General features: G+C 41.7%; 6 protein-coding genes and 1 long non-coding RNA gene across 17 annotated transcripts; 4 read left to right on the top strand and 3 right to left on the bottom strand.

The window, feature by feature from the left end:
- Positions 1–298: 298 nt before the first annotated feature.
- On the top strand, positions 299–16,708 carry NMU (neuromedin U). Of its 2 annotated transcripts, XM_037401005.1 has the most exons (10): positions 299–713; positions 4,024–4,082; positions 7,892–7,939; positions 8,039–8,098; positions 8,705–8,734; positions 8,842–8,892; positions 10,943–11,017; positions 14,350–14,403; positions 15,789–15,828; positions 16,406–16,708. In XM_037401005.1, exons 1-9 carry the CDS (start codon positions 479–481, stop codon positions 15,822–15,824), a joined length of 648 nt encoding a protein of 215 aa, XP_037256902.1. In that variant the 5' UTR covers positions 299–478; the 3' UTR covers positions 15,825–15,828; positions 16,406–16,708. The 2 variants fall into 2 exon arrangements, with proteins under 2 accessions (XP_037256902.1, XP_037256910.1); XM_037401013.1 differs by lacking the exon at positions 8,842–8,892.
- Positions 16,709–18,073: 1,365 nt separating this feature from the next.
- Positions 18,074–30,304, top strand: PDCL2 (phosducin like 2). The gene is given in 9 exon segments (XM_037393489.1): positions 18,074–18,487; positions 22,745–22,865; positions 23,330–23,382; positions 23,384–23,421; positions 24,591–24,594; positions 25,973–26,112; positions 27,676–27,884; positions 28,220–28,277; positions 28,279–30,304. Coding segments are annotated over 9 exon segments (1,137 nt in total). The 3' UTR covers positions 28,379–30,304.
- A 1,191-nt stretch (positions 30,305–31,495) lies between these two features.
- CLOCK (clock circadian regulator) lies at positions 31,496–99,326 on the top strand. Of its 7 annotated transcripts, XM_037382833.1 has the most exons (26): positions 31,496–31,646; positions 42,342–42,435; positions 45,923–46,010; positions 51,411–51,468; positions 53,165–53,198; positions 60,601–60,715; positions 63,336–63,426; positions 65,133–65,192; positions 65,609–65,757; positions 69,987–70,078; positions 71,481–71,570; positions 73,652–73,772; positions 75,478–75,591; positions 78,174–78,292; positions 81,966–82,048; positions 82,271–82,377; positions 83,012–83,159; positions 83,376–83,451; positions 84,385–84,526; positions 84,911–85,011; positions 85,938–86,027; positions 88,033–88,191; positions 89,735–89,941; positions 91,194–91,402; positions 91,699–91,963; positions 94,033–99,326. In XM_037382833.1, exons 7-26 carry the CDS (start codon positions 63,380–63,382, stop codon positions 94,213–94,215), a joined length of 2,562 nt encoding a protein of 853 aa, XP_037238730.1. In that variant the 5' UTR covers positions 31,496–31,646; positions 42,342–42,435; positions 45,923–46,010; positions 51,411–51,468; positions 53,165–53,198; positions 60,601–60,715; positions 63,336–63,379; the 3' UTR covers positions 94,216–99,326. The 7 variants fall into 7 exon arrangements, with proteins under 7 accessions (XP_037238730.1, XP_037238720.1, XP_037238753.1 ...); XM_037382823.1 differs by lacking the exon at positions 53,165–53,198; XM_037382856.1 differs by lacking the exon at positions 53,165–53,198 and having other exon boundaries at positions 88,045–88,191.
- Positions 98,745–104,740, bottom strand: LOC119145990. Its single transcript, XR_005103593.1, has 2 exons — positions 102,390–104,740; positions 98,745–101,879 (listed from the first exon to the last, which is right to left on the bottom strand). It is a non-coding gene; the product is annotated as an uncharacterized LOC119145990 (long non-coding RNA).
- A 163-nt stretch (positions 104,741–104,903) lies between these two features.
- TMEM165 (transmembrane protein 165) lies at positions 104,904–115,688 on the bottom strand. Its single transcript, XM_037382918.1, has 6 exons — positions 115,422–115,688; positions 113,673–113,898; positions 111,287–111,462; positions 110,239–110,421; positions 107,300–107,405; positions 104,904–105,824 (listed from the first exon to the last, which is right to left on the bottom strand). Exons 1-6 carry the CDS (start codon positions 115,581–115,583, stop codon positions 105,748–105,750), a joined length of 930 nt encoding a protein of 309 aa, XP_037238815.1. The 5' UTR covers positions 115,584–115,688; the 3' UTR covers positions 104,904–105,747.
- Positions 115,689–116,383: 695 nt separating this feature from the next.
- Positions 116,384–123,708, bottom strand: SRD5A3 (steroid 5 alpha-reductase 3). 3 transcript variants are annotated; one of them, XM_037382893.1, is made up of 6 exons: positions 123,476–123,584; positions 123,034–123,232; positions 120,400–120,551; positions 119,784–119,978; positions 118,328–118,450; positions 116,384–117,805 (listed from the first exon to the last, which is right to left on the bottom strand). In XM_037382893.1, exons 2-6 carry the CDS (start codon positions 123,201–123,203, stop codon positions 117,546–117,548), a joined length of 900 nt encoding a protein of 299 aa, XP_037238790.1. In that variant the 5' UTR covers positions 123,204–123,232; positions 123,476–123,584; the 3' UTR covers positions 116,384–117,545. The 3 variants fall into 3 exon arrangements, with proteins under 3 accessions (XP_037238790.1, XP_037238800.1, XP_037238780.1); XM_037382903.1 differs by having other exon boundaries at positions 116,386–117,805; positions 123,038–123,232; positions 123,476–123,590; XM_037382883.1 differs by lacking the exon at positions 123,034–123,232 and having other exon boundaries at positions 116,386–117,805; positions 123,476–123,708.
- Positions 123,709–185,721: 62,013 nt separating this feature from the next.
- KDR (kinase insert domain receptor) lies at positions 185,722–217,776 on the top strand. Of its 2 annotated transcripts, none has more exons than XM_037382942.1 (30): positions 185,722–185,888; positions 187,140–187,230; positions 187,744–187,940; positions 189,094–189,218; positions 189,544–189,712; positions 190,915–191,054; positions 191,250–191,418; positions 192,839–192,950; positions 193,044–193,207; positions 194,019–194,175; positions 195,267–195,387; positions 195,950–196,058; positions 196,789–197,133; positions 198,031–198,177; positions 198,323–198,454; positions 200,060–200,166; positions 200,577–200,712; positions 200,984–201,088; positions 202,283–202,396; positions 203,639–203,727; positions 205,460–205,616; positions 207,101–207,201; positions 208,526–208,648; positions 208,796–208,907; positions 209,298–209,397; positions 209,509–209,614; positions 211,494–211,645; positions 215,058–215,169; positions 215,257–215,345; positions 216,203–217,776. In XM_037382942.1, the coding sequence occupies exons 1-30, from the start codon at positions 185,837–185,839 to the stop codon at positions 216,420–216,422; spliced, it is 4,053 nt and encodes a 1,350-aa protein (XP_037238839.1). In that variant the 5' UTR covers positions 185,722–185,836; the 3' UTR covers positions 216,423–217,776. The 2 variants fall into 2 exon arrangements, with proteins under 2 accessions (XP_037238839.1, XP_037238849.1); XM_037382952.1 differs by having other exon boundaries at positions 215,058–215,154.
- Positions 217,777–285,322: the final 67,546 nt, after the last annotated feature.

Below are 285,322 nucleotides of genomic sequence, written 5' to 3' on the forward strand. Positions count from 1 at the left end.
CACATCCCAGCCACCGATGCCTTCTCCCGCATGCGAGCTCAATGCGTTTTTACTCCCAGGCTCAGCTAGTTGGGGGCAAATCTCTGTGAGATGTCCCCATTTTAAATCGTGCCTCTGTTCCCCCCCACGCTGGGCTAGGACAGTCTCTGAACGCTCCCCTTGGCCACCCCCATTCCATTGCCCTGGGCCGCCGGGGCTGGCAGGGCGGAGCAGCCCCTCCTGCTGCCGGGCGCTGGGTGTCTGAGACACGCGTGTTTTCACACACGGCCTTTTTCTTAAGGAGGGGGTTTAACGACGGGCTGGGCAGGCTGCAGGCTCTCTCCTCGGTGTCCCACCCGCCGCCCCAGCCGGGGTTACAGCCCGTGTGCCCCCCGGGGGAGCGGGGCCGAGCTGCCCGGCGGAGGAGGAGCCGGGTCTGCCCGGGGGGGGCCGCCGGGAGGGGGCAGGGCGGCTGTCGCGCCCTCCCCGAGGCGAGGTGATGCTCGTCCACGTGTCAGGGAGATTTAAAAAGTTTGGGCAGGGAGCGAGGGCATGCCCAGAAGAGTGGCTGGCAGGCAGCGCGGGGGACACCGCGGGCATGGCCGGCCTCTGCCAGCAGCCGCCCGCAGCCACCCCCCGGCGCAGCCCGAGGAAGGCAGGGGACGGCGGGGCGCTGCCGGGGTCCCCGCTGCTGCTGCTGCTTCTCCTCGCCTCCTCCATGTCTGCTTGCAAAGGTGAGAAGCACCCTCCCCGCCGCCCCTTCCTGCACCGCCAGCTCTGCAGATTTTGTTTGGGGGGGGGGGAGGGGGGGGCTGCAAAGCGAGCCGCTGCCGCTGGGCCGGGGTCCCGTGCGGGGCTGGCACAGGAGGTTGGAGCTGCTGGGCACGGTTTCGGGGATTGGTCTGGGGGGGGCTTCTTCCTCTGTCCCGGGAAGATTACCCTGTCCTGGCAAAATACACACCAGCAACTCGGCGAAGTAGCTCTTCTTAAAAGCGATTTAATTTTAAATGTAGTCTACTTTGATTTAAAAGCTAAGAGAAGGGAAATGAGATATATCACAGGCTTGTACTAAAATTTAGGACCCTCTGGAAGTCACCTAGTCTGACCCGAAATAATATTTATTGCATGAAGAATCCCTGGGGGTGGGGTTGAGTGGGAAAGGGTAGAGCTGCTGAGTTGCTTTAGGCTTAGAGCTTGATTATCTTGATTTAGTTTAAAATGTCTCACACCTGAAAGTTGCTATTTTTGTAGCAGGGGGCGATTGCGACAGGAGCGTAGCTAATGGGCTTTCTAACAAAACACTCTCTTTTCTTTTCTGTTCTGTTTTCCCACTCCAGATAGATTAGCTACTTGCAGCTTGTGAAGTAACATTACAAAATCAGTTCCTGTGCAAGGAATATTGTTTTGTTGTATTATATGTGTGTAAATTGCTTTCATCAGGAGTTTTTGTTCTGATCTGTTTTGGGTTTTTGATATCACGAATCAGACAAATCTAAATACAGTATACTTAATATTCTGTTAAAAATAAATTTTGGGGATGTGGAAGAGTGGAGGGAAGGAAAAGGAGGGCAAGGAAAGGCCATGGCACACAGTATTTCGGCGTTGTTCTTATAGAAATGATTGCCAGGAGCTTGTGCATTGGAGGGAAGAAGATATAAGAAGTGAATCCCAGGTTGAAAAGTGACTGAAACTGTGCGTCTGGAATTCTGCTGCCTTGGAAGTTTAGGTTTTAGAAGTTGGCTGAATTGAAGGATAAGAGACGAACATGTCATGGACAGTGTCAATTTTGTAGGAGGATTTCCTCTTCCATGTTCCTTTCCTCAATAACACTCTTTTTTTCCCTTTTTTTTTTTTCTCCCTGCTATGGTTCTTTTGTGTATATTACAAAATAACTTACTTTTTCCCTGTGCATGCTGGTGTGTGTGTATGTAAATGAATGAAGCCCTGTAAGGACTGCAGCACTGTTCTGGATGGGGTGATGAAGGGGACACCACTTGGCACTGGGAGGAGCATAGTCCTAAGTTTGAGCACAAAACAGATGAGACTGCACACGGAATAAGAGTGTTGTGAATAAGTGGAGAAGGGTTAAGGATACTTAGGTAGGAGCTAGTGAAATAATTGCATCTCCTCTGTCCAAAAGTATACACTTCAGGTGAAATAAACCTCAAAACCAAACCCAAGCAAACTGTAATATTCAGGGTTTCTTGCCTGCTGCCCTAAGCTTTACAGACTATTGGATTTCTTCTACTGGAAGCTTTGTGAGCCAGGCAATGGCAGAAGCAGCACTCAGAGATGGGTGAGCAAAGGTTTAATGGGGAAAGTGTGTTAATTTGAAGTGTCGCCCAGTTCCTTTCTTTGCAACCAAGATGCCAGTCCCAGGCATACTTTGCTTTCTATTCTTAAACTAGTATATTCAGATTGGAGTAAGAGAATTTTAACACCTTTAATTTATTTAGTGTTTTTCCTTGAACTAAAACAAACATCTGAAGAAGCAAATTTTTCTTTAGAAAGCAGTTTTTTTGTTATGTGAACGTCTCAGAGATGTAAAAAATACCTCACTTCTACACAGTGTGAAAATAATCTGATTATTTTTTGGGGAAAACAAGCATCCAGAATAATTAGTTACCTTAAGTTTGTACCAGTACCACAATAACAGTTTTGAAATGAACCCCTTAATGCCTGGAACTAACTAGTGTTGCAATTATTGTTATTAGTGATATATGTAAAACAAATGGAGATGAGGGGTATTCATACCTTGCTTACTTGGCCATTCTAGCTAAGTCTACCTTCACTTTTGTGGTTTTGGTGGGGGTTTTTTGTTTTGTTTTTTTTTGTTGTTGTTGTTTGATTTGGTTCAATTCTTTGAAAAAATGTGACAACAGGTAATTATAGATTGTCTGGGAGGTTATAAAATATCTATTAATCTGAGGTCTTTAAGAACAGTGTATAAACTGGTTAGGAATGGCTCGTGGGCAGCAGCTTTGGGCAGGAGGATAAATAGATGACTTCGTAGGGTTTCCTGCAGTGCTAGGAGTGTACAGGTAAAGCACCAGCCTCTCCAGCACCTGTCTCCCTCCCAGGTGAGTTACATGTCCCTTCACTGATACACTTGCGTCGTGTCTAGTGTACTCACGATTCAGTTATGCTTATTTCTATTATTTACAGAAACTCTAATAATACATCACCATTAGAAATATACTGCCAGATAAAATAATAATGTGGAAAGGTGGATATTCTGGGTGTTGAATTGAGAGGGACCCAGAGACACTGGCTTCCAGGTCTGCAGCCTGGGTGGGCAGAGATGGAGAAAGGAGCTGCCCCCAAGCCAAGCATGGCATCTCTGCAGCATTATGCAATTAATACCATGTTTTGTCCCCTAAGAGACTGATCTCCATCACATCACATATGCCAAACAGAGGAAATAAAGCCAGTTACACATGTAGTGTCTTACTACTTTCTCAAAACCACCATCTTCATATCACAGGCATCATTCATGTGCAAGTGTACATTACAATCAAAGAGTTAAACATGTGCTATGTAAATACAAGAAAGCAAGAGGTAGAATCCAGATCCTCAACTTGCAATACATGTGCTGGAGGCGAGTCAAGTTCTCAGAAAACTTGAGGTTGTGGGTGCTGGAATGTGTTTTGCTGAGCAGATCTTAACGTTCAAGAGCTGCCATGCAAAATTTCTTGCCTGCACTTAACTACCGAGAACAGACTAATGGTAGTCTGACCCTCGGTGAAACCTGAGTAACTTCCACACTGTCTATTGCTAAGAGGTGTGAGCGTCCGTATCTGCTGTGAACTTGTGATGAAGCCTCCTGCTGTGTTGCTAACTTAGAGCAGGCAGAAACGATTGGACAAACCCCACAACATGCAGGGCAGCAGACTTCCTTGAACGACGCAGCTCTCAGACTTCACAGTTAATAAGCGTACTAGGTGGTATATTGTATTCAGAGTGTTTATTTAAATGACTGACACAGCATGGTTACACAAGTTACCTTTGTTGGGCAGTGTTGCTAAGCACGGTTTGTGCTTCTAGGTGCACCAATGCCATCTCAGGCACTTGAGGCAGATGAGGATTTGCAGCTGTGGAAAGAGGTAAGCATCATCTGCCCTAGTGTATGCTCCCATTTCTTCTGTGCCCATCCTTGCTACGGTCACATCTCACTCTTCAGTATTTCCCTTGCATGGAGTTCAGGTGCTGCTTCTTCCAGTCCTTCTTCTCCTGTATGTCTCCTATCCTGACATCAGCGATGAGGTGAAACATCTTGTTTTCCAGATTTTCTGAATGGTTGTTCCAGCAGGAAGTTGAGGCTAGGTGTTGACGTGTCATTCCAGGAAAAGACTGCTGTGGTTCAATGGAGAGCTATGTTTGATAACACTTGTCATTTAACTGTCAATGACCACGCAGTTACTGTCCCTGGAAGCAACACAGGGTCCCATCCGGTAGTTTTATAGTCTGTACGTGATATGCAGGAATTATTTCAGTTCATCCAGTCCTACCTCTTGCTGCTTCTGTTCTGCACACAGGGCTGGGACACTGTATTTAATCCTATTCCAGCCTCTCTTTTACTAGTTAAAGGATAATGTACCGTGTCAGTTAGCCCCTCTAACATTTTGCTACTGTTTGCTATCATAACTTCCATTCCCATCTTTGAAATGAACATTTGTTTTGACTGTAGGATATGACACAGGTTAACGTGGGGTCTTCCCTGTCCTTTTGGAACAAATGGAGTGGCAGGACATAACACAGAGAGGATTTAGCCTGCAATTCACATGCTTTAGTGTTGCTGTAACCAAGTATTCTGTTGACATTTAATTTTGTAGCTTCTGATAACATTAGAAAGCAAGTGACAAACTAAGGGTACAGATGCAGGGAGTAAATTTCTTCCTATTGAGGCCATTACAGGAGACACTTCCCTACTGTCAGCTCCCCTGAGTTCATATTGGAAGTATCGACTCAAAACCTAATATATTTCTAGACTGGCATTTGAATAAGTCCTGGTAATATTTACCTCCTGGGAGAAAGTAGTCTCTTGGGAAGTAAGATCCTGATAGTTATAAGGAATTTTTGGAAACAAGTTATTTACATTCTGGATTAGTAATGCTGTTTTATACATTTCTGCATTTATTGCTGAGATTTACTAGTTGTAACAGAATTTGGCCCTAGGGCGACTGGAAAGAAAGGCAAAGTTCATGTTGGTTTTGGTCAAGAAAAAATGCAGATACTAAATTCTGTGTAAAATTATGTAATATAAGTGATATAAAACTTACTATTACAGGAGGAATGATGCAGGACTGGAGATAGTCTCAGGAAAGAGAATTAGATGCATAGCTATATACCCTAAACCAACCTGACTACAAAATCGTACTGGTTCACCACAGTTTCTTGGAGTGAAAAGAATCGGTTCTTCCCTGTTCATTACTTTACTAGTGGATCATTCAGGAGAAGCCCTGCCTCTAAATGAAGGTAGTATTTTCCAGGAATGACTCTCGATTTTCTAAATATGGGAACTTTGTAACTAAGTATAATGTTCCTTTACTTGACTCACAATCCTTTGTTTCTTTGTTACTTAAGCAACCCCAAACACTACGCAAGCTCCTACCTTCAAGCCACGTTTCTGAGAGAGGAGAGGAAACTACGGAGATGATGCATCAAGAAGGATAGAAACCGCTCTTCTTTTTAATTCCTTTTAAAAAATAAATTAACAGAAGCTGTGGCTTTTCCTCAGCCCTTGCTTTGCCCATGCAGGTTTTAGCTGAGAGAAGCTTTGCCTTGTGTTGTGTTGAACACAAAGCAATCTCTGGCTTGTCCTGCTACGGATTTATGGTAGTTCTCTGAGAGTCGCCACCAACTAAAACCCAAGCAAATAAACCAATAAAAATCAAAACCAAAAAAATCCCTCATTAAGAAGGAACAGTAAATTTTTAATGTAGGCTTCCAAAATTACTTCAGCGTAGTGTATCTCGTTCACTGCTGATTTCTCCCTCTACGTTTCCTTACTCTGAAAGCAGTGTAGCTGAAATAATACACCCAGAGACAAACAAACGCAAGATGAAGTGAATAAGGAGGATGTGTTACCAATAAAAACTGTTTGAAAGGGTAATTCTGTGAGCTTATACCTTTCCCGCTGTCTCTGCTAATGCTTTCTCATAGATTGTCTCTAGAGAAATAAATCATTTCTTGTCCTGAAGTACTCAGATAGATAAATGTTATTGTTTATTGCTTTTTTTTATGTAATGTTTTCATCGTAAAGAGCACTGTTTAGGGCTTTTAACCTATAGTAAAATCATAAGACCCATTGCATTGCCTACTCTTTATTCCAAAAAAAACCGCAGAAGACACTTTTTTTTTTTTTTTTTAATGCAGTTTGTGAACAAGATGACTGGCAAAGCTTTTTGGCAACTGGACTAACAGTGTCAAATATTTAATGGGAAAAACCCCAACGGTGCATACCAATGGAGGTTACTCTTGATACAATTTTAAATTTATATAATGAAAAGTTAAGCCTCTTTTTTTTCATTATTATTAAACTTTCGTTGAAATACTGAGGATTTTTTTTTCCTCACAGAATACTTCAGGCTTTCAGCACTGGTAATATTACTTCCATTAATTCAAATACCCTTTATTCCATTTCTTCTCCCTTCTCAATTAATAACACCAATAAAAATGATTCAGTATTATGTGATTCTTTCATCTTGGAAAAGAGACAACAGAAGAAGATTGTGATCAACTGTCCATACAAGGTTATGGGCAGTACGGAGAGGATGGGTAGCAATCATTTACTCATTACTTCTTCGAAGACAAGGTTATGCTAGCACGGAATGAAGACAGCCTTGAAAAGGCTGCTTAAGACAAACAGAGAGGGTATTTCATGCAGTATTTAGGAAAACCTTGCCACAGTGGTTCAGAGAGAGATTGGTGACATTCACAGCACATAATCCACTGAGCTTTGTTACAAAGATCTACTTCCAACTACGGAATGCTTGCACTACAGATTGCTGGTGGTTGGAGAGCATGGGTTTACTCGGGTGCCTGATCTTGTCTTAGGCTCTTCCCTGGGTGTTGACATTTGGTGGTTTTTGGAGATAAGATGTAGAGCTAAATGGACATGAGTTTGATCCAGATGAAATGGGAGTTGGGACTTCTTGGTTTGTGGATTTGTTTGTTTTGGGTTTGTGTCTCTGTGTGTCACGTTCCATTCTGTGCTGACACATCTAAGTTCACCAGCAATGGCTTCTTCCACAGTTCCTTTTAAGTTCCCTTGAAATATATTTTATATGTCTCTTACTAGTACTGTGATCTGGGAACCACCTCCTTTAAACAAAACCTTGTAAGGCTCTCCGTTTGACAAAGAAATTAGTGCAAAACTTGGGTGTTGGTTGCTTGGTGACTCACACAAAAGGACTGACATACATAAGATGTGCTGGCACCTCTCATAATCACTCAAGATGCTGGAATACAGTTGGAAGAGTTGTGTTTGAGGACAGCTCATTGAATCACTTCCTTTAGTTTTGTCATTTTCTTCACAGTTTTGTATAATCCAAAAATATCACAGAAGAGATTTACGTTTATAGTCCATACCCCAGGTGCTTAAAACCATAATTTAAAATATGACTTAGTCTGAGAAGGTTACAAATAAGAGGGGCATGAGGCAGGTAAGACAATAAAGGACACAGATATATAGGTGTTTGTTCAGATTAAGCAAGTGTAATTTTTTATGTGGTTAAGGCCTTTTTTTTCCTCCTTGAATGCGAAGTATTTCCTGAATGTATCTATAAGGATTCCTTATGGTGGACAAGCTTACCATGCTTTTAGCTGCACTGAACTGTTTCTGAAAATATAAATAGTTCACTTGTTTTTATTAATCTGACTTCTTAAAAAAGGACTGTGTGAACTTTTACAGATAGACGATGCATGTTCTGCCTACCTGTCCACAGATTCTCAGCCTCAGGTGAGTCAGACAGAGGTTACTTGATTATTTTGATACTGTTTGTTGTATGTAGTAGGGTTGGAAGCGTGATGCCTGAGTTCGTGTTTTTCTTTGCATTAGACATCCAGTATACTGGAAGAACTCTGCTTTCTGGTAATCGGATTTCTCCAGAAACCACAGGTAACACACATGAAAGACCAGTAGCATTTCTGAAGCCTGATCTCTCAGTGTGCTAGTGTCTACAATGAATTCTGAGGACCCAGTATCTGAAGTGTCACTCAGTCCTGGAAGTAAAACTATAATTTTTTTACTTTGAAATGCTATGTGTCTTAATCCAACACCTATTAAAGATAACAGGGAGACTCCAATATTTGGAAAATAATCTCCAGGCTGGATACAAGGTTTTAGGTGGTTTTATTGCTCTGGGTTAGAAAAACTATGAGCTCTCAATGGAGAAAGAAATCTACTTAGGAGAGTCTAGGGATATACAAAAGAGCATCTACTAAACACAACTGCTCTTCTAGTGGAGAGTAATCAATGCTCTCTACAGAGTTTTTTCTGTAACTCTGTTAGTTCTGTAAATTCTTTTAATTATAGAAAAGAGTAATTACATTGACAAGTAAATGTCAATATTAGACAAACAGACAAATGTAATATGTCTATTAAGGGAGGATGATATTCCAATCCATTACTGAAAAGTTTATAAAGTAATCAAAATTGTTCATTGTTCTTTTTTTTTTAAAAAAACCAAACAAATAAAAGCCTCTCTACTGATTATTCCCACAGGATTTAGATGAAAAAGACAACACCAAAAGGGTAAGATTTCTATGTATGTTTTTACGATCACACTAAAATTGTCAAGAAAACCATAACACCCTCGCCCTGTTTTGTAGTAAAATGACACTTTTAATTTTTTTGAACAGTTCTTATTTCATTATTCTAAGACTCATGACTCAGGCAACTCAGACATCATGGTAAGTGGCATAGCACCTCCTTGTAGTACATGTATGCTTGTACATAAAACGAAGGTGATGTTCCTTTTTGCAGTAGTCTCTCCAAATGAATAGCAAGCTCAGAACTGGAGATTCATGTTTAAGTTACAGAACATCTCTTAAGAATGTGGGAGAGGATCATCAGTACTGTCAAGGTGGTAAAAAAACCCAACCAAACCTTAATGGGATCCCAGTTGCATCTTAATCTTGTAGTTTCAACATTTAAGAATAAGATCAAATGCTTTTTTTCTGGTACTAGAACATTAACATGTGCAGTGAACAATGCAGATTTATAGAAGCTGAGAACATGACCATAAATGCTAAGAACCCTCAATGACTTTTTTATTAATTAATTAATTGTATCTATTTGTGCATGCCATAAATATGTATCAGGCAAAATAGTATTTGTCTCACTCAGACTTTGGATTGTATTTTTAAATGAAAAATATGATTTTAAAAATAGTCCAATATTGTTGCTATAAAAACATTCTCATAAACCAACAAATAAACTACATGTGATCCATTCCTGCTTCTAAAGTGCAAGTATAATCTGTTATTTCTGTGCATCTACGTGCTTTTTCTGTGCATCATAGGATTTTGAGAAAGTTAAATATATTCATGTTTTCTCATTTTCTTAACAGTCATTAATTATATGTTAATATCCATTTTTGCCTTGGTCTTTACATTTAATCAGAAATACGTGATATATTTCCTAGAAAGTGACATTGCTGATAATGGTGTCAGTCTTTTCATGACACAGCTGCTCTGGAAGTTTTAATGGTAATCAGGGCACAGTGAAATGAGTGATTTCTGCTGCTGCTCCTGCTGAAGAGATTACTGCACCCCGCTTTGTCCCTATGCTGAATACCTTTTTGCCTCTGCCTGCCTGCAGTGATTACCACTTTCTCACTCCCTCTAGTTTAGCTGTTTAGTTGACTATTTTCTAGCCCAGTTCTCAGATACTAACCTAGGTGAGATCCATAATTTCCTGTCTTTATTAACCTCTCTCCACTGACTGCAAGACAGAGCCCAAGTGGCCAGCTGGGATGCCTTTTAACTCCTCCACTCATGTCAGACTTACACTTTTTTATATATTATGTCATATTGCCTATCTTAGGCTGACAGAGCAAAATTAGCTCCAAGTTGGCAAGTTCATTTTACTTATTAAGTACATTAACACTTTAATTAGTTATTCCGTATTTTAAAATTCTCTTCATTGTGCTACTTTTCTAAGAAGTACTGTATCAAAAATGCATTATTTTTTAAATTATGTTTACATGAGTTGAAGGTTTAAATTGGTTGAGCAAACTTAGATTGTTCTACTTTGTTTCTTGCTTGGACCTCTCTCCGCAAGCCCACGTGGTTGTGTTTTACCAGAGGGGTACTTAACACTGTACACGATGCCACTGTGCTTAACAAGGCTGTCTGCAAGTTTAAAGTCTTGTTGAACACAAGGAATTTCATGATTGTGGCTTGTTTTTTAGGTAGAATGACCAGTGCCATGGTTACAAATTTTACTTGAGAATGGATCCCTTCTGCACAGTATTTTCTAGAAGAAAAAAAAAACACATTAATTTTTTCTTGCTGTGATTTATTTTGAAGACAAATGAACTTTTCAGTACAATGGAGACTGAAGCTGCTAAGTTCCATTGTAGACAATCGTAGAAATGTCAGTAGGAGTACTGTATGGAAATATTCTCTCTACCACACACAGAGGCTGATCAGAGTCTGAATAATTGCATTTGCCTGGGCAAAAAGTCTGTAAACAGTTCTGAACTTTCAGTGAGTAAAGGTGAGGCTGCATAGCTTTTCCCTCCATCACTCTGTGCATCACATTCATAGTGTAAATACAAATGTTGGTACCTGTTTGTCGTCAAGTCAGAATGTTAAAAAAATAACTTTCTTAATTAACATATTCAGTCCTTTTTTGTCTTGTTTGGTCTATAAGCCAATACTGCAGGAAGAGACTTTTTTTGCATCATAAGGTCTGAATTTCATTGTTGCTCATGTGTGTGTGTTCGTGTCCTCTCAGTCGTCTGTCCTGCATCCTTTACTGCAACTCGTTCCCCAGCTTAATGAGAGAAGACTGAAGAGATACAAAGTGGACGTATGTAATCTTAAACTCTGCATGCTTGCATTCTCACACTTTGTGATTCATTAGCTCTTCTAAAAATGTCCTTGTGGGCCTTTCTGCTCATAATACTTTTATTTTCATGATTTAATATCACACTAGTGTATTTTCATTAGAAACATGAGGGGTTTCTATTATTTAATTAGTGAAAAATAATCCTGCTGATATTTAACATTTAAACCAAGAAAACACTGAAGTAATATACCTTAAAACAGAACAGTGGTAGAACACAGAGCGTATGTATCAAAATGGATCTGTTAATTATTTCATAAAAATAAAAATACATTGAAATTTATTTGTACCATTATATTGCAGTTGAGTTATATCTTCTAGGGAGTTCCTTGTTTTCCCTGTTTGGAATTCAAACCATATTTACTCCCTAAATGCATATTATTTATGACTTATTAAAGTAATTTATAAGCAATTTTACCGTTTAACAAGGTGCAGATGAAGTTCTCAATGGAATTAATTTTCAATAGAACAGTAGTGTGTTTTGGAACAAAAGTTTTGCATAGAGAGAAACAGCACCATTATTTCTAAGCTATCATAAAAAACTTGGTATATTTGCTGCAAATGCAACTTAGAAGTTCAAAAATAAAAAAGCAGATGGCTACTAATGTCCACTTCCTTAATACAGCTATGGAGAGAAAAATGCAGTCTGAGATATAAGAATCCTTCTCTATAAGAACACCGAAGATTCCTGTATAATATAGTATACTACAGTCTAAGACCCAGATTCTTGCTGTTTCACATTGACTTCGGCTTGGTTGTTCCTTAGATACGTTGATGTGATTTCTTATCTGATTCTTATCAATATCTTAATATTCACTGACACACAAGTTCAATTAGGTCTACAAATGCGATACTTAAAACTCGGATATTAGCATCCCCATAAGTAGGATTTTTCCTTTTTCAATCCAGATAAAGGCTGTGTTGTTAACTCCCAAATTTTCACTGAACTCTTAATCCTATGATTATTTATGCCAGCTTTCTGCCCTTCTCTTTGGATCATTGCATAATCCCAACTATATGCCCTGAATCACATTTTTCTTATCCAGTGACAGAACCTGGCCACATATAAGAACTTAAAGAGTTTGTACTTCTTCTCATGGACTAAAATTGTTAAGAAAATGTAACCTGCTACATATCTGAAAGGAAAATATGGGGTAAAATTTACCTCGTGATGAATTTGATGTGAACTGTATTTATGCTATTGGACCTATATGCAGGCAAAAGATAGGCATTTAGACCTACAAAGTGAAGAGCTCATTAAATCCCAATGAAGACATGCATAATATTAAATATGTACTTGCATACATTTTCTTCTATACAGCTGAAGCCAAGAAAAGTAATGGCATGGCTGTCACTTACGGAATATAGCCATTTAAAAATATTCATGTAGATCTAAAGAAACAATGAAAACAGCTCTAAATTGAATTGCATTTTATAGAAAGCAACTTTTTTGATTTCCTGTTGTCAATTCCTGCTGTGAATGCCAGTCACCTTGTTAAAGATGTTATTTATTCCTGTATAGCCCATAAACACCAGACCTTTACAAAGCGCTCACATCTTGTGGACTCAGTTGCCTTTGCAGACTCTTTTGGGTTTTGTATTTTTGCATGCACCTTATTTATTTTAATGTTATAATAAATCTTTGAAATTCATCCCTATTACACTTATCATATTTGTTTATATGGCAGATTTCAGTATATTTTAGTATGAGTTTAAAACCCTATCCAAATGTTATTGCTGAGGGCCATAGATAATTACAAAACCACTGAAATACTTTTATTATTGATGGCAGATTATTGCAATTATTCCATGACTGTGAGAAAGCTATAAATATTTCTTTCCAAGAGACTCTACCAGATGGGCTGATAGGGAGATAGCATGGGTAAACTTTAAAGCCAGCAGAGGACCGGAGCAACCCTGCCTGAGATGTGCAGAGGAACTCCGATCCCCCATGGAGCAGGAAGCCCCTATGTTCCTGTGGGCTGCCCACCTTTGGTTGGACTATCTGACTCTGGTGTCACAGAACGTGCTTTAGAAATGGTTAGCTTGCTGATTTATTTTTTTTTTTTTCTCACTGGGAAGAAAACCAGAACCTGTTGTACATAAACACACCCACCTCTTTCCAATCAGATAAGGAATTGAAAAGGTGGATAGGTGAAGAAGGAAATGCGTTTTATTAAATTTATTCACTCAGCCCAGTTTGGGCTGACACCAGATTTTGTCATGAATTTGATTCCTCTTGAGTTGCATCTTGACTGATAAAATAGGATCTAAGAAAGAAGACACGAGCATTTTGTTAGCAAGTCCACCCAAGAGACTGAACAAGATAACTTGTAGAGGACAGGCATTAAAATAAACTTTAAATAACCATACTTCTTCAAGAATATGTATGTCTGTGTGTATATATATATATATATATATATACACACACATGCAGATTTGTGAATATACATGCACATATATTACAGCATGTATTTTTTTTAACATCTCCAAACCCTTGGAAGTTTAGAAGGTGGGTGTAACAATGAATACAGATTTTAGCTTCAGTTGTTTTCTAATACCAACCTGTCATAAAATCAAACAAGAAAACTATGTAGTCTTTAAGAAGTGCTTAGCTGTAAGCAGAGAATAACATATTAACATAAATCACAATTCCATATTAGTAATTGCACACTTGATTTCCTTTTATGCTCTAGATCAATTCCTTTAACTTGCAACAGCTGCCTGTTTTGGTCCTGGTTTTATTTTTGTTCATGTATTGAATAGAAAAAGTAGAAAAATAATGAAATATAAATACCATAAGACACTCCAATGGCAATGTATTTCTGATATTTAAGCTTTGCATTGTTGTCCTTCCGTGAGGTGCAGACCAACTCTACTTTGTAGAGATTCTGCTACCATGAAGACACTCTGGTTGTGTCTGGGTTGTGTCTTGTTAAGGGGCAAGACTGTGTGGTAGTACTGAAGTAATACTTTTAATATGTATATAAAAAATGCATTATCTATATGCATTAATTTACAAGAGTAGATATGATGAAACTGAAATAGGGTAGATTTAGATTAATTATTAGGAAGAAATTCTTTACTGTGAGGGTGGTGAGACACTGCAACAAGTTGCCCAGAGCAGCTGTGGATGCCCCATCCCTGGCAGTGTTCAAGGCCAGGCTGGATGGGGCTCTGAGCAGCCTGGTCTGGTGGAAGGTGTCCCTGCCTGTAGCAGGGGGGGTTGGAACTGGATGATCTTTAAGGTCCCTTCCGACCCAAACCATTCTATGATTTAAAATACTTTTTTTCAGGAAGAACTTCAAGGGCCTGGAGGGATTCAAAGCAGAGGCTACTTTTTCTACAGGGTATGGTTTGTTTAACACTTTTTTTTTTCTTTTTGTGGTGTTACAAAACAAAAAGTAGAGAAAAGAGTGAATTATGTTAAGAATTACTGTGATGGAGGAAACATTTTCAGTAAGAGCATTCCACCATATAGTACTACTCAAGATCTGCTCCATTTTCTTAGATTAAAATAAAGTAATAGTAGGGAGTCTTTGTACATATATTAATATTTATTAATATGTACAACATTATTATGTACAACAAATAATGTACATTAATATGTACAACAAATAATGTATACATGATACCATGCAATGCCTTAATAAGTTATTATGTCTGTAATTCTCAGAGAAAGTTATAGAAAACACAGCATCTTGGACAATTGTTCTAAAGCATTGTTCAACACGGTACATTTGCATGTGATATAAATACAATGCCATGCTTACACACTGTATCAAAACTGCTACTGAGCCTGCGTTCCCCATTTTCCTTGTAATTTGACCAGTAGGGTTAGAAACTAGATAAAAATTCTCATGAGAACAAAACTACTGTGTTCATCTTTTATGTCATAGAGCCTTTTTACTCCATTTTAGCACAATTTAGCAAGTTAAAGATGGCAAGTCACACTTAATAATAACTCTCTTGGTTTTGGTTAATGTTTTTTTCTATTTAAATAAGAAAGTGGCTAATGGCTTTGAATAAGAAAGTTACTACGGTTGGACTCGATGATCTTAAAGGTCTTTTCCAACCTAAATGATTCTGTGATTCTAATGAAAAGACTGCAAGTTTGTGTAGTTAAATTTCTTATGTATCATGCTTGAATCTTTAAAGTTGGGTAATACTAACATCGGTGCATTCACAATGACAGAGTAAAAAGCAAATCCTTATTAAGCTCAGTAAGAAATTTTTTATCAGATTTAGTAGAAATTGTATTAAGTCCAAGTAGTCTAAAATATTTCTGAAAATGACCACAGTGAAAACGGAGAAACTCCTTGCCTATGTTAAAGCACACAGTCAAAAAATAAAACTGAGAGTGACATATATTGGTTTATGAATTGCAACAAACACTTACAATGCAATAACAGCAAACCTGAAACCACATGTTAAGAAAATGCAGAAAGAATGAGGGATAATGGCTTCTTAGAGTGACTTCTTGTGGCTTTCTCCTCTTATAAAATCATACAAGATAGGCATAATGCATTCTTCAGTCTATATGTAGTAAATTTTACTGTATGTTCTCCAGAGGTGGATATGCATTAAACAATAAGTGGTCTCAGGTTTATCTTTAAGGAAGATGACATTGACAGAACTCGGAAGTTTACCAATTTCTACACGTACCAAGCTGTGTGGGGCTTTGTTACTGAATCGAGTTAGTTTTATAGAGCTCTATTGAATATTTGTCTTTCAGCCACGCAATGGAAGGAGATCAGTGGATTTTCGCTAAGGAGGTATTTATTTAATATTTTTAATCATTATCTACATCTAAATTAGTTTACTTTTATACAAATAGGCCACAATATTTTTGTTGAGAAGTAGTTTCAGAAAGCTGTTAACAGTGTAGCCAACTTAGATTTCCACAGACAAGCTTCTCCCAGATGTGTTAAATAAATGCAACTTCAGATGAAGTGAATAGAAGTAGGTACTCAGTTCCTAGAACAGAGAACACTGAGGTGTTTCAGGCAGCAAGAAATGGAGAATATCCCAGATTTGTAAACAGTTTGGAAAGTTTCCAATGATGATAAGTATATGTCAGGAAGAATTGATTCAACTACCTGTCAAATAGATACTGAGACGTAAACTGAATTCCTGGGGGAAATCCCTTAATCTCACATAGAAAAAAACCTCTCAGTGAAACTAAGGACAGACTTCAGGATTTAATTTCAAAGCATTCAACTATTTTGAAAGATATTAAAAAGTATAGCAACATAATAATATCTGTTTTCTAATATATTTTATACCTTTTCCATATTTTAAGTATTTAATGTTATATCATACCAACAGCTAATTCTTTTTCTTACTTTTCAGGATTTCGGATTCCTGACCTAGAGCTAATACTGTACGAGTGCCGAGTACATGGACATACTGTTTTCCTTAGAAAAAATAATCACTACCAATGTACAATTAAAAAACACTAGTATGTAAACATTCTTAAACTAGATTGTTAAGGATTCAAAAGTTTCTTTACTTTCTTGATTATATTAAAAACATATTAAAATTATTTGTTTCTTAGTGTTATGATGTTTACAATTGTGTAATGTATTTGTAAAAATGTGCATGCAGCAGATATTGCCTCTAACAACCGTTATGTACATTTATTTTCCCTTATAAATAAAGGCACTCAGAGAGTTGTTTTAATGAGAATGTTTGCAATGTAGATGATTGCATTTTTTCAAAATATGTTGTTAAGTGATTTGTGCAGTCTTTAAAATCACAGGTTATCTAGGAAGGCTAAACAAAAGGTGTGGTTTGGTTTTCAAGACGATGTTCTCTACCTCTGTATGTCATTCACTGAGGCCTGTGGACTTCTGGCAGTCTGCAGGGTCAGTCAAGATAAGTGCTCTGCAGGTGATCTACAGAACTAGGTTGATGATAAAGGGGTTTGGCAGTCATTAATGAGCCTTAAGGTTAACAGTTGTTCACTGGATAAAAAAATTAGAATCTCTATTACCTTAAGAAAAGGAAATTGAACAAGTTGCATTTTTTTAAGAAGTATCTCAATTTCAATTCAACTGAAATTGAATACAATGGCATAATTTTTTTTAGCTATTAAGAATGCAGGTGCAGCATGGTTCTCATTTAGAAGAGCACTTAATTGCATTATTTACATTCTTCCAGAATTAGTTTTCCCTTGAAAACTCAACTGGGTTTGAGTGTAATTAAAGAAACTCTACCAAAAGCATGTTAGCCTCACAACTTTCCTAGCTTCTCTCTCTTGAGCTTGTTTTCATACCAGGATTGTGTTAAAATACAAATTTTTAATTATGTTGAAAGTAACTAATCATTCAGTGTAGAAGGGAATTATTAACGTATTGGCTGGTCACGGTCTGAATTGATCTCAGCATTACTAATCCAGCTTCTGCAAGCTTGGATAAGCAGCTGAACTTCAGAAGATAGCTGCGAAAAGGGATGGCCTCAGAGGTGGAAACCAGCTGAAGTTCTTTCCCCTCTTCTTACCTGCTTCTTTTCCCCTCTGCTGTGTCTCCAGTTGGACTGGTGCAATTATTTGTGAACTGAGGATCTAGTTATATATGACCCCCGGTCAAAACTAATGCGAGGCCTGCCACAAAACGCTCATTGTATTGTATTGTATTAAATTAGGTGATTTGTTTCAGTTCTTCCCACAACTGCCTTACAAGCAGGCAGCGGGAGGCACAGGCCGCGGCTGGAGGGCGAGGCGGGGACCAGGGCTGCCCTTCAGGCACACCCGCGCCCCGCCGCCGCCTCGGGGGGCCCAGGCGGAAAGTGCCTCCGGTTTGAGGTTTTGTTTGGATTTTTTTTTAATTTTGCTTGGTTTCTGTTGTGGGTTTTTTTTTTTGTCTTCCTGAAATTCTTGTAAACGGGATCAGTTTTCTCAGCAATAACTTAAGACCGCTGGCTGGAACGGCCGGGCCGGCCACCCCGCCCCTCCCCGCGCTCCCGCCTCCCGCCGTTAGAACCGGTGAGGCCGGGGCGGCCCTGTCACCATCGGGTGAGATGGCGGCCGCCGCGGGGAGAGTCAGCGCCCCGGCGGCAGCCGTGCAGGTGGGCGGGAGGGTCACCCCAGTCCCGAGCTGTCCGAGTGGGGCAGCAGCTGAGGCCGAGGGCAATGAGGGACTTGAGGTGGGGCCGTCAAGGAAATGGGGCAGACTGCAGGCGGGTAGTGGGGGGAGGTGCCGAGCGAGCGCTACAGAGCCACGTCGTGCCGGCCGGGGCAACCGCCTCAACGGAGGCAGCCGGAGAGAGAAGGGGCCCGCGCCGCGGCGGGTGGCAGCGAGGTGGCACCGAGGTGGCAGCTGGCGCAGGGCCCCGCAGGGCAGAGAGCCGGGCGGCCGCCTGAGGCCACCTCAGACCTGGCGGGCGGGAGGGCAGATTGTGGGGGGTGCCTGGTGCAAACACACCAGGAAACCTGTGAGTTTAACTGTCGTTACAGCCCTGTAAGAATAATGAAATATTACACCCTGCTAGCTTGACAATTATAGGTGTAGCATATTTTAAAAACATTGAGAATTTGTTTCATGTCATTCGCCAAAAAAACCACCCCCCCTGCAAATCAAGTTTATTTGAAGAGTTAGGATTGGCATTACCCAGCCTGTGGGTTTCCCGACTTTCTATGTGCATCACCACTGGCAAAGCTGGTGGTAATTAACGTTATCATTGGCAACAGTGACAAGTTTTGTGAGTTTTTTTGCTTGAGATTGTGGCCTGCTATTAGAGTAATACTGCTTCAGCGCTCTACCTTCAAACTCCAGTTTACATGGGATCACTTCTGTCACTGCCTGGCTTCTTTGCACTCTTCCCATCAAATATCTTATGAATTTTTTGACACATATTTTCATATATTTCATATATTACTACAACCTTGAGCTAAACACTTAACACCAACTTTTTAAACATTGATTTAATTAAATCTGTTTAAAAAATGATAAAAGGTTTGCTGGTTTCTGATCTTCTCTTCCTTGACACTGGAGTTCAGATTTATGAGACGCCATCTCCTGTTACATTTACTGTGATATAGGATTCTTGATTTTTTTTTTTTTTGCTTTTACATTTGGTAGATCTAACAGCATCTAGAAAATGTCTAACGTACAACTGGTTACACAAACCTATTGAATGTTGCAAACATTAAATAGAAATAGTATAAAATAGCCCATTTATGTGAAATACTATGGAAAGATTTTATGTAGGACCTACATATACAGAAAAACACAAAGTGTCAAAATCATCCCTGGCAAAAACTGGCTAGAGCTTATCTTCTAAGTTACCTACATTCAAATTGTGTTTCAGTAGTCCTTTTTGTTGCATGGTTTTGAAATTATATGTCCAGTTATGATTATGTTTTTTATTATGTTTTATAATGCCTTGTGATTCTTCATAATCCTTCTACTGTGGAGAAAGATTTGCATTCTGTGAAGTGAGGAAATCTGATCTTGATTTAAGTCAAGACATCATACACTAAAGCACTTCTGAGGGTGGCAGAGTGCCTATCACTCGTGTTTCTTCAGTGTTTCCCTTGGGGGAGTAGGGCTCTTAGTTCTGTGGATTTTTTGATACCCTGGCTGTACCTAAGTAAAAATTTGGCTTTGGTGAAGGGTTGAAAACTTGCAGTAAGACTCAGTGTAGGACTTTTTTATGTCCTATTTATCACAAGGCATTATAAAACATAATAAAAAACATAATCGTAACTGGACATATAATTTCAAAACCATGCAACAAAAAGTAAACCCTAAGGAATTACAGTGTAACAAAATCTGCATTTGGGTTTTTCCTATTCTAGACCCATTAGTGACCATGTAATTAATTAGAATATATATGGAGCTTCTCTTCTATTCTTTCCAGTGGATTATATAAATTACTTTTCAGTCAAAGAAGGGGAAAACATAACTTATTTTTAGTTCTTCATCTATGTTTTCATATGTGGATAAAGTAAGTTTGCTAGTATATTTGAAAGACTTGGTGATGAAATAACCATGTTCTTAGAGGTAGAATGATACAGAAAGTAATTTTCCAAATAGTATAACTATTTACAATGGAGTTGTCATCTGTAGTCCAAAATCTGGATACTGGAGCTTTGTAGAAGGAACCAAAGTTTTAAGCTATGAAAACTCTTCCTTACCATAGCAATAAGGCACTAGATGTTTGCAAAGCTGGAGTGCTCTGCTAGTAGTGAATATTGGTAGCAGTACCCTTGCCTGCAGTCTGCTGAGCACATGTAGTAGGAGCGTTGGAGGAACTACTGCCACTTCCTTCCCACTCCAAATCCTGCCAAGCCCCGCTTTCTTCCTCATGGCAGAGAAACTGGCAGAGCCAAGTCTTCTTGCAAACCCACTGTACTTCCGTGGGAGTGATAGCGTGATTCCATTTACTCTCTTTGTGGATTTCCCAAGTATGTTTTCATCTACAGCACTCTTTTTAGCTTTGTGAAATTCCTGAGGCATGTGTAGCACTTGATCTTCATTAGAATTTGTTTTCATTCAAATTCTGTACAAGATCTTTGTTGGATAAAAACGAGTTAGCTGTAAGCTTGAAAGGCCAATGCAGTTCTCATGGGCATGGTAGTAATCCAATGGAAATCTTGGATGATTCCTTAGGTAAAATTATTGTAATATACTTCTTTTTCATTTGATGCTGCATTATTATGGAGTTATGAATAACACTAAATATTTCTGATACATACGTATTTATACAGAGATTTCTTTATGGAGGTTTTCAAACAAGTCATTATTTCAGGGCCAAAAATACCACACTTTTTGATTAACAACCTGTTTTAAATTAAATCTGCATTACTACTTCTAATCCATATTTGAGGCCTCCTAATGTGTTGCTATTCTACCATTCTGACGGCAGTCCAGTTGCAATAAACAGATTCTTTTAATGTAATTTCAGTAGAAATGCAGTCTTATAAATAGCATGCAGTTCCTTTATCTTAACTGTTTAATTAAAATTACCACAAATGTAGACTTAACACCTACAGAAGTCCTGTGCTACAAATTTGGTGTATGAAGTAGCCTATGTTGACACATTAATATTAATAATTTGTATAAAAATATTTTTCTTCTTATTCTAGGCATTGTTTTACATGTTTATTCACAGTGTCAATACCTTGTTCATAGTAGAAGCATAAAAATACTGATACAAAAATCTTGCCTGTATAATGCTGTATTTCTTTAAGTATGTTTGACTAAGCAGCATATAGTTTTGAGTTTCTAAAGTAGGTTTCCATATATCTTTTAGACAATTTTTTAGCTGATATTTTGGAGACAGATTATTTTATCTATGCTTACATTTTGAGTTTTCTTTCTCTCTTATTATCTTGCTGTTTTCTGTTAATAAGTGAAAAATTACAAATGAATATTCATAAGAGAATGATTGTGGTGAGTTAACCTTGGTTGGACACCAGGTGCCCACCAAAGCAGCTCTACCACTCCCCTCCTCAAACTGGGCAAGGGAGAGAAAATGCAACGAAGAGCTTGTGGGTTGACATAAGGACAGGGAGATCACTCAGCAGTTACTGTCATGGGCAAAACAGACTCAGCTTGGGGAAATTAAGTTTAATTTATTACCATTCAAATCAGAATAGGATAATGAGAAAGAAACAAAAACTTAAAAACCCCTTCCCCACCCCCTCCCTTCTTCCTAGGCTGAACTTCACTCCCAGTTTCTCTGCCTTCTCGCCACCAGTGGCACAAGGGAACGGGGGTTCTAGTCACTTCATTACAGTTGTCTGCTGCTCCTTCCTCCTCCAGTGCAGGACTCGCACACTCTTCCCCTGCCTCAGCATGGGGTCCCTCTCATAGAAGACAGTCCTCCACAAACTTCTCCAACATAAGTCATTCTGATGGGCTGTAGTTCTTCATGAACTGCTCCAGTGTGGGTCCCTTCCACAGGGGGCAGTCCTTCAGGAACAGGCTGATCTGGTGCAGGTGCCCCCCAGGGCCGTAAGTCCTGCAGCAAACCTGCTCCAGTATGGGCTCCTCTCTCCTTGGGTCTACAGGTCCTGCCAGGAGCCTGCTCCAACATGGGCTTCCCATGGGGTCACAGCTTCCTTTGGGCATCCACCTATGCCAGTGTGGGGTCCTCCATGGGCTGCAGGTTGATATCTGGTCCACCATTAACCTCCATGGGCTGAGTGGCACAGCCTGCCTCACCACGGTCCTCACCATGGGCAGCAGGGGAATCTCTGTTCTGACACGTGGAACACCTCGTCCTCCTCCTCCTCCTCCTCCTCCTCCTCCTTCTTCACTGACCTTGGTGTCTGCAGAGTGACTGCTCTTACACAGTCTCACTCCTCTCTTCTGACTGCAGTTGCACAGGGTTTTTTTCCCCCCTTCTTAAATATATTATCCCAGAGGTGCTACCACCGTCCGGTGCTGATGGGCTTGGCCTTGGCCAGCAGCAGCTCTGGCTTGGAGCCGGCTGGCATTGGCTCTGTTGGACATAGGGGAAACTTCTTGCAGCTTCTCACAGAAGCCACCCCTGCAGCCCTCTGCTACCAAAGCCTTGCCGTGCAAACCCAATACAATGAAGGTCCGTGAAGGTACTGAAGCCTTTAAGTAATGGTGTTTTGTTATATTCTTACTATATTCCAAAGTGAAAAAGGGCTGGTTTTGATTTTAAAAAAGGTGCATAAGACTGATTTGTTGATTTAGTTTCATAATATCAAAACAGGATCCAAATGAAGATACTGAATGGAATGACACACTGAGAAATTTTGGAATTTTTCCTTCAAAAGAAAAACCGAAAGATGAAATTGGAGAAATGGTTTTACACTTGCAGAAAGAAGCAGAAGGCAAGTAAAATTAAAAATACATGCCATTATTATGACAAAATTTTAAAAGTGGAGTTATTTTCAATAATGCTTTTTGTAACCACCATCGTACAGTAATTTTATGTTATTTTAACTATTTTCGTTTTGTTATTTTAAAAAGAATTCTGAATTAAACATACAACACAGTGACAAACTTTATGGCAGGTAACATATGGATAACAGGTTTTTAAAATTTCATAAAGAAACCGGTCAGTATAGGCAAGATTCACATTCTTAACAATTGGTAGTAATCTGCTCCTGTATTTTGTGTTTTCCTGTATAGTTATAGCTAAATAAATTTCATTTTTTTCTGTCTCTTACCCAGAGCTATGCCAAAGTTGACTAATTTCTGAAATTAGTAGATCTTTATCTGTCATTAGTTCCATGTCTATATAATACTTTTCATACATTTAAAATGTTTGCAGACACTTTGGAGAACTTCCTAGTGAAACCATATGAAAGAATGAATCTTGAAGAATTGAAGGAAGCTGAAGATGACTGATGACAATGATGATAGAAAAGCTTTTGAAATGTACAGGTATAGTAAGATACTTCTATCCAGATTAATAGTGCATGTCACTATTGTATGTGTACATGCTCCTGAAAAGTAAACTCAGAATCTTTTGAATAATAATGTTGGCTGACTGACACAAGGGCCTTTTTTCACCTTCTGCTCCTTTGCCAGCAGATAGAGGGCACCAACATTCCTGTCCTACTTCTTTCTGATTGCCAGTGGCAAAGAGAAGCAGTTTACACCGTATTTTATCTTGACATTTTGTTAGAACAGAATTATTTATTCTGAAAGCTGGATATTTGAGAGAGAAAGAATAGAAGGGGCCACAGTGGAAACCAGTGTTATACATCCTCAGTTCTGCTGAAGAAATAGTACGGTACTGTATGTTGAGAGGCATTGTATGTCCGAAGGGTTTATCTAAGTTACACAAGTACAGTTCATTCTCTGTTTGCTTGATTAAACTGTACTCCTCACTTTGCCACTCTGAAGATATTCTCTACCAGTCTTTAGGAGTCAGAACAACGATGATTAACGCTCAAAGGAGGAAGTTCTGTATCACATTTTCTCTCTCCTCTTCTGGATAGCAGTTTCTGTGGATTTCAAGCCAGGAAGAAATGGACAGAGGGTTGATCGAGAGTATCCTTTCTCTCTCATGTTGCACAAGAACACTAGAAAAAACAGGGTCCCAACATACATGGTTCCAACTTTGTGAAAGATACTGTTGTGTGTGTGGAATGCATGCCACCTATATCAGGATGGCATGCCATTAAAGAAGAAAACTGTATTGCAGTGCTGGAATCAAACTGTTTAGTATTTTTAATTGATAATTAAATAATTAATCTCAGTATTATGAGCAAAATACATCTTTTGTATAATTTTGTGTAAAGCAAAAATACTGCCTTTTGGATAGCACTTATTTCTGGCACAATATGCTTTCTAAATATATTATTGAAATAAAAATGCAATATAAAATGTGTTACGAATTACAGTTTCACTATGTCATTCACTGCAGTTTCTCTGCTAGAATGGTGGTAGTTGATAAACTTGTGTGGTTTTGAAATGTGTTTATCAAGTCAACCGAGGACTCCTAATACACAATTATTGTGTTTATTTTGCTTCTTATCCAAGATTAATTTTAATGGCTTTTATATTTCTGACTCCATGAAAATAGTCATTTTAAGTTTATATTGAAGGAAGGCTCAGGGGAGATCTAATCAATGTCTATAAATACCTGAGTGGAGCGCATAAAGCAGCCAGAGCCAGGGTGTTGCCAGTAGGGCCCAGTGACAGGACAAGAAGGGCACAATCTGAAACATGGGAGGTGTCCTCTGAACATCAGGAACACTTTTTTACTATGAGGGTAACTGAACACTGGCACAGGCTGCCCAAGGAGGTTGTGGAGTCTCCATCCTTGGAGATGTTCAGAAGCCATCTGGACATGTTCCTGGGGAGCCTGCTCAGTGCACACCCTGCTTGAGCAGAGGGGGTTGAATCGACCTCCAGAGGCCCCTTGCAACATCAGCCATGCTGTGATTCTGTAGTTCTGTGATCTATCATATCCTGTTCTTAGGCAAAACTTTACTTAGCTATTTATTAGGCGTACACCAATCATTTTACTTACAATACCATGCAGGGTCAATATGTTTTCTGAATTCAGGTTCAGAAAAATTTGACACCTTGTATGGAGACTTAGTAATTTTAGCTACACTGGACATACACATGTATATTTTTGTAGGCGTTTTACAAAGTCCTCTGCTGAGTTCTGCAGAGCTTTGTACTGTAAATAAGAAAAATGAGACATGCAGTTTACACAGAATAAAAAAGTTAATGTGATCAAAACTTTTCCTCTGCCTAGAATCTACCTGTACTTACTGCTCTTGCATTATTAAAATGACTAAAATAATTCTAATGCTAATGCTGTATATCTAGTGCTGTATTCTCACAGGAAGACAATAATTCACATAATTATGTGGAAGTTGTGAACCTAAATTGTCATGCATTGTTGTTAGAGTGTAAAACCATTGCACATATATTATTTAATCTTTTTTTGAAAAGCCACTTTTATAGTGGCTTTCGGTTAGTAAAATTAATAGTTGCTTTTAGTTCAACAAATCTCAGTAAGGCATTTCCCTTTTCTACCTTGCAAGTATTTTTATAGATGAATACTGCCATCTACTGTTTTTACATTCCAATTTTCTTGAATATTTTAAAAATTGTCTGGTGTAAGTACTAGTAGTTCTTCCTCAAACTAATCTCATTTTCAGAATCATAAAAACAAATAGTACCTGCTTTATTTTTTCTTGCTTTGTCTGAAATGATAAACCCTTGTGCAATGTTACTTGTTTTCCGTATCTGATACTGATGAACTAAGAAAATGTATTTTAATGTTATCTTAATTTATATAGATTAGCATAGAAGCCTTTCTAGCTCTGAAATTATGTTAGAAGACCTTGAGCTAAAGGGTTACTCGAAGTGCTTTTTAAGGTAATCGAGAGAAATGCACTAGATATTACTTTAAAATGCATTTTAAATGTTCCAAAATGCTTATTGTTATAATTATGTTTTAATTATGCAGAAACGCATGCAGGAATGGAAGTGTCTTCAGAGGAGGCCAAAGTATGGGGAGCTAAGATAAATTTGTGGAGAGCAGTATGTAAAGGAAGTTAAAAATGCTCCAGGCGATGTTTGGGTTATAATTCATCTTTATTGGTCAAGGTAATTACATTCTTGTTTGTGTTGTTGAATTCTTCAATATAGAGAATTGGACTGGTAAGTAAAAAGCAATACCAAGAAAAATGAAATACAGTAAACTAATGAAAAAATTGTTTGGAGGCAATGGAATCACAGAGCATGGGACCTCCTTGATTTGTTGATTTACTAACTTGCAATAGTTAATCACTTTCGTTCAGTTATATGAAAGATTTCTTTGCTGCGTGTGCTTATCACCATGCACTTAACCTCACTGAGATTTCTGAATTTCACTGAGTGTTGTCCACTATCTGTGTTAAAGAAAGTTTGCAGATTCTTTTCTCAGCAGGAGTGCTCTAAAGGGATTATTCTACCTTTATTTCCCCTTCAACTCAAACAAAGCAAAAGCCCAATAGGAAAACTCTCAGTTATGAAAACTGAGCAAAGCTAGGGAATTTGTTAGTTTATCAGTTCCCCAATAAATTCTCTAATGATAGCAGAAGTTGTGACAGGATCCAGCAGAATGTCAAAGCAAGTCCATTAGTTTTTGAAAAGCACAGAGAATTATTATGGAATGTTGAATGCAGTTTTTAGATCCAGAATAGATTTGTCTTTTCCTTCTTTTTAAGCCTGCAGGGAGAAAGCATCTTTGATTCTTCTCAGTTGTCAGGAATTGAGTGTTATTTCCAGAGGCAATAGAACAATCAAATGAGATTGCTTAAATCACAATAATTTAAACTTACAGGTCTGAAGAAAGAAAAAAGCAGCTTTTCTTGCTTTTGCTTTTGTTTACTGGAGAACTAATTCTATACTTTACCATTGCATAAGTAAGAGTCTGTGAGGAAAATCGTAATTTCTTAGGAATGAATAGGAGATCTCTAAAGTCTCATATGGCTTGTAACAAAACTGCCTGCCCTGTCTTTGCCAACGAGAGGGTACTGCTGGGAGTCACCGAGGGTCCATAGGCTAAATCAGCTTCTCGAGCTTCAGTTAACAGTAAAGATCCGCACTTCTCAAAGGTTAACGGGATGCAGGGGATCAAAAAAATTCCATTGTTTTGGAGCGTGTGTTTCTTTTTTGCTGAAGTTGATACAGTGATCGTATTGCAAATAGTAGCTATGAAAGTAATGAACAAGCCTATGGTAGTAGTACGACTATATTGGTTTCCCCAATGTTACTTTTTTACTAAAAAATTCACAATTTCACTAAAAGAATGAAGTAAATAAATGTTAAACTGAAAGCCAGTTCAAATAAATTGAAGTAAAATGTATATTACAGATTAAAAGATCTCATTTGAACTCTACAATAAATGGGACGGAATGAGCTGAGGCACAACACTCGAAGCATCTAGTAGCGATACTCACATATTTGATAGATTGTGTCCATTATGTATCTGTACTTGGACAGCTCTTTAAATCACGATTTTAGAAGCAGTTAAATAAAACTTGTGGTGCAATTCTTGTAACAAATTAAAGGCAGACTATAAGAAAAGGTATATTTATTCTTCAAAGGCTTTATTTTTAATAACTTCCATTATTTTACAAATAATGTACAGCAGAAGTGTCATCATACTTTCTTATTCTTTTCTAGCATCCTGATGTGTTTGCTGGTTAATGAACATCTCAGCCTGCTAGCCATAAAGTTTCCAGAAGTCAAGTTTCTCAAAGCCATTGTGAACAGCTGTGTTCAGAATTACCATAACAGATATTTGCCCACAATACTTGTATATAAAACTGGTGAAATAAAAGGCAGCTTCACTGGAGTAGCTGAATGTGGGGGAATACGTCTTAAGGTGGAAGGTATAAGAAATATTTTAAAACAATTCATGTTATAGAAATTTTATGTTTGTAATCATTAGATCTAAAGATCATTGTTTAAAGGTGGAGAAGTTTTTTGATTACATTTGCAGAAAAAAAAGTCTACAAACCCCAAAGAATTCATGTAATTCTGCAGTAGGAATACTGGATAAGCATGGATATTTTGCAGTTTCATGGTTATAGATATTTTACTGAGATAAATAAGTTGTCGCAAGGGTGGCTCCATTTTTTGTTGTTGTTGAGATGGATCTTGGCCTTAATAGAAGTCTTTTTCCTCTTTTGTAATTATCAGAACAAATTGTAATTTGTTGTTACAGAGCTCGAGTCAAAACTAGCAGAAGTTGAAGCAGTAGAAACCGACTTAGAAGAAACCCCCCAAAGACATTATGAGTAAGATGACACTATCAGCACAAAATATTTTTGCTCATGAAAACACCAATACAAAAAGCTGTGATACGAAACGCTGTGTTGCTTGAGAAAAATTGAATGCAGATCATTTTTTCTGACATAAATTAACTGAAATACTTTTTTTTTTTCTCCTTTGGCAAGTCTGAAACAATAAAATTTTTTTGTTTCCATTGTGGGTTTTTTTGTGAAAGAAATTGACATAGTGAATGAAAGCCATATTTACCTTTAGATATGTATAGATGGCTGTCACTGACACAGAGAATCTGGATTCTTCATTTCATACAAACTCTGCTTAAATGGAATGGGATAAGGAGGGTAGTAACTGGTAGGTTCCAATTCATACTTTATTATTCCTTTTAGCCAGCATAAGTAGAAGATACTCCTTTAATTCACAGTGAAATGACTAGTGGAACTCTGCTCAAAGTACCTTCCGAGTTCCACCCAGTGAAAAGGTGACAAAGACAATAATGTGTATAGTGATATAAAATCAGGATTTGGCTCTGAATCCATTGACTAACAGTTCCGTTTGTTTGACATGTGTTCAAGAATTTTCTCCAGTGTCTAGGATGATCTTCCCACTCTTTTAAAACACTGACAGTTGGATCAGTTTTTCCTTCCTAATAAAAATAAGTATATTCTTAACAAAACTGTTTACAACTGTAGATAAGCAAAACTACAAGAAAGCATGCTCCCGATTCAGGTAGGTGTTACGCTCCCATGCATGCAAGGTGTGAAGAGAGACAACACGCTATCTCTACTTTGTTTTTCTGAAGAATTACTACTAGTTACTAAAGATCTTGTGGCAAATTTGATATATGCAGCATGATGTTATTTTTAGCCTCCTGGCTTCTTGACTATATTCTAGTTCTGATAATTATGCATTTTTATTGAAAATATTCCTGCATTTTCTCCTGGATTTTTCCATTCCTGCTGTATCCTATTATCTTTACTACATTTCATCATAGGAACATTATCTATGCTTTGCATGAGTAATGAAATGATTAGTTTTGTTTGTATCACATTTTCCTCAATTGAAAGCTAGAAATAGAGTATGAATCAGTAACTAAGAAAGTGTTTTTATCCTAATGCTTTTTAAAATTCCTCCAGCGGAAAAACTGAGCTCATGGTTCGCTCTTTAGCAGCGTTACTGTTAAAGAGGTTCCTATCCCTACAATACCTCTGCATAAGACTTCAGTCACAAGGTGACTCAAATGGGGAAACTGACCCACCTGAAAAGTAACCCAGAAAAAAAAATCCATGAGATTTTTGCAGCCAAGTCAAATTCCTTCATTCCAGACACAAACACTAATGAGGCTTCTACAGATACACATTTGTAACTACACTTTTAGATATATTGCTGTTTAGGAGATGAACTGAAAAATAAACAGCCTTGTCACTGAGAAAGAAAACTCAGAGTATTTACATACTATTACCACTGAGCAATGTTTTATTTTACAGAAAACAGTTCGCTGCAATGTCTGCTGCATGCAGAGCAGGTTTATGCAAACATAACTGCTGCATATTTAAGCATATTCCACTTCTGTAGTAGGCAGTGTGGCTGGAATCTGTTACAGCTGTACATAAAGACCTTGCAGTATCAGTTAGTCGTCTCTGAGTAACATTTACGATACCTGATGTTTGTATTTATTAGCTGGGCTTTTTCACAACTTTCTCCACAAAGTCGGTAATATGGGCTCATCTTACAGTTTTTGTAAGCTTTAATATCACACAAACACAGTAACACTTTTATTATCAGAGACAGTCTTGCAAACTCCTATGATAGCTATGATGCTGAAATGATACATTTTTCCAAACAGATCTACATCTCGTCACTGTGTAGCGACATAGCCTGCCTAAAAAATCCTTCAACCCCCCATACAGGGCACTTCAGTCAATCGAGTTCACAATTACTTTTACCATGCCACCACCCCCCCAAACTGTAAGCAAATGAGAAGCACTGACTTAAATCACGGCTTTTCAGTCAGAAAGCAGCAAACTCATTTGCTGTGAGCCTTCCATCAGCTTGGTGGTCCAGAAACCTCTCAGACCGCAACAGCCAATGTTAGTACTGTACAAAATAAATTGTGCAAACCGTGTAGTATTAGTACAGTGTCTTAGAGATGCCAGAGTTTTATTAGGTGCTGAGATTTTAAATTCAGCTAGAGTCATTACTTATTTTTAACGTTAGTAAGACTATTCTATAAAATTGGTATCAACAGCATTGCACGCTAACAAAAGGCCCGAGACGGTCAAGTCTGCTCTCTGCCACTCTGTTAGTTTTACCCTTTGTGCACACCGATAAAAGAAACCACCGACCGCCGTCAGGGTTATTCGTATCCCTGAATGACTCGTGCTGGCACGTCCGTTCCCCGCGAGCACCCGAGCTGCTGCCGGCTGCCCTCTGGGAACGAGCGAACGCGCCGCGCCAAGCGCTCAGGCGCTGCCCGGAACGGCCGTTCGCACCGGGTTTACCGTTCGGGCAGGGAGGCCCCGCCGAGGGCTCGGCCCCGAGCTCTGCGCCCGCCCGCAAACCCAGCCCCGCAACACCCTGGCTGGCGGCGGCCGCCCCGCCTGTGCCGCAAGGCGGCCTCGCTCGCAGCCTCCCGCGGCGCCGCTGCCCGGAGGCGGAGCGCGGCCGGGCGACGACCCCGCTCGCCGGCTCCCCACCTCGCAGCCCGGCTACCGTCGGCCCGGTGAGCCCCGGGGCTCCGAGCCGGAGACGCGGCGCTACCAGGTCCGGCCGAGTCGGGCTTCCTCGATCCCGAGGCGCCCGGACGCGACCCCGCGGGAGCGCCGCCCCCGCGGCCGATGACCGATGGCCCACGCCCCGCCCGGCAGCGCGGCCGCCGCCATTTCCTCCTCGAGCGGAGCGGAGCAGCAGGGAACCGGGTGAGGTGAGCCGAGGTGAGCCGAGGTCAGGCAGGCGCGGCGCCCACTGCGCCTGCGCGCCCCCCCGCGCCCGGCCCCTCCCCTCCCCGCCTCGCCCCGCCCAGCCGGCCGCGGGCGGGCGGGCGCGCACGCGTGGAGGGCAGGCGGCGGGCCCGGGCTCGCCTCTCCGCCCGCCGCCGCCGCGCCGCGCCTGCGCCCTGGCGGGGCCCCGCGCGCGGGCCGGGGCGCTCCGGCTTGCAGTGCGCCTCGGCGCACGCGCGGTGGCGCGAGGCGCCGCGGCTGCCGGCGGTGGGCTCGGCGGCGCAGGCGCGGTGGCGGGGGACTCCCGGGCCCGGCTGCTGGCGCTGCCGCTGGAGGAGGCTCTGTGCCGGCGGCGGGCTCGGGGCAGCGCGCAGGGAGCGGCTTTCGCCGGGAGAGGTCGGGCGGGCAGCGGCCGCGCGCGGCCGGGTAAGGAGAGCGCCGCGGGGCGGGGCGGGCGGCTCCGCCGGGCCCGGCTGCGGCGGGGGGGGAAGGCGGGGGACGCCGCGGCGCGGGGCCGTTGAAGTTTGACAGCGCTGGCGGGTCCCCCGCCGCCGGGGCAGCGGCGGCCCGCGGGGAGGGCAGCGGCTGCCCTTGGGCAGGGCGCGGGCCGGGGCGGCCGCCGCCGGAGACGGGGGGCGCTCGCGGGGCACCCGCTAGGCCCGGTGACCCACTTTGCTCCTGTCACAACTCCCGGGCACGTTTGGAGTCCTGCCCGCCTGGCCCTGCGCCCGCCCGGGCCGCTCCCGCCCCCGCCGCCCGGGCTGCTCCCTGGCATCCCCCGCCGCCGGGCCGAGCCGTGCCGAGCCGAGCCGAGTCCCCGGCCCCTCGGCGGTGGGGCGGGCAGAGCCGCGGGCGGCGCCTCCCCCCGGGGCACGTCCGTCGCTCCCCTCCGTGGGGCGGCTCGTCTAGCGGGTGCCGGAGGGGCTCGCCCGGCCCCGCTGCCCCACGTGCGGGGGAGCTGCTCCGTGCAGCGCGGTGAGCGGGGAGGGTGTTTACCGGGCGGGCGGCCGCCGAGGGACCGCGGCGGCGGGTGCGGGCCCGGGCCCTCCCTGCGGCGGGACGGCGGTGCGGGGCCTCCGGCGGCGCCGAGTGCCGCTGCGGCAGGTGGGCTGGCGCTGCGGGGCTCAGTACGCACCACGCTGGATTATGTTTTTCGCTCCGATAACTTTATTGCCGTGCCTGCAGCGGGTTCATGCTGTTAAATGGAAGGATTTCTCAGTAGCTCCCGGTCCTCTCCCGGCTTACGTGCATCCTTGGGATCAGTGTGTCAGACACTCCGTGTGTGAAATATGACGAGCGAGGGGCTGGAAATCCGTGGCACTTCGGTTTTGTCTTTCTGTTAAGGTAGATTCGGATTCTCGGTTGGCTTCACTTTCAAATTCCTGGTACTTCAGGCCTGGATTTGAAATGTATTTTTCATGAGGAAGAGTGGCCGTGTACTAATCAAATGTATTTGTAGCAAGGTATTTTTATAAGGCCGTTGTGTTCATGTTTGTGTTAAAAGTTGACCTACTAAGGCACAAAGAAAGATACAGCTCTGGCTGGGGTATGAAGTGGCATGGAGAGGCTGATCGTAGAGCATGATCCTCTGAATACTTAAAGTATTTTTTTTATTGTTTTTTTCCCTTTTATTTTATTACATGGCTTGACAGGCGGTGCTTTCGGGGGCAGTGTTGCACCCAGCTCGCACCTCTGCTGCCCCCCTCAGCTGCACCGGCACAACGGTTCGTGGAACCCTGTCCCGTAATCGAGTTGGGGAAATGATCCAGGTTAAAATTAACTACCTTTTTTTTTTTTTTTTTTTTTTTTTTCTTTTTTTAAATGCAGTTATATTTAACCCAGATCATTTCTCCGGGTGACAGGTGTGCCAGAAGGCAAGAGGATTGTTTAAGCAAATACTCTAATGGAAGAAGTACTTGAGAAATACACCTGGCAAAGTTCAGTATGAGCAGTTAGTTTTGTTTCACACTGTTCAGTCTTACAGGAATAAAATAAAATTGATTTTGTCTATACTTATCTGTGGGGTTTGGGCCATTATTTGAAATTAGACAGGATTTGACTGTTGTAATAGAGAAATTCTGCTTGACAGGACAAGTAACTGCATTTTTTTTCTTAATAAACTATTGATTTGCATACATGTCCATTTAAGATACTTTCTCAAATGTGTTACAGAGACTGCTTTCAGATTACCAAACATTACGTATTTGGGGTAGGGTTTTTTTACTTGAATGTGAATGCTAGCGTTTTTAACATCTGAGAATTCTGTTGGTAAGGCAAGAGTTACCTCTTAAGAAACAGTCCAAACAGGAAAAAAATAACTCCTGGGTTGATATTTAATAGCTTAAGATGTCATTCAGCCATGTCTTGTTTTTTATTTCTTCCGCTTCATGTTCTTACATAGGAAAGTTTAATACACATAGGTAAAATAAAAGGATGTGAGGAAACAGAGAATGTTTTCTTTATTAATGCACTAAGGACCCCATAAACTGTATTGTAGCTAATTTTACTCTTTTTGTACTCCGTAATTTAAAAAATGAATGGTAATTATTTTAAGTTTAATTTATAGTATCGGGTAATTATCTTGTTAGTATAGAATTTCACTGAAGTCATGAATCTTCGTGGATGGATTGGTCTTGCCAAGGAAATTGCTGCTTTCAAGAGCTTTCAGCTTTGGCTATGTTTTTGCCCCTATTCTAAATCTGTGCAGAAAGTTGTAGTAGTACAGATACAGACCCCCACATTCCCCATGTGTTCTTTGTATGAAATGTTCTATATCAGTTTGAAAAGTTGTGAAATTTTTACTACAAATTATAGACTTGTGTTGAAAATAGTTGTGAATCAAAAATGCAGTTTGCTTCTCTAGGTAATTTCATCTTTGAAAACAGCTCCCTTCTTAGCTGTGCACCCCTTCAGGAGATATGTGTAGTTTGCTGTCTGAAGCCTCACAGCTTCAGCCTAATTTTGTAGATTGAAAACTATGAATAGTTCTCCTCTTACAATAGAAAATCAGTACCCTAATACAGTTTTTAATACAAAACACACTATAATCAGGAAGAAATGGAATTACAGCTAAGGTGCCTTCCTTTTTATCATATTGTAATGAGTTAGTTTTTCTTGAGGAAAAGACTTTGGTAGATGTTTGAAGTAAGGAAAAATACATTTTAATGTTTCAGTATTTCTAAAGTACTAGTTTCCATATGAATGCTAGAAATTGTAAAGGCCAGATGATAAAGCAGACCTAGAGATGTTTCCAAGGTTAGGTGGTATTAGTAGTTGGTTGTGTAGCAAAGACAATAGTAGCTGTTTCTGCCATTCTTACCTTCTATTTACTTGTTTTGCAAAGTATTTTGAGTTGGTTCACCCTGTAGAAAGCTGTACTGGCACTGCTGTAGGGGAGGCAGGAACAGGAGAGAGTCAACAGGCTGCTGGGAGAGCAGTAGCTGTTCTAAGGTAAATTTATCTCTGGAGGGGAAAAAAAATAATCAGTGGGACTACAGACAGACAGTGGCCAAACCATTCAGCTGTCTCTCTGATCTTCTACTAATACTGAATTATTATTAGTAGTATTGGTATTAGTATTTTGAATTTAGTGATCTTTCAGAATACAAAGAGGTGTAGGAAGCACACCTTCAGTCATGTAACAGAGTCTGAAATGAAAGATTCCAGTGTCTGAAATGTAACTTTGGCACAAGCAAATTTGGCCGTATCAGTTGGGAGGATATCTCACTCGCTTCTGTGGGTGATCCACCTGGGGAAAACAGTTTACTGCTGCAGTTGGTTGTTTTGTTAATTCAGTTAATGGGGATCTGTAATAATTTGAAACTGTTTGTTGGACATTTCCCCCATTCATTTGCTGCAGGAGTTAAAGATGTGAAACGCAAAATCAGAGAAGAGGAAGGAGACTCATGGTTAATGCAGCTGTGTGCTGCCCTGAAGGATGGAATTCTCAGCCCTTACTGTTGCCACAAAATTACTTTGTAATGCAAAAGCCACTTTAATTTTGGCATACCTCATGCCTGAGTGTTTAATTTTATAGTCTTAATATTCTCTTACCATACTGTTTGTGTATAATATAAATTCTTAATTATAGCCGCTTTCAGAATATATAATCATATATGTAAAAAGTTTCGGTGCTCTGCATTTGTCATATTTAGTATTATGTGGAAGCAACAAGGCTTCTCAGATTCTTTCAACACTTCAGCGTTATAACTTTGGACTCTTTCCAGTTGTTACATTTTGTCATTAAAATCACTGAATTAGTTTTCTTACTCTGCACTGATGATCTGAGGAGCATTGCTGAGTATATTATAAAATCATCATTAATAGTATTAATATTTTATTTAATATAGATCCTTAAAAATTAGATATACCCACAAAATTCAAGACCGATAAAGACTTATATTTAGAGGGTGAAGCTTATGAAGCTTAGTAGATACGATGGGCATTCCTCATCTTCGTGATAAAAATGTAGTCAAGTTAGGCATTAAGATGGCTACTTCAGTGCTTTGTCCTTAAAACTGTGTGTTTAATAATCTCAGCGTATGTGAGAAAGCTTCAGTTTTGCAGTTTATATCATTTTACCCATAATGACAGCCTGGTACCACAAGAGAAATGGCACTAGGCTATTATCCTTATGTTAAAACAGAAGAAAATTGTTCCTGCAGTAAGACAGCTCCATTCAAAGTGAATTTAAAAACAAGTATGTGTGGCCTTGTTCTCCTCTCAGAAGTTTTTGATGTATGTTAGTTTGGTGTATGGCCAGATCCATAAAATAATATAGAGGAGTCAAAACTATGTTTTAGATGAATTTTGGGTGTCTAGCCCCAAATAAAATTGTAGCCACATGTTGTTTAAATTTTATGGATCTCCTAGGTTTTCACTAGTAAAGTTTTCTAAACACCTTGAAGTTTTGTTCTCACTGAGCTCTTCCATAATCTTGTCGCAACTGAGCATCTTGGCATCTAAACCTGTTTACTATTCATAAATTAGGCAAGCTGTAAATTAGGCATTCATTTGTCCAAAGGCATGTTCAAACCACGCCTTGGGCACGCCTATGGGACTGGACTCGGACCAAAACCCTGTGGTGACTATCCCTTTTGTTCAGAAACACAAAAGAGGTGAGGAGGAAGAGGTTTTATTGATGGCTTCTTTAAAAAAAACCACAAAAGCAAACAACAAATCAGCAAAACCCCAAACCCTAAAAATCCATTTTTCCTTGCGTACAAGATGATTAAAGTCTAATTGGGCCAAAGAGAGATACTAGACCAGTTATTTTTTTGGAGAAAAAGGAATTGAGTACCTGTGTTTCTGGCCTATGCTCCGTAACCTATTTTGTATTTTATTGCATTTAAAATTTTAAATGCCATTAGGAGCTGGAAACCAGCACTTGTCCTCTTGTTTGGGTGCCCTTCTCTGTAGACAGGCAGGCACACTGCTGGTTCCGCCCTGTCCAGCAAAGCTTTGCTTTTTATTTTTTCTTCCATGTTCTGAAGATTGCCACTGAAATGAGAAGTTATGAGTTCATTCATCTTCCTAGTGCAGCATGGATTCTGCTGAGAGATTATGGTTTGAACCCCTTCTGGCAGAGTAGAGGCTGGCTTTCAGATTTCTCTGTTCCAGGTTACTGTGCTGTAACCCTGTGCTGCTGGGCAAAATGAGCGCACATCTTTTTCCTCCTGCTCGCATATTAAAGGGAATATATTACTCCTGTTTTATGGGAAGAGCTTACCTATATACATCAAGGACGAGGACCAGGATTGTGAGTACTAATCATACCTGTGTCCTAGGCCTTCAGAAACAGGTGAAGGCATAATAATTGTGTTCACTCGTTACTGTTATGGTTTGCATCTCTACTAACTTTTTCAGAAGTCTTGCTGAGTGATGCAACTCTCCCTGGCTTTAGTGCTTTAGAATTGCGGATCCCGTTGTATGAAATTCTCTTTTTGTGCCCTGCTGATAGTCTCTTCTAGTGAAGGCTATACTTTAGGATAGTATTGCCTATTACAGCCAGAGCAGGCAGGAGAACTTAATTAGTAACTCATGATGTGGTAGTGATGTTGTTGTGGGACACTTAGAAGGGAAGGAGTATCTGGGAATGGGCTGATCATTCAGCAGGATGTCTGAATTTTAAGTGCTTTGTAGTATGGTATAGTATTGCTAACAACATAATCTACAAGAGTTTTTAGGTTCAGCTCCACAAGTTTGTGAGTGTATTGCTCAGTTGCTTGCAGAAGGATGGTCTCAGATCCCATAAGCATCTCATAATCTGCTGAGCTGGTAGATACCCAGAAAGTTCCAGCATTTTCTTTTAAATACCATCGGAGCAAGTATTTGTGAACATACAGGAGGCAGGCTGGCCTGTTAAAAGTGGCTCTTGTAGGAGGGAAGAGGTTAATGTGTGAATTTCCTAGCATGTACGTTACAAATCTTGAAGAAAGACGTATTTTTACTTACTAAATTATTATCTTAGAGAATGTGATGTGTTAAGCTACCTAATAAAAAAAACCACTCAAATTGTATTAATATAGCTAATTTTATATTTCCAATTCTGAAAATGCTGGTGCTGTTGTAAATAAAACATAAATCACCATTTTTACATTTGACTAAAGTTTTTAATGACATAGTAAATATTAGTTTCTGGCATTTAAGAGCATTTGATGTTTGGTGGCTATTTCATTGCATATTTAATGTAATATCAGAGATTGGCTCTTGTATTTTGAGTTGTGGCTGTCACTGACGTGCACCCTGATAGAATAATATTCCATCAGTTTGATGGCTGCTGGTGAGGAGGTGGTTGTGAATTCTGAGAGGGTAAACTTCTACTGTTGTGGTAAGGTAGAAGTTTGTAGTTTTTCAGATGAATCAGGGTAGAGAAATGCCAAAGGTTTGGATTTTCATCAGTCATCTGAAAGCTTCAAGATATATTAGGGGAAAAACTGCCTTGTTACATGGAGCAGTCCTTAGTCCTCTAAAGGTATATTGGAAACCTAGGCATGAAGTTGTAAACTGTCAGAGAAATTGGAAAATGTTTTGCCAAAATCTGTGTATTTCCTTTGGCTCAGTAAACAATCAAGAAATTTTCTCCGTTAAAAAGCTGTAGGGAGTTGCCTTTTTTCCTTAAGCCTGATTCCCTAAGAAAACGTGATTTATGCTTTTTCCTTGTTTTCTCTCATCCTTTCCGTATGTATTCACCGATTGCTTTTGAAGTCATTGACCAATTGCAACCATGTTTGTAGGAGGGATAGAAATCTCAAAGAGTAATGTTCCCTCAGGTTTTGGGAAAATAGGCAAGCTGGGTAGAGAGAAATGTGTCACTACACACACACCCCCACACACACACCCAGAGAGAGGGAGAGAATACAATGCCAGTTTGGCACTGACCTGTTTTTTTTTCCAGCACGTGCTGGGTCTGTGTTGGGTAGGAGAACAGGGGGTGGTTGTGCCAGTGGGGCTTGAGGAGACAGGCAGAACACTGGGGTGTTTTGGAAGGGGCTACAGGGACTGAGAATATCGTGCTGTGTCAGAGGGATGATGTGGCAGGAACTGGCTTCGGAGGGTGGGGGAAAGGGGAATAGTGCTATCAGGATTGTGCTTTACTGCCTGCTGAAGAGCTCGCTTGTTGATAAGCTGCTAAAAGATATTTTGACCCTTAACCAGGCAATTATTGTCCTGATCAGAATTACATGATAGTGTTTCATTGACTGGAGGGTTGCCTGACTCAGTTTGGTCTTTCTGAATTTATAATAGCTTTAAGCTGTGATTAAATTACTATTTTCCCATTGTTTCAGGGGGGAAATGGTTTTTATGTGCTTTTCTTTGACAAGACTAGAACTTAGACCTCACTTTCAGTAGTAAAGAGGAAAAGAAAGTATAACCTGAGCCTAAGAAATTGGACTTTTTCATTTAAAGGCCATCGCAAGTAAGTGCTTTTAATAGTGGAGAGATAAAACTGGAAGGGTGCTGTCTGAAATTGCTGTTTGTACCAGGTATTGTATGAAATATGTCCATTAATAGCCAAAAAATAGGATTTTTCTTTCAGCGTAATAACAAAAGGTAGTACCTCCCAAATGGGATTTCCTGTAAACCCATTCTTCTTTTAGTTGGATATGATGTATATAGTAGAATAGCTCATCTGGAGTTGTTAGTTGAAAAGCAGAAGGAGCTGGACTTGTGTCTAGAAGGACGTTTCTCTGGTTCTTTCCCATCTAGCATATATTTGCGTTACCTATGAATCATGATAAACAGTAGACTGAACTTTACCTCGTTATGTTGAATTTGTACAATTTTTACCAAGTCTTGGTGGAGAATTGTAGTGTGTGCTGCTGATAGGTTTAGAGAAATTTCTCATAGACTTAGTAATGGTAAAAGAAAAGAAAACTTCATTAGCTTGCTCCTTTGTTTTCTGGAGAATTCCCTGCTCAATAGTGTCAAATATACTTTTCAAGCCTTCCATAACCAATACAATCTTCACAAATTTTATAGTACTCACAAATTTTAATTCATTAATTCTGAGTATTAAAATACTTCAGTTTTAAAATATCTGGACTGCAGAATAGTTAGGTGACTTTGGCTTGTGCTTATTTTAAAGTAGTTTTCATAGTAACAAATAGTCAAAAGGAAACCAGATTTTCCTCTGACTATGAGTAGAAAGCAAGTAGCAGCATGAATCACAGCTTCCAAGAACTGTCAGAATAGGAATGCAGATTCTCACACACACACACATACACTTTCCTCACTGTCAATTTTAATGTAGTAATGTGATTTAATAAAGTTTTTCTTGCCACCCACAGCAGCAACATTCCTTATATGTAATCAAGCTACTACTAGCAGTTGTGTGGTTGAGGACAAAACTAGAGTGTGGAATTAGTATGGTACTTCCAATGGTAATCTTGGCAATTTTGCTTACAATGTTTTCTGAAAAAAATTCTTTTTTTTTTTTCAAATACTGTATTTCAGGGTTTTTTCAAAATGTTTTTCCAACTCATAAGCATTACTTAAACATCTTGTGCTGCACTAAAGCTTTTCATGATGTTTCATAGATAATAAGATACCATTCCAGCCTTGAAGAGCTTGTGATCTGAATTTCACTGACATAGAAAATGAGGAGAATGACCTCAGAAAGGGGAGGACAAGGGTTCAAATGAATAAGTGAGTCATAGTGAGTGAATTAAACAGAGTAAGGTAGATCAGCAGGGAGAAAGATGAGAATATAGAAGCAAAAGACAGCATAAAGCAAGCCTGAATAGTACAAGGATTTGAAGGAAAAGAAGGGAAATGGTTTGTTTTGCAGGCTCTGGAAGGCATAGTAAAATCAGAAGAGTAGTCTGAATCAAGACGAAGAGTAACTAGAAGGTGTTAGGAAATGGGGCAGGAAAACATAGAAACTTAAAAATTATGTTGAGTGGTTTGGCTTTTATGAACAAAAAGATGAGACAGGAAAAGGACTTGAGATTGTGCTGGTTTGATTGGTTTTGCAGGTGAGTCAGGACACAAATTCTAGTGCTAAGAGGTTTTTTTAACCCCTTAAGAAGTGTAGCTGTCTCTGACTCACTTTTAAAGTGAGTGGCAAAACAACAGGCAGCTGTGCCTGAAAATTCAGTGTTGAGCATTCATGTTGCTCTGTCACTACCTTCTATTACACGCAGTTTTTGTGTAAGCTGGAGGACTTTTTGTGAGTTTCAGTGTAACTGACATGGAGCTATAGAAACTTTGAACATCAAAGACAATTGAAGCACTACCACTTTCAGTCAAAAGGATCACGATTTTTTTTCATTAAATAACTGAAATTGCTTTTCAAAGTTACTTCAGTTAAACTGGTACTACCTTTATATAGACAATTTGAACAAATTTATGGCTGATTTATATTGAGTAATGTTAATGTTTGTATTGCTGGCGTAAGAAACTAAAAATAATCTCTTACAAAATTGTATAGATTGTCCTTTAAAATGGCATCTAGATGCTTGTCTTGCCCCACAGAGTATAGTTTGCCATTTCTTATCTATATACTGGTATTTGATTCAAAACTGGTTTCTAACATCAGAATATTTCATTGTATTGTATAGAAAGTAAATAAGAGAGGTAGGTTGTAATGGTCTACTTCTCTTTCCCTATTAGGCTTGTCCGGTAGACCACCTTCAAACATTACCCACCTTCTTCCCCAGCTTGACGCCGCCTTCTTTCTGTGTTGTATGTACTGGGGGACAAGGTGGTAAAGAACAGGGGATTTGAAGTTCCTGGGTTTTGTTATCTTACGTCAAAGAAATCTGCCTGTCTTTGCATATGATGGAAGGAAATAGATTTGTGTATACCTTCAAGGATGTACTTTGCCACATGGGAGTGCTGGATAGAAAACATCAATAGTGATAAATAGCAGTAGTTTTCCCAGCAGGATTGTAGTCAGTGAGATTATATTACCAAATTGGTGCATGTGTATTTAAAAGACAGCACTGTATGTAGGAATACAGAATTTGTGTAGTAGATTGGAAGCTATTTCCTTGTGTAATAAGTAGGGTGTGTCTAGAAATCTCTATTGCTTAGTTAGCTTCTGCTCAGTACAGCTTACTGGAATTAGTTTTTCATTAGTGAGAGGAAGATGGTTGAGTCTTTCTGACGCTGTTGTTCTGCGAGAGTTTTACACTATGTTCTGAGGTAGATTTCTAAAGTTGTGTCTGTGTTTGAACCGTAATACACACAGAGTTAAGACTGATGTATTTACTGTCCAGAAATTTGCATGTTGTATTATTGCAAGGTCATAACACACCCCAAAGCAATTTTAATATAGTAATTGTAGTATTAATATTTTGTAGACAGTGTTAGAACTGTAACTTTAATGTCAACCGTTAGGCTGTTGCATTTGTCTCGCAGATTTGGATTTCAGGCAGAGCCACAGCTACGTAAAAGGTGGTATATGGTTGATTTTCAACTTCTTCATGTGTATTTACTTCATCATGTTGAATAGAGGAATTGGAAAATGAAATTGTGGACAGTTCAGGGATGGTAATAAAGTGACTGAAATGACAGGAGAGAAAACAGAGCAGCAATCAAGGGCTCACCTCTAAATGTTGTTTTGAATGGGTTCATCTTTATAAAACTGTGGGGGTTTTTTTTGTTGTTGTTTTTCAGAAGACTGTGCCAAAGAAGACTTTTGCTCAGATGACATCACATTTGGACTACTAACGCTATCCACCCACTCTACCAAGGCGCAATGCATTTCTAGGTAATTTAAGTCAGTATTTAGATTTTGTTGCTACTAGGACAGTAATGCTTTAAACAGAGGTGTCTCTTATTCAACCTCAGGCAAGGTAGACGTTCCATTTCAATTTGAGATTGAAATTAATGTCATGTGGGGCCAAGAATAAACTTCAAATAAGCTTTTAATAAGCTTTCATCCTGTACACTGGAGCATGGAATGAAACAATTGAACTAACTGTACCTAAGCTGCCTTGGAAACTAGAAGAAAAAAACCAAAAAAACCAACCCCATGATGGCACTGTCCACAGCAGTGAAGTGTGCTAATGTGGCCCTGTGGTTTCTGGAGACTGAATTAATATCTCTCCTAGGGATGTGTTGCAGTGAATGAGCATATGTATTGCCATGCTTACAGCTTTTTTGGATGTGGGTTTCTTTTTTTGTTTTGTTTTGTGTTTTTTTTACAGATGCTTTTGTTAAAGTGGAGATGGGCTTAATACCCCATTAATGTAAGAATATACAGAAAGCAACAGAATGCATCTTAATAGGCTCAAGTAACAGTATTCCTGTTCACATGTAGTTTTACTTGTGAAAACATTGTATCTCCCCTCTTCCTTGATTGGATACCATGTACTATCCAGCTGAAGATGGACCGGGAGATGCACAATTCCATCTTTGCAAGATTCATTCATTTCTTACCTTGTAGTAACGTTACTGATTGCTTTGCACATCCATGGTCACACAGAGAAGCAGAAAACAGGCAGGGTACTTTGTTTAAGGTTCACCTCATGAGTGGCTGAGGGGTTTTGATTTGACATATCATGAGTATCACAGCCATGGCACTCTGTAGCCTCCATGTATGTGTTTATGTGCTTTTTCTTTCTATGTAGATGTTATTGTTAATTTTTTTCAGATGTTCTCATTTTTTGACTGAGTCAGAAAAACCTGAGAAACTGACCTATTTAAGTAGATCTGACATTGTGCCCATCTTGCTGAAACTGGATTATTTTGTCTTGCTGGCAGAAAGCCTTTCTGTATTCCTAATGGTTTATCGTGCATTGGAGATGTTTGGTCATGCATGAAGTTTGGTCGTGAATGGAGTTCCAGGTAGCAGTGCTTGTAGTTAATGATGCTTGACACTTTCTATTCTAAGACCCTGGTTTTAGTTGTTTGTAGTTAGCAAGACTTATTGAGCAGTAATTCTTTGCATTATGTATCTGCTACAGCTAAAACTATATCAAAAGTCAGCCTGCATCTGAGAATGAGATGAGGGGGAGGAACGTACTGTTCTCTTGATTCAAAATGCAGTGCAAATCTTACCACTGAAAAGATGAAGCACCTGCGTATGTTAGAGCAAGCACTCATTTTAGGAGAAAACCTAAACTGTTACACAGCACTATCAGGCTATTTATTTTTTTTTGTTCCATCCCAAACTCTTGCATTAGGCGGCATGATAGAATTCTGGAAATACGGCTTGTACCAGTTCAATGATTTGTCTAAATCCATTTCATCTATCCAAATCGGATGAGGTAGATATATTCCAAATCCTTTTAGTCATAACCAGACAGAGCTACTGAGCATGTTCTAGCTGGACTGTGAGAAGTAAACAGGCCTAATCTCCTCCATTGCATTTAATGTCAAGTACAAACACTGAGTAAGGAGACTCACTTTGCACTCCTTGTGCTTTTCCTTAACCCTGTCCCCAACCTGCTGTTGATTCTGTCCTTCAAATGCTGCTTCAGTAATATATTTCCGTAACTGTTGTGCATTTTTGATTCAACTTTTCTGTATTATTTGATTTTTCTTCTTTTTTGCTGCTCTTGTGCTCAGAACAGATCATAGTAAAATATTGTTTTGAACAGTGCATACTGTGTGGTTAAAAGTGACAAAAGACTTCTTTCTGAGCAGCCTGAAAACTTACATATGCTGTATATCTTTGGTGTTGCTTTTCAAGTAACCATTTTAGACCACGAGGACCTGCTTTGTTTTATAAAGAATTTGTGTTTTCCAGGTTGTAGTTCTGTGTTCTTTACTGCTTGTGTCTCTGTGGGCTGTTTTCCTTCATCTTTACGTTTTCATTAGTCCTTTTGGGTTTATTCCTCAGTGCTTTTTTTTTTTAACTTTTGCTGAAAATCCTCAGTTTAAAACTGTTCTTAAGTTGCAGAAATTTTGTATTTACTTATATAAAAACATTTTCCCACACATATTTTTTCTTAATGTTTTTCGTAGAAGCATGAAAAGCAAATAACTAGAGAGAAAATACTTTTGACACTGATTTGCAGAAATAGAAGAGAGATTTGAAAGTTGTACCCTTTATCACTGACTTGTGTGCATGTGTGAGTGCTTGCAGCAGTGCCTTTGTGCTTCTCTGGAAGCGTGCCCATGTCACTAGTTGTGCAAAAACACATTTACTCAGGAGAACAGTGAAGTCAAACTATTCTCTAACTCAGATTTGTTTTTATACACCTGCTGTAGAAGTGCAATGAGTAAGGAATAGCAGCAGCACAATCAGAACCCATCCACAAGGAATGGGAAACATAGTATTGTAGAGCAGTTGGTTATTTTGCTCATAATCATTGGGGCTGCTCTGCCCGTAAGAGTGAAGAAAAACTGAAGCTCATTAAATTAAAATTTGTTAAATAGGGTATGGAGAGCTAATGATCTGAAAATCGTCTCTTGGATCCTAACTGAGATTTAAGGGAAAAAGAGAGATTGTTTCTGAGCAAGCCTAAGAGATTACCCTAGGTTTTTACATTTGGATCAGAGGAGTTGGTTTAAATTAATGACATGCAGTGGTAGAGTTCACCGAAACACAGGTATGCCCTCGGCCAGGCAGTGAGGAGAGAGAGAGATGCTGCGTGGGAGAAATCAGTGCCCTGTTTGTCTAAAGATTCAAATTATGAAAGAAATGAAGACAGACTTACAAGACAGGCTGGAGACTTCTATTTCCACTTTTGCTGAAACTAGAATTTATATTGTGGAGGATGATCTTAATATTTCCACCCCTCTCATTTGCTTATTATAGGACTGCACTGAACTTCCTTTTCAAATATTTTGGGGTTTTTGTGTTGAAGTGACCCAAGAGCATCTGGTGTTCATGAGTTACAGGAAGATGGAATCTGTGTTTAGTATAGGAGTAAATTGAATGATTTATTGTTTCTTAGATTTTCATGGATTAAAAATGTAGTATTGAATTCATATTAAAATTATGTAATTGCATCATAGGATTTTAAAAAAAATCAGTGGAATAAGTTGTGGTGAAATTGTTGCTAACTTTTTTTTTGTTATTAAAACCAGAATTACTTACAAACACTGGATTTTGCTTTTGAGCCCAGGTCCACGCAGAAGGAGGCTTCTGAAATTAAAAGGATTGTCGTTATAGTTAAATTTTTCAATTTATGTATATGTGAAATTTTGTATAGCGTTATTTTGTGGCTTGTTTTTGTGTTTTTCTTAAAGAACAATTTTTCTTTGGGAATCGTTTTAAAGAAATCTGATTTTCATCTAAATTTTAGGAAATGCAGAGTGAAGCCCCTTCTTTCATTTGCAAAAACCTCCTGGAAAATTACTTGGATATTGTATATTGAATGTCAGTGAAACTAGGTGAGTCTCTGAATATTTTAATTATTCTAAGCAACTAATGAGTTAATCATGTGTGACAAAATCCTGTTTATGACTTAAGAGAAACTGGCATTTAACCTAAAATCCAGAAGATTATATTATTATATAAACAAATGACATAGCTCAGAAAGGCGGGGGGGGGGGGGGGGGGGAAGGCAAAGATTAAGCAATATGTTCCTGGCTTTAATCCTAAGGTAAAAAGCTGTGTATGTGCCAAATATATTTTTGTCTAGTGTTTTTGTAATGAAATTCTTCCATAACATAAGTTGCTTGATTGGTTTCCCTTAGCATTTCGGTGTTCTGTGTTTCTGTGGGTGTACTCTGAGATGACGTTTAGAACTGGGCTAATTTCAGTCTTACAGTAGACTAATATTCCTGTGTCATTAATCTGATTTTTCTCAGTTCACATAGTTGCTTAGCACTGGATTTAGAGATCAATTTGAATGATTGAAGCAAACACATGTTCATCTTTAACTCTTCTAAATTTTGAGTTAGGGCAGGTTAAATCATGGAGGTGGTGCTTCCATACATGCCTGTCTCAGTCTGCACCATCTGAATTTCTAAAGAAAAAACAACACTGACAGCTCTGTCTTAAAGTTCAGAGATGCTGGAATATTCAGTTTTCTCTTGCTGTATTTAATATCACAGGTAATAGGAGGGAATTAAATAAATAGGGAGAAAAAATCTGAAATAAATAAGGAGGAAATAAGAAAAGGGGTGAAATATTTAAAGGCGGGGAGGACGTGAAAGATGGAGTGAAGAAACAAAAGAAGGGGAGAAGAGAAATGAAGCTAAAGTGATAGGGATATCCATTTTTATGTATTCTGCTGAATTCTGGCATAGGGTAAATAAATGCTTTTTGTGGTAGCTGGTAGATTGCCATGTACCATGATGTTTCTCTCTTTTTTCTTTTTTTTTTTTTTTTTTTTTTTTTTTATTGTGGTGAGGCATTATAAAGAAAAGCTTACATGAATTTTCTAGAGTCTTTCAGTATCCTTAAGTATTCTGTTTTGGGACATGACACCTATTTTGGTTAGTCTGGTTTGGAAAGATAGGATGTAATTCCAGTGTATGCGTTTTGATTTGTGTCATTAATACCGTTTTGGATAAAATCTCTCGATTATCTCCCCTTACCACATACTTGATCAGGGTGTTCAAACTACGTTTGTTTCCCAGAAAACTGGGAAATTCTATTCTAAAAAAGTTCTGCTGCAGGTGCAAAGTGCTCTTCTGTCCCTACTGGCAACATGCAGGTCTGAATCAGTTATTAAATCCCTGGCAAACTTTGAATGGCCTGTGAGGTGGTGACGTTTGCTTCTGGAGAACAGGTGAAATCTGATCCAAGATAAACCCTCTTGAACAGCTAGCATGGGAGTGTCAGCACCAGCTGCTTTGATGTACTGATCCATTTCTGCTATTGCAGATGACTTGCTAATAGAGACATAGCCAAAATTTTTCACTTTGGTTTTAGGTTAGTAGATGAGGGCAATGAACATCTGTGATATGTATCTGTTTTACAAATCCAGCTGTGCTAATATCTACAGCTTTCAAAGTGGCAGAATGTTCTTTGCAACTATTATTAATACAAACTGTCAAGGAAACAAATAAATACAAGTGACAGTGAATCAAATTATTAAATCATAACTGCCTTTTGAAATTCTGATCGCTTAGTCTGTTTTACTTCTGTGCTTATATTCCTAAATCATTGCAAACAGGAGTCTTCTGATTTCTTTCAATTCATAATTTTTATATAGAATTCTAAAATTTGTATACTTCCCATCCCAAATATTTTGCTTGAGCTGCTCATCTGCATTGAAAAATCCCCAAGTCCAGTGTTTTATTGCACTTGGTGTTTTGGTTTTTTTTGCACATTATTAAGTAGGAGCAAGACAAAAAATGGAAAAGCGATGATCTTCACCGATGTTTCCAGTTATTGCCATCTTTCTCTGCACTGAGCTGTCTTGAGTCAAGATAGACCTGGCCCAGACTGAGTTCCTCAGTTTGACTTTGTAGATGGTAGTTGTTAAGGTTTTGAAAGTTTTAAGTAATATTTGGTTGCCAGTGTTAAATCACTGTATCTTGAAGTAACAGTTGCAAGAGTTCTCCCTATCTGTCCCATATAATTTGAAGTTCAGAGATTTCCAGTAATTTTGCATGCTTACTGCTAGTGTAACATCCCACATGCCAAAGCCAATGATTAGGACTAAACTTGGTTATCTTTCCTGTTTATTAGGTCTCTGCAGAATCTAGGCCTTAGCTTTCAGCATTTTTTCCAGAAAATTTCCAAGATTCAAGTAAGATTCCTATTGATAGGGACATTAAAACAACCACCCTTCAATATAATCCTTCAAAAAAAAAAAATCTAAGTTTGTAGCAGCACATGTATCAGCAGCATTTTGGAGAACTTGAATAAAAAAGAAAGCCAGTTATTTTTTTCAAACAGTTATTTGCAACATTATTTAAATTGGTTTTATACAGTCTATCCCCTCATGTTTTAACTAGCATAAACATATAAAAGTTAGCATATCTTATTTTCCTAGGCTTAAGCATCTTTCCATTCAATTTGTATAATCCTTTCTAAAAGAGTGATTATTACAGCCACGTGTGTATGTGGCATTTTAGCTAAGGGGAGTGATTGAGTCACCACCCCTGGAGGAATTTAAAAGACATGTAGATGTGGTGCTTGGAGACATGGTTTAGTGGTGGACTTGGCAGTGCTGGGTTGACAGTTGGATTTGCTCTTAAAGGTCTTTTCCAACCTGAATGATTTGATTCTATTCTAAAAAAACATTGCATTAAGTAAAAATCAAAATTTAGTATTTAGATGCTTCATATAGCAACTTTGGGAGGAGGCCTCATTGAGGAAGGTGCAAGCCTCAATTTAAAATGAAGAAAAATGTTGAGTCAAAACATGGAAATTGTAAGTAAAAATTAAGTTGTACAAAAGAAATTGTAACTCTTCTTTATGAAGAGTCCTCATAATTTTAAGTAATCTTGTCTTATGAATATTGCACTTTTATGTTGAAGTGTGTGCTTCATTCTCTGTTTGCATATTTGTTAATGTGTTAGGCATCAACTAAACTGTTTCAAGCCTTAATGTATGCTTAAATACAATACAGCTTTTTTCATTAGCCTGTTAGCATGTGACCTCAACATACAATTTATATTTGTTTTAAGACTTCCTGTGAATATTGATAGCTTTTGGAATCCCATTCCTCAATACTGGTGTTAAATAGCAAGACCCTAGGTCATTGAAACTATGTTCACAATGTTCTGAGCAGAAGAGAATTGCTGTTGAAAGTAAAACTTGATTATAGTTTTACTTTTTCATAACTGATATATTAACTGAAAGTTGGAATAGCTCTAATGACTTCATAAATACCTTCTTAATGTTACTTTTCAGGACTTTTGCTGAATGATCTAAGTCAGATTCTGTTAACAAAGTGGGAAAAGAGCCTATAAGGCATGGATTACCATGTTTGCTTTCATTTAAAATATTGTAAAATACATCTCGTGCAACTTTATTTTTAAATAGGTCCTACTTGCTCGTTGAGATGGAAGCCTTTTAAGCAGTGCTAATTTTAGCATCTTCAGTAACAATCTGGAAGGAAAGGTTCTAAATGTTTGCAAATAAAATATGGTGATACTAATTTGGGACGTGTTGAGAACTTAAGAATGCAGTGGAGGCTTTGAGGGGCAAAGAGTATGCATACAGAGACATGTGTTTTGGTAGATAATGTGGCCTGATAATTCTGTGGAAGTAAAGCTTGAGAAATGGTAGAAGAGAAAAAGAAAAAAGCTGAGAAAAGTTTAAAGTTACGTAAACGTAGTGACTATGGTCCCAAGTAGTTGATATCATTTTTGTAATATGATTTTGTGTTGAGTGTTGTAGATGGTAAAAAGGACTAATAGTTCTTATATAAATAAATTTGATGACTCATTTGAAACTTTATTTAAAGTTTATATGGAAGTATCAGGCCAGAATCTGAATTTCCAAAAATACAAAAAGGAGCTGAATTTGTGATCCTTTTTCCCCCCATAACCTAATCTTGAAGATTCTTCTCTCAAATACGGTAGCAGCAAAGCTTAAAAAAGATTGGCTTAGAAATTCTTCAGTTACATTCAGTGTTTTATGTCTTTTAATCAATGTCATGATCTTAAAATATTTTTGAAAGAGCTGGGGGAATGGGAAATAATTGGCAGAATTTTTGCCATGAGTGTTGAATTAGTCTGCAAGGTTCTGAAAGTCTTTATTACAGAAATTCCCAGTGCTTGAAGAGTAATATTGTGTCATAATTGATCAATTTAATTTACATTTAAATTGACTGGACCCAACATTTTGAAGGTCGTACTGATCTATGGGAACAAGGTATTTGTTGGTCGTCTTTAGCTGCTTCTCTGGTGACCCTCAGGTGGTGAATTCAGTAGGTTTTCTGGAGTTGCTTAGTCAGCACAAGCCCTGAAAGTTTCTTCTCATGTCAGTAGCAAGCCGCAAAGGAGGAAAGCATGCTGCTGCTCCTCAGGAGAATGAAGAAAGAATGCTTGCAAATTTGATATCTACATAAAATGACAATGTTTTGGAAACACAGAATGCTAAAAGACAGTTGGTTAAATATTACAGTGCTACTTCAAACTATGGCTTTCCTTTCAACAGTGTTTACTGAACATTCAGAAATTCCGTTGTGTTCAGTGCTCTCATATTTGAATGCTTAAGTAAAGGTGGTGTTCTTTGTTTATTTCCATTTATATAAGAATATATATGCAGAATAATTACAGTAAAATTACATTAAATTTAGAGTTGACTTTATGTGCTTTTTTCTCTTGATGCATTGCTGTTTCTGCAGAGTTCATGCAATGCTGTCCCTCTTGCTAAAATAATGCACCATCTTTCCAGCCTCAGCAAGTCCAATTATTGACTAAATATTGGATGATGTTCCATTTCCTTTTGATTCTTGCTTATAGCAGGGTGGCAAAATGATATCTAACGTCTATCCCCAAAGTGGTTGCAACAAGCTTTGCAAAGAGTTTCCAGGAACAAGAAAACTAAAGGTGTTCTGCCTTAGTTTTGTCCATTCTTTAGCTGAGACAACAGTTAAGACATTTCCTCTCTGTACCAATTACAAAATTTTATTTTGTTTTGTTTTTTCCCTTTCCTGTTAAGGCACTTCCTGCCTATGTAATATGAAGGACTTGTCCTATATCTCAGGTTTTGCAATCACTGTAATTCCAGTTGAGGCTGGATTGTTACATTGAAAGTTAATTGCAAGAGTAACTGTAGTGTTTGGTTTAATGAAATTAAGTAGTGCAATGCAGGGGTTTGTAATTCCATAACAGTAGTGTTGAGTTTTCATATAATGTGTAAACTTGCTTTTTCTGTAACAGGTAGTTGTATTGGGGGAAAAACTGAAGGAGCTACTGGCAGACACCAGAAATTAGAAAAGTAAGTCTTTACTTTTGTTAAATCTTGTTAATCTTATGAACATAACAGTAAGCATGCTAATACAGAAGTGTATTTTGCCACATCTTTTTTTAATACACTGAAGTTAGCATCCCCTAGCATTTCCCTTGTTTTATTTTTTTTGTTGTTCTGTTTTTCTACTACCTCATTCTTTCTTCTGTTATCATTTTCTGGTCCTCAGGATGATGTGCAGGACTTCTACATGAAAGGGGTTGGGGGAGGCAGGAAGAGGAGCTGCTTGTTTGTTAATATGTGACTTGGACCGTGCTTCAGTGTTGGAGCTTAAAATGTTCCTACTCTCTCATTTTATGGAAATGTGAATTCTCACTTCTTTCCTTTTGAAGACGCTTTCCAGTGAAATGCACTGCGTATTCCATTCTTCAGGCAGTCAAACAGTCCACTCTTGACAAAAGATTTACAGAGTAATTTAGCTGTGCATGAGTCACCCGTGCTGGGAAATCTAAGCATCAGAAGCACTTCCACAGCTGCACAAATCGAGGATTGTGCAATCAACTTGGAAGAAAAAAATTATGCTTATCGCTAAATATTTTTATAGTGTTTTATTTCCATGTTTGCATTTCTACATTAGATGGATAATTAAGCTTCAGAGTAAATATTAACTTTCTGAAACACCTGTCACTTGTTCTCGGACATTGCTGTTCACAACTGTCCTAATCTTTTTATATAGGTCCATTTGGTACACTTGTACAATTCTAACTAAGAGTTGCAAATGGCTGCTGCTGGTATAAATCATTCTTTCATTAAATTTTCTTAGTTTCATATTGTTAATCTAGGTGAATGCCCTTGTACAAGTATCCATACAGAGTATCATCTTAAACCAGTCACAGTTCATGCTAATTAACATGGTACTTAATAAGTATGTTAACTACTTAGCAACACATCAGGTATATATACTGCTGTGCTTTTACATTTTGCTTGAGTTTCCCATTGACTTTAAAGCTGAGTTCTGGGTTTGTCTTCATATTCCAAACCTGATCCATGAGTCTGGATCAATGTATATAAACCTCATTCTGTCCAGAAATTTCATTTTTTACAGGTTGCCACATGAGATGCAGCAATGCATGGGAGAGTACAGATATTTCATTTAAATATGAAGCAGACTTCTCGAGTAGTAGCTACAATGCTGCTCTTTGACAACAAATTTGAATCTCATTTTTCTCAGTTTTGTTCTCTGGTTGTAATTTAACACATGGTGTTAGGTCAGCATGAAATGGCATTGTTGCCAAAAGCTGTCTAACCTGGTGATTCACTGCTTCCCCTTCCCTTGTGCCAACACAGCTTTTGAGCAGCCATATGGTGAAACAAATGCAGTTGATTTAGCTGAATGAAACAATATTTGGGTTAGTTTTAGGCTGGACCAATTTTCAGCTGTGTTGACTGTGTGATTACAGATACTGATGGTAGCAGAAGAGAGGGAGTTTAATATGGGTGTGGAAATGAGTGGTCAAAGTAATGATCACAGGCTAACATGAAAACTTTTGTTTGACCAAGGAGTTTGGTAAAAGTGCTTACAAATGTAAGTAACTGTTAGGCTATGAAGTAGTAGAATCTGTATCCTAGCGTCTGTAGCCATATATGTATGTAGACCTGCATCATCTCTTATATATTGATCTTGCTATCCTACATGTCTAATTCTTTTACCTGTGGACTGATTCAGAGGAAGTACTTGGTCTGTTTCTCCTGCATTCTAGGTGAGTACCCTGTCCATGAGTTAGGAATAAGTTTTTGTCTCCTGTTTAAAAAAAAACAACCAACAAAAAAACAAAACTTGAGTTCATTTCATTAGGATGGCTGGCGTGGCATTCTGCTTTCCCTCTGCCTCCTCCACCCCTTTTTAATGTGTGCATAACTGAGAAGCGATAAGATGTTTCTGAATGTGCTAGGTAATGGTATCTTAAAGGAATTAAGCTGTTGATATGAAATACGTGGTTGCCCCTTAAAAGGTAAAGTGAATTATAAATCAAACAAAACTGATTTAAGGCCTATAGCTATATGATTAAGTTTCTCCTAAATAGACTGTAAAGGCATTGGGTGCAGAAATAACTTGCATAACTTAACTTCTTACAGGCTGTATTGGACATTTGTTGACGACTTGGATTTCTGACGATTTTAGAATGCAATAGTGAGAACAAAACAAGAAATTGTGACTGAAGGTTTTTCTAGATTAGTCAGTACTGTATGTAAAAGGTATTAGTGTTCATTTGGATATAAAAACCGATAAATCTTCATTGAGCAGATTTTTCTGGTCTAGGATAGAGTTTTGGAAAGAGTCATTTGTATGAATTTAAAAAACAGCTTTGTAGGTACCTTTTCTACCTTGCAACACACATGCGTACTAACTGGTTAAGGTGCTCACCTAGTATGTAGCTTCATGTTTTTCTGCAAGATTAATTGTAGTGGAGAACTGAGTGTTGTTGTAGTAATAATAATTGTAAAGCCTCCTTTTCTAAATTTAAAAATGAGTTTATATCAACACTCAGCAGAAATTTTTTTATGGAATGGAAGAAGAATTTACCTTGCTTTGAATGTGTAATAATTGCATCTGTTGAATTTGATAATGAATTTTCTCCAGGACAGTTTTCAAAAGTTAGTTTACTTTCTGTATCTAGACATTCTTCCCTCTTATTATTGGGGTGGATGAAAGGCAATGTTTAACACTCTTATGTGTCTCATAATTTTCATGAATAGTTTACAGTGTAGGAATAAAGTGTTTAATAAATTTTTCCTCTTTGGTTAGCTTTATTAGTATTCTTGGCATTATTTATGCTCTGAGGAAAGTGTGACAATCAATTTTAGACAAATTGTTTAAACTAGCATCCGTATCTGATCTAAAACATTTAAAATTTCTAATGCTCTGTTTCATTAATATGCATATTTGTAATTGGATAAATAATTTCAAAGTGTTGTTAACTCCAGGATAGATATCTTGGTACACTGTTTTAAATTTTTTTCCTTTAATTTCTGTTAATATTGAGAAATTATCGATTTTTTTTTTTTTTTTTTTTTTTGGTCTGGTAACTGTTCTGTTGAAAGTCATTATTTTGTGTGTAGTAGATAATTTTCAGGGATAATTGGTAATATTTGGTGGGAATTTAAACTTTTGAGCATATGTGTGGCATTTTTTCTCCTTTTGAACTTCTGAAAAAACTTTTGTTCTTGGCTCTGTTTAAGAGGCTGGAAGAAGGATGCTGGGATTTTACTTGTTCATTGTAAAATATACCAAGTTTAGATGCCTCCATTGAGAGACTAGCAGACTCTCCAGATTCTACTCAACGTGTAACGCTTTTTCCATAGCACAGTGAGCATTAATTGAGGATCTGTTCTTGAGCTGGCTGGCTGCAGGTCCCATTAAAGGAAGTGGAGATTTAGAGACGTGAACGTTTTCACTTTTGAATTGTAACACCGACAGGCTAGCTTATCTTGATTAAAAGTCATGCTGTGAAGTACTGCTTTTTTTGTTAAGTCCCTCAGCCGTGCCCATTTTCAAAGGTACATGAAGTCACACTTTTTTACTAAGAGCATGATAATAAAGACTGTATTTAAAACTGTGATATGTGGATTCTTTTGGACACATCATTTCACAAATCTGCTTTGGTGTGTTGCCAGAGCTGAAGGGGTGCACACCTCCAGTGGGAGCCAAGGGAAGGGTGGCAAGAAGGAGGCTGGAGCTTTATAACAACTGGTGCAAGTGGAATCAGTAACATGTAGCCACAGTCTTTCTCTTGTACAGGCTAGTGGCACACAGCATTTACCAGCATTATCTCTGCCACACTTTACAGCTTTGTTATTGAAGGAGAGGTATCTCCAGTAAGGAGCTGTGAATACGAAGGACTGAGAAAATACTTCAAAGGAGAATATGGAAGAATAGCAGTTGTTTCTGATGGCCATGTCATTAAACACTGTCTTTTGAATTTATCTTATAAACTTAGCTAGGTCTGTACTATTTTTTTGTTTTCCTTTATGATTTTCTGAGAAAGGGAGTGTCCTCACTAACAAACTCTGAAAATCAGTATTCTAATCACTTTGTTAACAATTTGAAGGGGACACATACTCAACACCTCAGGTATCTCCAAGTGTAGTTAATTCGGATCTTAGAAGGCAAAGTTAATACAGGCAACCTGGAAAGTGATGGAGGGGAGAAAAGCCTGGTAAGTGCTTCAGCACCCCAAAGCCAAGGACCAGTTATTAGAAGCCTGGCAATTTGCTGAGTACTTTCCTGGGATGGGCGGCCAGGCTCAGGGAAGAGCCCAGATGGCCAGCAAGTTCCTGATGAGGAGGCAGGTCTGAGGAAAAGTCAGAAAGAAATGGGTGAGTCACAGGCCAGATCAGTGGGTTATATGGCTGGGCAGCAGTGTAGCCCAGGCGAAGAGTCTGAGGCTTCTTACGGCTTTCTTGCACATACCTTTACTGTAGTCTGAACCAAGATGGGAGTGCTGCACTGTGTCGGGGAGGGAGCTGTGGGCCCATCTCTGTGGTGAGGAAGGGGAAGGAGATGCAGACTCCAGGTGAGAGTGGCAGCAGAACAGCCGGTCAAACAGAGATCAGACCAAATGACCTGGAGGGGAGGAATGGTGGGCTGGCGTATTTTCTGCAACCAGAAATTGCAAATTGTGTCCAGTCCCAAGTTACACAGCAAAGTTCTCTCTTGATGGCAGCACATGAAGAACATAGGAGAGGATTGCTTTTTCCTCTAATCCTCATCATCCGTGTTTCTATGAAGATATTATTTACAGTGACTCTTAGCCAGACTTGTCAGAGCAACTTTCTTAGGTCCCTTTCTTTTGCAGGAGTAGACAAGGACACATCTGTGTTAAAAACCGTTTTTAAGAACTTAACCTCTTTTTACCTCTGTGGTGTTTATGTTGTCTCCCACTCATGGTGATCTGTAGGCTCTTCCAACTGCTGCTGTTTGTTTGGACTATGTACAAACAGGTCTGTGGGCAGGTAGTATGCACTCTTTCAAGTGCCATTATAACTTGACTAAAGGTGTGATATCTCTAACCACTACCACAACAGGCCTCCTGTCAGGCAGGTCGTCTCTCCAGGAGATTGCTTGGGCTTAATCTCTTTCTCAAAAGTCCCTCAGGAACAGACTTGACTGGGTGAGTTATTCTGATAATGGCAATCCGCACCACCAGTCATCTGTCCTACTGCCCTTTCTTCATTATGTTGCACAGATGTGTCCTTTTCTACCCCCTGCAAAGGTAGTGGCCCTAAGCAAGCTGCTCTACCAGACCAGGATATTCTGGGATCAAGTTGTGTGGATGTCTGTGCTAGAAGCAGCCCTCTCATACTCTGTTTTCCTGTGAAGCAGGTGAAGATGTACACCTGCTGTTACAGCGTGTTTATCTACAGCAAATGACATTTCTGGATTATGTCAGATCTTCTGCACAAGTACAGGCCAAGACTACAGTTGATTTGTTGACATGATGGAGAGGAGTTTACAATATGAAGCTATTTCCAGCTATTAGAATAACCTTTTCAGCTGCAAAGTTTGGACAGCATTTCTTGAAGTTCCTGTCAGCCCTGCCTTCTGATATTTTTGTTTGGTTGCCTTTTTTTTTTTGTGGTTGTGTGTTTTTTTTTGTTTTGTTCAATTTTGAGGTAGAAGATAAAAGGGATGTATGTCAGTTTTAAAAACATATTTTAACAGATAGCCTTTGTTTAGCAAGAAGGGATCAATCCGTTGTTATCCTAATTTGCTTTCTGTTGGTGTTTATAGCACTGCAAGCAGAGGAGCAAGTATTTTGAAACCTGCTAGCTTGTTCTATTAGGCCAAACTATATCTGATTAGAGAGCAGGTTATGGTTTACCTGCCTAAAAATCTATTGCTCTCTAAAAAGTCGGGTTACTATAGAGGAACAAAACCAAAGCAAATTCTTTCCCTTTTCCTTCCCTCTATTCCACCTCCAAAAAACAAAAGCTGAACAGAAAAGTGGTTGGGCTGGAGGTAAACCTATGAAGCAAAGAGCAAAATGGAGAACATTAGCGATAGTGGTGTGCTATTCTGGGCATGAGATAATGGATCTCTGCTTGCCCATGGTGTAATGCCTTAGTAGACTGAAACACCAGAAGTTCATAATCCAAGTTACCAGAAGGAAACGCTTCTTTCCTCCTGGAAAAAAGTATCAAGAAGGTCTATAATTATCCCCAGAATCCATATAATCAATAGGGCTTTTGGTGCTGTGCTTACTTTGAGGGCTAGGTTCTGGCTCAGCTGTTTGCTCGCAGTGTGGTTTTTCTGCTCCTTGGCTGGCTTACCCTGGTACATAACTGGCGTTAGAGCTCTGCTGGGGCATCAGGTGCTGTGGAGGTGCGGGCTGGTGTGCTGTGATTTTGATTCTTTAGACAAGATCTTCTTTAAAGCTTATCCTCTGTGATTATAATAACTAGTTTGTTCCCCTGGCAAAATAGGATTATGGCACAGAGATCAGGTTGTATTAAAGAAGTTAATCTATTTCTGTTTGAAGAAACCGTAGCGTTGGAAAACTGCATTGTTTCCTGTATTTTTCCTGTGATCTTTCCTGGGTGAAATTACTTGTCTTAATAATACCTATCACCTTGCATTAATTCTGTCTGAGGGCTGCAATCTGTAAAGTCATGAAAATATTACTTATAAAATCAAGACATTTTTTAAAAAAACTTTTTTAAAATATAAGAGCAGTATTGATTCTTCCTCAAAAATATTTGACAATGTTACCATTAAGGTGAAGTACTGGAGGCGTAGGGGTTTCAGTCACTGATGATGTACAAAATTAAGTACAGGCAGAGCATTGACTATTGTCCCATCCATTTTTAGTCCAGTCATGACAGAAATCTGTCATGAGCAAGACTGTAGTGTAATATCACAGTTTGCTCTTTGAATTTGTTTCTAAGATTTAATATCACCAGTGTGCATACCGGTATTGATGATAAAAATGGACTGAAGTTACTGAAATTCTTTCATTCGAAAACATTGAATATTTATCAGATGGTGTGAACTTTTCACTGTTACCTTCGATTGGATTGTGGCTTTTTACCTATGACTTAATCAGAACCTCGTTTCTTTGGCCAAGCAATAACTTGGCACCCAGTAACTTACTGCCTCGCCATGACTGGTAAGTCAGCATTGTGTAGAAGTGACAGTGTTGCTAGTTTTTGTGGTTTTGCTACAGATTGAGAAATGTTATGTATTAATAGTTTGTATATCCATGGCAGCAGCTAAGGTTTGAGATTGAGGACCTCAGCTTTCTTAAAGATTGTAAGTTTCTGCCTTCTTGGTTGCAGAAAAGTTTAAAACCATGCACTGAATGTGTACAAAAGACACAGTATCTAGAGACAAGTACACATAATTCATTGCATTTAAAAAACCCTCATGAATTGTGGAGACAGACCCATGACCTTTGAACACTTGTGGCTGACAGTGCTGGTGTGTAGGCGTCTTAACCTTTCTGCTGGCTTTTGCATGCATGCCATTTCTACTGAGTTAGAGATCTATGTGGTTTTGGCTACAAAAGCTTTTCCGCTGTGATTAGCTTTCCTTTTGGTCTGATTTAAGCTTGCTTATGTGTATTTGTGACATAAACATATTCCTTTCCTTGTCATCTTAAAATCCCTTTTTGAAATACCCTTAAAAACTTCTTTTTTTAAAATTCTGTTTTAGACTTTATCGCATAAGGTTATCATATAGATATAAGTCCTGTGGTATTTTTCTGAAGTGTTTCATTGTGATTTTTTTTAAAAATACACCTCTACAAAATACATGCTGCAGAGATGAGGTCTAAAATTTTCCTCATTAGAACTCTGTTCGAAGCTGGGTGAGAGTTGGCAGAGTTGTTCGAGTCCAAGCAGTTTAAAAACACAGGTTTCATGTTGCAGACTCTCTAACCTAGACTTCATGGGACTCTTTGTCACTATTAATGTTAGCACTTGTCAAACGGAACAAAACAGAATAGGAGAGGAGGCTGTAAGCACCTAAAAAAGTAGGTCAATGGGCCAGCAGGTTATTTGGCCAGACAAGAGCAAGTGGCTTCATTGAATCATGCTGTAATTGTTTTTCTCCTGTTGGCAGATTGTTCTGTGCTTTAACTTCCTATGTTAATATTTACATCTGTGTTTTAACCACTTAAGAGCCTCTGTTAGGTACAGGGGAAGGAGAAACTTAACTTTTCTAATCAAATAAGAGGTAATTCTGGTGTTTTCCATTAAGCGCATTAATAAATTTAAGAGTAGCATAGCTTAGTTTTTAGATCCCAGCTTCCTTTTTAGAATTTAATATGCTTTAAAATAAAAATTTTCAGAAATGGTACAAGTACATTATTGTATAGTGAATACATTTTATTTTAAGAACCGTAAGCAAGGCAGATAGAAGCACAATAAAGATGAGAAAACTGATTTCATGTAACTTAAAAATGTGGAAAGTAGCATGGCTCAAGGGAAGAAACTATAAATGAAATGTAATGGTATAAAGAGACTGGAAATTGGTGGTCACATACTCATGCAGAGTTTTTTTATGGAAGAGCTGGATTTGTGAGGTTCATTTGGAATACATTCTTGGAAATGTTAATGAAGTGGGTTTTGAAAGAAGGGGTTAATGGCTGTGTCTGAGAGAGTAGCAGTAATGCAGCTGGGTGACTTTGCTAGTTGCAGCAGCATTCTACACATTCTGGAGTCTTGAGGGTGGCAATTCTGGAGATTTGGAGAGAAGACTTAACTCAGAAAGCCAAGAGAGGCCCAAGTAAGAAAGAGTTTCAGCAGAAAAGGTGTTAAAATAATGGTGTAAAGATATACTTTGAAGGTAGCAAGTGGAAATAAGGACGTAGATGGTGTGGGATGATACTGAATTTGAAATTAAGAATGACATCAAGGTTAAAGGTAAGCATAAAGTGATAGTTTAAAGCAGAAACTAAATTGTGTCAGAATATCCTGCTTATCAAGGAGAAGAGCTTTAAAACGAGGTGAATTCAGATAGTGAAATACTCAGGATATTTTTAATAAGCAGAATGTTGCGTTTATAAATTATTTTTGTTGAAATTACAACTTCTCTTTTATTAAAAGAAGTGATTATTTTACATCTCATTGATTTTAAAACACTCCTTTTTAATTTTTTTACAGTTCAGAATTCAATGCTTTTCTGCAGAAGAGGATACATCTAACTCCATATTGTTCTTCAGAGGAACCAGGTTTCATTCCTAAACCTCACACTTTAACAAGTCCCAAAGTGTAAAAGGTAAAGTTATATTCTTATTATTCCTATGGCTTTCTGTTATCAACACTGAAGGGCTGAGTAGCAATGTTAAGTAGTGTCTTTTGATCTCCAGAGTGCGACTGAATTTGAATCTTAGAAATAGGTGTACTCCTTGATTTCTGTAGTGTTTGCTTTAAACTTGACTGGTTTCATTGGCCTTATCTCTGCAGCCTTACCCATTGGCTTGTCTAAGCACTGAGAATGTTCAGTGTCTTGCAGATTCGGATGCAAAGACAGAAGGGTCAGACCTTGAAAAGTGAGAAATAAATGCACTACAAGTGCATTTCCTGTGGGCTTTCAGTTCTTTTAACTGTTTGTCTTGGATAGCAAAGCTAGGTTGCCAGTTCTGACATATAGGATCTGTATACTGTAACAAGTGAATGTTTTGTTGAATTCTAGAAATTGAGTGCTTTGTTAAAGTGAAAATACTGACTTTCAAATTCTGATTCTGCATAATGAAGATGTCAGTTATGTCACAGATGAAAGTCTTCTGTATTTGGCTGTACATGTATTTTTCTTTTGCAGATTAAGAGAACAAAATATCATTTTTCCTACAGATTTTTGTATTACTCTTCATCCCTATAATGTTAGGTATCAAATACATTTAAAAATTTAACACAGGGCTGAAAGTGTATTTAGTGCATACATGTATTAGTGCATACTGTGTAAGCTTAAATGAAAACAAGTTTCTAGCTGGTGTCTTGATTTTAAACTAATTCCATGCCAGCAATGGTAGTTTGCTTTTACTGCTGAGCAGCTGGTTTGCTGTGTGCTTTTGAGAAAAGTCCAAACAAACACTTCTTCATAATTTACTTACATCTTGCCATTTCTGGCTGGTTTTCAAATAGTGCAGCTCCATTACTTTATAAAACTTGGCCAACTAATTTGAGGAATTTAAGTTGTCAGTATGGTCAGTGTAATTCTTATTTTGAAGAATTGAAGTAAAGGAATGGTTTGCTTCCAGTGTGTTTTCAGAGCACTAGATTTTGGAGAATAAAGGCAAGATGAAGAGGTAGGTAAGAGGGCTCATGGGCATTTGGGCAAAACTGCACGCAAACCTTGTGATGAACCTTTAAAAAGGTAGTGCTGCAGCACAGCTCTCCCATTTACTTTCCTGCTACATTCAAGTTATGAAACTGTGGGGAGAAATACTAGTTTCGTGGAGCAAACCTGCATAGTATGTGGCTGTTGTAGACTGTGACAGTTTTGTTGAAACAGAAGCTTTCTTCCTCAGTTTCCCCATATATTAAAAACTGGGATAAGATTTTCATGGAACACTTTGCAGACTGGGTCATGGAGTTGCTGCCATATTTCTTTGTCGTATTAACACTGCAAGTTCCACTGGATTTGGCACTCTCAGAAACAAATCCTTCCTTCTCAGAAACTATTAGTCACTAAAATTATTAAACCTAGCTCAGGGTTCCTCAAACTACGGCCCGTGGGCTGGATACGTGCCCCCAGGGTCCTCAGTCCGGCCCCTGCTATTTACAGAACCCCCCTGCCTCCCTGTGGGGGGTTGGGGGGGAACCAAGCAGCCACAGATGGCTGCCTGCCACTGCATCTGCGCCCCGGCCCCCTGGTTAAAAAGTTTGAGGACCCCTGACCTAGCTCCTTTGAAATAAATGTAATGCCTTTTTACTATTAAGTTTGTAACATAGAAGAATTCCCAAATACCTGCAAGTTCAGCTCATATAAAACTTCTTCCTGCATGCAGTTGTTCCTTAATCACTGAAAAAGTTACAATTTTGATGCTCCATTTGAGCAGCCTCTGACAACTGACTTTTCTATATCAAAGGAAAAGATTGAATTTGATTGGTTTATGTTTGACTTTCAGCCTTTCTGTAATCTGTGTAGTTTTATAATTTTTGAATACCTAAAAGTAGGTACTTGTTGAATTAAATACTACTTTTAATTTTACGTTCCTTCTGTCACTCTTAATACATCATGCATGTTCTTTGTTCAAAATATGTACAGCTGGAAAACCAAAGGTTCCTGCTGAAACTTTGTAATGAGTAAGTGACTGCTTTAAGAAACAGCCAGGTTAAATAACTTTCTCACAGGAGATCACGTTCTAATAGGTATCTTAATTGTTACTGTTTTGTGTGTCTGTTATAACAATGTGCTCAAGAATAAAATATAGTAAGAAATAAATTATAGCTGTAAATTACTATATGCCAAATGCCTTCTGTTTGCATAAATTTCTAGATAGAATGTGTTATACTACTGAGAAGTCTATTTTACATCTGTTCCACCTTCAAATTTACGAGAGCCTTTTAGGTAGAAGTTAAAATAAAAATGAAAAGCTGAATCTGAATTCAGAGTCAGAAAAAGGGTTGTATTGGTTTAGTCCAGACTTATTTATCATGGCATTTAATAAAACAATGTTCTTTTGAACTTTCTGTCATGTAAAATGAGATATTAAGTCCAGGTTATGACGTTAATGGAGACTGCATTAGAGAAGGTAGGAGGGCAGAGCAGTAGGTTGGAAGAGAGTGGAAGATTAAGAGCAGCTTATAGAGAAGTGGAAGCTCGAGTATGCTCTAATGAAGAACCTGTTTATTCCTCCAGAGTCACGTTTTGATACTTTTTTCTTCTCTTATAGGCAAACGTACAAATGTCTACCACAAGACTAAAGTGTGATATGTTATGTTTTTTACCATAAGCACTCATAAAATGAGCTCCATTGCAGACAGGTATGTTAATAAATACTGAGAGTTTTGAAGGAATTACTGTTCAATGCTTTCTTTACTAGTCTTTTTCTATAGCTCACATACACAGAATATTAAATTTATGCAAGAAATAAGAGGAGTGAATTTTCGGCTATTTTTGACAACGTTAACTTTGGTAGTTGTTAGATGTGTTATTTTGTATTGGAAATACTGAGTTTTGTTTGTGTACTGTAATACTAAAAAATTTCATTTTCAGCTATGGAACAGCATCTGTGCAAGTTGAGCTGGTTTATAATGTTTATTTGGATTTATTTTTTTTAGTACTTCACTATTTGATTAAGGAAAACTAATACATTTAAACAATTAGTGATGCAGCATATGAGAGTAAAGTGACCTGCTAACCTATTTCAAGAGAAAAGTAATAGCTGAGACACGTTTTCTATTTGGTTCCTTGAGCAGGACTTTCTTAGCAGCTTAGGTGAACATCTGTCCTTAGTATTCTGTGAATTACCATTTTTGAGACTTCAGGCAATGAAACTTGCATCAAATTTATAGAAAGTTAAACCATATCAAAATATATAACAATAAATGCAAAGGGTAAAACTTCTGAAATGCTTCTTTGACTTGTCAGTTCTTTTAGTGAAGTTTTGTGGCATTTCACTGAGTCTTCAGCCTTTTGAATATATTAATTCCTTTTAAAAGCTTTATGTAGTAGCATACAAAATAACTACTTGCTAACATCATTGCTTATCATAATGTACAATTGATGATTTATCAGTTATAAATCAGAGAGATGAGGTAAGCTTTTTAGAAATATGGTTACTTGGCTTAAGGGAAGGAAACAGGATTATAAAAAAGGTGGGCATAGAGATCAATGTGAACAGCACTAAACAGACTGAAAGCAGACAGAAGTTGTTAAAGGAATAAAATGTGAATGTCCATTATACAGCAGTTTTGGAAAACAGGAACAGTTTTGACTTGACTTCTAAAACAAAAGGAAATGGAATAAAGGGCTTTTATGAAGTATACTGAGGCATCTTCAAAGGAAAACACGTTCTCATTTTCATATTTTAATACCTCTTCAGCAGTATGCAGACAGGTGTCAAGTTGAGGAAAAGTTATGTGATACTTGTTGAGAAAGCAAATATAATGAAGTAATCACTGGTTTTATTGATATTAATTGTATATTTATAAAATTACATATGTGGATGAGGTATGAGCATATTCCTCAGCCCTCTTCCATTAATAATACTACACTATTTAAGAAAAAATGTACTTTCTTACTATAAATACTTCCAATAATTGGAATAGAAGTTTTCAGTAGGTAAAAATAAGTTATATATGTTCTCTGTCATGTTTTCAAAAGGGTAAGGTAATGCAAATAATCCAGAAGAGACAGGAAAATAAAACAGTGTTCAATTCAGTGTTTGCATAGGGTTGTAAGTTCTCATTAGAAATAGTCTCAAAATCCTTTGAGTTGTTTCAGAAACGTAAGGGGTTTTGCTTTCTTTCTAGTAAAAGTTCTACACGGAGAACTTACAGCAGAGTTGGCTTCAGGTTATTGGTGATGGTCCTTGTTAGACATCTCAGTAAAACAGTGCTTTGGTTTCTTGATGTAATGGAGATGATGATTAATGAGCTCTGCCCCCCACCCCCTTCATTATGATTGGACTCCACAAGAGAGAAATTTTATACTCTCAACATTTATTTCTCTTCGGGTTTTTTTTCAGAAATGATGGAAGCATTTTTGATGGGCTGGTGGAAGAAGATGACAAAGATAAAGCAAAAAGGTAAGTTTTAAAGTTATTATTTAAAGCTAAGAAATGTCCTGTACTTGTACACTTCAACTTATGGGGGTGATCTCTAAACAATAAAAACGTGATTCTTTTATAAATAGTCATATTACTGAACAGCTTTCTTTTACTGTTATTCTTCAGATATATTGTGTATTTATAACTGTGGTTCAATGATTTGTATTTTTGTAAAAGAGTGCTTTATTCCAAAGACTTAGCTATACCGCTCTGTGAGAAGGAGGAAGCCACCCTTCAAAAAATGGTGTCTGAGATACAGAATAAGTGTGCTTGTGACACTCCTCACAGCAGGAATTCTTAAGGGGCTGTTAGCATCAGGAACCTGGCAGTAGTATGCAACTTACTGTAAGAAAGTTTCATAGGTGTTATAAAATGTTTCCTGTTCTGTTCTTCAGAGTGTCTAGGAACAAGTCTGAAAAGAAACGTCGAGATCAGTTCAATGTACTTATCAAAGAGCTGGGTTCCATGCTTCCAGGTAATGCTCGGAAGATGGATAAATCCACTGTACTGCAGAAGAGCATTGACTTTTTACGGAAGCACAAAGGTAATTATTTCTAATAATTAAAAAATATTTGTAAATTCTTTATTTTTTTAAATGATATTCACTTAGTACATAAAACATTAACAATTTTGCGGCTTCTTTAAGGAAATTGTAAAACAAATGTAAATAGCTCCTGAAGAAAGATGTTTAATATCACAATTTAGGTAGCACAGATATAATTTGACTTGTATCTTGCAAAAGCCAGTACTAAATTTTGTTTTGTCCCATAGTTGTCAAAGTCGTCTGTTTCATAAAACAAATAATTTATTTTTGAAATAACCTTGAAGTTTTTTGTTCTGGGCAGATGGAGACCTTTAGGATTAGTTGCTTCATAGCGTGCAGATTGTCAAAATTTTACTTCACAAGAAAACTGCTGATCCATTTCAGTGGAAGTACTTGCTGGAAGGACTTTGATGTTTAGATAAGACTGGTTTGAACAGTTGGTTTGTCTCTCCAAGGTCCACATAAAGCAAGATAAATCACTGGAAAACATAGTCTGAGGGAACTTAATGCTCCCTCTCATCATGCCAGGTATCTACACAACTGGCTGCTTTAAAAAAGATGATAAGGCGGGAGAGCATTGTAGTCTCCAGCAAGCATTACTAGGTAGGTTGTTTGATGAGAGAGGGTGGCATGCAGTGGGCATACAGGCAAGCAGCATAGGCGTCTTATTTTTTCCTATTAGCTAGAAGAAAACGCCAGAAAATCTATACTTTTAGCTGAACTTTCTAATATCAAGACATATCCACTGATGTATAAACCAATGAGTGTGTGTGTTTGTTGTTTTGTAAACTGTCATATGAAATGTCAAAATGATGAATGTCTTTGAATATCCTTCCTATGTTTTGTTTCTCTGGTTGTTTGCATCAGCTGGTGCTGGGATACACCCAGATATGTTGCACTGAAGTTCGTTACAGATCATTAGTTCTGTCATGAAAAAATTACTCCACCAAGTGTACATTTTTTATGGCTGTTTGATATTTATGTATTTTAAAAAATCCCTGTTTCTGTGCCTACACTTGTTCTTAATATGGCACCTTGTGGCTCACAATGCTAAAAACAAGATTAAAAATTGAAGAAAATTAACTCTTTTGCTAGTTAACCCATTTCCGCCAGTAATTTCTGAGCATCCATACTAACTCAAAAGCAGTAGGGACAAAAGAAGCAGCTATAAGTTTAGAAAATAAAGTAAGTTAATCTATTAAGTGGATTAGTAGGTATGTATTTATCAACAGTATGTGTGCTAATTTAAAGTATGTTAAGGTATGATAAATATTTTTCCATACCCTAGCGTGTTTCTTCCATTAGTGTTATGGTTCAAGTAGCACCAGATGGGTACTGAATAGTGCCATTAAAAGGGTAAACCTAACAATTAAAATGGAAAGGGAGGTGGGGTAATTTGTGTGAGAACTCATAAATTAGGGTTTTTTTTGCCAATTAAATTTTGATTATGCTGTTTCAATATTCTGAGACACGTTTGTCTCATAAGAGAAAATAAAGCAGTGTGCAAGCTCCTTTTCTGTAAAAGTCAGTTCTGTGGGTTCTAAGGCCTTTGTAAAAATTGGTTCTGTTTCAGAATCATGCTATCATGTATTGATGATTCCTATCATAAAATGTAGAGTGAAGAAAGAACACGTAGTCAGCAAGCAGCGCCGGTCATACTTTATTTTTCAAAGTGCTTTCTGAGAGTATTTTTTAAAATTATTATTATTATTTTTAGGATAAAGGGGCAAAAAGCAGCTCTGCAGATGGATGTCTGTTAGGTCATGGTGCATTTGTCCTTCACCTGGTGGGACTTTGTGTGACTGCACGTATCATATTAAGGACTCTAAAGCTCTGGCTGCCAGTGTTTACTAGCATTGCTCTGCACTGGTTTACATTAAAGTGTTTTGGACAAAATGTTGACAAAGTTCAGAAACATATTTTGCCTCCTGGGCTGCCTGGATCTGTTGCAATAAAGCAGAATGACCCTAGCAGTAAATGAATTGTTCAGTGCTGATTAGCTGCTTTATTGTTGAAAATCCTACTGTGTTCAGCCACCAGGTTTTGATTAACAGCATTGCTTCTGGTTCTTTCTGGACCATTTCCATGTTGGCCAGACTTGGTACTCTGGTGGCAGCTCCAGATTGGCCAGTGTGGGTTCTGTTTCTCATTGGGAAAAACCAGCAGGCTAAACACACTGAAATTCTATTACTGAGAGCTTGTCCTTGGCTAATGCTGCCTATCATCTTCCTTTGAATTTTTAAACAAGAAATTTTTGAAAATGATGAAATACTGAAGAATTTAGCTGTTTATAATTACAACTAGTAGATTGATACTCATACAACCCACAGATAAATACTACAGATCTTGGCCCAGCTGGCAATTTCTTTTGAGGATACTCAGTGCTGATGCAGAGTTGCTTCAGATGCTGGATCTGAAGATGGAGTTTAATGTGCAAGTTTTGTTATCCTCTGTCTGGTATCTGTCTCAGGAACGTGGCCTCCGTGCCCTTTATCTTTGAATGCAACCTTCTGCCAGAATTTTTAGGCATTTCACTGAAGTTACACATGTGAAACAAGTTCTTTCTATGTTACTTGGGCTTTGTTTTCAATATCATACTCGTTCTAATTACCGGAAATGTAAAAGGACACCTGTACTTGTGGTAAGATAATTCAGAATGGTTTGTTAAAGGCATGAACTTAAGCTTTTATTTAGTATAAATTCCTTCGACTGCAGAAGCCAGACTGACTTTTTCTTTAATTCTGAAGTAGGATGGTTATATGGACCAGAATGAGCCAGTGAATCAAACTTTTCCAGTTTTGAAGTGGAGATTATCTGTTTCCTGTGGACCAAGTGCATTAAGTTCCTTGAATTTTGCCTCTGCTTTGGTGGCAGATCTTTTCATTTCTGTGTCCTTTGACTTGCCCCTCAGCATTCAGTATTTATTCTGACTGACAAGTTAAATTTGGTGTAATACTTAGGCTGTCCTTATTCTCCAGCCCACTCTTAGTGCTTTGTGATGCCATTTCAAAATAAATAGCAAAAGCCTGATTGGTTTATGTTTTTTGTGAGATCTGATCATTCAAAGTTCTGGTCCATCTTATTTGTTGATATTTCTTTTCCCCTGTTGTTGCAACTTTCCACTTCTTGCCAGTTTCTTGCATGAAGTTGCTGCTGGTTTACTTACTTTTATTTAAGTCTAAAGCTTTTTTGTAGTTTTCCTCCTTCAGTCTGGGAACCAAAATTCTGGACTGTTCCAGCCCTTTGCATATTTCACTCAGTTGCAGGTTTTCTGTATTCTTTGAGCCATCTGAACTAACAAACTAGCTTACAGCTTTGTACAGACTTGTCCTTGAGAAATCATAAACCTTAAAGACGTGGTTTGGTTCTTTCGATTTGTCTAAATGCTTTATTCATGATTACTTGTTCAAGGTTGTTCTTACAACCAGCACTTCTGTAATGCGGTTGTTACTCATCAAAACTGCAAATACTACGTGGTTTTGCTTCTTGTTTCAGTTATCAGTTGATAAGGATGCATCAGCTTTCAGAACCTGGGATTTTTTTATTAATAATTTTTTTTATTTAGCAGCTGTTATTTCTCTTACCTATGTATGGCATGTTAATCTATATATTTCTCTTAAGTCCTACAGTAATCTCTGTTCAAAATTAATCTCTGTGTATGAATCGGACTGTAATTCTGCAGTAGAGTCTGTTACACAGCTCTTAACAGTCTTTGTTGAAACTCTACTCTTTTTGTAATGTAGCCTTATGTCTTTACAGAAAAGAGTGGGAAGAAGAGAAAGGACAGCAACAGCTTTTAGTGAAAAGGTTAGAATGACCAGGATTGGCCAAGATACTTGAAGATTAGGCATTTTAATGTTCTAAACTGATCAGGAATTTCGGCTTTCTAAATCTTTGAAAACAACACTCAATGATACATTTTATTATGGTCTCAGAGGAAAGAGTATTTTTCCATTGTCAAAATCCATTACTTACTGTCATAAACTTCAGCATTACCTTGAAATTTGGCAGGACTGTAGCACAAACTGGTAGAAGGAAAGAGAAGACAAATCTGATTATGACATAGAGGAGAAGACTTTTCTTTTTAAGGAACATCTATATGTAATGCGTTAACAACAGAGGAGACTGGAGAACCTTCTGCTATTTCCTACTGTGTGTATGTAGCTTAGTGGGACAATAATGGCTTTTGGGAGTGTGAACCCTTATATTGTATTTATGTTTCATTGTAGAAATTACTGCACAGTCAGATGCCAGTGAAATTCGACAGGACTGGAAGCCGACATTCCTTAGTAATGAAGAGTTCACACAGTTAATGTTAGAGGTATATTATTCCTGTTTTTCTGGGAGTAGAGTATTTCCTTACAGAGAGCCATTCCTTGATGAAATTTTTCAGTTTGATGGTATAGCTTTTTATTTTCTTATTTCAGTTGTAACTGCATGTTTTTATTAAAATTAAGTCAAAATTCCTAATGCATGCATTGTAATGCAAAACAATTTTTCTTCTAACTGCATTTTCGATTACATAAAACATTATAACAAAGCAAGTCCACAAATGAACATACTTACTGTCAAAGTGGATATTTTAAATGATCACCTTAAGGAGGGTACTAGTTAAATAAAGAATTGTTATGCATAAATTAAAATCTTAACCATAAAAAAGGCTCAACACATCCACGTAACTTGTAAGCAATAAAGTGTTTAATTTCTTTGCTTTTTGCACTTTCCAAAAATGGTGTGTGAACATTACTTTGCTAAAGATGATTACATGAATAGTTGGGATTACTACTACAAATAAACTTCCAGTATAAGCTATCATTTCCTTGGAAATAAGGATAAGTCATTTGTATCTTGATAGTGAAACAATTTTTAGTAACAGTTAAATTATTAAACTAAATGAACAAGCACTTTCTATTTTTATTCTTTAGTTAAAGCTTTTGTTTGAGGCAGATTTAAAAAGCAAAAAGTTCTGATTTTCTGTACTTATTTTTTCCAATAATTCTCTGTGATGAATTTGCATATTTTTTTCCAACGAGTTAGTAAGTTGCTTCTGTTTTTCAAGGGGTTTTTTAGCTGGTTTTGGCATTTCCTAAGTCCTCTTACAAAATACGTGTTCACAACTAGTGTCTGTAAAGCTAGAACTGTATGATACAAGAAATATTTTCAAAGATGTGAGCTTTAAAATTTCCTATTTAGAAATACAGTTCTGTCATGCTTTTATGTTTGGTAGCGTTCAGCTACAAGGTAGGTTGTTATGTTCAGTGGGAATAAGTTTGAGGTAAGCAGAAGATGAGGCAGGCAGAGCTGTATCGCACAATTTTCAAGTCTCTATAAATTGTTGCTACAAGTTTCTTTTGAGATTGGGAAGACTGAGATTTTAAACTTCCACCTTTTTTGCTTTTTTCTCTGGCTCATTTTTCTGAGTTTTGTGATGTTTGAAATGATGATGGAGTTGAAGATAACATGCAGGCATAGTGGGAGTGGGGAAACAGTGGCTAGCTGTATACAGGCTTGCTTCTGAAACCATAGATTATTTAAGAACAGAACAGCATGGGAATTATAAAGCTCATAGTGTAAAAGCAGACTTAAGAAGTAGTAATGAAAGGCATTCTCGTTTTTATAGTAAACTAAAATTGATGTAAATTGTTCTCCATGTTGAATATAGCTTAACATTTTTAATATGCTCTGTTTCTTTTTATTTAACTGCCTATTATGTTTAATTTCAGGCTCTTGATGGTTTTTTTTTAGCAATTATGACAGATGGAAATATAATATATGTGTCTGAAAGTGTAACTCCCTTACTTGAACATTTGCCAGTAAGTACAAATTGCTTTCTATAATGTATCAGTTTGTCTGTGGATGGTGTTCTGCTATGGGTACTAATGAATCGTTAGCCTTTTTGGCATTATAGAGGATATGTATGCTTTGTTTTAATGCTTTTGCCTTTTCTTCAGCACAACTTCTTTCTACTGGTCTGTCTCCTATATTAAACATTTACTTTGGAAATACAGAATACAGTCAGCACTATGTTAGGCAGGATTATGAAGTGCCAGACTAGCATCGGTTTCTCTTTAACATAGCTGAAATAACAGTTGACAGCAGGACACCCTTTAGAGTTCACACCTATCACAGCCTCTACGTGAGTCAGAGGGTTATTGCTAAAAAGTGATATCCTTGGAATTTTTTTAAACTACTTTTTTACTCCTTTCTTGCCAAAGAACTCGTAAGACATGCATTGCTGCCGGTTCTGCTTTTTAAGCTAGATACATACTTTGGGTTATATCACATTCACTCATCTTTAATCTTAGTGGCATTGCTCACTGGTAAATTTAACATTGTAGTTTTTAAAGTTACCTTTGAATAATGTTGTTCTGAAATGAAGCAGATTAGTACTCAAAAACGCAAACAATTGATGAGTGAAACAGTGAGTTCTTTTCCAGAAGAGAAGGACAAATGACTGTTAAAGGCTAGGTGCCTTGCTGTGTTTTTGTAAATATCTGAGTTATTTACATGCTGAGTATTTTGTTAAACTTGGAGTGGCGTATTTAAAAAATGATTCTGCAGAACATGAATACCCCTAAGGTATGCATGGTATCAGCCTGCAAATTTTGAAAAATGTACCGGTAATTATGATTAGTTTTTTTTAAAAAAAGTCGAATTTATCAAGTTCTCGGAGGCACATTTGTACTTTGCTTTTAGGTGTGATTTATATGTTGCAACCATACATTCTGTGATCACTGTTTTCTGAATACTTAATCAAATGCATTTGTGCACATGATTAGTTGTTCCATTGTTCAATTTTATTGCATTCATCTCTGTTGTTCCCAGTTTTGTGTACATAGTTGTGGAACTAATTATGAAATAATGTTGTGGGTTGACCCCAGCTGTCAACTAAGCACTGCACCAGTGCTTGCTTGCTCACTCCCACCTGAAGGGATGGGGGAGAAAATTGGAAAAGTAAGAAAACTCCTGGGCTGAGATAAAAGCAAAAGTCATGCACAGAAGCAAAGCAAAACAAGGAATTCATTCACCACTGCCCATCAGCAGCCCGGTGTTCAGCCACCTCCAGGAAGGCAGGGCTCCATAATGCCTAACAGTTACTTGGGAAGACAAAAGGCATCAGTCCAAACATCTCCCCCTTCCTTCTTCTTCCCCCAGCTTTGTATGCTGAGCATGACGCCTTATGGTTTGGAATATCCCTTTGGTCAGCTGGGGTCAGCTGTCCTGGCTGTGTCCCCTCCCAACTTCTTGTGCACCCCCAGCCGGCTCGCTGGTGGGGTTGTGTGAGGAGCAGAAAAGCCATTGGCTCTGTGTAAGCATCGCTCTGCAGTAACTAAAACATTCCTGTATTATCAATACTTTTCAGCACAAATCCAAAACAGCACCATACTGTCTACTATGAAGAAAATTACCCCAGCCAAAGCCAGCAATTGTATTTATAAAATCAATTGCAATTGGATATAATTATTGGTAACATGATAACCTATATGATGTAGGGAGGGTCTGTCTTTTGTTCCAAGAAATTATTTCAGTGTAGAGGATGCCACTGACAGGTTACAGTGCCCTAGAACAACTCCCTATAATTTCTAATTAAAATGCTTCTTTACATGGAATTTTTGCATCCCAGGGAAGTTAATACAAGACTCCATTGTACTTCAATATGTATTTTTATCTGCTTTTCATTTAGTGTTTTTCATTAAAGGTTTTGCAGTGCCGAAATTAAGACATAAAAGTGAGATTTTTTTCATGCAGAATATTCATGTGTATTCCAGCAGGTGGCTTTGTTGAGTCAGTAATGTTCTTCTGAATTGTGGAATTGTTTTGCATTTAAATAGTAGGCTTTGTGACATTATACATCTTGCACTAGTTTAATGCTTATGAAATCTTTTTCTTTCAGTCTGATCTTGTGGATCAGAGTGTATTTAATTTTATCCCAGAGGGGGAACATTCAGAAATTTATAAAATACTGTCTTCTCATCTGCTGGAAAGTGGTTCATTGACACCAGAATACTTAAAATGTAAGTAGTTACTGCAGGTTAACCTGTGTAGGCAGCTCAGACCCCACAGCCACTCACTCGCTCTCCCTAGTGGGATGGGGAAACAGTCAGAAGGGTAAAAGTGACAGAACTTGTGGGTTGAGATAAAGATGGCTTAACAGGTAAAACAAAAGCCATGTACGCAAGCAAAGCGAAATAAGGAATTAATTTGCTACTTCCTATCAGCAGGCAGGTGTTTAGCCATTTCCAGGAAGGCAGGACTCCATCGTGTGTAATGGTTACTTGGGAAGACAAATGCTGTAAGCAGAAATGTCTCCCCCCTTCCTCCTCCTTTTCTCCCCCCTCCCTCCTCCTTTTCTCCCCCCTCCCTCCTCCTTTTCTCCCCCCTCCCTCCTCCTTTTCTCCCCCCTCCCTCCTCCTTTTCTCCCCCCTCCCTCCTCCTTTTCTCCCCCCCCTCCTCCTTTTCTCCCCCTCCCTCTCTTTTCTCCCCCCTCCCTCCTCCTTTTCTCCCCCCTCCCTCCTCCTTTTCTCCCCCCTCCCTCCTCCTTTTCTCCCCCCTCCCTCCTCCTTTTCTCCCCCCTCCCTCCTCCTTTTCTCCCCCCTCCCTCCTCCTTTTCTCCCCCCTCCCTCCTCCTTTTCTCCCCCCTTCCTCCTCCTTTTCTCCCCCCTCCCTCCTCCTTTTCTTCCCCCTTCCTCCTCCTTTCCCCAACTTTTATTGCTGAGCACAGTGTCATATATGGTATGGGATATCCCTTAGGCCAGGGGTCCTCAAACTTTTTAACCAGGGGGCCGGCGTGCGGATGCAGTGGCAGGCAGCCATCTGTGGCTGCTTGGTTCCCCCCCCAACCCCCGGCGGGGGGGGTGTCTGTAAATACTGGGGGCCGGATTGAGGGCCCTGGGGGGCTGTATCTGGCCCGCGGGCCGTAGTTTGAGGACCCCTGCCTTAGGTCAACTGTCCTGGCTGTGTCCCCTCCCAGCTTCTTGTGCACCCCCAGCCTGCTCGCTGGCAGGGCAGTGTGCGAAGCAGAAAAGGCCTTTGCACTGGGTAAGCACTGCTCAGCAATAGCTAAAACATCCCTGTTATCAATGCTGGTTTAGTCACAAACCCAAACCACAGCAACATATGAGCTGCTATGAAGAAAATTAACTCTATCCCAGATAAAACCATTACAGTAGTTATGTTAAAAATAATCTGCAGTGTGTTAACATGATCAGTTCTTTTTCTTCTAAACAGAAAAAGGGTGAGCCTTGAAGAACAAAAGTGCTTTTTGTTGTTTCCCCCCTGCTGAAGAGTAGAATTTTCAGCATTCCATTGCATTTCACTCTGTGACTTTCCCATGTATAAGAAAGTTTCATCTTGTTTATATAGCTTCTATTTAGACAGTTGTAGCAGTTGGCAAGAATAAAAACATAGCAGCCTAATGAGTTTTGGAAGTGCACGCTTTAGTAAACAAGTTCAGGGCAGCTGCTGCTTTAAAATAGCTCTAGTTTTTCGGGGGGTTCTGTCACTAGCATTCAGACCCTTCATGCACAAATTCTAAAGGAGTTCTTTTCTTTAGGTTAGTTAATATCACGGTGGTTAAAAGCAGAGGCTGTAGTCATTTGTAATCACAACACTTACTGTATCTCGATAAGTGTGCAGCTTAATTATTCCTGCTTTTCATTTCATGTTGTCTGTGCATTTCATCAAGCGTATAACCTATTAATTTGTTTATTCTTTTCTCAGCGAAAAATCAACTAGAATTCTGTTGCCATATGCTGCGAGGAACAATAGATCCAAAAGAGCAACCTACGTATGAATACGTAAAATTTATAGGAAATTTCAAGTGTTTGAATAACGGTAAGTAATTTCAGTAATGTTAGCGTGGAACATCTAGGCAGCTTCAGAACTAAACAGGCTTGGGACCATTGTGCAAACCTTAATGATGAACTAAAATCAGTCTTTCAAAAGAAGATTTTGAAGCAGAGTTATATCACTTCTTCATTGGTTTAGTGAAAAAAAAGAAAAGCTGCCTATCAGGTATTGCAGGTCTGTGTGTTTGAATGTGAAATGTAGTAATTATGGTTAATGCTTTCAATTAAAGAAAACTAGTATCTTGTAAAATATTTTTACAAGAATGTAAGAGAAATTTAAGCAAAGACTTTAAAATAAAAAGCCTGGATTTAGCGTATGGATTGAAGCATAATCCATACTTACTTAAGCAGGTGACCAAGTAACTTGAAGATCAGTGGTACTGAGTACCTGCAGTTCTCGTTATGCAGTGAGCTGGGAAGTAAAATGTGCTTTCAGTTCTGTGCTTTCACCAACAGGAGTTACCACTCAGATAAGTGGGTGGGCCAGTACAGTTTTCTGCACTGAGTTCCTTCTCCCTTCCATTGAAGTTATTTTTATTAGTTATATACTCGTATTATTTCTCTGTACTACGTCTCCAATCTGTTTGGCCAGCCTGTGAAGCCTGTTTACTTGAGAGGCATTTCGTCAGCCAGACAAACGGCTTGTGCGACGTGGTCAGTAGTATATCTTCATAAAGATCGACCCCCAAAATGTTATCAAAAACAGTATCTTGTAAATAAACCTGTAGGGTTTTTATGTGGTGTCAGTATTTTTCTCACAAAACAGGGAGAGGTTGGGTCTTAGTGCCAAATGCAGGTATGTAATATTATAGGAAAGACAAGAAACAGGCCTGAAAAGGCCAAATATGGTGCTAGTCTTGGAAAGAGGAGGGTTTGGGAAACTGCAGACCTATCAATTGCATTTCAATATTGGGAAATACTCTAGAACAAATAATTAAACTACACGTGAATTTCAGGAAGGCCAGCAAGGAACTGAATAGCAACCATTGTGGATTTTTCAGGTAAAGATAGCAGCAAATCAAGTCAGTTACCTCTGCCAAAGATAAGTTACCTCTGTGGATAAGAGGACAAAGCACAAATAAATGACAGATTTTTTAATATGCTTTAGGCAGTTACCATAATCTGTTCTTGCAAACACGTAAGGGGATCACATGTTAATTGAAATTGCTGGAGAGTAGCTGCAGAAACTGGTTGGAAAGGTTACCAGTGTTCATTGTCAAAATGGAGTTTTAATGAACGTCTGGATTTAAACAGTATTTTCATTAACATAGTTTGCAGTCATGAAATGATGCAAGAACACTAAAAACAAGATAAGAATTCAGCCCCAAGTTTAGAAAATAAATTATTTTTTGAGAAAAAACCCAGACAAATTGACTAAGTAATCAAATGCAAGTTACTCCATGTAGGAATAACAAACTATATGACCAGGACAAAAGGTTATAGTCAGCTAGATACCAGTCCTTTAGAAAAAGGAATTAACTGGGGAATGTAAACTGAACATGACCAAATCACCATGACCAACCACCAAGCTGTGAAATGCCAAAAGGCCCTTTTAAAGGATAGTCTGAACCATATGAAATAATCCCACTGCAATTCTTAGCACCTGTATGTCCTTATCCAGTTTTTGACACTTACTTGTTGGAAGTAAAGCAGTTGAAGGGAGTTCAGAGTAGAGCAGTGAAAGCAATCAGAAATTTAAAAGTCTTAACTTACAAGGCAAGATAAATTCTGAAGACCAAAGGAGAAGGGATAAGATAAAGAGGAAGGAATTTACCTGTTCTCTTTCTGATGGAAAGAGCAAGGAGCTGTAAGTTTAAATTGCATGAAGAAACTTCAGTAGAAGTTCTCATCTGGAGTTGAACTTGAACCAGTTAGGCTTGGAAGGGCTTGACAGCAGTTTGGAGTCACCATCTCTAGAGCTTAGTAAAGATAAACTAAATTGATATCTGCTGGAAATGAAAGGTAAGGTTAATCTGTTTTGAGGTCTAGTCCATCCCTTGCCCCCTTGTGATTCCATCCACCTCTGTGATTCAGTATGTGGAATCTGTTTGTTCTCAGCTCAGTGTCCTGATTTGTTCACATACGTATTACATAATTATGTCTTTGATAGTTGTTACTTAGTATGTCTTCAGCTTGTGTCATTTGAATGTGATGGAAGCCTAGAAAAAAATAGTTACCTCAAAATCTAAAAGAAAAAGTTAGCAAAACCTGATAAAAAGAGAAGTTTTACAAGATATTTTTGAAGCAAGTATATTCCAGTCATTTTCAGTAGTTACCAAGAAGGATTAGAATTGCTATTATTTTCTTAGAAGTGCTCTGTCAGGTAATATCATATTAACTGTAATTTTCATTCCTTGAGAAAGTTACCTGGTGGCTGTGTACCCATTACTACTCTACAACTACTATTCCTGTGCGTATTTGTGTATATGTAGCATTTTTCTTAATGCATGTTGTTATAAACAAAGCACATTAGATAAATATTGGGCCATTTGTCTTGTGATCTTATTGCCGTATTCCTCCACGCTTATATTGTAGTGTGTTGACCTCCTCTCCTCTATCTTCCCTCAGTTCCCAACTCAGCGCACAATGGTTTTGAAGGAACTATTCAGCGATCTCACCGACCTTCATACGAAGACAAAGTTTGCTTTGTAGCCACAGTTAGATTAGCTACACCTCAATTTATCAAGGTATTATGCACAAATGAAACCACTTTTGTATCATTTTTACATGGACTCTGAACAGGAAAGCTTCAGAGAGAATGCACACATTTCAAATATTATTAATGAAAACCATAAAGGATTTTATTACATGAAACTGAAAGTGTGTTTTTTTCTTCACACATAGATAGGTTAAACATTGTGCAAAAGGCTAAATGTTATGCACAGCATCAAATGAAGTTATGGTGAATACAATTTCTAAATAATCACATAAAATAGTAATATGCAAGAAATAAATTTAGAAGTCCATAGGAATATAAATTAGCAAGTTTAACATAAACAAAGATAGCAGTGAGATTACATGGAGAAATTAATATTTTAGTTGAAATTTGGATGTGAGTTTTATGCTGATGGTCTTGCTGTACCTTGACACAGAAGCAGATCTGGTAGGGCTTAATGAAAGCTTGCATTACTTGTCAGTAACAGAGAGTTGGTTTTGAGGTAACAGAACTCTTTTTGTTTTGTTTCAGTGCTGTTATTCAGTAACTTGGTCGTTTAAAAAGAACATTTTGCTTAACTGCAACTATGCAGTGAAGGTATCTTTCCAAGTTTAGAATTGATTGTGGATGAAGTTAGTAGTTTACTAAGTATAATCCTGTTCCTCACCAAAATCAGTCAAATACTCAAGATACAGTACAGGATAGTCCGTGGTGGTGACTCAGATTATATGTTTTATACAAATATATTAATCAAGGTACAAGATAGTCTACTATCTAACGCTTGTTCTTGCAATTCAGTTGTAAAAAATGCCATGAAATGTATATATGGCACATCGGTAAGCTGCTGTCCGCCATGCAGAACCCTTTGACCATTTAAATTTTCTGCCCATAAGTTGAATGCACTGGTGTCTTAAGCTGAAGATCGGTGGTGGTAGCCTCTGAAGATGTGATATATACTTTGCACTTTGACAGCATAGTAGGGAGCCTGTGGAGAAATCAAACTTCTTCAATTCTGGCAGGCTGAATAGGAACTGGATCTCTCCAAACTGCATGCCAGAGAAAGTTTGTTGTCTATTTTTTCCTCAAGCCATGGAAATCTTTCATCTGACACTTTTCTTCCCATGTGGGTCTAAATAATGTTCTTCCTGTTATACCTACAGTTTGTAGAGATGTTACATGTGTACTTTTTGCTGCATGAAATGCTTGGGGGAATAAAGACCAACCGGGCATTATTTGCAAATATTTTTGTCTTTTAGTCTGACAGGAATATGCTATAGTAAAACTGGTTTTCCTACTTCTGGAACGGGACATTTGGAAGTTGAGGAACATCTGTTTATGATCTTTTCAGGTCTGTCAGTCTCCTGAGGGTAAAAGCATTACAGATTATATGGCCAAAGTTTCATTCCTCTACCTGAACTTCTGAGCCCCTACTGCCTAAGGAAGCTTTCATGTTACAGAGGTGTTAAGATCCTCTCAAGGGTTTCAGTTAGTGCTGTTCATCTGGGGAATCTTCTTGTGAAGAAGACCAACATGAGAGTGAAGACTTTTAATCTGAAAATTACTTGCTTATACTCTTTGGATACCTTCTGTTAGCATTGAATAGACTACAGCAAATAAGTGTAACTTCAGGAGCTTCACCATCTCAGTAACTTTACTACCAGATGTGTGGTGCAGCCAGTAATGAGATGCGCATTTTAGTACTGGATTGCCTTATTTAAGGTAGAACCTGCCTGCTCATCTGCCACTTTTTGTCTTTATTTCAGATGGTATATGGTTCTGGATTTTTTTTAACCTAGAATGTAATTTCTCAAGGATATACAGTGCTTTTGCAGAAGGCCATAGTATTATTGAGAATAATCTCAGAAAGTTCACATTTTTGTTTTCTGCATATGACCCCACCACTTTTGTGACAAAATACGCCACAGATTTTGTTTCCTCAGTGAAGGGATTTGGCTCTACACATTCTTTAAAAATTTGTCTTGCATTTTAGCTGATAGATGGTTGAATCCTGTCAAGCAGGTAGGCTTAATCCAGCCAAAAGGATTCTACCAGAATAGTTTTTGTTATAAATTAAAGTCCTTTCTTTTCTAGATGCCTTGTTGAACAAGATAGCTTCTGCCCAGGAGTATTTTACAGTGGAATATCTGCAAATCATTAATACAAATACATTGAGTAATTGGATGCTAACTGGCTGCCAGCTCCTCTTTAACAATGATGTTTTTACTGTGATTTTACTCCCTGCACTACGTTATTTTTACTTTTGTTCTGAATCTTAGGAAAGTAGATGAACTTTAGGGTTTAGGGGTAGTTTCAGTTTTGAAGGTTAAGTCTTACTAACTGGAAGTCACACCAAGAATCATAAATTTGTGCGCAGGATGATTTTGTTCATTACCTTCATCATATAACTCACTTTCTAGTCACTGCCTTTAGATTTTACATGATGAAGGTGAGGAAAAAATATTGCCTAGGTATGTTCAATTTTTTTTTTCATAGAAAGAAAACTTAGAAATATCTATTTAAAGAACTGCAAAATATGCACTTAAACTCTCTGTGTTGTAATGTGGAAGAATGTAAAGGAAGGTGGTCTCTTTGTAGGAACAACAGTTAGTCTACTGTATTTTTTCTGTAGGACTATTTTAGTTACAGATGTTTGCAGGGCAGCAGGGTGCTTGTCTGTCCACATCTGTCATGAATATTATGTCACTGCAGCAGCAGCTTCCATAGTGTGGTCTGCAGGAAACTGTTGTGGTATCTGATCATCAATAGATTCTACTGTGTTCCTGGCAATGGGAATACCGTTGCAAGTTCCTACAAGTATGACACAGTGTGCAGGTGTTCAAAAAAGGATTTACTGATCTGTAATTTTATTATAATTCTTTGACGGGTGTATGCATGCATGCATGCATTCTATCATCCATCTTTCTTTTTGTAAGGCAGTACTAGAGGAGTTTGCAAAAGAACTGATTGCCTTGGGGTACTTGGCTCTGTTACTGTCTCAGCATCAGGCACAGTACTTGGGGCATCTTTACCTGTCTGGAAGGGGATGATAGAAATTGACTGACATGCACTGATTGCACGTGTCTGAGCAGAATACATTTAAAACGATGTACAGAATATCTTGAGGATTTGTTGTAATAGTGGAGATGCAATCATTCTTGTACTTTTCACGAGTTCTAAACATAAGAATAGGGTGTTCTTTGTAGTATGTCTGTGCCTTCAAGCCAAAGTGATTCAGATTACTCTGTATTTACAAAAAGGTAGAATCGTATTCCTAAACTCAAAATAACATGACCATCTTGCTAATGTTGGGTTTTACACATTATAAGCATAAATTGTAATCGGAGTGTCTGGTGGGAGTGTTTCATGTCATCTTTTGCTTGTTAGAAGTTAAAAGCTTAAGTGCAGGAACTATGGATTTCTGCTTGTACTGCTGTGGTTGTAGATAACTGAGTTTGAGTTTCATCTCACACCAGGGTTGTTCCATTTAAATCAACTTAATGTCAACCTCGCACAGCTGAGATTAGATTCTACCTCATACTATGCATCTAAACAAGCAAAACCAATGAAGCTGTCTAAAAATAATAACTATTGTAGACTTACCTACTAACTTTAGGCAAGTCTGAATTTCAAAAGAGTTTATGAATTAGAATAGAGCAGTTTTGAGAGAGTGTTGGTTTTTGTGTGTTTTTTTTTCTTCTTTTTAGGAAATGTGCACTGTTGAAGAACCCAATGAAGAGTTCACATCTAGACATAGCTTAGAATGGAAGTTCCTATTCTTGGATCACAGGTGCAATTCCTTCTATGTATAGCAGTAATAGTAGCTGAATCACAGTGGTGGCTATAGTATTTAGAGTTCGCTAATCAGCATTAACTACTCATAGCTTGTGTTGGGTTAATTTTTAATTTTTTTCAGAGCACATGCTGTAATCAAGAAAACTTAAATAATGAAATACTTTTGTTTGGCTTTTTTGTGTGAAAATAAAATGACATTAATTTTTGTATTAATTAGGGCACCTCCAATAATAGGTTATCTTCCATTTGAAGTTTTGGGAACATCAGGCTATGATTATTATCACGTGGATGATCTAGATAATCTGGCAAAATGTCACGAACATTGTGAGTACGACTAAGTTGCTAAAACAAACAAGTTTGTTTTATAGATGTTTCGTGTAAAGTTTGTTAAATTGTACAACTGTCATAGAGAAATTTTGTGATATATTTGAGTGAAGCATCTTTACTCCTGTTTGACATTATTGCACTGCTGATCTTCATCTTTTTTCTTTTGATAACAGAACTACAAAAACATTTAACTTTATCTTATTATTTGGAGTTTTCATGGTGGTAAATTGAGTGCACAGCACTATCACAAATACTTCTTCAGTTCTTCCATTAGCATTTAAAAGGCTTGTTTAATACATGCAAAAGTTGTTTGAACATTTAATAGAATAAGCTTTCTGTTTAGCTATGTTTTTCTTTATAAAGCTGTATTTAAGTTTTTTGCACGTAAATTTTTCAGAATATGTTAAAAAACCCCACAAAAACGGAAGTTTGAATTCTGCAGTTCTCTGAAAAATGCAGTGTAAATTTTTTTTTATAGAAAGCTACAGTTTAAAATCTGTTCTTTATCATTGTCATAATACTGGATTTAGACATGGTTTGGGACCATATGAAGCTGGGAAATAATGTTTATTATGCAATTGCAATATTTACAGCCTGGAAAGACAGTAAACTTTATTCTTTACTTCTATAGTAATGCAATATGGGAAAGGGAAGTCATGTTACTACAGATTCCTTACAAAGGGACAACAATGGATTTGGCTGCAAACACATTACTATATCACGTATCACCAGTGGAACTCCAGGCCAGAGTTTATTGTCTGTACGCACACTGTTGTAAGGTAAGTTATTTTAAAAAAATCTGTATTAAGAGATTCTAATGTCATGGGAGCTCTATTGTTAGTCTTTTTGGAGGTAGAGGAATCATAGCAGTTTAAAGAATCATTGGAACACTTCCTGAGATACTTTGTAAGCAAGGTAGCTCTGAGGAGTTTGGTTTTTGAGGTATGTTTTTTAAATCATTCAAGATAATAGTAAATTTTTGGTTTGTCTTCTAGTTATGCGGAAGTTAGAGCAGAAAGACGACGAGAACTTGGTATTGAGGAGTCTCTTCCAGAGATTACAGCAGATAAAGTGAGTGGCTGATATAATTTTATTTTACTTATTCTCTCATACTAAAAATAATATGTAAGCAAATACATAGCCGCAAGAAGTGTTTTGTCCTGTTATAGATAAAGTAATTATTTTGATCTCTAAATAATATGACTGTTCAAAATGATCAAAGAAGTCTAGGAAGGGTGTTTGTTTAACTATGTTCTGCCCTGAACACTCACTCTCCTCTTTTCAGGGCTTCATGTGCATGTAGTTACAGCATGGCAGCACCCAGCAGTCCTTATTAAGATCTGATTCCTGCAGAGTTTGATTGATTAATAAATGTTCTTCCTTACTGGAAGCACCTATAATCTGAAATACCAAGGTCAACTCACAAAGATGGCTTAAAGGAATTCACAAGAGGAAAGCAGGAGCTGTTGCATTGTCTGACTGTCCCACTTCTTAGAAGTATACAAAATTCGTTTTGACTTAATGTCCTTGGAAGCCCAGTGAGTCATAGATAAGCCAGTTTATGCAGATGCTTTGTCACATTTTCCCCTGGCAGTTCAGAAATGTTCTCCCTTGGCAGTTCAGCAAGTTTCATCTGTCAGTGCTCCTTCTAGTGGAATTAACTCGTCCTTTTTCAAAAGAATAAGCAGTTGACTTATTACACTGGTGTTCAGACTGAACTGAGTTGCTCGAGAAGGAGGACAGCTCAGTAGTCAGTTTATGGTGTGTGTCTCCGTGCATTTTGGTTTCTAAGCTTACATGGCTTTGGTTTGGTTTCTTTTCTAACGATAAAAGCCACAAATGGAAACTAAGCTTACAGGTATCAAACAGGCCGCTACTTCTGCACAGTCACCTGTGTAAGTGGGTTGATTAGACACAGCATGTTCTTAGATGTTTGCTAACAGAAATGTACTTCGTGTGCTGAATCAGATAATAATTATTGTTTGTATGTATGTGTCTCTTCAGAGTCAGGACTCTGGGTCTGACAATCACATAAACACAGTGAGTCTCAAAGAAGCACTGGAAAGATTTGATACCAGCCCCACACCTTCTGCTTCCTCCAGGAGTTCAAGAAAATCTTCACATACTGCAGTATCAGATCATTCATGTAAGCACCAACTGTTGAAAATATAATTGCCTTCCTAGTGAAGGCTTTCTCTGCTTACTTCAATCAAATGCATAACTAGCAGTTATTCATCATTTTATGAAGAGTGTGCAAATGAAAATGTCCTTTTTGATGGTTCAGAGATCTGCTGACCTCTCAGATTTTCAGAGGTTGTGTAGTGACTTCTAAAAGTTCAATAGCAGACCCTAGAACACTCCATTTCAGTCGATCAGATTCCATTATTGTTGGATAGTCAGGGTAAAAAAAGAGTCCAAGCCTTAAGCTTTTTTTTGTTAATGCAAAGTTTCCTGTGGTTTGATTATTGCATTGCAGAATTGAGATTACTATTAATATGTATCTTTCTGTTGTAACTCTGAACATTGTCAGCAACACCAACTAAAATGACGGTGGACACTAGCACTCCTCCAAGGCAAAGCTTACCGGGTCATGAAAAGACTGCGCAAAGAAGATCATCTCTGAGTAGCCAGGTAACTCGTCAGAGAAAAATTTTGTATTTAATGAGTGTAATTCACCTTTAAAAGGTATTATTAAATCCATATAGTCTTTGTTCCATTTCTTCTGAAAACACATAATTTAGACTCTTAACAGTTTCACTTGGAATACATGACTATCAGAACTGTATCATCAATATGCAGCTTCATTATACTACATTTTATGGAAATACAATAATTAAGCATAGAAGGTTTTTTTGATGTTAAAGTTTGCAAGATTTTGTATGAATCTTACCACTCACACAGAACTTCTTTCTGTGATTCTGCATTTTGAAGATAGATAGATAGATATGTATATAAGCTATTACATACATCTATATATCTATACAGTTGCCAACATGATGCTGTCTGTGTCCCTATAGAGAATTCATATAAACTCAGGGCTCTAAGAATATTAGTGAATACTTTCATATAGTTTCTGAAATCTTAGTTACAGGAGAAAATGTCATGTTTCATGTACTTGGTGCCCATGTTCCAAGCGAACTAATACATTCATTTCAGAAATAGTATGTTATTACAATACGTATTTTTAAAAATTATTAGTTTAAGAATAAATCAAAGGTGTCAACTTCCAAACTTGTTAAAAAAGCTTTTCCTTTACTATAAATAATACTTCTAAACTAGCTGTAATTTCTGATTTTCCTGTTTTATACCTATTGTTTTCATACAGTTTTAGCAGTGGAAAAATTACATATATATATATATATAATGTATATAATCAATTACTCTTATGTTCTTAATTCTCTAATATTTGAGGTTAGATATTTCAGGAAACATTTACTTGGTTTTATCATATGTTCAGATGATGCTGTTTCAGAATTGACACTTAATGTAAAGAAATATTTCATGTCAAGTATGAAGTTCATTCTCTTCCAGTTATGGAACAATTTTTTAAATCCTAGTCTTTAAGCTCCCAGTCTCTTGGACAACCAGTAGCACAGCCAGCGATGTCTCAGCCTGCAACTTTACAGCTCCAGTCGGGCATGTCCCAGGTATGGTTTAAGTTGGTTTATTGTTTATTAAGTCTTGTGCTTATGGAGAACAGCATTGTTTCAGAGAAACTGGCTGCTAATGACTTGGACAGGTGTCCTTTTCCAGGTAAAAAATGTGCTGGCTGGCTGAGCCCCGAGACTGATGGTGAATAGAGTTAAATCCAGCTGGAGGCTGGTCACAGGTGGTGTTCCCCAGGGCTCAGTACTGGGGCCAGCTCTGTTTAATAACTGTATCAATGATCTGGATGAGGGGATCAAGTGCACCCAGTGTTGATCTGCTGGAGGGCAGGAAGGCTCTGCAGAGGGATCAGGACAGGCTGGACCGATGGGCCAAGGCCAGTGGATGAGGTTCAACAAGGTTCAGTGCCAGGTCCTGCTCTTCGGTCACACCAACCCCGTGCAGCACTACAGGCATGGGGAAGAGCGGCTGGAAACTGCCTGGGAGGAAAGGACTTGAGGGTGCTGGCTGACAGCCAGCTGAACATGAGCCAGCCGTGTGCCCAGGTGGCCAAGAAGGCCAAGAGCATCCTGGCTTGTACCAGAAATGGTGTGGCCAGCAGGACAAGGGCAGTGATCGTCCCCCTGTGCTCAGCAGCACTGGTGAGGCCGCACCTCGAACACTGTGTTCGGTTTTGGGGCCCTTATGACAAGACAGACACTGAGGTGCTGGAGCGTGTCCAGAGAAGGGGAACGGAGCTGGTGAAGGGTCTGGAGCACAAGTCCTATGAGGAGCAGCTGAGGGAACTGGCGGTGTTCAGCCTGGAGAGGAGGAGGCCTGAGGGGAGACATTATGGCTCTCTACAACTACCTGGTTGTACTAAGTGGGTTGTACAACTGGGTTGTACTGAGGTGGTTGTTGGTCTCTTCTCCCAAGTAGCAAGTGATAGGACAAGAGCAAATGGCCTCAAGTTGCACCAGGGGAGGTTTAGATTGGATATTAGGAAAAACTTCTTTGAAAGGATTGTCAAGCATCAGAACAGGCTGCCCAGGGAAGTAGTTGAGTCACCATCCCTGGGGGTGTTTGAAAGGTGTGTAGATGTGATGCTTAGGGACATGGTGTAGTGACGGACTCGGCAGTCCTGGATTAACAGTTGGACTTGATGATCTTAAAGGTCTTTTTCCAACCAAAATGATTTTATTCTGTGTTCTGAATGTAAGATTAATTTCTCTTTCAGAAATTGAATTCTTTGGTGCCAGTGGCACCTTTAACATTCTCTTGAAATGAGAAAATTCCCCAATTTGACACTTTTCCTTTATTTTTTTATTTTCCCATGTTTTGTGTGGATATAGTTGTAAGCTTTGGCCGTTAGAAACATAAACACAATTTAAGAGAAGATATTTTAGGACATGAATTTGAAAGTCCATCAGCTATGCTGTAACTTCCTACACATATGCCTGTAACAAAAGGCAGTTTGGTCTATGAAACACTTCTGTCAAATAAGAAAAGTGGTATCAGGCCCAACCAAATATCTATGTCCTATATACGGGATAATAAGTATCAAAAGGTTATATTGACTTGTGACCCATAGCAGATGTCTGGGGAAGAATAGAAGTGGCAAACAGTTTATCTGTGAGCACAGCCCCCAATAGTTAGTGACTGAGAATATTCCCAAGTTATTTGCATATGTTTTAGCTTTGGGTTAGTTTTTTTGGTAAACTGGTACAATTTGAATTTTTAACCTGAGAGACCTTTAACATCCACAGGACCACTTAAATTACTAAGGCTTTTTTACAGTCTTAGTGATTTGAACACTAGTGAATTTCTTTTGCTATGGGATTTTTCTTTTTTTTAGTTCCCCAGTTCTGATGTATCAATTAACTGTGACATCAATTAAATGTGAGTTCTGTGAGATTTTCACACTAATGAATTTGTCCTCAGAATATGGTTATTAGCAGTTTAAAAAGCAGTGCTTGATTTCTTTGCTGCTATGGAGGAGTGTATTTATTGCTTGTAAATAAAGTACCATTATTTCTGCTCAGCTTTTAATTATTCATTGCACTACAGCCTGTGTTTCAGTTTTCAGCTCAATTAGGAGCTATGCAGCACTTAAAGGACCAGCTAGAGCAAAGAACACGGATGATAGAGGCCAATATTCATCGGCAGCAGGAGGAGTTGCGTAAGATTCAAGAGCAGCTTCAAATTGTCCACGGTCAAGGACTCCAGGTGAGTTAGTGTAGCTCTCACAGGTTTGATCTGTAGAGGATTTAGGCATCTAAAATGAGACTTGGGCACTTAATTCCACAAGGTGATCCTCCCTACCCCTGTCAGCTCCAGCTGGACCTAATGTGCCTAAAATCCATTGCATCTGCTGCTGTTCCTGAGGTGCCTGCCATTTTGCTTCTGAATGTATCTGGAAGTGCCCCAGTGTATCTTTTCGATGTTGAGCAGCTCAAGCCTAGCTTATACCCAAACCTAAATGTAAAAGGATGCAGCGCTTGTTAGTTCCTGCAAAGTTGTGCGGCCATTAGGATATTAATCCAAAATGTGCAAGATAAGCATTTGTTTCCTCTTAGCTTGTGGGTGTCAGATTCATACCTGTTGTTTCTTAAACTGTCCTAACTATCAGGCTGTGGTCCTCCTACACACCCTCCTGGTGAAGTGGTTCTACTTTGCGTGGTATACTGAAGTAGTTACTGAGCCAGAAAGACGAGAAGTCCAGAGGATGCATTACTCAGTCTAGCAGATGACTACTTGACTTCTGTATTTTAACCAGTATAGTTTTTTCTAATTTCGTCATTCCCTTCTCAGCAGCTGTCTTTGGAAAAGAATGACCCTATTGGGTTTTGCCAGTTAAAAAACCAAAACCAACCAACCAAACCCCACCTAAAACTAAAATACACCTTAAGGAAATAATCAAAATATTTTCACTGTGGATTGTGAATGAAGAGTAGAAAAAAATATTTCCTGGAAGTATTGAGTATGTTGCTTAAATCTCGTTGAAGTGTAGGAGTTTCTGGCATGTGCCATTTTCAGTGTTTTATCATGTCTAGCGTAAGCCTGCCAGCAGTAGTCTGCCTTATAGATGCCTCAAAAGGAGAGATTCACAGCTTTCTTCCCTGTGCACTGTGGAGGGACCTTATTCAGGACTGTGGAAACTAGGGAAGATATCTAAGTGCTGCACATTTGAAATTATTACCCTGTCTTGTTCTAGTCCTGGGCCTAACTTTCTGTAAAGACTCAAATATTTTGTGCTGAATTCAATTTATTACAACCATTTTGGAAAGCTCAGTATAATCGTCATGATTTCTTGATTGCCAAGGAAGATCACATTCTTGGTGCCATGCCTGGATCTGTTCGTTCTGAGATTTTCTTCATTTGAATTTGTTTCACTGTTGGGGAACCTACAAATAGAAATGTGATCTCAAGTATGTTTTGTCTTCTGACAGTCATAGACTTTATTACAAGTTAGTCTCTAAATAGTACTTTTTCTTTTAAGAACAAATATTAAGCCTGAACGTTTAGGGCTCTAGAAATCAGGATTCTGATTTTTATCAGTTACAGTAGAGTCTCTGAATACTGACCCTGCGTGGGAGTTGGGCCTTTTGCTCTTGGTGGATGTAATGCTTTTCAAACACTTGTAATAACTAAGATGAAACTTCATCTTGCATTGATTTAAAATAATTAAGCTTACTTTCTCTGAAACATCTTGAACAATTAACAGATTTTTCTTAAAAGCTAACTTGCAGATTTATGGGGTTTTTTTAAGATGTTCTTGCAGCAGTCGGCTTCAGGACTCAACTTCAGTTCTGTGCAGCTTGCTTCTGGAAGTTCTTCAAATGTTCAGCAGCTTACACCAATAAACATGCAAGGTCAAGTTGTTCAGAGTAATCAGACTCAAAGTGGGATGAACACAGGCCATATAAGTACTCCACACATGATACAACAGCCGCCTTTGCAGAGTACTGCAACACAGGTAAAGTTCTTATTGACTTTGCTGGATAGAATATATGCTCAAAACCATAGCTGAAATACAATAGCTTTCCTGACGTCCCTCTCCCAAATTTTTTTTTTAACAATATCCTTTGAGTCATGTTAATTTCTTCATGTTCCCATTTGAAATGCATTTAAGTTCTTGATAATGTAATTTCAGATCTTGTTTTTATTTTAAAACTTAGACATGTGAATAATTAACAAGTAGCTTTTTTGAAAGACCGGTATTAAGAAAACTTATAGCCTGCCTTTTTTTGAATGTCTGAATTTTCTGTTGACAGAACATGTAACATGAGATTTGTACTAGGTGAGCTTGAAATCCAGTGTCCAGACAGCAAATAACTAGAAAACCCTAGGAACAGGACAAGCGTATATTGGTGCTTCTGCAGTTGGCTTTTCTACTCCTCAGCAATTTCGGTCAGATGCCGTAGGGGAATGACATCTGTGATGTAATAGCCTTTTTCTTCTTTTGAGTTTATTCAGTTTCTTGCAAGTCCACGTAAACTTGAAAACCACAGTGTCTGGTACTGAGTTCTACAACTTTACTTTCTGCAAAATGTGATTACGTTCGCTTTTTAAACTTGCCACCCAGCTCATATATTGGGAAACACAGTGTGCAGCTATTCGCTTTTCATCTTGTCAGTCATACGTGATTTCAAAGTCCTCTGTCACATGTATCTCCATAGAAGCCTGTTCTGCAAGCTGAACACTTCTAATGGGTTTGACCATTTTGTGTATGGAGGCTTTTTAATACCTCCCATCTCTGGGGTCACCCTTCTCTGTACCTTTATCCAAATTCCGTAGTTACTTTTTGAGATTGTGACGAGACAGACTAGTGGTGGACAGTGTTACCATCTCAGCAGTAAGCTAGTTGCAGAATTTCAAGTAAGAAATGGATTGACATGGTGTGCACATTTTAGTCTTACATCTGGCACAGAGATGCTAAAGGAGTGGGAAATAGCATCTTGGGCAAACAGTATGCAAGTAGCTCAAAAATTCGGGGAAAAAAATAACCTGAACAGGGGAAGAGCTTAATCTAAGAGATTTTCAGATGTCCAAGGGCCCGTCCCACCTCCAAATCCTCAGTCAGTAGGAATACATGTGTACTTTAAGTATTAATTTGTAATGGAAAACCATTGACAGTTGTGAAGTATGGGCAATGACAGTGAGGAGGACAGCTGTAATACCTGGCTATTTACGAATTACTGTCTGAGAAAAGTATTTTTTCTTTTCAGCATAATCAACAAAATGTACTTGGTGGCCATAATCAACAGTCTTCTCTTGCCAGTCAGTCACAGAACGCAGTCTCGGCGCCTTTGTATAACACTATGGTGATTTCTCAGCCCACAACAGGAAATGTGGTCCAGGTTCCTTCTAGTGTACCACAGAACAACAACCAGAATGCTGCAGCAGTAACCACTTTTACACAGGATAGACAAATCAGGTAAATCTTCAAGACCAGTATTCAGCAGATGACTTGCTGTGATGATGTGCTTACACAGCTACATCATACACAAAAGGAACTAACACAGCGTTAAATAATTATGTGATTTATCGTTTTAACTATATATGGATGGAACTGTTAAACTAAACTTTGCCCAAAATAATGTTTGCAAGCTTATCAAAACTCACGTTGTTATAGCAAAGTATGAACCTGAAAAAGCTGCATTTCTCAAGAGCACGTGATGCTAGATTTATTTTTTTCCTGAAGGGACTCCAAATGTCTTTTTCTATTAACAGATTTTCTCAAGGTCAGCAACTTGTAACAAAACTTGTTACGGCCCCAGTAGCATGTGGAGCAGTAATGGTACCAAGTACTATGTTTATGGGACAGGTGGTGACAGCTTATCCCACTTTTGCTGCCCAACAGCAGCAGCCACAGACTTTGTCAATAACACAACAGCAACAGCAGCAGCAAAGTCAGCAAGACCATCAGCAGCAGCTCACCACAGTTCAGCAACCAGCTCAGCCACAGCTGACCCAGCACCCCCAACAGTTTCTACAGGTAATGCAGCATTCTCTATAAATTTTTCTAGAGCCCTGACACTGCCAGCGTTGCTAGCTTATCCTACGGGTGCTTTATCTGAAAACAGAGCACTTGAAATGGTAACCTACAAACAAGCCTGATGCATGTAAGTTTATTCTGTAGCCATTCTCTAAAATCTTTCAATTTAAAGGAGCAGTAGTCTTTCCTGCAGTTTTACTCTGTGCTTTGTCCTACCCTTTGTCTTCTTCCCTTTGAATTGCTGCTCTTGATTGAGCATGGGATGAAGAAACAGATGTTTCCCTTTGAAACAGCTTGTGTTTTCTTTGCATTCACATATTAGTGCAAGAAGGTATGAGAGATGATCTCAAACAGAATTGGTTGGTCTGGAAAGCAGAATGCAGCCCAGAGCAAGACTTGTCCCTGTAACATGAGGCATGAACATCTGTCTCGGCTACAGGGGAGGCCAAGCAGCAAGTAACCTTGTAAACAGAGAGAGTGGAGAAGAACCTTGTTTTAGTGGAGAAAGAAGAGAGATTGGATCAAAAGAGAAGGAAGGCAAAACCCAAGGAGTTTAGAAATAGAAAATCTCAACAAGAAAAGAAAGGAGAACCAGAAGGTAGAAAGAATTGATGGGGAAATAGCTTGCCATTTGTTGATTCCATTTAATCGCTGCCACGTAGCTCACCCAGCAGGTGATGTTGGTGAGGGAGTGGTAGCTGGAACACTAGAGAGAAAGTGCCTCCAAGAAGACATGGATAAAAAAAACCTTAATTTGGTCTCTGATGTTGCCTTATCCAAAGAAAGATAAAGTCCATGTAACAATCACGATGTACTTTGTGCACAATCTTAACATTCTTTGCTCTGGGCATGTCAATGTATTTATTTTTTAAGAGTATACATAATTAAAAAATCCTTATTTTGCAAGTATTTCTTACTATGTGTAGTGTCCCATTTGCACTGTTTGGGATCCTGTGCATAGGTGGAACATATACAAATACAGTAAGTAATCGGAAGCTTAACCTACATTTCTGTGCACAAGGAATGGTCATAGTTCTATTTAGGGCTGCGTAAAATTTTCTTTCACTAGGTCATTGACAAAATATTTACTTGTTGAAGAAAGTCTTTCATGGGAAAATAACAGTTTTGGTCGTATGTCAGGCAAAGGCTTTTCAGCTGCAAGTTGACTCAAACCAGAGCACAGATTTGAATGTACTCTCTTGACAAGTCAGATAAATGCTTAGCAGGCTGGTTATGTCCATGTCTCTGTTTCTATATTTCAAAGTTGTTACAGTTTTGACTTCATTCTCACAAAGCAGATTTGTGAAAAATGAAGATCTCCAAAGGTCTGTTTTGGTCTAGGCAAAAGTTTAGTATTTTTAACACAAACTGTTAAAGTGCTAGAATTTGAAGTGCAGCCAGTGCTTTTTAAAAAGGGAGAAAAGTGCTTTTCCTTCCTCTGCTCACTGGTGCTTCTGACAGTCCGATTCGGCAGGTGCAGCCGTCGATGTAACTTACTTTCTGCTGCAGAACACGTTTAAGGATTGAGACGTTCAAGTGCATTTGTACCCATCCTTTTGTTGCTTTCCTTTAGTAACGATCATCTTTTGGTTGTAAGAAGTTAAAAATAATTACTATTTCCAATAGTAATAAATCTTCAAAGGGGATGTTCGGGTCTGCAAATGCAGTGGTTTCTTTGACTGTTCATTTGGGCTGTGGAGGATAAATGGGATCTGTGCCAAGTCATGCACTGTTTTTTCATTTGACTGCGATGACAGCCACCTGCACTTGTTCAAATAGATTCCTTAAGCCCTGTTATGCTCTTACGGTTTGATATGGAGACAAATTGCCATATGTTCCTACCCATTGTCACGGGAAATTATGAAGCCCAGTTACAGCTGCTTTAATAATTGGTCAGATGCTCTAATTAACTTTATTAGTATGAACTAATCTTTGCATTGTTTGCTCCGCTTAAATGACCAAATCAGAAGTTTATTTTGGTTGAACCCTTATGAAAAGTTAAAAAGCAGCTAGGCCTGTGTTTCTCAGCACAGCAGGAAAAATGAACTTGTTCTGTTACCATGTTTTAGACATCCAGGTTACTTCATGGAAATCAGTCAGCGCAGCTTATCCTCTCTGCTGCTTTCCCACTACAACAAAGCACTTTCACTCAGTCCCACCACCAGCAGCATCAGTCTCAGCAGCAGCAGCAGCAGCTTCCGCGGCACAGAACTGACAAGATGACTGATCCTTCCAAAGGTCAGCCACAATAGCGGGGGGGTCTGCCTCTTTTTGAAGAGAACTACCAGGAAGGGGCTGCTCCACAAACAGTTGCACTGAGGCTACAGAAGTAGCAGTACAAAGGCTTTCCAGCACACAAGGCTGAGATCTACTTCTAACTTCTGGAATCTGTTAAGCCACAAGATGATGATGGGGACATGGCCAACTTTGATAGTTGCCCCGGTTTCTGTGTTCTAAAGGATTTGCTGCCATGTGTTAATTTGTCCAGGTGAAATCTCAAAATGTGACTGAAATGAGAGAGATGCTGAAAATATTGGTATTTTTATCAGTCCTGTACATTTTTAAAGTATTAAAATGGACATGGAGCAATTGTTTGAATTAGCAGAAAAAAATGCCACAATATAGTCCAAAAACCATCTAATTTTTTTTCAGATGATTATGGGACAGTAAATATTTTGAAAATGTTGTGTGAAATCCAGTTCTCTGTTGTACAGATGATGTAAAATATTGTGTATATGTCTGCATAAAAGGAGAAAGAGCATAATATTTTATATGATGCATGAAAATGTAATCTGTTATTTGTAGGTTTGAATATGTTGCCCTAAATTCTCACGCCATACTCAGACTAATGTTTTCCTCTGTTCTACCCTATTGTTTACAACATGATGCATCATTATTTTCACCCTTAATGTGGGCACAAGTCTCTTGTTTGTGCTTTGTCTGTGATGTCAGGGTTTGTTCGATGAGGTATAGTGTGTTGGTTAGTTGACTTCTTGAGGTTAAATTATTGATGAAGCTGTTTGAACTGGTGATCATGCATCAGGGTTCAGGACATTCAGATTCATTAATATCATCCATCATTTCATAATTAATTCATTGTTTTATTTGAAAAAAAATAGGAATTTGCACTGCTTTCTTGTGGATGGTTTGGAATTTTATTCCCCAAAGCTATCTTTTGATATAGTTCATAGTTGGAAATATTTATGTAAAAGGTTTAAAAAAAAATGACAGTAATTTTCAAGAATGTTTCAGTTATAGGAGTAATTTGCACAAAAATATTTACATTTAATAACCTTTTGGGCACTTTTTAACCACTTTCTCTGTGGTGAGAATTGTAACTTGTTAAAATATGTTGGAATCTTTTTATTCTCCTTCAAAAATTAGTCAGAACTAATTCAGGGTCATTTTAACAACAACAACAGAACCCATAGTGCCTTGATTTTAATTCAGGTGATAATGTTGAACATCTTGAATTACAATGTCTTGAATCTGTAACCATTTTCAATTTTTGAAGTCTTAGTACATTGTCAGCCAAACTTGTGTATCTATCTACTTCATAGATATTTCTGTACTGTGTTGATTTTAATAATGGTCTGAGTTGATAACCATGAACATTTTTGACTGGTACTCCCCCTCAAACACTAGCCAAAAACAGAGGAGACTCTGAAATCTCAGACCTTGAAGGTAATACTCCTAAAAGATAAAAAAAATCTAAAAGTAAAGAACTCTTTTTGCAGGAGGAGGAATAGTAAGCTGATTTTTTTGTTGTTGCTGTTTTTTGTGGGGGTTTTCTAATAATTTTTGTAGCATTTAAAGCGTGTTTTGGGGGAGATCATGATTGCATTTAACACTACCAGGCTATTGATTTAAGCGATATCACTGAACTAAGACTTCAGAAGGCAACTTCACTTTATAAAGAAAATAAAAAGTTCCAACAGATACGATGTGCTATTTCAAGTAAATGTTCAGTAGGTTTTTATGGTACTAGTTTGTGGAAACCAGAACTTCACAGGAAAATTAATAAATGCTGATAGATCTGATAATTTAAAACAGTAAAAGCAGTTAAAATTAGTACTAGGGAGAGAAAGCTGGATTAATCTTGAATTCTGAGGAAGAGTTGAATGAATGTAACCAAATGGTGATGGACTGTTTTGTACTATGAAACAGTTTGATTGTATTACTGGATGAACCAAACCTGCAGGAAGGTAACACCAGTTTAGCCAAGCGTTTGACACGGTTCTGTTTTGAGGCTGGCCTTTGCCTCGGCACATGTCCCGCCGTTAGATCTTTGTTATTCCCCAGTTACAAAGCGAGTTTGGCGCCAGAAAGCACAGTGGTGAACAAGGAAGGAGAGCGTGCAAAACATAGTACCAAAGAGAATCGGATCGCTTTCTGCTCCAAGAAGCCTCTTGCAACCTGGAGCAAGGAACAGATGCCAATACCAAACATAGCAAGGAACGCTTCCCTTTCTTTAAAGGGATTTCTGGCATTCTCTGGGCTAGAATAATTGTCAGAAACCTGTTTCTGTAAAGTTCTATCTAGAGAAATCCTGCCTTGCTCCACTGTCCCTACCATGCCATTCCACCTGTTTCTGAATTAAGCTGCGTTGACTGGAGGTCTGTGCTATCAGTACTTTTGCTTAATGGAAAATAGGTTAAAACAATTTTTTTAACCTATTACAATAATAATATAGCACTAAAAAAGAAAACTGGGAGAGCTTTAATAGTGTTGTTAGAACTATTGAATAGTGGTAAAATAGGTTTATTAAACTATTCTACTGAGAATTACAAAAAAATAGAGATACCAGCCAGACGGTTCATGAGGCAGCTTTTTTTATAAAGCTTCGTTTAAACTTCTCTTCCCCTTTCCCCCTTCCCAAATGCTCTGGTGCGCTGCTATAGGTCTGTCGGTAAAAAAGGCTAACCCAGGTGAGAGAGAAATTAGATGATGACAATAGCAATGGCTACTGAAAGAGAACTATAGAGATGTATGCTTTGATCAAGAAGCTTTTTGTAACTAACCTCAGAGGGAGGTCATTCGATTGCAGAACTACCAGCTAGTAGAAAAAGTATAAAGATGGAAAAATTTAAAAAAAACTGGAAAAATATAGCACACATTTGAAAAGTTCCTGCTGCGAATCAGGCAGACTTTTTACAAAAGCGAGTCTCGGTCCAGATTCTGTGCAAGTATGCAGATGCTTTGTTTCACAGCTAGTGACTAAAAAGCGTATATTTAAAGGGTCTGCAGCTTCCCCTGTTGCTGAATCAGTTGCTGAACTGTCTTTGATTTTTAGTGGGAAGAGAACCAGGCTATCGCCTCTTTCTTAATCAGCCTTTTGCTTCTGCCCGACTCATTTACTACAGTCATAGACCTACTTGCAACATCCTAATACATAGCACGGTAATGGATGCTGTGATGCTGCAGGTTCTGGAGGGTAAACGTTACGGAATGGCTCTGACAGAAGGGAAGGAGTCTGTTAAGGAGAGGACTGCATTATGAAGAAATGGGCTGGTGATGGGCAATACAGTGAAAGAGACGGCATAGTTGCATGGAGTTTGGGAAACAGACATGGTTTGCCTGCGATGGGTGAGGGTTTGAAGAAAAGCTTCTAGGATAACTTCAGAGAAAAAGAATATAGCTATTTTTATATTGTATTTAATATATATTATATTTGTATATAAATATGAAAGGATTCTAGTAGGAGCTCTCCATATGCCTTCCATTTCATCTAGAAGGTTTACCTTCTGCACTACGGTTCCAGTGTGTCACCACCTTCTGTGGGCATCTTGCCTACTGCCAAACACCAAAATTAGTAACCCAGTATCCTTACAAGAGGTAGGTTTCATTTCAGCTTTATGTAAAAATGAATAAAATAAAGCTATATCAGGCAGTTTTTCACAGGAAGAGAAATCCTCTTTAAGATTCAAATAGCACTTTCTCTTTTTTTTTTTTTTTTTTTTTTTTTTGAGTAATAACAAGCACTTTACTGAAAAGACTATTTGAAAAACAGATTATTTCTTTAGTCAGTGAAACTGTTAAAAAGTGGGAGGGCGTCAAGGGATAACATGATGCATAAAACTGTCAAGAGAGACATTTCTGGAAAATGTTTCTTTAATATGGTGATCCTTTGAGGCTCGAAGTGCAAGATTAAAAAGGCTTCTAAAACCAGTTGGCTTTGTGTTTTATATGGCCAGGGGAAGGGATTAATGATGATAGCTTCCTTGGAAGGAGACTTTTTAGGTTGCACAGTTGCCTATGAGAGAGAATCATCTGGAGGCTCAGTTGCCTGCTCAGTAATTCTAAGTGTTCCTTAGGATTATCATCTGTGTGAAAACGTTCTGAAGGTTTAAAGATGTGGCCTTTTTCAACTGTTGAAATCGATTGAAGAACCATTTATATTTTCAGAGATTTAACCCAGGTATTGTTAATATGAGTGTTTTAGATGTGGCATCAGGAGATGTCAAACATGTCAGATTCGTAAGTTTCTCTATTTGAAATCGTTACTAAAATTAGATGTACAGTCAGAGGGCTGGAAAATGGTTATTTTGATTAAAAGGGAAAAAGAGACTAGTTTTAATAATTAACCTTTTATTTTTTTACTTATCCCTGGTGGAAAAAGTTGAAGAGAATGAAGTGAATTTGGATTAAAAAAGACGTATTTAAACAAATTATAGTAGATGAGACAACTGTGAGAGAACATGTGAGATTGTCTTGGTTGTTCACGAGACTGGATAGTTGCTTTTTCACTATCATGATTTTTAACACTACATTCCTTGTCTTCTTTTTTTTTTTTCTTCAACAGGTGATTTTAAGCTCTGCTATGCTTCATGCTGCTATGTCATCTGCATGAATTTTGTCCAGTGTGATATGCTATATTCAAAGAAATTGAACCTAAATAAACAGGAGGGAGGGGGGAAAAACCACAAAACACTGTGTCTGAACAAAATACTGTATGGCCTAATATAGAGACCCCAGCTAAGACTGAGAGATGCTGCATTAATAGACAATCAAAGGGTAATTATTTTTGAAACACTTTCAGGAATGGTCTTAAAGATGTTACTGCTTTGAAAGCTGTTGGCGAGTTGTCTTTTTTTAATGAGAATGGTAAAAATTATTTATTTTCAAATATATCAGATTGAATTTTGAGTTTTTAAGCAGTGTTGATTTCACAGTGTCTTGGGTTTCAATTTTGTTTTGTATTTTTTTTAACTGGCGTTAGATTTGTATACATAAAAGAAAACAGAAAAACCCTAGTGCCGCTCATATTGACGTCAGGAAATGTAGATACAGTTCCCTGGTGTTCATGTGACCATTACTAACTGTCAATTTTTTAACTGAATAAATGTAACTCATTTAAAATTTTGCTTTTTGTAGCTTCTAAGGTTCTAGAAGGTTTTTTTCTGAGTTGCTTGATGTCAGTTTCATCCCAAGTTTCACAGTGAAGCGCTCTTACCCTTCCCAGGACTGTAACGAAGGCACTCTCTCTCCCCCACCCACAGAACCGACTTGTGAGAAGTTGCTCGATGTTGATTTTATCTTCTCTCCCCTACCCAAACAAATGACTTGTAAGATTTCAGTAAAAACGCATAATGTATTTTTTTTTGTCTTCTCTCTGTATCGCTATAAATCGATGCCCCACTCTAAGGGCTAGAGATCTCTGATTTGTGTATTACATGACTGCCTTGGAATTTACTCACGCAGCACTTGTTTGAATGGGCACAACTTAAAACTACTTTTTTACCTTCACGTGTGCAGTCCCTGTTCTTGCCAAACAACGGAGCAGCACTGCAGTGATGGGGTGTGCACGGACGGGAGGGCTTATCAAGCCTCGCCCTTCTCTCCGTTTCTGGCATGGGCAAAATACCCTCCTCTAATTCTTTCGCCTCCCCTCCCCAGGTATTTCTTCTGCGGGTGAGCTGTCAAAGAACACCATTTATAAAGGAGTAGAGATGTTCTGAAATGTCAGCTCTGCCACTGAAAAAGGAAGCAGAGACTTGCATTTAGTTGAGCACAACTCCTGTAGAGCACGCAGCCCTGGCTTTGAAGAGCTGTGTGGTAACAGGTAACCTATCAGGGTGGTCTAACCCTTTCTCCCTTTTGCACTAACCAAAGCGTAAACATTAATGACTTAGAAGTAAATGTTCAAGGGAGGGAGGGAAGGAAATCCCATACTTGAAGCTGAATGCCTGGATAAAATGATAACTACGCTTAGCTATTTTTACGGTCTGCAGTTCTTTCTGTAATTCCACACTAGATGCCTATATGCGCAGGTGCTGATCTTTTGCCTTTGGGAATTACACGGGCAAGTTTTATATCGCTCCTATATGCTGTAAGCCTGCGCCCCAGGAGTCAAAACAAGATCAGCTATAGAAGTGCTGCAGTTGTAGTGAAAAACTGTCAACGCCCACCCATAATAAGACCAATAGCATGTATCAAGCAAGATTATCAGTCTTCTTAAAATTGAACTTTGGAAATATCAATACATTTTTCCATAAACTTATCAAGAAGAAGAGCTGTGATTATAACTGCTGCCTCACCTGCCATGCTGTTCAATGGCATTTTGCTGTCGTGCAAAGTGAAAAACAAAAATCATGCTTACAGAGAATGCAACTGTAAATCGCTTGTAAAGATTAGCGATCCAAAGGTTAGGTGCACTTCCAAGTCTCAGGCATTAGTGATATAAATTCCAGAAGATTTCAGCTGTTCAAGGGTAACATGAAGTAGGAACAAAAATTTCCAGTCTTCCTCGCATTCTTTGCAGCACATAGTCTCTCGCTGTCAGACCCTTTGGCAACGTATTTTCACTTGGGAAATGAATTTAAATCACCTGGAAGAAACACACACCTGTCAAGTGCATGCCACATAGAGATGGAAGAATGTTACATGTAACCTGTACCTGTGTTAGCAAAGGCTCGTAGCTGTAACTTGCCAAGGGAGCTGACTTCAGGGGCTGTTCAAGGTCATCTTAGGGGGAAAAAAAAATCCGTTGGTACAACTGCCACTACATCATTATTTCACATCTCTGGAAATAAGGATAACTCAGGTTATATTACATTGAAACTGCCAGATCCTCTTAATTCAGGATCAGAAATACTTTAATAGACAGTATCTGGGACTAACACGTAGGGAGGCTCAACCAGCAACCCCTTTCTAGAAATGTGTTGTAAAACTGCTCACGTGAAAGCGGTGGCAGCGCTCCAGCGGCTGCGCAGCCTGCCCCGAGCCGGAGGCGCAGGGATGCTGTACAGCAGCGGGCTGCCTCTTGCAGCCCCTCTTCCACATTTCCAGACGCAGAACAGCAAGCCCAAGCACCAGCCCAGCTTACACATACCTGGCTGCGCTCCCCTGGGAAGAGTGGGCTCAGCTGGACCTGGACTTGTACCTTGGTTCAGTAGGTTTCCTTTGAAAAACTTTGTCCTGCCGGGGTGGAAGATTAGCAGCTTACTGTAATCTGCCCTTACTGCCCTTTGCCACATACGGTGTAATGAGACGGGCTTTACCCAAGGGCTGGGAATACGCACCTTCGAAAATAACAAGGACAAGCCTTTCTCACTTCAAACATCTCAGCTGATGGTCAGTTCTACTGGGATATATATAAAAAAAAAACCAAAACACTCGCATCCTCTCACTTTGTTTCTGGTGCCTGGAAATGAGCAGTGGCAGGCAGTGTGCGCTTTTAAACTCCCGCTGTGTGCGCAGGCAGTCAGAAATGCCATTTCCTGCTTTAGATGCTGTTTTCAAGGTTCCCTTGGCAGTGACTGAGGTTGGCTGCATCTGGCCCCAGCAGGGAGAGCTGCAGGACGGATGGGAAAGCCGCAGTGGACAGCTGCCTGTTTTCCATGTCGCAATTGCAACGGTGTGCACAGCCTTCCCTGCAGCGCTTAAACACTCGCTCGCTGTAACTCGCATTCTCCAGCTACAGAAGAACAAGAAATTTCATAGGACTGTGGCAATTAAAACTGCAGCTAGTTACCTCAGGTGTTCCTTTTGTATTCTAAAATTCAAGGCAACCCCCAAACTCGCCTTCATTTAAAAGGATACAAGCACTATTAAACTTTTTCTATATTTTCTTCCCCAAAACCCCGGACTTGGCTGGCTAATACACTAACCAGCTCTTTCCCCAGAAGCACCGCCATGTAGGAACCTGCTGTACATAACACCTCAGAAGCATTTACAATGCCACATGGCACGTACTGCCCCATCAGTTCAGCATCAAGCCTGCTCTGTCATTCTGAACCTTGGTGTTTTGCAATTCCCAGCCCGAGCAGCTCAAACACTGCCACTGCAGGCCTGAACTACAGGTACAGTTGTATTTTTTTCCACATGAACAAGCTGATGCAGCCAAAAGCACCAGCCCGCCCTCCCCAAGAGCTCGGCCACAATTTCACTGCTTGAACATCTCTATAAAGATCACATCTCCCCCGACCTGATCACACGCAGATGCTGCGCAGCGCTGGCGCTTTAGCACACAGGCTCAGTGCTCCTGCAAGTTGGCGAAGAACTTGTCAGGACACCGTCTCGGAGGAGAGGAAGCCGGTGCTACAGCTGGCTGCTGAAAAGACAAAGCGATCTGTTCCCGTATGCCCAGCTCCCCTGTTAAACACGTTTCAGCTCACTGAGGATCTTAAAGACGTTCGATGAAGGTGCAGCAGACGAGCCCACTGAACTGCACAGCTCATTCGATCAGGTATGACACGCCCCATGGTTCCCACTAGGTCTCTCGGTATCGGGGCACGTAGAGAGACAGAGCTTTTCTTGCACTTCAGGCACAGGGTGGGGAAAGGAGGGGCAGGAATGAATTATTGCTGACATCCATCAACATCCCAAGTGTCCAAACACTGGCTTTCAGCTCCCCACCCTCAGAATTCGGAGGGCACCACAAGTCACTGCAGCATCAGCCCACACCTTCTCACGTTCTGCCTTCAACATCTCCTGCACAGGCTGTTTTAGCCCAGGGGCCAAGGACCCAGCTCGCACATTCTCCCAAAATGTTTTAGCTCTAGTAAGCAGGCTTGCTTCATCTCACCAACATACCTGCCTCTTCAATTAAGACCTGCTGCTTGGAAAGTATGTGCAAAGGGAAGGCGTTAAAAAAATCTGGAAGTTTTTGATGCAAACTCACCCGAAAGGGTAAGGCTTTTTGGGGGGTTTAAATACATAGACCTGTGTGTATGCATGCACCCACACAGCCCCTTACTACCTTTACCTCAAGTCTCCAGGTTATTTCCAGACAGAGCAGTGCCACACACCTCTCCAATGGCAACGCACTAGAAACACAAGAAAGAAGCATGATGAAAGGTGCTGAAATCCCAACCCCTGGATCAGCCAGCAGGGGAGAGACGGCCAGGGTGCGAGTGCTTTGAGAGGCTGTGGAAGGACACCATTTGTGCTACCAACAGCGCAGCAGACGCAGTGCTGCTAAAAATAGGCCAGTGAAGTCCCCCCATCACCTTCAACGGGCTTTGGTTACATCCCAGCTAGATTCTTTAAATTGTGACAAATTCCAACAGGCACTTGACAACATTAAATCACTGTAACTAGCAGCAACTATTAAAGCACCTTTCAAAGCTTTTACTAAAATTTCATGAGCTAATTTTATAATAGCTTTCCAAGGAGAAATCAACATTTCTGCTTTAATTATAAAAAAAAAAGAAGGAAAAAAAACCCCAACCCACCACTATTCAAACTCACCCCTACCTGCCTAGCTAGCTATTACAGCGCATCCAAGCTGGTCAAAAGCAGTACTAAGCATCATGTATGACTTTGTAATAGTAAAACATAAACGTGAAAGTTGCAGAAATTTGTTCTCAACTTCACACTTGGCCTCTACAAACAACATGTTTAATAGGTGCATTTTTCTCTTGATCCTAATCGGTTTTGTACCAGAACAGCTTTAAGCAGCACACAGAAAGTTTGAAAAGCTTCAATGTTTGAGTACGGCCAACTGGTTTGGCTTTTTTGATTTTGAGCAAGAATTTTCAGGAGGATGAACTGTGGCACCAGAGTTAGTTCACCCAGGACACATCTGCATGAACATACTGTAGTCCACCAGCACCACTTTTCAATAACACAACATGCAGTTGTCCAGTAAATAGTTAAAAGTTTAGGCTCTTCCCTATTTTGGGTTTCCTATTCCTGTTCTGTTTTAACATGACCTCTGCTACAAATCCCCTCCACGCTGAGGCCAAAACACACAAGGGACACAGAGCGTGTGTTTCCAGGCTGTGGGAAAGAAGAGGTTTTGACTACGTTTAGTTCAAAAGCAGAACAGAAAAAAACCGCAACAAAAAAAAAAAAAAACAACAAAAAAAACGAACCAAAAAAAAACCCTCAAACCCCCCAAAAACCCACACCACACCAACCGCAGTGCCTCACCTAGTAATTAGCAACGGTACTGCCAGCAGCACCCTTCTTTCAGGCCAAGACATGAACATTTAGGTCTGGAGCCCAAAATTGTAGCCTGTTTTCATACCACTGCACATGAAGTGCATTGCGCTGCTGCAGTCTTGAGGAAATTTGGCATTAAGGGGGTTTCTGGGCAAAGAAACTTCAGACAAGAATTAGGGACTGCTCTGTTTGTGAGCTACTAATGGAATGGTCAGATTTGTCATGCTCCCTATTACGTCAGCTTCAATATAAGGCAGATTCATAATACCAGAAACCATACATTCTATTGTACTAGACTGCTCCTGAGTAGATCTCAGAGGGCTATTTAAGCCATTAGCTCAGAATCCAAATCATCACTGGAGAGCAGAGAAAAGCATGTATTTCTGCAACCTGCTATCTTCAGTGGTCAACATTTTCAAAGTCCTTATAACACTGGCATTTATCAGTATCCAAAATAAATTTAGTAAACTTTTCTCACCTTGAGTACACAGTCACTAGGTAAACTTCTGTGGCAAAAATTACGGGAATCATCAAAAACAATACCGAAAATAACTCACATGGAGACACTGTGTTTTATTAATTATCTTCCAGATTACATTTCTATTCCTAAAAAGAAAAACGGGAACACATCTAAATCTAAGAATTCCATTACTGTTCAGTCCTGGGAATGGAATACTGTTAAGTTGGACTGTTTTATTACTTTCCATATACTTTAACATTTCAAAAAAATTTTTTTTAAAAAAAGGTCAAATAATGGTAGCTCCAGACAGATTGCATATTGAACATGGTAGAGGTTGTTAATCACCACACATCAATTTCATGATAAAAATCCCTGATTTCTTTAAGAACTCTTCCCTCCAAATGAAGTTTGTAAAATTATCTGTCAGTGGCTCAGCCACTCAATGGTATAGAAACTGCTCCCAGGTTTCTTGTTGCTTAGATTATCCAGCCTTGGGTGCACCCTGGAACCAAAGTCCTTGAAGGTGGGAGCCAGCAGTTTCCTCCTTAACACCTTCTGTTGAGCAACATGGAACAAGGCAGAGTCTTCCCTCTTGAAGAAACAGGAAAGGCGGCCATGTGTAACAGGAAGAAAAGAGGAAGCCTCAATACTTATGAGTAGATCCTCAAAACTCAGCTGAGCCAGGTCCAGCAAGCAAGAAGACCACGCAAATCCCACCAAGGGAGCAGGCACCACAGAATAAACAAACCGGACAATAAGCGTATCTCCACTGCAGAAGCTGCCATAAATGTATCAGTTCCATGAATCATTCGCTATAAAAAGTTCAGTGTCTCATCTTCAGTGCTTGTTTATATAATTCTGTACATTATATACACAAATGCACAAGGATAGCTGCTTGACACTTCCAATCCTTGTTCTTTTGCAGTGATGAAAAATTTTAAAACCCAGAGTCTGGACTTATAAATAGTGCAGAAAATGCAAACGCTAAGAAGACAATGCCTCCTATGATCGTCACTGAAAAAAATGCAGAAACAAAAAAAATTAGATACTGAAAGTTAAATATCTGCCATGACACATTACAGATTTTTATCTTTTTTTCTAATGTCTGATTCCCAAACAACCTTGATATTTCTGCTGCAAACAGCGGACGTTGTTTCTAGCTCAGTATCACAATGTGCAAATACCATCCCACTGTCTAATGGCAACTACAACAATATAGTCTGTTCATTAGAAGGAATGGTTTTACTGCTTTAGGTAGTATGAAACTGAAGTTGACACCTGCTGTTGAACATTTGGTTGTGGGGGAAAATCAGATACAATATCCTCATGCTGGAGCAAGCCATCAGTTAAGGGGGACATAATAATCAGCATTTTTTGCATAGTTTAGGTAACTATATTGAAAGAGACAGTTTCAAAAACATTAACTGCTTGCAGTGGCCACAATCTGCTAAAGGCTGGGACAGTATTCTGGGAAAACACCACTGTACATGTTCTCCTGCTCTTCCCTAAATAAACTAACAGGCTAGATGGATCTTTGGTCTAACCTAATAAGGCTATTCCTGTGGCCAAAGGTTCACACTGAGCTTATTAGGAACATATTAAATCATTAGATTAGCATTTCATCACCAATTTCTTCAGCAAACAAACAGAACAGAATGCATGTTTTACTTTTTGCAGAGAAGCTGATTTTTTTACAACCTCTGCAACTACAGAACAAATATTCTGAATGAACATTTATTGGAAGCAGCTTCACAGAATCCTTCCTGGGAGCAAGAAATCTCACTACATCACAGGATGGGCAGCTGAAGGAAGCTGCAACCTAATCTAAGGAAAAACAAACAACCCAATGTAACCTTACTGGCCCTTCCTGTTACAGATAGCAGGTTATGATAAAAAAAAAACCAACAACACACACACATTTATGCCACCCACAGAGTAGCTTTGAAGGCTTTTATATGCGTGGCATAACTTGTAAATATGCAGTTCTCTTGCTCACCTGAAGGTCTGTACTCAGAATTGTGACAAAATTTCTATTATTCACTATCAAATCATACTGACTGTTAAAAATACTGTATTTCCTTCCTCTGGTCTCCCACAAGCTAGCCAATAGTGAAGCAAAACATGCTTCACCTGTGTCCATCTTTAAACCTGGAGCTACAATACCCATTTTGATTCCTTAAATCTGAGTCAGTAAAGCATTATGTTCAATTAAGGACAGACCCCTTAGAAGCACCGTGCGCAAGGTGGTGGCACATGCTCGGACTCTGCTTGGCAGGAGGGACATGCGGTCCTGGGAACAGCCCAGGGTCACCGCTGCGAGGGGAGCTGACTACAGGGTGGGGTGGGGCAGTAGGTTGGAAGACACAGGCTCAAATTAAAAAACACACAACAATATTTTGGGGTCTTCCAAGTTTTAAAAAACATAACATCATTTACACCACAGACATTACCAGCATTAATGCATTTTTTTTGTTGAAGTTTCCACTTACCAGTCCTAACAGAAATTTTTTGTGCTATCATTCTCCCTCCAATAACTGCTAAACCAGTGCATAGGCAATGTCCCACCGTTCCTCCTACTGCCACACCATAGGGGTCCTGAGGAAAAAACACAGAAGGGAAACATCAGCACAGTTGAAAACCCTAGTCCTACAATCTCCTGCCACGAAGGAGCAAAGCCTTGATTCCCTGGTCGCACACTGTCAAGTGTGGAAGATACTCTCTGGTGTTAGCTCTGCTCTACATCACTGCCTTGCAGACCAGTAACAGTGTACGTCAGCTAGCGAGAGACTTAATCTAAACCTGACTAATACAGGAGCACATGGCATGTTTCAACTAAGAAGCATCTTCAAGTCGTTAAATGTAGATTCAGAAATCACTCTGCTGTACTTAAACAATTTAGCAGCCTCTAGAGGGAAGGTGGCAGCTGTTGAGAAACAACACACATCAGCTGGAAGAACACCAACATAATTATAAAGAAAGAGAAAAATAAATCCGTGAACTGCAAATGAAGGCTTTCAGCAGCTAAAACATTCTTGACTCCTTTGTTCAGCTTCACAAGCTTGTGCTCTACACTGCCTGCCCTCCTCAATCGTCTAAAGGGGGAAGTATGAAAGAATAAAGTCCAGAGGATAGCGAATAAAACTTTATAGTTTTCAAAGTTTGTCAATGACAGCTTTCACATCACTGCATAACAAGCAGCTACTCAATAGGTGAACAACTCTTACTACGTAAAGAAGGTTTCTCAGATCTACTTACAAATTACACCGTTAAGGGCAGCATATGTATGGAACACCTTATAAAATTGAAGTCTTCAGCGTCAGAAACAGAAAATAAATCTTTTAATGACGGGTAACAAAGGCAAGGTAGTAGCACAACTTTTTCCTGTACGAAGATGAATGAGGGAAAGTGGAGTTAAGTCCCCTGCACATCTCTTAAATGAGGCTCAGCCCTGAGAGGAAAAATGCTGTGGCCGTCACATGAGGTACACATGAAGTCTCTAACAGGCAAAGAGCAAAACTGTCTAAGAAATTATATGATACGAAAAAAGACAACACTAGCCAATATTCTGGCCAATAGAACCAAAATCACAAGCCAGTGAAAAATGGTGGCAAGCACCAAGCAGAGGACAGGTAGGAAACCACCAAGAAGCACAGGTTGGAAGCAGGGCTGTGCCAGCAGAACACATCCACCTCCAGGATCAGGATCAGGATCCAAAGTTCCTAGAAATCCCTGTTTCCCTGCAGTCAGCAGTTATGCACAGCCCCTATGGGCAGAGGGTGGACACCAGCCCCCATGCCGTTCCCCAGAGCCACCCTGGAAGGTAACAAGTTTCCACAGCTTCCCTCAGTATAGTGTCTCCAGAAGCGGAAGTGCTCAGGCACAGCAGCTGAGGCAAAGCCAGTCTAGCAGAACACTACAGAGCTTCCTTTTCTGTTTCCTTAAACAGATGAACAATTCTTATACACAGTAAAACTATTAGGTGTGAAATCAAGTTCTTTGTCTGGACTAGGTTCATGAGGACAATCTTAATTCATTCCCCTAGTACACCAAGACATTCACGCACTGAGATAGCCCTCTTTTTCCTCCAAAGGAGCCCTGTTTGTTGTGACAGGATGGACACTACTTAATGAACAGTCATGTAGGATTTTATGCTCTCGTCACTGAAGAATGTATGGTCACAGCTGACTTACCACATTGCTCAAATGTAACTTAGTACTTCACAGACAAGGATTTATCTAAATATATCATGAAACAAAGGGGGATAAAACAATCCTACAGGTAAAATGACAAAAGATCCAGATCATAGTAATTTGCTGATTTTGAAAGCCAGGACTGAGATACTTACAATTAATTTTTTTGTAGTATTTGGTTTTGTAGCACTTACACAAACACTTCATATGCTAAAGGAACAACATCCCACAGCCTTTAGCTGCAATGCTCAGCACTTCACAAACCAGACCACAAGGTCTAATGGACACTTCCTAATGGGACACTCAGAAAAAGCAAACCAAAGTCAACAACCACCTGTGAAAAGATGAGCTTAAGCAACTTGCCTAGCACCACATAAAAAAACCTGGGCAGACGCAGTAATAACTCCTCATTTTCCAAGATGGCATGTAACTGCCTCAACAAAGAGATCAACCTCTCCATCTGCTGTTCCCTGCTTTGTTAGCTCCGAGCACTTTCCCTGTGCTGTAATAGAGACAAGAGGTTCCTACAGATTATAGCCTCCTTCATTAGACAGACTTGATTTATCCCTAGGAAAGTCTGAAAGTGCACTGAAAGAAGCATGGGTTCTACGGAAAAAATGTAAATTATCTCAATGCATGAAAAAGCACAGGGGCAAGCTACTTATGTTTATTAAAAGGCTGGCTAGAAGTCTTAATTTTCCTTTAAATACAGTTAAACAAATTTCAATCATGCTGGATATGATTGTATTTCCAGTTTACAGTTTATTTTAGTTCTATATGCTGTACCATACTATACACTTAGGTTTTTAAAAAGAGGTATCTTTTTAACAGCTTTAAGTTTGCTGGGATGAAGGTCTCTCTCTCTCTTTTTTTTTTTTTCTTTTTTTTTTTTTTTTAAGCTATGTGTTAAAACTGCATGACCACACAGATCAAAGAAACATCTGGTCTGTAACATCTCTTAACACTGTAACAAAAAAACCCCTGCATTCAGCTGCATGATATAAAACAACTATTTCCAGAAATGCCTGTGCAGACCCAATCATTCAACAACAGTTTTAATACTATGCAGAGCTTCAGTGCATTTATTTTCAGGTCTCAATACAGCTGTAATGCGAAGTAAGGCACACCAAGGCAGCAGGCGTGAATCTGATACCACCCTCCAAGACTATTTTCTCTCCCACTTCTCTGCAGGCCACCCAGAGACAGCAAAAGAACAGTGGGCATTCTGCAACACTCACCTCTCTGGCAGCCAAGACTATGGTTGTTAACTGGGAACGATCACCCCATTCTGCTAGAAATGTTAAAGTAAAAGCTTGAACAAAGATTGGAGAAATGAAATGTAGCCACTTCTTCTGAGGTATAGTGGTGCCTGGCCCTGATTCCACATCTCCTGGCCCATTTAACAGTTTGGTTCTCTGAAGCTGTGGAACACAAAGGAAAAAAAAAAAACCACAAACCAACCAACCATAAGATTAGAAAAGTTATCTAAACAACTCAGATGAAATACACAGTAAAGCCAGCCATTTAGCATCTGGAATGCTATTAGCCACCGACTGCTGCATTATCAATGTATTATTTATATTAGACATCATTTAAAAAAACTAGCTTCATATTATGTACACACATATGTCTGTATGTATACTTGTAATCACCTCTAACCTCCAGTTATTGTCCATCTTGTACTGCCTGCACTTACGCAGCAGTTTCAGTAGGAATTACACCTGTTTTTAACCACAGACTTCCTTCTATTTTTAAAAGCATGGATCCCCCTCTTCCGAACTGGTGGCTCTCAAATTAGGGTTTGATAAAAATAGTAATAATAATAAAAAAATTAATCTTAGAAGAAATAAGATTAATACTCCACACTATTCCTTAGAAGCGGACCAGTATATTTAGTAAGTTATTATAATAGAGACCTTTGCTGCAACACTACAAACCTCAGCATTAATCTGCCTGACCATAAAAACAAGTAAAAGTAAAGACAAGAGTAAACTGTTGATGTCTTCTTTGCTAGTAACGCATTTTAAAAAACCAAGAAAAACACAAACAACCCCCCCCAACACCACCCCACTCTGTGGAGAAAATCCCTTTTCTCCTGAGAAGCCAGGCTTGCCACAGAACTGGAACAACCTGTTGAAACGGCCTCCAGAGGCCACCTCTGTCCCATTTACCATACAAAGTTATCAACCACAGCCACAGCTGAACACCCCAAACACAATGCCATTCTGCAGCCTCATGGCTTTAACTATTTCATCACCTATAATTCACAGCAAGTTTATGACTTACTTCCTCGTCTTTTTTTTTAATTTCTGCTTGAACTTCCTCCAGCTCTTCCTGACCCTCATCTGGACTCATTTTCAAGCCTTCCCGAAGCATTCGGATGCCAAAAATTGCAAACAGTGCTGTTGATACATAGTATGTGTACACACGAGGAATAACTGTGGTGGCATAGCCAAACAAAACTGTAAAGAAAACAAATGCATCATTTAAAAAAATAAGCATGAGGATCATAATTGTTTTTCCCACATCTAAGAAATGCTTGCTAGCAAAGTCTGCAATTCAAACACCCACCGATAAAGAAATATTGTTGTCTTTTTTTAGTCTTATATAATTTTATATTCTTGTTTTTGCAACATAACAACACTCTAAACTCCAGCCATTACTGGTCATGCCAGAGACTGAAGTCCATTAACATGCAGACAAGGCACACCAGGCAAAGCTGATGTGCTGCTGCTCCCAAGAGCAAATCCAAGCAACATTATCTTTCCCATCAAGGACTACGCAAGTCCTGCCTTTCTCCAAGCACGCCACGAAACTATCATCTGTAATCATGTTAGATTAGTCACTGTGTATATTAGTTAATTTGACTGTATGTTGGATAGCATCTCTTTCTAATCATTTATCAGATAAAGTTACAGTAAGATTTTCTACAAGGTAAATCTACTAGACATACCCACAAATCATCCAGCTGCATGAAACCATGTCTGTCTTCTTTTGCCAAGTACAAATGCCTGCATTACTATTCCCTTCTCCCCCACACTCCCCACAATCACACAATGTGACCAACTTAGATCTTCCTTTAATTTAAAAGCACTGATCCCACTCAAAGACCAAAAATCTACTTCCACGGTGAATGTACTTTTTATAGGTATTGAAGGCAATCAAACTAAGCCAAAACTAGTTCTCAAATAATAGGAAGAATCATGTATCCAGGACAAAGTACTTCTTCGCAAATTAAGACTAGTTAGCATTTTTGGACAAAAAAGGCCTGTAACAATTAAGAGAAAATGAAAGTTTCACATCTAACATTCAAGGCTGCTTGGACCACGCACTCACAACTGTCTCTGTTGTTTCACTCCACATGCAATTAGCTAAAAGGAAGCATATTACCATGTATGTTTTCTTGCACATGCTTTCTTAGTTGAAAACTGCCCTCCTAAGTTACTACATAACCTGGAAATTAATCCACACTGCCACTACCAAAAATAAAGACTACAAGACCAAAATTAATGACACTGCATTACTAGTAAACATACATACATAAACAACAGTATTAATTGCACTGCTAAATAAATCAGGAGTTAAACTAAACTTCTTTTTGAAGACTGAAAATACTGAAGTAAAGCAATGCAAGAAACTGCAAGCAGAAAAGAAAGCCTTTATGAAGAAGCATCAAGAAAGATTCGAAGAAAGACTTGGTATAGAAAAAGGGAGAGCAGAAGAGGTCATAAGACTTACAGAATACTGCATCACCTATGGTACTAAGTAACATTACACGAAGCAAGCAGTACAGAAGTGGGAGAAGAGACAAAGACTGTTATATTAAGTGATTAATAGCAGAAACTCATACAATACTATCGTTAGACACAGTGCAAATGGAAACTACTCTAAGACTGCAATAATTGCAGCCTTATATACAGCAATAGCTACACACCCAAAACAGATGCATAGAAACACTCGCCAAGAAGCCCGACGCCGGTTAACTGGCTGTCTCCAGCGTGTATAAACCAGTGAACACTATTTCGATCATTTCTGAAACAGGCATGGTTAGAAATGAGCACATAGATGAGGTGCAGCACAAATGTTGTTTTGTATCTAAAGACTTTATGATGACAGCTAAGTAAGCACAGCTACAGGTTCCTCAAGTGCCACCTGACACCTCGCTTCTCACCCCCAGCTCTTGGCTCTGTCAGTACCACCCATCCCAAAGGATAGTGGCAGGACATCATCTTCAACTTACGTGGCTCAGCACAAACCCAAACTGCTACGCAATCCAGGGATACAAGTCAGACAAGGTACATTTGTCATCATACTAAGAATCTTTTGCCTTAGGAGGAAAACGAGAAGTCACTCCCACATTCCCTTTAGGCACACTAATTTAACAGGAGCTAAAAATAAAAAGTGCCCCAAAAATCAAATAAAGTGCTTAGGCTCCCAATCTCATTCCTCTTCCTTAAACTTGTATCGAGCTCTAGGGAGCACATGCACCTCATTAGAGGTAAGAGCCTAAATATTCAATCTGGGCCATGGTCCCCAGGAAAACCTTCACACTCTCCTCAAAACAGAAATCTGCATATACCTACTACCTTCATTTGAATTTCAATTAAAATGTATTGATTAATACGCATCTAGCACATTTTAAGTGATGAAACAAAAAGAAAAGAATGCTAACCTGATAAACATGTCATCAGTCCCAAAGCAAGCATAGCACCAGCCAGTACAGTCAAACGGTTGTACCGCATTGCCATGATGGCTGCAATGAAGAAGGTCTTATCCCCCAGTTCCGATACGATGATGACTGATATAGCAGCCACAAATGCATGAATAAAGCCCAAATTAGTCTTCTCAGCTGACTCTTCATTGACAATGTGAACTGGAGCAACTGGTGAGGATACCTCCTGTAAGGGGCCGGGGGGGGAAGCAACAACAAAAACACTAGTTAATTAGCTTGAATAGTTAGTTCACAGAAATACTAAGCCTAGTATTTCACCTATCATACCATACTGCGTAGTGTGACACTAATCACATACCTCTCACGCAGCATTAATGATCATTAACTAGTTACTGGCTGCCACCTACCTCAAGTTCCTAGTTAGGCACTTAGCAAGAAGATCAGATCGTGCACTGATTTTTGAAACAGTACTTGCCATGCACATTATTTCCAGAATGTGAGAACCACTATTACAATAAAATGTGGGGAAGGCTGCTTTAGTTCAGCTCTAATATTGCTGTCTTTACAATCCCTAGCTATTTACTTCATGACCTTGACCAAACAAGCAATTTTCTGATATAAGTATTAAGAATTAAACTCTTCAAACTAAAATTGGGTGACTAGGATAACTCAGAAGAAATACAAAGTCCTTTCAAAAATTGTCAGGACCACTTTCTTCCCTTGCAGGATCTCTGCATCCCAGCTGCATCAAAATTTTGCACAAGCTTTCATCAGCTTTTTTTCTCCATGCTCTGTTGAAAACTAGCTTTAAGACTTTCCAGTGGTCAAACCGGACCGGCATACTCCAGATCTCACTCGCTCACTGAAGTGTTTACTTTTACAGAGATTAAGATATCTACAATCCAAAGCAAGACCCAAACCAATTAAATCGATGTTCACATGCTTGAGCAAGGATGGCTAGGAAAGCTTGCTTCATCCCATCTACCAGAGGAGACATGAGTGCAACGTGTTTTAACACGGCGGCTTCCCAGCATTCCACTTCTAGCAGTGCTGCAAGTTTTCGGGTTTGGTATTTAAAAGTTTCCATGTTCTGTATGATACACATTGACTTCCCACAGTTTCTTCACGTTTAGCACTGCTATGAATTTTTGGGTTTGATACTTGGAACCTGGCATGCTCTACCTGACACCTCAAAGCCATACATTAATCATTTTTTCATCCCTCCGTGCGCACGATGACCTGACGCTAGACCCCCCTAACCAAGAACACCATTTAAAAAGTTTTCATGTAAAGCAATCTTAAATGCTGAGGAAAAACCGGCAGGTTTTGCGTCGCAACAAAGTCTGCTTTCATATGCTTCTGTGAGGATGATCTGGAGAGGCCGGCTGCCCCCCAGCATGCAAGTGGAGCACAAAAATACTTATCGGGTGAAAAAGAAAAAAAAAAGCATTAGCCCATTTTCCACGTCGGACCTAAATTCCCCTCTTACAGCAGAAACGGGGAAGATGCAGGGCCATGAGGTGATCCCGCCGCTTCCCCTTCTCCTGTTACAAGATGGGGAAATGCAGGAGTCCGGCGGCCTCCGAAAGGCGAGGCGCCCGGGAGGCCGGGCCCGCCCCGCCGGCACGGAGCTGCCGCCGCGGGGGTGGGGGTGGGGGGGCGCTCCCGCCCCGCGGCCCGGCTGAGGGAAGGGGCCGTTACGCAGGCAGCCGGCGCGGCGCGGCCCGTCCCCGCCTCACCTCACCTCACCTCAGCCCGCGGCTCGGCTCCCTGCGCCGCCGGCGGTGGCGGAGGCTCCTTCTTCCTGGCGGGCTCTTCCTCGGGAGCGGCGCGCAGCCCCGCCGGGGCCGCCAGCAGCAGCGACGCCGCCAGCAGCAGCGCGGCGGCCCGCGGGAGCGGCGGCGAGGCCATGGCGGCCGAGCGCGGTGCTGAGGGGGGCGGCACGGCACGAGGCCCCTCTTAAAGGCGCCGCGTCACCGCCCCGCCCGCAGCGCCCCAGCCGCGCAGCCCCGCGACCGCCCGCCGACCGCTTCCTGCAACGGCCCGGAGGGGCGGGGCCGGCCGCGCCGATTGGCTGCGGCTGCCGCTGACGGACAGACGCCCCGCCCCGCCCGAACGAGCCGGGGACCCGCGGCCTGTGGCAGCCCCCTGCGCTCCGCCGCGCTCGGGAGGGGGCCCGGGCGCTGGTCCCTGCCCCTGCCCGCGGCTCCCGGCGTTCGGAGGGGCCGGGCGGCGCGACTGTGGCTTCCTCGGGGGAGCGTCCCTCCTCCGCGCGGAGTTGCCTACGGACAGGGAAAGGGCGCCGAGGGGCGGGGAGCGGAGCGGCTACGTAAGGAGGCGAAAAAACTGCACGGGAAGGGCCCGGGCACAGCCATCCCCTGCCCGGGCAGGGACAGGGATGTGCGCCCGGGGAAGCCACGAACAGCCCTGTAAGGAGGAGCAAGAACAGCAGATGCCGCAGGCAACTCCCGAGAATCACTAAAAAAAAACAAACCAAAAAAACCACACACAAAAAACAAACAAACAAAAAAAAAACCCAGAAGGATGCGGTCCCCAGCCGGGACCACGTTCCACAGTGAACTGAAGCTGTGGAATCGTCGATGGAGAGAGGGGCTGCGAGACCCCAGAGAGGCACAACATTCTGTGCAAAGTAATTGCTCATGTTTTGCTAACTGGTGTCTCAGTTTTGAAAAATGATACAAAATGGAAATAGGTGTAATAAACAATTTTAATTAATTTGCAATATATACTTTGGTATATAAAAATTATTCTCATGTATAAAATAATATATGCATGTAAGTAGAAAACACACTGAAACACCAGCATCCATATGCTCCATCATGCAAACCGATCATTCACTCCAGTATCATGAAAAGGACCAAAACATTCAATAGTTAAGTGCCAAAAACCCCCAAAACCCTAGGCTGAGTGACATCATCTCCCCAGTAAAGAATTTCTTTGCAACACTGGTCAGGTACTGGTTTCTGTGTGTTCTCTGCCTTGGCAGTTCATTATATCTGCTCTCACAGGCTGCTCAAAACCTACTGTAGATGTGATTACAGCCATCCTGCATAACTGCCCCCTATAACACACAAGGGATGTCAGTAACGCATGAGGGACTCTAATAACCCACTATAAGAATAACAGAACTGTAACAAAGAACATTAATTTTCTGCAAATTCTCTTCTACAGTCTTTCTAGACAGAGAACCTTCAATGATTTTCCCAGTTTAGGGATAAACAAGGAGTTTTCATCAATGAATGAAAACACTTTGCTGCAAAAGAGATAATGCAGAGAACGGGCCTGTTTATCTATGCTGCTGAGCATGAGTCATTCCTCCACCACAGCTTTCTCCACAGGTTTTTGTGCTTGCAGTTACAAAGCAGTGGCTGGTTTTAATTATCAACAGGGAAGCACAGAAAGATACACAATTTGCCTCCCTCTGAAGTGATTCAGTGAAAAGAAACTAGGAAAAAAAAAATTACACTTAAATATTAGACAAGCCATGAAATACAGTAGTTCAAATTATTCCCTGTACCCTTCTTTCACCACACAGTTTTCATGTAAATGCATTTGTGCTTGCTGTACAACAGCAAGTGTTTTATGCATAATATATAAACCAGAAAGGAGCCAATTAACATCTCCTCAGTTTGAATTAAGGTCTTCAGTAAACTTTGTTTTAGCTTGTATAATACGTAGAGACTTTACATTTCCCCACGTAAACTTGTAACACGGATGAGATTATCATTAAAATTATGAGGTTTTAAGCTAGAGATAAAACGTGCAATTTTACCTTGGCTTTGATACACTGTTCTTACTCCCTTATAGAAAACATTTCCCAGTTTGCATTAAAGATACTTTAGAAGAAGTATTCTAAAAAACAAATGGTATAAATGCTTTTCGATGCTTTGGGTAGGAGCTAAAGTTTTTATGATAAAACTCGTGACACAAAACAGCAGCCAGTGCTTGGTTAAAAAGAACATACAACACTACACACCACCACGTCACGTTGTGAAATCCAAGCATGATAGCCATAGATACATATATGAGGAGCTCTGCAAAATAATGAGGGCAAGAAACTCTCTCAAACCAATCTCCAAAAGGTACATTGTGGCTCAGACTTACAACATTTCCTGTAAGCAAACAGAAAGAAATTAGTTAAGAACAACATGCACTAAACAAAATTTTCTCTTCTACTCACAACTACAGAAGAACACGCCTATTAAAGTTACCACCACGGTCCACCTCCGTCTGATCTGGGAGCTTTGCACTTTTTAATGAAGTAAAATGCCATCTCTGGCTGTTAGCAGAAACACAGAGTAAGGAAACCTATTAGCCCACAGGGAGATACAAGTGAGGTCCCCAAGGAGCAGCACAAGTCCTAAGCATTAGCATGTGTCTGCCCTTAGAACACTAGAAGCTAGACTTTCATTTTAAGTTATGTAAAACTATATATATATAGACAGACAACTCTCTGCATTCAGCCATGTGATCTTTTCCAAAAAAAAACATTTGATCTACTAGAAGTCTTCCAGAGCACTATGCTACAGAACCTAAAAAATACTCATGTTTTCAGGTATTAGAAGCTACGGAAGCCTATTGAAACATCAGGAAAAAATTACCAGAGTAAATTGTTGAGAAATGAAATATCTTACCTGATTTACTTTTTCTAAGATTAGCTAGAATTACAAGACATCTGTGTTGGTGAAGAGAGGCCCAAATGTACATCATAACTCCCACAATGTGATACCAGGAGATCTGCACAGAAAGCTCTTTTCCTGAATAAAATAAGTATCATTAATATATAGCCAGGAAATACCTCCCCAAGGATCACCCCAAAACACTGCATGCATTTTTTAAATGTTACTGTCTTACAAACTTTTAGTAGTGAGTCTCTAATCCCTTGAAAGATGCTTTTGAAACTTACATCATTTAAGTGCTCAGCTGGTAGTTAATTTCCCTTAACCACTCTATACTGTAAATACCTAGGTTTTAATGCAGTAGCTTGAGGTACAGCATTGATGTACAACTGATACATAATTGATAGTCTAAGACCTCATTAATCAATGCTGTTTGTAATTCTTACCATCCTAATTAAAGACATTGTCATGGCTCAGGTCAACCTGTCAGTGCACTGTTGTTTTGCCTTGTTCACAGTGAGCGAGATACATACACACATACACACACGCACACACATGCACAGCGTGAACTGTTTAGGCCTCAGACCTTCAAAAAAATGTTAATTGTATTAAGGATGATTTCCAATATACAAGCCAATACACCATCTCTAAGAATCTGCAAGATGTGAGAAGTAGGAGAGTGGTCCAGAAAGATAAAGGTTTTATCTACGCTTAGAAGATCTGAGGGCTCTTTTAAATAAAATAATTTAAAAAAAAAAATCACTAAACTACAGCTGATACGGTTGGAAGTGGTTAAAAACTTCACTAAAGTTACATACTTAGTAATGACCACTTTACAAAAATTAGTCATAGGAGAAGTGCTACAACCAGCTCATGGTTCATCTGCGCAGGGGAACAGCAGCTCACTTGTGAGACTCAGTGGAAAGCGTTGTGGAAACAAGTCATGTAATTCAAATTTCTGCTGTATTAATGGAGACATTACAGTTAGGAGGGAAAGAAGAAACTGACTGATGCAAAGCAGAGCAGTGGCAAGTCCTCAGTGGAAAACAAAGCAGGAGGCCAAGACAGCCTTGCCGACCCACCTTACAGGAAAGCTTACAACAAAAAACCAAACTCCAGTCTGAGATGTGAAGTTGCATAGTAGCATTTGAGAACTGGTACCTACTACTGTCCTTCATAAAGCATGTTTCACAATGCAAAACTGATCGGTAATGATCCTGGAAGTAAATATGTGAGATGGTTTTCAGGACGTAACAGTAATGGTTAACATGAAAGTGTGTGTGTGTGTGTTTGTGTATCTGTGTTTGTGTATAATGCTGGTTGATCATGTGACATACTGAAATGTAGTTACTTTGAACTATCACTCATCGGTTAACACACTTCTCACACAAGCAGCCCTCTACAAAACCATTTGCCACAATGGAAACAATTGGGAGCAAAACTGCATCTTTGGCAATAAACAGGCACTTACCATTCCTGACATTAGTAGGCACTTGACATAGCACAGTTGAGCCAACAGCAACGTAGTAAACAAGTCCAAAGCAATACTGCACGATATTAATGACACCATTGGAAAACACACTGGTCCAGAGGCATTCTGCCAGTCTTCGACAGCTATGCAGCCAAAGCAGCAGGAGAACCAGCAGCGCAGAGAAGTGCTCGCTATCTGATTGCAGATAAAAAATAGCAACTTTGAGGCAGACAGGAACAATGTAACCCTGAGAGTGCTTCCAAAAGACTGTTGTTTCCCCTCCCCACAGCAAAATTTCACCCTCACTTTAAATTCACTGAGCGCTGGGGAAAATACTTGTATGTGGTGAGGCACTGCTGACCACAGCAAGATTACTTCTGGAAAGTGCTAATGGCTCGTTTTTCTAAAAGGACTGCTGAAAGCCATCACATCCACAAATTAGAATGATTTCTACCTTGAAAAATGACAAAAGTACTTGGTATTCCAGGAAAGTCACTTGGAACCTAGTTTAAAAGCAGCTCATGAAGGAGCACTTGAGGAAAACACAATCAACACAGGATGGTAGTGCAGCTTTCTAGTATTTATATGACTGCATCATAGTAGCTGGAATACTTGCCAATGTCCTCACTCTGAGAATCTCTGCCAAGAGCACGGTGCACGCACTGAATCCATGATGGGAGCAACCCTCCGAGGAACTTGGCTTGGAAAAGACAGATCAGCAGAAAGCCGTTCCAGAACACAGAAACCACATAAAAGTGAGTAAACCACCTGTGGAAACAAAAAGGGTCTTCATTAATGTTCTCACTGTTCCTTAGTTAGAAATGTACTGCAGGACATGCTTGCCTGATGGTGAGTACATTCCCTTTTGGTCTCCACAGCAATAAGTAGAGAACTTGGGACTCCAGTGGTACCAAGCAGGAATAACCCTATTGCCTTCTTTCTGCAGTGAAATGCTGCCTGGAGTAACCTCTAATTTAGCTTACTTTACTAATTGTAGCTGCACTAAAAAGGAGAAAGTGTAACCCACACATTACAAAGGTATTCCTCAACTATTATAACTAATCATGATGTGCACAATTTTTTCTTTATAATGTACACCACCAAAAGCACATCCAAATTAATTTTCTGGGCATTTCCAGGCTGTTGTGCCTAGCAGCACTCCCACTTCCCTCAGTTCTAGTGGATGCATTACATGATGGGTTAAAGTTCATAAATGACAAATGCAGATGGTAAAAGGCACCAGGATTAATTACTCAGCTGTACACTGAAATACCTTACCCCCCTGCAAAGTCAAGGTCTGCAACAGTCATATAGAAAAAAAGGAGAGACTACCAATACCATTGGGTGATTTCAAGGTTAGACCACATGGTTTTTTTTAAGAAATCAAAGAATACCCCAACCCCGTAATGCACTTATGCATTATGCATTACTGAAATGCAAGACATTACAGCCAAGACAGGTAACTGGATAGAATTAAACAGCCCACGATATCCAGCTCAAACTAGGTGATGCTGTATTCCCTTTTGTTTTTAAAACAAAAAGCCCTTCTGGCTATGAATAAAAATCAGGACCTCTGGAAACACCTGCAAAGAGACAAAATTTGTACCATGGGAAGATGCTGATGACCTTGTGTTGACAATGTAACTATTAGTACAAAACTAGAATATAACTGGATAGTTAGAGAAGACCATATTTCTCTGGAACACGCAAACTTTTCTTTTGGGCAAGTGTAGGGGTACTAACACCCTTGCTTAGTGAAACCAAATAAAATGACTCCCTCCCAAAGCAGCTTGGGTACATCTCAAAAGTAATACAGAGGCCAAGTCAGAACCACAGAAGCAGCAAGCATCCCTGCATATTCCAGAGCACCTTGCCCATTAGCAGCTGGTAGCCCCTTCAGAAAATCACTTCTCCACAGTTCCTTCTCCTATCAAGCAGGGACAGCAACATTTGCTCTGCTGATTTGCAACAACTGAAGTAAAATTTAGCCCCTCTCCCTCATTTTCTGCTTAGAGGACAAACAGAAGCTCGTACATTGATAAAAACTCATCTCCGCCTCCAAGCTTCAAGCTCCTTCCCTGCTGTCCCGTTACTTAGTTGACTTTTTTTGTCTCATCCCCCACCAGGAACTTTCTCCACAAGTGCTGCTTCTTACTACCAGCACACAAGCCCTGCCAGCTTAGCAGAGACATGCTCTGCAAGTTTTCAGCAATCCCAACTATGCTGGAGATGTATCTGACCTACAGAAAAATACAGCACTGCAGCAAGTACGTGTTACCCCTCAAGGAGAGGAATGTTCACTATCTGCCAAACCAACCTGAAATTAATCACAATATTTGACAAGATGGAATGACAAAGTTAAAAACAAGCACAGGCTAGTGAAAATACAATGCTTGTTTGGAAACAAGATGCAGATGAATGGAAATGGAAAAATGCCTCAACAGCTGCAGTCGGGATCTTCTCTATTCTTTCAGCTAGCAGGTTTACGGGCCAGCTACTCAAGTAACAGAATCGCTTTGTAGATACTGAAAGCTTAAGACCAACTGCCTGAAAAAGCACGTTCTTCAGACACTATCTCCCCTAAGACAGGGTGGTGGGAAACTTCTGCTGAAGAAAGGTCAACTCAAATGATAACCTACCTTAAGAATGTGGCATTTTGCGGTACACTGCAATTAAGACAAAGCCTTTACGAGCCCCTGTTCTGGCTGAGGGTATCGCAGAGCTTAAGCACACCCCTGGATATTTTCTGTAACCAGAAGCCTGATAACCAAAATACTACATTAGAACCTTTCCATGAATACCATGCTGCATCACAAAACCTTTTTTTAACATTTGGTTTGAAAGCTACGTATATAAAACACGTTGGTGCCCACAGGACCGTTACCTGGGGGGCCATCAGGCCTCTGGGTTAAGCAGCCTCCCAGGCCGGCCCGGCAAGAGCCCCTCGCGCCTGGGTTCAAGTCAGAGGCCAGTTTGTCATGAACCTTGGCTGATCAAAACCGATGAAATCCCAATAACGTATAAAAAGCTGTAAATGGGGTTCCCCCCCTTTTCCCCTTTTTCATCCTATTAAACATCTATTAAGAGATATGTTTGAATAACACTGCGGTTCTTTTACGTTATTAAAGACTGTTCAAGCCGGGTCCAGACCATTATGTTAACAGGCTGTTACTACTGTCCCAAGGCACATTTTAAAAAGAAACCTTGAAGGAAGGAGATGACAACTGAGAATCCGTTTAAGGAAACAAACCTACAGTATGTTTGACACTCGGGAACCCACAGCCCCAAGACCCCGGGCTGAGCCCTGCGGGAAGGTTTGTTCTGCAGATACCACATGGCACTGGGATTCACGGGATGAGGCTTTTGTTCCAGTTTGGCACATATGGCCTCTGTATGACTGCAGCATCTACGCTCCTCCATTCCCCATCTGTAACGCCAGAATAACACTTCTGCCAAAAAAAAAAAAAAAAGGAGAAAAAAATCGAGCCCAACCCTACAACAATACACAACGCTATTTGCACATGCTATTTATTTTCTACATCTTCGGCTGAACTAATGGAAGCGCATGTATCGTTACCCCTATGGCTCCGCGGCCCGAGGCCGGCAGCACCGGGCACAGCACCGGGCACAGCACCGGGCACAGCACCGGGCACAGCACCGGGCACAGCACCGGGCACAGCACCGGCCCTCACCTCTTGGGCAGCTGGCGGAGGCGCGGCCCGGCCGTGCGCGGCCCGCAGCCCCGCTTCGTCTTCCCGTACCGAACGAGGTCCTGGAAGAGGCCACAGACGAAGCTGCTGCTGCTGCTGCCGCTGCCGCTGCCGCCGCCGCCGCCGCGGGGCCGCCGCAGCACCAGCAGCAGCAGCAGCGCCGCCAGGAAGGCGCAGGCCAGCAGGGCCCAGGCAGCGGCCAGCAGCGCCGCCATGGCCTCCTCGGCCGGCGGGCGGGGCCTGGGGGCGGCCGCGCATTCGCTTCCTCTCCCCGCCCTCGGGAAAGGCGGGTCCGCCCAGCCGGGGGCGGTGAGGGGCCGCGGCGCGGCCGTGTGTCCCCGCAGCTGCCGGGGGCGGGCACCTGCCTCTGTCGCGTTACCTTGCGCGTCTTCCCGCATTTGCGCTGTCCCCATCGTGTCTCTCGGTTTATGTTCCGAGGCGGTAGGAAGCTGCCGCAGGTTTAACCAGGCTGGGGAGGGGACACAGCCCCCGGTTGGGCCGTGCTCCCCGCTGGCGACCCAGAAGCAGCTCCCGCCGCTGCCGGTACGCTGCCCGTCCCCCTGCCGGGGCCCGTCCCGCCTGCGGGCTGACCCGCAGCCACCGCCCGCACGCTGCCTGTGCGTGGGGCCCCGCACTCGGAATGCCATTCTAGTAACGTTACAGGTTCCGCCGCGACGTGAAAGGAGAGCTTTGCTTTGCCTTTCCTTCGCCTTGAGAAAGCAAGAAGCCAAACCCGCTTGGCACCGAAGGGAGGCGGTTCCCCCCAGGTACCGGGACACCGGAGGCAGAGCCCTCCCGCCGCGGCCGGGAGCCCGGACAGCAGGCACGATGGATTTTCGGTGCCAGGTGCACGGGGGATAAGTTCCACCCAGCGTGCACACCGATTTTGTTCACTGTTTATATAGCCAATCTATACATATTAATGACATTTCTGAGAAATTACTACCATATTCATTACAGTTCAAAGAGCTACTTATCATATCTACGCTCTTACTACACATGTGTGGCCTGATGGGTCGAGGGTCCTCTGGTGGTCGTTTGGGACATCTTCCTTTCTCCATCCTCTTTGTCATCTTCCTCTTCTTCTTCATGGCCCTCTCCTGGCCCTGTTTCAGCACTCTTGGCTCATGTCTTGGTTTCAGACCGCTTCTTACCTGCTTAGGAGCTAAACTATACAATGCAGTGTCCTACTAGAAGCTAAACTGCATAATGCCGTGCTGTACAGCTCAGCCATGGCATGGATACAGTTGCAGCATTTACAATGAAGCACACTGGTAGAATCCCTCCGATATCACCGTGACCCCCAGTGAAACACGTGCTGCCCACATCCCTTCTGTGTGCGTGGGGGCATGGGGCGAGCATCCCCTTCCTGAGAGCAACCTATGTGTTACTTGGCAGCTGTTCGGTGTTGGTTTATCTGACCAGGCATCACTGAGCCGATTAGCTGACTCACTGCCTCCAAGGAGATGCTAAAAAAATACTTCAAGCTTTTCATAATATAGATGAGACAAGTAACCATGTTTAGTGTGGGCATAGTTATGCTAGCACTTACTAATGCTCCACAGTAAAATAAGATTTAAAGCCAGGATCCTCAGGAGAAAAATAGACTGTATTTCCAAGTCTTTAAATACAGAACAACCTAGTTTTGTTAGTCTCTAGTGCTACTTCATCATGAAATCAAGAGATTAAGAGAATAAAGCAATGGCTACCACCTTGCAGCTCACTGAGATTCAGGCCTGAAGTACACTTGGGTTTTTCACTGTAGGAAGAACTTCTGTTGATACCCACATGCTCCCACGATGCTGGTGTGGCTGCCTTTGTAGTGCTACCTCCCAAGGTATCTTTAAAGGTATGGATGACTTTTTCCCACATGGGTTTGAATTACATCATAAGCACTTTCATTGCATCCCTACCAGCAACCAAATCTGTATTAGCATCTTTTTTTTTGGTGTAGGTCAGGCTTGGTCAAAAGAAAACTTTTGAATTTTACCAATGTACTTTCCTAAACAGAGGTACAAAGCCTTGCAAAATTATTTTGACATAGGTAACCGTATTAATTCATCCTATCCGCACATGCTCAGCTGAAGCACTCGTGGCTTCAATAACATTGCTTCAGGAAAAATCATCGTAGTTCACATTTTCTGCTAAAACGTGTTGGTAGCTCTCCAGTTATATCTGTGTAATGTGTTATAATAAATATTTTAAAGTCAATGTAATTTATGTCAAGGTTTGGAGCTCAGTCTAATTCTCTTGTCAATTCAGTATAACTGAATCCTAAATCTGGTTCAGGGCTTTCATGGCTAATTGTTTTAGTTAATTAGCAGGAGATGAAGACACCAGGCAGGTGGGGGATATTTTGGGGGAGTGAGAGGGAGAAGCAGGCGATGTCCAGGTAATCCCACAGCTGGTGAGGGCAGGGGCAAGGAGAGCATGCCTGGGCAGTGTTGGGGTGAGGGAGGGGTGCTGCCATTGCTGCTCCCCAGCATCCTGCCCTGGGGAGCATCTTCCATGGCTGCCCTTGTCCCAGGGAGCGTGCAGGCAGGTGCTTATTCCTGTGTCCCACACAGCCATGTTTTGGAAGCATGGCTGTGGTGACTGGTTTGGGCAGAGCAGGCTGTGCGTAAGCAGGGAGCAGCCGTGTCTGCTTTGCGAGCAGTGATGTCAGGGCTGCGGGCACAACCTGCAGGTCACAGCAGCGATATGCTTCTGCACGTCCTGACTCAAGGCACTGTGTCCTCTTGTGCTGCACATTCGCTATAGCTGGAGGTTGTCCACTTTTGCAGCATGTCTTTCTGAAGCACGGCAGACGTAACTCTTTCTTTTCAGCCTGAGCTCCTCTCTAAAACATGAAAGTGACACACTGCAGCCTTGTCTCTGCAGCTGGTCCTTTCATGGCTTTCACAAGACAGATAAGGCAGGGGGAGCAATGGCCTGGCCCATAAAGAGGGTCCTTCCTCTGTCTGAACAGCAAACTTTTAAAACTTACAATAGCTTTGCTCAGCAATTTTGGTGGCCAGTGCAGCTGCTGTTTTCATGAAATCATGATCTGAAGACTCCTGGCTGGGTGCATGGCACGGCCCTGCAGCACACTGAGCAAGGTCCTTGGCTTCCACTGCACTCAAGTTATATTTTTCTGTGCAGTTTGGGCTTTGGGGGTGTTTGTAAAGTGAAGGATAAGGAGTGTGGCCATTACAGTGGAGGCCAGAGGGCATGCCACTGGGGGATGGAGCTGATGAGCAGCAGCAGGACTCTAGCAGAACAGTCACATGCACCCAAAGACACACAGTGCATCATGTTGTGTTCCCCTTTAGGGTGAAAGGTACCCAACTTTTTGGCACTTCAGTCATCTAAATTTAACTAACCCAGCGCCTCGGAGGTACAGCTCTCATAGAGGTCAGTGAAATAGCAAATGTTTGATATCAAATACTCTTCAATCAATTCACCTTTATTAGGGAATAGAGAATAGGAATCCTCTATGTGTGGGTCCGTAGCGCACAGTAGGACCGAGGCACAATTCCTACATGCCACCCTGCATCCACAGCCACGATGTATTGATTGCAATGTTACTAGCAGCAAAGCCAAGCAAGGAGGGATTCAGTAGGCATGAGCCAAGACTTGCTCTGCACTCTACCAGGATGTATAGGTGGGGAGAGAAATTAGTGTCTGAGGAAAACTACAGCTGTAACAGACAGATGCTAGACTTCAGGTGGGTCATTTGGAAAAGCTGCTGATCAGCAGAGGGCTGTGAAGTTGCATCCCTGAGGCTTTCTTGGCTGCACAGTCGGTGCTTCCTGGATGCCCAAGGCACCTGCCAGCTGGCTCCAGCCACGGCCGGTGCTCCGGCAGCACAGGGAAGTGGGATCCCGCTTCCAGATGTGGTCAGTTTGTCAGCTATTTCCTCAAAGTTCAGATAATTGGAGGAAGAAGGGAAGAAGTACAGCTGTGAGGCTGGGAGGTGGTTAGAAGGGGAGAGGAATCAGCAGCTGTTAATCTTAAATATACCTTCTACATTTATATTTGCATTTATTCATTTTTATAAATTGATATTTATTATACAGTGTTATAAATTATATAGATATATATTAAACATCTAAATATATATATTTAGATGTTGAGAAGAAGATGCAAGTTGTACGCTGCTACTTCTCGTAATTGTGTATACTGTTTGCACATCAGGAAGAGCCCTTCTCTCTGAGATATCTTTCCCCAGTGCTGTACCGCCGTAGCACGTACCACCCACGTGCAGGAAGGATTTTCCCACTTTTTAGGCGAACAGTCCCCTCTAGATGGCGCCAGCACTCTTCGGTTCCCCGGGCCCGCCCGCCCTGCGCTGGGCTCCGGCTCCTGCTGCCCGGGGCGGCCCCGAGCATCCTTCGAGCATCCTTCTACCAGCAGCGCTGCGGGGCTCTCACCTCGCAATCCCTCCTGGCGTTAGCTGTTTGTAATAGTTGATCTACTGATAGCATTTCTAGGCTTTGTAATTTGACAATTACAAATGCTTGTGGTTGCACGTTAGCTTTTCGCAGCAAATATTTGTTCTCAGCTCTGTGATGCTTATTCCATCGTGATGGGTGGAGTTCAACTTACCTAACTTTAACCACCTAAAAATTAGGTATCTAGCTGAAACTAGTTTGGTTTGTTCCTAATATAATTGATGGAGACAGGTACTTCCAGAGTGCCAGTTTTTTTCTTCCTAAACACAGATGTTGTCCTGTCTGGTGAAGAACCTCCTGATGGAAAGAGAATCTTAAAGAATCCAGAATAAAAATGGGTATAAATTATTTATGCTCCTGGATCTAGAGTTGGTTCAATGAGCATCTCACGCAAAGAGGCTCTCAGTGAGATTAAAAAAAAGCACTTTTTCACAAAGACCTGGGCCACACAAGAGAGTTATCTGTGAATATAACTGTTTTGTGTTTCCTGCCTGTTAAAGGAGACCGACCCAGACAGTTTATAGGCTGCTGTGAGACATCACTTATAACAAAACGTGTTCACTGAGACAAATGGAGGGAGCCTGAAAAGATATTGTGCAAAAGGTGGGAATGAGGGTCAAGGCTTGGCTGAATTGTATAGAAAATGCTGGAGAGAACAAATGAGACCTCAGATTTATGTATCGCAAAGCTGAACTTGTGTGGGCCATTATGGACCATAATGTCTGATAGCACTTCATGAAATACCTGTAGGGGTGGGAGAGCAAAGATCTGCTTGGAGATTTCTAACTCAGACCATCATATTATTCAAAGGAATTTGTCTGTGTGTGGGACAAAAATCAGCATTGTTTACTGGCCAGCCCACAGCAGGGTTCACTGCAACTCCAGACCTAATAGACTTACTCACTGACTTTATGTAGTGATTTAGGGTTTATTAATTTATAAGGGAGAATAGGGAAATTATTCAGTTACTCAGATACCTTTTGCTGGTTGCTGTGTTCAGATTTTTTTTTCCAATTAAGATTTTAATTTGCTAATGAAACCCAAAAAAAGCTTTGTGAGTAAAATAGCTGTAGGTGGGTTTCTTGGTAATCTCTGTGAGACAGGATTCAACGCAAATTTAGCACAAGGGCAAACTTGAAAGTATGAATAGAGGCCATGTTCCTTCAGACCTTTGTGAACATGCTTAAAGCCAATATGGGTGAGGACCCTAAAATCTAGATAACTGGTTATGGGACATGATAATCTATGTTAATTAAGTTGGTCAGTACCAGTGGGTCTAGAAACTTCAATTATCAAAGCATTCCTTGATTCAGCTAATTAGCATAACGGCACAAAGTCACACACTTCTGTGATTTGTGGAAAAATAAACCAAGAAAGCCAACAGATTGCTATGTCTCGAAGGTTAAAACACTAGCCTGTGCTCTACTGGTTGTAATCATTGGAAGATAATATCAAGATCCTGGGGCCAAGAAAACATAAATCACAGAGCACAAAAAAAGCATACTTAGAGATGTGAGAAACTTGTGCTGAAATGCACTTCCCACCGTTCAAGGATCACTGTGTGCCCTTGGCTTTCAAATTAGAAAATGTGTTTCCACTGGCTGATGGAAAGCAGGGATTACTTTCTGATAAGATGAGAGCTCCAGCGTAGGATTCGTGCTGTGCTCCTGGGATGTTTGTTAGGTTTGCATAGCTCTTAATGCATAATTCATACACGTGAATTCGTAGACTTCAAGTTGTCAGTTCTACATCTCTTAGAGCCATGATACTAGGATATATGATTTATTCACTATTCATCTATACTATTTGCTCAGTTTTCACTGATCACAGCTAGCAACTCTCTTGCCCATGTAGTCAACTTGGAATCTGAGACAGTTTGGAGTTTCACCCTGGGAATAAAACCAGCTTTATTCCAGCTTGTACGACGTGGTATTGACTGTGGGTTGGTCATGCGCTGTGAAGGACAAGTCTAGGCAAGCTATTTTTTAATGTATGAACCTGCTTTTAGATTTTTAAAAAACTATCTTCGTTTAAGGAAGTTTGTAAGGGAGAAAACTACCTAAAGCTCATAATTATCACTTGAATCATTTTGGTTTGCAGAATAGTTTAATAAAAAATAAATACACCTTTACTTAAGATTATAGGTAAGTTATGGTTTAAATGAGAGCAGGGAAGATAACTTAAAGTTCTCAGGGATGAATCATTAATACTTTCTTTGTGAAAGGGCACTGGTCCATGATACAACCAAAGGGGCTTCACAGGAGCAGAATTCAGACCCTTAACAGTAGCAAATAATTGTCTAACTTTGTGTACCAAAATCCTTAAAGGACATACTCACCTGTCTCTGTCTCTTGTATATTATTTTATGGTATTTTAGAAATACGCCAGAACATAATTTGCTTGCAAAATGATCAGGGTTTTCCTGGAATAGACAGACTGAGTTCAGGCACAGGTTCAAAAGTAAAGGTTTTTCCATGAGATTCCTGTTGAAACTTTCAGACTCAAAAAGAAGAGTTGAGAGTTCAGGGACACTAACTGCCTGCCAGAGGAGAAAGACCACTGCTGATACAAGCTATGGGCTATGAGCAGAAGAGGGAAAGCTCTAAGCAAACTTGGCAGGCAATGAGAAAGTTAATAACAACATTTGTAGCTCACAATTGGGAAGGGTCAAAATTTCCTCAAGGAAACAAAGACTGTTTGTGTGCTGCTTTATGCACTCCATGGAAATGGGTGGCATTAGTGACCCTTTCCTACACTCTCTGGGACTGTCAATGGAAAGTATTTTAATGCTGGCACCTGTTTTCTAAGAATCAGCTGGGAAACAGAAGGGAGTTTGGGACATATCTCCTGTTTTCTGGGATGGTAGAAGTTGTTCCAGGAGGATAAAAGTTGCTTCAAACTATCTGAAGAGAAATATGTTGTCTACACCACATCTTGTGGATCTCTCTATGTCTTCTTTCCATTTTGAGGTTGCTTTTCATTCGGAGGGCTAGCTTGAAAGCATGGCCTATGTGTGGCCAAACTCCAGAGCAGCCAGGCTGTAATGTGCATGAGCATGGTCAGCAGCTTATTTGACTTACGCAGTCTGGAGAAGGTCTGCAGTGGCTGTTGTAAGGAGCCTGCAGATGCTCCATAGAGGTCATAGAGAGCACAGTTAGGGCAGTTGCTCTTCTACCTACCACTCACTAGCTAAGGGAGTCATTCACAGCAGCAAGTACTGAAAACTACCTTTTTTTTTTTTTTTTCTAGAATGTGTTATAGAATAATCTTGGCTATAAATTGCTCTTTATTATGCCGAACATGTTCTAAATCTGAGATTTCATCTGCCATGGGGAAAAAGGGAAAAAAAAGTCCTTATGCTTTGGTGTTCCTAGATAGAGACAGGTTCAAGAGGTGGCCGTGGACCTGGCCACATCTCAAATATCCACGTGGCCCCATTTGGAAAGCAGGCTCCCCATTTTGTATTGCAATGTTGTAAACACAGGGAATTGTGAATGTAACTGAATTCATTTTAGATACCTAGTCTATACATAAAATACCTTACCACGACATTGGAAGAACATCACCCACATCTATCCCGGACTACGAGAATGCTACTACTGAGTAGCAGAAGCACCTTCTCAACTGGGCATCATCGAGAGTGGGCACCTCTCCCCTGGTATGGGAAGGTAAAGAAAGCACCTGTGTTCCAGAAATACTGTCTGCTTCAATAAGGCAAACACTAGGTTTGAAAATGTTGGGCTATTGCCCTGTTCCAGAATCTAGATGTGTATTTTTTTCTATATGTTATCAGTGTTCTGCTGAGTTGTACCATAACATGAAGACATAAGCTTATTTCATGTATCAATGAATCAATGAAGCCTTACCGTCCATGACCTGTGACTAGAAAGAAGTCCAGGTTTTCAACTACTAAGCACAGTTAACAGCTGTAAAAACAGCTGTAGAGAATCATTTGTGTTGCTAAACTTAAACATGTCACAGGGGAAATGAAAGCTGTTTATGAATATTCAAAATTTTCCATTTATCCTTATTGTATAAACATGACTCTGGCAAATTAACTCTTCCTGATTAACTCAGTGCAATATTGGAAAGATAATGTAACATCTTTGTTTTCTTATTAATATTAAGTATTCACACATTGTAATAAAGGGCAAAGAAGGTGATAGCACAGATAACATGTCAGCTCTATGATAATAGTATATGATTTTTGCTTCAAACTGCGAAGTTATTTTAGCAGGACTTGATCCTAACTACATCTGAGCTCAAACTTTCAGTCTAATGTTGGAAATCAGACAAATTAGTGCTGGCTTTGCAGTATTTCTTATTCAGAGGAAATTAATTTTATCTGTAACTTTTGGTTACAAATAGTAGTCTAGTTCTGAATGAAACTGGGTGCGGGAAGGCAGTCAGCTCCACTTTAGCTCACACATCTTCTTTAATTCTGGAAAACCTCTATTTTGCTGTGTACTTCCTTTGTTGGCATACGTTTAATATTGTGCACCCCTTTTTGCCAGCTGTTTGATTATTTTTTATTTTGGCTTGCTTTTCTAATTGATTTTTTTTGCAGTAACAGAGTCTTAAAGGAATTTTTTTTCCTCCGGTGTGCTTCCTGACAGAAAATCTCTAGTAAATATTTATCAGGAAATCTATTAGGAAAGTGTTACATTAGTAATTTTCTCAAAAAATATTTATTAGAGGCTTAATAGTACAAACCCCATTAGAATTGTGATAAATATTGACTACAGCCAAGAGAAAAACAGTGCCTGAAGAGCACTGCATGCTGCAAGCGTGTTCAGATGCAGCTAATCAGTGATAAATATTTGGTGATTTTCAGGTAGGAGATCTGAGCTTTTCGTACCTACTAGATCGGTCAAATGCATGATGGCACAGGATTAGCTCCTGAGCTGGGGGCACAGAACTAAGAGGCAAATCTTTTAAGATGGCAGCAACCAAACCACGGGAGCTGGGGGCTGACACTGGTTTTAAAGCACTTTTAAAAATATGCTCCATCTTCTCCTGGTGGAAATAGTCTTCTCAGTTTGATAGACACATGAGAAGCCAGAAGGGCTCCTTGTGATACAGATAGGCAGGCATGCCGGTACCTGCTTCATTCACGTCTGTGTGCATGGCTGCGCAAAATAATTTAAAAAAATAGTTTATAAGTGGTAAAAGCAAACAAAAGGTCACCCGCAAGTTAATTACTTGTAGTGCCTTACCTACAGATTTGCACTGACATAGGCTGCTCTGCTGCTCTCTGAACTGGAGGCTAGAAAAATAAACAGTTATGAGCGGTTAGATATGATTGAGGCGTGTGGGGTCTGCGACAATAAATAATCTCAGCCCTTGTGTCCAGATACTGCAAGCAGCTTTGGCTAACGTCATGACTTACTTGCCAGATTCATTGTGTGCTGTTCAGCAATTGAGACAGCAGTTAATAAATATTCTTATTGTCTGGACTCAAAACAAAGCTAAGGTCACATAGGGCTGGCACTGTTACCTAGGAAGAGATGCAGGCTGTACTCTACAGACTGCCGATTTCTGGGCTGTTTTAATGAAATCTTACCCTGACAGGCTTCAAATCCCTTGAAATGAGAGCATGACAACTGTCAGAGCAGTAGGGATGTACTGCTTGCCTGTGTCTCTGCTCTTTGTGCCAGGAGCATAAACCAATGTGCTGGCTCTGCCATACCTATAGCTCTGCTGTGCTTTATGTACAGAATACTATTCCTACTGAAATTACTCCCAGTCCTGAAGTAGTAAAAGCAAGAAAAAAGGGGGAGATGAAAACAGCAGCAATTTGGACCAGTATGTAAAAGATTTAGGTTTTTCTTTCCAACCACGCAGCCCACAGGTAGGAGAAGAAATATAGCTAAGGTAGGACCATGAAACCTGCTAGGATGGCTTGTTTGAGCCAATGCCCAGGGTAGACAGGGCACAGGGCAATAAGTGATAAAAACCTCTCCTGCACTGCTAGTCATTTACACCGATTCAGAAGGGTGGCCCTGTCTCCTGCTCTCATTGACAGGGACATAGGGACAAAAGCACTGGGCATCCTGCATGGAAGGGTCTGTGCCTGGTGGGCTGGCCTGGAGAGGTGCGTGAGTGCTGCTGGCCAAAACAATAGACCATGGCATGTCACAGCTCTAACTGGGCAAGACAGATTCTCCCTGATACTTCAGATAATTCAGTTATCTTGTGGCCGACTGAGGTGTCATTTCAGGAGCTTCTCAATTCAGCAAAGGATTAAACCCAAGTTTAAGTGGCTTTGCTGAAACAGGGATAGAATTAACCTCAGGACCTTCCTCATATTTATTAGCACCACAATCAGTGGTGCGGCTGTCATGAGCAGTGTATGTAAGAATTGCGAAGGCCCTCTGAATGGTCAGTCTGCTGCTCGGTGCTCCTGCATTTTGATGGAACCATCTCTGGAACACTCACGCCGAGTGCCTCTGCTTGCCCTCAGCCCCTGCCTGACCTGGTGTCTGGGGGGCAATGGCACTTGCTTCCTCCCTGCCTCTGCAAAAATCAGTTTTTACACTATTTCCTCTGCCTACCAGTTCTCAGTGATCAGAAGGTCTGGTGAAAACCTTTGGATTTGGTATTTCCTACCAATGCCACTGCTCTGGTTAAATTCAACTCCTGACCTGCTCAATGAGCTCCTCTGAAAATCCATCCTGTCTGAGGAAACAGGAATCTAATGTTTAGTTTTTCATTTCATCCCAATACGGACAGTTTTAGCCCACTGTCCTGCCTAATTCACCTCCTAATGGAATCAACATCTTCCAGCTTGTTTGAGGACTTCAGGAAAAGCGTAGTTTAATTCCTAGCAATCTGTGCTGGAGCGATGTCCGCACTGGAGAGGCAGCTTCAGTGTTCATCACACCTAAAAATGCAATGACAGTGGATGTTTTCCTCTGCTCAGTTCCTTCCTTTTATCTGTGTGCAGCATTTGTTTCCACTTACATCTAAAGAGACTTGGAAAGTGATCTGATGAATTAGAAGAGGCTACTTAGGAGAAAATGAAAATAACTACGCAGCACTCTGTTACTTCCTCAAGCCTTTCTGTGACTAGTACTAAGCTGTTATGATACAGGATTTTTGAGATGCCAGGGAGGGAAAAACAAAGGATTTTCTGTGTAGCACTAAGTTTTCCACCCTGGGGTTTTGGATTCCTGTTTGTGGGACTGCCACGGAGCTCTCCCACAGCTGCCCAGCAGCAGTGCCGAGCCCTTGCTCCGGGGCTGGCTCCTTGCACCTCACCTTGCAGGGGCTCCAGCTGGTCTGTACCGAAACCCTCGTATGCTCCCAGAGAAACAAAAGGCAATTCTTTCTTCGGTTCTCTTTGGAAATAAAGAACAGGCGTAATTCTTAGCAAGAAATACCACTGCTTCTTACTTAGCTCCATTCCTCCTGCTTTGGAAATCAGATGTGGTTGGTGGGTCCTGCAGCCAGCCTGGCCTGTATGGGAGGACAGTGGGGCTAGTCTGAACGTGCTACTGCTGAGGATCCAACAAATTCTGCTATTATAGATTTTTTAAAAATATTGAACTGTATTTCATGTCTTTCTTGTGTAAAACATCTCCGTCTCTCTTTCTCTCTCTTTTCCTCTCCCTGTCTTTTTTTTTTTTTTAAGCCATGCAGGAAATGTTTTGGAAGGGAGAGTCAAGAGACTTAAGTCTGGAATTTTTATGTACACCAGAAACTTAAATGTGTGGTTCAAGCTGATAAACTTACCACACCTCTTTCTGTTTTCTTTATAGACTTATTACAAATATCTGGCTTGGAACCTAGATTTATGGTGAGAACAAAAGAAATATAGACCATAGAGACATGAAAAGATAAATCTCAGGAGGAGACATAAAAGGGTTTGTTCAACTTTTAAACTGTTTCTTAATGAAACAAAATAACGAAAAAGATCAGAACACTAATTTTTTAAAATGTTCATGTTTAAAGAAGCTGTTGAACTTTAGTGATGCCACATATAAAATATCACCTCTGTTGTTTTATGCCTGAGTTAAAGTTGCCTGCAGAGTCCAGCCCTGAGTTTCTCATAGCATCACAGTTTGCATTGGTCTCAACTGGAGGTTTGTACAGAAAAAGGAACAGCAAGCACAGAGCACTCAAGCTATACCTTGAAACTAGAGCTGGCCAAGATTTCCCAATGGTACATTTAGGAACACTGTTTGGGATTAATTTCAGGTGGAATGTTTTGTGAAAATGTGTACGCTTCCATGATATTTGATTGAAAAGTGAATAAACAGGTAATTTCTGTTTCTGCTTTTACATTTTCCTTATATGGTATCATAAATAATTCTAATCAAAATGAGTCTTTCTGACTTCAGTTTTAACAGTGCCATGGATTCTGAAGCTGCTGTGAGCACACAGGCCCCCTCCTTCCCCAGCAAAGATGTAAGACTTACATGAAAGTTTGACCTAGAAAATCTATTAGGAAGAAGAAGGACATTTACTCTGGACTTGCAAATATTCAGCGGTGGGGAATTCCCACAACCTTTGGTAAGTTGTTCCAGAGATTAGTTATCCTCACAGGCAAAGAGCTTGCACTTCCTTGGTCTCCTACAGGTTTAAAAATCCGCCTTGTAGACTCAACACAAGTGCATGCACTTACTATCAAATCATCCCTGTTCTCATTTATTAATTTAGATGAGAACCACCACTTGTGTCTGTCCATTAAACACATACTTCCTTTACGGCTGTTCTTTAAATATCTTTCAATCAAGCAGAGGTGCTCTTTGATTGCAAGCACCAGAATGAATCCCAACGTGCTGGCAGCAATTTCGTCCATGCCAGATAAAGAAGAAAACTAACTTTCCTATTCAGTTTATATTACATGACCAGTAACTGCACAAGCCATCCTATTGCAATAGGAGTTCACGTTTAAATGGTTATCAACCAGTACCCCATTAACACCTGTGTACAGTTTAGTTTGAATAAGACAATGTGCTCATTTGGTCCACCTAATTGTTTGACAGTTGTATTGAAACCTCAAAAATTTTGCATGTCAACATCAATACACCGCTACAAATGTATGAGGATAATTTTGTGAAGTCAGTGGGTTTCTACTGTGTTTACATATAACTGGGTTATATCCTAGGTCTGCTTTTAGGGGTGTCTTTGTCTGGAGTGGAGCTCTTTTGCCTTTGGAAAAAGGGGATTTTAGGAAATAAAGATCCATATAAGATATAGACTCAAGGTAACATTTTTGAAAATTTGTGTGCTCTGAGTCTATGTAATTCAGTCATCTAATTGCCCAGGTAAATAAGTAAGGGTTTACTTTCCACTAGGGAACTAGAAGATCTTGGACGAGGAATTTAATTGTAGGTTTAGTCTATCCTCAAAGTCACTGGTAAGTGAGTTATTGACCTTTAATGGTTGCTTGCTGTCCCCTGTAAAAGGAATTCTTGATTCTCATAACCACAAGTAGCCACAGTATGGTACTGCCACTATGGCTGTTCTTAGCAAGCATCTTGCCCAAAGGCTAGTAGATGTTCCAAGGCCAAAATGTCTATAAAGACAGACCTACCCATTCAGCCCCATCAGGATGCCTCTCAGAAAAAGAAATAAGGCACTTCAATAGGAACAGGTGGGGAGTTTATGCTGCTTCTACCCGAGCTGTCATTTCCCTGTGGCTAAATAAGATATTCACTCCCAAGCCTTTCAAGAACACTAACTTAAAAGAAAATCAGGTCTGTATCCAAATGTAAACAGATTGTCTCTGAGCCCTAACAAATGAGATTGCTGTGGAGAATTATGTAATTCTCACATTTGACTTCCAGTCAGTGCAAACCTTCAAGGGCAGCCTCATCTTTATGGGGATCTACTCCAAACTTTAAAGCATCTATGGCTCTGCGATTTTGTCATGAGCACATAGTAAATGTGTCTAAACATAGCTACTGCAAATGTCTGGAAGTTACCCGCTAAGACATAAGCAGCTAATTGGATACAGCACCAGCAGGCGTAATAAATGTATATAAATTTTAATGTTATGTGGAAGAATTAATATTCCAGTGACTAGATTACTATTAATTGCATTGCTTAGTCTAAAAATGCAAAACATAAACAATTACTAAAATCTGTATGTCAATTTGGCTCAAATGAAGTGATTAAAAGTAGAAGGAAAAAATGAAAAGAAAGCATTACCAAATTCTTTTACTCGCTTTTTTTAGTAAACAAGATCCTTCTGCGATAGAACTGCTGTTCAACTGAAAAAAAACATTGATAATTATAACGTATTAGGAGACAAGCAAGTATTTTCCATTGGAACAATTATTTTCATTTAGCACGTTAATGTTGACAGAAAAAGACCAAAGGCACCCTTGTGACTTTACCAGCATGTCATAACAAAATGAAGGCTTAACCTGTTTCTGAAGGATTGACTTTCAAGCAGGAAACTGGGCTATTTTGGAAACTTAGCTAATGACACTGTTATTTTTTCTCCTGAGTGATAAGGTTGATGGATACATACCACTTGTATTTTTCTCAATCCTTTTTCTCCCATGCTCAGGACTATCATTTACACCATAGTGTGGATCAATCAATTTATATTAGTATCTAGCTCTGCTGACAAATGCTCTTGCTCTGCCATTTGCAGCTATAAATTTATTTTGACAAAATTATCTGACACAGAGTATCCTTTTTCCTTTGGAGAACAGTAAAGACAAAAATTTTCAGAGTGACCTAGGAGAAGTTGGTGTCCACCTCTTACTGAAATCTCAGAGGCTCCGAGCACCTATGTGCCCCAGGAGTCCTGGAAAACCCGTCCAAAGGCTCATTGGGATCTTTCTTATGCTCCAGAATCATGTCACAGTACATCTAACATGATAGATTAAGTTTCTATAAAAGGTGGAGATGTAAAGGGCAATAAATACACAGACTTACGAGATTTAGAAAGGGTACCAGTAACAGTAGCTACCACAGGTGTTCAGACAATCACTTTTTTCACCAATGTGAACATTTTCAAGCTAGCTTCCCAAAATAACTTCTTACCTCAAGCACACAGTATAGGATATAACAGGATTACAGAGCTCTGCAATATCAGCGCTTGGCTTCCTTATAGAATTTAAAATACATTTTAACTGATGGCAAAGAGTTTGCATTTTAAGAGATGCTCAATAAAAACATGGTTTTACCATCGCCCAACACTTCTGCAAGGTCACAAGGGCAGATAAACAACTTCCTGCAGCTGTGGCTACATCTGGCACACGACTGAGGCAGAAAGCGTGCTTCACAAAGATAAACATATCAGGTTGTATCTCCATAGTCTCCTACACTTCTGGATAAAGCTTGGAGAACTGAACTTGGCCCTGCAGGGCCAGTGGTAATTAATATCCGAAACTGCTTTGCCACTAATAAATCGAAGCAGCCCTGCAGTGAGTTTAAAACCACCCCAGTCCAATAATGTATGGTGACCATGGGCATCTTGGTGCTGCTGCACTGCCCCTGAAGCCCCCAGGGTTTTTTCTCGCCTGGAAACTATAGCTACCATCAATCTGTCGGTGAGATGAGGGCAGACAGCTGAAAGAGGAGAAATGAACTGGGAATCTGCACGAGGTGGACAGTGTGTGCTGAGAGCCAGGTAGCAGACCTGCTCCCAAAATTGTCAAATAATCCATACCTGGGCTGGGGAATGGGTTCCTTGTGGCCTGGTGTTAGGGGCTCTCTCTATGTCCATAATACACGTTTTATTAGCCATTCCAGAAGATGATCCATCCTTGGATAGCTTAAACTGAGCAAACTTGGTTGGTGTGTATTTCTGGCATACTGACACACAGGTGATTGGGTTTTTTTCTCAAAAGCTATCACAGTGCTTTTGTGTGTAGGGTGGGATAGTTTTTGTTTGCAATCTGAACAAACTGAAATCAATAAATCATTTTTGACTGATCCCAGGTTGAAACTTTTTGGCATATGCAATGAGACAAGCTGAGTTAGCTTCAACCTGTAATGGTAATAGCAAAAAGCAATTACATTTTGAATTGGATTTGTATTTGGACAGCAGAATAGTGTTGCACAGCTGAAGAGGCATCTCCTTTGTAGCCCCTTGGACAAATTGTATGCAGGTGCCTCTGCAGGTTTCTGGAGGGAGATTCAGTCCTGAGAGGTTGTCTTCCTCTCTCCCTGGACTATCTCAGGAACCCAGTTGCCCCCAGAGGACAATCCAGACCCTCCTCTGAGGCTGGAGAGGAGCAGAACACCCACTCCTTTGCTGACGCTGGCCACCCTGCAGAGTGGGCATGGGCATCTGAAAAGGAAGGGCAGGCAGTGCCCAGCATTTAGATTGTTTTATGTATTCTTTTTCCGATATTGGTTCAATGAGGGTTACATTGATACGGTCAGAGCACTTGCCCACAACTGGGAGCTGCAACCCTCTGAGCTTGACGGAAAGCCTGGAAAGTACCCCACAAGCTCTGTGCAAGAAGTCCTTGGAGAGCCTGCATTCCAGGTGATGCCTGCACAAGTCTATCCATAAACGCACCACAGAAGCAGCCCCTGGCGGATGCAACACGGCTGAAGTGCTGGGCAGACGCAGAGCTCCTGAGGCAGCCTTTGGCCACCCTCGGTTCCAAGACTGCTCGGACAGCAGCTGGTGACGGAAGGATCACACTTATACCTCTTCTACCAGCCAGATCCCTATCACAAGGAGCTTTGCCCTCAAGAGGAGAAGCAAAATTCTTCCTCTGCCCTTAGCTTGGCAGTTTGCGCTGAGGAAAAGCTGTTTGGCTGCGTAGCTGTGTTGGTAGGAGCACTGCTTCCTTGCTTGATTATGTGTTGGGAAATTGCTAGCCTGTTGCCTGTAGATGCTTACAATATCTTCCATGAGAAAACTAAAGTTGCTAGGACCTTGGCTCCAAGTTTATCCTATCTGGAAACAGTGTAGGGTTTGGCTGAATTTAATTCAGTTTAGCAAAAAAACCCCAAAACCCAACAAATTCATAAGTTATAAAACATCTCTTTTCTTTGCAAAAGCCCCAATTCTGTAATAAGCCATGTCAGGTAAGTATTCGTCCACACTTTGACGCATCACAGGGAGAACTGTAGGAGCTGACAATATACAAACCATTTGATGTTGTGTTTCCACCCTGCTTCCTGGCAGACACCTCTCGGAGATGACAAGGGAGTATCATTTTTACATGACGGTGTTTCTACCAAACTGCTGATAGAGCCCTTCACAAGATCACAGAAAGGTCCGTATCATCTGATTAGCATTTAGAGAAGCTGGTCGTCCGGGAGGGAACTGCAGGAGACCAGAGACTGCCACCCTCAAGGGCTGAGAGAGGAAAGACTCAATCAGTGGTTGATAAGGCTTAGGAATGATAAATCACAAACAAAACTCCAGGCTTAGGAATTCACAGCACAATCTGTCATGAATTTCCTTCCCTTCCCTCCCTCCCCAATATCTGATGAAAATTTGCCTTTTAAAATGGTCTCTGGCAGTACAAGGAACCAAGTCAGTGAGAACTGCTGAGCTGTGCCTGCCTTTTGTTAGTTTTCTTAATGCTCTATTTTTTTTTTTATAACTGTATCTTTGTGCGTATGTGTGTCTCTAAGTATATTTATGCAAATTTGACTGCTAGTAGGTGATAGCAGGAGGAATTTTAAAGTTCAAGGATTTTTTTTTTAATGTCAAAATGCAAAATTGTCGTGTGAAAAACACTTGGTGCCAGGCTATCAACACTTTAAAAGAGGGAGATCTGAAACCTGCCTAGAGGTCTCAGTTCCCCACTGAAGCAGACTGCAAAATCCTTCAAAAAATCATTTTAGAACTGACTTCAAATAAAAAGACCTTCTCTACAGGAGGTACTTTTGCTGGGAAGAGTGCTCTCCACGTCAGATTTCCCACCAGTTCTGAGAGGCTGTAACACCTTAGCTTGCTAGTTGCACATGTATGCAGTATATAGAAATGATGGTGTAGGGCAATGCATGGGCTGGAGATCATCTTCCCACACTGTGGCTGTGGAGGAGAAGGAGCACTGCGGTGTCAGCATAATGGGACAACACATTTACTGAATGCACATCGCGGCACTCAGCTGTTACGAATGAAAACATTGCTATAGGTCTGCCCAGGACACTTGGCATCGTCCCCTCTTCCCCTTGTTAACCAGTGCATTGATGCAAAGGGAAGACACAGAGATCTTTAGGTCTCCCGTTGGCTAAGGATTGTATGAATAAGACTTAGCAGAGTATTTTCCCTGATTATAGCACTTACAGTCACATGCATACATTCTCTCACTTTTAGTGTACGGTGAGCAGGGATGGAAGCGGGTCCTTGTTTTTCCTCTGGGCAGAGGAGAACTCCTGTGCGTTGTGAATTCCCTCCCCAGTGCCTTTTCCATGCTGCCCCTCACATGAGGGATGGAGGCAGATGAGTGCTATTACACATCTTTCAGACAAGCCAGTTCCATCTCTTCAGAGAGACACCGGAGGAGCAAAGCACGGCCAAATGACATGCCTGCCCGCTGCCCCTCACTTCTCAGACACATGCACGTGTGGGCTCAGAAGTGGGGTCAAATAATCCACATCTACCTCGTTAAGAAGCTAAAAACAAGAAAGAAAAATACTGTTAGAATGGACCGAGTGCAGAGGAAAAAAATAGAGATTTGAGGGGGAATGATGGCAAAAAGAATGCCAGAGACCACAATAAAGCAGGAAAGAAGAAAAGAAGGCTCTTGGAGAAAGATCCACTGTGCTAATCATATAGAAATTGCACATACACTGCTGCCTAGTTTGAGGGATGGATGGTAGGAGCTGCATTGAGCCTCTCACGGAACTGCGCTTTAAAAATACCTTAAAATGTTGGCTCGTGTGCTTGCAATTAAGCCTGTGGGTTTTAACTTAAACATCAATGTGATCCTCCTCCTCTTCCATGAAGGGGATATTTTGGGGAAGTTGCACTGATTTTCTGTAGCAGCTGGTAGGCTGAACTGAAAAAAGCATAAATGTTCTTTCCAAACTGATGTGAGAGAGAAAACTGTTATCTGAGGGGAACACGGAGGATCTATTTTTAATTTTTACCTTGTTAAAAATCATTGTATGATTGCGATAGCCTGCTTTTTACATCTGTAACAACTTCTGCCCCGTAAGAGCAGCAGGATTCCTCCAAGGGATGCCCAAGGATGCAGAAACGCTGACGCTAGCCTGATGCTGGTGCTAACAGTGTGCACTGCTTACTCTTATTAGACAATAACACATACCCTGGGGTGTCTTCTGGCTTTTGATTAAGCTCCCTGGGATTCCAGCTTTGTAGATTGGCCATTGTAAATGCAGAGGCAGAAGAAAGATGTGATCGCCTCTGCTCCAAGGGTGGTACAACCACCTCTCCCAGCAGGAAGTGTTCAGATGCCCTTGATGACAATGGGCAAACAGACATTGTTTTTGTTTATTTTCTCATAAAGTGCTGATGAACAAATGAGGCAGAGGCATTAAGAAGCTCATGCTGTGAAGAGAGATTTGAGTTTATCAGCTGCTTCTTGGCAGGGTAAATTTTACATACAGTGAGAATATAAAGTGATCCCTCCCTGAGGGGTGAGGCTCTAGAGTGTTATTTCATAAATAAAAGGGGAGGAGTGCTTTCCTTAGAGATTTGCTCTTTTCTTGAGTCAAGTTTGAATTAATACCGTTTATTTTCTCTGACCTTCTTTGGTGTAACATGATCATGAAACACATCACAGCTAGCTAGTCTATAGCTGAGGGGCAGTAGAGGATGAGAGGAAACATCTATGGATAAAGCACAGCCTGTGAAATACTGAGGATCTACTCTGACTAGCAAGCCAAACTCTGCTGCTAAACTTTGTTCATTTGATGGTCTAAGCCCTACGATGAAAGGTGCTGTTCAGTACTCGGGCTGGTATCTGCTCTCCCTGAAGTCATCACAAATGGCTCAAAATACTACGTACAGAACCTTACCCAGCAAAAAGAGGCAATAATGAGAAGCAATCACACAGATCACATGCAGAGCTCCATCCTGCCAAGTGGCAAGGGCTGAAGATACAGAACCTCACAGCTAGCACACACGAGTCTTCCTTCTCCCTCTACCCTTACCTAGGACATCTTTATACATTTCAGCAGAGAACTCATAGTACGTGGCAGATTTGGAAAACATGTTGGAATTTACCTTGTGAAGCAAAGTGGGATCTTCCCTCCAAAGCACCTAGGGGCCAGTGGCAAGGTCCACATGATCTCTTGTGAAAAGTCGATGCCATATGGCAGGAAGCCATTTATCTGGCTTCATTGCTGTAGGGAGTGAAAATTGACAGGACAATGCTATCTGCAGGGCTCACAGGGCTGGGTCAAATCCTGCTTACCTTACTTATGTAAATAGTTCCCCGCATCTCAATAGCTCAGTGTTGTTACAAACTGTCCTGATTTGCACTTTGCAAACTGAGAACAGAAATTGCTTCCAAACTTTCCAAATGGAGCTTTTCCCTCGAACAGAAAAAAGCTTTGTCCTGCCCGACAGAGTCGTCCGCATGACTGCAGAAACCCAGTAGCGTTTCACAGGGAGTTTTCTTTTGAAGTTTGATTGTGTAAGACAGGAGGAAAATCTTCCCTCCCAAGCATAATCCTGTAGTGTAAAATCAGCTTTATATTTATTTATTTTGACATTCAAACTAATCTTTTTAATGCATATATATAAGCTCTTGGGGATTTAGGTCTTCATCTCTTGGTGATTTGCCCAGTATTTCTCATAGTCCCCTATATAAGGAAATTATTTTTAAGAAACTCTGCAGTTTGGGCTTTGCTATTCCTTTATAATGGTTGGAGAGGGCAGGCTGGGGTGGGTGGGGGATGTTTAAACAAAATGTGGTGATTTTACAGACTCAGTGGACTCCACAACCGGGAACTCCAACCTTTTGAATTACTGCCAAGTCTTCCTCTCAGATCCACCTGAAGCGACTTAGAACTGGTGCAGGTCAGGTCTGAGCTTTGGCAGGAGCCATGCTGTGTTACCCCTAGGGAGACCCCACCATGCTGCACCTGCCTTTGAAAAATAGAAGATCTGCATGGTGAAGAAGCACTAAAAACAGTAAAGGAGAGTGCAATAATTAGGAAATTATCCTTGAGCACAGGCTCTGCATGTGCAATAACCTTCTCCGCTGCAGTCTTCCTGTGCAGCTGCGGCTGAGCGCACAGGACTGCAGTGTGTAAATTGTGAGGGGCCCTACAACTTAATGGGATTGCCAGCCCCCATGCCCAGGAGCGTGGTGCTCAGACCACCCCAGCTATCAAACTGCACTTCCACAGGTTTCCAGAGCTGGAAGTGGCTGGAAGGGTCCCACGCCTGGCAGTGCTGTGGTACCCACGTCTCACCCATGAGTGTGACCTGCAGTCACTTTCTTCCACGGCCTGACACTGTTGGAGCCCAGTTCCTTAACTTCCCCTTGCACCAGATAACACTGACTGGGAGAGGGGGAGAGGACTCACGCATAGTCTTGGATTCAGGAACAGAGATGTGATCTACAAATTGATTTTGAAATGTTTCGCTTAGTTATTTAAGTATGCAATCATTTATTCTGAATAAGATGCAAAATATTATCATAAGATGGAGCAATTCAGGTATGCTCATCTGGAATTAAATGGAATCTTGAATTGTTAATTTTGGCATTTGTGAGCGTGTGCGAAGCTGGAAGAAGAGGGATTCCTGCAGACTTGTGTATTGGCCTGGCAGGAGACTAAAGAAATCAAAATAGCATAAAACCTGGGATAGGATTTGGTCTGCCTAAATCCCGCAGTGATCCTACTTTCTTGGACCAGCTAATCTCTCTACCAAAGCCAGAAATTATAAGCATAGTGTTAGCAACCCACACCCACATTTTTAGGCCTGTCCCCCCCCCTTTCTCCAATAATGAAATTGCTAAAGAACCCCCCAAAAATAGGGTCTATGTCTGCCGCACTCTGAAGGAGTCCCTTCACCTGCATCCAACTGGGACGTGCAGCCACCCAGCTGCCTGCTGAGCAGCCAGGGGAGCGCAGCCCGCAGCAGCCCTTCAAGGCTGGTCCTCTTCCTCTGGGCAGGGGCTTCCTCTAGCTCATGCTTCCCCTTTCAGGGGCACCATGGCAGAGGGATGGACATCAAATTTGGCCTTAGTAGTCACCCTTTGGGCAGGTGTGCTTTCCCCATACAGGTGAGAGGTCTGGTTCACCAGACAGGATCTGCTTTGGGGGTTGTCAGAAGCACTTTCCTTCTGCCATGGCCTTTATAGTGAATTTAAGAGCTTACTTCAGAGGACTAGATTACCCCTTCCTTCTTCATATGTGCAACTTCATTGAAGTAACTATCCACATTTGGAAGACGTGGTTTTGCCACCATGTAGGTAAGCTAGGCACCCAAATTAGGCAATAAGCTAAAACATGGCCATGACTCCATCTTTCCCACCAGCTGAAGAGGTGCCACACAAAGTCTTTTGCTCTCGGTAGGTGTCCACTTTGTCTCCTCTGGGCTTCCAGTCACATTTCTGACACACGGCGCGGCTTTGAGGGAAGGCTAGGAACAAGTTAGAGCAAGTACACCCCTCCATCTCCTATCTACCTCAATGAAGACGGCACAAGTTAGTTCCACACATTGATGTACCTGCATGGATGGGGCTCAGGATTTATGTTTTGGAGGTCAGTTTGCTACTGACATACATTTCCAAATATCCGTAAATCCACACTTACATATATAAGGAATATGACCATAATACCTTGGCATCAGTTTCCACGTCAATTTAATCTTCTGTATTCATAATGATAAAGTCTAACATTTTTCAGGTCTTAAAAATTAAGCTCCAGATTAAAAAAAAAATTCCTTCTTTACGGCTTTGTTCACATAATACAATGATCTTAAAGTGGATGCTAAGGGCTTGATTGAGTTTCCTATGCTCAGGTATAAGGTGCCATTTGAAATGCCCTGGGGTACCCAGGGTGTCCCAATGGGTGGACAGCTATGACAAGTGGTCTTCAAAAGACTTACCTCTTCCTGGAGGAGACTAGTGGTATATGCCAGAGCATGCCCAGAGGTACTAAATGCAATTTATAGACAGCTAAGTCAAGCCTGCACCAACTTTATCTGTGTCCTCTCTGCTACAGTTTTAACTATTTGCTGTGAAGACTTGGAAAGCTTTGGCTCCTGAGCCACTCAGCTCCCTTTGTATATTTTTATATATATATATATATATATACATGTATATGTATATGTGTGTGTATATATATCTATGCTTATTTTGTAAAAGGCAATTTAGAATAGAGACACAGAATGGTAGTAATTGAGGGAGCCTGCTTTTACTACTAACATTTTGGTTTAATTAAGTTACTCTGCAGAAAGGTCTATCATAACTTGTTTTTCTAGAAAAATTGCTATGAATAATGAAGGAAAAACATATTCAAAGGGATGAAATTTCTAAATGATAATTTATGTCATTTTCATTACACTTTGTAACTGTTTGAAAAAAGTTCCATTGTTTGGTGTTATCAGGAATTTCAGTGGGAACTCCCTAGAGAAAGGTGCAGTTGGCTCACTAAAAAGCTTTTCATTTAAAACATTACTATAGATGGCCCTGTACATGAGATAAGAAGGAGGGGGCGGTTAAGAGGAAACAATAAAATATGTCAAAATGTTCTGAAATGATGGTGCTGAGTTGATAATATTTTTTTCATTTCCCCTTTTTTTCCTCCTGCATTGTCATATGAAGAACACGTCTCGTATTTTCATATTTTCATCAAGTGGACAATACAGCTTCAAAGCTCTGGAGGAAGGGGAAGTCTTTCTTCCAAACTTTTCAAAACCTATGATCTGTCAGTAAAAGCAAATATGTTTATACTAGAGCAACTAGTTGAAATTTTATTTACTGCAGAGACTTGCATTTTGGTTGCTTGCAGGTAATTCCTTCTTTGGAGTGTGTACCCTGCGGAGCAGCAAGAGTTTTCAACTTGGTCAGGGCATGTTCCTGATTTCAAGGAAAAACAATATGTACAATTAGTGATACCTCTTCTGATCCAAACTGTCTGTTTTGTGGTGGTTTTGTTGGTCCTGCCTTTCTATCACTTACTTTAGAAACCCATTTAGACATAAGCAGCCCATCTCCATTGCCCCAAACAAGACAAAACAGAACAAAAAAATCTCAGCGTTTTCCTGCTCCATTTTCAGCTCAGTCAGACCCTGTAACTGTGCAGCTCAATCCCAGTCCTTGCAGGTAACTCCTATTTTAAGAAAGAGTTTCTATTTCTAACCCATCCCGTTCCTTCAAGAGCGTAAATATTTTGTGCATTCACCCTGTATAAAGGAGAGTGGGTCTTATGCCCCCCGCCTTCAGTTTGATTTTCCCCAAGTCTCCGCATATCTGTGTGTTACAGAGCTGAAGGGATAAAAAAAAGCTTGTGTTATAAATTCCCTGTTTAATGTATTCTTTGATGTACACCTCTTTTGCATTGAAATTTTCAATTCTTGGTTTCTGTTCAAGACGGCTCTGCTCTTCCCCCTTGCTGCCTGAAAGATTGAAGCTTAAATGCAGTGATATTAAGGTCAATGTCACTTATGCTGAAAACTCAGAGAAAAAAATCCAGTGGAGTTTTCAAATTATGGCAGGCTTTGTATAATTTTACAGAACATACAAGCATACTACTAGTCTTCATATTTCTGCAGCAAGAGAAGCATTTCAGGATTCTCCACCATACTTGCCCTTTTACAAGTAAGAGCAATGCAGGTTTATTTGCTTGGTACTACTATTGTTAAAGTTAATTGCTATTTCTTGTTGCAGATGTCAGCTTTTTGTATTGATATTGCTCATGACTGTTGTCCACTTCAGGGTGCTTTAAAAAAAATGGCGTGGCTAGAAACAGTTTAGTTGTTTTCAAAGCTAAGACATAAGAATATTCTGCTTTCCAATCTTAAAAACGGTGGGTTTTGATTGGAAAACTATCACTCAACTTAATTAAATTTAAGATGTGTATTAGTCCTGAAAAAATCTACGCAATTTTTAAAAAGTATAAAACTTTGGAAAAGTAGCCACGATCTGAATATTTGATCTAGGATTTATTGCCAAGGTCTCAGAAGAGCCTTTCCTCGCTGAACCACCTCTGCTTCGGCTCTTGCCGCACAGCACCTCCACTCAGCACCTGTGCCACTTGACAGCAGGGAGCCAGGGCAAAGATTGCACCCAGTACATTGACTGTCAGCTCCTGAGGTTTAGGAAGTAAGACAGCAGTGTGAAGAAGTGCAAAATGCTGTTCCCCATTTAGGCCACCATCATCTCTCCTTGCCTGTGGACTCCATCCTTCTGAATAAGAGAAAGAATTTAACATTGACTTTGTGTCTTGCTACTCATGCATGGAGTAGTGCTTAGGGGTGTCACCAGATCAGACAGTGGGAATCAGTATTTGTTCATCGCAAGATCCTCTGGTGAAGAAGATAATTTTATTCCTTAGCTTTGCATTAAAATGAATGTTCACTGTACCGGTTATGCTCTTTCTGTGTAAAGCAAGTCTTCACTCCCTAGAGGTTAATACTCTTGGGGCTTTACTTTTTCAGTATTGGTAACCCTGCTTCCTTCTTAAACTCAAGAAGAAAAATGTAAATGGGAAGGTCAAAGATCACTGGAAAATGCAGGTTGAAAAAGCATGATTTTCTTTTCCAAATTGCCATTTCTCATCTGATTCCCCAGGATTTCTTTTCCCAAGCTGTTCCTTGGAACAGCCCTCACCTGCATCAAAGACAGCTTCCTTGGGTGTTGCTCCCCAGAAAAGCCTAAGTATTTCTTTCGCAATTTCTTTGAGGTAAAATTAGTGAGACAGATGGAAAATGCTGAATGGGAGGGACAAATCTGGCATTCAACCAGTGTACATGCCACAGTCTAACAGCGGTCAAATAGTAGGGGTAAGTAGGAAAAACAGGAAGGGAAATAAATTCACTTTCATTAGGAGAACTGCAGGATTTCACCTGTAATACTATCTTCTTTCCCGGTGTTTGTGTAACTAACAGGCTCCATGTGAGCAAACAGCCCAGCTGATACTTCTCTTGTCGGGTGTTTGCAGCAAGGCTTTTTCTCCCTAAGTACACATCTTACATGCTAATTGATTCCACCTTCTGAGAACGGCAGGATTTCACGACGCGGCACGTCTTTGGCGCGTGTCTGCAGCATGCTGCGGGGACCTGCAAATAGCAGGGAGGAATTTTTAGAGTGCATCTAATGGCCTTTGCTTGTCATTAAGCTGATAAGTGTAAAAATCAGTCTCCAGACTACTTGTGACGTTTTATGCCTTTCACACGGTACTTCTGTAACATAATCATCCCCACATCATCTCCCTGCAGACTCAGCCTGAATATCTAAGCTACAAGGCAGATCCTCTACTTGATGGACCTCTGTGGTTTTATGTTAGCTGAAGGGGTTTGTGATGCTAGAGGATAACGCTCTTTCTGATTGTGTTTGTGTGCTTATATCCCATAAAATATTATCTAAAAATATTAAATGCTGAGAGCTGAAACCGTGAATTTGACGTAGGACTGAAGGAATGAGCAAATCTACTGTTTGTGATAAAGATGTACCTCGAATGCCTTGATTTCATAGGGATTTAAGTATATTTTTTACTGGGATTGAGAGAGATCCCTCACGTCCTTCTGATTTAACCTAAATGCCAGCACACCAGCTCTCCTATACTGCAATCTGCTTTGTGACTTGACTGCAGTAAAGCTAGGACAATGCTAAGACTAACTGTCTCTGCCTTCATCTGGAGCTGGGTGTTCAATGACTAGGACAGCCCTAGCAGTCTGTGGTGAGAGTGATGGAGATCCAGGCAAGGTAAGTTGCACAGGTCCAGAGGAAAAGCTAATTTGGGGGTCAACGGTACTGACCTTGGGATCTGCCTAGTTGCCTCTTCAAAATGAGAAAGAGAAAAGTAGATGGAGCACAAGATCTGGACAGAAGTAGCAGGCTGATAGGAAAATGGAGCAAATGCATTACCATTTAGTTCAAGTCTCGTTCTTCAGCTTTATTCCACCACTGGTGCTTTTCACTCAAGATGTGACATCACTTGCACACGGATGGAGTTTTACTGGCTATACTTGCAGTGACTTTTCTCTGGGAGCTGCCCCAAGCAGCCTTAGTCCAGGCAGAGGGACACGGCAGCCTGGGAGCATGATCGGAGCAGAAGATGCAGACCTGTGGTGCCTGGGGAGTCAGTGGGGTGAGGAATGAGCTAGAGCTGAGCAAGGAGCGAGCAAGGAGTGAGCAAGGAGCAAGCCCCTCTCCATGCTCTCAGGGCTGGGTGCTCCTGGGCTGCTTCCTTCCTCGCCTGCTGCACAGGCAGGTGTTTCCTGAAAAAGACTTTTGCATTTTTCCTTCTCTTGTCACACCTTTCTGCAATAATATCTACGAGTTGAACAGAAGAAAAAATTAGTTGTACTATATTTGTTCTGAAATAACCCCCCTGTCTCCAATCTTTTTTTAAATTACTCTAAATCCCAGGCTTTGTGCCACTCCATGCTCTTTTTTGCAGTACCTGTTCTTCCTGGACTAGCAGTTGGCCATACCATAACCAAATCTGATTTTTTGTTCTTTTTAAGTGATGGCTGGATGCTAAATTATAAGAATCTGATTTTTTGTTCTTTTTAAGTGATGGCTGGATGCTAAATTATAAGAAATTCCTTTACGTTTGCTTGCCAGTACTTTTCTCTTAAGCACCAGCTTCCAGATTTCCTGCAGAATTCAGCTAATACCAAATACTGCTTCCCTGCCTATTAACCCAGAAAACATGGCCAAGTCTCAGCTCTAAACGATACTGCTGTTGGCAGTGCACTGCTCAAGGTGGTGAACTCGGGAGGGGGTTTCTCTTTCTGTTATTTGTACATTACCTAGCTGAAGGAGGATTTAATCCCCGCTTGGACTCTTTATACACCATCACATTAGAAGCAGTAGTTCAACTGCTTACTCAGCCTGAACTTGCCGTTATCTGTGCAAATTGTCAGACATTGTTCAGTGTCTTATTAACTACGTGCATGAAGTCTGTATGTAATTAGCATGTTGTGCTTTCTGACAGAATTGCAGTAACACTAAGATCAACTGCTTCTTCACCCAGCAGTGCATACCACAGAGCAGAAAGCATGGGGCTGGGTGCTCACTTCTGATAGCTGTAGGCAACGTGTGATTGCCCGTGGCTGCCAGTGTTCCATACACCACATACACCTGCATGCTGATCAGGTGTTTGCTTCTGAAATCTTGAACTTCAGGAACAATCAAAACGGGACTTGTGTGAATGGCGCTGCTGGTCCATCACTGGTCTTCAGCCTGTGTCTGCTATGTAAGGATTTTTCTTTCCTCAACAACAGGATAATTCAATTGCTTTTCTGGCACTTTTCCTTCTTAAAGCATTGTTTTATATTTGTAAATTGGTAGACTAGGGGTCTGCTGTGCTTACAGAAGAGCTTATTTTCTCTGAAGCTAGTAATGACAGTTTATTTTGTCACTAACAATGGAGATAAGGTTCTGTGATCCTGTTCAGCTGTACCACATTCCACATCTTGCAAAGGAAAGAGCTAATTCTTTTCTAGAAACCTAAAAAAACTGTAAGCAGCCAGAAGGTCAAACTTGTGGCATGGCATATGAAAACCAGAGTGCTAGGATTGTGCAAGTAAAAATAGCTCAGAAAAAGTGACAGAGCACTGGTTAAATTACAAGATCATGTGAAGGATGACATTTAACCTCTCAGTAAGGTCACCTTGAAGTGGATATGACCTCATCTTTTACATCATCTCCACTATGAGATTGCTTGAGATTCTAAATGAGACTACATACGTCCCATCTGAAGATGAGTGTGTGAGTACGTTTTTACCTCCGAATTTCATATGTTCATATCTTTGATGCTGTTTGACCATGTTACTCTATGCTTAACTGATTTTGAAGGATTCATAGAAGTCTGAAATGAGTATGTCTAAAGATTACATTTACTCTGCTGTGTATTACTCTTTGTTGCACAAGCAAGTATAGCTCTTATTATTCATCACAGCATTGAGAAATAATGAACAATAAGTACGAGGAAAATCCATCTGGAAAATTGTAACTACAAAAACTAGAATAAAAATCAGAAGTTAAAACTACTATTTTCAGCTAAGCTAAAACTGAACTGTTTTGTTTTTCTGGAATATCACATCCTAAAGCTCTTTTCTGTTAAAGAGGAGAGGAAGATTTGTTAATGTACTTTTGGTCTTCCAAATATTACTGCTGGAGACCGTAAATTTCATTCTCACAAGTATTTGACTGGATCAAAAGAGCCATCAAGAAGAACAGAACCATGAGTATGAGCTAAATAACCTTTTCTTTTTTTAATTATAAAAACTATGGTTCTGTGCTACTGACAATGCTAAATTTCCCATTTGAGGCCTTTGGCATTGATGCATTCTTGAGGAGGTAAAAAGCTTTTATTTTTCATATAGCACCAAATGGTTTATTTCTATTTAAATCTTTGTTATACTTAGTTCAAGCAATTTTCCAATTTTTCACTAGGTGGCTAATCAGACACTTGAACAGGTTGGCCAGAAAGGCCACGTAATTAATCTCTGTCCTCAAAGACATTAAACACTGGACTAAAAAGGCCCTGAGCAACCTGATGTAATGTTCATGTTAGATCTAACCTAGAAGCTAACCCTGCCATGAGCAAGGGACTAGATCATCTCCAGAGGTCCCTTCTAAACTTAAATTATTCAATGTTTTTGTGCTTCTATGAGATAGTTTTAATAATCACAACAAAATATTGAAAGCAGATTAACAAACTGTGCTGTCAAACAAGGTATATCTGTGTTCAGAGGAAGGAAGAGACTTCTTCCTAAGTTTTTTGATCACTGGAGCTAATTATTCTTTTCTTGCCTTCCTTCTGCCTTTGGAATGACTTTCAAGGTGGGATATGTTTTGTAGTTGTCCACAGCATGATGAACACTCAAGGGATCTGGAAATACACTCAGCTGTACACAAAAGGAAAATATTCTAAATATAGACTCTTCTATAGTTAAGCTCTTCCTGTGGGACCTAAATTAATATTGTTTCAAAAAGAGAAGGATCCTGTACACTTCCCATCATCAGATCCAAGCATTGATGCAGTTCACATAAAATGCAGAAGAGCAGAAATCCCAATGGAAATTGGAGCATTTTCTTGAGAAAACATTGCCAGTTTCTAATTCAAATTGAGTGTGACACAGAGATGAAACTGCATTGTTAAGCAGCCAATGCCACTTAGCAGCGACCTTGATGGTTGCCAATGTAAGCAGCCGGGTAGAAAAAAAAAGGCGTCTCTGCATGTGGATTTGACATCATACTGTACTTGGGGTGTAAGTTTTCCACCGTAGACAGCAAGCTGCAAAATGCTGGCAGGCAAAACTCTCCCCGTGGAGCATCATGAGGCAGCAGCCAGTACGTGGAGCAGGAAGAAAATGGGTTGCAGATACCAGGGGATACATGACCTCTCCTTACTTTTTAACTTTTCTTTTTCCTCTTTTTTCCCCCCCCCCTTTGTCTTGGTACTCGTCATGTAGAAGTATCTAAAGCTCAATGTTTCTAGTCCCTGTGCTGAGCTGAGGAGCCTGGCTCAGCCTCTGCTGCTGTGGTGAGCTCCGTGGTCCTCACGGGATGCCCCACGTCACCGTGCTCTGACACCTAGTGGCCACAAAACAAAAAATATGGTGGTGTTTTGAGCGCTACAGCATGTATCGAACCATCTATCTACGTCAGTAAATTGTTCCCTAGAAAAAAAAGGCATAAAGCCTTCGTTTCATGAGCTGCAAAGTGTAACTGGCCAGGCTTCAAGGACCTGAATATTCCCCCTGAGCAAGACATGTCATTAGATATTTTTAAAGATAAATTCCCTGTTCAATGGGAAATACTGTCCCAGTGGAAAATGGTTTGGGAACATAAGGGAGCCACACAAAAATTAAAAAAACATCCCTGAGTAAAGTTCATTCCATGTTGTGCTGTGGCACTTGAATTTTGGGACTGGCTGCTGTCCGGGGTTGGAGACAGAACAAAGTCATATAAGAAAAACCTGTTTCCTTTTGCACTTTCCAAGATAAAAGTCTCTATCTCTGCTGGGTAAACACGATGTTTGAATCGTAGCTCTCTGCAGATTTGCCTCATAAAAAAGAAGTCACTCTACACAGGCGCAAGTGAAAAGCTTGAATTCCCAACCCTGGAAACCGATGCTCACCATCCACTACAGATTATTATCACAGTGAGCACTGACCTTTTTCATGTGCCAAAACCACGCTGACTTATATGCTACGGACTCTCCGTTTTGCCAGATCCACGATGAATGAATCCAACTGAGGAAAGCCTCCTGCTAATTCGGTTTTCTCCCACCCAATGCCATGCTATGGTAAATGCTTACATCTGAGGCACAGTTAACCACACAAAGGCTTTCTGCTGGGAACACGTGAATTGAAACAACGCTTTCTAGCTCTGCTGCCATCTCATCTCATCTTAGGAGGAGCTAAGTAAGAAAAGTCTCATTCTCAGCTGCCTTTTTGCATTCCCAGATACTCTGGAAGTGAAGGTGTTTTTTTCAAGTACAACTGGATGTACGTCAGTCTCTTCTACTCACTAGGCTGGAAAGGCACCCACTGCTGTATAACAAGGTTAAAAAATTTATATATCTAGCATACACATGTATTTTCTATGAAAAAGGCAGGTAATTCAGGGATACATCCCAAAGAACTGTAAATCCCCAATCCTTTACTGGCCATGTGCAGAATGAGGAGGTAGTAAGGAACTTCATTATTGAGCAGGAACCGATTAGGGAGTTGCTAAGGATCGTTTCATAGGATCCCATTCTGATGGCTTTAGATCAGCTTTTGTCCAGACACTTTCTCCTACTCTTCTCCCTTAGCAAGTGCTGCGTTGATGAGTGATACAGGTTTTTCTCATTTTCTGAAAGTCCTCATTGTTGCTGTCAGGCAAATCAATAATTTCTTCAATCCATTGGAAAGAAAAGAAAGAACAGTTGCAACTTAAGTTCATGTTGTATTGAGTTTGTAAATAAAATTAGTAAGTTTTAAAACTGATGTGTCTATTTTTTCCTTCTTTCCTCTTCTGTTTCATGTGTGAAAGGATAAAAAGGTAATGTTTGCCCTTTTCTTTGGAGATGCTTCTGTACTGCCACCAACCTTTCCTCTGCCAAGTATATTGTCCAGCTCTTTTTTCAGATTTTGTTGAAGGGATCTTTGTGATTTCTCTCTTCAGCCTCTGTATTGCTCAGCATTTATTGTCTTGAAAAATCTCATCTCATATCAAAGTCAGAAACATTAACATGATTAAAGAGATCATAGTCCTGCTGCCATTCAGGTGTGTAGATCTGAAGGTTCTTTTTCATAGAGCTGGGTGTGCACCAGCACTCTTGCTTTGCAGGCAGGGAGTGTGAGGCAGGGAGCTGTGTGTCCGAGCACACGGGGAGGTGAGATCCCTGAGCTGCAGTCCCATGCCCTGACTGCTCCCGGAGCCCCAGCCTGCCCTCAGCTAGCTTGCCCCACTTCTGGGGAAATAAAAAGAAAAAAAGAAGTTGGGCAAACTATTCTCCTTGAACTTGCCCTCTCTGGTTTTGGATGAGTGAGGGCCAACCACAGGCAGGTCTGCAGGAGCTGCTGATGCTCATGTTATGCCTCTACAGTAAACAGGAGTAACTTGCTCTGTTTTGGAGTTGCCACAGGGAGAGAGCAAGATGCTGCAGTGAGATGGGTCAATGCCCTGCCTTGACAATGTTTTGGAGTCACATTTGCTTTCTCTATGTCACACCTTGCTTGGGAGTGCACGCATACTCTCAGTATGGTGCTGGCAATAGTTAGGACATCTAGAAAATTTTCTGTCAGGAAAATCTACTGATGAAAATGATATTCTTAAAAAAATACTGGACATGTCCTTTACAAAAGATGGCAATGGTAATTTAAGACTGGGGCCAAATGACAATGAATGCGAAGGGAATGTCCAGTCTGGCTACCTGCCAGAGCTGCAATACCTGCAACAGCACTTCCTTGCGAAAACAGCTGAAATAGTTTATCTAGGACAACTTCTCTGCCTCAAACCAGCAGATTTTATGGTCTGTAATTCTCTTCTGGATGTGTGAAAGGTTTGCATGTCCAAGTAGTTCAAGGTGAGTGGATGTTAAAGCTCATTGAGAAGAAGAGAGAGAAGTTTTGTGCAATTTTATCTTTTCCACTATCTTGCTGCTCATTTTTCATTTATCTCCATTCTTCAAGGGAGCACCTCTCAGCATCTCCCAGGTTGCTGATAGCTCAGGGAGCTGATCCAAGGTCTGCACCCAAGCTGTCTCCTTTATAATGCTGGTGGCCCACTGGATTCAGTTTGATAATGGGAGAAATGCTAACTCACCTTTACCTGGGAGAACAATGCAATTACCCATTTTTGTGATGGTCTCAGTGAAGATGATATAGAAACATCTGAAGTAAATGAGAGCTGCAGAATGCACAGAGTTAATGCATACAGTATCATCACTGTGGGTTTCCAAGGTTATCCTATTTACCTGGAATAAACATTTACATCTGAGCAAATATAGTGTATAACGATGCTAATAATACATAAATAAGAGGCAGCAGGGTTCTGGGGTCTTTAACTTCTATTACAAAGGCTTATTTGAAGTGTATCTTCAAATCAAGATCAATGCACCTAACAAAACCACATCCAGAATCTGAAAGCTGATTATCTGTCTGGTTTCGGTGAAGACAAACTCCTAAGGCTAAGCCTTTACAGGAGCTGCATCCACAAAACCAGAGCTGATTTGAGTGCACTTTACCTCAGCTCGTACAGAGACATTTGCTCTAAGCTGCTCCTATTTAGTCTTCAAGTCACTTCTTTCCATTGCTGAGACATCTTCAGAAAGCTTTTCTAGGTAATAACACCACTTTTTTGCTCATCTTTCATTGCAACAGTTCTTCTGTTACAGTGCTTACAGACTCCATACAGTCCATACTTTGACACCCAATTTTATTTTCAAGTCTTTCAAAGATTCATTGTGGTTAAAGCCAAAAGATCCTGATTACTTTTAAGCTCTGTCCTGCTTTACACAATGTAGCCATGCATCTGGCTATAGTGATAGGGCTAGAAACCCCTAAAAATTATAATACTAGCAACTTGTGTCTTTTCTAAGCACTCCCTCACTCACTTCAACCCTACATTTATGCAGACAGAGGTATTGTCTTACTCAGCTATCACCCAAAACCACAGGTGATGTTTTAATTTCAAAGAAATTAAAGCTGTATGTTATCCTCCCAAGTCTCCATTAGCATGTGTAATAGAGCATTAGCAATTTGGAGGTGTAAGAAATTTACTGTCATATCACTGTTCTGCCATACAAATTAGATGCTTCTTGTTGCCACAAATATATTTGTCCAGTTGTATCTTTACAGTTAGCCAATTTTTAACAGCATTTCTAATGAAAAGATAACAAGATTATTAAAGGAAATTTTTACTAATTCAAGGTGACATAATTACTTTCCAAGAATGTAAAATATTAAAAGCTAATTGTTTTTTTTTAGTGCAAGAGAAGCTCTTTCCAACTGCATTGACTCTCGGTCTTTTCAAACCTGAAGCCCAGGGCTCTACACTGCTCCTGCCCTGTCCCACAAATTTGTCTGGCATTTCTACCAACCTGCTCCAGGGGTGCCTTTTTTCAAAGCCAGCTGGTTCAGTTCCTCCTGGTTTAGCATCAGTCTGTGTGCAAAGTCAGTGGTGACTCCCGGAGCCCGTGTAGGTTATTTTGTGTTTGCTTGCATGTTTGTGTGTGCATGTACATACACTATGCATGGATCATCAGTTAAATATGTATACAGTGCAGAGCTTAAATCTTGTCCCTGAATTTCTCTTTCTCCTCCTGTGTTGTAGTCCCTGCTGGTTTTTATTTTTACTTTTTTTTTTTTTTTTTTTTTTTTTTTTACAGTTTACTGCAGGAAGTGTACACTAATCAGCCTGTAAAATGCTGCTCTGGGGGAGATGGTGATCCCAGCCTCAGGCTGGGGCAGATAATAGACTTGCCTCACTTGACAGAGAGATAAAAGAGGGCATCTTGTTCCTCATTATTGCACTGGTTTTGGGAGGTGGGTTCTTTGCCTCTCTTGTTTAAACAACATAAACAACACCAAGTGTCATTACAGGAGTGGGAGCCTGTTGATGCAGAGCTATAATTAGAAAATTTCCACACATGAGGCAAAAGGGGTGTCTTCAGGCCACTTCCTGACACAGTCACCCATAGATCAAAAACCTGAGTGAGATAAGAAAATGCGCAGGAAACAAAACATGCTCCATACTGCTAATTCAGACAGCCTTCGTTTTTGCTGTGGGCAGGGGCTGCCTGGTGTGGTACTTCTGCCTGGGCATCTCATAGCATCTTCAGTGAATTTGAAAGGGTAGCAAGGCAAAAGCCTGTTGTCCTGTTGGCCCCAAACATTCCTTCCTTTGCTCTTCCTTCTTAACCAGACTGTAACTCTATGGATGCAGTGTAACACTGTGGGAGACAACAGACTTGTACTCATATTGCAAAGTCCAGAACGTGCCTCTCCTCTCCTCTCCTCTCCTCTCCTCTCCTCTCCTCTCCTCTCCTCTCCTCTCCTCTCCTCTCCTCTCCTCTCCTCTCCTCTCCTCTCCTCTCCTCTCCTCTCCTCTCCTCTCCTCTCCTCTCCTCTCCTCTCCTCTCCTCTCCTCTCCTCTCCTCTCCTCTCCTCTCCTCTCCTCTCCTCTCCTCTCCTCTCCTCTCCTCTCCTCTCCTCTCCTCTCCTCTCCTCTCCTCTCCTCATTATTCTGCCCAAATTAACAGCAGTAGAAAAATATGCTAACCATCCCAATGAAATATTATCCCAGTTTAACTTTTCAACCCAACTACATGCTTGCTGGCACAATCCCACCAGATAAGCACCTCGCTTTTTGCAAGTACCTCTGCTGTACTCTCCAACTTGTCCCCATATGCTACAAATGCAAAACATGTAAACTCAAATAGCTGTCAGCAATACCAACCATGTGGCCACTTTTTGATACTAAAGGCAAACCAATGCCAAGCTGTTTTAAAGTCTGATTGCTTGGGGCAGAAGTGAGGCAGACCGGTTCACTGCAGCTGTTTATAGGTGCCCAGGGAGGATAGGGAAGATGGCATTGGCATCTGATCTGATCTGATCTGATCTGATCTGATCTGATCTGATCTGACTGAGCCTCACATCTTAATTCTTGTGAAAAGCACCACAGGCTCTTCAGCAAGAATGTGAGACCAAGACCTTGGTCCTGCAGCTCGGCTGAGTGTGTGTACAAACTCACAAACGAAAGTTAAGATCATCTGTCAACAGCTCTGTCCCATAATGTGCTGAGAAGTCTGGCCTGGCTCCAGGGCTAATTTTAAGCATATGAGGAGCTTCTTTCAAGTCAGTGAGAGTGGCAGGGTGAGCTGCTGGCTCCAGGGGAAGGACGCTTGGGTGCTGGTACTGCTGGACCCCGAGGAGGCAGGGACAGTGCCACCACAAAGCATGAGCCTATGGGTTAGCAACCCAGGCTCAGCCACCCCTTTCCCTCTATACACGCTCCCAAGACCCATTAGCTACCGCCAGGGTTGCTGGGCTGCTTATATTGCGTAGCATTTCCTGTACTGCATGGTCAAATCTCATGCGCCATATGACAAGCATATGGGATATATCTTTTCCTGTATTTTTGCAGTAACCAGCCACTTTTCCAGATGCTTGGGAGTCCAGGCTGGAGGCTGTCAGGAAAACCAGCTATTGCACACCTACAGATAAACTACACTGTACATGCCAGACTTACTGTGCCTGTGCTGTGCTGTTTGTCTGGCTGTGCACAGGGCTGTGCAGTTGTGTTGTGCACAGGGCTGTGCAGTTGTGTCTTCCTGAGAGGAAAACACAGTCAGAACCATGATCAGGGCCTCTAAAAGCCTGAATATAATGAACCTGGGCAATAGTAACATCTTCACTTGTGTGGGAAGCTCCTAACCTTTACCAATGAAAATACCCAAAGCAATGCCAAAATGTTTTACAACATTATGGCCTCTTTTTGCTTGGCATGAATGATGTGTGTTTGTAATTTTACATAGATGTCGTGTAGATCACATTTTTAGCAGCCAAGGAGTTTAACAGCTTTCAGCTGTTCCTGTTGCACTTATCTATCGAAATGTTCCTGGAGTTGTGCAATTATTGGAAGAGTAGTTTAGTTTCAGTTTGCAGAATTTCCTAATGAAGATTGTACCTTCAAAGTCAATACAGTATGCCCGTCTTTTATCCAAATCACTCATTATCTCAGCGAAGGGCATGTCTATAAGAGAGCAGCACTTACATGCAAAACTCTTGTTATCTGAACACATTTAACTACTTAAATTCCATGTTTCCAATGTCAGACAGATAAAGAAGACTACTATATATTTAGGGCACAGCCTGCAGAAAAATTCTTACCAAAATGCAGTAACACATGGGACTCTGCTTTATTAAAAATGACACATTCTTACCCAGCTTTCAAATTCCCATCTAACCTAGTGATTTTTTTTGTTTTAGAGTAAGCCTCTCCAGCTTTCTATCTTTGTTTCTCTTCTTCCTAACTCATTTCCAGAAGATGTAGCCTCTTTCCTTTCCTGGCTGAACAGCAGTATTAACATTGTAAACCAGTCAAATGCACCAGAAGGGTATTGGTAAATGACTGTATGATGTGTGCCCTGTATTATGTTGAGCCAGGAAACTATTGTGCTTATCAAGTTCATCAATTAAAATGATCCATTTTTGCTTGCGTTCCTTTCCTTTTAACTAAGCTGATAAACATGTTGGCTACATCGAAAACATCCCTTGAGAAGCACCTTGCTCTCTTCTTCCAAACAGTGATGTGGGGCTACGCATCTTTCAAAACTGAAGGGTCCTCTGGGCAAACACATGGGTTTGCTGGTTGCTTTTGTTTTGGCGTTTTCTCCTTGAGAGGTGCTCTATAATGTTGCCTGAAGAGGTTTGCTTAAACCAATCCATACAGATTACAGTCAGAAAACTTTGAAAGTCATGAATCAGAACCAAATGCTTTGTACAGAGGTGTTTTCTTTAATTTACAACAAGCAGAAATTCAGGAACTTCTGTTATTGATGAGGAAGCTCAGGAACAATAGCTCTTTCCAGCAAGTATCAGTAAGGTGATGGCTAAACAGGCACTCAATAGCCAGGCACTAAGCAAGGCTACCTCCAGCAGGCATGCACTGAAGTTAAGGATGGCAGCTAAGAAAGATGGTGAAATTAGACTCTATTTATTAAAATTTCCTGCCATATTCCAAGAAAGCGGCTACAGAGCCAACAACAGACAGTAACTGCTGGGTAAAGTGCAGCAAGTTTATTTGGTAATAAAATACACCCCCACACAGTCCAAGCCTTCTGTGCAGCTGTGTCACAGCTGCATGTCAAATTATGGTTGAGAAAAACAACTGTCACCTTCTGCACTGGGCTTGGGGACAGCTGGAGGCACCAGTTGTCTCGTTCATCCAGACCCTTCCTTGGCCCATCAGTTGACCTCCTCACGTTGTCCCATCAGCACCCCAGGCTTCAGGGACTCAGTGCTGGGTGCCCTACCAGAGGTGACTCGCACCACGAGTGTGAAAGCATCAGTTGCTTTAACTTAGTAAAATGAATGCAAGATTACGAGTACTATGCCTAGAAAATATCATCTTGCCAAGTGCTTAATGGGCCCATGCTGACTCATGAAGGCCTCTTTCTCTCCAGGCAGGAGAGAATACGGGCTGTTACCGTGGGATGGAGACAGTAGTGTCCTGTTGTTTGTGAGGAAAGCAAGTCTCAAAGGCCATGGGAGCTGCTCAGCGGGGATGCAGCTAGTGCGAGAAGGGAAGCAGGACCTTTGGGCTGTGGTGCAGGTGATGTTTCTCAAGAGCAGCATGAGGTGAATTTGGGCAAGCCTGTGTTTGTGCACTGCGGGGAGGGGGGGGGGGGGGGGGGGAAGGATTTTAGTAGAATATGTGTTGGAGTAAAAGCCTAATTAGAATAACTACAGTTAAATGACTACAATTAGTTCAGTCAAGATCAGTTGAATAAAATACTCTTTTGGTGTCACAAAGGGTGGTTAGGTAAAATAACAAACCCCAAATTTATTTCAGCCCTCTGAATCTTGCCTTTTCATCATGACTTTTCTCAGTTCTTGATGATTTTATTGCTGATTAAATCTTTCCACGGGTTCTGAGGATCTCCTGTCCCAGCCCACGATTCTGCTTATACTCAACCCTGCGTGCACATGTACACATGTGCTCTGGCCCCTGCTCTGACATTCCCAGCATGACAGCAAGCAGCTTTTTTTTCAGAAACAAACCTATATGAATTCATTTGGAAGACTTGTTGAACTTGGCCCCTTATTTCCCAGAGAAATGACTGGTAAACAGATTTATTTGCCATAAATTCTTAGCTGAGTGGTTTCTGCAGATAACTTTTGGCTGCAGATCGTTTGCAAATAGTTTGGCTATTTGAGATGATTTGCTGTAGGTTGCATGAGAAATTCCTGCTGTCTTGGCTGGATGAATATAACGCCTATAATCAGGTTTCTTGGATAAATCATTGTGTGTATAAAATCTATATATACTTTCTGCAGCTTCTTTCTAGTGGATGGTTGATCCTGCCAGGGTCTTAGCACACTGTGTCTGCTTCAAAAAAACACTTACACCTATGTGTATTTTTAAGGACAAGATTAGTTCCCCAGAAGTCAAGCCAAAGTTAATTTGAGCACATGTAACAGAAAGACCAGTAAAGCTGGCTGAAGATTATATGATCACGAAAAAATGTGTGTCCCTTCTTTGTCCTGAAAGTGATGCCACAGCACTAGTCTTGTGCCTGACCTGGCCTTGTGCTTGTGGCATCTCTACCCCTGCCTGGCCAGCCCCTGCCCCAGTGCTGCCTGCCCCACTTCTCTGACAAAACCACAGTGGCTCTGGGAGGGCTGTGCTCCCTGACCCCTGAGGCCTCTTCACCTTCTCCATCACTCCTAAAACATTGTGTCCCACCTCGACCTCCAGTCAGCATGAGACAAGCATCCTCCTGGTTGGGTCCAAGCGGAGTAATTTTGAGATGTTTGAAACACAACTTCATTCTCATACCAAGACAAAGGAAAGTGCACACTACAGTGACAAATGTCCTTTATTTGTAATAGCCTTTACCAGAATATTTTCTTCTCTTGGTGCAGGATCACACCACACAGCAGCTTTTTTTTCATAACATGAAATATGACTTTATTTTTCTGGAGCTGGTAGAAAACAATTAACAAAGCAACAACCTGAAGAGGGCTGTGGCTTGTCCTAAGGACAGTGACATTATGAAGTCCCTAAGGTCTGAGGCAGTTGAAGAGACAAGATTATCAATTTGAAATGCCAAATATCTACAAAACCTCTGTGAGAGCTTCTGCAACTCTCTAGAATGAATGAGTCACACCTTTCAGAAATGCTTCTTGCTTTGCAAAAGTCTCATAGTAGAAAGGAGCCTCTGTAGAATGGGCAGAGCTCTCCAGGGACTTGCTTTGCATCGCACACACCAGACCTTGCTTCTCCTCTCTGCGTTATAGCATAGCTAGGACCAAGGATAATGCTTGTCAACACTGTCACCTTATGAGATGTTTTTCATTAATGTTGGAGAATTGTTGGGAGAATTTCATAAAGACCATCCCATAAACAGCTAAGTATTCTGCCTTCCATTTACCTCTTCTAATTGAGCTGCCCACTGGCTAACCTATTCTCTCATCCCTCAAAGGCCAAATCGGTTGGTATAAATGGAGGTGATTTCAGTAACTTTGAAGAAATGACACCAGTTTGTATCAGCTCCAGCTTTCTCCCACAACACTCCTCTTCCTTCAGTATAAGTGAAAACTTGACCCTTTCTAAAACTGATTACCTCAGGAAGGCGTTTGATGATGCACATTATAAAACCATGTAGGAGCATGCTGTGCTCTGGAACTCGGTAAAGAAATACCCAGGCTAGGTGTGACCAGCCTGGGAATGAGGATGAGTCTGGGAATCCCTTGCCTCTGGCAGAGTATTTTGCATCCTACTTCATCCACTACACAGCCTCAAGATGTTGAGTCCTCCCTAACTGCCACCTGTGGCTCCTAATTCCAGAGCTATAGGCTAAACATTTCCATACTCTTCCAACATCTTAACTTTCTACTTCTGGGCAAAACTCATTGCTGCAGTGAATCATCCTCCATACTGTGTGAGAATGATGGTCACACATGGTGATGTCATGCATTCACAGATATGCTTCCCCGTTACAGCCATTACAGCAGGACAGATGGCCACAAATTCTGCTATGATGGCTGGTGCAGCAAGAGACCATGTGCCATTTTGTTTGAGTTTGGGGGACGAGGTGTCCTGTGTTGGTGTAGGTAGTCCTGATGTACAGGAACTTTCACAACCCTTCAACAATAGGCTTTGCGCTCCTATCTTGTCTTCATGATTCACAGGGATGCAGGATTTTCCTGGTCTCTCCCTTTTGAGCTGCAGCCCTGGGAACTCATCGTTCATCACGCTGCTGCAGGGAAGTAAGGAACAGGGGATGCCCTGCTCCTGCCTGGTGTGGTAGCAGGAGCATGGCTTCGAGCAGGAGAGATCCCCATTTCCTCTTTGTCCTCTTTTCAAAAGAAACCTAATCCAACAGCAAATAAAAACCCTCTTGCTAAGAACTTTAGATTTAGGACTGACTTACTAAGCAGAACTTAATCTTCACTTTCCAAATGTAGGCACTTGGATGATGACTGAAAATGCTGGTGTGGCAATAGAGAAAGGCTGCCGCGGTCTTTTCTCTGTTAGCAATCAGAGAGCTTTGGACTTTGAAGTTCAAGAGTGTTAGCCTATACCCTTCTGCAAAAACTGTTTCTACAAATAAATACATAAAATTAAGGGAGAGCTTGGGATCCCATCATTCCACCTCAGCGTGCAACAACAGTTGTGGGTAAGCCCCATGTGAGACCTCACAGCTGCTATCCTGTTAACTTTAGCTATTTTATTATTTTGGCTAAGTTGTCAAAACGTTCATTTCCTGATGTCTGGGAAACTGGCTGAGCAGCACCTACAGCGCGGGGCTCTGCTGCTTGCTCCTGAGATAGAAGGAGGCTGGATGTGAGAATGCAGGCAAGTGGTAATGCAAAGAAAGGACGGCTCCAGGTTCCTCAGCAGCAATTTTATCTTATCTGTGCACATTGCTCTTTCCAAATCAAGACCCGCCTTTTCATTATTATAAACAACTGGAGAGTGGGAAAATATTCCCTGAGGCAAGAAACAGCACTTGAAGTAAAGCGCTTTAATGGAAGCTGCAGCATGCAGCAAAATTAATCACTCCTTAAGACATATTCCTGCTCAGTGCAAAAGTCACTTGTGCCTCAAATGATACAGAGCCTAGTGTCAACTCCCCAAGTCCAATGAGACCATATTAGAAGGACAACAGGTTAGGTCACAGGTTTTAATCATGTAAGGGTCCATCTCATGAGGTGCTGCAGCTGAGTGTCCAGGCTGTGGTCCCGCAGTGCATGTCAGCCTCAAAACACTCTCCCTGTTCGTGGAAGGCTCAGGAGACATGTATATGCTTAAAATCGAGCACACATGCTGAAACCTTTTCAGGAGCAGTAAGGGCAGGACCTTGCAAGACTAAGCTGAAAGAAACCATTAGTAACTGGACCTGCGTGGGGCCAGAGCACAGCTCTTGTTAGAGGTGATGTCCAAATTCAATTCCATTCCTCAGGGAAGAAAGTTGCTTATTGAAAAAACAAGCTTTTTGTCAATGAACGCTATTAAATTTTATGACCTCTCCCACCTCTTCTTGCTGCACCGTGATGCTGCTGCTTTTATTAGTGGTTACGAAAATCCTCATTGTTATTACTCTTACCGTGGATCTGCTTGTTGCTAACTGCTATATGCAGAGCGGGTGGGTGTTTTGCAGTGCTGGTGTATCATTTCACCCAGTATTTTCTCCAGAAAAGTGACTGAGCCTGCCTGTAATCGGAAGACAGTGTTTGTGAGAGCGCGGTCAAAGTGCACCACGCAGCACAGGATGACAGCCTCAAAGCCAGCCCTGCAGCTGTTGTGCTTCTTTGAAAAAGGCCTCAGTCAGCTCTTACAAATTTGCTGATGTTATTTCATTTCCATCAAACAGGCCAGGAGCCCCAGAGCTGTGTCTTTACCCATCTGCTCTTGCCTTCCCTGCACACCTTGGTGAGAGCTTGCTGAAAAGGTCTCCTCTTTGTTTCAGAGCCTGCTGGCACTTGGAACCAGGTCACTGTAATGAGGTGCTTGCAAGCAGCCAAATCTTACAGAATGATAGAATCATTTAGGTTGCAAAAGACCTCTGAGATCATCAAGTCCAACCGTTGGCATGGTCTTGAAATGTGATTGTATCAAATCAAGACTTTGCTTCTTAGTAGTGTATGAACTTATTTAGGTAAACAGCTTGAAAAAGGGAGAAAGAAAAGCAAAACTTATATGAAGTCAAGGTTGGTGAAAGCTGATGCAGAGCACTCCTCCAGACTCAGTGCCCTCAGGAAGGGAGAGTACAAAGAGGGAATCATGAATGTGATTCAGTCTGGAAAGGCAAGTCACACTGCTGCTTTTGCCAGCTCTGGAGGTGATTCTTTGGAAAACAGGAAGCTTTGTAGGGAAAATGAACCACTAGACTCAGTTGAGACAGGAGTATTACAGTGCAATTACATGATTTACCAAATCTGACCTAACAGCTCACTGCCAACAAGGGGGTGATCTCTGCTTCCCAGTTTTTGTCATGCATTCCCTAACCTCTAGCAATTGCATGGTTATGGGTTGCATTGGTCCGTTGAGCTGACTGATGGAAAACTGTTTCTTGAAAGTGGGTTTGTGTTCTGTCAGATGAGTTCAATGCACCAACTCACTGTGACTGTGTGATTAGGGCTGTAAAGACAAGCAATGACAACTTATGCCTGTGGATGTAGCACGGGATTCACCCCTTTCAGTGCAGTCTGGATCATGCTGGAGCATGTGAAATATTCAGCTTAATTTTCAGGCGCCATATCTGAGCCATCAGTTGGACCACCGGTGGTCAGATCAGCCCCAAGACCAGGACTAAGGACACCAATGTTGAGGGTGGGAGTGATCTGTGCTTCCTCTAGGGCTGTAGCACTAATGCTGGCCCCAAGAAAGGTACAGGGATGCATGGCTGAGGCTGGGGGAGAAGCTGGGACCATCTTTCCTAGGAGCAGTCTCCGCTCACCCCACTTGTGAAGCCACCACACCAGGGCCTGAAACTGTTGCTGTTTGTGGGTAATGTAGGTGAAAGCTTCTGTGTCCAGTTGAGATGAATACTACTAGCAAAACACAGGTCTTAAACCAATGTTGTTCCATTAATGTCAGTACAAGTATGTCATGGTGAATGTTTCAAGCACAAGATTTTGAAGGCTGACCATCTAGAAGATTTGGCTCTTACTTCAGCTATGTGGTCAAAAATCTTTTTAACTGCCAAAAGATGTAAATTCATACTGATGTGTGGTTCCCTTCATGACAGGGAGCAAAGTGGCCCATATTACATATACAAGGAAGATGAGGGACCAAGCCATGGCATCACCAGCACACCGCTGAGTGAATGCAAAGGTCTTGTGCCCATGTTGGCAGTGACTGATTGTTCGGTACTTTTTGTTAGCAAATTGCGAGCATGGCTTGGTATCAGCAACATGTAAGAAAGTGGAAGGGGAAGCTCCAAAACCACTTCTGTGTTCAGTGATTCTTCATCTTCCTTTGGAGGTGTTTATCTGGATGTGACTTTCACGTGGACAGAAGGTCTCTGGCTAAGTCCATGTTGTGAAAGACCTCAGGAGCAGGATACATATCTGGTAAGATGTGATGGATTTAGGTGTCCAGGTCCCAATCTGTTTAGTCTTCTTTCCCAAAGGGTCTTGCCCTTACTGAACCATTGCAATTTATAATCTTGTCACAAAATAGGCACTCATTCTGAGATATTTTATTTTGCTGGATTGTAAAATGCAAGGATCCAAAAGCTGTCGCAGGAGCTGGTGTGATGTCTTACAGAAAAAGCAGCAGCTTCTGAGAAACAAGTGACAGAGACCACCAGAAACTTCTCAACCATGAATCAGACCTTCTTTCAAAGAAATAGCACCACTTCCCGTTTTTCTTATTTTTCACATTTCTTTTAATACAAGACTATGCGTAAAATGTACTGGAGTACTGTGTTGAGCTCTGGAGCCCCAAACATAAGAAGGACATGGATCTGTTAGAGAGAGTCCAGAGGAGGGCCACAAAGGGGATCACAGGGCTGGAGCATCTCTCCTATGAGGAAAGGCTGAGAGAGTTGGGGTTGTTCAGCCCAGGGAAGAGAAGGCTCCAGGGAGACCTTATTGCAACCTTCCAGTATCTCGCAGGGGGGCTACAAGAAAGCTGGAGAGGGACTTTTTACAGGGGCATGTAGTGATAGGACAAGGGGTAATGGCTTTAAACTGAAGGAGGGGAGATTTCAATTAGACATTAGGAAGAAATTCTTTCCTGTGCGGGTGGTGAGGCACTGGAACAGGTTGCCCAGAGCAGCTGTGGGTGCCCCATCCCTGGCAGTGCCCAAGGCCAGGCTGGATGGGGCTTTGAGCAACCTGGTCTGATGGAAGGTGTCCCTGCCCATGGCAGGGGGGTTGAAAATGGATGGCCTTTAAGGTCCCTTACAACCCAAACCATTCTATGATTCTGTGATGAAAATTTGGGGTATATGTGGACAGATTTCCCTCAAGTAAAGATACTGAAAGAAACTTGTTCAAAAGGAATTAAATGTTTACAGTTTCCTCTAATGGTTTTTTTTGTCAGATAGTGAGTACTTGCACAGTAGGCAAAACAGAGGAAGCAATAATTTCAAACTGCAGGAAAAAATGACAAAGTTTTGTGCATAATTTTTGCCCAGACTGAGCATTAGGGATGTATCAGAACCATTGAAATGAAAGGCAAGATTGCAGCTTTTTTCACCATCAAAAGAATTGAGCCCCAAATAGGTGTAACTGGTCCATGAAATTTAATTATGTACCATGTTTAAACAGGTACAGTTGTGCAGTGTGCTGGGTTATCTGTGAAGAACCTGGTATTTTCTGTAAGTCTAGTTCTACTTCAAAGCCTTGCAATGCTTTAACTTACGTTACATCTTATTAATTGCTCTCTGATGACTAGAAATGCAATAGGTTGGCAACTCTTACTGAATATCCAGCTGAGGGAAAATTATATGAGCCTTCCTGGATTTTTCTTTCTTTACTTTTACTCAGAGTTGAAAAGTTCAGAAATTTTGCCATAAATTATGTTTTCACTTTCCCCTTACTTAATCTTTAGTCTTGAAAGTGCTGTGTGCTTTGTATGATAGTGCAGAAATGTGTGGTAACCTTCACTGATGTGGGATATAGAGCAGTCCCTTCTTTAAAATGCACTATAGGAAGTGGGATGGGGTGGAACTGCGTACAAAATAAAAGCTCTGCTTCCTGGCAGCTTATTTTCCATCATTTCTGGGGCTTGCCACTTTCACTGGAAATCCATGTTTGACTCTGAGTTTTAAGAAAGGATTCAAGAAGTAAAAATCAAATGGAAATACCCCCCATAATGAAGGGGGCTATCAAAGCCTTTTGCTATGAGTGAAATATTTATGTGTGAAATATTTGTTAGTCCTTGCCTGTTCATTATTTGAAGGGATATCTGAACTGGTGTATCCTTAGGGAATCACAAGGGGAGCAGAGGGAATGTTTACAATGAAAATGGTGGTTAATCTCCATGAATGACAGGAAAAGATTAAGCAAACTACAGATAAACCATCTTATCATTCAAAAGTATACACGCTGAATGCATTGTAAAATAAATACACAGCTGCTCTTTAAATCCTTTGTGCATCAAAGGACCAGAAGCACAAAAAGGACTTATGCACCTCAAACAGGATTTACATGGATTCTCCATCCAAAGATTTAAAAGAACTTCCACTGATCAGCCACCTCAGTCTGGCATCTGAGCTGGGTCGAAGGTGCCTGTTGGACCTGGACATCAGGCCAGGCTGGCTTGTTGTGCTGCCTCCATAGTCAGGGCAATGCTGGCTTCAGCAGCTCCATACTCCTCTCCTCCAGTGTGATTCAGAAACCAGGCAGAGTGGTCTCTGTTCCCATGCTGGCTTCACTGGGCTATTAAATGACTATAGAGCCTTTATTTTAGGGAAGGTCACCCATGGTAGCCCATTTTATGTATGATGCAGTAGTCAACTCACATACCCAAGAAGTGGGTGGCTTGGGTTTTATGCCCTTTCTGGTTAATGGTAATTCAAACCTGTAGTTGCTAACACTGGATTATTACTGTCAGGCTCTAACTGAACCCATGAAAAACCTAAATATTTAAAGAACATGACCTCTTGATTGACTAGTGGCATTTTGAGAAGAGTTTCATGAAGAGTTTCATAGAGGGAAAAATTTCTGTGCCTATAAGACTTTTGCCAATAAGATGAGAGGTCATGAGAGATTTTTCTCACTACCATGTTCAGAATGTTGTCTAACTGTTCAGATACTGTGTTATTTTCCCCCATAACATCCTCTCTCACAACTCGACCATTTTTCTACCACTAAAATTAACAATACCAATCCCAGAGGTTCCCAGCCTTCATAAAAGTTCATTTTGCAGAGCCTTTCCTGGTGCCTGACACTGAGTTGAAAGCTCCTCCTCACATAGACCATTCCAATTCCTCCAAAGTTTAAAGGCTGCATTTTATATAATTATATATATATATAAAGCACAGGAAAGTGCTATATGGCTACCACTAAAGATGATTGCAGTGACTGTGCTAAAGACAGGGGCAGTTTCACCTACCCCCGGAGGAGGTAAATGTACAAAACCTTCAGTGGAATGGGTGAAGTGTGGAACTGCCTGATTTGCTTTTGTGCCATGTCATCTCCCAAAGTAAATCTCTTCCAGGTTAAGGCTGTCCCCAAATATCACCTCCAAAATTGGAGACGAGGATTTTCCTGCATCAGAAACTCACCCGTCTATCACTAAGTGTTGTTGATGTTCACTTGGAAGACAATGATGTCTCTGTTCCTACTGTATAAAAAGCCCCACCACACTTCCAGTAGAGGATTACATCTTTCTCTACTCCAATTGATAAAAGTAATGACTTCTTGTAGATACTTGATGAAAGTCAATCATTAAGAATGGAATCTAACCTGTTCATACTGAAGAAATCTAGATTAACTCCACCAGTGGAAATAACCTTAAAATATATTCAAACCAGTTGTAGCTGAATTCTAAATATGTGTTCCTGCCCTGAGAAAACAACGTTTTAAGTGGTGATTCTTCTTTTTATGAAACCAACATATTTCTACAGGCTGTGCAAACACTTCATGATAGATGAAAGTCAGTATCCTTTGCATAGGTCCTTTCTCAGATTTAACACTGACCATTGTCTTTAAGAAAATAGATCTGACGTCAGCTCAAGGGTGAAATTCCTTTTACTAGTTGGTGGAAGTGTCTGTGTGAGGACTCTGGACACTGCAACCAGAAGATCATATTTCAGATGAAGAATTACTTGGCATTTCTTCTTTCATCACACTGTGCCAAATTCATTATCGACTTCAAAGAAATTAAAGGTTACTGAATTTGGGTTACTGTCAAAAGGATTATAGAGCAGAATAAGTCTATCAGAAATGTTGGGGATTTTTTCTGTGTCTTTTGGCACTCTCGGGGAGTTAGTTTTAAGTGTCATTTTACACATGCCAACATTAACCAATGAAGGATACTCATGCAGAGTTTTTCCAGCCTGCATTAGCACAAAGGTCAGAACTGGACTGACAGAAGTGTAGTTCCTTTAGAAGCACTGTGGTTTCTTTTTGGAAGGCACGGGCCTTTCATTTGGCTATGACGTGTGATAAATAAATCCAATGCGCTTTGGCATCTGAAGTACATCTGAACATAGTAACGCATTAACCCATCAGGGTTTTGAGCAGCAGAACTAGCAAGGCTTAGCTTCCCGTGGACTTGTGTCCTCTCAGCAGCCCCTGCAGCATGACCCCAGCTCCCATGCCTGTTCCCATGCCCACTGGGATGGAGCTGTACCTGTGCTGCAGGCGGCCAGGAGCTAGGAATAAGTCGACTGGCAGGCTGGTATGTGTATGCCCTTTAGCTCTCTGGCTGCTGTCAAAGAGATTACCTGTTCCCTAGAGGGATAGTGAACTGAGCCTTTCTACTCCGTCTAGCTGCCAGTTCCCACAAACACAATTATCTGTGCTATTTCTAACTGCCTTTCAACTTTAACAGAAATTGGCCAATCAATCCAAAAGCTCGTAAGGAGAGTGGGACTTACAGATGGACAAACAATGTCATGGCACAGTTTTTTTCCTTAGGACAACAGGTTAAGTCTCTGTAAGTGCGGAAATCTCTTCCAACAGCTTGTGCTATTTTGTTTCTTTCCCAGTTTGAACTGGGCATGGAAGAAACAGCAAGTCAGCACATAGTAGTCCACTTCCAGTTCTGCCTGGGGGAGAGATCCAGCTGTGAGCAGCAGGATTTCTCACAGTGGTGAGGATGGGTTGTACGGCCTAAAAGAGATAAGGAATGATCTCTAATTTGAGAGTATTCTCGATGCTTAATTTTGATTCCTCCTGAGTTCAGTTGCTTCATTTATGAAACTCAGTTTGTCCACATGTAGCCACAAGTGCTCTGAAGATGACCTCAGCATCGAAAGAGGTGCAGTCCTAGTCCTAGTGCCTTGGTGATAAGATTGGAGGGACTGAAATTAGTAACTATTGCAAAGGAGCGTTTTGTGGTGAAGCCCTCATTGAATATTCTGGGCTCCTGTGGCTTTCCAAAGTTGCTGTGCAGCCAGAGGGTTTTGCACTACTCCTTAGCCTGTCTTATTCTCTTGGGGAACGCAGGACTGGGGACTCATCTGGAGGGACTCGTCTCCACTGCTCAGTCATGGTCCTTCAATGGTGCAGCCTGAACAACAGCAAATGGGCAGTAACTTCATTTGCTGTAGCACCAGGATAGCAGCCATCCTGTGAGCTGGATCACTAAAGGTAAGAAAAAGATCAGGTTGAACTCTAATGGGACTGAATAGACGTTTTTTTCTTCCAAGTCTGAACATTTGGGGACAGATACATTTCTTCTCCTGGCCCTGCCTTTTAAAGCTGGTGTATCTCTGTTAAACTACCTCCTTGATGATGTCTCCTGCTCACCCTCCAGCTGTTTTCTCAGAAGAAGCATCTCATAAGGAGAGATGCTTATCCTGGAAAAATGACCAGATAAAAAAATTGGGGGGAAAAAATGGGATTTGGAATATTGGAGAAAGTGCAAATGACTTATTTTTTTTTTCTGGCACTCATGGCAACTTCTCCCTTGGAAGAAGAGGACAGAAGCATTTGGAGAACCGAAGCTCTGCTTTTTTACAGGTACTGTCACCACTGTGTGTAATTTTGCAAAGGCCAAGGTCCCCATCCCCATGAGGCATTCATCATCCTACCCAAAGAGGCAGAAAGCATGATGCCATGTGCTTTTTGGTCCCTTTTTTACCATTCAGTTATCTCTGCTGCACGTCGCAGTGGAAACACTGCTTTGTTTTCCCATCGCAAGGATGGTTTGAACCCAAATACATTCCTATCTCACAGCTATCGTACGGGACGGTGCAAATAATGAACCCTGGACACAGGGAAGGTACAGGATGTGGTTGTGCTAGCAGAGCTGGTGTGCAGGTGGCAAGCCCTCTCAGCAGAGGAGCCAAGGGTCAGGAAACATGTGGAGCTAAAGGGGCGGAAGAGAAAGTAGTAAGCCTGGACTCAGTTTTCCTGATGACATGCATATCCAAGAGGAAGGCTAGAGGCTACAGAAAGTGACTTTCGCTGATTGCACCATGCGACTGTGGTAAAACTGCCTACTTATCTGTGCTCTCCTGGCCAGCTGGGACCATACTTAGTAGGTCAAATGGATTAAGGAAGTAAAGCAGAATGCAAAGTGCTTTAAAAGCTTTTAATCGGGACCTGTAATTTTTTCCCCCTACTAGCTAGAAACTATATATCTATATTTTCCCACTCACTTCCTTTAATAATTGGATAATGTTATTAGATATTAGTAGATGCATTCTCCTAGCATATGTTGACATCCATACCTTGGGTTTGCCTGAAATATTTTTGCACCAGTTCAATCAAAATATTTTCACAGGTTCACACGAAGAAAATAATCTCGTGACTGATATGATGACAAGAAGGTAGCCAATCCACAGTTAAACTGTGTGAATAAGGTAAATGGCATGGATGAGTCAAAGGGAAGAAAATGAGGAGACAGAGAGCATTGACAGAGTGACTGTTCATACATCTGGATGTTAGAGCTTTGTTCTTCACAGACACCAGCTGCTACATTTTCTGGGTGAAAAAAAATATTATTGCAATTTTTAAAAATTTAGAAACGGCGATTCTATGGTTTAATTCTCACCCTTCATAAAACAAATATTGCCGTATTTCTGAGTCTAAAATAAATTAAGTCTTGTTGGCAGGTATCAGTGACCCTGAGCTCAATGTCTTCCTTCCTTGAACTGCTCAGTTACCTTTTTCTTGGCACACGACAGTCAGCAGATGTCAAAGAATAAGGAGGTGTGTGGTGCCAACACTTCAGTGCTGGCATAGTATTTCCTGCAATAAAGGGTCTAATTTCAGGCTTATGGAGAATTCCTGCTGACTCTCATCCTGTGGCTTTTCATGGACAAAAATCCAAAAACAGATAATCTGAGGTCTGTGACCATCCTATGAAGTTTTCACCCTAAATGGTTGCTTGCACCACGCATTTCTAATGGTGATAGTTGTGGCTTCAGGAGAAAAGTCGTTCCCACCAATTTAAGCCTGGAGATTTGGCCTCCCTGTCTACTTTTGCACCTGTGTAGCTTGTACCATGTCATTCTCGGCTTCACAATTCCCATCTCACCTCTTCTCCATTGCCCAGCATTACTGTGCTAGTCTCAGATGGAAATGCTACCACTGAATCACAACTTCTGCGGAGAAAGCAACATCCCAGAGGACAGCCTGGCTGTGCTCCACCACGTGGCCTCCTGTGTATAGTTTTCCTGGTCTGTGGTGTTTTGTATCCAGGGCTCGCCTGGAAAATATGATCCCGACAATGGAAAGGAACAGAGCTGGGCTCTCCCCGGGCTGCTCCCTCAGCTGCAGGATGGGTCTCTGGGAAACCCTCCAGACTCTCCCAAGGGTCTGGGCTTTCCTTAGCGCTACTTTGACCTTATTAGCTTTAATCAGCTCACTCTGAGTCTGGGCAGGAGGAAAGGAGTGTCCTCATTGCTGGCTATGAACGTTACTGGGAAGGGTCACCTTGTCTGCTCCTACAACTGAAAGGATGGGACTGGTAATGGATTTCTTACAAGCACTGAATCAGCAATTCAGTGAAATTAAATAATTCCAAAATACTTATCAGCTATGTTTACTGTGCAGTCAATAAATGCTATACTGTTAAATTCCAGAAATATTCCTGACCTCCCACAAAGTACATGCATATGTATATATTATAGCCCCCATATGTATGAGTGTACAGTTATTGTTTGTCTTTTAAAACGATCTCAACACAGTGCTCAAGTTGCTATTATATATGATCCTAAAATCCTCCTGGATAATGTGCAGGCTCTGAGCCCTTCACCAACTATTCACCATCTGGCTCTAACTTCGGCTAGGCTCAAGCTGCTAGTAAATATTCCTTTTTTCTTCTAACAGAATTTGCACTTAAATAATGAAGAATGGTGTCCCAGTGGGCTCTCTGTATTGCCTGTAGTTTTCAAAGGTCAGACTACATGTCCTTATATTTCCTTTTGGCCTTAATGATGATTCTATGAATTTTGTGCATGGCTTATTTGGGTGTCCCCCTCCAGAAAACAAAGTGGAATGTATTTTTTAACTTTTGGTTGGTGACAGCCTTTGGCAAGACAAACTCAGTGGGGAATACAGCCAGTGCCTGGTCACTTCCTTTCCTTTCCTGTTGATGCTTTTCTCCTGGGAGCCACACTGCCACGTATCAGCTACATGTTCAGAGGACTCGTGTAGCTACAGCTACAGCAGAAGACAGTGAGAAGGTGGTGTGATATTTGCTATGATGCTTCTGCTTGGATGAGATGTGTGAGAAAATAGTCAGGTGGTTAAAGTCTAATAAAACAGTTAACGTGTTTGTAGAAAACAGAGTATTGGGTTAGGGTTTCTGGTTTTGGAGTGAAGACTCCGGCTGCGAGAACTGAGGTAGTCTGCTTCCCCAGACTGCTGAAAGGTGATTTGAACCTCTGTAAATAGAAGAATTTGATCAGCAAATAAGCTGAGATATTCACCCTGTTCCTTTCCAAACCTGAACGATTAGTGTCCTGGAAGGGGAGTCTGAACAGAATCTGAACTTGCCACTAGAGGAACAGTTCTTTTCTTTGGGACGAATGATGGCCCCTATCTCATGAAAGTGAGTATGAGGTAAAACAAGTAAAAAGATTAACAGGCAAATAGACAATTAGTTGTGATGAACTTTTACATTTTTGTCCTGGTTTCAGCTGGGATGGAGTTAGCTTTCTTCTTAGTAGTTAGTACAGTGCTGTGTTTTGGCTATGCTGTGAGAACAATGTTGATAACACACTGACAGTTTTAGTTGTTGCTGGGTGATGTTCATACTAAGTCAAGGACTTTTCCATTTCTTGGGCCTTGCCAGCCAGAGTGCTGGAGCAGCACAAGAGACTGGGAGGGGACATAGCCAGGACAGGTGACTTGAACCAGCCAAAGAGGTATTCCACACCATGGGACTTCATTCTTGGTACATAAACTTGGAGGGTTAACTGGGGAGGGATCGTTGCTTGGGGACTGGCTGGGCATCAGTCAGCAGGTGGTGAGCAGTGGTACTGTGCATCATTTGTTTTTCCTTTTCCCTTTTCCTTTGGATTTTACCCTCTTCTCCCACCTTTCCATTATAATTGTTATTATTATTATTGTTATTGCTATCATTACTGTTCTTACCTCTTTATTCTGTTTAAATTATTAAATTGTTCTTATCTCAACCCTCAAGTTTTTCATTCCTTTCTGATTCTCCTCCCCACCCCTGCAGGTGGGGGGAAGTGAGCAAGTGGCTGCATGATGCTTGGATGCTGGCTGGGGTTAAACCACAACAACTTTGTAAGAAAAAGGCTTTTGGGACATGGGTGTTAAAAATCAACTTGTGTATTACAATTTTAAAGCGGTTAATTACATTTAAGATATCTGCTGTGCAAATAAATTTTGACCATAAAGTACTGGAAACAAGGCTTCCTCACTGCTGTGATAAAGGTAGTTCTTCAGAGGGACTGTGTGAGCCAGGTGTGCTCCCAGAAAGTCTTTAGAAGAATGGTAGAGTGATGGAGATATCTCCTGTGTCTGTAGCAGCCCTTGCTGTGCCCTTTGCTGGATCTCATGGTTCTTTATGTTCTTACACACCTACATCGTGGGGAGCCTACATTAAGTCCTATAAAACTATTCAGTTACCATCCAGTTATTCCAGCTATGAAAATATTTGCAAAGAAAATTAATTACCTGGAAGGAACCAGTCTGGATATTTCCCTAAATGCTGTTTAAATGGACTGGCAAGTGTTAGTTGAGAAAGAGGTCATGCGCTATTGACACATGCACTGTAAACTGCCATGGGCACTGATTTCAGAAAGATGTTGAACATCGTTTCGAGCCACCACTATAAAGTGCTGCTTGTACTTTGGCAACTGTTGACACGTTTCAGAAGTGCCCATCAACCTGTGCCCTGAGGTCTCTCCCAGGAGTTCCCAGCTGGAACTATGGCTGTGTGAATAATGGTTTGGAGGTTGGGTGGGGGTTTTTTAGTTTTGTTGCTGAACACAAAAAAATGACAACAAATCCACTCACCCCAAGATACCTTCCAGAAAAAAGAAGCAGAAGAGGCATCAGCTCAGACTGATCATGTTAGTTTTCCCAACTGAAAAGAAATACTGAAATATTGTTGTAGGCTGCATGAAATGTTGCACTTGACCCAAGAAAGAAGTGCTTCATTTTGGGGATGTTTTATGAAAGAACAGGAAACCACAAATTGTATTGCTATCAATCATGAATACACAGGACACGAATGAACCTGAGAAGACTATCTAATACCTACTTCTATTGTAAACCAGAATTAAATTTCATCCCTGACAGATCTGTCAGACCTGATCTTAAACACCTCAATTGATGCCAGTCCCAGACTCCCCAGACAACCTCATTCAGTGCTTAACTGCCCTGAAAGTCAGAAAATGTTCCACATTATCTGAGATAAATCTCCTGTCCAGAAAATTAGACTGATTATTTCCTCCTACCCTTGGTGGCTATGAGGATAATTGATCAGGGACCTCCAGCCCTTCCCCACTGGAAAGCTGTTATCACACTCATCTGTCTGATCTCTGCTTCTTCTAGATTGAACAGTCTCAAATCTCTCAGCTTTCCCTTGTAGGCTGGGTTTTCACAATCCCTGACAGCACTTTGCTCTCCTTTGAGTTGCCTCCGGATTCAGCTTCTAATCCTGTCCTGTGAAGTGCTGGTGGTTTTTTCCAGTTGGGGTTACCTGTAAATTTTAAGCTGGTTTCCTAGGGAAATGGGACTTACCTAATCATGTTTTATGTCTGTCCGTTTATTTTTTCTATCTACTTGGCTCATAATTTTTTAACCCTTCTGCCACTTTCAAGCAAACATGACAGTGGTCAAATATCTCTAAGATATTAAGTCCATATATATTTCATTTAAGAAGTGGTAGGATGTAGGAGACGCATCTCATTAGAGCCCTCACCAGTGAAAGGCTGCGACATGATAAAATCCTCTGCAGACACGAAGGCACCTCCATGGATGAAAGGTGCTACAAACATCCCAAAACCCTTCAGCTAGAGATTGTTCCTTATGTGATATGGGGACACAAACACCCTGGGAGCTAGGGTGCATCGCTTCTACTCCTAACGCAATGTCTGGCTGTAAGAATATGTTGGATAGGCTAGTTCCCTGTCAGATACATTCATTATTTTTCTTTATTTCATAACAAACCAGTAACATGTATTTTTGGCAGACTGTTTCCCAAGCAGTTAGACTTCCACCACTGTGGAAATTCACCGGTGGAAGGTGTGGCTTCAAGTCAGCAGAAAGCCTTAGGTACCACACTATAGCGGACGGGCACTTCAGGTTTGCTGCTGGAGCTGTTCCACATCAATAAAAATCCTTCAACATTCGTAGGCATGAGGGCCAGAATGCAGGTTTCTCCTCCAGGACCCTCTTTGTGAATAGTGTGACATTTGCTCCCTTGTTCTCCTTCTCCTTCAGTGAATATTAAAGGAATTGGCATAAAAACACAGCCACATGGATGAAGCAACTATGGATGCTGCTTTCCATTCCTGCAGCATGGAGGTGAGGGTACCCTTTTGAGATGCAAATCTTTTCACCAGAGAGGATGCAGTGAGAGCACATGGCACTGGTGAACTATTAAAAAAAAAAGATATTGTCCTTTACCCAGAAGTTTTGTCGACTAGTCTTTGAGACTTTTTTCACAGACTATCAACTTCAAGCCCCCTCCAAAAAAAAGGGAAAAAGACATCAAAAAAAAAAGGAAAAAAAAGGAAGAAAAAAAAAAGGAGAAAAAAATAATATTGCATGCCACTTCTGTGTAAGAATCCGTAGCTTGTCCTTGTCAGCAGTTGCCCATCCATCAGCTTGACAGACCACACGTCCAGGGGCCCAGACACTGAATTACCCTCTGCTTCCTGCTCAGAAAGTGATGCTTCAGAGGTGCTTCCTGCCTTCCTGCTGCAAGCGGGAGAGAAATTTCCAGGGACTTCAACCACATAAACAAGTAAAGGCAATTGTCTCTTCCCCACAATGCCCTTGCCCCACAGAGGGTTTAGTGGTGAACACCAGCCTGGTGGGGAAAAAATCAATAGCTCCCTGAATGGAGGGTACACAGGACCCTATCTTGGCATAAGCAGTTATACAGGGTTTTTGGACATGATGGGGGCAAGCAAATAAACAGTGAAAGAAACTGTATTTTTCAGAGGTGTGTCCCTAAAATTCCACATGCCTCCAACCATAAATAAGTGCCTTGGAGTGGAGAGACGTATCCTAGGCAAGTTAACTAGTCTGGGCCTTGACAGCAATGAACCTGCTCCTCCAGTTTTACCATCAGCATCCAGCCAAGTTAGAATAAAGGTGCTCTGGAGATGTCCACACATGCCGAACTCACACCTCCTGTTTATAACTGGACATAGCCAAATACAAGTGACATGTCCACAGATTCCAGCAAAGGTCTTAACATTTTTGGCATACTCTGAAAAGAGGGTTATTCACATCTCTACCTTTAGGCAATTCTGTCTGAAAATGAATGATTTTATGGTTTCTCATGATTGCTTCCATGCCTGTTCTCACCTGGGGCAGTTGTTAATTTCATTTCTAGCTGGAGGGATAGATTTTCTGCTTTGCAATGTCACTTGCAAACCAACACATTTTCTGGGGGCTACACATGGAGTACATGTCATGCTAAATGTATTTCCGATTTTACATGTGGTTTATATGAAAAGTGATGGCTTTCAATGTTAAATGAATGCCTTCTCATTTTCTTCTTGTAGCAGCATCTTGAATGTGCTTCCACATCTGCCTTAGGAAGGTTTATGGGCATACTAGTGAAGCATGCCTGATGAAAGCCACACTAAGGCCATACTGCCTGGCTCCAGTGGTTGTTGCAAGGGTGCAGGCTGTTGCAACAGTGCAACCTGCAATGTAGACAGAGCTGAAGGTAGCTTCCACCTTTGCATTAGATGCTGAGGTGCTTACAGCCCCAGCTGTGGCACAGAGGTGTGACCTGAGCGGGTTCAGCTGCTGGCTGCAGCATCCCAGATGTATTCTATTCTGTATGGGAGGTTGACCACTTGCAAACTTACTGAGCTACACGAGCAAAGCAGCACATAATCATGGCTCCCAGTGCCAGCCCTTATCTCCCTCCAGGTTGTTATTTGAATAATTAAGCAAACAAAAGGCAGCCTGGCTGCTCCTTTGGCCTGGCTTCTCCAGCCCGGGAGGCGCTGACAGAGCTGGTGAGCACGGGGGAGTCGTGACAGGTCGGGGAGGAGAGCGGAGGGGGGTTGTCCAGTTCCTCTGCTGCTTCTTTGTGTCTTGTTTTTAATGAGCTGTTGGCGACCAGAGAAGCAGATGGATAAACAAAAGCTTGCTGGCCCTGTTTGGCCAAGGCAAGCCTTGGTGCTCCTCCCGTTGCACAGACCGTTCCCAGGGACCATCCACGGACACAGTTTCCCCTGCCCCGGGGATGCAGCAGAAAGAGGCTGCAGGGAAGGAGAGTAACCCCATGGGCTGGGAACACACTGATTTCAGGATGGTCGCTGCTTTCTGAGGGGCTCTGGGAGATGCTGTGAGAGCAGGGAATTGATCTGATGAAACACAGTGATGCATGTGATCTGGTTGTATCCTCTCTGTCAGCTACCAGCTCTCCTGCAGATCTCCAGGTCCGGTCCCACAGTGGGCTGAGATCTGCTCAGTGTAGCAAGAGGGCTGAACGTTGGTGGAGCTCCTTCCAGCCCCTTGTTTCTTAACTGGTATTGTCTGGCCAAGGCAGGGGCAGTTTTCTGAACAAAGCTGAATTTGAAATGTCTTGACAGGATTGCCTGTTATTTAAAGCAGGTGAGGGTGCTGAGACAGAGGGTGGCGTAGCTTTAGAAGGTTTTGCACGTTGTTGTCAGGACCCCAGGACGTTTCCCAGGTTGAAACTGTCTCTAGGGAGGGAGGAAATCCCACCCCGTGCTCACTCAATGACATGAATATATTTGGCTTCTCCAAGTAGCTCCCCATGGTTCAGCACTGATGGTCTCTGGTACAGGCTGAGCTATGTGAGATACTCTACAAGCCTAAAGGATGACACAAAGGCTGTGCAGAGACTACTGCCTAAACGGCTGGATAAGAAAGCTGCCGTCACTTTAAGCACTGCAGTTTTGGTTTTGTAAACACACATCTGTTGTCCATAGCTATCATGGTAGCAGTGTATTTAGAGGAATCTTTCTTTTGGACTTTAGGCAACTCTCTTTCTACTGCGCTTAGGTTGATTTTTCTCTCAGAGGTTCCTCATGGCATCCTTCAGTGCCAATCCACTACTGAAAGCTCCACCAAAGCTCAAAACAGACAAATCAGTGTAGCAAACATGTATATTACCATACATCCTGTGTCAGTAAAGTCACCTTGCATCTCTTCTAGCTCTCACTTTTCCCAGACACCTACCATTCCCAATGACTCTTGGTTATAGTTTTTACCTGATCTTACTAGAGGATCAGTCCCACCAACACCAGGTGTATAAGCAATTTGATTCAGATAAAAAGCCCTGCGTCTAGGATGACTCTCCATAGTAGTTATTCTTGTGCTTAAATGTTTACAGGGTCAGGTCCCCGTTCAGGTACCTGAAGTGTAAAGCAGTTATCTTCCGATTTGCTCATTGGTATCACAAATGTCCCTGGTACTATAGGGATGGCAATTCATACAGTGAAGCAGCAGTTCCTGCAGCATTATTCTAGTTAACAAGATTAGACTGACAGCCAGGCAAAGTACTGAAGGATTGTGTCCCATTTAGGAAACACAATGTAAAGACTGAGATCTCACTGGAATCACACAGGGAGATAAAAACACTTCGTGCTTTTGAAATGTGCACTTCCTTGTGGATGCCCAACATTCACAATGTGCAAGCTTCTTGCTGCCGGCTGCTCGGTTTGATGTGTGCACTGACCAGCCAGGAAGTATATGTGTTTGTGGGGTCAGCCCCCTCCTTTCCTTCTCTTCCTTTCCTCAGGACACTGCAGGGGAGAAGGAAGCAGGGGCCATGGCAAACACCAAAGGGCCTGGGGAGGGCTAGCATTCGTCTATCTTTGCTTAGATATGCTCAGGGCAAACAGTGGGTATTTGTTCCCATAAAGCTCAGGCACCAAAATAATTTTCAGCAATGACAACGACCACACCCCTCCAAACCACTCACTTAATAGCACCAACTGTGCATGAAAACAGAGCCTGGTTGGCATTGCAGTAAGCTTGAGTTGCACATCTTCCGACTACATTTCAGAAAAGTCACTTGCTAAAATCAATATATTTTCTACAGATTGCATCTTTGGAAACTCGTGCAGGAATGCAGAAAGTACTATAGTGAGCTACTAGTGATTTTACTGTGTTCTATGGATCCTGTAATAATTTCATGTGAATATTTTTCAATTTACCTCTATAACGGCATTTGCTTTGTTCACTAGCTAAACTGCTCTGGAGGCAAACAATTCTTGCAGGGCATCCGTCCCTCATCAAAACTTTTCTGTTGTAGTCAAGGCCAGCAAAACCAGCACCACCACAAATAAAGTTATAAAAAGTGGCTCTTCAGCCGCAGGTACCCTTGGTTCTCACTAGGTATTTATTACTGCCTCCTAACCCTATGTGCAGCCTAGTCTCAGCAAGGGTCAGTTGTTTAGTAATTGCTGCCAGAGTTCCCAAAATCACTTAGAAATACCAGTGACCTGACCTGCAGCATGATGGAGGTGGGGATATTAATGAGGGCTACCAATTTTCTGGTTTAAAAGCTCATAAGAATAGCAAGAACACATTTTATTTGCACAGTGCCGAATTGCTGCCCCTTGAATCACATGAGTCTTCTTTGACTTTCCCTGGATTTTATTGGATCTCTGGGAAAAATCAGTATAGAAATTTGGCTTCTACTGTTCCCTGTATCTTTCTGTGAGCAACAGGGGTGTAATTTCAAAGGAAATTACACTCATCCCCCAGTACAGTAAAACAGCTGGAACTGCATAGCGTGCAAAATAAAATCACTGCTTCATTAACTTAGTCATTTGTGGACAAGCTCGAATGCAGTTTTGCAGGGAAAGAGAAAAATGTAGCATGTACAAGTACATATATGTATATGCATGCATAGTTACGTACATAGCCGCATGTTTCCATCTATTTGATTATCTATGTATTTTTCTACGTATGTGTCTAGGCAAATGTATTTATTTCCCCCAGAGGCTTTATGGTTATGTGTATGGATAAAGCATTAAAAAGCGTGTGTTTGCTTTTCTCAAAGTGCTACCTCACAAACTTCTCTTTCAACAGTAACTGGTTAACACTTTTGATTAAAAGGTATCGTTCTGGTTGGAGGTGTGTGTCATTTTTGGAAAAAAACCAAACCTTTGGTGTGAGCAGGGAATGGTTGCTGCCCCTGGGTAGCATCCCGCAGAGAGCAGGATGGGGCTGTTGGGGGGTGGGAAGGGTGACCCTCACAGGCAGCTGCTGGATCCTGTTGGATGTGATGTGGCCACTTAGACTGGTGGGTACCTGCTGCATTGGGGGACCCCCATGCTGTGAACTCAGCACCGATGCCGCCGGACGCTTCACACCCAGCAGAAGGATGGCTGCGTCTCATGGCACGTGCCCCACAGGGCTGGTTTTTGGGGCCTTTTCTGTTGAGGGGCTTTTAAGAAACCCCAAACGCACGCCGAAGCGCCAGGCGACGCTGAATGTCAGCGCCGCCGTCCCCTCCGGCCGAGGGCCTCCTGCCGCCGAGCGGGGCGGAGAGCCCCCGGGCCCGCCCCCCCGGGCCACGGCATCCCCGGCGGGCTGCGCTGCGGGGCCCCGGGCGGGGCGGGGGGCGGTGCTTCGGCGAGGGGGGCGGGGTATCGGTGACAAGCCCCGCCCCCGGACACAAGAGGGGCGGTGCTGCTCTCCGGGGTCCCGCATCCCTGCGGTGCGGTGCGGTGCGGTGCGGCGCGGCGCGGCGCGGCGCGGCTCGGCTCGGCTCGGCTCGGCTCGGCTCGGCTCGGCTCGGCTCGGCTCGGCTCGGCTGCTGGCCCGACGGCGCCGTCGGGCAGAGGGTTCGCTTCGCGCCCCGCAGCGCCCGGCGGCCGCGGGATGGAGCTCGGTGCGGCGCAGCTGCTGGCGCTCCTGCTTTGCCTGGCTCCCGGTAAGCCTTCGGGGAGCCCCGGGCGCCCGGCGTCCGACCTGTCGGGGAGCCGTCGGGCTCCGGCAGCCCCACGGGGCCCCGAGGAGTGGGGGCGAGGGGGTGCTCGGGTGCCGGAAGCGACGCGGGTGGGATTCCCTTGGGGCTGTCGGGGCTCGTAGGGCGGGTGGGGCAGGAGCCCCGGTGGGACGGGGCACCCCGCGCTGCGGGATTGCTGTCCCCTCCTGTCCTGTCCACTCCGGCCTCCTGCCCTCTCCCGTCTGGCCGGCCGGTGCTGGCCTGTGGGGCAGGGCTGCCTGCCGTGACATGCTGTTCTGCTCGCTTGGCTCCAGCAGCAGCCACCCCTCCCGAGAGCGAACTGTCCCTGGAGCCAAATCCGGGAAACCCGTCATCAGCGAAGTACCTGCTTGGGATTGCCAGGGAAATATTAGCGAAAGGGGGAAGGTCCCAGTTGGGCCATGCTTTCTTGTTGCCCATTGTAGCTGGCCGAGCTGTCCCAGTTGGGGCTGCTGGCTTGTCCCGGTGAGGCGGGATTCCTGATGGTGATGGGAGCGTCCAGGGGGAACTGAAAACCTCTCCCTGTGGTACTCCCAAAAGTTGCACAACTGGTCTGGAGCCTCAGAGCAAGCAGGGGCACCCAGATGGCAGCCCTCATAAGCATGGGTGGCTTGGGCGGGCGTGATGCAAGCCTTCGTGCGAATAAAGTCTGATAGCAATAGATTTTTGCCTAACTGCTTCGAAGGAAAGAGATAACCTTAAAAAATAATGGGATAAAATACATTTTTGGGATCTCAAATATGTGACAAACTGTAAAAGAGTTTCTTCACGTAATTCATTGATAGGCGGTCTTGAAGAACAGAAGTATATTGAATTTATTATAAGAGAAGCTGGTAATCCCTTTCCCCAGGGAGTGAGATCATCTGATGAAGGTTCACTTTGTTTCAATGTCCTACATCCTCTTGTTAGACCTTGAAGTTGGCAACACAAGAAAACAGGAACTCCACCCTGGCTGGCTGAATTGTAGTGCTTTGCAGCTAGCTCCTGACCATCTGCCTTTGCTTCCTGTTATGACAGAGTTTTTGAACTTTCTGGGATGTGTGAAAAGTCATTATTTACCCGTCGCTGCTAAGTAGGTGATGTGAAATCATCTGCTTAAAACATGCAACATATTCCTGTATATAATGCTTTTCTGGTTCAGTAGCATTTACTTTGTCTATTGAGTTGATATGAGGGGTTTTATATGTGTTTTCACAGGTTTATTTATTTGTCTGGATCAGCCAACTCTTAGCATCCAAAAAGATGTCCTCACAATAACTGCAAATGACACTCTAAATATTACTTGCAGGTAAGGGCAAGTCTGTCCAGCATGATTTTGATGGGGATAATTTGTGTAGTGAGTTTTTGTACAGAAACGCAGGTGATTCGTTCTCTCTCCCATGATCACTCTTGTTCTCCCCACTCCCTTTGTACCCTCTGCCTTGCTTTTCCCTGACAGACTTTAGAAATGACCATAGAGGGTTGCAGCAAGGGAGAGCTGGGGAGCGCATGGTGGCCAGGAGGAGGAAGCGTTAGCCGGGTCCTTGTGGAGCCCGCTGGTGAGCTGTGCTGTTGGTGCTCCCTTTTGTGTTCTGTGTCACTTAGATTCAGCAGAACATAAATCTCAAGTAGCTTCCTTATAGGTATTAGCAACAGGTTGATTTACGTGAGTTTATCCTATGTGGCTTGATGTCCCATTTGACTGAATGAAGCCTGTTCCTCTCCATAGCCATAGAGACTAGCCAGGTTGAGGTTCACCGCCTTGGCATCAGTGTTGGTGCTCATCACATGCTCACGGTCCTCTTAACGTTTGCTTTCACAGCGGTCAGAGACCTCTGGAGTGGTCCTGGCCAAGCAACCAGAGCAGTGCTGAGAAGCGTATCTCTGTGACAGACTGCAGCAATGGCCCCTACTGCAAGACACTTACTCTCCTCAGAGTCATCGGCAATGACACGGGGGACTACAGGTGCCTTTACAGGGACAACCAGGCAGCTACAACCATTTATGTCTACGTTCAAGGTAAGTGCTTACACAGCTCTTGGGTGGCTCTTCCCCTAGCCTCAAGAGAATAAAGGGATATCAAGTATCTCAAAATGTTTTTGACATTAAATTTTATTAATCTTAGAATTCTGGATTCTGCGAAACTGTTATTTTTCTTGTTTTCACATTGAGTAACTACATGCCAGTGTGGTAGCTGCCATCAACAGAAAAGCCTTTGTACCTGTAATTTTGAACTGACCTGCCGTATGCCGTACTCGGTCTGCCATTCTCCTCCAGCCAGAACTTAGCATACGTGTCTCCGCTGTGCTCTGAGCCTGTACTCACGAATGCAGAGCTATTACTGACCTCAGCAGGAGTTTCATACGAGGGAGGATTACAGAGACTGTGTATTTATTAAAAGGGCAGATCCAATCCCTTTTACAATTTGTACTATCTGATACCATTTAAAAAACCCCAAAAACAACAACCCAAAAACATAAACTGTCATACATTTGCTGACTGTGATGGTAAAATCTATTTAGAATGTAAGAGCTAAGTTTTCAAACTCAGGTTGTCAGTTGCATTGGCAACACAGGCACTGTAAATCCTCCTAGTGTATGCTCAGTTTAAGGAAGTGCATTCATTGAGGAATCTGCCTTTTTGCACTGATGGCTTCATACTCCTTTCTTGTGCACCCTGTTTCCTTATTATTATTAATGTATAGCTATGATTTTGAAAAATGAAATGTTATGATGTACCTGGGTTAGCTTGTTCTATAAGATCATGAACTTTTTTTTTGTTTGTTCTGACTTTGTAAAGGATGCTGCCATTGGAGGAGCCAATGTAGCATGTCACTACTTTTAACTGGTATTTCCTGTAATACTTATGCAAGGAAAGTCACACTAGGGTAAATCACATTTTTGTCAGCACAAAGACTGCGGTGGCAGGAAGCTGTTCTCCGAAGTGTGCACTGCTGCTGAAAACTGTTTTGAGAATAATGATATTGTAAAGCTGGGGGGTGTCTGTCAAAATATGTACCCCCTATTTAGTCTCATCGTTAAAGTGCTTTACCACATAGAAAAGAATAAAACTGATTTGAGAAGAAACAAACAGGGAAAGGACAAAATTGGAAAAGTTTCCTCCAGAATCACATGACAAATAACATCCACTTACTGATTGAATATTCTTCTAGATTACAGATCTCCATTTGTGACTTCAGTTAGTGATCAGCTTGGCATTGTATACATCACTAAGAATAAAACTGTGGTAGTGCCGTGCCTTGGAACTGTATCAAATCTCAATGTATCTCTACATGCGGTAAGGAAAAACCCCATTATTATTTTAAGAGTTAGTTGAAATCACTGTGACATAAATACATTGCTTGAAGTATAAGTACATTTCTTAAAAACTTCTTTCCATTCTTGGGAATTTTACAGCCTGTGATTACAAGGTGAGTGCTGTAATTGCACTTGTCCATGATCCTGCTCTCTCAAAGTGTGGAGTGATTGCTTGTGAAAGGGAGATTGCCTGAGTTAGGACATTAAAACTGGGACCCTGTAGTTATGGAAAATGTTGGACTTGAAAATTCAGAGTAGTTTACTTTTTGAAATCTGACTATGTATTTTATCAACATTTCAAACAGAAATATCCAGAAAAGATATTTGTTCCTGATGGTAAATCAATTTCGTGGAATAATAAAAAAGGCTTCACGATACCCAGTCATTTAATCAACTATGCGGGCATGGTCTTCTGTGAAGCTAAAATAGATGATGAAAGCTACCAGTCTGTGATATACATAGTTGCAGTTGTAGGTAAGCCAAAGTTTTTCTTTTTCTCTAAAGGCAATGTTATTTCGCTCACTACAACATACTGAACCAATTACATTTGGTTGGACTCTAGGTTATTCAATACTGACAATATAGCTAATGCAAAATGGATGTTGTGATATATATTACTTTTCTATTAAATGCAACATATTGTGTTCTTTCTGGTTGATCACTGGGTTAAGTGCTTTAGTGTTTTGCATAGATGCCAGGGATTTTTATTTTTTTTCCTGACAATGCAAGCCTTTTTCCTAAGATCACTCTCTTCTGTACTTTATTCCCATAGCCAGGATTCAAGTCATAGTTGAAGGGATTTAGAGGCAGACACCCATCAGCAGCAGAAGGAAGGGAATTGCTCTGAGGGCGTACCAAGGGAATGGGGTATCTGAAGGTCTCACTAGGAGCTTGGTTGTCTTGTCTCCTTCGGACCTATGTCCTGACTCTCACAGGGGTTTATGCTTTCCTGGTATATTTTGTTAGTTGTTCATCAGAACCCAGAAATAGCATGATGATTCTGTGGAAGCTCAAGCCTGAGCTGAAACTGCAGCTGTTTCTCTTCTGGCTAAGGACATGGTGACCACTTCAAGTGGCACCAAGGCAGTCTCACCTTGCTTAGCAGGAAGGCATAGCAGCCCTCCACCTTTTAATCTGTGCAGCAGGCTCTTGCTTCTCTACCAAAGTCATGAGTCCTCTGATTCAGAATTTCTGCATTCAGAATATTCTGTTTGGGAATATTTAAAATATTTTATTGCACAAAGTAAACTTTGCATAATTTTGCCAATGCCAGGTTGTTATTCTTAAGAAAGTTCCCACTTACTGCTGGGGAGGGGGATATACCTCCTTCTGTTTCAGGTCTACAGGGGTAAGAAGTAGGTGTCTAAGGCAGAGGAACTGTGTGGGGTCCCCGTCTCCTGCCTGCTCCCACCGCCTGGGGGCTCAGATCGAGTGCATACATCCTGCTGCGCCGCTCTGGTGCGGCTGTCAGGTGGGAAGTGCTCAGGGCAGGCACATCTCTTCCCTCCAGCCTCCTTTGTATGCCAGTCTTCATGCTGCACTGGGACATCTAGGGGCTTCTTTGTAGCTGGGGATTTGGTGGGAATTCAGTGAATTCACTTGGGAAATTTGGTGCTGAGTCCGGTAAAGAAACCTCTTCTTACCCCAATGTTTTGTGTGTTTTTTCCTTCCTCTAGGATACCAAATTTATGACCTGACAATGAACCCACACGACCAAGTAGAGCTGGCAGTGGGAGAAAAACTTGTTCTCAATTGCACTGTAAGGACAGAGCTGAATGTAGGAATTGATTTTAAATGGGACTACCCTTCCATCAAGGTAAATCCCTAATAACTTCAAGGCACCAACATCACAGTGAAATTTGATTTGGGTATAATGTCACTTCCCCCTTTATAATATTGATAAAGCAGATGATAATACACAAAGAAATTGTTAGTATATATGGGTGTGCAAAAGGTTACAGCAGGAATAACAATAGAATTCCCAGACACCTCTGTCTCTTATCTATTACAGGAAAAACGTGCCACCATAAGGGATTTAAAAACCACTGCAGGAGAAGTAAAGAAGTTTGTAAGCACTCTTACCATCGACAGTGTGTCCTTAAGTGACAAAGGTCGATATACTTGCGCAGCATCCAGTGGTCGTATGAACATGAAAAACAGCAGTTACTTCATTATCCATGGTATGGCATCTTCCACTTCAGTTTTGTTTTTGCCTCAGGTTTGGGATTGATTACTGGGCTGCAGGAGGCACCTTAGTGATGAATCAAATGACAGAAATTAACCAAATTGCAGCTGCAGTATTTCTCCTGCACCCACTATAGGATTATTTTTGTACCACAAGGTTAGTTAATGATAAGATTTTAAAGGATCCGGTATGTTAATGAAAGCTGTAGAATCCCATAGGGAAATGGGCAGTAAAATAAACTGAGGTAAGCCTGCAGTCCTCTTCTGTGTTGACCTCCTTGAGGTGTTGTAAAACCGATTTTGTGTAGATGACTTTCTGTAAGGCTTGCCTGTTCTCACTCCAGGTGAACTCAGGCTAGATTCTGGTGGCTTTGTGGGGTTCTGGGTCAGCATGAATGAAGCTAGGAAAATAAAACTTTCAGCTTTTACATTATGAATAGATGAATCAAGTGGAGTTTTTGTTGTACAGAAGTGATGCAAAGGAAACATGGCTAAGTGCATAGATAAGTATGAGGCCACATCCTACAGCCTTTTCTCAAGCCCCTCTTGGGCACAGTCCCAGCAGCTCCACTGGCTTACTTCTAGAAAAAATTGCCAGCATGAGAATGGCCCATTTTTAATCACTGGGTCAGACAAAGGGGTTTGTATTTCGAAGGAGGCTGGTTTTCCCAAGGTCTGATTTTAGGGGCCAGAATATTAATGTTTTTTTTTAAAAAAAAACCAAAAAAACACCAAACATTCAGACTTTATTATGTGGCACAGTGATTCAAGACAACTCAATTTGCTCCTGGGTTCTTTCTGTTTCCTTTCAGAAGCCAAAACAAAATCATGTGCTATAGTGAGCGTACCAGATATTAAGTCTATACCATCCTAAATCTTAAATCAAAAGGCTAATAGCTGTCTTAGTCTGAATGCAAGTTTATAACTTATAGCAAGTAATGCAAATCATTTCAAAGTATTCTGTGACTGCAACGGTTCAAATACATACTTCAGAAGAGGCTGAAAGGATCGGATCTAACTTTATTACATGCATACTATTATTTCCTGGACTGAGTAGATCTGGTCAGTTTTATGATATGTGTGTGTGTATATATATGTATGTGAATATATATAGATCTGACAGTTGGCACACCATCCAGAGAGCTAAGCATTGTTTCTGCTTTCCAGAGCTCCTTAGTGGGGCAACTGGTCCATTCCTCTGTGCAAGAAAAAGGACTGGGTTTTCATGGTGTTTCCATCTCTCCAGAGCCTGATTTGGAGCCAACTGTGCTTTACTAGTGGTGTCCTGTCACTGGGCCCTATTTGTCATCTGCTGTTAAGTGGTAACTCAAATGGAGAGCACTTCCACCTTTGTCCACATGGAAAGAACATTTAGTTTAATTCTTTTTTTTTTTTTTCTTTTTTTTTTTTTTCCAGAAAGTCCTTTTATACATCTGGAGAGAATGGAGAACTTGGTTGAGACAAGACTAGGTGATACAGTCAAAATTCCTGTCAAGTTTAAAGGATATCCTCCACCAGAGGTGAAATGGTAAGAATTGGGACATAATGGGTTTGAAAAACTGAGCTATTCTTAGTTCAGGTAAACCTCTAAAGTATTCAAAGTGCTCTATATTTTCTTCAGGTATAAAAATGTAAAGGCCATCAATGCAAATCATACAGTTAAACTTGGCTACACGTTAGTGATTACTGAAGCAACTGAAAAGGATGCTGGAAATTACACTGTTGTCCTTACAAACCCTACTAACAAGATGCAGAGGAGGCATACATTTACGCTGCTTGTGAATGGTAAGTGGCATTTCAAAGGGGTGCCTTTCTTTCACACGTGGATGTGATGTGTTACCATTCTTAGGATGAAATTAATCCCAGAGCTGTGAAGATTTAAGTGGGAGTGGTGGCCAGGAGAAGAGGGCAGAAGTGGCCTGTCTCTCCTGGCTCCAGGATGTGCCGGTTGAGAGGCTGCAAGCTCCTGGGGTTGTTGTTGTGATGATACCTTGTGTGTGTAGGGGTTTTTTTGTTTGTTTGTTTTCTGTATATTATTTCTTTGCCTCTGTGTCCTGCTCTTTTCCTGCTCTCCTTGCTTGGCTGTGCTGCCTGAGTCCTCCCCCATCCTGCTCCATCCTGGCCCTGTCCCACCTCGCACATCCTTCCTACCCCATGCAGGCTGTCCCTCCTCTTCTGCCCTGCCCTATGCAACCCTCCTCCTCTTCCCCTTTCTCTTCTTCCTCCTCTTCCTCCACCCCTTTGCTCCTCAGGAAACAGCCTAGCCCCATGCTTTGAAGACAGCAGGTCTTGGACAGGGCAGCAAGGCTACGTGCAGTGGGATGCATGGTTGGACATAGTGGTGGGAGTCTAAAGGCTGCATTTTAAACCAGGGGGTAATGAAGGGAGATTTTATAGGAGATCCTAAGCATTGTATCTTGAGGGCCTGATCCTCAAGGTGTTGGGCAGGTTCACCCCTTTCCAACATATCCTTGGAGACAGTGCTTGCACCTGGACACGAGGCACAGTGTGAATTAGTTGCTGTGGGTGTAATGCATGCATGCGGTGTGTTGGGCAGCTGTTAGCAGGAGGTGTAACCTGCTGCTTTCTCCTCCAGTCCCTCCCCAGATTGGCGAGAACGCGCTGCTGGCCCCTGTCGACTCCTACAAGTACGGTTCGACGCAGGCGCTCACCTGCACCATCTATGCTGTCCCACCACCCGCCACTGTCCTCTGGCACTGGCAGCTGGAGGAGGAGTGCACTTTCAACCCCCAGTGAGTGCTAAGCCCTCACCATCTTCTGCAGTTTATGTAGCTCTTGAGGGATGTTTGGATCGAGGGTTTTTTTGGGTGCATCCCCTGCCCAGGCTCATCACCGAGTGCAAACCCAATGGCCAATGAAGAAAAACTGTTGTACTAACAGGCAGATTGTTGCAGGAAGGCTGTGCCAAAGTCATTATTGGCAGAGGCAAGGGCCACCACAGCGAGGAGCTGGCAGCACTTGCATGTTGCTGTCTTGCTTTCTTGAAGGGCATCTTGACTTGCATGGAATCCCAAATGCATCTGTCTGTGTGACCTCCCCTCAGATCTCCCCATGGGCTGCAGGCCCAAAACCCCATCCCAAACAAAGAAAATTTGTTGTTTATGCGAGTTATGGATCCTGGTGGTGGTTTTTTTCTTACGCTCAAGTGCTGAGTGTGATGGTGCTCTTTATCTGTGTGAAAGTGTATCTCAGAGGAAGTGCACTGATTGATGTTGGGGAATGATAGAGAGAGTGCCTGACTGAGATTCACACAGCTTCCCTTATCTGGGCCTGCCATAAGCCCAGATTTCCTTTAAAAAAAAAAAAGCCACGGTAAAAAAAAAAAAAAAAGTCCTTCTTCTTTCCTGTTGTTGTTTTTAAAATGATTTCCACTAGTTTCTTCCTTTGGTGCCTGGTTGCTTCCTACGCAATGGCTACTGTCCTCAAGAAGTTCTTGTAGGGAGTTCAGTGATTTCTATGTCTCTCTGTCTTCCTTTGAACTAAATTAACTTGAATCATCTATTTATGAATGGAGGTTTGTTCCCAGAATAGCTGCTTCCCTCCAAGCATCCTGATTGAGCTGACACAGGCAGATTAATTAGGAAATTCACCTTTAGGCCTGGGGTTTCTTATTTTACAGTGCACAAAGGTCTCAGAAGGGTATAGAGTGCAATCTAATAGAAATATTTGCAGAAACTCTTCCCTCCCAGATACAGGCTGTAGCTGGTGTTGCATCTGATTTATAGACAAATATCTTCATATTATAAAGAGAACAAAAAACCCCACTGTATTGAAGGACGAATATTCATCTTATCTAATGCATGTGTCTTTACATATATCTCAGGAAAGTTCGCTCAGGAGCCAATCCGTATGCATGCAGGAAATGGAAAGCCATCTCGGAGAGAAAGGGTGGGAATCAGGTTGAAATTAAGCACCGAGTTGTTACCATTGCTGGGAAAACAAAGGTGAGCAGGTTTTCTTTTCTGTTGGTTGGGGTTGATTAGCCCTGTTCAGCAGTCCACGTATCTGGAAATTTATCAATAGAGATGAGACTCCTTTCACCTATCATTAAACTTGGTGATATACGCTCATCTAGTTGTGCTCCTACTGAAGCCAATAGGCAGTGGTACACACTTTCAAGACACTGACCCAAAGTAAATCTCTGTTGAGCAGCATAACTTAGACTTCAGTGGTCTGAATTTAGGTGAGTTAATCTTGCTGATTAACTGTAATAGGAAGAAGCTGGAGAGACCAAAGAGCAGAAGAAGTTGTGGGTGCTGTATTTATTAACACATATATCAAAGTCTGCCTTCTGGCAGGCTCCTTTCTCTTGTTTTCTTTTGCCTGATTGTTAGAGTTAAGGACAAAAATGTGAATGTCAGGAGGGGACTGTGCCCCTGCGGTGCCATGGATTTGTGCTTTGGAGGGAGTTTTGGTTGTGCAGATACCTGCAGAGCCTATGGTTAGGCTCACATACATACTTCAGCACTTGACGTGGTATGAAATTGCTTGATTGTTCTTTTGCAGACTGTGAGCACCCTTGTGATTCAAGCAGCGAATGTATCTGCTTTGTATAGATGTATGGCTATGAACAGAGCTGGGTCAAGCGAGAGAGTTATCTCCTTTCATGTGACCAGTAAGTACACCCTGCTGAGGGCAGCCATGTTAAATTAATGTTATTTCATCTGTTTCACTAATGATAGGCACACCAATGCCACTGTCTAATTGCTGTCCTTTATAAAATCCTTTAATCCTTTAGAATTTTAAGTTTACCTAAGCTTTTTGGAAGTCAGCCTCTAAAGACACCACCTAACTTCAGCCAAGTGATTAGTTCTGCTGGCTCGGTGCAGTGGTGGTCCCAAGAAAGTGATGCAGAATGGGCACTGTTGTCCCTGAGAGTGATTACTGTTGGGCTTTCACAGTGATTTGAAAGAGCTACAGAAAGATTATGGTGGTGTCACAAAATGAGTAAAGATGTACCATAGAAGCTGGGAAACTAGTGGGAAAGAACTTCTGTCTTCTTAAAAATCAGTCCCCATATTCACATGCTGAAATACTATTTTAACTGAAATCTAAAAATGAACTAACTATAAGATAATGCTAAGAATCATCTTAGGTTGCTGTAAGTTTCTACAGGAAGAGGACCTGTGTCCACGTAGGCATTCCTTTGGTCCATTTTAAATGTATTGCTTTTAATGAGATTGTACTTTTTAGATTGATTGATTGATTTTTTTTCAGTGTTTTGTTTCCTTATTTGCAGCTGGATGAGGATAAGGCTATATTTGTAAAATGGCTTTTTCAAGTTAATGTTGGCAATAAAATATGCAACCTAATAGGATTTTTTTTATTATTTTTTTAAATCACAGGGGGTCTTGAAATTAATCTCCAGCCTCGGAATCAACTCACAGAGAAGGATAACATGTCCTTGCAGTGCACAGCAGACAAATTCACCTTTGAGAAGCTATCATGGTACAAACTCAGCACTCATGCTTCACAGACTCCCTTTGGAGGGCTGCCCATGCCTGTTTGCAAGAACCTCAATGCTCTCCAGAAGCTGAATGCGACAGTTTCAAATATCAATGGTGAAAATATCACCTTAGAGCTCATCCTCCGTAACATCTCCCTCCAGGATGGAGGGGACTATGTTTGCATTGCCCAGGACAAGAAGGCTAAAACACAGCACTGCCTGGTGAAGCATCTCACTGTTCAAGGTACAGATCTCTTACTGTGATCCAAAATGGGTGGTTGCTTATGACAGTAACTGCAGTAGTGTCAGGTTTTGGTATCTTCAGGCCTTGCATGTGTTGGGTTAATGGTGCAGTCAGTTCGTTAAATAGATTTAGACCATTTGTTGTAACATGCAGGTCTGGGGCTTGTCCTGGTAGCAAGGACTTACCATTTCATCAGTAACAGTGAGGAAACATTGACCAAGCCACTGTGCTATGCAAGGAGATGAGTTTGGCTTTTGCACAAATAATGGCATGTTTAGCACAATAACTTCTCAATTTTACTTTTCAAAACATATTTTTCCTTGTAGCTGTATATGCATGTGTGTACTCATAGCATTAATGTTACTGCCTTGTGTCACTGACTCTAGAGTTTGAAGTAGTGTCTGTAATTTAAAAGTCATCAAGTGGTGCTGGTATTCAGGTGCAAGCAATGCAAGCTGATAATCAGTCAGCTTTTCACACAAATAATGATGACTGCTTTGAGACTTAGATGTCTAGACTGATAGGCAGATTCAGGAAAATATCTACCCTGTCCTGAATGGATGTTTGATGGACCAGCCATATCAGACTTCTCGTAATAACCCTGGAAATAGAAATGTGAGGGAAGCAATTTCTCCTCTATTCCCTCTTCCCCCAGCAGCCTAAGCAGTTACAAAATGAACCATCTAAAACAGGTTACATCAATACTGTTAACATTTTCTTGGCTATTATAATTTTTTCACGTCGTGGGAGTTTAACTATGATCTTAGCATGAATGCTGTGGCTGTTGGTGTTGTAAAAGGATTTGAGACTTCGCTACTGGGCCATCAGCTGCTATTACTGCAAAAATGCATGTTTTCTTTAACGGTCAGTAATTTTGCTATATTTTCAAACCACCAGAGCCCATGGCACCCACACTTGTAGGAAATCTGGAAAATCAAACAACAAACATTGGTGAAACCATAGAAGTGTCATGCACAGCGAATGGCATTCCTCCCCCAAACATCATGTGGTTCAAAAATAACGAAACCCTCGTTGAAGATTCAGGTGAGGACTGCTACTTTGCCATGAATTTTCTGTCACTTAAGGGCTTTCTTTCATGGGACTCACTGCTGATTTTCACCATGAAAGGTTTAATTTTTAACACATAGTGGCATAAAAATAGTGGAACTAAGAATCATGATTTTTCCAGGTATTGTTTTGAAAGATGGAAACAAAACACTAACCATACGTCGAGTGAGGAAAGAGGATGGAGGGCTATACACCTGCCTTGCCTGCAATGTCATTGGATGCAGAAAAGCAGTGGCTTTTTTTTCAGTAGAAGGTTAGTGTCAGCTTCTTTCCAGATTGTGCCTGAAATCTTTATAATCACTAAAAGGAAAATCTACTGACTATGGTGATCAGAGATCTGAAAATACACCATAAGATTTGTGAAAAGTCCTGACCATTCCTATCAAGCTCAAATTGTGTGCTGTGATAGCCATCATAATCCCAGCTGTTGAGGCTGACACTCTTCTCCACAATGCTGTTTAGTGCTTTTCAACGAAAGCTGAATCTACCTTATTTGTAGTTACAAATAAACAGAGCCTGTCTAAACCTGCAGATATCCTGGGACATCTCTACTATGTTTATTAACGGTTGTAACTTTTGAAACTATGTCATTGCTGTCACAGCATCTAAGAAAAGCAGAGTGAAGACTTTGTGCAGTCTGTTATGATTGCCGTCCCATTTCAGTGATAGGAACAGGTAGTAGTTTTGGGTTAGGGGACTCTGGTTCACCAAGCTCTGGAAGTATCATTTGTGAGACCCATCTCTCACTTGTTCAAGTCCTATTGTGGCACACAATAATTCAGTTTGCAGTGATGAACAATAAATTCTAGCAAGAATTAGTCTGAAGTCTGAGTAGCTGGAACCATGATGGACTTTCCACCAAGAATTTCAATGAGAAGCCTCAAACTAAAAGCTCCCTGCCCTTGATATTAGTACATTTGCAAAATTTAGTCACTGACTCCTTCAGGAACCTCCGTCTCACAAGTCAGGGTGATGGTCTGATCTGTTCCGTTAAGGTAATTAAAGCAGTATCCTGTTATTCTTACAGGTCCCATTAGGATATGAAGAGGTTGAGCAGTATTTTTACATGGGGTGGAAATTATCTGCAGCTGACATCAGTGTAGATTTCAGCTGATGTGGTAAATGTGGTTGGGGCATGTCTCTAAAGTTGGACATCTGTGTAGGACATATTATTTCACTCCAAGAAATTCATAGTGCAGCTCTTTGGGGTCATGTAATGGAGTGTGTTACTGTGTAGGAAAATCTGTATGGTGCAGAGGATGAAATATAGGAGCATGATCTGGCCAACAGGAGCTGAAGAAGAGAGCTGCTCCTGGACATTAATAGATGTATTGGCTATATCTGCTGGAGGCGATTTTACTGGAAAAGAGATGTTGTAAATAAGACCTTATTTTCACATGTTCTTGTAGAACCATGTTTTTTCGTGCCCCAGCTGAAGCGTGTAAAGAGACAAGACAGAGATTGTTCTCTGCGTTGTTCTCATAGCACTTTATTTACTATATGATGGAATTTTTTTGGTTTCTGGAGAAAGAGTCATTCATTTTGGATATTCCAAAACAGTGATTTGTTTTTCAAATGTGAGATTTTACTTTTTTATATTTCCCAAAGGTCCAGACATTGTCCTTGGAACAAAGCTGATGCTAAGAAATTGTGTGGTGTGTAAAACAGCACGAAACTAAGTGCAATATTCCAACATAAAGCCCCAAGCTTTTTGTTTTGTTTTGCTTTCATTTCCTTGCTCCATGTTACACTTTTAAAACGAACCTTCAGAACAAGGACCTCCATTCTCTACTTTAATGAATGAACAAAACAAATACGCTTCCAACTATCACTCATATATTCATTTATTTCTTCCCAGGCGCTGAAGAGAAAACAAATCTGGAGCTCATTATCCTCGTTGGCACTGCAGTGATTGCCATGTTCTTCTGGTTGCTTCTTGTAATCATCCTCCGAACCGTTAAGCGGGTAATGACAAAATTCTCTTACTGCCCTATCAGCACTGGTCTAGCATGACAAATGAGAGTTGGCTTGAGGACTTTTGTGTTGCTTCTTTCCATTGTTCTTAAATCAACAGACACATTTTTTCTCTCCATGCCATAACATTCTTGCCTGGAACCAGGGGCACAGAAATTTGTTTTTAATTGAACAGGCCCTTGCAAGAGAAAAAGTGTTTCAGCTGGTTTTGTTTATTAAAAAAAAGAAGAAAAAAAAGTGCAAGTAATTAACGATGATCATACTCACAATGACATGGTGTAGGGAAATGGTAGCCTGGCATTTCTGGGAACTAGTGAAACACTACAGAGTGAAAAAGTGGCACTTCGCCTGCACATCACCAGTGAAAAATCCATGCAACTACAACTAATACCATTTTCCAGGCCAATGGAGGGGACATGAAGACTGGCTACTTGTCAATCATCATGGATCCTGATGAAGTCCCTATAGACGAGCACTGCGAACGGCTCCCATATGATGCCAGCAAGTGGGAGTTTCCCAGAGACCGGCTAAAGCTAGGTGTGTCTTCACTGCATGAGCTGTTTAGTGATACTGCAGCCAGCTCTGTGCTGGGGGGTGTTTCAGGTCCTGGCTTGCCGTGAGGCTGCCCTGATGCAGGACCTCCGGGTGGGCTCTGTGGTCCTGTAGGATATAACACAACCTCTCCCTGTTATCAGCCCTCTGTTAATTTCTGATACATAAACTCAGTTTAGAGCTGCTGTTTATTCTGTATCTTTTGCCCACTGTGCCAGGCAAATAAATTGGAATATGTTCATCTTCTCACTTCAAGGTAAACCTCTTGGGCGTGGAGCTTTTGGCCAGGTCATAGAAGCAGATGCGTTTGGGATTGACAAAACTGCTACCTGCAAAACAGTGGCAGTCAAAATGCTTAAAGGTAAAAACGATGACTAGAACTTCACCTTGAATACACAATATAGGGATAATTACCAGTACCATAGCCATTAGATAGGAAAAAATCAAAATGTTTGTACCAATGGTGTATACAAGTTTAGCTAAACAGTTGGTGTCATGAAGCAATGATTAGGGAAAGTACATGCCTTTCCCTCATGGATAACTGGAGCAGTGCAGTTGTGGTTTCTCAGCCATTGCTTGTAGATCTATGCAGGTTCAGAATATAAACTTGCTCCTGCAAGCAGTTTGCATGTGTCCATTTCTGTCTTATGCAGCCTGGTAGGGAGCTTTCTGCAAGCGTCAGACAACAGCTTAGGCATGCTCCAATGGGAGTAGTTTTGTAAAACTTCCTTCTCACTTTAAATCATATTACAGTGCCTCACATTCACCACAGAAGTAAAAACTGAGGTTCACAGACACATTGTTTCTGAAGTGAATGTAGCTGGGGCAGCAAAATGGGATTACCAGCAGCTGGGGGCTGTATCCTACCCTGTGCTGTACTGGAGGAAGGGTGGGAAAGCTGGGGGATTTCTGACAGTACGCTGTGAGCAATTGCAAGCGCAGGCAAGACCTGTTGCAAACTCATTGCAATGGGATGAGCATGCAGGAATGACAATAAAAACTGGAAAGCCCAGTCCCTCCAGCTTCCTAGTGCTCAGGCAGCCTGCAGAGAGCTGCTTCTGCTGCCAGTCTCTTCCCACTGCTTCAGCCCTTTCCTCCTCCCCTTCTACACCTATGGGATGAGGACACCAGCCACATCTCCAGGTTTTTGGTGCAGTTTGGCTCTGGTCTTATCTCCCACAGTCCGTGGACTCATTGGACCCTTAGCATGAACTCCAGCAACAGTGACTGTGGGCTATTCTTGGTTAGGAGGATCAAATGGCAGAGCACAAACTGCTCAAAAAGTGTGTAGGAAAAAAGATGTTTGCTAATTTGTTTGTGTCCCTGTTCTGATGTACTGCCCTTGCCAAACTTTGGAAAATGTTTAAAAGCAGAGCAAACCCAATCCTGTCATGCATGTGCCTAGCTTTCATCAATGTCCTGCAGTACACCTGACCCAGGCTACCAAGGAGCAAGATTTCTCACTAGATGGTCTGGAAAATTAACAGAAGGGAATGCAGAGGGGAAAACCCCTCTGTCTGTGATGCTCCTGATCTGTGTTGTTTTACCTCTGCAGAAGGTGCAACTCATAGTGAGCACAGAGCACTTATGTCAGAGCTGAAGATCCTCATTCATATTGGCCATCATCTCAATGTTGTCAATTTACTTGGAGCCTGCACAAAGCCGGGAGGTGAGTAACTTCTCAGCAGGTGGGAAGCCGCTAATGAAAACCCTATTTCTGCCTTTTCTGCTGCATAGAAAATGGAGTTTCAAAATCAAATGTTGGAAGAAATTCTTACTTTAAAAAAAATAAATTTCTGGTAAGTGTGAGCAGGTCCAGAGGTTGAATAAGGGCTCAGAAGCCCTGAGTTCTACATCCAGCTCCATCCCTTAGTTGTTCTATCACTTTGCTTTTCTGTACCTCAGATCCACTTTTATAGTGGACACCCCGCATGTGACAGACTTTGGGTCTGAGTCTAGCACCAGATTTAACAAACTGGCCTTATTCTTGTCTAACAAATGGCTACATTGCAACTGCAAGTTGTGACTTCCCTCACTCTCTTTGGATGGGCTGGGGGTGCCTCTGTGTGTGTGTGTAGGAGGGAAGACTGCACTTTGGAGTCCAGCTCTAGGTGGATGAACCTATTTTACTTTATAATCAGGGACAGATGTTTTGTTTAACAAATCCAGCACTGCACATTAATTTGGAAGAAATTCAATGTAAAGTAGTTCAGTAATGATTTTTCAGGGAAGCTGACTTGTTGGCTTGTTCTGGGATCAGAATTTAATTTGTCAAGTTCCTTAACAGAAGTGCAGTAGTTGAGGGAAACATAATCCATAAAATATTTCTTTCTTTGTTTATTCCACAATAAGATAGGGATGGCCAGTATCTGGAAGCTAGGATGGAAGTGTATCATTGTAGCGTATGCCTATATGAAGCAACCTGAGCATGAAATCCCACATTTGGACTGTACGTCAAGGAATCTGTGTCTGAAACCAAGATTCTTGTTTCAAATTTTTAGGACTTAAGCTGCATTTTAGGACTTAAAGTGCATTGATAATCTTGTGTGTACTTCATTGCAGATGAGGGGTTAATTGCACTGAAGTTCATTCAGATATGTATGTCACATCCTTACAATGTCAATTAGTGTGGGCAGTTATTAGCACTTTAAATATAAGCATACCAGTATACATTTTCACATATGAAATTAGGCCTGTGATTTTCAAATGTGCTTTCTTTTCCTTGCTTATACAGCAGAAAAGGAATTATTTCCCTGGTTTGATTAGGTATTTTTTTATTACCAGTATTTAAAAAAACCCTTGGATAGTAGAATGCTTTTTGAAACGTATGTATTTCTAGCCAAAAATTATGCTGTGAGATAAGGCGGGATATAAATGGTCTTTCTAAAGAATTGCTTTATGTGTTGTGCAGGCCCACTCATGGTGATTGTGGAATATTGCAAGTTCGGAAATCTGTCAGCTTACCTACGGAGCAAGAGGAGTGAATTTGTCCCGTACAAGGTAAGGAGTCAAGGCTGAGGCTGACAGTGTAACGTTTGATTCGGTGGGGTTTTTCTGTACACGATGTTTCTGTTTCTAGTGCAGACTGAAGTGTCAATCCTTGGGGACGTGGAATAGCTAGTACTTCTCACGGGAATAAGAGATGGCAAAGACATCAGAGGTCATCTAGTCTTTCCCCTGGCCCCTGCAATGTAGCTATTTTGTTATTGTTAGCTTAAAATGTGCAAAGGAACTGGGCTTCCACTATTTCCCTTGGCAGGTTATTCTATACTTGGCTGTATCTGTCAGGAAGTTTTTTCTGATTATCAGCCTGAATTTTTTCCTTTCTTAGTTAAGCTCCAGACCACCTTAAATAACTGCGCTCCCTGTTTAGTGTATACATCTATCAGATATCCATAAGCATCTTCTATCGTGTGATTATCCTTCCCACTGTCCCCTTGGCTCATTGCTGAACCAGGCTATACATTTTATTTGCTGTTAGTCATTTTGTATAATTGGTGTATCTCATGAGTTTAAGTTCAGCTTTTCACCTCCCAAACTTCTGCAAGGAGGAGCTCCATCACAGCACCCCCTTTCTGCACCCAGGTTTGAAAGGAGGGGGAGGATGGAGGCCGGCATTTTCAAATTCATTTCTGGACACCTTTGAGAGGGGGCCTGTTTTCTGGAGGGGGTTGTGAGGATCCATCCCCTCCAAGGATTGGATTGCTGAATGAGGATCATGGCTGTGTGTACCCAGTGCTGAGCATCATGCTCAGGACCCTACCTGTTTTCACCCACAGCCAAGAGGGAGGCCCCTGGGCTATGCTCCACCATGCTGGTAGACCTGAGTCTTCCCGCAGCTGCTTTGTTTAGATCAGAGCTCCTTCCAACTGCTTGTCAGTTCTCCAGGGGGTTATTTTTCCTTATTCTTGGAGTCATTGTTTACTATTTTATATTGGCAAAGACAACTTGCTGCATCTTCTTGTGAGGTACAAAGGATGAACAAATATTTGAGAGGCCTTGAAGGAAGAGGCAGGGTTTCATGAGGGTGCTGACCCTTGCTTATACAAGCAGTGAGGATGAGAATCAGTGACAGAAAAAACCAGCCCTGCCGGGGGAGAAAAGTCACCAAACTGAAGCAGGAGAAAATGGAAACACAGTGGAGGAAGCTTGTGGGGCTGGCATCCTCCCTAGAGGCATTCGGTGGCATAGAGGAAGAAGGAAATAAATCAGATTTTGAGGGCTGCTAGTGTTTTAGCCAAGCTAGAGGTTTAGCAGAAGGGCCTTTGCAGCAGCAAGATGGAAAGCCATAGTAGTACAGAGGGGCTTGAGTGTATGAGAGGGGGCTCAGCAGCATCCACGTGTGCTTCATGAGTGGGTGGGTACCAGGGGGCTGAGAAGGCCAGCTTCTCAGTGTGCATTTATTCCCCAGCATGTGGAGATGTTGCTGGGGGGTGGCTGGGAGGATGCTGGACTAGGCTAAAGCTGTGCTGTGGAGTGGCAACGGGTACTGGAGCTGGTGAGCACATGTGGCCATGGGTTGGGGTTTGCCAGTGCTGTCACCATGCCAGCCTGGTGCCCCAGCCAGAGCTGGCCTGGAGCAGAGTGGCCGATCATGCCAGTACTGGGCTGCCCTCCCTGCCTTCAGAGGGGCCCATGGCACAGACCATGCGGAGCGCCATTGCCTCTCCCAGGGAAGCTCCTGGCATGCTTTCTGCTTCTGATTTCTCCCACCCTCCCCTCACATTCCTAGACTAAAAGTGCCAGGTGTCGGCAGGGGAAGGAGAACTACGTCGGAGATGTCTCCGCAGACTTGAAGCGACGGTTGGACAGCATCACAAGCAGCCAGAGCTCAGCAAGCTCTGGCTTTGTGGAGGAGCGCTCCTTGAGTGACGTGGAAGAGGAGGATGGTAGGATATGTCTTTTCTTGGTATTAGAACAGCTGTCATTGGTGGCAGTGGCAGCTGATGAGGGACATTGGGGACTGTGTGATTGCCAAAGCTCCCTCAAAGCTTGTGCAGGGTGTTTCCTAGATAACCAAAGTTCCTAAGCTATGGTTATGTAGTTCACATCCCTAAACACTCAGCTGAGTCCCAGGTAATGTCCTATCTGAAAAGGTGGTATTTCTAGTGCACCGCCTTTTGGAGATCCCTCTGTTTAAATGTCCCAGTGTCTTCAGGGAAAATCGAAGAGCACAAACTCCAAAGGCAGTGCAGAGAGGGATGCGCCAGGGTGCTACCTGTATTTCCTCAGTGTTTATGCAGAAGTTAAATATCATGAAACCCCATCTGCTTCACTGCTTATTAGCAGAGAGGTTTATCTACCTTCCCTCTGTACAGGTGGTGTGTCAGGAACAGGAAACCTGAATTACCCAAAGCCTCTCTTGGATATACACACCATCTGCAGTAGTTTCACAGATGCATTTGCTGTGTTCTCCTTTGGCAGAGGTAGCACAAAGTGCTCAGTGCTGCCAACGTGTTTCAGAGACCACTAATTTCATCAAGCAGTGGGATCAGACAGGTCAGGAGGGAGGCTGTAGCTTAGTCGTCTGTACCTTGACTTCTACTAAAAATCATTTAATGCAAAGAAAAACATCAGTATGTTAGCAGGGAGGATGATGCGGTTTCAATGCGCTCCTAATAGGTAATGTCAGGCATGCACTTTATGCATTTCCACACCATTTTGGTCCTTTTCAGACCTCTCTAGTGTAAACACTGACCTTCTGAGCTGGCATGACGTAATAAGTATGTAGACCTAAAGCAGGTCTTGAGATGAGGGTTTTAGCCACCAGTGTTGTAGCTTGCAGTAGATTTCTTCTGAAAATCAAGAGCTAAGCAAAGTCATTGAGTTGTTTATTTCGGCAGGAACTAAATGCCTAGGTATCTTTGTTGGATACTTGAGTACATTATTCCTCCAGGTCACTAGAGGATGAGGGAAGGCTTCTTCTACCCTAAATTAGCAGGGCTTTTTGCCAAATTCAAGTCTTTCTCCCCATGACATATTCTTCCCCAACAAGGACTAGGTGGGGCCTCACTCTCATTGGTTTCCAAATTCATCTGCTGAAACCACAGCAAGCCTTTCCTGGCCTAGGAACTTGTGAGCTGAGGTTTGGTTGTTTTTCTTTCGTGACTGTTTTTCAAATCTTTCCACTGGTGAGAACTCTGGAAATAAGCAATGAGGCCTGAGGTATAACCCATCATCTTGAAGTTTATTTTGCACAGGGCTGATTTGGTGTAAAATGGGTTGTTAGTGATAATTATACAGCCAAAAAGGGACTCAGTTTGCTCCTCCAGTTCAATGTAGCATAAAATCAAGATGGACTTCTACCTAAGAAGCACTTATGGGTGAAATCAGTTTCAAAGGGCATGTTTGACCATCATCTGATTTTTTTCAGCTGGTTCTGAAGACCTTTGCAAGAACCCTTTGACCATGGAGGACCTCATCTGTTATAGTTTCCAGGTGGCGAGGGGGATGGAGTTTTTGGCTTCACGCAAAGTAAGGAACTTCTCTGGAAGAGTGGCATGTTATTTATTTGACTGTAGGAAATAGTGCTGTAGGTCTATAGAAGGAAACAGCATGTTCATCTCTGGACTAGCAGCCATCTGCAACACTTTCTTTTTGCCCTAAGACATAACAAATCATTAATACTGTAGAGTGAAACAGTCCATGCACTTATTGACACAAATGTTGGTGATCTGTATAGCGTTTGTGGGTCACCCTGGTTCATAGAAGAATGAGTAAGTAGTTGGAGGAGAGGAGCTGACTTACAAAGATGATTAAAGGAATTAAGGACAAATCCCTAGAAAGCAGAGCTAAACGAGAGTAAAGAAGTTTACTCTGAGGAGGGTGCCTATGTCTTGTGCAGTGGAATTGGAAGGGCAGTGTAAGGAGATGCAGTGTTCACCTGTGAAACTTCATGGATGACTCCTTGGAGAGTCCCTTGCCAAGGACACTCTGGCAGTCAATAGCAGCTCACCTGAACTTGGCCTTCGAGGAGTGCTTTTCTGCAGTTTGATCCTAAATATGTATAGCACATTTTTCAAAGGATGTAAATTCCAGCAAGAGCGAGGAATAGGTTGCAGTTGTAGAGAAACAAAAAGTACTTAGAAATGGGAAAAGGAAATAGAAGCGAGGAATACAACTGTGCTCTAGAGTGCAGGCGAGGTGTTCAAGAGCAGATTCCAGAGTCTTTTCTAAAAACATGCATTTGTCTGCATTTCATACATCCTGGTTGGTGTGTGTATGTATAAATATGTCTTCCCAGGTTCTGCACTTCCAGTCCGTACTAGAAGCAAATCTTCAGCCAGTTTCAGAGCCTGGCTTTTTACTTGAGTTTTGAGTCTTTGGGTTTTGGCTAAACTGTTGTTGTGAATAGGTAAAGGCATGAACTTTTCTGTCTGTAGTCAAGATTAGTTTGTGTTGGATCAAATCAGCATTTTAGCATGGTATGTTTTTCAGAGAGTGGAGTACACAGATTTGAATGAAGCTAAGTAAATCTAAAGGTAATCAGATCTGAACTTGTTTTGTGTCAGCTTCTTAGGATAATTAATTAGCTAACTTCAAAGGCCCTCTCTGCACAGTGGATAAACAGATGTATGTTTAGACTTGGGAACGCAAGTCTCCCTGAGCCAAATCAGTTGTGACCATCAAAAAAGCACTTAAAATCAGTAACTGTTGATGCTGAGGTTCCTTTTTCTTAAAAGGTTTTAAGAATTATCTGGCCTTTGGGCGTAGGAGAGCACATATGTGAAAGAGATCAGCCCTGTGGACAGAGCTGTGACGACAGGCGGCATATGAAGTTGTTTACTTCTCTTTGCAGTGCATCCACAGGGACCTGGCTGCTCGTAATATCCTCTTGTCAGACAATAACGTGGTCAAAATCTGTGATTTTGGCTTGGCTCGAGACATCTACAAAGACCCAGATTATGTCAGAAAAGGAGATGTAAGTTTCAGATTCTCTATTTGAGAGAGAATTAAGATGAAGTCATGACACGTTTTTGTTTGTTTGTTTTTTCACCTTAAATCACTTTGTGGAAACTCAGTGTTTTGCTAAACTATGATACCTTTTTGTTTATGGAAATGCTTTCAGGCCAGACTACCCCTGAAATGGATGGCACCAGAAACCATTTTTGATAGAGTATATACTATTCAGAGTGACGTATGGTCCTTTGGAGTTCTGCTATGGGAAATATTTTCATTAGGTGAGTCACCATAATTCTACCAAGCCATCTTAAATTTTAAACAACAAAGTCTGAAGAAAACAGTCACAGTGTTCTTGGATCCTCTAGCATATCTTTTTTTCACTTCTTGAAAATTTCCTGTTTATTTTCTCTATCAAAATAAAATAAATTTCCTTAAAAATGCAAATGTACGAACATGGACTTGAAACGCTTCTTCATACAATTTCAGTATGTGATGATGTGCCTCATTTACTCAATCAGTTGCTGTTTCCATCATAAATATAAATTGTTTGCACATCCAAATGTACTAAATTACCTTATTAACTCAGGCCATAGCGAATTATTTGTTTGAAAACCAATCCCAGAATTCAAGAGTCTAATGCATTACAGTTGCTGTTGCTGTCATTTTAGGCGCGTCGCCGTACCCTGGTGTGAAAATTGATGAGGAATTTTGCAGAAGACTGAAAGAAGGAACAAGAATGAGAGCACCAGACTATACAACACCAGAAATGTGAGAAATTGTTCTTCCAGCTGCACTCATTTACCCCACAATAATAGCGGATGCTGGAGCAAGCACCTGCTCGCACCTTGCTGGTATTTTACTGGGGTTTGTCCTTCCTAGGTACCAAACAATGCTGGATTGCTGGCATGGAGATCCTAAGCAGAGACCAACTTTTTCAGAGCTGGTGGAGCACCTGGGGAATTTACTGCAAGCCAATGTCCGTCAGGTACATGAGATGTATTCTCTGCTGAAACCCTCCTGTTTCGCCAGCCACCACAAAGTCTTGTAGTCAGGTACTGCCTGCTGGAGCTGTGAGGAGCCTGGGCTTCTGACACCACTCCCGTTACTGACTGGCAGTCGGGGCAACTTGCAGAGAAGGATGACTTGGTGGGCAGAAGAATGCAGAGGTCTGTTGTAAAAAAAAAAAGCCACTTTGCCCTGCCAGCAAGGGCTTCCCCTGACACCACTGATGAGCTTACTTAGCTGTCTTGCTGGGGAGTTGTTGGCACAGGCTCAGTTCCCTGCGGTGCTGATGATTTCTCTGCATACTGCAGAGGCATTTGGCAGGTAGCTCCTGTTGATCTTACTGTGCCAAAGACAGATACCTTAACATATGTGAGGACGTGGGTTGCAATGCCTTTAATGACTTCTGGAAAATGAGGATAAAGGCAGTTCGCTGCCTGTCAGCAGCTCCATGCAGAGAAGTATAAGATTTGTGTTGTGTGCAAGCACTATAGTAAGAGAGCCCACTGCATGCAGGTGGGGTACATGGGCCTCCCCCCCAGGTTCTCCATCTTGTGGCTCCCTCTTCATGTAGCATGGAGGTGGCCAAGGCCAGGGCAATAGATGTGAGCACACTGGGGGAAGGAGGCTGGATTTGGCCATGTGCTCTCCTATTAAACGAGTTGTCCCTTTCTGAGCTATTTGGTAATGATGGGAATTACCTGCCCTTCCAAACTATGTGTACATAAGGAAACTCAGAAAGGATAGCGTTTCTTCACTTTCCTAAAGAGCAGCTTGAATCTTATGTGTCACAGAATCACAGTCTGGCTGAGTTTGGAAGTGACCTCTGGAAGTCATCTGGTCCAACCTCACTGCTCAAGAAGGGCCACCTAGAGCTGGTTGCCCACTACCATGCCCATGCGGCTTTTGAGTATCTCCAAGTATGGAGACTCCACAACCTCTCTGGGCAACCCGTGCCAGCACTTGATCACCATCACAGCAAAAAAGTGTTTCCGTGTATGTTCAGAACATACTTTGTTTATATTTGCTCATAATCTAGTACGGTTGGATTTTTAGACCCTCTTGTCATGAATGGTAGTGTACTGTGACTATAAAAGACAAAACATGATTTGCTGTCTGATAACTAATAGCTAATTATGCATGTGTCATATTGTAATCTGAAAGGGGTAGATGAAAAAAATTAAATAAGAGGTGGAATCTACTAAAGATTTTCCTTTGGGACTGTAAATACATATGCAGTACCTAAGGATGCGTAATCCATTTTTTCTCTTTATACCTTAGAGCAAAAAGCAAACAAGTAGAAGAAATTTCTAAAAATGGTGTCCTTGTTATTCACATCAAATTAGATGCCAAAGTACAATAGAAATTTTCCTTTTCTGCTATCTTAATTTCATTTTTTTTCATTTACTTCTTATACTTAATTTAGCCTTTCTTACTCATACACTGTAGTCTAATTCAGTCTCAGTTTCAGTTTAAGTTAAAACTTTCAGTTTAAAGTTTCAGTTTATTTTTTTTCCTCAGGTTCATATTCTTTGTTTCATTGGGTTTTAAACATTACTAAAACCTACATTTTTTATTTCAAAGACATCAATAAAAAGTTCCATTTATACGTTATGCTACAATATGTCATATAAAAAAAAATCTCATTTTTTTTATCTAAAACTACTTGGCAGTGGTTCTTCTTAAGTTTCCTTCTTTTGGCGTAGCTGCTCCTGCAAAGGTGGTATAAGGTTTTATAGTTTAATGAAACTATAACTCAAGGTAGCACTGTGAGACTGATGCATTCTCCACATATGTATGTGTAGCTGTTTATTTATCTCAGCAGCCTAAATAATTTTTGTATTTTTTCACTGCATTTACAGGATGGTAAAGACTACGTTGTCCTTCCTTTGTCAGTATCACTGAATATGGAAGAGGATTCGGGTCTCTCTCTCCCAACTTCACCTGCTTCCTGTAGGGAGGAAGAGGAAGTCTGTGATCCTAAATTCCATTATGACAACACAGCAGGAATTAGGTATTTTATATGGTGGACATCCTACTGGGGCCTCTGGGCAGGTTTTGTTCATGCTGGGGGCAGGGAAAATGAAAGGAAGAGACTTCAGCTGCCTGGTCCATATTTAAATTTCTCCATAGGGATAAGAAGGAATCTGTAGTTTTTATAGGAAAAAAATAGTTTCTTACCTCCCCAAACACTAGTGGGTTTTTTGGGTCTTTTTTTTTGCTACCCTTTCAAGATTTGGTACTCTCACTCAAAAAAACCCCACAAGTTTGTTATTTAGTTCTCAAGAACCAGAATGAATAAAAAGTTTAACTGATCCAGTTCAGTTGTGTTCACACTCTTGTATTGCAGCTCCCTAAAATATTAATGGAGATAGATCTGTCATTGGATCGATTAGATCTGGCATTTCCCCTCCTGAAGTGAAATGTTGGTAAATAGGTCATGAATTGATAGCCAAGGGGAATGCAATCTAAATAGTGTTGTCACTGGTTTTTGTCCACTGCTTGCTTCTGGTGGGCTGCTGGTGCATCCACAATGGACCAATAGTGGTAGATGCTGCTGGGTGTCATGGCAGAAGTGACTTCCCTGATGAGGAAGGAATTTTTTTTTTTAAGTAGTGCTTATGTTGGACCTTGTGAGGACCTCAAGCAACATGAAAAAGAAGTATTTTCTCACCCAGTGCTGCCCAAGATCAAATTCAGCCACTTAGATGCTGGGAGCCCTGTGTTGCTTGTTGCAATTGTGGAAGAAGGAGTAGGATAGAAAGAGATGGATCCAGCCATCAGTGCAGAGATGGACTCTGCTGGCAGGTTTCATGTGGTTTCCACAAAGTGGAGCTCTCTCCCTCGCTGCTTGCATTATATCCACCAAACACAAAGAAAGTTCCCAATGATTTTGGGTACTGGAGCATGACATTTTTATGTGGTCCTGGCAAAGGCTAGGTAGGCACAGTGCATTTCACACTTCAGTTGAACTATGGTCCTAGAGCTGAACTCTCAACCCCATGTTTTAGTAGCGGGGCAGTCCAAAATATGAATATTTAGAAGACAAAAAAGCATGACGTAACACTGAAAACATCACAGTTATTTTCCACTTCTAATACTTCCTATTTGGCTTTCTTGGACCCCATTCCTGTTATGAACAAAAGTAAAATCTGTCAGCCTTTTAAAGAGACTTTGAACCTCTTCTGTCTTACAGTGTGACAGGGTTGTGAAAGCACTTGGGGAAACCATGCTAGGAGAGGCAAAGTGGGGAGCTTACGGCATACTTAGGGGCTTTGTTCTTCCGTCCTGGTAGCTGAAAATTATTTTGTAGGCATGGATCTTGCTATACATGTAGTAAAGATTGATTGATCTGTTCAGTAATGTCTTTTTCAGTCTTCATAAAAGTACTAAATACAATCTCTAAATCAAAACTGGAGGAGGAAAAGCAAGCCCAGGGAAATCGCAGAGAATATTAAAGAGTATTTAGATTATGAAGTAAATTAAAATCAGCAGAACCTCCTAATATCTGCCATATTTGACTTAGGAAACAGACAGACAGTTTCTGAACCTATAAAGGTTGTCATTAAGAACAGTCAGGTGAGGTAAAGAAGATTTAAGGAGGTGTGACGATAATGCCTTTTTCAGAAAGAACTAACCCTTAAATCAGGTTAACTTGAATCCTAGGAATGGTCCCAGAATAAACAATCAGATAAATAATGGTAAATGCCTGCAGGAAAATGAAGTAACTAAAAACGTCTGGCATGGATTTGTCAAGAGCAAATCAAGTCACACCAACCTAAGTTTCATTTTTAGGGAGGATAATTGGTCTGATGGATAGCAGGGAAGGTGGATTTTGATCTTCTGGGGGGTATTTTGGGGCCTTTTTTAATGGGACAGTCTGTTAGAAAATGTGAATGCGTGTCAGGAAATACTGTCAGGGTGGCATCAGCTGAGCCCTCACCACCACCAGGCAGGACGTGGGCTCCACGTGTGGCCTCTCTCTGCCTGCACACTCTTTCTGGTCGTGTTTGCAAGTAGCTTGGCTTAACCGGGAGGATCTAATTCATTGTAGCCTATGTAGGCTGACTCTTATCTGGGCTGAGCGAAGGCAGGACTCCCATACCCAGGAGGTCGTTCAGATCCACACCACCCTGGTAACTGTAGTCCTGGCCATGCAGTTCTGTGCCTGTGTGGGCAATTACATGCAAGCACATGGGGAGCTTTCAGACTAAGAAGGCAAGTTGTGGAATGAACTGCTCATTGTTCAAGGTCAGGTTGTCCAGGCGGGTAAGTGGGCTAGATTTTCCATTAGATGTTTTTGGCCCTGGAAGGGTTGCGGGGGGAAGTGAATACTCGCAGAGTAACAGGAGCAGAAGACATGGTCAGTGCAGACAGAGATCTTGAAAGAACTGGTTTTGTTAAGTCTAGGAAGAGAAAATTGAGAGGGAACATAGCAGCAGTTTTTGGTATAAGCAAAGTTGCTCGAAAGAGCGCGATAATTAAATATTCTGTGTCCCCAGCAACAGAAGAAATTTTATTTGCAGAAAATACTTGGGTTTAATATTTGAAAACCATTCTAAAGTGTGGTTGATCACCTGAGCAGGATACACAGGGAAATTGTAAAATTCCCGCCAGTTTAAGTAAATGTGGATTGGAGACAGGCAGGACTCAACATAGCTAGACTCAAATGCGAAATGGGATGAATAATGTTCTTAATTGCCTCCAGCTTTGAGCTTCAAGTGGATGCAGGTTTCTCTTCTAACTCCATGGCTTTTTCTTCAATAGCTGTTAGGAACAGAAATTTGTCCTGTTTAACTGGGGCAACATCCTTTTCATTCTGTATCCACTTAGACAGAAAGCTGAGGGTAGCTGTTTTGTTTACTGTATTGGTACCTCCATGAAAGTCAATTTTATTTCTTTGTCCAATTTTTTTTATGGATGTCATCCTGACCAGGCGGCTTCCTTTGGAGAAGAGCCTTCAACAGAGATGTAGCACTCCCTGTCCTGATCCCCATGGTTTAAGGGCAGCAGGCTGCTGAGTCTGCTGTTGTTGTCTTAAGTCCAACCAGGGGTCTCAGAAGTACAGTCCAAAGGAAGAGACACATGTCTGTGCTCCAGAATTCTCTGTGTATTATACTTCTAAGCAAAGCTTGCAGGAAGTGAAGCCCTCCAGTGTAACTGAGGAAAGGAACTGTTTTCTCAAAGCCATTTCTTAGGATTTGCTCAGAGATCACGGTTGTCAGGAGCAGAAGGTCAGAAACATGTCACTTTCTAGGCTGTTTGTCCTTTTCAATAAATAGATATTCTGAGGTTTGCATAATATGTTTTGACAAAGGGATTAACTTCTCTGCAGAGAGATAAAAGGATTCTGATATCATTGCACTGTTTGCAGCCAAGCTGTGGATAGTGGACACAAACCTTTTTTTGTTTTCTTTTCTTTTCAGTCAGTACCGGCAAGGTAGCAAAAGAAAAAGCCGCCCTGTGAGTGTGAAAACATTTGAAGATGTCCCTTTGGTAACCACAGTAAAAGTTGTTCAGGAGGTGAATTTGTTGTTTGTATGTCTTCTCCTTCTGTTTATGTCTTCCTTTCTTGGGTTTTGTTTTTATCCCTTGCCATTTAATGCATTTCTAACACCTTTGCAGGAAAACCAGACAGATAGTGGGATGGTTCTTGCATCTGAAGAGCTGAAGACATTGGAAGAGAGCGATAAACAAGTGAAAATACCTTTTAGGTAAGGCTCAGGCTGTGTGTATTGAATATGACCTTTTGCTTGCAGTATGTCAAAAGATTGATTGGTTTGTAAAAGTTTTTAGAAGAAAAAAATCTTTTCTTACTCTGTTTTTAAAAACACAAAGAAAAATTGTGCACTGTATGCCTGGTCATCGTCATTTAGTACCAGGGGAGGAGAAGTAATGCAGCTGTTGGAAGCATCAGCCAGCACTGTAGGAGGGACTTGTATTTATCAGCTGCAAAAGCATCAACCACCCCTTGAAGGAGCTGAACGGGTGCACACAATTGAGCATATTTGTGAAGGCCTGTCTGCAATGACAAAGAGCTCTTTTTTTTCCTTTTTCTTAAGCTGACTCTTGAGTCTTCAGGATGTACCTGGGTGTATTTTCAGAGCATTGTACAGGGGTTTCATTGTGCAGTTCACAGGAAGCACAGTGGCATTGGTGGAGCTGAAACCTCACGTATGCTCTCTGAGAGCTTCTCAGGATATATTTTTTCCAGGATAACTCCAGTGCAAAGAAAGGTATACTGCAGTTACAATTGCACCACAGCTGAAATCTGTGAAGCCTCTCAAATTTTTCTTTCCATTTAATCTGTGGTCACAGTCTTAACTCTTTGTATTGTCATAAGATTAAATATCCTTTTCATGCATTACTAAAGTTAGGGCATATGAACAGGTCTCTACTTACTATCAAATGCATGTTTAAAAAGGCTTGAAGGCAGTTTTGCTAAGTGCACCATTTTGCTTTGGTTGTTGCTGTGATGGAAAGCAGCTGCCGACCAGGAATCACCCACCTGCCCTCCAGAAGACCGTCTGTCTCCACAGCTCTCAGTCCTGTTTCTGCTTCTTTTTCACAGCACGCTGGTGCCCAGCAAGAGTAACGAGTCCGTCATGTCCGAAGCCTCCAACCAGACAAGCGGGTATCAGTCAGGGTACCATTCGGACGATATGGACACCACCGTCTACTCCAGCGAGGAGACTGAACTCTTGTGCGCCCGGGAGGCTTCGCCCCCATTCTGCCGCGCACACGGGCTGGCCTACGACGGGGCTGTGCCGCTTGCCTCCCCACCGCTCTAGGGCAAAGCCAGTGGCCCCGGGTCCCCCCGGGTTGTGCCTTCCTTGCCTGGGCTGGTGGTATTCAGGTTTGATGTATAGAAAGACGGCATCTGTGAGACTAAGACAAGATGTTTATTTTTCCTGAAGAGGATGTAGAAGCGTCTGGTAGCAAAACTATGCCGTGCCAGGCTGCAGGGCGCCTTCCTCGAGAGACACTGGGCGGCTGAGGGTGCAAAGCCCTGGCCGCAGCATGTGGTCTGTGCCGACCCGATGGCGGTGTGGTGGCCTTTGGGACCCCAGTGACATGCTAGGCATCTGCTTGATGCAGGCAGCAGCACGACGTTCAACTTAACTCTTTCCAGTTGTACGAAATAATGGCACAGCCTTGCTCTTTTTTCATTGTTTTTCCCCTTGTGGCTGGACTCCAGGAAGGAAACAGCACGGCACTGGCTTCTTGTTTCTCAGAGTTAGCCCCTGCTTGCACCTCTACAAACAAAAAAAGGAACCTCCAGCTCAAGGCTCTGGCACTTGCCAACAGCCTGAGACTAAATATAGGCTGGGCTAAATATAGGTGGGAGTGATGGTCTCTGTCCTTGGCAGAGAAGAGAAGCTGCTGTACCAGACCTCAGGAGCTGCATTTGCTTGCAAGACTTGTGCGGTGAGGCTGGTTAGTAGGAAGAAGGCAGAGCACCAAGCCAAGTGACAGGACATGGGTGCCAGGGGCATGCCTCACCTCTGAGGGTGGCTCTGGCCCTGTCCTCCCCAGCACCCTCGACCCATGCCAGGTGCCTACCTCCTTCTGAGCTAGCCTGAAACGGCTGCAGAAAATACACCCCTGCTCTGAATCACCACTGGGGCAGCCTCTACAACAGGTAGAAAAGGCAATGTAATCTACCTTAGGACTACGGGGAGCCCTGTGGTCCTGGTGGGACATCCTAAGGGCACCCTACCTTCTCATCTCATCCCCCTCCCTCAGATGTAGGTCTGACTCTTTCACTTTGCAAACTCAAAGTCTGTTTGCAATGGCAGAGATCTCCGTTGATGTGTTCTTGGGAATCCGTGACTGGTTTCATGGCAGCTCTGATCTTCTCTGAGTGGTGAGATTGTGCCTAGTTGTTGGACAACTTCTTACCTGTGTCCTTGTAGTCCCAGAGCTCTATTGATAGACACAGCACAGGCTACAAGATTTGAAAATGTAAAGCTATTTCTACTGAGTTCTTTTTTGTATTTTTATAATTATTATTTTTTTGTTTGTACTTACTATAATGTCAAATGCTGGGAACCATGAATATAAGGCATATACAGTATTTATAGCCTCTTTATGTAGAAATAAATGTAATATATTAAAATACAAATATATATATTATATAATGGATATTGTACTATTCACATTTTGTATCAGTGTTCTGTAGCATTACAAGGGTCACAATTTTTAATAGCTAAAACTTCACTTTATTAAAAGGGACTGGAAATTTAGAGGTGGGGGCTACAAGTGGATCTGTTTGCTTTTCTTGCATGTATTTTCTTATATCCTTTCTGTTGACAGGGAAGCTTATCATGTGCTACTTATTTGAAGTAATTGCATAAATAACTAGTTATTTATACCACTGTACAGGTCTATGAACATTTCTGTGGGTACTTATAGTAAACTTCAGTGATTTTTAGCAGTTCGCAGTAAGTGCCTTTAGAGAAATGGTCAGAGGAACAGACTGATCGTACAGACTGAATCTCCTCTGAAAGAGTTTATTATGTTCAGTTCGGGAATGGCTGATCTAATTGAACTGTGGCTTTTGCCTTGGAGGACCAGTTTCCCTCAAAGCTTTATTCAGCTTTTCCCACTTGCATCTCTTCCATCTTACTTCTAATAGCTGAAATGTTTTCCCTGCTCTTGTGTAGCAATGTCTTCCTTTTTTTAATTCTGTACTTCAAGTTCCCACGTTTTCACTCTGTTGTCCACTTTCTTGCTTTCTCTTCTGTACTCTGTAGGCCTTCGTTCTCAGTGCAAGGCTGGCCATCCTTGGGGTATCAGGTCTCAAAGAATCATAACAGCTTATGCTAAAAAAAAAGGCAAGGGAAGTTGAACCACAAACTGCAGACTTTAATTCAACTCTTCATAGCAGTTTGAAATGAGACCTTCGTGAGCTACTGCATAGTGAGAGCACTTTTGTAGGACGTGGGAGATCTCATCGCTAAACTCTTCTCAGGCTGAATATGGGACGTAATTCCTTCTACACAATGCATGCATGCCCCAACTACAAGGCTGTGGGAGGTCAAGCTTCAATGTTTCTCCATTTCTCTCCCTGAATCTAAAGCATTTTACAGCCAGGAAAGCAGGAGCTGGGAGGTCAGGTAGAAAAAGAAAGGAGAGGCTTTGTGGCTTCCTAGACCTACTGTAAGGGATTCTAGGAAAGACTTGTATTTTCATGTATGTATTTGACATTTATCTTGCTTCCCAAGGAAGAGTCTAGCCAGTAGGGTATGCTCAACAGACAATGCCTCATTCTTTAACATACCCCTTCCCCAATATTCTTCAATGAAAATGTTCTTCTATGTATTATTATACAATGGATGTAAAATACTGGCACTGGCAGAAGCTTGGTGGGTACCCTGCTGAGCCACATATTGGGAGAGCCCTGACAGAGGTGGAGATGGAGATCTGTCATTGAGATCTGTCCTAGATCTGGAGCTCCCCAAGGTTTAGAATGTTCAGTTTAGACATCTCATTTTGTAGGGTTTTTTTGCTCTCAAGCTTGGTGTAACACACAATATGTGCTACATTCCTGTAGTCAGATGCTTCCTCATGTGTTTGTAGTATCTCTAAAACAGTCATCCACCATAATGCACACTGATGAAGTTGCAAAACAGCCTTTTCAGCTAATGAGTTCTCACCTATAATCTTTGTCAGCCAATGAAACTCTCTTGTGGGCCCAAATCATTTTAAATATGCCTGGGTAATGTGGGAACTAGCACACATCTGCTTTAGGAAAGGGGATTAGCCTCTTAAAAAACAAACCCAAATAACCAACAACCCAAAAATCCCCATATATTCAGCTTCAGGAGCAAGCAAAGTTTCTATAAATGGGTTCATATACTTGGCATCCAGTAATACAATTCTTTTCTTAGACCATGGCCATTACATCCTTTAAAACACCTGGACTTTTTGTTGCATACTGAACGCAGTACATGCAGCTAAACCCCAGTCAAGCCACATCTGTCTCGGTAGATGCTGTAAATTCCAAAAAGGATATTCTCAATGAAACAACAGGCACGTAGTGCACAGGTATACAAATACTTTGCAAACCAGTCCTGGCTTTATCTCCATTCTGCAGCCATGCAGCAAAGTGTCAGCATTTGGATCAGCATCCTTATCCATGAAATCCAGCCTGGATCTGAGCCCAGTGAGCTGCAAACAGAAGGGACACTCAGGAGATTAGGCATCCAAACATATCACGGTGAGCACCTGGGTAGGAGTGGGGAGAAGTAGTGATGGGGTTGAATTCTCTTGTTCAGAAGAACTGCCAGAACAAACTGTAATTGCTGATGGGTTTGGACGTGGGGAATCAGTCAGAACCATGCCTGAAACAGGCAGTTTCAGGGCTCAAAGATGGCTCATGTCAGCTCTTATCAGTGTAAACACAGCCCATCTGAAGAATGCACAGGTCATTCAAGCATAGTAGATAGGTCTTTCTCCCTGAAAAAGATACTGTAAAATGTATCTCATTCTTTGCATGGCAATGTCTTGGCAAATCCAGTCCTTGCCTAAGCTTTTATTAACACATCTCCAATAACAAGCAACTTTATTTCACACAAGCATAAAAAGTGTTATGATGGTCCCTCCATGTCTTCTTCTGATGTGATCGTCCCCAGGCACCATGCCTGGGGACTTTTGGGACAGAGTGCTTGTTAATTCTAAAAGCAGCTTGTGACTAAAAAAAGACTACAATCACAGAGCTGCTGAAATTAGGGACTAAAATTTCCTGCTAATTGCATCTCTTTTTGATGGTTCTAAGGCTTGAAAACATGGTTGGGTAGCATGGACAGCCTCCAGATATAAAGCTGGAATTTGCTATTTTTATGTGAAACATTCCCAAACCATGAATCATCTGAGGTTTCCCCTCATAGCTGATACTTGAGTACACACCCTGTGTTACCTCACAGTATGGGACCTCACAAAGCAACAGCAAAGGCAAGGAAAACAAAGTTAACGTTTGTTCTTCCTAATTGACAAATTTATTAGGGACAGAAGTTAACCAACAAAGACCTTTTTTTGGACTTTAGCCCTGGATTTTCATTATGCCTGGCTGAGTATTGCTTTCTGTGTCGTAATATACGTCCTCAGCTTCTCAACTCCTGACATACAGGCTGATTAAGTCCTAGAAGGTCATTGGGAAACATGGTGGGAGCTTGTAACATATGGTGCCGATAAACATCTCAGCATCAGAGATAAGAAGCCGGTCAATGTAATCTCAGGAAGCTCAGGTTTTGTTGCCATAAAACTGTACAATGTAAAGCCTAATCCCTGCACAGATTTCATTAGCTGTTAAACATATCAGGTTCATGATGAAGGGTGTTCTGGTTACATAGATGTTATTCGCTACCTGCCACCAGTTGGTTCAAATGTGAAGTATCTCTCCCTTGCAGCTTGTTAGGATGACGTGTTATGGTGAATGATGGCTGCTCTGTGAGTTTTCGGGGGGGGGGAGCAAGTGAATTCAATTTCCAGACGCAGCTGTAGTGTCAGACACAGCCTGTGGTGCCAGGAAAAATGGCAGTGCCATGTGGTTTCCTATGTCTTGGTCAAAAAAGACGTTCTTAAAAGGTGGAATATGTGAACTGAGATTTAATTCTGTTTTCCAAGGGGGAGCCAAAGCTGTTCAGCATCCCACAGAGCTGTTTCTCTGAGTTTCATGCTTCTCCCTCAGTATAGTCACGTTCAGTAGCATCATTAGCAAAGGTTTCACAGGAGTGGGAATGTAGCTACTTCTATTTGTCTTGCTCTGTTTTTACACTGCAGTCAGAAGCATGATTGCAACATGTTCTAGATAGACATAAGGTAGTATTCATCCTGCCAGACTAAGCAGAAGCACCAATAAGGGTTCAGCAGCCTGGCCTTCTGCTTGGCGTAGCGTTGCCCATTGCTGCTGGCACCAAGCTCACTAGCAGAAAGTTGGCCGCAGGATAACCTCTGTATGTGGCAAAGTCACAACTTCAACTGCAGTGCATCCACATTTAGGAATAACTGCAGGGGTGCAAGTCATGTTTGGTTATCAGAGTTTCTTGCACTTCTGGGTGAACTGCACTAACCCGTGATCATTTCCATGTCACGCACCACAGTGGCAAAGATTATCTGTGATGTTTCATTTCTTTGGTTTCATAATGCCATTCTTACAATCTCTTCCCAGACCCAGTTGAGGTTGGAGGTTGCAGTCTGTTTTCCACCACCTCTTCCTGGTGTACCAGACCCCAGCTCCGTGGACCCTCTCTAACCCTGCAGCTGATGGGGACCAGCAGGCAGCAGTGGGCTTAGGTTGGGACTGACACTCTGCCTGGACTCAGTAGTGCTGCATTGTCACGGAGCAGGGGAGAGCAGCAAAAGGTTGGAAAAGGTTTTAATAATTTTAAGTCCTTTTCAAATATGCATAGTTCCTTATACTGGAGAGTTGTAGAGTTGTACTTCAGCACCAGGAACCAAGGAAGAGAAAAGGGGTTTTGCTCATTAGAGTCCATCAGGTTGCACTGTCGGACTGGCAGACCAGCCCTGCTTGCTGCTAGTCATCTGGAGGCTGCTATGCAGTGCATATTTCATGCAGAAATAGGACCCCTTTATCCCTAAAGTTTTCTAGAGTTTCCCTTGCACACTTGCAGAGTTTATTACCCTGTTCACTATGTTCAGGCCATACGATTTAAGAGCTGATCAGTTTGGCAAGGCATTTGAACCAGCAACGTACCCTTATGGTTAATAACCTTTAAAGGATTTTCCGCTTGCTTTTTAAACCCACGTAAAACCCTTGGCATCTGCAACATCCTGCAGCAAGGACTTCTTGCATGCAGATTTTCACTTGATGTCCCACTCTGTTTTCCAGTACATTGACCAAATATTCCTTACTTGTTTTCTCTGTCTTATTTAGGATTTTATGGACAGCTATCCCCTCAGTCCTTCTATTTCAAGTCAGAATATTCCTCTCCCATAGCAAAATCTGTTTGCATCTCCCCTAACCTGCAAATAGGATCCCTCGGTGAGAAGGTGACATCTGCTTGGCATGATTCCCAAGCAGGTCTCCACAAGATAGCCCGCTTCCATCAGGAGGAAGGAGGGTGTGGGACAGTCAGCAGAGGATGGCATTATGTCAACTGATTTGCATGACGGATGTACCACAGCATCGGCAAACATCCGTCAATGTCAAGATCTGACTGACTCTGCTGGCATCTTCTCGGCATTGCTATTTTTGGCCGGTGACATGTTTCCAGGGGCTGGGCTGGACTTGCCTCCTGTGCATGCAGTGTCGCCCGTTCCCAGGCTGTTTGCGCTGGCTCCGGCCTGGCTGCGGGGAGGGATAAGACGCAGAAAGCAGAGGCTGAATGGCTCAAATGCGGCATAAAAAGGGGCACCGTTTACCACCACCAAGTAGCAGAACAGAGTGAAAGCAGGGCCTATCTTATCAGTTACTTACCGAGTTAAGACTTGAGGGTATAAAAACTCTCTTTAAACTCTGGGTAATACCCATAAACAGAGCCCTTAGGAGATAACTTCACAAGGGGAACTTTCTGGGTGCACTTATGTGTAGTTTTAAATTACAATCACAAAGACATCTTTATATTGTCTGATAAATGTCTTAAACTGGCAACAACTATTTAACGTTACGGTTTAGTTAAGTACTAAAACGGCAGGGAGCGTGCAGCTAAAGCGATATGATTATTAACGTATGGTTCGGTAACGCTATCAAAACAATAGCTTTAGGCATTTCAAGCCTGCTTTCAGGCTAATGTTCCTAATTTTTCAGGAGGATTATTAAGTTTTATTAGCAATTGCATCTCAGTATAATTATATGGATATTAGAGAAATCAATATTGTATAATGTAGAGCCCGTTAATGGATATACAGTTTGTTAAGTCTGTTATGGGACCAGCTCTGAAGTCAATTTAAGAAGGAATCTTTATAATTCTGCTGGAATTAGTCTTTGCATGATGAGCTAGATACCTTAGACATTGAAGAGAAGATTGAAAAATCTGTCTTCAGTCTTGAATCTTTGCATTCAAGTGACAGTTCTACAAGTAGACTACAGAAAATCATTGTTGTATGCTTAAAATCTTCCCCTTATTCTGACTTCTAAACGTCATTAAAATTCCTGACCACTACATAGCTTTCAAGCAAATTGATATATTCATATAAAAATGTATATTCAAATCACCCTGCTGTAAACACCCATTAAAAATTCACTGATTTAAGGTGATCTAAGGTGGAGAAATGTCTGTCACAGAAGTATCTTGACAGATTTCTCATCTGAATTGATGAAGTGCATTCTATTTTCATCACAGAGGTTTTTACTTTTTAAAGAACGTTTCTTTAGGTCTGGGCATGTGTCCGTTTATCAGAGCTTAAATATCATGACTTTCTTTTGTGTAAAATCCCCAAGGTGTATTTCAGGCACCTTTCATCTCATGAGCTATATTTGCAGTATATATACTTTCAGTATAGATCAGCCCAGTGTTCTCTGACACCTAGTCTGACATAAGGCGGCAACATCACGAGAAGAAACTGCCCAACCTTTCCTCAGGACCCTCAGGCTTCACCCTCACAGGATGCTGCATGGGTTTTTGTGCTAGCAAAGCAGCTGCCTGACCACAGAGTGAATCCAGCCAAAGGACAGAGCTGACTGAAAACAAATGGCGCTTTCGTTGTTTATTTGGCTGGTTTTCTCAGGTTACTTTGAACTCAAATAAGTCTCAGGATGCAGTTTGCTAAGCACAGCAGCTACAAAGGGACATGGTAGCCACAGGAGGGAAAGCAGTGGGTCCTGGCAGTGGTGGAGAGGCACAGCTCTGTTCCTTCCTCCAGCTAGCACTGCCTGTGAAACAAGCTGTTGTGGCCTTTTCCATAGGCAACATGGTGTGTCCGTGCGTCTGTAAGCAGGTACCAGCAGAGCTGCAAAGGGGGAGGGTGACCCACTGCTCCATCTGGAGTATTTGTTAAAACGGCAAGAAAGGCATCTTTCCTTCTCCGCTATGTACTGGCTTCTTCTCCACTAGCTGAAAGGATTTCAAGTTGGAGATACTCCTGCAGGTACTTAAAGTCCTCAGCAAAAAAAGTTCTCTGCATTTCTTTTATTTGTGTTAAAGATAAGGACGATGATACTTTGCTAGTTCCTTACATAAGCTGTAAGTATCTGAGAGAAGGAGAAGAGCTGTAGGGAAAAGCTGTTTTCTGTCTCCTGCAGCACAAGAACTAGTGAGCATCAGCTGAGAGTAACAGGGAAAAAGTTCAAAACAAACACAAGAATATAGTTTTCATTTGTGCTCAGTGAACCTGTGAAATCCTTTTCCACAGGCTGCTAATATGTACAGCAGTTCAGAGAATTATGGAGCAACTTAATGGAAGAAGAAAGCATTCAGAGGTACTAAATATAAAGATGCCATCACAAGTTCAAAAATCTCTGAGCTGCAAGTCATGGGAAACTGAGATAGGGTATTTGGGAAAAGTTTTCTACATGTGTGTCCTGCTGTTTTCCTTAGGCTTCCACTATCCGCCGTGAAAGCTCCTAGGTGCTTTGGCATACTGTGGTATGACCCCCCTGAAATTTCTGCAAACTAACTTGTAAGCTCTTACAGCTAACTAAAACATTGACTTAACACATTAATTCTCTGCAGGAGTTACAGTTTTCAGGCTGCACGTAAAAGTTCCTAAGTGTGTGTTTTTCAATACACAAGCTGCTGTACACTGAGCACCGTATGGATTAGTAAAGGGGATTCTGCTAAAAGTGCTCCAAGTGGTCCCAAGCCCTTGGAAAATGAGAGTCTCTGAGAGAGGATGAAGGGGCAGCGGATCAGGCACTGCACCTCACATGTGTGGCTGCAGCCTGCAGTTTGATTTCAGTGATGCCTCACTGCTACTGTGTACCAGTTGCACAGCTTATACCTCATCTCAGCAGCTTATTGAAGAGTCATGCAACCCCTGAGTGAGAGACTTTAGACCCTGATTTTCAGCCTGATTGCTGGAAATAAACAATGCATTCCTGACATTTCAAGTACACAGTCAGAATATCCTCAGCTCCAGCAGGCTGCTGACAAGTTGTACAGAGGAAATCTACTACAGCCTCAGGAACTGATGGGTTTCCTACTCATTCTCTACAGATTGACTAGTGCTAAATATATATATCCCGTATTTCCACACAATCTTGGTAAAGAAGTCAACCTGTTTAGTCTTTTTTTTAAGACATAGAAAAACATAAGGTGAATGTAAAGCAGTAATTAATAACGGAAAAACTAAACCACATTTTTTTACCACTCCATGCTTCTAGCTCAAAGTTCGCTGAACACTACATCAGACCATGCTTATCAATGCAGAGAGGGAAAACTCATTGACATCATTGGGAAACGTGAAATTAATTAGTAATTTTACAAGGAAAAACTCATTGGAGACTAAAGCATGGAAGTGCTAAACAACTGAAACATGCTGAAAAGGCCGTGAGATGTAAACACTGTTTATTTCAGTGTCTTTGGATGTTGTCTTGCTGTATTAACTCATTAAGAGACACTCAGATATTCTGGCCTTGGAAAATTCTCCAGCGATAAAACATAGACAGATACAGCAAGCTCAGTCCTGAAGCTGCTGGGACTTGCACACCCACAGCTTCTCTGCAGACAAATAATTGCCCTGACTATGAGCCTGAGCAGAAAAGCCCCATCAGATTTGAAGTTTGGTATACCTGGCAGTATTGCTACAGCTTTGTCACCCTGTGCACAGCACTGGAGTGAGAGATCTGGATCCAGGGATTATACAAGCCACATGTGATGTTATGGGTAAGAGACACAGAACTGGGACAGAGCAGTTAACCTGTCTGTATGCTTCCAAGCCTTTTCCATAAGGCTGAAGAAACCGAGCAGACAGCCTGATAAAGCTGCACTCTGGGAAATCCAGCTCACTGTTTCAACTTACATCTCACTATCTGTGTGCCTCTCCAGCAAGCCACTGTCTCACTTTAACTCTTCTCCTGTGTGAGAGATACGATATGAGCTTCTAAACAAGCTGCTTCTGCAGATATTGCTGTAAGCCTGGAATGGGGCCCCCGGAAATTTCAGAAACAACTTACTTTGCTCCCCCTTTAATAAAGACTCTACCTTAAAGTTTAAGATCAGCCCTTAGGTGTTAACTATTCAAATAGGTTTTTTCTTGCTTACTCCCTTGCTTCACATACACACTGACACCTTAACGTTTCAGTCATCCTCCCCACTGTCTTTAGAGCAAGGTTGTATAAACTTGGTCTACCTTTCCTTAGTTATTGCTGGGGTAGATGGAGATGCAAGCAAGGCTGTGAGTGACACTGTCAAAGCAGGAGCTAATCAGCCCCTGGGAACAAACGTTTACTGCTCTGCTAGGAAAGCAGTAGGGAAAACTCAAGTTACAGCTGGATTTCTCTAAACTGAGCCCTTCCCAGGTAAGGGTGTTTTAAAATCAGACTTGTTAGAGGAAGAATATGTTAATATTAGCTGAGATTGGAATAAAAGGGGCAAGCAGACAGGTTTGCCCTCTGAGCCTGGAACCAGCAAAGCTGAACTGGCTGTGGCTCCTGCTCTCGTGGTCAGATTTCTTAGTGCCTAATAAGTCACAAACTCTATTTGAAGCTTTTCCCCAGTACTGGAGTGCACAGAAAATAATAAAATGGAAACCTAATGGATTAAAATGTTCACTGGACTAAAAAGTTACTGCAGGGGACAGGCAGACTGTGATTACATGAGAGTGATTTCCTACCCAAGGTCTGCGAGAACCATCAGTGATATTCTGCAAAGTTAAATGCTATACGTAACATGTCACAGCCATTAATACTTTTTTTTAGACAGTCCAGGGAAAACTTAAAGAGTTTTCTCTGAAGTCCACTGGGCTTTTGCCCCCATGCAAACCTCCTCCCTGTGAGGAACATCATCCTGCGAAAGCAACTGGGTGAAACTTGGTCCTCATTGAAATCCAGGAGTGTTTCACCTTTGATTTTAATCCAGCCAAGATTTTACTTGCTGCTGTCTCTGCAAGATCTCACAAACTGTGCATAGAAAAACCACCTTTCACTGGTCTCACAGTTTCTGAAGCCCAAGGGACAGTATCTGTGGAAAAAAAACAACAAGGCAGATCAGACAACAATAACCCAGGCTTTTCCCTACAAAACAGCACTCCCCTCCCAGTGCAGCTAAAGGAAACAACAAGCCAGATGAGGAAGGTAAACTTGGGATCTGAAAGGAAAGAGTCTCTGGTATTCATAAATGTCAGAGGTTCACACGGAAACTTAGTTACAGCACTGATCCTCCGCAGTCTATTTCAGGAGACGCAGCCGTTTTTCAGCGATAGTATTTGAACTCATTGGTGTTAGAATATTTCTTCTCTTTTTAGCTCTCTGAGTGGAAAACCTTGTTCTGATTTGAAACCGTATTGACAGCTAGAGAATACAGCGAGAGCTGAGCACTGAAATTCATTGCCTGAGTAAGAACAGAGGGGAAACTAAATCACAGCTTCAGCATGTGATCTGTAACAGACTCGTTTGACCCATCATGGCCTTTGTCTTCTGTGATTAACAAACCTACGGTATAGAAAAAAGAGAAAAGAAAACTGCCTGCATCAGGGACTGTGATGAAGTACAAAGAACGCTGCTGCATACTGAATTTCAAACGTTAATATCCTCTGAAGGAACAGAATGGTCTGCATTTACTGCTTCTCACAGGATGATGGGGTAACTCAGGTTGGAAGGGACTGCAGTCTTTAGTCCAGCCTCCTGCTGAAGCAGGGTCAGCTCTGAGATCAGATGAAAGTGCACTTCACCCCGCGCTTTGGGTCCTTGATGTTAAACACAAGAGATTCAGGTAGACCCCTGTGGCACCCCACTCATTACCAGCCTTTGGGTGGAGGATGACGCATTAACCCTCTAAGCTTGATTATCCAACCAACTTTTAGCCATCTAGTTATCCACCCTTTCAGACCAGAATGTCCTAACCTGGGATACAAGAAAGTCATGGGTGACAATCCCAAAAGCCTCACTGATGTCAAGGCAGATGAAATCCACTGCTCTCCCCTCACCCACAAAGCCAGTTATTTTACCACAGAAGACAATCAGGTTGGTCAGGTCCGACTTACCATTGGTAAATCCATGTTAAGTGTTCCAAATCACCCTCATTCCCTTATATGCCCAGAAATATCTTCCAAGAGGACTTGCTTCAAGATTTTCCCAGGGATCAAAGTGAGACCGAGTAGTCTGAAGTTCCCTGGATTGTCCTTTTGGACTTTTTTGAAGATGCATGTCACATTTGCTTTTTTTCCCAGTCATTAGAGAGAGACCTTTCCCAATTTCCATGACTTTTCAAAGATGATAGAGAGGGACCTTGTGATGACAGTGGCCAGTTCTCCCAGCACCTTCAGATGCAACCCTTCTTGGTGTGTTCATCTTCTATTTGGCAAACATGTAGTTTCTCTATATACTGGTTGTTAGTACTAGCAACCTGCAGTAGCAATAACAGTACAGAGAAACGGCTAAATGGGATGCTAGAGTTGGAAAATCATACACAGAAGGATTTCCATTGTGACAGTAGGTGCATGAGGACAGCTTTATTTATCATCAGAGAAGTCAAACTACAGCAAAGGTTGATTTCATCATCTGTTTCTTCAAATTAAGAATGAATCCACTACCAAGGCTTCACAATGGTATAAATCTGTAGTGGCTCAACATTTTAACCAAAACTTTTTTCATATGTTTTCACTTCATTTAGTGGTATGAGTAACACTGAAATACTCATCTCTATTAAACATAGTTGAGGTTCTGAAATTTTCCTGCAGTATTTCATAAAATCCTTCCTGACCAGTTGAGAACAACATCCATGCATAATCTTTTAGATAAGTCAGCTGCTTTTGATATTGATCTCAGTGCACTGTGGCTACAGCTTCTGGAGGGACCACTGTCACTTTAATCCTTTAACCACAGGATGCCAAGAAAGTATTTGGAGGTAGCTGGTCCTCAGCCTTATGAGATCCTCTGGGGGCTACCACAGCAGTTTAATCTCTTACATTTTCTATTCAATATGACTGTATGATATTAGATGGGAAAATAAAGGCTCTAGCTGTGGTGGAATATAGATATCAAGCTGCATGGTTAGAGGATCAAATTATATATGATACCTGACTCTAGGTTTCTGTTGTTCCTGTTCAGGTGATATATTGACTCAAAGGAGTCAATATTTCCATTTAGAAAGGATTTGGTACTAAAACTTGGAAAAGAGCTACATGCCTCAATCCACAGAAGAGGAAATACACCTTGGTATTGGAAGAGGAATTGCGAAGCGAGTGAGATACCATAATGAAGGTGTATGGCTGCTTATAACCCAAGTGTAAACTGTCTCTAGTTTCTGACTCACGTAGCAGCTCAGGACAGAACTACTCTTTCCATCCATAGATGACTGCAACAATTAATTCTGGATTATTCATTGCTTGCGTTAATGATTATTCATGCTTGGATTGGACTCTGCACTGTTCTCACTCTGGCTTTTGTGAGCTTTCTGCTGCAGTTAGTGCAGAAAACAGCGGCCAGCCAACCCACCATTACATCCTTACGTTCATTACACCATTACACAGATCTTACTGCCTTTTAGATACTGGAAGGACTTCAGTATGTGCAACTTCATCTTTAGGTCCTTGGAAAGCTCAGACCAAGGGCCTGGATCCCGAGAAACACTAAGGCTTCCACATCCAGTTGAGATCCATAGAAGAGATAGGTCTGGTTTTGATTTGGCCCCAAACTATTTCTGAGAGCCTTTTTCCAGTCGTGAGATACCATCCTGGGAAGGACAGGCACTCTAGCTGAAACTCTGCTGTGTGGAGGATACCCTGCCATGCAAATGCATGGTAAAAAAGTTGCAGGCTCATATTTAATCTGTTGGAAGGTGGGTCAGTCTTTTCTAATCCTCGAGAACATTTCTTGGCTTTTTGCCATTGTATCTGGGCAATTTCATGTAAGTACTCTTGGTTGTGTTGACTAACAGATGTTGTCTGTAAGTTTATGTCTGCGTTAGCATCAGTGCAGCTCTCCAGAAGGAATCAGTTGGTGCCAAATACCCACTGTACGTGAGGAAAGGAGGCTGCTTGGAGCTGTTTCTACTCTCGTCTCATAGCCTGAATGCCCATTAGTGGCCAAGGCACGTCAGTTGAGTTTCTAGAGCTCACTGTTCTGCCTGGTGTTATCTGAAGGGATCTCGGTTTGCACACTCTGCGATAGTGCCCCAACATGACCAAAGTGTTTGGTGAGAGGGGAAGATTTGCTTCCAAAATGTTCCTTCTAAAAGGAACAGAAATGCTAATGTTGTTGCAGCTTGAGTTATGCACCATGAATATTGCTCTTGACTACAGGAGCTTCCATATCACTGTTAGTCCAGGCACCACTCCTTGCACAGACCCTTCCTGAGACTTGTTAATGTAAGTCTTTAGCTTTTCTCAACAAATTGGTTTGAACTTTCTAACCTCAAAGGTTAAGCCTGCTACTCAGCGAGTACCTTACATTATCTGCCTTTATAAACTGGAAGAGGGCCTGTGTCATCCCAGCTGTAGATGTTTGCTCCACTCCTGGGAGGATTTTAAAATTGCCTGTTACACCTGTTTGTCATCTGGAATGAGAAAAGCAACATGACTCTCTCTGTCGCAGCCCTGTGTTTATCTGAGAGCTCAAGCTCAGGATCGCGAGATCCTCAGGAGACCACGTTTCAACTTGGTATCCTGATTTGTGGCCTCTAATTGTTTGTTTTGAAAACAGAACTGTCACCAGCATCCCTTGAAAACAGAGCTCTGGCTTTAACAATGTTGTAGTAGTCACTTGATATTGCTGCTAAAATGAGAGTGCATGTTGGTGTTAATTGAGGTCAGCATCAGATGTGTTTTATTGGCTCCTGATTGCTACCATTACAACCGTTATTACTACCGCTTACCTTTCTATAACCTCGTTGCTCATCCATTAGGTAGTATAGCAGTTACACAGGTTTGTACCCATTGTCATAAATGGCAAATGAGAGACAATAAGAAAGTCAGCTTCTGCTCCTTGAGATTAATGGAAGTGTCATCATTTCACCAGCATAATAACAAGCTCACAGTGCTGAAAGAGATATAGCATTTCCTTTGGGGGAAAAAAAAAATAAAAAAAAAAAAGAAAAAAGACAGTATTATGCACTTAAATCAGTTCTAAAACTTAAAAGCCAGAATTCCAAAAAGGAATATAAGGGGGAGGGGAGCACCTGTCAGCACCATCACCTTGAGCAGTCCTGGCTTCTGGTCTAATGATAAGCACTTTTCTGTGCTTTGACTTTGGGAAGAGATCCTAGTTTCTGGATGCCTGAAAGCAGTCATAGGGCACTTGAATTCGCAAGTACGTTCCGGTATGGTTGCGTCTTAGGGAGTTTGATATATAAGCAGTACGATGTGTTGGACAGAAGTGCTGGGGACTGTCAGACCATTCCAGACCATTCCAGACTCTCTCAAGCAAGATCCTGAGACAGTGGAGGAATGAACTAACGTGGGCTAACAGGAACCTCCCAAAGTTCAACAAAGACCCACAAAAACCCAAGATGTCCTGCATCCTGGTGCAGCCCCACACAGCAGCATGGACTGGGACCAGTTTTACAGAAAAAGGGGGACCTGCTGGATGAGAAGTTGAACACAAACCAGCAGTGAGGAGATGCTGAAGGGAGATGGGTTTGCTTATCCTGTGGAAGCAAAGGCTCAGGGGACCTAATTGCTGTCTTCAGCTACCTGTTGTGGCACAGAGAGAAGTTAACTTGAGCCAGGTTCTTCTTGGAGGTACAGTATGAAAGGATAAGAGAAACAGTCACAGGTAAGGGCAGGGGAAAGTTCAGATGGGCAGAAAGAAAAGCTCTTCACCATGATCACTGGAGCAGGTTGCCTGGAGAGGTAACCTTGCAGATTTTACAGATTTGGTGGAGACAAGGTCCTGAATAATCTGATCTAACTTTGAAGTTAACCCTGGTTTGGGCAGACGAATGGACTAGATGATCCCCAGCACTCCCTCCCATCCTAAATCATTCTATGACTTAAAGTGTTAGGTTGTACTGGGAAAATATTTCAGCAGAAAGCTTTCCACAGAACAATTCTGTTCTAGTAAAGACAGAACTATTTCATAGGACCATGTGTGTTTTGACATGGAACTTTAAAAAACCCTCAAAACCACTTTTGAACAACTCCAAACTGAAATAGGACATATTATTTCAGTTGTTACATTATCTGTATACATTTTTTACAAAATCATACTATAAATATATGTGTATATTTCTATTGTAACACTGAATTACTGTGAAAAGGAACTAATTCTACATTATCAAATGGATGTGCTAAGGTCTGGCTGACATTTCCAAATTCACACCATTTGGAATACTTTCTGCAAAAATTTACACACTTTTAGTTATTTTCTGAGGAAAGAAGACAGACTTACCTGAAAAGGAAGAGATAGAAATTCTGTCATCCATAAATCATATACTAACTCACAGAAATGCTAAAATATATCACAGCAAATACATCCTACTTGTATGTTGCCTCACACAGAAGCCACCCATGGTTTTGTTGCAGAGAGAAAACCTGCTGTTATCACTGGTTGCTTTCAATTCCGATCTCTGTATCATCTGAGTGATGAAAGAGATGTATCACCAGACTGAGGCAGGAGTCTTTTTCTGCTTCATGATTCAGACGCTGTGCCACATCCCCTTTTTGAAGGATTTGGTGAATTTCTCCAAAGAAATAGGATCTTCTTTTGCATCAGCTGCTGAAATCCCAGGACTCCATCCTTAAAGGGAATTATGAACTCAGCCCTTTGTAAGCAGGGCAGTTTGAACAGCTCTAGGTTTTGTGCATGGCATTGGCACTCTAGCAGTTGAAAGTTCCCAACACAGAATTCCTCATTTGGTAAACTAGATGATTTCTTCTCTTTCTGCTCCTGCTAGCTTACATTTATCTGATTGTCTGGATTTTCTTCCATTTTTCTAAGTGAAGTTCCTGTTGCTCTTTTTTTACTCCTAGTGGTAATTTTGATTTATTTTGCTTTAGTTTTCAAGATTTTATAAGGGATTATAAGACGAGACAATTTCTGTAATCACCAAGTGCACATTTGCAGGGACATAATGAAGTCAGAAATCATGCTTGGACATTCACTTCTCTGTGCCTGGTAAAGCTGAGAAGTTGCCAACCATGGGCTCAGGGATGGAGACAGCTGGCCTGGGAAAATTATGCCCTTGACCTCCTGGATGAAGTGAGGACGGGTGAAGATGAGCAGGCAGTGTAGCAGATATGTTTCTGCCTGGCTGGCCCTGCTACCCAGAGAGACTGGAGGAGCGCAGTGAAAAGGACCCAGCAATAATAGTGGGGTGAAGGCTGCCTTGTGGCATTGGCCAAGCTGAATGTTATACTCAGGACAATCTCTCCAAGAAGCTTGGGAAGAGATAAAAAAATTGTAAGAGAGAGCGCTCTCACTCCCTTCCCTCCAGCTTATTTGGGTAGTTGGAACCTCATTTCCTTTTGCCTTTACTGTCTTTTCCCACAGAGCACTAGTAGTGAATTAACTGAGAACCATGACCAGGATGGACCTCGCTCTGGCTGGTCAGGGCTTTATGTCCTAAACAGCAGAGACAAGTCCCAGAGGCGGAGGGGTGTGAAAAGAGACGTGCTTGGAGGTGTGAGGTTTTAACACCAAGCCATGTCCAAGCACTTAAAGGGTAAGGGTTCATAGGCATACACATGGACAAATTTTACCATCATCATGTGAATGTTGTTAGTACTAGAATTAAGCTGTTTAAAATAAAACATTGTGTTTACCTTGTTAATAAAATGACTGTCAATGTCCTAATCTTGAGGTGTAATATTTTCACAGAAAAAAAAACAGTTTTACTAATAAAAACTTGTAATTAATGGCAAGAAACAAGCAACTCGTTCATAAAACAACTGAGCGCAACTGAAGAATGGCATCTTAAACTGATCTCTTGAAAGAGGAAGAAGAAGATCTATTGAAAGAAGAAGATCATCATTCATCTTTGCACGTCTTTTGATTGAAGTTACTTTAGGGATCATCTTTCAGAAGGAAAACAACCTTAGCATATAAACACTTTGGCCAATGTTTATCCAAGACAAAGCATGAGGAGACAACTTAGGTGTGTATAAACAGTGAATTTCACGGGGAATTAGTCTGTATTTTACGGATCAACAGTGCAGCAAGGTATAATGTGCTTGAAACTGCTATTGAAACTCCAAAATGTCTTTGGCAGGAGTTTTAGTAGAATATGTAATGTTATTCAGAATATTTATCTTTGTAGTCATTTTTCCACTGTTATATAAGTTTTTATCTGCAATGACACACGGCAACGGCTGAGGTAATAGCAAAAATGAAAAAAACTGAAAGGTGCACTTGTGCAGGCTTCTGTGAAGCTGTTCATGTGAAGGTTTGAAAACATCCTCTTCCCCTTTTACAGGTGGAAAACCGAAGTGCAGAGATTAGAAATGACGGGCTGAGTGTACGGCTGTGCTGGCAGCCGAATCCCACGCTAGGGTCCGTGCTGCTGCTGGGACTAGGTGTATCTCAGTGACTGAAGGAAAAGACTCCCCCAAACTAAAATCCACAGCATCTCTAGTGACATTGGCAGACTCTTGGGTTTTGTAGGCTGGAATGTACTAGGAACTACCGTTGTCTTCAGTGGTGAAAAAAACCTGCACTGCAGAAAAAGCTGCATGAGAAATGTCTTCCTGCTTCCTCACAGGTCTTCTACAGGAGGATCTTACTGGGAGCAGCAGAACCCACCACTGCCCAGTAGCCAGAGGAAAACTCAGAAAATTCACTTTCCTTGCCTTGAAAAACCTGAGAGAGGGACTTGAGTAGAAATTGAAAGAGGAAAAATGTTGAAGTAATACTAGAATGATTTTTTTAAGTGAAATTTTGAAGAAAACCTTATGTTTAAAGAAAACCTGTGTCTCTTCTAGGGAAAAATATCCCTCATTTTAATCCTTCCCAAGTAGAAAACTACAACAGCATTAATAACTTTTATACTGATCTTTTGGCCAAAAAAAAAAAGTGTATTTAAGGTATAATCAGCAGGCAGGATTATGTCTTAAGGGACATAAATTTTAAGCATGTATTTTCTATCTCCACCATTTCAAAGTAACAGAATAAGTTGATGAGAATTAAAACCAAAAGTCACCTCCAGGTTTTGCCTCTAGCTACCTTTTTGTCACTTACAGGTTTGGACCTTGGGAAAGTAAAAATGAGAAGAAAGAGAATGCAATGCAATTGGGAGCACGACTTTGCCTGCTCTCTGCATTTGGGTGACTGTTACTCACTGAGCATTTACCTGCTAGCGTGTAAGTCCTCATATAAGCCTGATTGCCCCATGTTACAGCAAGTCTTTACTGCATTTGTTTGTTGTGTCTATGCAATAGCAATGGACTACTGATGGTGTAGTGGAGCAAAACAGTGGATTTTCCACTTCAGCTGATGCTGAGAGGTAAGCTTTGCCTGCTGGAATCTGCAAGCAAGCTTCACAGCCACAGAGAAAGAGCTGCCTTCCCAGTCTCTGAAGGTGGCCTTTTGCTTCAAGAAAAGTCTGCCAACAGTTTACAAGGACCAGTGAGGGGGCTGTTCCTTGCATTCGAGCTGCAGGGCTGTGAGGTGAAACGGCGCATGCAAACCTGCCTTTTACGGGCTGGGAAATGGATAACAACAATGGAACGAAAGGTTGTTGTGGTCTCAACAGCTTGTGCTAGCTGGCTGCCAGGCTGTAAAACTGTAATGACACCTGACGTGGCCATATGTATTTGGATACTGAACCCTGATGCATGTTTTAAACTGGAGTATAGCCTGTAGGTATATTTAATGTTTTTTTCCTTTTTGCAAATCTCTGCCATTTCCAGCAATATTCCTTGTGGGGAGTTCCCCTGGAAATGCTCAGCTTTTCAGAATGACACTTATTTTCCTGGACATTAATTATCTAGGGGACTATTTATCTTATTCCTACTTACTTATGACTTCTAAGGCTAAGATACTTCTCTGGCGGCTCTGAAGTCAATCTTTCACATAACAGCCTGTAAGACTATAATTTACATAGAAATGTATTAAATAAAAATAAATATAAAGGAACCAAAACAAAGTATAAAATTTACCATATAAATTTTGTGTTTCAGGCTAATTTAAAATAAAATCAGGAGTTTACTAGCTGTGCTTCTTATGGCATTTAACATGAAACAAAACAAGTCAACAAGACCATCAGGGTTCTTACTTCCAGGAAGCAATCTATTTTTAATATTACAAATGCTTTCCTGTTTTCTTTTCTCCAAGATTTCTCCAGTGCATATGAAATTCAAGGGTTTAAACATTTTTTTTTTTCCTTGGCCATGGTATGCAATCAGGGAAAGAGATCAACATTTGTTATTTATTTTAAGAAAGTCTCTGCACTGCATCAGCTGAGCAGGACAACATTGATGGGCTTTAGGGTTCACCAATGTCACCCTTGTTCTAGGCTAAAAGCTACTACTGCTAGAAAACTCATGCACTGCGTGTGCATCTAGTGTACGTGGGATACATGTTCTGAGACTGACAGTGGTCAGGATATCTACTGATCTGCAATTAGATTATCCATGTTATTATTTTTAGTTCTTATTGAGTTGGAAGCAAAGTGAGCTCAGAAAGAAATCATCAAATGGCTCCAACTGAGATCAGTGATAAACAATATTTTTTTTCACACAGCAAAAAGCAGAGTAAACACAGCCCAGGTTTGCTCTGGTAGCAATGCTTATAATACAGCAAGAACATCCTTTTAAAATTCTTGTCCAGACTGCTGCAGCAAGCCGAGCACAGGGTGTGTTTACAGAGGCTTCTCCAGGCTTTATGCAATCTCTGTGTCACCTGCAGCACAGTCTGGGAGTGCCAGGGCAGGAAAGAGAAGTATGGATATGCATGGCTGCACGTACAGCAGATACTCTTCTCATATAGATGGCTGGCCAGTGTGGGGTCCTGCAGATTAAGAGGAAAATCCAGTGATGGAGCTGATTGCCTTTGTTGCATAGTAAATACGTACAGGAATATCACATTCCTAGTTTCAGCTCCACAAGAACTTCAACCACTAAAGCCAGTCAATATGCTGGTGTCAGGATGCAGCTTGATCACTCCCTCATCTTGCTTTGCAAGGTACTTTTCTCAGTGAGCAGATGCTATAACAGTTTCTGAAAGCAGGGTAACTGATTTTGCTTAAAATTGCCCAAACATCACACAAACCACTTTTTAGGAATAATCCTCATGTTTCGATTTTCCAGTGTATTATACTACAATGGTCTTTATTGCGAATCCAGAAGCTGTAATGCTGTCCGAATGGGTTGTTGAGTTCACCTCTACACTGAGTAATGAGATGTCTCATTATGAGATGGGGGTTTTCAGCCCCATTTTTTGTCAGAATCCCTGTCTCCAGTAGATCTTGAACATCTTGTTTTATGACTACAGTGTTTGCTATTCTTAGCATTGTGTACTCGGTAGTGAAAACCCTACGATTGTTCTTTACACATACAGACTTAAGCATAAAGCCAATTTTCATATCCTTAGATGCTTCCCCTTCTGCTCAGTGTCCACTTCAGAGAGTGATTTGTATTTGTGATGCTCCGTCCTCTTCTGCCTTGTGACCATTTCTTTATTTTTGAAACTGAGTGGTTGCCCATTACAAACTGAATCTAATTGTTTTCTGGTTCTTCATGCTTTGTCACAAGTCACACTAGAACTGCTGATTCTCAGCAAGATGCAGAGCTGGAGTTACTAGGCTCACAATGATTTGCACCCATCTTCCTTGCTAGCACCTGCTTCCTTTTCTGATGTACTACTACAACAAAAAATGTAAGTAATATGGTAAATTCCAGAGCCACTCAGAGTCACCTGGCATCCATCCACTGACCTTGGTCCACAAGCTGAAGACCAGCTGAAAGCCTGTGAGTTGGTTCATTGCCAGTGTATCCTGGAAATCCTTGGTAGCTTTCTTATCCGCTACAAATACATGACTTTGGTGGTCCTCCAGCAGCTCAGGTAGAGTCATCCATTTCCCTCCAAACCCTAAGCCCCCATGGCTTTGTCTTCACTCTCAGCTGTTTCCCTGGATTGCTCATATTGCTGCCTGTCTCCAAGCTGCACGCTGATGGTCTGTATGCAATCCAGGTGATTCAGTCTGTCTTCCAGGGAACTGTTCTACAACACCATGAGAGATGCATTGGCAGGCGCTCCTATCTCTGTTAATCTTCCAACGGATTACAGTGTGCAGAAATTAATGGATTTAACATCTTTCAGGAATGGCCTAGATGATGGGACAGAGCACACACTCAGTAAGTTTGCAGGCAGTACAAAATCAGGAGGGGTAGCTGATACACCAGATCATTGTGCTGCCATGCAAAGGGACCTGGACAGGCCAGAGAAATGGGCTGGTGGGAACTTCATGAAGTTCAACAAAAGGAAATACAGAGTCCTGCACCTGGGGAAGAATAACCCCAGACACTGGTACAGGCCGGGGACCAAAGCAGTTCTGCAGAGATGGCCTTGAGGGTCCTGGTGGACACCAAGTTGAAAGTGAGCTAGGAACATGCCCTTGCAGCCAAGAAGTTCAACAGCCTCCTGGACTGCACTGAGAAGAATGTCTCCAGCAGGTTGAAGGGTGGCTCTTTCCCCTCATCATTGGTGGGATAGGTGTGGAGCGCTAGATCCAGTTCTGGGCTCTCCAGTACAAGAAGGGCATGGACATAGTGGGGTGAGTCTGGCAAAGGGCCATGGAAATTAAGGAATTAGAGCATCTCTCATATGAGGAAAGGCTGAGACAGCTGAGATGCTTCATTCAACCTGGAGAAGAGAAGTCTCAGGGGGATTTTAGCTATGTGTATACATACCTGATGGGAAGAGAGTAAAGAAAAGGGAATTAGTCTTTTCTTGGTGGTGCCCAGTGGCAGGCAATGACCAGAGGCAATGAACACAAACTGAAATCCAGGGGACTGAGCATCAGGAAACACTTTTTTACTGTGAGGGTGACTGAGCGCTGGCACAGGTTTCCCAGAGAGGCTGTGGAGTCTCCATCCTTGGAGATATTCAAAACCTGACCGGGCATGGCCGTGAGCAACCCACCCTGAGGAGGGGAGTTAGCTTGGGTGATCTCCAGAGGTCCCTGCCACCCTTTCCCATTCTGTGATTCTGCGATCTTTGCAGTATCTGAAGTGGGATGATTCCGTCTCTCCCCTTTCCGTGGTTGGAAACAGATTGGAAAAAAGTCCTAATGATCAGAAAACTGATCTGATCCTTTATTCTTGTGGATGTCTTCTACAACAGCCTGCAAAACTTCTGGTTTCCTTTGGGAAATATTTTGGTTTGTTTAAGTCCTTGTAGGGGTTCATTCCTGCTTGCAAGAGACAAGTTGGGCAGAGGTTTCCTAGTACCTCCATATTTCTAGTCCATGTCAGCCGGGCTGCTGCCTTTGCCCTTCCAAACTGGGAGTGTTGCAACTGGGCTTCCCATTTCCCCAAGTTTGCTGATTTTATCCATGCTTAGAAAAATCATCCCAGGCAAAATACCTTCTGTGCTATTTTTGTGAAGCCTTCAGATTCTGTTTGAAACTCTTCTGCTAAACGAGTTCTTCTTTAAATTCATACATCATGGACCAATTTTAAGGTATATGAGGATCTTTACTATTTGTTCATTCTTGGTTCAAGAGGACAACAAAGTCCTGTTATCTTACCAGAACAAACTAGTCAGAGTTCGCGACACAAGCTAATACTAGCTGCAGCTTATGGCTCCCCAGGAAGAGAAAACCAGGGGAGGGAGTCAAGTATCAGCTGTAACCTTGGTTTTTCTCAGGGAATGCATTGCCTCTGTTTCCTGAATGTCCCTGAATTCAAATAGGGAAGAAAACAGATCTTTTACCCAGAAGTCCTTCCTCAAGTATAGGGCTTCTCCAATCAACTTAACTGCTTCTGAGGACAGTGATATGAAACGTCAGTGTCTACTGCTCCTGTATCTTTATTATTAGCTCCTCTTGCCTTTCTGCTGCTTATCTCCCAATACCAGTTCAAAGGAGCAATGCCTGGCCCCTGGCATGGCTAAGTGACCTCCTAGGGCAAACAAACATAGGAGGTGAGCCACAGAAATAGGTAAATGCTTCAATTAAAGCCTTCTGTGGCCTCTTGTTTCTGACCGCCTAGAAGAATGTGATGACTTTGATATGTATTTCTTTAGTAAAAATAGAGCAAATTTAGGGATGTTATTCGACATATAATAAGGTGTACTTTACTATCACGGACCTGGGTTTCACAGACTCTGGACTTGGTAAAACTCAGACATCGCAAGCAATGCTCTATTCCCCAGACCTCACTTACCTGTGTAGCATTTGCCATTCTCCAGAGAGACTGCACTTTCAAACAAGAAATCACTGACAACCAGATGTACAAAGCATTAATGATTAACACAGATTCACTCCAAATCAAAATACACTGAAATATCAATTATTAAGCAATAACATGGACTTTTTTATTTTCACTGCTTAGAAACTTACGCTGTAGAAGTAACCCAGGGCTCTAGCTTATTCGAAATTACTAACCTCCTAACTGCAAAAAAACCCCCAAAACTGCAATGGCACAGACCATGGCCATTTAATAAAAAAATACTGCTCTGCACTGGCATTTGCAAGCAAGTTTCTGGCTGACATTCTCTGCTGTATGCATTAATTTTTAATTCCTTCACTTTCATTATCTGCAAGTAGTGATTTTTCCATTATATTTGTAAAGGTGCAGCAAAAAAAAAAAAAAAGTGGATGAAACAACAAATGGTCACTGGGCAGGAAATGAATCACTCTGGCTTTGAGCGTGCTAACTACAGATACTGCAAATATACAGAAACACTTTGAAAACTTTCCAAGGACAATACTCTGTTAAAACTATAACATGTATTCTGGGGATCTGGTTGTATGATTACACAACTCATGAAAACAAAAAACAAATGAAGCACGCAGTAAAAATCCTGGGGATGTGTTTGAATGAGAACTTTTGTTTCAAATGGGCTGACATCTACTACTCGCAAACAGCATTCTATAGCCAGGTCTCTGTTCCCCTTTCTAGGAAGGACTCAGCAGACTACTGAATGAGAGTCAGGTTAACTCCTGCCAGAGAACTGCCTTGTTTTCTGCACATCAGCATCATCCCCAAAGGATGCTGCAGTAACATGTTAACATTTTTTGTAAGAGAATATGTGACTATTTTTTTCCAAAAGGAAAAGTAAGGGGTTTCTCTGTGCTCTGCTGTGACACTTGGCATTTGTGAGAGCATGTCTCTGGTCATTTGCTATCACATTGAGAGTTTATGTAATGTTTCCAATTTGATTTGCTTGATGGGATCTCACTTGCTCAAGAGGGCTGAAGATACACAGTTAAGGTCAAAGGTTGTCTCAGAAGCTTTTCAACCTCCTCTACTTTTACATGGTAACCAGAGCACAATATTTGAAGAACAGTTGCAAGCTATGGGCATATTTCAAGCCTAACTCATCCTCATTGATTCAACTGAAGTGATGGGGAGCACAAGGAGTTCAGATAGGATCCGTTACGTCCCAACACTTGGCACCATGTCATTAGTAGAGAATATGCTTATTTCATGATCTCTTTAGGTATGTGCAAAGGACTATCTAAATATCAAATAAACTATTGACCTTCTTTTGGAGACTTCTTCCTCGTGACTCCTGTTTGAGCTGCCCAGATCTGGCCTGGATAATAGGTGACTCAACCAGGGGATAAAAAAAAAAACAACAAAGTAAAACATCTGTGGTTCATTTGGAAAACATCATAACAAACAATATAAAGTGTGAAAGTTCATGCAGCTTTATTTGAACTGCCTAACTCAGACCAAGCTTGCTGTGTTTCTTTTCCCTCAAATCATAGCACAGAATGAGGTTTGCCATTAGCCACTTGGGCTGCAGCTGCATCAGCTCTCAATTGCGGAGTTTCTTGAGAGTTTGTTGTTTTAAAAAAGGCCAAGGGGAGAAAAACCAGTAAGTAACAGCTGTTACTTACTCAAAAGAAAATTTTAAACTAAGTTATTTTGGCCATGTTTCAGACACAAGCATGGCAGCAAGAGTAAGGAGTATGTAGGTTTGGTTGCTAGTCCAGGATATGGGGCAGTTTCCCTTCCCCACCTGACTGCATGCTCCTCCATCACACAGAGTGAGGAATGTTGTGTACTGTACAGCCTGAGTGGAGATGGACAGCCAGACATCACAAAAAACAGCTCATGTTCTTGAACAGATATGGGATTACTGGAACCTCTATCCAGCTAGCACTGCTCTGCAGGACACTATGGCTATGGTGCCTCAAGGACCTTTAACAACTCCTTGGTAAACAGCCTGGCTCTACTAGTGAGCTAAAGAGGACCATTACTTCTCCATAATGATTTGATACACATATGAGAACCTCTGGTTTCCCTGAGCAGTATTTGCATGGCATCTGATGTTTGGTGTATGGCCGACACGAGGACTGATACACCCATGCAGGTAGGATGTGGCATGCCATCTGCCTCTAGGCGCTGCTGGAGCGCTCCCTCTCACCCACAGCATCCCTCAACACAACCCAGGAGAACAGGGATCTGTCAGGAAGCATGTTCACCTCCACTCTTGCTGCACGGTCATTACTTCTCCCAAGAGTACTCCTGCCTCGGCAGTTCCCAGAAGGGGTCCAGTGCTCATCTAAGTCAGCAAGAGGTGGAGAATTCAACCCTTCCCGGCAGTCTGCTGTCACTGATAGCTGCCCTCGATCAAATGCTGCAATCAGGTATACGTGGCTTGGGCTTCCAGCTGCCAGTTCTTCTATGCCTCTGTGAAGGTAAATTTGCCACAACCAAACCACCTTTCATTTTTCTGTTCTCCCTCTTCCACTGTAACCCTCTTCAGCACTTTCTCCTGAACTGTGATATCCCTCCTAAAATGTGATCACAGACCTGTATGTGGTCTCCACTATCTCTACTTTACACAGAGAAAAGTGCTTCTCTGCTTATTCTTCCTTGTGTATGCCTTCAAAGTTCATACTACACCTCTGTGGCTGCTACAGATCAAGATTTTTTTTTTTTGCACAATAATTCCTATGGTATTCCATGGTACTGAATACTAAGCCCAAGGTACTAAAGCAGTGTCTTTCTTCATCTTATCCCTTAGGTTGTGTTCAGCACACGGAAAAAAAAGCAGTAGCTTCGATCTGATGATGCTGATAGGAAAACAGGCTGGTGTAAAGCTTTTAGATGCAGGGGTGCTCTCTCACTTTCCATTTTGCACAATGCTTGCTTAGCACTGTGGGATCATATCCTGCTTCTGGGCTCTGGCATTAGCACATACACAAAACAATAGAGCCGAGACTTATTAGGGGGACCAACAACTCTCCATCAGCTTTTTCACGTTTGTCTTCCACTGCACCGAGACTGAGGCTTGATGCTGTAATGACAAAACTGCAGTTCCACAGGAGAGCTCAAGAAGCTAACTAAAACCCTTCAAGAAATGTAAAAGTAAATATTATTTCTTGAAATACAGAAATCTTGCCCAGCCCAGGAAAAAGTGCTTAGTGCTATATATAAGACTGTAATTGGGATTTTAGTAGGAAAACAGTGGATATTTACTAACCGATGTAGTCTTTGAGTAACAACATAGTGGAGGTTATTAGTTCAAATCTCATCTCCCAGCAGAGCATGCCCTATAGGCATTCCTGGTGCTCTCAGCAGGGATTTCCCTGCTGGTAATGCAAAAAGAGGAGATGGAAGGTGGATAGAAAGTGACAAATGTGAGCAAATATCTACTAAAGGGGAATCATCTGACATGAAGAGAGGAGACTAAGTACAATTATGTCTCTGCTGTGCTTAAACCCACGTATATGATGCTGAACACTCATATACATGGATTTAAGTATGCACACTCAAATATACATACTCATATACATGAAGGAGACTCCAGAACAGTCATAATGGTCTCATACCATTGCACACAGTGATCTGCTTCTTAGCTTTGTGCAGCCTCGAGTGTCTTCTGCCCTTTCAGAAACCCCTTCTTCACTCAGATTCCTCCTGGACTTTTATTACACATTTCTTCACTCTGGTACATGGCATCAAAACTCCTTCTAAATAAGCCACCAACAACAGATTATTGCAGAATGCAACAGGCAATAGGCATAAAACTAGAAGAAATTCTACCTGGAAGTGGTAATCATAGAGATTTTAAATGCCACATTCTGAAGAAATGTTTCTGTCTCAATCAGATGTCTAAGGAGTGCAATGTGAAAACTTTGATTTGAAAATCACAATGTAAATAACTAATTCAGATATCAGTGAAATGTATCATTCATGTTATTGGCAAATATTAACATCAGAAGTTTTAATGAAAAATAAGCCATTTATGCAAGCCTGAGTAACTCCTATTCATAGAATATGGAACCTGGACACACAGAGATAACAGTAGACAAGACCCTGAAAGTGAGTAAACAGAGATTTGATATGATGCACCAAGAGACAGGAAGTCAGTGACAGCTTTCAGAGTGAGGTGACAAAGGAAGAACAGCGGAAAAGGAAGGTGACCTTCCCTAAAAGCAGTGGTCTGGATAGATTAATGTAGGTGTAGTTCCCTACCAGGAGACCAACAAAAGTACAGAAAGATAACTAGAAAGTGACAAAAATCTGAGGAAGTTTTTAGTGGCTTAATATAGCATGCTAAGATAAGAACGGCCGTCTCTGTGCCAAGTGAAAACAAATTCTTCCAAAACCAAATTACCTTCATGCTAATACTGTTTCCAAGGACTGATGCTTTATAACATAAACTAGAAACCTTTGACTTCAGTGGATCTTCTTCTACCTCTCTAATATAAGTAAAAAACAAAACAAAACAAAAAAACCATGTAATTTTTTTGGCAATTAACGTATTTATTTATGGAGTTGCACTGTTTGCCAGTTAAAAATTTTGTATTGACATGGACTGTGCTATAAGATCCACATCATCACAGAATCATAGAATCATAGAATGATTTGGATTAGAAAGAACATTAAAGATCACCTAGTTCCAACCCCCCTGCCATGGGCAGGGACACCTTCCACCAGACCAGGCTGCTCAAAGCCCCATCCAGCCTGGCCTTGGGCACTGCCAGGGATGGGACATCCACAGCTTCTCCGGGCAACCTGTTCCAGTGTCTCACCACCCGCACAGGAAAGAATTTCTTCCTAATATCTAATCTAAATCTCCCCTCCTTCAGTTTAAAGCCATTACCCCTTGTCCTATCACTACATGCCCTTGTAAAAAGTCCCTCTCCAGCTTTCTTGTAGGCCCCCTTGAGGTACTGGAAGGTTGCAATAAGGTCTCCCCAGTCTTCTTTTCCCCAGACTGAACAACCCAAACTCTCTCAGCCTGTCTTCACAGGGGAGCTGCTCCAGCCCTCTGATCATGCCCATGGCCCTCCTCTGGACTCTCTAACAGGTCCATGTCCTTCTTATGTCGGGGGCCCCAGAGCTGAACACAGTACTGCAGGTGGAGTCTCACAAGAGTGGAGTAGAAAGGAAGAATCACCTCCCTCTGCCTGCTGGCCTCACATCTTGTGATGCAGCCCAGGCTATGGTTGGCTTTCTGGGCTGCAGGTGCACATTTTCAGGTCATGTTGAGCTTCTTGTCAACCAACACCCCCAAGCACTTCTTCTCAGGGCTGCTCTAAATCCATTCTCCACCCAGCCTGCTTGGGTTTCCCTGACCCATGTGCAGGACCTTGCACTTGGCCTTGCTGAACTTCATGAGATTTCCATAGGCCCACCTCTCAAGCTGTCAAGGTCCCTCTGGATGAGAACCCTTCCCTGCAGCATGTTGATCACACCACACAGCTTGGTGTCATCAGCAGACTTGCTGAGGGTGCACTCAATCCCGCTGTCCATGTTGCCAGGAAAGATGTTAAGCAACTCTGGTCTCGGTACAGGCCCCTGAGGAGAACCACTCATCACTGGTCTCCACTTGGACATCAAGCTGCTGACTGCAATTCTCTGAGTGCAACCATCCAGCCAATTCTTTATCCACTGAGTGGTCCATTTGTCAAGTCCATGTCTGTCTGGTTTAGAGACAAGGATGTCATGTGGGACAGTGTCAGATGCTTTGCACAGGTCCAGGTAGATGACATTAGTGTCTCTTCCCTCATCCACCAGTGCTGTAACCCCATCACAGAAGTCCACCAAATTTGTCAGGTATGACTTGCCCTTAGTGAAGCCATGTTAGCTGTCACCAACAACCTCTTTATTTTCCATGTGCATTAGCATGGGTTCTAGGAGGATCTGCTCCATGACCTTGGCAGGCACAGAGGTGAGACTGACTGGCCTTGGGTCGTCCTTATTTCCCTTTTTAAAAATGGGGGTTATGTTTCCCCTTTTCCAGTGTGTGGGCACTTCACTGGATTGCCACAAACTCTCAAATATGAAGGACAGTGGCTTAGCCACTTCATCCACCAGTTCCCTTAAGACCTGTGGAGGGATCTCATCAAGTCCCGTGGACTTGAGCACCTTCAGCTTCCTTAGATGGTCTCAAACCTGATCTTTTCTTACAGCGGGCAGTTCTCCATTTTCCCAGTCGCTGCCTTTGCCTCCTGCGATGTGGGCAGTATGGCTGGAGCTCTTGCCAGTGAAGACCAAGGCAAAAAAGACATTGAGTACCTCAGCCTTCTCCAGACCTGGGTAACCAGGTCTCCCATTTCCTTATGGAGAGGGCCCATGTTTTCCCTAGTCTTCCTTTTATAACCAATGTACCTATAGAAGCTTTTCTTGTTTCCCTGGACATCCCTGGACTTATTTAATTCTACCAAGGCTTTAGCTTTCCTAACCCAATCCCTGGCTGCTTGGAAATTTTTTCTGTATTCCTCCCAGGCTACCTGTGCTTGCTTCCACCCCCTGTAGGCTTCCTTTTTGTGTCTGAGTTTGTCCAGCAGCTCCTTGTTATCCATGCAGGGTTCCTGGTGTTTTTGCCTGAGTTCCTCCTTGCTGGGACACATCACTCCTGACCTTGGAGGTGATCCTTGAACATCAACCAGCTTTCTTGGGCCCCTCTCCCCTCCAGGGCTCTATCCCATGGTACTCTGCCAACCAGATTCCTGCAGAGGCCAGTCTGCTCTCCTGAAGTCCAGGGGAGTGAGTTTGCTGTGCACCCTCCTTGCTGCCCTAAGCATCTTGAACTCCACCATTTCACGGTCAGTGCAGCCAAGGCAGCCCTTCAGCTTCACATTCCCCACCAGGCCTTCCTTGTTGGTGAGAACAGGGTCCAGCACAGCACCTCTCCTCGTTGGCTCCTCTATCACTTGGAGAATAAAGTTATCATCAGCGCATTCCAGGAACCTCCTGGATTGCTTATTCCCTGTTGTGTTTTCCTTCCAACAGATATTGGGGTGGTTGAAGTCCCCCATGAGGGCCAGGGCTTGTGAACATGAGGCTGCTCCTATCTGTCTATAGAGGGCCTCATATGCTTAGTCTCACTGGTCAGGTGGCCTGCAGCAGCCCCCCACTATAATGTCACCTGTCCCTGCCCTCCCTTTAATCCTGACCCATAAACTCTCAGGCTGGCTCTTCACCCATCCCCAGCTGGAGTTCCATGCACTCCAGCTGGTCATTGACATAGAGGGCAACATCCCTTCCTTGTCTGTCCTGCCTGAATTTCCCTGAAAAACCTGTATCCTTCCATTCAACACTCCGGTCACAGAAGCCATCCCAACATCTCTCTGTAATGCCAATAAGATCATCGCCCTGCTACATGCATTTTGCATGGAGGCGTTTAAGTTGCACCCCCGACGAAGCTAACTTACTGGCTGGAGTCGCACCTCAACGCTGTTAAAACGAAGCAGGGGAAGCGGATCACATGTGGAAAAAAAATTACAATACTTAATATTCAAATTATTATGGCATATTTTCAGTAGTTAAACCTTATTTTCTCATGTATTTTAAGTAGTCCAAGTCGATATATATACATATGTAGCAATGCAATGTATACTTTTATGCACTATACCCAATAACATTTAACACAATATTTCAAAGGCTGTTATGAAGCTCTATACCCAATAACATTTAACACAGTATTTCAAAGGCTGTTATGAAGCACGAAGCATATGCAATCAAGATACATTAACATAATTAAACTCCTCAACTTAGAAAAGAAGGTCTGCAGTTGCGGTGTTGCTCCTCTAGTAAAGACGGGCTGGCAGCATTCCCCTCGCCCTTCGCTACCTTTATTTTCCCAAGGGAGGGGAAGGCTGGCCCGCAAGGCAAGCTTTCCTCGGGGCTGCAGAGCCATCTAGTGTCGGAAGGACAGGGCTCCCGCATGCATGATTTCTTTCCATTTACTCTTAATCCCCCAAACGTTTCTCCACTCCACACTTTAAAGATTTTATTATCGTTTCTCAGGCTCCTTTTTTGTCCTCCGCGTTTACCACCTTCTCCTTTTCTTTTGAGTCTTTAGAAACCATCAGGCGCGAAAGGATCGCCCTGTACCTGTACACAAATGACGGTAGGTCCAACTGTCTGTGTTTGGTTCTTCCTTAGGATAGGAGAGCTGAAGCAACATAGATCAGGGAACTATACAGATGGAGCTGAGCAAAGATCCTTTTATTGAATCCTCTGCAGTACCTAAGGTGTCACTTATACCTAGGCTATCCCTAGCAGGTGTTGGTCTATCCTATCACTAAAAACATCCAGAACATCCCTATTCCAAAAGTAGGCATTTCATATTCTCTCTGGCCAGCCTTTCCTCTGCAGTTACTCATTTTTACTGGGGCAGCTTGCTTTCAAGTCTAGCTCCCATCTGTTTCTTGCAAATTTAGGTGGTTTATTTTGTCCTGCCTTGGAAAAAACACAAGCATTTGACCGGTGCTGTCTTTGTTGTAACATTTGCCTACTGGCGGATGTGCTGCCTCAACTGCTTTTTCTCTGTACACAGCAAGTGTAAATCTTACAGCCCTTCCTGCCCAGTGCGGTTTGTGGGACCCCTTTGCCACGCTTTCTGCTCTCCCCTGAGCTATCTTCTTGTCTACCTCTTACTCCACAAGCCATGGCAGAGCTGGATGCTGCTTCAGTCCAGGCTTCACTCATGCAGCCGGAGGGCAGCACAAGGGCTGCTTGTGCCTTATGGGTGATACAGCTGGTGCTGAGCTTGGGTGGCCACCTCAGGTGGGGTAGAAACAGTCTGAAGGGCACCAGAAAACCCAGAGGACAGCAAGTAAGGAGAGGTCTGGGGGCAGGGTGCTGCAGAAAAACAGGACTACAGGGTCAAATGGGAAATATTATTGGCAGTTCCAGCAGCTCATTAACACTGGTGACCTGGGTCAGGAGGAGTAATATATGTTATGTGGCTATGCATGTGCACATTTCCTACTGAGTGTTTCAGTTCACTCTATACATGATAATGCTTAATTGTTATAGAGGTGGGATAAAACTGTGTTATTTGACAGTCTAGCTGGAGAACAGATTAGCTAAGTGTAGGTACATTTTGAGTTTGTGACCACGGTAATTGTTTCAGGCAACATAAAGGGCTTATGTAGATGTCTGGTCTGGGTCTGTTAATCAACAAAATAATAATAATAAAAATATACGTTTGGAGATAAAAAGCTTCCCATTTCAAAACTAGGTTTGACTGTGTGACATCCGGCTAATGTTGGTGCATTTCATTTGTATGTGTGGTGGTATACGTTATCCAATATGACCTGCAAAAGATAGGCAGCACTATCCTAAACAAGATGGGACCTCAAAGAGATGCCTTTTATACTTAACTCCAGCTAGAATAGATTTCAGTGATCCACTTTGGAAATGATGAAGAAATAAACGACAGACAAGCTGCCATCCAAGAAGAGAGGCAAACATAAATACAGAGCTGAAATGGTCTGATGATAGGAGGGATATAGTTACCTAAACATATGAATATCCATGTTAGATAACGAGAGACATTTATCACCCATGCCTCTGTTCAGACATCTGGAAATACCACATCCAAAAAAGAATTTGAAAGCAATCTGGTAGAAGGTGGGTAACCTCAAATTTCCACCGAGGTGGTTTATTTTTAGGCTGGTTTCCTCAGTAACAAAGTGTATGTGATCACACTGTCTGTCTCCTACTAATAACTTCTGAGCCTGCTGGCCAGGTTTGATGGAAAGCTAGCAATCTCAAGGATATGAAATTCCTGTATGTTTCATGAAAATCAGTCCCTGTGTGGAGGAAAGAGACCCAAATGAGCATCTCCATGGAGAGACAAGTCATCAAATGAAGTCAGCTGCTCTCGGTATGGTTTGGTCACAGTTGGGCAATAATTAGGTACTGGGCAGAAAAATGGATAAATGCATGCACATTGCCGGCCCAGGCACAGCACAGCACTGGCTGCTGCCTTTGGGGGTTGTGTTGTGTCCAGCTGCTGGGAAGAAACTGGGTGTCCCAGAGGAAAAGGAGAAATCTGAAACAGATGGTGGCACTAGGAAGTGGAGCTTGTACTCATAGGAGTATGAGCTACTGTTAACGCTGCTGGTGAGTGGAAGATGCTGAATCCTCTGCAGTGATGTAAATAAGACGTCTGCTTTCTCCTCTGCTATTTTACCAAAAGGCATAATTTGTGTAAATAAAATGTCTTAGATTTATGCCAGATACCCATCAGAAAAACCAAGCAACACCCATTTGCCTCATCTTAAAATAAAAACGTGTTTGTAAAAACTTTTCACTCACAACAGCTTTTAGGACATTCTGCCTGCCAGAATACGTTAGCAGAACTCGAAAATGAGAACAATAAGGTGGTACTTTGCACATTTGTCTGCTGGAGGCCTGCCTCCCTCCCTCGGTGCATGGAGGGGCTGCAGGTCACCCCTCGGGAGAGGGGAGGTACTGCAGAGGTGCCAATGACCTGGGTAATAGAAGGCTGTGTGAGTAACTGCCTGACAGCATCCACTGGTACATGAAAGCATCCATTTACTCCAGGCTTTTCTTTAGAGGCTGCAGTTTCACTGGGTTATTGGGACATAAGAAGTCTCTGCCTTGCAGTATTTTTTCGTGGATTCCTGACTTCTCTGGCTAGAGTGAGGTAGAGAAGGTATTGCTCTATCTTCCCCTAGTTTTTCTTTCACCTAACCTTAACCTGTTACTGAAGAAAGATCAGAAAGCAAAGTTGAAGATCAGAAAACAAGGTTAGACCACAGGCTATTCTCTGTAAAACCCTAATGAAAAGCTGCCTGCAATTCTTGGGCAACAAGTGTCTGCGTTATTGCAAGAATATAAAAAAACCAATGTGTTTTCCCCCTTATTCTTTCCTATCCTTGCTGCTGTGACATACCTGAAGGGAAATGCAATTTATCAATGTAAAATCAACGTTTCTGGACATTGTATATAGCACACACACATGGAAACGCCTCAGACTTTCTTTGGGGGCGAGTTCTCTGCATTTATAATGTTGACTATATAATGCCAGATGTGTCACCTGAGCTCTCCCAACCTTCAAAAAAGATGACAGGAGGTCGCTTCATCTTCCTAGACATATCTGCTGGGCAAGGCAGTGGCTGGAAGACCTCTGCAGCCAGCAGCACCACCAGCTTTTGGCTCACTTTTATCCCTCTATGCTGGTGAAGCTGGAAGTTGTTATGGTATCCAAAGTGGAAGAGATATTTGCATCAGCAAGTGAAATGTCTGCAATGATCTGACAGTGTGAGTTATGTTCACTGTACACTCTACCCAGCATGGGTGGTGCAGAAACTGGTGGCACAGGATATGCCTTGGTGGACCCATTACTGGCCAGTCCAAATCCCTCTCTACCTCCCATCTTGCCAAAGCACAATCCTGAGCTCTTGATGGCACTGGCCTTCCCACCCTGCTGGAATGTGCAGCCACTAATTAAAGGCCAATCCTTGAACCCTTCTAGTGACTTCCCTGTGGTCTCATGCTTCCCCTTCTCAGCAGCCTGTATTTCATTTCCCTTTAATAAGCTTCTTAGGCAGTTCTGGTATAGCTCCTCTCTTAATTGATATTTCTTGTATGGCATCATGTCAGATGCTTTACTGAAATCAAAACAGAACAAATCTGCTGGGAAAAATCAGCTGTCTTGTCAAAGAAAGATACTGGGTTAGTGTGGCACTACCTGCCTTTCGATGAACCCACACTACTTCGTCCTTTTTTGTAGCTTACCTTTACATGTTGAATTACACTCTCCTCCCTACCAGGTGACAGCTCTTGGAAGGGAAGAGCCCTGTCCTCAGACCAGGCCAGCATCAGTCATCATCCCTCTCATAAAGAACAGGGTGCTTGAGCAAGAACAAATAGTGTTTCTCAGTAATTACTAGTACCTTTGATCATAAACAGGTATTAATTAATCACAAAAAATCTACACCAGTATCATAGCCTGATAATAGAATAACACACTAGCGTTGTTTTCCTATAAAAGAGAGGCAGGTAGCACTAAGGAATCTTAGTGCCTCTGCTGGCTGGACTAATGCATCAAGTTGTGTGCCAGAAGGGTGTGTAAACATTTTTCTTTCCAGCAAGAATGGTTTGATGAAGAGGTGAGTGAAATGTCTTTTATTCAGAAATTACAAAACATGAGCAGTGCCTGGAACAAGTCATTGAGATGCTACTGGTAACATAACCACCATTCACGCTACGCGGTACCAAATTCCTACCTCTGCAAAGTGGCAGAGTGCATTTGACTTGTCTGCTGTTACCACCAGGTACAGAGAGCCTAGTCTCACCATGATGGGTGCCAGAGTTTCCCAGCAATCATGTTTGCTTTGCAAGCAAATTCTGTTCGGTCCTTACAGACCCACCAGCTCCTGCGAGTCAGCTCTCTTCCGCTCTGCTCACCAAGATACAATTTTCATTCCCGATGTCACACATCTCTGCACAGAGACATGAGCTGGCGTAGCCAGGACAGCAGTTCACTCCGCTGGATGGGTTCCTGAGGTAGAGGATTGTTGTCTTTTCTCTGCACCTGAAGGCTAGGTCACAGCCATGCAATGCAAGGAAGTCTGATTAGATCATATGAGATGGCCAAACAGCATTTGAACAACAGACAAGTCTCGTTTCCCATGAAAAAGAAACAGTGACTGGACTGTGCAGGCTATAGTCTTGTGCCCTTGTTCTCCACAGGGTAGATAGTAGGAGAGAGGATATGGTAGCAGATCACAGCTCATTTTTAGTAAAACACTCAGCACATTGGCAACGTCTTTTGTCTTTCAAACAATGTCAACAGCTCATACAGGAGAAATACTGCAATCCTGCAGCCCCACACAGTGGGTGCTCCCTTCTCCCAGTACACCGGAGTGAAGGGTTTTTTCTGAATAAACACATGTAACCAAAGCCCTGAGCCTCTCGAAAAAAATAAAGAATCATTAGCAGAGTTTCACTGCCATTCTTCTGGAGCTTTTCACTCTTGCAGCACAGGGATAAACACAACCCCCAGGAGTTTCTCACAACTTTCCCACACACTGTACTGTATTTTGGAGATCTAGAATAACACAACAGAGCGCAGTAGAACCAAGCAGCACCACCGAAACTGGGGAACTGGCATCGGGGACTGTCACTGCTTCTGCTACATTGCAAACTGAAGTTGCTTGGTGAGTTTTGCACTGCCCATCAGCATTTTTAAGCAAACAGACAGTTCTCAAGCATTTAAGCAAACTTCAGTAAACACAGCAAGCTACGAGCTCTGATTTTACAAGGTTTGAGTCAGCAATTGGGTGATAGTTATATAAAACAGAGTAATAAGAGAAATGACTCCTACTTGACTTTAGGTGCCTCTGAGGCACATCTACATTCCAACTTAGTGACTAAGCACCCTTTAGAGTCAGCAGAGTTAATGAACTACAGAGAGCAATTACTCTTGCCCAAAGCAGTTGGCTAGATTTGGCTGGATGGATTTCAAGATCTCAGCTGACAAAATCTCCATGGGCAGGATGGGCATCAAGGAGCCAAGTTCAGGTGCAGGCAGCTGCCACTACAGTCAATGTCTAACATTAAGCAAGATGAACATGGTCCAGATATTTAGTCCCTCCTCAAGGTAACCAGGTACATAAGAATATGTAATAGCATAATAATAAAGACGCTATTAACAACAACCAATACAGTGCCAAAGCAAAAGCTTTTCAAAAAGAGCCGATTTCTCCACTGCTTACTGACAGGATAGGAATCAGAGAGCCTGAAAACAGCAAAACTCCCAGAAAGTCTTAAACAGAGGAAGGCAGATAACTTGCCTGAACATCAGAATTCAATTGTTTATAACTCACCGAGAGAGCATGTCTCTCCAACAGCACTCACAGCTCTTAAATAACAACAGCAGCATATGCAGTCTCCACACAGGGACACAGCTCTGGGGGTGGGATGAAGAAGATGATGCTCACTGACCACACCCAACCCCAGGAAGGTTGCCCAGCTTTAGGTGCTTCCCAAACGCCTGCATGCTTCCCAGGAGCAGCTGTACTGATGTGCAGAATCCTCATTAACAGTAAAGAGCAATCAGGTGTTTCTCTTCATAGGGCTGTACTTTTCTTAGTTGCTTGCTAATTAAAGCTCACCCTCCCTTTGCTTGCATCTTCCTTTCACAGGGCTTTCGGGTGTAAGCAGGAATCCTTGCTGCTCTTTCTCAAGATGCTCCTTCTTTTTCATTCTGCCTCTGTGGATGGTGTGACCTGCATGAGCCATGAAGTAGAGGGCTGATTACAAAGCTGCTTCTTTGTAAAAGAACTGCATTTTTTTCTTAGATATTTGTCACTTGTGCCCTCCTTTAAAGAAAAACAAAACAGAAATCAAACCATTTATTATAGGTGAGCTAAATTAACCAAGGACCACCAGTTACATATATATATATGTATATATATATCTGCATGCACCTTTACGTGTACGTTCATATTCTCAATCTGCAAATGTTATTCCTCCGTTTCCTCTCATGAATTTTTTACATCCTGGCAGTTAATAATTTATACATTATTAAACTGTCCATGATCATGGAATCACAATATAATCACTGCTGGCCTGTACAGAATGCAGATACTTACATCACCTTTTTTTTGTATGTGACATACATTAAAAAGTACATGTAAAGCAATATTCAGTTCTGGATGAATTTTATTTTAAGAAACAAGTGGAATCTTACAGAAAGCATTAGCGTGTTTAGGCTGTTGTTTTAAACAATATCAAGAGATTTAATTAAGTAAAATCACCCCATGTTGCGAGTAACGCTGCATGACTGTAGCGTGGACAAACCTAAGCAATTCTTTAATGAATGTTGCCTTATAGGTCACTAATGTCAGATGAACAAATAATGCTGTCCCATGCTCCTGAAGTCTTGTCTCTCAGCAAGGAGCCTCCCTGAGTGAAATGCTAAAGGGGGCAGTTCAAAGATGTACATGGGTCAGGATGTAAATCTTGGGGGAAGTAACAGATTTCTCCAAGCAAAGAAACAGGAAAGGGAAAAACAGCAGCTTTCCTTCTTCCGAGAGAGGAAAACAGATAAAGAGTGCTGGCAGCTGCTGCCAAGTCCTTGTGCCTGCTGTGCCACAGACAGTCCTGCCTTTCATGGGCCATGGAACAGCAGCCATTGATTATTAGCAGAGAATGAACCGCTTTTCCCATTTATTTTTCCTTTCAAAATTATAAAAACTGGCTCATGGGAGGTGCTAACACTTCAGTTTGCTGTATATCCTGCCGATAATGATCAACCAAAAGCAGTAAAAAGCAGCAGCAGTGATACATTTTGTTTGACTGGGCCTTCTTTCCCACCCCCTGGATGATTATCAGTCTCTGTAGTTTGGTAATTGAAGTTAGCGTGCTAGGGACAGTGAGCATGGCCTGCCCGGGAGCCGTGGGTCACGCAGCCTGGTCTCCCCAGAAGGTCCTGAGGCCAGCGGGCAAGAAGTGGTGCGGCACTGACAAAGTGAGATGTCGGAACGGACGCGTTTCCTGAGAAGCCCTTCCATCTTGATGTCGGGGCACTTTCCCATGCGAGACGCTTCGGTGGAAAGTTGATTCATATCTGTTTACAGCTAAACTCATCCCTGTAAGGCAGATGTACGTTAAAAGCCAAAAAAGCTTTGGTTGGTGGGGAGGTTTTCTATTGTAATAGCAAAATGTTGACCCTTTGGTGGCCTAGTTGCTCTGAAATCTTCTGCTGGTGAAATGTGCTGCAGTGGGTGGAGAAAGAAGGCCTCATCCCACCTCAGGGCATCAATGTTTTTTGTGATCTTTGGCTGCCAAAAAACTTTTTCTCAGTTTTATAGCCCCCAAGAGAGGTTCAGGGCTACAGGAAATAAAAAGACTGAAGTGCTCAAAGCAAAGCCTGGAGGGACTTTAATTACCAGACTGAAAGTTCATCTCCCAAACTTTGCTCCCCAATCTTTATACGGCTGGGTTTGGGTTGCACTTCTAAGGCACTACACTTTTGCCCCACACCCCTTGGGAAGGTAGGTACCTAGGTCTGGCCTTTGCATTTCCACTCCGTAAGTCAGCCTCTGCAGGGCAGCGTTGTCCCACAGGGGCATCTCTGCTGCTTGGTTTCTGGAGCAGGCTTGGCTGGTGGCCATGCAGTGCTCCTGCCTCCCTCTCCACCCTGCAGATAGACCATAGCCCTTCCTCTGCTCTTGCCCAAAGTCACTCTCTTCTGTTTGTTTTCAATGCCATGTATGTCTTGATCCCTCTTCATACTTGTGAAGCCCGTGCATGCTGCGTCTTCATGTCAAACACAACGCGAGGCAGTCCTCCTCAGTTAACAACCAGGTGTGAGGCCCTCGGCTCCTCAAAGCACAATGAGGAGTTTCTTACGTGCTTTCCAGTGTTTTGTTGCAAGTTCATGAACACTGTCCAAAGAGCTGACGTCCTCGCACGTTTAACAGGCTGCGGGCAGGGGGATTTTGCAGAACGTCCTTGCATACAGGCTTTTGCCACAGAGAGGCAGCCTCCACCAGGAAGACAGAAAGGAAAAAAACCACAAACCAACAACAGTGCAAGGGAAAAAGGATCTTTGTAGGAAGCACCCGTAAATGGAAAAATAGGGACAGTATAGTCAGGATGTGAGGCTGTGCCTGACCTGCTCCCGAAGTGCCCCGGTGCTTTGTGCCGTGGATGGAGGCAACACTTCAGCGGGGTGTTTTACATACACTAACAAGGTAAGGTTTTCCTAACCTGTGAAGACAAAAAAAAATTTCGTCTGGTGTGAAATGACAGTGGCATCTTTGCAGCAGCTGCTTCTCAGGACCGGGGCAGCAGTGGCACCTATCATGATGGTTTCTGTGCCCTCACTGAATGGCTTGGGGGATTCCTGAGCCCACTTTCTGCAACCCAGGAACCTTGCTGGTGGAGACCACTCTGTTCTAGCACAGTGGGCAGTCTAAAGAGAGCATAAGCAATGATTTACAGCAGGTAGAGATTTACTAAAACCATGAAAACCATATATAAATTTTGTCCCTATGCTAACAGACAAAGTTGAGGACTTGCTGGGTTTTTTTTCCTAACTAAATATGTGGAGCTTTGTTCCTTTTTTTTTTTTTTTGACTGGGAACTCTGTGATATCAACATTCCTGAGGACAAAAGTCCTTAGCTTTCCACCTGCAAGTCAAGGATGTTTTTCTATTAAAATCCTAATTGTATCAATGAGGTTTATTCATTGTTTCAAAGCTACTAGTAACAATTAGCATGCTGATGTTCACTGATTAAGAGAAGGAGGAAAAAAAAGTCTAAGGTAAATAAATCAACTTAAAAATTATCCCTTTTCTGCAAACAACAGCTGCACAGGAAAAGGAAGACTGTTAGCCATCTTTCACTGATGTACTAGGCTGATCCAGTAGATGCGTTTCAAGTACTCTGCGGCTACAAGTTAATATATCCTACACTCCACAGGAAAGAACCATGCAGGAAAACAAAAAAAACAACAACAACAAAAAAAAGGCAGAACAATTGTGTGAACGAAACGCCCCATCTTATTCTGAAAACATCTGGGCCTCCGAACGTTTCATTCATTCATTTAGTTTATTTAGTGCAAAATCTGCCCAAGCATTAGCAGCCTGTCTTGGTTAATAATAGAAAAAGCAAATGGTGGTGTAGAGGTCCTTCGCCTTTTATTTGGTAGGACATGGACTTGGAAAACAGGAAATGCTCAGGGGCTGAGTCTATATGGAGTGTGACAAGATTCAGTACGGGGGAGGACGTGCAACGCTGGGGTTATGGCTGTGATAAGGAATGCTAGGAGTTTTGGAAATACCGGTTTATGGAGAGCCTCAGTCCAGCACAAAATAAAGGGATGCTGGAGGAAAAACTACAGGGGTGAAAGAAATAAATGGAAGGTGAAATGCAGACTCAGAGATTCTGGGATCATTTTGTCACAAAGCTTGCAAAAAGGCAGAATTTTACAAGTCGGGATATCACAGTGTCTGACAACTCCTGCCAAAGCTCAGCATGAGACACTGCTTTGGTGCTGAGGAGTGTCCTGTAACAGGTTAAGTGGTGAAAGAGCAACTGCTTCGTTTTATGTAGATAACACAACAAAGCCTGGAAATGCAAATGCGTTCAGAAAAAGCCTTTGAACAATTTTTTTTTCCCCTCTCAAAGTTGTTACGTTATAGAGGTTTAAGAAAAGTCTTCACTGTTTATTGTCAAGTGTTTATTACAGTGAACGTCAGGAACACCTGACAAGTTTACGTAAAAAATTCCGGATCTTAACATTTTCCCAGTTGTTACTTTTCCTTTTCTACTGCTTCATCTTTACAGAAGAAAGGGATTAAAGTGATGTACTTTGTCACATTTTTTTCCTGCGGTGAATTAACCCCTTGGCCAACAAGGACAAGGAATACTGAGCAGCTATATGGAAATTAACTTGACAGCCCATAAACACGAGAGCCTGTTGTTTGCTGGATTTCATTTTAATAGGCATTAACAAGGCTTTTGGGTTAAGTAAGCAAACAGAACTAGCCCTGAAACTATAATTTAATTTCATAGCCCTTTTCACAGGGATTAGTTATCACTCTGAAAGGCCTGTGAGGCTTCATCTGGCTTTTTAATTCAAATTTTGCTGAATCCATCACAATTCCCTTTTGCTCCCACAATGCTACAAACAAGTAAACATTATCCATTGTGGATCCTTATATTTCTTGCTATGTGTCAGATTTTTAATGGGAAATCTAAGGTTGGAATGGGACAAATCTGCACTGCTCTGCCAAGGGTAGAGCCCACTCATTCCCAGATCTTAAGTTAGTGAGAATTTTCATTCTCCAATGATAATTTTGCTTTGTCAAAAGTACATATAAAGATGTCAAAGGTACATACACGAGCTTAAGGAACAGCTAAGCTTGTTTCCCTTCCTCTCAAACTTTAGGCACAGTTTGTGCCTGGGCTGAACTTGAATTGTCTACAAGGTTGGGGCACCAAGCTTGTGTCACTCTGCAAGTTAATCAAAATTGAAGTGACATCTCACTACAGACCTCAATGCTATCATTCTACTCATCCTCCTTCTCAACTACCTTCCCCTCCCAGAACCAATACAACAATTAACAGCTGGGTAAGAACAGAAGCATACTGTGCATGCTTTATTTGGGGGTAAAAGAGCCCTGAGTAGCCACAGCGCTGAAGAATCAAGATGAGTCATTTTAATAATCACTTCTGACTGAGAGCAGTGTACGGGAAATTAAAATAATGCTTTTATACACGCTTGGGCTGAGCAAGTCTTCCAGTCAAGCGAAACCACAGAGCTTCATAACGGGACAGTCAGGAGCTCACTGTAGGAGTTCCCCATTGGGCCCATGGCTGGTGACGGTGGTACCATGCTGGGTGGCCCCAGCTCTGCACACAGGCACTAAAGATGAACACTTTGGTGATCCTGAGCAACTTAATGGAGCTGTACCACATAGTGCCTGGCATACCAGAGAGCAGCCCCCTAGTTCAAACCAGCCACGTAAGGCGGAGGACTACACTGTAAGTGGCACAGTGATTGCATCTTCCTATTACCAGGAAACAACCACAACCGAACGGTTCTGGGCAGAAGTCTGCTGGTGCTGACACCTAGTGAGGATGATATTGGTGGTTGCTCATGGTGTGCTGCAGGAATACTGCTGAATTCAGGCTGAGGAACAGTGGTCAGAAGGTGCTAATGTTAGAGTATGTGACAGGAGAATAGGTCGTGTAGCACTACTGTGTCCACTGATACACACTTCTCAAAGTATTGAGTGGATGGAGTTGGATGACAAATGGAAAATTGTTTTCCCAGGGGCTCGTGATTCAATCATCCATACTTGCGTCCTTTTCACCTGCCTTCATACAGTTGTTTGTTTGTATACATATTTGCGAAGTCTTTTATTTATATTGTATTATTCACACACAAGTGAATGTATTGACACATGAACAAATAGGTTCCCAGAAACACAACCACACTCTCTCTGGAAGTGATTACCCTGCTGCCCTATACGTACACATTCACTTGATGAGAACGTGACTAGAGAAACCAAATGTAAAACATGCAGGACACCCAATAAATGTCATTTATGTGTCCCAAGCAGGAAGGAAACCAGCTATTTTTAAAACAGGGATTTATAAATACAGCATGCCTTAAAGAGGACAAGCAGGAATTGAAGATGCTCGGTAGCTTTCCTGGAGCACACAGCTTATTCACTATCCCTATTACTGGCCCAGACCCAAGTGGAGCAGAGCCTTTCTAACATCCTGTTAATATGAGTGTCTTCTGCTCTTTTAGCTAATAACATCAGCGTGTCAAAAAAAGTCTGTAGAAATATGCAGGACACGGCTTAGCACTTCTGCGTGGCTCTGCTGCAGATTTCTGACTCATGAGCAGCAGAGGGGTTGAGAGTGGAGTTTTCTGTGCATCTGCCTCACGTTTTCATGCACAGATGCTCAGCCTGTCTTGTGGCACACATGAACCTGAACGTGGTTCTTCACATGTTGGGCCCAAACAGCATCTCTCTACTTTCTTTCCTCTTTTCAAGAATTCAGAAAAACCCAAATGGGTTAAATTGTCCTAGCAAAATCCCAGTGCAAGCACCTGTGCCTTAGGGCTCATTCAACACTCTCAAGTCTCCCTCAATACCTCCCCTGGAGGATCCTGCCATGCAGCTCCTGTGAGAAGGATGTCCTCCTGGGAGGTACATGAACAGGATCCTGAGATAGGGATGTTGTCTGAGACTCAGGAAGCCAAAAGTTCAGTGCCTGGAAAAGTCTGTCTTTCTGTGCTAAAGAACAGGAATGTAAATATTGTATTAAGATCCTGTATTTAACATCTGTGATCTCAGCAAAGAGGACGAGGTCGTCATGAAGAAAACAGCAATGCTGCCCACCCAAAGTTTTCTATTTCAAAGATTTTCAAAAACATTCTATGTTTTATTTGCAAAGTTGTATACTATTTAAAACATGCACTGAAATATTTATTAAGATACTGCATCTCTCTCAGCTCCCTCTCTCAAGCTGACTCAGAACTATTTTATCAGCTTTGGGGGGTTTGTGTACAACAAACAGCCCAGAGGCTTAATTTTGTGCAGCGGTTCTCAAAAAGCTACGACTGCAAGCTGTGCTTCAGCAGAGTGTGAGGTTGAAATGTAGTAAGATATTGCTAGTTTAATATTCCTATCACATAGGTATATAAGGCATGGGAGGTAATTGGTAGCTGGTTATTAAAAATCAATTTACTCCAGTGTTCTTCAGTGCAGACATCCACCACCATAAGTAATGTAAAAAAAAATTAATTCTATCGTGAATCTCCTAATACATGGACTAAATTTTGTCTTTTTTTTCTTGGAACTGCAGTTCCTGGAAAAAAGGGGACTTGGAAAGGTGTTGTGAGACCATTAAAACATACCTGGACTGATAAAAAGGACACAGATGTTGTCTTCTTGATTTCCTGCTATAAAACCATTCTTATGATTTCACAGCCTTTATTGGTGAATTCACTTATTAGTGAATTTTTGAGTTTCCCAGTTCCACCTGCATTGACTATATGCAATTATTAGCAATCAATGTAATACTTACATTTTAAGGTGATTTTTTCCACTCTTCCTAAATTTGAAGACTTGATCTTATTCTCTGAATTACAGTTATAGCCCACAGCAAAAGCTTTTACTGGGGCAGTTCAAGAACTGTATTTTTATTGCCTGTTTTCATTAGCTTAAAAGACTTGAATTTCAGTGAGTTTGGGGGTGTTATTTTCCAGTGTGGGAGTCCACCTTCTCTGAACAAATTCTGAGAGAGTCTGGAGGAAGAGTGGAAATGTTTGCCCTCCTTACTGAAAAGAGACTATGTCCCTCCTCAAGAAAACTTATTGCCTTCATGCTTTGAAACCGTGGCTGACTTTCACACACACAATCGCACCATGTTTACATGGCATTCTTAAGCTGGCAAACTCATGCATGCAAAGGGTCAGATATGCCAGAACTATAACAACATTATTTTCTGGTGGGAGCTCTTTGTGCTTTGTGATGTTGACCCCTATATGGGTAGGATTGTGTGCTGTTTCTCTGTAGATGCTACATCTTGCCTAGCAAGTTGCATTCACATGTCTCAAATGCATTTGATTTAGTTATAAATACTGGAATAGAGGAAGCAAAGCCTCTCTCTTTTGTTCAACAGTGCACTGGACATATCTTTTCATTACTGTTACAAATATCCCATGGAATTAAACCTTTGTGTCTCTCCTACAAGCCCACAGAGTGCTGTGGAGGAACCTTGCATTGTGAAATTACAAGTATTTATTTAACACCAAGAAGGATGTTTGGTATTCTAAGAGCTGGATTATACCAAAGTAAGTGATATTTCTTTCAAAGCTATTCTAGATTCACTTTGGTGATAGTTTGGGGAGAGGTGAGCCCCAGCTACAGGCTTCTTGAGGCATTTCTACAGCCTCAGGGATCCCTGGATTCATGTGCTCTCCACAACCATCTGCTTTAGGCCAGGAGCAGGCACTGTAGCCAGCATCAAGATCTTTTCCCCCTTCCCCTGTGCATCACCAGCCTGGCAGCTGAGCAAGCGCAGCTGCTGCACAGCAAGGGTTCAGTGGTCACATAGCTTCCCCCCCCCCCCCCCCCCCCCCCCCCCCCCCCCTCCAAAAACGGTCTCAGACTGATCACCAGTCTGAATAGCAAATCCAAAGCAGACAAGTATTAACTTGTCTGCAGAAATGGCAGGAAACTCATTCAGAGACAGTTTGAAATGCAATGAGTCCACCACCTCCGGGCTGTGCAGACTGTACTGCTGCATGTGCACACTGGTCCTTAACTGTACTTCACAGAGGACTGCCAAATAAAAGATCATTGCAAAAGGTACCAAAATAAAAGTACTTTCCAAATGCCTTGAGATTAGGACAAGAAATATCAGCAAAGGAAACCGAAGTGAAACTTTATTCCTTACTTTCTACCCATACAGTGAAGTGCTGCAGGACTAATGTGGGAGGCTGTGGAAATGCCATCCTGGAGGGTTTTAAGAACAGGTTAGCAAATACCTCCCAGAAATTGATTAGGAATCGCAGATCATGCATGGGGGTAGAAGAACAGACTGGATGAGCTCTCAGCGTGGTTTTTTTAGCATTCATTTCTATAACCCATTGCACACCAGAAATGGGGCTGTGGATAGCAGCTTAAAAGGGATTCCCAGAGAAACCCGTATGTTCATTGGCACTGTGATGGGTCTTCCAAATCCTGCATTCAGCAGCCTGCTTCACGTGGTCCCCAGCACTTGCTTCTGTTTCACACTGTCACTGAGCCATCAGAGAGAGGAACCTGGCCACCACCACTGGTGAAAGCAGCTGTGTTGGCATGGCGGTCTGGCTCCAGAAAAGCCTTTGCTTGCAGTGGCACAGACAGTCACTCCAGCAGAGCCATTTCAAGGGGCAGATGCATCCTTAGGCCCTCAGTGGCTGCAGATACCTCTCCCTGGTAGAACCACATCAGCTTTCTGCTTCATCGCTTGCACAAGTGATGGCCACCATGTAGCACACCAAAACAGCATAGAGCCAGCTGCGCTTCACTCTAATGTGTTCAAGTGCATCCAATATCCACCACTCTGCATGACTTGACTGAGTCACCACAACTGGAAACTCACCCTTCGGATGAGTGAGAGAAGTCCACCTCACTGTGCCTGCAAACTGGACTGATTGTCTTCTCACAAGGGGAACAAACAAAACTCTCTTTCAGAGACTGAATTTCAGTCCTTCCTCCACCACACTCCATCACCCCCGTTGCCATAGTTGGTGGCCTAAGCAGGCGTAAAAGCTTTAGTTTAACTACTGCATCATGTTAACAGTAGACACTAGGAAAAGAGAATAGCTAAAAGGATTTTTAACTCTTTTAAGATCTCATTTTAAGATTTTAAGTCTCAATAGAAAAAACAGTGCGAGTGTAGCTCACACTGTCTTGAGGGGACAAATGAGCTTAGACAATTCGGCAGCCAACAAGCTGAAGACGGGGAGCTACTGAGCAGGACAGCTTGATGCCAAGAGCAAGCAGGGACCTGATGTGCCACCAGCTTCATCTGAATATTCAGGAAAGTTAGTTAAATCGTGACACCTTGTCCTGGCACAAGTCCCTATCCTCTCCTGTAAAACAAACCCTGGCACACAGCACATGTCGTGTCACTTGCCTTTTTTATTTTGGAGGAAGAGCAAAAAAAATTCTGCACATTTGTGAGACATCTGCATTTAAAGCCACAATAGCAGGGAATATAGATGACTGTGCCCTTCAAAAAATAAATACCAAGGCACATTTTCACAGAGTGCTTTGTGCCCTGCAATCGCTAGACTAGGGAGTCTTAAGACCACAGTCACATGGATTAAGAAGCATTGCATAGATGAAGGTATCCGACACGCTAGGCAGAGATTTCTGGATAAAGATGCATAAAAGCTAGTGGTAACTGAGATAGCAGGGATTTAATAATGCTCCTAAAATTGCCTTTGTGAGTTTCCTGACTGTTCATGGCCTGGAGGAAATGCTTTCTAGGACCAGAGTGGCATGTGTGAATAAGCAGTTCGTACCTGCCAGAGAATTTGTGGGGAGAGCTGTGTAAAACTGGGATGCATTCGGGAAAAGGGGCAAGGTGGCAGGCAGGTCATAGTGAAGCAAGTGTGGACAGAGCAGTGGGCTGTGCAGGCTGGGCAGGACACAGGGAAGCTGGCAGAGGAGCCAGAGTCCTTGCTGGAAATAACTGAGGTGCAAGTCTTGGTGGGGCAAAACAACCGCTTTGCTAGCGTGAAGCGAGGGCTGTGGAGAGGGCGGCAGCTTTAGGGGAGCTCACCCAGAGCTGAGTCCCCTTTCCCCCCTGTTCACCACTTTCTCTTGCAGACCTGGAAAGTGCTTGGCAGTGCTGTTTGGCCCCTCACCCAGCTCACCTGGGAGGAGCCCAGGCAGCAGCCACCGAAGCGCATCCTGAAAATCCTCCCTCCATGCCCATGCACATCCCTCAGTGCTGCTCAGGCTGCCCTGGTGGCTTGCATGGTGGCTGGACCCTGCACAGGACGGTTGGTCAGCGACCAGCAACCAGAGCTTGCCAGCTCTGCAGCAGCAGCTGACGAGTCAGTGTGGCCACCGTTAGCCCAGAAGACTGAGCTCAGGAGCAAAGAGCACGTTTTCCAAGGAGATTATTTGGCACTTACTGGTTTGCCTCCCAGATGACAGTGCCAGTCATCGTAGGGGACTATGTGTTAGCTGGCTTCAAACACAAGGTCTTGCAAATTATAGATGAAACAAGAAAAGGTGACCAGAAAGAAAGACTCTTCAAAACTCAAAGGTCATGTATCTGGCTTGATGAAGACGCAGGTTTTTCTCTAGTAGGGGGTAGTTATTCTTCTGTGGAATATAGATTTTGTGAAATATCATGAAATGCTATCTTAAATCAGAGAAAGCTAAACCCTAAAACCTAATCGGAGACATTGGGTTCAGGCTTCCACTAGGAACTTATCTGTCTGGCTGTTTATCCAGGCCAAATCCAGGCTGAGGAAGTGCCCACATTAATCCATTTAAGAGGGAGGATCACAGCAAACATCTCATGACAGCAGCTGACCTTACAAGAATGCCTCCTCACGATGGCAGAAGCTTAACATAAATGCCTGAACTTGCAAAGCATTTGTCATTTTGAACTGCCACACTGGGACGAGTTCATAACATCCTTGGGATCCCCAAACCTTGCTCTCTCATTGCTCTTCAACCTGAAATACTGTCTTTTCAGAAGAATTCAAGTAAACTTTTTGCAGTATTTATCTTCAAATATCTGAGCTGACCTGGAGAAAGCAGGATCATTTTATCTCCACAGTAGCCATTTCTCAATGGAAACAGAAGGGAATTACTTTTAAGGTAAACCAATAATTGTTTTCAGCTGGTTAGTAATGAAAAGAAATTGGATGCAAGAGTTTGTATTGTCAAATCCTTCTATTAAACACAGACAGAGAAGGGTTGCAGAGCATGGCTCCAGGCTGGGACAGTGATACAGCATTATCCCTGTTCTCCTTTTATTTCAGTCTTAAAGATGATCTTCAGACTGCACCTCAAGTCAGCTCAAGACAAAGGGTCTCACAGCGGCAGAGATAAGCACTATGTTTTATCACTGCAAATTCCTTCAGTCTCCTGCCTGACTCAAATAGATGTAATCTAGGCTGGAGGCCTCATGTTCTTCTACCTTTTGATATCTTACTGACTGTGTAAAGGGACTGCAAATGGGTCGTGAGTATAATTTATACATACCATAACCTCACTTTTCATTGCCCCAGTGGAGACTTGCTAACTATGAGACTGAGGCCAAGAAATTTCACATTAATTCAGGCATCTGTTGTTTCTTCAAAGTGTAAAATGGCAGTTGTACATCTGAAAATCCCAGTGTCAGCGCCCCAGCTTCACAAGAGGAGACAAATAAAGCATTCAGTGTTCAGAAAATACCACAAGGGCCAGTCTCGGTGAATCTGCTGATCTCCACAGCATCCATCAAGCAAAGTCTTCTCAGAGAAAAAGCATCTGTGTTTGAGAGTTCTCATACATCTGACAGCTCAGGAGGTGACTCACACACTGGGGGGGCTGGTGTAGAGTCAAGCTAGCCAACTTTGGTCAAAATCAGCTCTGGGAGCAGAGAGACAAGTGGGAAGAAAGAGAAATGGCCCTGTTGTTACAGCCACACCGCGTGATCCAAGCCCAGGCTGGGGCCAAGGCAGTGGGGAGGCTATCACCGCTTTCTTTGCCTCCCCCTGTGAAAATCTGCGCTTTCAGGCATTTGGATTTTCTTGATCATGGAGCAGCCAGTGCCATTGGGCTGCACGAACATCTGAGTCCACACAGCCAAGGGGTCCATGGTGGGCAAAGGCAGGCAGTGACTGATTACACCCCACAGCTGCTCTGCCAAGTGGTGCCCAAAGGATCTGGGTGTCGGTAGAACTAGGATCTGTGCGCCTTCGCTGTACCCCAAACTGCATCTCCTTAAGTGGGGAAGAGGAGGTTCCATGAGGAAGGGAGGCCCAAGTGGTCAGCACAGAGCAAGGGAGCCTTCTGGGGTCTGATACTGCTCCCCCGAGCACCCACCTCACCCTCCTCTGTCCTCTGCACCAAAAGTGTTGTTCACAATTAAAGGAAGTTCATAAAGGCATACATGCTAACTCTGCTGTTTAACAATAGGTAGTAGCAATGCCTAGATAACTTCTATTTATCTTCTTAATCTTACATTAAGCCAGGAATGTGTGTTTACATTTAGTATTTCTAAGTATCATGCTTCTCATGGGTGCCTGATTCTTAATGATCTCCTGAATAATTCATTCTAAAAGCCTCTTTATTTTCTTCTCTCCAGTTTAATTAACCTCTTGGTGCAGTCAGGATTTTACCATAAAAGCATAATGCATTTTGCATTAGTGTGTAACTCATGCTGGAAGAATCTGAATCCAGCCACTAAAGAGTTAATAGTAGATTCTGACTTAATGCCATTTTATTATGGATGATGAATAATAACAGAACATTTTCTTTATATCCCTGGGTGCTACCTTAGGATACCCAGGAAGGAGTACTCATCTTGCCCAGCACCACTGGCCAGACCTTGGCATACAGCTGCCACCTCACATGGAGGCGAGGGCAGTATCCTGCATTAGTTTTCTATGGAGTTCTCCCAGCCCTTCCCAAAAAGCTGGGGAAGGCTCCCAAATCAATGCTGGTCCTCTGCCAGAGCCTCAGGTGACAAATATTATGGGTGCATTTGTGATTGTTGGGAGGCTCTTGACTGATACCATGCTTTTGGGTTTCCAGGTGGAATGATTCTGGGCTCCTACCAATGGACCCCGTTGACCATCCCACCCAAAGACTTTGACTTCATCAGCAGAAAAAAGCATTTCTCCTTTGTGCTGTAAGTTGGCAGTGATTATCAATAACTGTGTGAGCTAAGACTGCTTTCTGCAGTGAGTATTTTTTGCTTTCCAAATGGAAGCTGCTGTAACATGGTGATGGACAAGCCTTTCGGAATGCTTATATATGAAATATGTTCTTATTTCCAACATGTCTTCTGCTCCAGGGTTTCTGAGTGCCCTTGTCTGCCTGCAAATTCATCTGTCTAATTTCACAGAGTTTGGGGATATTGTTCTCTTTCTCTTACTGAGGCTAGGAAATGGTGATGCAAAAAAAGGTTAATAAAAATATCCTCAGTTCTGTTACCTGGATGGGAACACCAAAGGGAATCTTTCCTTGCTGACCCACTGCGGTGCTTTAACTGCAAAGCCAGCTTTGCTGCAAAACGTCCCCTGTGCCCATACATGCTCTTGGCAGGTGCAGGGGAGCTCATGTCTACAGCTACTTCAGAGGGAATAGACCCTCCTGATGCCTTCTGCCATTTATCATGCCTCTGGGCAAGTTTCTGTATCTCTTTCTTGGTAGAGAGTTGCACTTGACCAAATCATGCTTGGGTCCCTTCAGTGCAATATTTTTACAGTGGACCAGTGGAGCTTCGCTTTGGTCCTGTGGTGAGGGACTGCACCGGGGGGACATCAGGTTGTGCTGGGCCAGGGCCCAGAAGATGTGCGAGAGGTCACAGCAGCAAGGAGACATGTTTTACCCTGGGTTCACAAAGATAACCCATCATTAGATAAAAGCCCATCCCCAAAGATTAGAGGATGAGTCCTTAAATAGGCAAATTATTAAGCCCCAGCTGTTTTGGTCTGGACTAATTAAGGCCGAGTCTTTGGCTGGGAAAAGTGATACGGGATTTAAATCAGCTGCGCACCATTTCAGGAAACAGATTCTCTCGTGCTGTTTTATTTTCCCTGTAACTATTGTCTGGGTTCAGATTGTCAAAACACACAGTGGCAGTTATTCACTGTTAATTATTTGATCCTTTCTTAAGATCCTCTTGAGCAAGTGCTTCATTATGCAATTAAACAGCAGCAGGTTGCCACATGCCAGGCAGGGTACGAGGAAGCTGGCCGTACCTTAGATAAGCGGTGGGGGTTGGCACGGCGGCGGTGGGGACTGGGGTCTGGGGACCAGGGCTCAGGGCGGGGGGGGCAGGGGGAGGGCAGTGCTTCCTATGCACAAGCCGCACCAGTGCCTTGGCTTCCTGAGCATCTGTGGCTCACGGGACAGACGGGCCTCACAGGTTTCCCAGTAAGGGCCTTTTGCTTCCTTTCTGCTGAGACAAAAATATAATAAACCAGCTACGTTTTGCAATGGGGCTAAACTGAAACAGCCTGGGTTGGGGGGTTTCTCTTCTCCCTGTCTCCTCGTGTACACATGTCTGTGTGCACACAAATACGCTCTAAAGTGTGCAGCGTGGTGGTGTTTTTCCTAGTGGCAGTATATAAATTTGAGAAAAGATAGTCCATTTCCTACATTATTTTTCACAGGATTCTCCATTTGAAATCTTTTCTAATTCTCTTTGCCAGTAGACATTTATTCTTTCCTCAGTGCACAACACAGCTCAAGCTTTACTCAGAGAGGCAACCGCTGCCTCCATGAGAGAAGAGATGACTACATTATTTTGCCCTCAATGGTTTCTGAAGACATTTGAGTGGTTTACATCATGGCTTTTTCCGAGTGTGGATGAAAAGTCAACACTTTCAGAATCTTTGATATTGCAGACTGCAAAATATCCCCTCCATGACCACAGGAGCTCAGCAAGGGCCAGCAATGGCACTTGAGCAGATCCATTCCTTGTGATGTGAGGGAGCTCAGAAAGGAGATTTCAGAAAATGAAGCTGGGCTGCCTTTTGCTGCTCAGGCTCTCAACACCAGCATCTTTCACCTAGCCCTGAGCAGTAGCCGGTGGTGGTGCACTGGCTGGAGATGGGAAAAGCCTCATTGCTTTTCATTGGGTGCTCTGTCCTGTCATGTAAAGCCTGGTTTGCAGCTTATTTAAGGAGAAATTTGAGGGACAGATTTTTATCTGTGAAACCTGAAGTGATGTGGTCCCTGGGCACTAGCACCTGCCTTGTTCCTTGTAGGACACCACGGTCAGCCCAGCTCCTCCCGGGAGTCACGTGTTTCATGGGGAAGGTGATGGCAGGTTGCATCTCCAATAGCCCCTGACACTTGCTCACCATGCTAATCTGCCTCAGCCTGAATTTGTGTCTCTCAGCTCCTGGCCTTCTGGGGAGAGAGGAAAGCCTAGTGGGCAGGGGGTTCATTTTAGGCATAGCATTTGTCCAAGTGTATAATGCCAGGATTAGTTTACTAGGATACCCTCATGTATAACAAGGCATTTTATTTTAATCTATTTTAATGTATACCTAAATGCTTCCAGCTCCTAAGATTCCTAACTTAAAACTTTTTTTGTGTTGTCCATGAAGACCATCATACTGCTCCACAGAAGGGAACATAGTCATGAGGATGATATGATAAGCTGTCTCTTGGTGTGTCTCTTTATTAATGTTTGGTAAGACCTTTTCTAATAATACATATTAATTAAAAAAACTAGTATCCTGTATCTAGAGTTCAAAATTAAGGAAGCATTCAAAGACTATTTGCCTCAAGCAAAGACTATAGGGCTTCAGAATGGTTGCAAGCAAGAGTTCTCAGGGAAAAGAAACCAGTTTGTATTTTTAATATTTTAAGTTATTAAAATTTAAGGATGTTTAAAATTTAAGGGATAAACACGTTGACTCAGATCCATTAAAAGCTGAACTGTGCATAGAGAATATATTTCTAAATATTTTTTTCCCCCTGTAATCAAGTAAATATTGTGCAGCCGTAAATTCAGGCTGTTTGTGTCTTTGTCTTGTAATAAGATGCTATTTTTTTCCACAACATCTTAGCATTAGAAACATATACCAAAAGTATCGCTTACATTCAAGCAAATTTAGACTGTTTGAGCCTGGTTGCAAAGCTTCATTCTCAGCTAAGAAAGTTAGATTTCTGTGTCCTAGCAGATTATTATTGCCTACAATTATTTGCACAGAATGAAAACATATAGGAATTGCAGATAATTTGTGGGCTTTACAGATCAATAGGGAAGAAATTCCTTCAACATGCAATCTGTACATTACATACCAGCTGTAACTTGCTATGTGCTGAAACCTTTATATGCTAAACATATGGTATATGGTTTAAGTCTCCTCATGCTATGGACAGCACATCTTTGAAGACATGACTATAAAACGTTCCTTTACTTGTGAGACCTACCAACATGTAGCAGCACTTTTTCGTTGTGCTTGTTGACCCGAGAGCCACCGTCTCTTTACCAGCAAATGAACTGGGAGGGGGGCAGGCTCAAGCCCTGCACTGGCATGGTTGGTGAGCTGCAGGGAAAGCCCTATAGCCCCAACAGGAACTGTTTTATAGAAAACCTCAAAAGCTGAGCAAAGCTGGTGTTTACATACCGAAAGTGTGACTTTTCAAAGGAAAAAAGACACTCAGAAAGTTTCCATTGCTGAGGAGAGTTTTCCTTACTGAGGCATTTGTGCCAGCACATACACTGCCATGTTGTGCCTGTAAAGGTTTTCCAGACCACTCCAACATGAACTTGCTTTCTGAATTTTCTAGCTGGGGATCAGCTTTCCAAAATACCTAACTAGCCCATGCATCTCTTTATGGGACAGCATTGCGATGTTACAAGAAATGTCATCTAAAGAGCATGGCATAATCCTCCACCATAAATTACGTCTTCTGGAAAGCTGAATTGCCAAGGGCAAAACACCACCTCTCTGTGTCTGTCAAATGGGGGTAATAATAATACTTACCTATATCACAAGGGTGTATTTAGGATTAATTACCCCTCCTCATGCCAAGAATGAATTTATCCTATGTCATTCGGTGCTACCACCCATTAGTGGTAATTTGTATAACTAATTATTGTGAGGCCTGCCTGCCAATGTTTTCACACACACACACTCCACATTAACTTCCATTAGCTTCTTTCTAGTAGACTTTCTGGCACTAGCAGAAGTTTTGAGCAGATCTTTCCCAGCTAGTCTTACTCATGTTTTCTTTATCTTTAAACCAATCTTGACTGATGAATTCCCAAGTAATCTGGGCTATTTGTCCATAAGACACAAGTATTTCCTGCTGACATTTTAGGATACACTTTCAACCACCTTTTAGACAAGGAAGCAGAGTAGGATCCAGACAGATTCTGCCCCAAAACCAGATTGTGAACCTTTCTTCCAGCTGATGGCATTAGATATGGTGTGCAGCTCAACGAGAAGACTGTACAGCTTGGTCATGTCAGGGCTAAGGCAACACTCACTTCCCCAAATTAATTGGAAACCTAGTTTCCATTTCCAGAAGTCATTTACAAACTGACTGAAGCTGTTAATGATTAAAGGATTCACCTCCCATAGCTTCAGCAGTATAAATGCCAGCTTTGTAGGCTTGAGTGATTTATCCCATCACAGGGTAAGCATCCAAGACAGGTGAAGCAGACTCTTTGTTGGTTGCAGAAATAAACTAGGGCAGGAGTTTGGCCAGGATGCTTAACTTTCAGACAGCCAAAATTAACTGAAATTAATCCTACTTTAAGATGCTTTTGAAGATGGGAATTAGTTTGTAAAGTCACTGCAGCCCAAAACATCAAAGGTCAGTGAACACCTCACTTGGGCTCTTTTCCCAGTTCTGAAAATGTTCTGTCTGCATCACGTGAATCTCTGGTGCTTGATGAAAAATGCTTGCCCAGGTATATAGCTGAATTTGCAAATACAATGTCCTGTATGTAGCACCGTGTGCTATATGGTTTGCGTTCATTAAATCCTTTTGCACTGGAAAATTGGCTCTCTGGTTTGGGATATGCATGACACATAGGAAGGATGTCTGTAATCACTTACACAAATGTCCATATCCTTCTGTTCTTTCTGCTCCCTCCTTACTGTCGTTCATGCCCAACCAAACTGCATCTTAAACTGAGAAATCACAAGTCACGAAGTATTTTCAATCAGTTAGAATTACGTTTGGGTCTCAAGTATCATAAAAGCCAGAAAACTTGCATTTACTAAAACCTTTTTCTCTGAAAATGTATTAATAATTTATGATCATACTTTGTAGATAATGCAATAATTGCTTGCTTGATTATGTAGCCAAAATAATCATGTTTGATTTTTGCCTGGTGACTACATTTTGTATCATTTTCAGGGCAACAGATGCTCATCTATTTCTTCTGGTTCAAAAAACAGCTCTAAATTTAAAGTGAATTACTATAAACTTTCCACAGGCATCTAATTTTACCTTAAAAATATGTACAGCCTAAATGATCTTATACTCAGGAGGAGAAAATTCACACACAAAGTCCATGTTCAGAGAACTCAGCACAATGCAATTAGCATCACACCCTGCCAAAATGGACAAATTACGCACGCAGAGAATATGCATTCACACACACACACAGAGGCAGAAACGTGTGCTGGCTTTCAAATCTGGTTTTAAAATGTTGATTCTGCTCCTTTGCCCCGGAATGACAGCATTTTATGTAAGTTTTTTAAGTATATGTTTATTTCACTAAATAAATAAAAGCAGATAAATAAACAAATAAAAGTGAATAAATAAACAAAGGTAAATAAATTACTATAAATAAATAAATAAAAGTTATAAATGTAAGTAAATAAATAACTAAATAAAAGTTAATAACTTCAAGTTGTGATCTTCATTAGGCTGAGATGTATTTGAAAACCTGTTTGGTAATGATTTGGAAAGTAACGGACTACACAAAACCTGACCTCCAAAATGGGTCCAATCCAAACACACATCTAGGGATTAAAAAGTACTTTAAAGAACCCAAAAAACCCCAAAAGAGATACATTTATGATCTTTCCTTAAAGAAAGGGGAAAAATCCAACAGAAGAAAGCAGGACAAAGACACAGCTGGTTAGCTTATCTGCCTCACTTTTTGGGCTATTTTAAATGTATCCATGTAAGGTTTACAAAAGCCTTCACCTTTGAGCTGACTGTTCCCACATGCTTCAGTACCAACATGTCCCAGGCTTGGTGAAGGCCCCAGTTTGCAACCTTGTCCAGACCAGTTTTCTTTTTTCAAACGTGTAGGTGTGTTTTTGCTGGTCGAATTCAAGAACAAAGCTCTGTGCAAAAGCTTTCCCACCCCTGGTCTGATGCCGTGCAGCAAGAACATCAAAGAGAGCACACTGCTGGTGGCAAAGCCCACCCAGAGAGGACACCTACCCTCACACCAAGGGCCAGCTTGACCAGTAAGTCACCTGGTGAAGCTGAGCTTCCCACTGTGGGCATTGCTTCCCCAAGGAGGAGGCCATTCGGAAATCACATTGCAGTGTGGTCTGTGACTGATTTTTTATTCTGACAGCTCCTGCTTGGTTTTGCCAGCTACATTTTTTTAAAACAATGGGCAAAGTTCTTTATTTTTTGCATAGATATGGGTATGTTATTTTCTAGTTGTCTTCTCCCTTATTCAAGTGTATTTTCACCATGTCCAGGCCTGAGGTAGGAGGCAATTTAAGGCTTGGAAAGAGAGTTGTGACCAGATGTAGCTGGCAGTGTAAATGGGCTCCCTTCTGCTCAACCCCACTTATTAGATTCTCATTCAGGGTGTTGCAATTAGATGAAGTAATGTCTGAGACTAAAAGAGGGAGAATGACCTTGTTCTAGGACTTTTTTTGTAAATAAGACATTGATATGGAAACAAGGCAATATTATACTGGAGAGGAAAATGCAAGAAAGAAGTGGCCAATCTAGTCAGCAAGAAGGTACTTAAAATCAGTTTCCAAATGGGAACTTGGGGTGGAAAAGGAGAAGGAAACACCCTCAAAGGTATGGCCGATCACGGCATGCAGACTAGAGATAAGAGCATCAAGAAGACCATCGTGCGCAGCAGGTGGAAGGGGTCGGTGCTCAGAAATGACCCCGTATATTTTGGGTGAGAGGCAATGAGGAGCTGCTCTTACCTCTGCTCCTGCGGCCATCTCTCCCAGCGTAGCTGCACCACGGTGCCTCCTCCTTGTGTTGCCTCTGCCTGGTCCCCTGAGACCATGGGAAAATATTTAAATAAAAATGCTAAATGCCAGGAGACAAGCTTAAAAAAAATGAAGAGAAAATAGAGGCAATCTATGCAGTAATTAACCACCCAGTTTAAGAGGTGATTTTTTGCAGTCATTATCCACTTGATTTCAACTCTCAGAATACAATGAAATACAGATTAAAAAAAGCCTTTAAATGATCTGCCTCCAGTCCCAGCCACAGGTTTCTGTTCCCTGAACAATGGGCAAATGTGTGTTAGGAAACAAGAGTGGGAGGCAAGAGCAATGACACTTCTTGATTTCAGCTGGTTCTTCATACCATGCAGCACAAAATCCTACCTGCTAAAGAACCAGATGCTAGTTTGTGCTGTGTCTAAGCGCGAGTTGAAACCTTCTGTAAAAAAAATTTAATGGGAACTAACTCTGTTTCAATAAGGCCCTTAATGGAATATCATAGGCATCAGTATTAGGCCTTTTTTTATTTAATGTATTTCATTATTCATGATATAGAATTTTACAAAGGAGTCAATTAATTACAGTTGCAGAAAAAAACAAAACTGGAAGGTATATTACTATGCTGCTGCCAGTAGTTAAAGTCAACTATTTCTTTGCCAGGAAGCTATTTTTCCTTCTGGCCAAAATTAGCAATGCAATTGCCCAAAATTGCTCAGTCTCCTTGTCCCCAGAGCAACTCCTTCAGGTGGTGGAGCTGGGTGTCACCGACCCTGCGGGGTGCCTCCCAAGGTGGTTGTGTGCCTGATGGTGATGCCTGTGCCAGACTGTCTCAGGAGATACGTGACTGTTTCAAGCTTAGTTGTTCAGACTGTGCAGACAAAATAGCACAGAATCTGTACCTTCTGAGCCCTTAGCACATCTAGCCTATCTACTTTTATCCTTTTTTATATACTTCTTCCCACATACTTCTGGGGCAGTCACGGAGGAGAAGGGGAGCAGATGCACAAGGACTACAGGTGGGTGCTGGAAAGCACTGGTGGGACGTAATGAAGAAGATGTTTTGGCAGAAGCCATCATAGTAACAGAAAGGAACCTCAGAGACAAACAGCAAGTTGCTTCTGCAGGCAGTTGGTAAAACAGTTCTCTTGGTGGACTTCTCAAAGATAATCAAGGATGATGATGATGGATAAAAATGCTGCATGAAGGCTAGGTGGAAGAACATTGTGAATTCTGAAGTATTTCTTCTTGTAAAGTCTCCACAGTAAGTCTGTCATGCATAGTCATGTCATAATATGCATAATGTGCATAAGTCATAATGCACAGACTTATAGCTGGCTGTCATAGCAGCCCTGTACAGACTACTTTCTACACCTAGAGTAAAATGCTAAAATATATTGCGAATGAATTATATTGAGTGTGTGTGCTTGGAAGTGATAGACTTTCTGAAGTGGTACTTATGTTCAGGAATGGTCTTTTCAAGCTCAGCATATACTTAGCCAGGGGAGAGGATTTGGACATTATCAGATAAAATGAACCTTATTTATATGGTGTTTAAAAAATACATTTGGTTGTTATTTCCCACTGCAGCAGATGGTACCCAAAATAAGAAATTACCTGGAACCTCATTAACAACTCCCTCAAGTCTGCACAAAAGTGCTCAGGGAAGTAGGAAATATTTGACTCTTTTTCTTTTGAAGAAGACTTTGCTTGCTTTCGGTCTCTTAGAAAAAAAAAAATTATGGAAGGTAATAATCACAAATATTCACAGTGACACAGGGCAGGATGGAAAGTTATTAAAAATATCTAACCTCACGCTGCAAGTTACCAATCATCAGTCACTACCTTGTGTTCAGAAGACACATCTCGGCCATAAGGCAGCTATTCCCAAGGTACGTGTGATGGGCGACTTGTTTCCAGCCTCCTCTGAAGCAGCTGATGGGGCCGTTTCCCAAGACCGCAATGTTAAATGCCAGCATTCATTTTCCAGGGAAATGGCTGGAGTCTCAGATGTTGCTAAATAAGTGTCCTGGTGTCATACAATGTGACTATCCCTCCTTCCCAGCCACGACGGCTCTCAAGGGATGCAGGTAAGGGTAATTATCCAAAGTTCCAACACTCAAGAGGGTGCCCATCTCTAACACTTCCCTGTTTTTGGTATCTTGCGGCATAGATTGCTGGAATTAGCAGCCAAACGCTTCCCTTGTTTCTGTTTCTGCCACTGTCATGAGTTACGCAGGACGTGGTGCCAAGCCCAGTGCTAAGAGCAGTAGGATACAGCCAGGGAAGAAGCCTGAGCCTTTGTAGCAGTTCTTGAACCTGAATTTCCTAGTGGCCATCTGCAGCTGTGTTTGCCCCTGTAAATGTCGAATGCAGCCTTGCCTGGTTTTGCTTCATTTGCTCTTGCCGGTCGACCCTTCCTGGTGACTGCCCTGAAGGTCAGTGGCTGCTGTCAGCAGGGGCTGGGCCAGCAGTGCCCGGGACACAGGAACCCTGACTTTCTCCCAGATGCTGGGAAAGCTTTTTCCCTTCCCTCTGAGTTTGCTCCCTGTCCTGCAATTGCTGTACCCTGTCTATATAGAAGATAAGCTTTGAGGCTGGATCTCCCCAAGTTTTGGGTCTTTGTTGGCTGTCTGATACCACAGACCCCATTCTCATTATGGCTTTTACAACTCAGCCTTATTGCAGGGCTCTTTCACTGGTGCAAAGCACTGCTGCATTGGCTTCCCCTTCCATGTGAGCTTACAAAAAGTCTGCCCACGCCTCCCCACCCAGTGGGCATGACCTTCAGCTCAACTGGATTTCACAGGAGGCACAACTGCCCCAACCCTGGCTGCTGGCCGGGCTGGCCGGCTGTCTACCCCTCATGGAGGAGCCTGGTGCCCTCTCAGGGAGGCTCAGCCCAGCCCAACCTGTCAGCTCCAATTTTGCAAAATTTGGCTTTCCTCCCTCCTCTTCCTCCCAGTTCTTGATGCATTGCGCAACTTCATATTTTGATGCAAATTTGAGCCTAGACTATTGTGTGCCGGTATGTAATTCAAGTTCAATCAACCACCAGAAAACCTGCTCTTCTTAATTTAAAATAACCCTCTATCTGATGGATGAGCTTTTTAGTAGCTACAATTGGAGAAAGAGCCATCCCAGAGAATAAAGCTTCAGTGTAGGAATGCTGGTTTTAGCCTGTTTTCAAAAACTTCCACTGAGCCCCAGAGGCTCGTTTTTTGTCACAGAGGAGAAAACAAAACAGTTTTTGTTCAAGTTCCTTGTGCAAAGGAGCAGAGTCGTTTCCTTCTCCAGCTGATATGCTGTAGATCAGCTTTAACCATATTTGCAGGTATTGCTGTGGTTAGGGTTGTATGTAACCACAGATTACAATTTGGGTGCCTAACAATCTAGATAGCTCGTCATATGACTGCAACGATCTCACGGCACAGTGCTAGCGGTGTCCACGGCTTTCTGTGTCATCTTCTTTGCTTTCACACTGGCTCCATACAAGTATAAAACTGCAACTTCTTCATATCTGTTCTTCTATTGAAAGGAGAAGGCTTGGGTGGGCAAGCAAGGGGCACTGATACTGATACTCATCCACAGTCCTAATTTGTGCATATCCATGGACTCGGGTGAAAATCAGGCTCTGCTCCAGAGAGGCTTTCGGTATCACAAGAAGAAATCTTGACAAGACGATGAACATCCACGTGATTTCTAGGCTGATGACACTGGCTGCATGTTGCTCTACCAGACTTGCAGACATCAGGCTGGAAAATAGCTTTGGTGATACTGTGATGTTACTCCTGAAGATATTTCACTTGTAATATAAGTGGATGAAGAGATGTCTCATGTAATGTAAGTGGCTCTTTGGACTGTCCAGATGCTAGATGGTAAATGAAGGGGTTGGAATTCTTATTTTCCAACTGGTTAACAGATATTTTCTTCATCATTTGTAATTACATTATTAACGGCCCTGCACTGTACAATGCAAAGTACTTTAACCTCTGCCAGGACCCTAATTTTTCTCTCTCCACTCTGAACTAAGGGTAAAGGGTGAGAAAGCAAGTGTGATGTATTTAGTCCTAAAAAATTTTCTGCCATGAAAAGCATGACAAAACATGGTTCTCCTGCAGTGTTCCCCCTCCCTCCTCCCCTTCCCTTCAGGAACTGATGTTTTAAATGTCTTTGCTTTCAACAGATGACAAGAGCAGGTCCAAATCTCCGTCACATGGCCATTCGCACAGGCGTTGCTTGGGGAAGAACCACCAGCACCGGTCTGGTCCCGAGGAGGTAGATCCTTCTGTTACTTGTGATTAGAGAAGCGCCGGGGTGGTGATCAGCACACATGATCGTCACAAGGCCTGGGGATCCTACGCAATTGCAACAATAGCTTACGAAGATGATCAAAAGGACATTTGTTCCTCGAGCCGTTTAAAGGGGAGGCCAGAGGGGCTTGTGTGAAGCCACGCTGCCCGCCTCAGCAGCCTGCCTGCCTGCAGGACAGCGCTTTCTGCAGCAGCCCTGCGCTAGCAAACACGCGCGCCAAAGTGGGAGCTGGGGTCTCCCCTGCTAAAGAGAGGCCTAGAGCAGTTTGCCTAAAAACAGGGTCTTCCCCAATGTTGTCCTGCTAGGCGTTCACAGAAAAATCAGGAATACTAAACACAGCAAGAGCCAAGGCTGGTGAGGCAACTTTATTAAGGAGCAATAAAAAAATAAATTAAAAAAGCAAAGCATTAAAGATCATAAAATACTTTTTTTTTTCTTTCCAGCTCTTTGTGACAGAGGCTGTGAGGAAGCAGGTAATATGCTTCCTGCTGGGATTAACTGGCAGAGTAACAGAGGCCACCTGGGAGGCAAATCCTCTGGGTTAACTCCTACTGCTCCTAGAGAAATTCCTGTCCCCTGTTAAGTGCTGGTGGCTTCCCTGCCAGTGGCTGCTGAGATATACTGCAGATGTTCTCCTTGACCCTTGGAGTGCTGTACGTGGCCCCAAACAAAAGCTGACTGGTGAGCCCTGGGCCAGCGCTGCTGGGGATGCTCAACCCTGTGCTGGGATGCCAGTACTCCTGCTGCCCTGGATCCTTCTGATGCATCCTTGCAGCGGCCGCACAGTGGAGTGCAGGCAGTGCAGCATGACATGCAGTAGCTGGAGGGATATTACAATATTATTTGTGATAAAAAAATATTGTTTTGTTTTTCCAGTTCATTGGCCAAAAATTAGCTTGGCTCTTTTTGCTGCAACTTTACAAGTGAAACCCAAACAACTGCTGCCATTCAAAGGAGCCTGAGAAATCCTAGGAAGTCTCTAACAAGCTGACAGTCAGTCGATGGCCAGAGGGGATGCAGAAAGGCGCCAGTCATCTGTGTCCTCTGGGCTGCTGCTGGAGGCACCTCCCTGTAACCCAGAGGTCTCTCTACTTCTGCATAGCAGCTCCCCATTGCCAGGTTCAGGCACTCCCCGATAATGCCCAAGGCCTCTGAAATCTCCAGTGGCTTAAGCATGAGCTTTTGAAAAGTAATTATAATCCTGGGATTCTATTAATTTCCTTGGAGGTTTTTTACCAGTACTGCTCGTATTTTTGTATTTTCTCCATGTCCCAAAATGCCGGAAGTTCTAAAAGAATAAAACTTCCGAAATGAGTTAGATAACTAATCGTAGTGATTTTATCCTACTTAATTAGTTTCATCAAGATAGTTCAAAGGATGCTGACAAATGTGCTCTAAAAACATTTATTTTTATTATTAAAAGAGAAAGTATTCTAAAAATACCCACCACCCCCCACCTCGAGTGTCTTAGTTGCCTCAGATTGAATAGCTAAAATGTATTACACCAGTCATTTCCTTCCCTTCCCTCAAAATGAGGGAACTTAGGAACACCGGTATGAGTGAGGACACTTTTGCAGGCCTGGCTTAGGAAGGGATAAACCCATTTTCTTCCTCTGACGCTGCTGGGCTTGGCCGTGTGCTGGTACCCCGTCCCAGAGGCTTGTTGTGCTTCTGCTGCCTTTAGCAATGCAGCAGCTCAAGGCTGTCCTCAGGCAGGCAGGGGGCTGTGCAACTACTTACTGCTTTTGGTGGAGCGATTGCCATTTTTCGTATGTTGTTTCTAGTCCAAGGAGAAGTCTTTCCTTTGGTGCTTTGGTTCAGAGACAACCTGTCTACCAGAATGAGTTGAAACTCAACACATGTTGCACAAGAACTCTGGAAATTTCCAAATAATACTAATTTCTGGAACAACATGACTAGCTGTTTAGTCCAGCAAAAGAAGAAAAATGCAAACAGCTTTTGAATGAAAAATGACTGAAGGGGAAAATACAAAAATGTTTTCATCTGATAAATGAGTTTGAATTGCTTTTGCTATTTTAACTCAAAAGAGAAAAAGCCAAAACTAGCATCTGGGAGGTTGCTATTGCCCTTCTGAAATTTTCTTTTAATGCACTGAATGGGCCAGAGGCATGAGGAATGTTGTTCACTCCTTTCATCCCCAACCCACCAGGGAGTTAGACCTGGGTCAGCTGCTGTGCCCAGCAGCCCTCCTCCCACTCTGAGCAGGCAAGTCAAACATCACATGTTATTTCAGTCATCAAAAGTGATTGCTCAGCTGTGCCACTATGCTAACTTCTTTTTTGATGACCACACCACAAACCTCCCACCCCACAATCACATACTAAGAGCAAGGCCCCCTGCCCCATAATGATACATGGACCAGCCGAAAGCACGTGTGGTATAATTCACAGAAGTGCAGCCAGCCTTTGGTGCTGGTACTTCTCAAAATATACATATCTGGGGGAAGCCAAACATTATTTTGCACTTTCCGCAGCTAGAGAGAGTACTGGAGTAATTTGTACTATTTGTACTACACACTGCTGTATACTGATCTCATGCTGTGCCTTCCCACACGGCGACCTGATGGTGGGATAGCATTAAGCCTACCACACAAACTCCTTGTCTGATGCTGCTGACATTGCTTAGTGAGGAGTGCACAAAGTCCAACAGGTCCTTTGGGGTCAGCTGGCTTCTACTGCCTGTCACAACCTAGCTAAAATGATTTCCAGGGAATGGACAGAAAAATCAAGTCACTGGAGCTATCACTGCTAGTAAATAATCTCTGCTGCCTGGCTGGCAGCTGACAGATAATAGTTCTCATCAAAAAGAGTGATCAATAATCAGTTTATGAAATATGGAATATCTTTCAGAAAACATAGCCTCAGAGCAATTTTTGGACATAAACTTACTAGCTACAGCATAATCTTTTAAGAAATTAGTGCTCAGGAAACAAGGCAACTGAAGGTCATCTATAACCATGATTCATAGTTACAGAATTTTCTGGAAACCACAACAGAACTGCAGAGTAGATTTTCGTATTCTTAGAACTTCAGTTCTAAACCAGGGGCTAACAAGTCTATGCAGCTGCTCCTTGTCCTCTGTTGAGCTCAGACCTCCTCAGAAGGCAAGTGGGAAGTTTCCTAATCCACAGTTTCAGCCTACAAAGCAGTAGAATTAAGGATGCTGTTGTCCAGCCTCTCCAGCAATCACTGTGAACATTTTGGTCCACGGCAGGACTGATCATTCCCTGGTAACTTGGCCAGGACCATCATGTCTCCATTTACAGATAACCTCCCCAATGACCTAAATGGCATACAGATGTGAAGGAGATCCAGAAACAAAAAAATCTGGTGGCAGTGATGCATATGATACTCGTCACTAACTCCATGTATACTGTAGTATATGTAGTGTATATATCCACAAACTTTCTTCTTTCCCACAGAGCCTAGCTAGTAAGAACAGAGAGTCACTATCCAGTGTTCAGTGAGTGGGATCTTCTTTCCTACTTTTGGCCAAGTGACTGTTACAGCTGAGAAAGTCCCCTTGCTGATTGCAGCATCACAGAACAGCTGAGGTTGGAAGGCACCTCTGGAGGTCATATGGCTGACCCACCCTGATCAAGCAGACCCACCTACAGTCAATTGCCCAGGACCATGTCCAGTTGTTTTTTGAGTATCTCCAAGGATGGAGACTCCATAACCTCCCTGGACAACCTGTGCCAGTGCTCAGTCACTCTCAGAGCAAAACTGTTTCCTGATGTTCAGGGGGAACCTCCCGTGTTCCTGTTTGTGCCCACTACCTCCGGTCCTGTCACTGGGCACCACTGAAAAGAGCCTGGATCAGTCGTCTTTCACCATCCCTTCAGGTACTTGGTGCAGGATGGCCCATGGTTCTGATGGTCCATGCTGGTACCATGGTGGTTTCTCTTTACGTCTGGGTACAATAATGCTTTGAAGCAAATAAAATACATATTGAATGCCTTCCTGATGTACTTTTCATATAAGCTATTGCTAAAGGACCAGCACAAGAAAATAATTCAGGGGGAAATGGTCCATGTGACCATGAACAGGAATGGAGGTGGTAATCATTGTAATAAGAAAATAGGAGAAAGATTTTTTCAGAAAGCAGAGATGCCATATCCTAGGTTGCTTCAGAAGGGAAAACATTTCAGGAAAATAAAATTAAAGTTGTGCTAACTGAATAAATACATAAAATAGCTCCTTTGGCTATGCTAAATGAGAATTCACAAATTATTTGTACCTATCCAGCTACTGGGATGCCTCAGTGTGAAGCCTACTTTGCTTAAATGGGGGAGTGAACAAGATGGGAGAAAAAAAGGCTCAGATTCAGCCACAGCCTTGGTATCTTCTGAAGCATTATTAGAAAATGATTATAATGTTAATTGTGACAAAAACTTGTATCTCCTGGATCCTGACAAAAGTAGGTTTTGATTTCCTTAATTAGCAGAGGCAAGAGCTGGCTGGAAGAAAAGGAAAAAAAAATGAAGCTGTTTAAAAAAGGAAACTCTGAAGGAGGGGAAGCTCTTCAAGGAGGTCTGCTGACAGAACAGAAACGTTGAAGGACCAAAACAAGTCAAGGTCTGTTTCTCATTGAAGTTCGCAGAGGTTTTTGGTAAGATAGTTCTAGAAACTTTTGCTTTTTTGCTCTGTACCTACTATTAAACCACACACCACCATGCTGATGCAAACCCTTATGCAGCAAAGGAACACATGGGAACGGGTGAGTCACTGATTTCAAACCTGGAATAAGTTAAACAAAGAGTTTCTCACTAAGATGCAGGGTACCTGCTCAGCGAAGGAAGCAGCTTTATGACCCACCCCTCCCAACCCAAGCAGTGGTAGGTATCTCATGCTGCCTCCTCTGCGGTGCTGCATTTAGCCAGCCCAACACGAGCTCCAGTGCCAGCATGCAGAAGGGGACAAGAGCATGCATGTGTACTTGTGTTTAAATGAAGGGGAAATACTCGGCATCGCTGCAGCCTTTGAATGGCTCCAACTGCCTCTGCAACCATATCCTTAA

This window comes from Falco rusticolus, chromosome 1 (assembly GCF_015220075.1).
Source record: "Falco rusticolus isolate bFalRus1 chromosome 1, bFalRus1.pri, whole genome shotgun sequence".
NCBI lineage: Eukaryota > Metazoa > Chordata > Aves > Falconiformes > Falconidae > Falco > Falco rusticolus.

Excerpts from the sequence above, each read along its gene's own strand:
- SRD5A3 (XM_037382883.1), bottom strand. The coding sequence starts at position 123,708 with ATGGCGGCGCTGCTGGCCGCTGCCTGGGCCCTGCTGGCCTGCGCCTTC. Across the intron at positions 118,451-119,783 it reads GCCTACTAATGTCAGGAATG|GAAAAGAGCTTTCTGTGCAG; the intron begins GTAAGTGCCTGT and ends TATTTTATTCAG. Across the intron at positions 117,806-118,327 it reads TCTTAGAAAAAGTAAATCAG|GAAATGTTGTAAGTCTGAGC; the intron begins GTAAGATATTTC and ends GTTTGCTTACAG.
- NMU (XM_037401005.1), top strand. The coding sequence starts at position 479 with ATGCTCGTCCACGTGTCAGGGAGATTTAAAAAGTTTGGGCAGGGAGCG. Across the intron at positions 7,940-8,038 it reads CCACAGATTCTCAGCCTCAG|ACATCCAGTATACTGGAAGA; the intron begins GTGAGTCAGACA and ends TCTTTGCATTAG. Across the intron at positions 14,404-15,788 it reads GAGGCTACTTTTTCTACAGG|CCACGCAATGGAAGGAGATC; the intron begins GTATGGTTTGTT and ends TTTGTCTTTCAG.
- TMEM165 (XM_037382918.1), bottom strand. The coding sequence starts at position 115,583 with ATGGCCTCGCCGCCGCTCCCGCGGGCCGCCGCGCTGCTGCTGGCGGCG. Across the intron at positions 110,422-111,286 it reads TTAAAAAAAAAGACGAGGAA|CTTCAGAGAACCAAACTGTT; the intron begins GTAAGTCATAAA and ends TGTGTTCCACAG. Across the intron at positions 105,825-107,299 it reads AAAAATTTCTGTTAGGACTG|TGACGATCATAGGAGGCATT; the intron begins GTAAGTGGAAAC and ends CATTTTTTTCAG.
- CLOCK (XM_037382833.1), top strand. The coding sequence starts at position 63,380 with ATGTTTTTTACCATAAGCACTCATAAAATGAGCTCCATTGCAGACAG. Across the intron at positions 70,079-71,480 it reads TCACACAGTTAATGTTAGAG|GCTCTTGATGGTTTTTTTTT; the intron begins GTATATTATTCC and ends GTTTAATTTCAG. Across the intron at positions 86,028-88,032 it reads TCCAGTCGGGCATGTCCCAG|CCTGTGTTTCAGTTTTCAGC; the intron begins GTATGGTTTAAG and ends ATTGCACTACAG.
- KDR (XM_037382942.1), top strand. The coding sequence starts at position 185,837 with ATGGAGCTCGGTGCGGCGCAGCTGCTGGCGCTCCTGCTTTGCCTGGCT. Across the intron at positions 202,397-203,638 it reads AGCCTGCACAAAGCCGGGAG|GCCCACTCATGGTGATTGTG; the intron begins GTGAGTAACTTC and ends TGTGTTGTGCAG. Across the intron at positions 208,649-208,795 it reads ATTATGTCAGAAAAGGAGAT|GCCAGACTACCCCTGAAATG; the intron begins GTAAGTTTCAGA and ends AAATGCTTTCAG.